We start from the raw sequence: 287207 nt of genomic DNA, 5'->3' as shown, positions 1-287207 counted from the left end.
TTTCCTATTTTGATTCTAGGAAATTGTGAATTCTTGTGGACAAAATGTTACTATGCTACACTGAGATTCAAACTGATTTTTGGTTTCTCTATTTAAAAAAAAAAGTCCATAAAATTCATTGGTTTTGGTTTTCAGTGTAACTGTAAATATGTGAAACTGTATTTGTCTTTGTGTTTGAAGCTAAATTTGGTGTGGTAGTAGTGAAGGATGAGAGGGAGGGAGAGGATACGCAACAAGATGCCAGTGTTCCCTGGCTGAAGCCCACTGCACATCATTGAGTGGTGTGGATTTCAGCCTGGGTAAGGTGTTTGAAATATGTGAAAATTAATGGGATCAGCATCAGCCTCACTGAATAAATGCAATAAAAGGCTAACTGACAACACTGTTATTCTGTTCCTCACTGATTACAGGGTTTTTTTGTTGTTGTAAATTTGAGCACATGCATTATGTAATTTGTAAAATGAAGTATTAGTGGAGACCTTGCTACAACACTATTGAAAATCTTCCCTTTTTGTGAGATAGGAGGTTTAGAGAATAGTGAGATTCTTTTGTGTGTTGAATCTTAGTTCTGTTCCTAATGGTGGAAGTGCTGACATGTATCTCACTGTGATCTGGTACTTCGGTATTTGCATAAACCGGCAGTCCTGTATGTTCTTTTGGCAAACTGTAAATATAAATGTTTCATATTAGCATAGCTGAATTTTTGAGGTACAGACATTTGTGTGGGATTAGAGAACTTTATTTCTAAGAACTTGTAAAAAAAAAAAAAAAAAAAAAAAAGATATTTTCAATAAAATTCCCTACCTCACCTCTATTGTGCAGAAATTATCCCATTTCCTATGTTCAGTTTTCTGACTTCATTTGTAATGCAAATATCTTTTTTGTTATTAGCAAAAATAGTATTTTCCATTAAATCAATCAAATAGTGAACTACTTTAAATTTGAAGCATAATTTATTTCCTTTGTTTCCTTCACTGTATGGTGCTCAGGTTTAGGAACACATGGTAAATAGTATTTGCACACAACAGAGGCAAATTCTAGAAGTTTTTATGGCATCTGGAGCGATGCATGTGTCTGCTCCCTAACTCTGCCTGTGTGAATTTAATTGTAAAGGGATTGGCCATGGTTGATACCGCTTTGGTTTTTTGGTACCTTCATGGCTGGGGGGAGGAAAGTGAAAGGGGAGGAGGGGAGTGACAGGAACCTTCTCTTTGTAAAACCATGGGTGGAAAGGTTCCTAGTCCCCTTTGTGTAAAGGGGATTTGAAGAAACAATGTGTTTGCTTTCTTTAATCGCAGTTGTAAATACACATTCTGAGATCTAAAAATAGAAAACAAAATCTAAAAGATTTCCAAGTTACTCTAAGATGAGCTAGCCAATTAATCCATCCTTTCTCTGAAATATTTAACTCCTTACGCTTTGGGGGGCTGGAGGGGAGAGCGAGAAGTTCTCCCTCATGTTGCTGCAGGGAATGACATTCCTGGAGAAGGAATAGCCTGCAGACCTGGATAGAGTGAAATTAAATCAATAATCTTTACTCTTAAAAGTCGGAGGTACTTGGTTTTTGTTCCTTTATGTTCCCCCAATCAGACTGAACCAATTTTCTTGCCATAGTTCAGAGGCTGTTTTGGCAATACCTGTAAACCTCACTTTCTGAAGCTGCCTCATGGCTTGGGTCCCTTTGGGAAATAGGGGAGAAAAGATTGGTCTGCTCTGGGGGTTGGAATCATTTCCTCAGGAGAGATTTTGATCTTTTTAGTTTGAATGCAAGAACTGGACTTGAGATAGGGTTGTAGCAAATAGCACCAGTTCCTGCTGAACTTTGTGAGAAAGGCGTGCAAGGTGATTGTAGTTTTGAGCCCAAATCTTAAAGATTGTGGGTTTTCTGGGCTTGATGTCTGTGTCCTTCAGAAAAAGATCAGTGCATGTATTTTGAGAGGAATATTTTAATGTCATTGGTGTCTGTAGTTTCAAGACCAGTGCAGAATAGTTGGGTTGGCAAGTCTTAAGAAAGCTAACTTTTTCCTGAGAGACAGCTCAGAGCTTTAAATGTTATTAATAGAATAAATATTAGGTATCCTCTAAAAAGGTAAAGGGACGTGCTTTCACACGCTCGAATTTTAACTCCAAACGTTGAGGAATCTTGGTGTTACAGTGTAGCTGTACCTGCTCCCTGGTAGCTTGCATGCTTTTATAATGCATTCTTCACTGCTCTTTTGCTTCTGGCCCACAGTTTTAGGAATACTGTGCTATGTATAAAAGAAAAAACTGAAGGCTTGCCCTCCTTAAATACAATAAATCATAAGGCAAGTGTCCCTTTTCTGAGTCAGTCATCATATATTTAAAAAAAAAAAAAAATTAAGGTTTTTTCAACAGTTTATCTGAACTATTTGGATTCTGATGTGAAAAATCTGTCATCTCCCTATGTCAGAAATATGCAGTTGTCAGACTTGCCTGTAGAATGTTCTACTATGCCAGACCCAGCTGAGCTGCTTGAGATGCCCCAAATCAACATGACTGTTTAGCTGTGCTGAACAAGTGGCTGGTATGCAGTTGTGTATCCTTGGGTCTCAAACATGCTTAAGCTTAAGGAATTTTTGTTGCAAGCACTGGCATTGGACAACGATCTCTCTCTCTAAATCCAGTTAAGCAAAAGCAAAAATTCACTTTCATATTCTGGTGAAATTCTCAGGTTCAGGTTTAAAAACTTTAATGCTTATTAAAAAAATGGAAATTAACTTTAATTAGCTGAACTAAACATTACATTCCAACTCTAAACAACAATTACTAACGTGAATATTAGGGAGCTCAGACTTTAGCAGAGGATGTTAGTTTTGCATATAGGATGTGTGTAAGGAGGAAGGTTCATAGCTCTGAACATTTATAATTAATTGCATGTCTTAAAGCATTCCCACTTTTTCCCTGTTCCCAGTATCATTTCATGTTAAACAAAAACTCATGTTTACGTTGCAGCCTTTTTGGAGACATTACCTTAATCTTAGAAGAATTTATATACTTTATGGACATAATTATGTACATCCTACCTGAGTTCATGTGCCAGGGCTTCTACCTTTATTCAGCAAGGTACTTCAATGTGAAGATGCTCAAGTTACCATGGATTTTGACAGGAGGACCAGCCGGTATTCCTCAAAATGGGACTGATAACTGTTTAAACTTGGAAGATTTCTGTAATGCTAAGATTTCTCTTTATACTGGCATGATGTTCTGTTACTGTAATGTGACATCATACCTACAGAAACTATTAATAAAGAATTTTGCTAGAAGTACTGATTTCTCTTCATTTTTATGAAATTTAGACCAAATAGCTCTCTGAAGCCAGGCTACTGGAATAATATAAGATTTAAAAGCTATTTAAGTAATTGAAGAGCTTGACGCTCTGTAGAAAGTTGATGTTCTACAAACCAACTTTTTGTTGCTTTCCTTCTTCCCATTTTGTGAAACGCCCATTTTTGATATCACTGCTGGTGCAGAAATCAGGGCCTTTAACTTCTGAGGGCTCAGCCCCTAAAAGTTCCAGGGCTGAATTTTACTGCATTTCTTCTTAGAACCCAGCCACTCACATCATAAAGTTCACCACATTTTGTGTCTTATTCCCCCAAAGTCTTTACTGAGAAAGAAGCCCCACCAGGAAGAGGACAGTCTGAATGCTGATACCTGCATCATCTTCTATTGATGTATCAGAATATTTTTCAAATTTATTCTCATTGCATTCAGTTAATAGTAGGTAGTAGCCAGTTAGTGTAACTACCCGTAAAAAGGTGCAGACTAAGACTATGTCATCTACATGGTGCTCACTCAAGTGTTTCTCAAAATAGTTCAAGTCTCAGGTAAAGGATGTTCAAAATTAGTAGTAGTTTCTTGAGTGATTCAAATGGTACCTTACAGCTTTTGCAAACAAGAGAAAGGCAATGCTTCTATGCTTCTGCTGCTCTGTATCAGCAAACAGAAGCTTGAGAACTACAGCATGTCATTTGGATTGAAGAGGGCAGCTAAGAGAATCCTATCAATGTGTATCCATTCCTGATGAGGGGCAATCAAGAAGATAGAGCCAGACTCCACTGTGTTATCCAGTGGTGGGACAAGAAAAAGTGGGCACAACTTGAAATACAAGACAGCCTGCTGAAATATTTTCAGTATGAGGAGATTTGAACACTGGAACGTGTTGCCTAGAGGAGCTGTAGAGTCTCCATATTTGGTGATACTCAAAAGCCAAAGTAACTGAGCAATCTGTGTCTGCAGCCCTGCCCTAAGCAGTGCAGTTGGAATATACCATCTCCAGCTGTCCCTTCCAACCTCAATCCATCTGTAACACAAAACTGTCCATAAAATCCCATGCATTGTTAAAAAAGAAGATGGTCTCAAATCTCAGATGCATAATTCTAGAGAGACTAGGAAATTGCCTTGATGTTAGCTTAATAAAAGTACATCTGTGTGCAGCTGGGTATCTCTTGTCATTATCACCACAGTATCCTGAGGTTGATAAACCTCCACAGAAAAGGATAAGAAGGACTGGTATGTGTGTACTGCACAGTTTTTTCCATTCACCAGCTACAGTTAAAAGGCCCATCTAGCTGAACAACTTCAGTACGTTTTATGCCAACATAATTGTGTGGTTTGGAGTTTCAACAAGATCTTCACAGACACATTTAAAGACTATGAGTTTGAGAAGAGCTTTCACAAAGCTTTTTGCATCTGTAAAGCTTTCTGCTGATACCATTCATGTTCCATAGGTTTTTACAGAAAATCAGAACTCCCAACTTACCTTACTTGTCATGTGCTCACGGTAGCAGGTTTTTTTCCCCTCTAGAATCTCCTCAGAAACAACAAAATGTGTGCCCTTGTGTTCATAGTGAATGAATGCCCATTCCATTGAGTACAGATGTGACAACAAAATGTTAAGCACTGTCTAAAAATAGACTCACTGTCTACACAACCAATCTGCAGTATGTTCTGCTGTTACTTCTAACTCCAGTTTGTTCTGATCTTTTTCACAAGCAGAAATACTTTTCGTAATAGAAAATGTATTACTCACTTGACAGGAGGTCTGAACGATTCACCGTCTTCCTTTCAAAAAGGGATGGTCCAACAGCTGCAGAGCAGAAGGGCGTTCATGTTGATCTCTGCATTGAGGATTTGAAAAATCAGTACATCAAATGGATGTGCATGCATGGAATGTAACTATTTGTAAAAGCTAAATGCATACTAAGGCATTTATTTTCTTCTTATTTCTCCAGAGATTAGTCGTTTTTGGGTTGTTTTTCAAAATTTGTTCTTTGTTTTTTTGTTTTTGTGTTTGTTTTTTTTTTTTAATAAGACTGACAGAAAGGATGGCAGAATTTGTGGAAAGATGCAGTTGGCATTTATGACTTATAAATGTGGAATAAAAAATCATTCTTCCACTAAAATCTTTCCAAAACAGAGTAATCCTGTAAATTTGGCTGTTTCAGGTGCAGAAAAAATTTAAGGAACATGACAATGATTTGCCTGAACTTGTGTCTGTCAGTCTATTCTGTCATCTCCAATCAATGTAATTCACATTAACGAGGCCATTTGGAATTACAGCATTTCTAGAACTAAGAACTAACCTTTTCAGCCCTCAGTTTGGACTTATTTCAAAAGCAAAACAGGCAAAAGGATAAAGGATGCTGATTTCCTTAATAATAAACTAATGGGAAAGAAAGAATGAAGGAGTCACTTACATCTGTGGCACAATGAGATGATATAGTAAACTTTTGCCACTATCGACACACATGAGGTTTTTGTTCATTCTTGCTGCTGGTGGTTGTTGACTTTCAGTTTTTATTTTGTTTGTTTATAAGGTCAATACTGTATTAAAAACTCTACCTGTGTATTTCCTTCTACCTTAACAATTCCTACCACCTTCTAAATACTGTTCTCTCTGAGACAAAGTGTATATGATGTTGCTGACAACAGTTTTTCTGGTTACTGTTACATGGTTCACATTTAACCATAACAATTCTAATCCAAAGATTAGAATTCAAGCTTCCTGCCTCTGAGGCCACTACCATGCCCACTAAATAACATGCTTCTCCCTAGTGACAAAGTCTGATCTTCAGATATATGTAAAAAGCTGCAATTAATTTGCTATTCATTTCATAAAGATTTTCAGTTAAAAAGTTACATACCTGGTTAAGCATGCGTGCACAAAGTCCACTGCAGTTCCAGAGAATCGATCAGGTAGGGAAGGCATCAGTCCTCTGTGAGCCCCAATATAGAACATGGCTGCTACCCTGTCCATGGAAGCCAGGGGTGGTTTTCCTGTTGCCATCTCAAACACTGTGCAGCCGACGCTCCAGATGTCTGATTTCCTCCCATATCCAGATTCAGTGATAACTTCTGGTGCCATCCAATATGGAGTCCCATGCACAGACTTGAGCATCTCGCTGTGTGTGCCGCTGAGGCTGACCCAAGCTAAGCGCCGGGCACAGCCAAAGTCAATTAGCTTCACTATTCCGTTTGGCATGAGCATGACATTATTGCCCTTGATATCTCTATGAACGACACAATTGTCATGTAAATATGCAACCCCCTCTAGAATTTGTTTTGTGTATTTACAAAGGACAATTTCTGGCAACGGACCAAAACGATTAAGAATACTGGAAATTGAGCCACCAGGAACAAACTCCATGAAAATACTTAAAATGTTGTCTTCCAGACAAGTTCCTAAGTAAGTTACAATATTGACATGCTTCAATGTCTTCAGAAGATCAACTTCCTCATGCAGCTTCTGGTACTCCTTTTCTGTAGTCAGTCGATCCGACGTATCCAAAAGAACCTGCTTTACAGCTATTAATTGTCCCTGGTTTGTCAGTCCGCAGTACACCTACAACAAAACTAGCATTTATTAAAATGAAACATGAAATTAAAGTGTACGATTACTTATTTTACATTACTTCCTTTTTTTTCTGTCACCTGTCGTGTCTCACTGTATAATGCAAAATATTTAAGTTATTTATTGAATAAGAAAGTAGTCATTTAGAAGGTAAGACATAATTCTGAGATAACCGGTGCATCCCCTAGCGTACTGAGACTGCAACTTACTGTGCCATAGGCTCCCTTTCCAAGGACTTCACCTCTTGTCCACATGATAGTGTCTTTGTTATTTACATTGCTTCCTGGTACGTGAGTAGATTCCTCAAAGTTCAGCAGTCCACTTTCTTCACTTGATGCCAGAAAGGATTTTCTGTAACTCTGCTTGGAACATGATGGTTAGTGTGAGGAAAAGGAAAGGAGGAAAAAGACCCCATATTATTGTTATTTTTTACAGACAGTAACTCTCACCTGGCATTAATCTTTTCTACAGAATTACATTTATATATAATCCTTGCCTGGCACATCGATACAATGGCTACGCTACCTAAGACTACATAAATATTTTCAAATATATATCACAATAGTAAACAATCTGAAGATTACAGCACCCCATCTTTTTTGTCATTGAAAGCAAGCCAGGAAGAAGGAACACCTACAAGAACAGAACATATATTGGCTTACTATTTTATTTTATTTTTTGGTCATATAGCTAAAGTTTGCTAAGGGGGAATACAACAATTAATTTGCCCCAGTAACATATATAATCCAAGCCTCATGAAAACAATTTGGAGGGGAATTCACAAGAAGAAAAAACTGCTTTAAAAAAAAAAAAAAAAACACACTAATAATTACTGCACCCATCCACAGATCCCTAGAAGTATGAATGGAGGTATATCTGGCATTTGTGTTTGCAGAAGCATAAGGAAGTGTATCGAAACACAGTGAATTAATCTTCCTTGTAGATTTGTAGTTTAAATGGAGGAAAATCTAAGACGGTAAAGGAGAAGCAGTACTGGCAGGTATCATTAGTAGGTAAGGTTTCATCACAGAGCAAGGGCCAGAATCCAACTAAGCCTTCTGAGCTTGAACTTTAATTAAACATTACTTAAACAAACGTGATAAGCCAAAACTTGTAGTTAAATCAATTAAAGTAGCCTCTCCCTTTTTTTTTTCACTATAATTTCTCAGCATCTAAGTGTTTCTGGCTATGTCAGTCATGCCTAAGCACCATCTGGCCCATATCAGACAGACAGCATCCAATATCAGTATCCTCATCTGAACACTGGAAGTCCCAGTGGGCAGCTGGCCCAAGGAGAAGAGACTTGGTCATTAATGAGCACATATTACCAGTACTTTAGTTAAGCACTGATTATTGAGCTAACATGAAGACTCATCTTTCATCCAACACTTTGCTGAAGCATCACTTAAAAGAGCAAGCAAGTTAGCAAGCAAGTTACAAAAATTTAATTTTACCTTCTCTAGATCATTATCTACTATTTCTCCATCTCTGTTCATTATTTTTCCTTCTTCTTTAGTATAGGTATTCTGCGTTTTAGAACCTGCATATTTTGTTCTTGAAGAACTGATGTCTTTGTCTTCAAGCATTAGCAATTCTGCAGCCAGACAACAAAGCAACTCATCGGTTACATCCTTATTACCTGCCCAAGACAAAATGTTTCGACTTGTCTGGAAACTGGGGCTTGTAACATTTGTTGTCTGAATCATTGAAGGCTGAATGAGTTCATTTGCCAAAATACTGTTCTGAGGTGTGAATGACCAACTGTGACTTAATTTGTTTGTAAGGAATTGACACTCCTGTCTATCTGAAAAGGGCAATGCTTCTCCTTGATTTAGAATCTTGAAGGAGGCCCGGTCTGATTCCAGGCTTTTGCAGCCATTCATATCCACTCTGTACTGGGGTACACAAATGTTCTGGTCTGCTGTTATTAAATTGTTACTTAGAGCAGCACATTCTGTGTAGACTTTATCGTTGGGCTGAAGAAGACCCTGGCTACAGGAAGCAGCTATCTGATGGTTGGGTAGAGCCTGACTGTCTATAGACTGCTCCAAAGAGGCTTCTTTAATAGTTGATAACTTTGAATCTGAAAGAATTTCGTTTGGCTTGATTGATTCTGGAAGCTCTTCTAAAAATATAAGCTGATGATCTGTGTCTCCATGAAACAATGTCACGCTACTTGAAGTTTGTATTTGACAATCCGGACCGGAAGATACTACATTATCTTGCTCAGCGTTGCTACCACTCAATTCAATACTGTTGTTGTTTGCAGGTAAGCCTTTCTGCTTTTGTTTAGTGACAGATATGGTCTTCTTTGGCTTAGAATGTGTTCTCTTTTGAGTATTTCTTATTCGGCTGCTGTCTCTTCTTTTACTGCAGGTAGAACTGCAGGTGCTAGCAGTGCATCCCCCAGGTGGAGCAGAACAAACATCTCTGTAAAAACTGTTCTCAAGATGATCAAGCTGGCGCACATGGGAATAGACAGGAGTTCCAAACATTTCATAAACATCTGGGCCTTTGTCATTGGAATTTATTTTCTTGAACATATCACTGTATTTCAGTTGTACAAACTCTGAAGCAGATTGTGCATATTGTACAGAAAGCGGAGTAACAGGTTTCTTTGAGATAACTAGATTTTTGCAACTGCAGGAAGAACTTTGCTTTTTAACTTTCTGAAAACTCTGAAGAAAATTACATTTGTTGGCTTGAGGTATTTTTTTTTGACACTTCAGGAAAGTCTCAGAACCCACACATGGCAGTTGCAAAGATGGAAAAATCTGCCTCTTGGCATTCCTCTTTTGTGTATTATGTTTTATGGAAATCTCCTCAGAAATAACTAAGCCTTCAGGTGTCCTTGTCTTGCTACTCATTTTAGATTTCGATGAACATTTGTTTCTATTCAACTTTATCTCACTTTTGTCACTGTCTTTGCGAGCAAGAACATTGAAGCTCTGACTGACATGAGGAGGCAGGCTACGAACAGTGCTCCTTTTTTTGTCAGGATGTTTAGCAATGCGTGGTTTCGTAGGTAGTTCTTGTTCAGAGAAAGTAACATGGACAACAGGAACGAGCTCACTTTGACCTTTTGCAGTCACTTCTGACATTGCTTCATTTTCCATTTCAAACTTGAGAAGACACATATTTTCTGTTTGTTTTCCAGAACAATCTTGCACTTCTCCAGGAATTACAGCAGCTACAGAATTATATTCTAGGACATGGCAGGACTCAATCACTTCATTTTTACACGAAGAATCTAAATTACAATCACCAAGCATGACGGGTTCACTCTCAGCATCTTCACATGGTCTACAGTGCAGTATTATGTCTGTAACGTTTTCTTCTATACCAGTTTTATAGGAATTCTCCTCTCTTTCTTCCTTCTCACCAGCTCTTAAAATATCAGTGTTTTTTGACACAGGAAACAGAGCTGTGGATATTCCACAGTTTTTCACAGCATTATTTGAGTTCAGGTAAAAAAGACAAGTGTCACAAAAATTGTCTTGGATCATAATATCTACATTCTCATAAGCCACTGAAAACTGGGACTTCTGGTCATTCTTTTCAGTATCGGCAGCTGCCTCATCTTCTGTCCATTTCAAATTGTTTTCAATTTCTTCTTTCTTATTGTTAGGGTACTCATAATATTTATTCTTGCTGAAGCAGTACAGGCCTTCTGTTGGAGTGAACTTCTCAGAAATTGTAGCCACAATCACACCTGAAGACTTTTCAGCTTGTCTTATTACTATATTGCCTAACTGATACTGATAAAATTTAGTAGCTGATTTTATAGGCTGAGAAATAGACTTCATAATATTCAAAATATTTCTGATCTTGGTGTGCTTATTGACAAAAACATCATTTAGAGGAGCAAGATGAATGGTTCTTACAGGCTGAAATGTCACTGGTGGCAAATGGAACTGCAATTTCCATTAAAACAAAAAAGAAATTAATGATGTACTATACAGCAGACAAAGGTAAAATCTAATCATTAAGAACCAAACAGGTGAAGGAAAAAACATCAGAGCAGGATATATTGATGGATATGTATTAATGTGACATATTCCTACATTTAACCTAATATAAAATGTAATATCAATACACTTAGAAAATACATTATTTTTCTCAGATTTACTGATTTTACTCATTTTGTTGTGGTATAGAAAGTGGGATTCCTTGCTACAAGGCACAAGTCACTTTCCATAATCTAAATACAGTAAGCCTTGGCCACACGTACAAATAATATCATCAGTTCTTAACTATGCCTTATGCTATCTAGCGTGCTTGATACACAAATTCAAAGGCTGGTCAGCAGTTTATCGTGCCAAACTTTTCTTCTCGCTGTGCACACAACCCTCTAAAATGTACTACAAGAGAAATTATATTCCCAATGGAACCAGATCTCATGAAAGCAATTTTTAAAAAGCAAAACTGTAATATTATAACTGTTTGCTATTTCATCCATGGGGGAAAAAAAAAACCCAACATTTTTATAAATTATTCATTAGTTTTAAAAGTCATTACTGTAATTCTTCACATGTAGGTCTTCCATGTGTTCAGTGTAGACTTGAGAAGCTCATAAACCACGTCAGATGGAATACAGATTCAGCTCAATAGCATTTTGTTAGAAAATACCACAGTCCACGCTACGTTTGTCAGTGAAGTCATACAGATGACTACAAAAAAGCCACTTAGTAACATAACAGCTAATGCAACAGCCTGTTGTGCTTAGGATGTATTTTATTTTCCCTCCCCTCTTTCTTCTCTGCCCCTTCCATTACTTGAAAGTTACTGCACATCTTTGAAAGAGAACAAATTTGAGAATTTAAATACTTTATTGTGATTACTCATATGAACAGTGTGAATAATTTTCTGAAAATATTTCTATTTTTTGCTACATAGGAAATGGGGACAAAATAAGCTCTAATAAGCCGTATGCTTTTATGCATATGAATGCAAGGGAAATAATTACACAGTCATATGCTCTGAGTACCCATCTGCATGTCTATATTCAACATCAGTTAGCAATCTGCAAGAAATTTTTGTTGCATTCCACGGACAAGCAGAGGTTTGAATGTGCCAGGGAAAGCAACAAGCAATGTTTTGAAATTTACAGTTCAGGAGGCTTTGTCTGGTATGCATGGTTTTAGTTTGAATGCTCTGTAATCCCAAATGATAAGCTCTAGAAATCATCAGAGCCTAAGATGTGACATAAAGCTGTATTAAATTACATTTGACATCAACTAACTTACTTTTCTTCAACATCTCCTTCAGTTGGCAATGCTTTTCTTTTCCATAGCTCTTTTTATGAACTTTTGCCAGAACTTGCTGTGAATGCTTTTGTATTCTGCAGTAGGTACACTAAAGTACACAGCAGATTTAACAAGTCTCTAGTTGAAAGGACAATTAATTAATATCTATAAAGACCAAATCCTCTTTTTAAGAAATACAGTGAATTTGATCTGCTGTGGCTGTTAAAGCTCAGTTGCTGTGACTCGCTGACTCGTGAAATGACAAGCATGACTGCAAGTACAGGAGTTGCCACACATTTTTTTGTCAATAATCCTGTTTACACTTCTCAAAAATTTTCATGTTAAATAGTATTTTAATCAACCATATAAAGTCAGGTTGGTTCTTCAGTTTGGCTTCAATTTTATACAACCCATCAACACAGTAAAATTGCACTGCTTTGTTTTTAAATTGATCAAAACTAAGTATCCAAGGCGTGTAACATACAGAATACGCACACCTAAAATTAAGTTATGTATTTCCATTTTAAGATGTTCTATATCTTTTTAAACTTCCAACATTTAGCCCTCAATAATCCCTGCTGTAATATAATAAACTAATATAATTTCAAACATTTGCTGATATTTATCATCACATCTATACAAATGCTTGACGATCATCTGAAAAGAACAAGCAGAGAAAACTACCCAGACTTCTTTTGTATCATTACTTTTAAAGTTTTAGTTTTATACATAATATAATCTTACCTCAGACCTCTTGATCCTTTTTTCTAGTATTGCTATATTAAAACCTTAAAAATCAAAACACATTAGTGTTAGTGAGAAGTAAAACAAACTACAATTTTCAGTACACAAATATTTCAAACTGTAGGGTTCTGAGGACCAGACATTTGTCTAATTTTGGTTGCAGAACTATGCTATAAATCTGCTATAACAAAAAAAGTGGAAAGTTACAATTGCACTTTCTATAAAACACAGTGAAATATAGTAATACAAAATATTTTATTCTAATAATTTAAACAATTATTTCTTTTAAATTTTAGATGTTTGCTGACTTCAACAAGTAGCTAATTAATTCAATTATGAATTAATTAGTTCCAGGAGGAGGAAAAGAAGTAAAAGAGACGTCATCCCAGCCCTGCCTAGAATTCCACTGTACATTATGAGGGGTCTATTTTATTATACAGAGTAATCAGAATTGCAACATCTTTTTTTATGTTGCTTTTCTTTATCTCCTTCATTCCCTAAATACACACACACATAATTAAAGAAGACAGGCAACATGGCTGAAGCCCACTTCATATGAAAAATTCATATGAAAAATGTTTAACTTTATTGAAGTATTCTGACTTTTAAGCTTGAACTTACTTTGTTGCATATCCTTAAAGCATTTTGGAATGTTGGATTCTGGGCATGAGGCCTGTAGCAGAAAGCTGAAGTCAAAGCCATGCCTTATGATCTCTTTCTTCACCAGGAAAGGTAGAGAGGTGTGCTGTCCCATCTGTAATGTTAACTGCTTTTTACTTTGACAATGTGCCACTTGTTTATCTGGCCACAGTCTGGTTGTTGGTGTTTTTTGGCTAAAAGACAAAAACAAAAACCAAAATACAGTGTGAAAATAAGTGGAAGGCTCCTACTCAGTTCAAATAATCACTCAACTTGGGACTAACAGGAACAAGAAACTCATAAGATGCAAGAATCCCAAAGTGTTTTCTCTTCCTTGATCCATCTAGGAAGCCGTGGCTCTCCCCAGCAGCATCTAACTGCTATGGCAGCAACTGATCACAAATACCAATGAATAACAAACAACACAGACAAAGAACCAGTATGAATAGGAAAACATATTGCCCATCTCCCCTTATTGATAAGAACTGATTGCTTCCAGCATGTATTTTTTATGAAAATACATCATCAGGAAAGTATGTCAAAAGAATTCTGAAGACCAGGTGGTGTGCCTTTGTCATTTATAAAATATGCTATGGCCTGCCTGCAAGAATAGAGGCTGTATGGATAAGACTCAGATTTCTGCCATCTGGTTTCTGAAGAATGGAAAATTCAAGCATGGGGAGGAAAAAAAAGAAAGAACTTTGATTGAAAAGAGGTCGAAAATACAGCCTATCTTAAAAGCTGCATGCGAGACAATTGCGTTTTTACTTAGGTCAAACACTGATGTAAAACCATAACCAGGAGTAGTTTCTCCTGTTGTACCAACCCACTTGTTCATGTAGCGCAATATCCTGCCTCTATCTGATCCTGCAAGGATCAGCATTGACACTGGGAAGAAAGAAATGCTATACAACTCATAGCTGTATCTAACAGCTGGCACAAAGCAAATCTTTTCAGGCTCAGACTAATTCCTGCTTTGTCTTCACTTTTGGATACCTAACCACAAATTAAATATTAGTTCTACTTACCTACTTTTTCCTAGAGCTTTGTATGAATCACAGATTTCTTTCACTATCTCATCTGCATTTGGAAGAGCAACAACAGCTCCACGACCTGCATCAGTACATCAGTGTATTAGTACTATATTGCTGCATTGCAGAAAACACTAGTATACTGCATATCATTCACTCTCCAAAGCAAATATACTTAATTTTGGCCATTAAAATATTATTGAGATGTATCAGGGGAAAAAAAAAAGAGCAAATTTGATTTGAATCAAATATTTCCATATACTTTTTGTGGTAAATTTTAGACATTTGAATGCTTAAGCCTAAAATAACTTCAGTTATTTTGGTAAGTATAATAATTCAATCCACTTTTAAAAGCAAAGGACATCTTTAAAAAATCCGGTTACATCTTCTATTTCAGTGAAACAGAAATAGAAGAAAAAAATGTGGACAAACTCATTTAGAAAAAGTATTAAAAGCAAAACAAATCTCAGGGCTTTTCAAAGGCAGAAATAACTTTAAGTTTGATTAAAATTTTTTTGTGGATGTTTGATTTTAACAAATGACAAGATCTCAAGCTAACATGGTCCTTTTTCTTCTCCAGATACATATATTCCATTTCAGAGATTTCATTTCATGCGTTAGATACCTTCTGTGCTTCTCCTCTTAATTTTCTGCTTTTCAGACATACTGTCCTTAGATGTTTTAAGGTCCTGAAACCTGAGAACATGTATCATTAATTGATTTCCAATCCATCCAAACTAGTAGATCATACTTCACTACTTTGGGATCCTATACAAGATAATAGCAGAATTTTACAAGTACTTGAAATTATGAAAAATTTGTAATTTAACTTAATGTCCAATGCCCCATCCTGCAAATATACAAAACAAAGCAGTCCAAACACAATTATTATTGCCAAAAATTCAGCATATGCTATGAAGAAATGAAAACTCTCAGTATTGTTTGCTGATATCACCCATATACAGCAGACCAGAAAGTCAATGGGTAACATTTAGAAGAAAATCTTATTTTGAACATATCTTTTATTGCTTATCCTTATTTGATCAAAACTCTCCCTTAGCAAAAGAGATCAATAACAAAAAACTTTCTGAGCATAGAACAGCTCATACACTGCAATCTCAACAAAGTCTCAGTGATGACTGTTTCTGTAATCACGACGCAGCTCCCACCAACCCTCTATCCTAAGAAACTCAAAAGATTCTTAAAATTAATCTCAATTTTTTTTTTTTCTGGATTTGGGCTCCTTCTGAAAAACTTGGGCTTCTGTTTCTCAAATGACAAGAATACATGACGTAATGAATCAGTGAATTGAAATATCAGCTAGTATTTATATTACATTTCCCACTGTCCTTATTATTTAGCAAACAACTCAGTTTAAAAAATAGAGATGAAAATGTCAGATATGCGTACAAATACACAGAAATAAACATACTTTTAAAGATATATAAAAGATAGACTTGAATTCATTAGAGTTACACAGAGCTACTGAATGCTAGAGAGGAAGATTATAAAGTCCATAATGGAAAATTCAGTAATAATGTGCCTAATATGAATAATGTGTGCATGGACTTTTCTCCATCTAAAGGTAAATAACATTTTCAACATTCATTACACATTTTATTACAAGTTATCCCCAACAGGAACTACCGCTGGCAATGGTTTGGGGTTGGGATTGTTTGCTTATTCGTTTAGCTCATAAATACCCATTTTTAGTCATTTCATAAATGCCTTTTATCCTTTGCACTTGAGCTCAGGGCTCTCAGTAGAACTACTAACGGGAAAGCAGCCCAGTGTTGCAGCGCTGCCAATGGTAAGATGAATGCAACAGATGGCAGGTAGCAACTCTGTCCTTCAGAGTCCTTCAGGATCTTGTCCTTTAGCAATGGTTCTATTTCAAAGTCACAACAGAGGTCAGTGGAAACGAATGGCACATGTAGCTCCTGCTGGATTCAGCATTTTGCCATTTACCGTTAGTCAAAAAAATGAATGTGACTTTTGTTTCTCATTCAGCATAAGGTACACAACATGCCTTCAGCATGCATCAGCCTTCTCAAGAGACTCATCCACTTATCTTAGATTAAATTAATTACAACAATTCTGCATGACACTTGTGTGTGTGAGAGAGAGAGGAATAGTGCTAATACCACACAGTGCTGCACCCTGTATCGGGCAGTACTGTCACTGGAGGCTTACAAAGGAGGAAGCAGAAGGACAACCAATATTCTGCAGAACAGCAGCTGCAGAAGCAAGCACTTTTGACTCCTCCTTATGCTGAACACCAGATACCCATTAGAAGGGTCACTATATGAGCCTGTTAAGAGTTATATGTTGAACTTTGCCAAACTTCCTCTTTTTTGAATGTTAAAAAATAATAACAATTAAAAAAAATTCAAAATAACAGCTGAAAAAGCTCTATAAAACAGACCGAGGCCAGCCCTTACCGTGTGTTTCCACAGCGAAGCACGGCAGAGGCAAGGATTCCGCACGCAGCGCGCGGGCGGCGGGGCTGCGGGCTCAGTCCCTATTCGTGTCCCTATCTCTATCCCTGTCCCTACTCGTGTCCCTGTCTTTATCCCCGTCCCTATTCCTGTCCCTGTCCCTATCCCTATTCCTGTCTCGGCGGCTCGGCCGGCCCGCCGCGCTTCGTTTACACCGCGTTGCCACGGCAGCGGGCGGCGGAGCGGCACCACAGCCCTCTCCCTTCTCTCGATGCTTTCAGCGCTTCGTTTACCTCTACGTCATTTTCCTCGCTATCACCACTAAATTCTCACTAATTATTCTCTGTCTAGCTGCAGGTAGCCTTATGCAGCAGGCCTTGAGGATTACGTTATTTATTTGTATATCTGTGATGGAGAAATAGCAGTTTGTACCGCAGGGAGGCGGAGAAGGGGTAACGGTCACGGACTGAGAGTTTCGGAGGAAACTCCTGTGAGGGCTGGCAGACGCTCTGCTGTGTGAGGGACACCGAGCCCCGTGGGGACACCCCGTCCCAGCAAGTCAGGAATTTATCCTGAAAAGAGGCCCCTCAGAGCGGGGAGAGTCTGACCTCATTCCTCCGTGAGGCGCCGTGCGGGGACGAGGCACCGTGTGAGGCAGCCGCCCCTTCCCGCCAGCCCTTGCGCGTGGGGCGGGCACAGCGCAAGATGGCGGCGGACAGCGAAGTGAGTGTTTGCTCATTCCTCCCGTCCCGTCGTGTTCACCCCGGTGCTCCCGGCCCGTGGCCGCCTCTCCGCTCACTGCTTCTCCCGCTCTCTCCCCACAGCCCGACTCGGAGGTGTTCGAGATCACGGACTTCACCACCGCCTCCGAGTGGGAGAGGTACGCGCTGCCGTTGGGCTGGGGCCGGCCCTGCTCCTCGCAGCTCCGGCGCCTCCTTACCTTCATTCCCCGGCCGGATTTCGGACTGCGTCGGGCGCGATTCGAGTTCCCAGCAACTCGGTGGCCTTGTTTTTGTTGTCAGCTGAACTGAAGCAGGCAGTCACGGAAGGTGCTGTTGTGCAGTGCTCAGATGAAGCGATTCCTGGGCGGTGCGGTTGCAGTAGGGCTGACAGTGCTCGGTTGCAGTGTATAAGAGGATCTAGGCCGGCTGTTTGTGAACCAGGTGGAAGATCAGGTTTAGCTGAGGATTACAGCGAACATCCATAAAGCCCATGTGTTGTAATGTAGCAGTTGAGTACTTGCCTTGTGGTTGAAGCCCTTCAAAGTTAGCAGAGCAGCATACGGAACAACATCAGGTGAAGGTTGCTCTGCATTCTTATGTATTATTCTTTAAAATTCTTTTTCCAGTGAGAATATCTGCAATAGAAAAAGACTTTAAGGTCTGTGTTTAAATTGAATTTAGATTACAGTTATGTGTCTAATGTAGTTTTTTTGTGGGTTTTTTTTTTTTTTTCCTGTAAATAGTGAAGCAGTGCTCTGTTTTGTTGCAGTACCAGACAAATGTATAACATCAGTCTCAGTTCTTCCAAATTCCATTGTCTTAATGCATGATCTGTATATTGATCTAAATTAAAGCCTGTGTTGGCCATAACTGGGATGTATTTTAATTTTAGCTGGTTGTGCTTGAAACCCTTTTTGCAAGCCAGTAATTGGGGGTTGGGGTATCGGGGAAGGGTGAGTAGGAGAGACAGAAAGCATGTTCCCCTATGTTAGAAATTACCTTTTTGGGAAAAAATGCTGCTTGAAGTATAACTGAAGTGCTCATCAGTGAAGCAGTTGGACTTGTGGATCCCCAGAGGTCTCTTCCAACTCCTATAGTTCTGTGGTTCTGTGGAAATGGGTGAGACTTTATAAACATTCAGTGCACGTTCATAACGGTTGCTAAAAATAAGGCTTATCAGGGATGTGAAACTAAAAGCACCGCTTTATTTGTACAAGGAAGCAGACTGTTTTTGTTGCAATCCCTGGTATGTTACTATTTTTTGCATTGTTTTAAAGGAATTCTCCAGCAGGACTACTTGTCTGCTTTTGGGAGTTGAATTACAACACAAGCTGAGCAAGCAATCAGGAAATATTAATACCTTTTTCCCTCCTTACTAGATTTATTTCAAAAATAGAAGAAGTGTTGAATGACTGGAAACTTATTGGGATTTCTTCAGGCAAACCTCTGGAAAAGGTCAGTTGGTCAGTTAGAGCTTCCACAGAGTGTTAGAAACTAGCAGTACCCATGGATGTGTTTATGTGTGTTCTCATTTACTTAAATGTGGCAGCTAATGATTTGTGTTAGGAATTTCACTTGTAAAACTGGCTATTGAACAAACAAGTGCTGTGAGGTTACTGGAATTCTGCCAGATAGACAATTTCCTTGATAAATTCCTTATGGGGGCTAGTGCTATGGTTTCTTTTCATTGCCTGTTTTCCATTTGGGAACATTGTTTTAGCTGCTCTCTATTCTCAATGAGCTTGTTTATTTACTTTGCCCTCCCCGGTGCATTTGGCGTGCCTCACGTACTGTGGCTGAGGTTTGCATTGTGTTACTTGTGATTCAGTACATCTCATAGAGAGACTTTCTATTTTTTTTCTCCAGAAGTCTAATTAGCAGCTTTCTGGTGGTGCTTCAGTCCTGTAAAACGTGTGGGAAATTAAGGGATTTATGGCTATCCTGCTTCCAGAGGAGTTCTTTAACTTAATTTTAGAGTACCAAGTATTAGGGATTAAAGCTTATGATATCTAGTGAACTAGTTGTCAACCATAGCTGTCAGTATTCCTGTATTTTGTTTTCTGTACTGGACTCTTGTTGTCTAGTGAGAAGAACTTCTTACAAAGAGTTTCACATGACTTCTAGTAGCAACTGTACAATTCTTTACGTTGCCTAATAATGCTGAAGACTTTTGTCCTTGAAATGAAAGTGATTAACGTGGATTTTAGCGTTCAGCTAACCTTAAGTGCTTTGAGAATTATCTTCATAGTAGACGGTGCCTAGCTGTAAAATAAAACTGCAGGAGGAGAAAAAAATGAACAAATATTACACTAAATTTATGTGATCAAGTAATAGCTTTGTTTGTTGTTCTTCATTTTTTCAATTGCTTTTGTTTGTTATTTTCAATCTACAGGGTGTATATACCACAGGAGTGTGGGAGGAGAAATCAGATGAAATTTCGTTTGCGGACTTCAAATTCTCAGTTACACATCATTATCTTGTACAAGAACCTGGTGACAGAGATGGGAGAGAAGAAGGTGTAGAAGGTAGCTGACAGTACTCTTTCATGCCTGAAATATGTCACAGGTGTTGTAAGACAAAAGACAATTTCAGAGTGTTGATTTCATAAGCGTTGATTTGCATCTTTGTGAAATGTTGGGGGATCTGATGGGTTGGACTTGATGTTTCTGATTTTTACTATGTCTTACAGTGAACAAATTGCTAAAGAAGTAAACTGTTAGTGTAAATGATGGATGCTGATGCTCTTACGTGTCCTTTTTTTTTTTTTTTTTTTTTTTCAGATGCCCTTCCCCTGCCTATGCAGGACTTGCTCTGCATGAACAATGACTTTCCTCCTAGAGCCCACTGTCTAGTAAGATGGTATGTATGCTGCCTTTCTTCTCTAATACGGAGAAGCATAGTGATAGTTTGTTTTTCAGTCTAATTACAGTTTTTACTAACTTTAGTAAGAAACTCAGGACTGGTACGCCTGAAAATCCTCATATGACTTCAGTAGTGTTTGAGCATTGTTGAATTAGTGTAGTGGTGAGATGATCTGCAGTACTGCGTTCCCAGTCAGATCTTGGCCTCTCTGAAAGAAGCGACACACAGCAAAATAAGAGTCATGTCCTGCTGGCAGGAATTAGATTATTCAGGTTGTAATATTCCTGACAATTCTGTGTTTGAGCTGGTTTATTGGAACACACAACTATGTTGTCTTTCCCTGCTCTTTCTTTAAGGTACGGCTTACGTGAGTTTGTGGTTATTGCTCCAGCTGCAAATAATGATGCGGTTCTTAGTGAATCGAAATGTAACCTCCTACTGAGTTCTGTTTCTATTGCATTGGGCAACACTGGCTGGTAGGTGAAAGCATGAACTTTTTAAAGGTGAAACTAGCGTGCTATTTATATAGTTCTTTATTTATTTAGGAAGAAGTATTTAGTTGTTAGTGAATTACATTGTGTTTCTTGCATTTGCACCATAATACTGTTACAAAAAGACTTTGTAAGTATCTTTCCACAGTAACTATATAAATATTGATTCAGTATGTTATTTATATTCATTGTTGTATGGAAACCTCAAAGGCTTATAAAACTGTTGCATGTTGTTGGGATAACTGGCATATGGAACACAACTTCTGAAAGATTTCTTCTGTGTGGTAACTGAATTTCTAGTAATTATGAGTAGCTTTTAGTAATTGGACTGAAAGCTAACAGGTCATTGAATCTTTGCATCTGTGTTTCTCATGACAATTTTTAGGCGTTCTCTTTAACGATGAAGTTAAGAATATTTTTCTGTGATTCATATTTAGCATTTTGAATTGTGTTCTCCTAAGAGAAATAGACTGTAAAAAATACGGTGTTTAAAAGGCTATGAGCTGGCAGAGATAATCCAAAGTGGGTGTTTTACAGTCAGGTGCCGTTGTTTGTGCAAATACATCAGAAATGGCGCCGTATGTATGTTGGAGAGTGCCAAGGTCCAGGAGTTCGAACTGACTTTGAAATGGTTCATCTTCGCAAAGTCCCCAGCCAGTATACTCACTTATCGGGATTACTGGATGTCTTCAAGTCCAAGATTGTAAGTGCATCTGCACATACATACCTGATACTAAGAATTATTATTCGGTCACCTGACTGCCATTCATTTGCTTCTGTCTTCTAGCGAGTTGTTGTGTAAATATCAGACTTACTGTCAATACCAACAGTGTCTTCCCAGATATTGTTGCTCTGTATCTAGTAGTACAAAATTAACAAGAGTTGTATAAATTCTCCACTGGCATATGAAGGCCAAATCTTTCTGATTTGCAGCCTACTTGCAACAACTCCCTTTTTCAATAGAGACAAGCTCTACGTGCTGTTTAAAAGGAGAGGGGAAGGTTGAGGTGCATGTTTGTTCTGATAGTTGTAGCTCCAGCACCCAACCTCCTATAAATAGTGAAGAGCAATATGATAGTAATCTGAGGGGCCTGGGTGGGCTTCTCCGGAGTGGTATGGCTGACTGCAACACTTGGCTGACCACCAACATTAGTCAGAATCTCATCAAAACACTGAAAAAGTCCTTACTGAAGACCTGTCATATTCTGTGTTAGTTACTTGTACGTTACCAGCTAAATAGAGCTTGTAAATGTTGCACGGGTTTTAGAATGTTTATATTCTTAGTTTTAGCACAAGCGTCTTGCTAAGCAGTGGCTTTACTGGTAATTCTTGGTAATTCATAAATTTGATGGAATGTATGGTAGTTTATATTAGAATTAAATTCTGTATGAGGATATTTTAAAGGATGTGCACTTAACAGTGGATGTTTTCAAGGGATGCCCGTTAACACCACTGCCTCCAGTGAGCATGGCTATTCGGCTTACGTATGTGCTTCAAGATTGGCAACAGTACTTCTGGCCGCAGCAGCCACCAGGTGGGAGTTTTGTGTCCATGTAATAGCCTGTCTTAAGATAAATGGCAAATGCAAAAGAAAACGCTTCTGTATCTTGCCAGAGGAATTAAAGGCTGTGATGAGCTAACGAGTTCGAAGCTCTGAAGATAGGACTGTGGCTTATGTTTGTGACAGTTGTTTTTTATTAGTATTAGACAAACTGTGGTATGTCTAGAACCGTAGTATTTGTTTGGAGAGAAGAGGATAACTGTCCATAGATCTGTAAAGAATTCTGCCCTGAATTCCACGCAGAACCTGCTGGATTCCTGTTTTATAGATGTTACTACTTCGCAAGAGTACTGGTCAGTTATTTCAATAAAAAGATTGATTTTAATGCTTTGCTGTTTATTAACAACAGGAAGAGGAGAAAATCTTGTGTGGACTTTGCTTGAGGTAGAACTTTGGATTATTTTGTTGTTATTAAGCGAAGGAGTTAATTCTTTTATGTAGCAAAAACTGCTGATCAAGCACTCTTGTTGAGGGGAGAGGTGAGGAAAAATAACGGTATCTGAGGTACACATGTGAGGCTTGAAAAGTTTGCACCAGTAATGCTACTTAGAAAAAAAGTCCTAGATGCTTACTTAAGAGCTCACTATGTGATACTGTGTGCGTCCTTGGCGGTCGATCTTGAGTTACAAGGATTTATTCTTACCAGAACAAATTGTTTTGATTATCTGGTTGCAACATTACTTCCTAGTTTCGATTGGAAGCAACTACTTTGGCTATGTGCTAGGACTGTGTTTTCATACCTCTGTCACCTAACTATTCAGTTATTTTCTGATCAGCCAACACATTGCAGTCTTACTGTGAAAATGGCATGATACGGTTTTTCAAAAACCCCATGAATTCTGTATGGGAAATGTGTTGATTTATGTTCAGATATAGATGCTCTAGTTGGAGGAGAAGTTGGAGGCCTTGAATTTGGGAAGTTACCATTTGGTGCCTGTGAGGATCCTATTAGGTAAGATAAAAGTTGAAAAACCTGTTGGTTTTTTTTTGGGGGGGTGTGGGTTTGTTGTTTTTTTTTTTTTTTGACTTTGCTTAATGGAGGACTTTAAGGTATGTCATTTGAGCTTTGCTGTCCTATACTGACTGTGTCAGTAGCAGAATGCTATATTATCCAAATCTGATAGCAAGTAACACAACTTGTAAGTGATATAATGGTATTAGAATTGCAGCTCATAAATGTTCCATCGTAAACTTACAGAGTACTTAGTTTGTTCCTGAAACTGTTATGTTGGAACACGTTAACTGGAGAAAACTTTAAAAATCATATGCTTTCATTCAGTATTCTTTCATTCAACATGTGGACTTGATCATTTTTTTTACTGTCACATTTGTAGAAGACTTTACATGAGAGAGTCTATTAACTGAGTTGTTACAATACTTCTGATGTCTTATTCTGAATACCCCATCACTACTCAGCAAATCAAAGGGTCATTTAATGTATTAGACAGTATCAAAGCAGTAGGCAAGTTATGTAGGTTTTTCTTTCTGTAGTGGGGTACCATTACAGAGGATAATGCACAATCTCTGCTTTTATGGAGAGGAGTGGAGAAAGGGACCTGTGTGCCAGCTGCCAGTAAGGCTGAGTGCAGTGCTGGGTGATGGAAACTTGTTGGAAATATGCACAGTTCTGTGCTTAGCTGCAAAACCCATGCAGGCATTTAAGCATAAACAGTCATGTGAGTCAAGATCTTGCGGTTGATAGACACTTGTATCTTGTTCTGTTTCAGTGAGCTCCATCTAGCCACTACGTGGCCTCACCTAACAGAAGGTGTGATTGTTGACAATGATGTCTATTCGTAAGTATTTTGTCTGAATTGCAAGTATCTGGATGTGTCCTCTCCACTTGTTAACTGCTGCATTTAAGTGACATTAGGACTCTGTATGTGGCTTTTTGTGGAGTGCTAAGATCTTCTGATAGAATGTCTGCTCTGGAAAAAATATTTTTGAAGTGCATTTCTGTGTGAGAAAATGTTATGCTGTGAGCTCAACAGAATGTGCATCTTGGGGCATACTGCCATGCTAACCTTACAAGTTTTGTGTATTGCATTTTTTCTTGAAAGGAGGATAGCAAGATTTAGAATAAGGAAAGCATTAGGAGCTCAGTGATTGACATCCCTCTTTCTAAAGAGGAAGAACAATGTGCACTTGTACATCAGAAAGGAAGAAAAGACTTGTGGTCTACTGTTTTAAGTAATGCAAAAATAATTTTTCAACATCAGTAGATTTCAAAAGATGATTTTACTTAAAGTTGAGCTGAGTCGTTCTTTTGATTTTTATTCCTGTCATATGTCTGTAAAAACGAACTCTTGCTTACATTTTAGAATGTTTTTCATATTCCTCTGTATAATTAGGTCTATATTACAGCTTCACAACTATGAAATTTTATTTAAGAATTTAGTGCTCATCTCTTGTATACCTGTGGTTATGGAATTAAACTTTTTTTTTTTTCTAGTGATCTAGATCCTATTCAAGCACCACAGTGGTCTGTAAGAGTCAGAAAAGCAGATAATCCTCAGTGTCTTTTGGGTAAGACATCACAATTTTGTATCTTCTTTTATTGCTTTTAAGCTGTTTAGAAATTAGAATTGAATGATTGATTTCCCGATGACCTGGTTCCTCACTCCCCTGATTTCTTTGAGTGTACTGTATTTTGGACTTCTTTTTCCAAGAACACAAGCTTTGCAAATAGTTTCTTATAGGTTAGTCTATGTGTGCCATTAACTTCAGTGCTGTTCTTACTTATTCAGGTTCCAGAGAGTAAATGTTTATTGTGCATGTTCTGTTCTGCTGTACAATTGCACCTTGCTTCAGGTGAGGTCTGGTGCTGTGGAGTGGTGGCTGATAGGTGTCTAGCAGTGCATTTTCTGATACTTCAGTTACCTGGTTTAAGGATATTTTGTGCTTTGGAAGAGATTATTGTGTTCATTCAGAAAAAGACAAAGTTGTCATCAGAAAAAAAGAGGAAGTTATCAAGAATTGTTTGATTCAGTGAGACTTCAATCTAGTTGTTCAGAAACTGTTTCTCTTACAGGTGACTTTCTTAATGAATTCTTCAAGCTTTGTCGTCGGAAGGAGTCAACTGATGAAATACTGGGAAGGTCTGCATTTGAAGAGGATGGAAAAGGTAAAGCTAAAATCTTGTTCACTTATGTTTTTGATAGTTATTCGTTTCACAAATCTGACCTTTCCTGCCACTTCTCTTGACTTCAGATTCAGCAGTATTTTATATTTTTTACCTTCAGGCATTTTCTGGAACACTTCCACAAATTTGGGTAATGTTTAATATGAATACTTAACATGAATTGGCAATTTCAGCTCTTGAAGGGTCAGAGGGCAAATTCCAATGCTATATTTTTAATTAAACGAGAAAGAAAATGAGACTTTCCTTTTGACTGCTTACGTAGAAGACTTGGTGTTGAGCAAGCATTAAACAGATTCATCTGCATTATTTTCTGTATTTTTATACTCACTACTTTCTGTTTTTTGAAATACTGTGTTATGTGCTTTTAAACAGCCAAATAAGAGTGATATCTGTTTGAAAGTCTTTGATCTCCTTTCCACTTCAAAGGCCTATGTTACTGAGAGAGAAATGAAATGAAGCTAAAACCAAAATTGTTACACCAATAGGTCAAGCATTATCCCAACAGTGTGGGGATACTGGCATTTTTCTGATGCCCTTGTCCCTTTCTTTCAATTCTCTTACTTTGCATGTTGAATGTATTTTGAAGGAGCTCAAAAACAAAAGAAAAAGAGCTAGCTAGTTAGCTTTAAAAGGTGTTGGACTGTAGAGTAAAATCATAGAGTCATAGAATGGCCTTGAACGGGTCTCCAACCAGCAGATCAGGCTGCCCAGAGCCACATTCATCCTACTTCTATTGCTTGACATAATCTCTTCAGCCCTCCCATAGCTCTTGTTTCCTTAAAATGTCTGCCAAGATGAGGTTTTCCAGGCTAATAATTCACTGAAATTTGTTTTTACACTTTTAAACAATATTAATTCATTGGTTTTGGAGTTGACCAGCTACAGCTTTGTCTGGAAAATATCTTTTGATTTGAGGAGTTTAACAGAAGAATCCAAAACAAAATAGTGCACAGATTGTCTAATCTAAAGCTCCAGCATAAACTTGCATGTTCTGTTACCTACAGTTTACTCAATTTTACCATGTGTAAGTGGGCTCCTCAGCAGGTGGTTTTTTTTTTTTGCTGATACTCTGCCTGTCATTATCTGCAACTATGCAGTACTTGCAGTAGATGGCAGGCACTACCTACAGTCTTATCTTCATTCAGAAAAAAGTAAATTAAAGGTGGTTGGTCTGCGACTCCTTTGTGACTCCTGGTTCTGCTATATAACTGTGACCAAGAATTTGTATCAAGGATCAAACATTGATAGCATGAGGGTATAGCCTAGGTTAATAGGGTTAAAATTCAGTGCAAGAAGTACAGATTGATTACAGCAGGTAGACTTTGAGTTGATTTTGTTCTTTTCTTTTTTCTGTTGCAGAGGTTGCTGATATCACTCATGCTTTGTCGAAGCTCACTGAGCCAGCGCCTGTCCCAATTCATAAACTATCTGTCACAAATATGGTTCACAGTGCAAAGAAAAAGATTCGCAAGCACAGAGGTGTAGATGAATCACCTTTGAACAATGAAGTTTTGAACACTATTCTTCTGGTAAGTGAGCAGAATTAACTTAAAGAAAAAAATGCTTCTGATGTCAATTTCATTATTTGAATTGCATTGATCCACTCCTTGAAACAGCCTAAGTTTAAATGTTATTTCTTCAAGTTCTTATTTCCTGATGCTGTTGACAAACTGGCAGAGGGATATGAAAGCAGGGCTAGCTCTTCAGCAGGAAGCAATCCTCCTCCAGAGAACGAAGATTACGTAAGTTGTACCAACTGATACTTGACAGAGGGAAGACAGGGAGGGAACACGATCTCTAGTGCATGTTAATACAGACTTTGTTGTGACCTTCTGTTTTATAATTGGTGAATTGGAAAGATACACAGAATGCACAGATTGTATGGTTTTGGTGAAAATGCCATTGGTTCTGTATTCCTGCTTTCTTTTATTTCTTATATAGAATCTCTTCAGTCAGTTTAAATCTGCTCCTTCTGATAGTCTGACATACAAATTAGCTTTATGTCTTTGTATGATAAACTTCTACCATGGAGGAGTAAAAGGAGTGGCACATCTTTGGCAAGAGTTTGTGTTAGAAATGCGCTACAGATGGGAGAACAACTACCTTATTCCAGGGTAAGATTGATTTATTTAATTGCAAATGCTGCCTGCTGCTTTTATTATCTTTCCTTCCTAAAATACGAAAGGAGAGCGAGTAGGGAAAGAATCTGCACACTCTGTTAAACTTGAGACATCTGAAGGAAGCTCCAGTTAAAGAGCATTCCACTGTTTGGAGGAAAAAGAAGCTTATGCAAATGCTTAGCTTCCAAATTATCAGATAAAAATGAAGGAGCTGTTATAGAGCAAAATACCTTTGTTTTGTGGTGTAGTTCCACCACTTTTCTAAGGGAGCTGTTCCCAGTTCCTGTTGGCGTAGTTGCCTTTTCAGGCAGATGATGCTGTCTCAGCTATCATTCAAATACAAAACTGACCAGGGAATGCAGAATCTGTCTGCTTTATACTGCTACACTTGATCTCTGAGCTTCAAAAAGGAAGTAAATGTAGTTTAAATTCTGTGCTTGTTCAGTCACTACTTGTCTGCTGGGACTACAAAAGAGCTGCATAGTGGAACAGGTGGGGGTGGGTTTGTTGTGGGTATCTGCCTCTTTCCTGGATTTCAGGTGATTTAAGACCATGTGTGTGTGAAAAGTTCATAATTGGTAATAGTTAACTTCTACCTTTTGTTAGATTAGCTAATGGCCCTCCAGATCTGAGATGCTGTTTACTGCATCAGAAGCTTCAGGTAAATATCCCAAATTTCAGAATGATTTTTCTCCTAGAGAAACAATCCAAGTCATAACCATTGTTATTTAAATACGTTGGTTTTTTATAGATTTAGTTAGGCTTGTATCACTTGGTCTGGATCTCCATTCCTTGGCAAAATCTTTGTTATAGTACCAGTTCAATGGGATTAATGTCTTTTGGAATCGTAAGAGATTTTTGGTAATTCTTCATGTTTCTCTGTGATGTTAATTTCTGTAAAAGAAGTAATTGCTAAACACTTTTCCCCCCCTTCCCCCCCCCCCATATAACTTGTTAGATGTTAAACTGTTGCATTGAAAGAAAGAAAGCAAGAGATGAGGGGAAAAGGGGGAGCGTGTCAGATCGTTCACCTGGTGGTTCTTCTGGTGATACTGGAAAAGGAGCAGACCACTCTGGAGATTACCTGAAGGAGACTGATAAAGAAGTTGGAAAGTCTTGGGAATCGTGGAGTGACAGTGAAGAGGAATTTTTTGAATGTCTAAGTGACACAGAAGATCTGAAAGGAAATGGACAGGATAATGGAAAAAAAGGAGCAAAAGAAGGCAGCAAAGAGCCTGTAAACCTGAAACCAGAAGGCCGCCTGCATCCTCATGGGAAGCTGACACTGCTGCATCCAGGAGAGCCTCTCTACATTCCCATAACACAGGTTAGATAGCCAGAACTGAGCCACATGTGCAGTGTGACTCTCGTGCAGTACCGTTCATTCTCAGGATTGTGAAGTTGCATGTAGTTTGCAGGTTATTTATTTGGACCTAAAACAGAGGAATGGCTATGTCTTAAGAGTGGATTTTCAATATTTTATAACTTGGTGAAGGTGTTTAAAGTGAAATCTTGCATGCTTTTACCAAATTTAATTCAAAACACATTTCTTTCATTTGAAATGAAAACTAAGCTGTCTTGTCTACCTCACGCTCTGTTTTTTTCCTTATTTCCAATTCCTAAGGCATCTTCCATTCCCTCCCTATTTTTTTCCTTATGTTTCTGTGGTGTGACACATTTAAGACTCCATATGTTTGGTCATCTGAGCTGATAGTAATTTCCACCAGATGGACCAGAGTACTGGATCAGTTTTGCTGTTGCTTCTTGTCTTTTTGAGACGCACTGAGAAATATTTCAGAAGGCCATAGTCATCAGCTTAGGACCTCACTATCTAGAGCAGATTTCCCCCAGTGAACTGGAAACCTTATTTGATTTTCTTGTAGAGGGGTGAAATAGGAAACAGTGGTGTCAGAAGAAGTAATGTAAATTCAGCCACACGTGAATACAGTGGTTTTCATTTGAGAGAAATTCACCTATCTGATGTTGCTTCACATGGGTAAAAAGAACAAGCAGAGAGCAGTGAGGCAGAATGTCATCAGTTAATTACATGCTGACAGCATCAGTGGCAAAAATCCTGCATTTCTTTACCACAGTGGGTCTAAGCAGAACAGTATCAGTCAAACATCAGACTTAATCTGTTGTTTTTTGTATACTGAAGTGTTTCTTAGGTAGTGTTTGTTTTGTTTGTTAGCGTCCTTTTCAGATGCACAGTTTCAGGTTAAACAGTTTAAGCCAAAGAAACTTATTGTTATTTCCTTAAAGTAGAAATTGAGTACTGAGGGAGCTGTCAGCCACTTCTTCCTTAATGAGGGCTAAGATGAGGAGAAACTATCTGTGAACTTGCCTTTTTCTGTCTCGCAGGAGCCAGCACCCATGACTGAGGATTTGCTGGAGGAACAGTCTGAGGTTCTGGCAAAACTTGGGACCTCAGCAGAAGGTGCACATCTTCGAGCACGCATGCAGAGTGCCTGCTTGCTCTCAGATATGGAGTCTTTTAAGGTATACTACTTGAAAAATTCCACGAGCCTGCTTTTGTCTTCATCAAATTATTCTTCTTGCATGTGTTGAACAGTTTTTAAGGGTTTTATAATGAGTCTTTTTCCTTAGACAGAACAGTTTCAAAATAGTTTAAAGTTGAAATTAAAAGCCCATTGATAAAACTGCTTAAAGCCTTCAGGATCTGTGGCTATCCAGTCTATTGCACTGTAGTGTTCTGCTGAATTCGTACGGTGTTGGATTTGTGTGACTTTCTTCAGGAGATTAAAAAAACAAAAAACAAAACAAACAAACAAACAAAAAACCCCAAACGATGGCATTTTAGTTGATAAACTGGAAATTAAAAATCAGGATAGCTTTTATAAAAGAGGGAGGATATTTATTTTAGGATCCTTTTTGAAGGAAGAAGAAAAGGAACTTCTGTAGTTAGAAGACAGAAGGTCATTGCTGGAAGCGTGTTCATGCAGCCTACTGATTCTTTCTTTCATTTCTGTCTTGTATAAGCTTATGCACTGTGGCTCTGAGCAGTGGTTGGTGACCCTGCCCACAGTAGAGGGGGTTGAAACTAGATGATCTTTGAGGTACTTTTTCAACCCAGGCTATTCTATGATTCTATGATAAAAACTTGTGAAAATTTAATATTTCTTGCATTTATGAAGTACCAGGTGAAGCCTGACTTCACAGTATGACTTTGAGTTTGCCTGCAGTAATGTGTGAATCTCCTGTTTTTTTTGTGGGGGGCGTAAGAGGAAGGTTTCTTTTTGTTGATGGTGTGGTTTCCACATACATTCCTCCTCACACCCTACTCCACTGTTTTGCTTTGCATTTGCTTTTTTGCCCTCACCCAGGTCTCTTTTCTAGCATAAATTTTGCTGACTATGAACAAAATTCCCTGACTTTCTTGTTCATAGCCTGTGGTGTGCCCTCAAAACTATACTGCCTTCCTACCCAGTTATACTTTTACAGGATTCTGTGAAGTACAAATTTAATGTCATCTTCATTCCAGGCAGCCAATCCTGGCTGTTGTCTGGAGGATTTTGTGAGGTGGTACTCTCCTCGGGATTACATTGAAGAGGAAGTGGTTGATGAAAAGGGAAATGTGGTAATTAAAGGTGAGCTGAGCGCCCGAATGAAGATCCCCAGCAACATGTGGGTGGAGGCCTGGGAGACAGCAAAACCAGTCCCAGCACGGAGGCAGAAGAGACTCTTCGATGACACTAGAGAAGCAGAGAAGGTAACAATTCTGTGGCTAGTGATGGCTGCTTATCTTTTGAACTTAACCTTAACTGTGAGAAGCAGTTCTGATCGTTAATGTATTAATTTTTCTGTTGTCAAAGGTACTTCACTACCTTGCTGTTCAGAAACCAGCTGACCTTGCACGGCATCTCCTGCCTTGCATCATCCATGCAGCCGTACTCAAGGTAAAGGAAGAAGGTAAATAATGTTTAATAAATTATTATGGTATTTTAGGTTGAACACTAATGCAATAATGAGAACTTGTTTGGTTCTCTTCCTCCTAACAGAAGTACTAGAAGATATATCTTCAGTCAAGAAGATTATTAAACAGATAATATCCCATTCCAGTAAAGTTCTACGATTTCCAAATCCGGAGGACAAGAAGCTAGAAGTAAGACTTCTATGTTAGTTTGTGATGGAAACTTGATAGACTTGTTTGTGGGAGTGCTAAGAATAAATCTTTTCATTAAACTACAGGAAATTATTGCTCAGATTATGAGTGTGGAAGCTATCATTGCCAGGGCCAGGTCTTTGAAGGCAAAATTTGGAGTAGAGAAATGTGAAAATGAGGAGGAGAAGGAAGATCTCCAAAGGTGACTGATTTTGTGTATTTATTTGCTTATTTAATTCCCTCTAGTTGTTTTGGTTTTTTTCCTCTGATGCTCTTTCTTTAGTAATGTCAAAATTTAGGACACATGGAAGTGATGATAATACAGGAATACTAAAGAGTCATATTTAACATGATGTATTTAATTTGGTGTCCCTGTCCCTATGCTACCCAGGGGTGGGCACCTTGTATGCCCATCTGAGTAACCATGTCTTTAAAACATGTGATATCTACTATTTTGATGGGATTTATTTTCTGTTGGTACTGGAAATGTGACATTTTTGTGTAAGTAAAAGGTGTATGCAATCAACTTTTGTTGCAATTTATGTTAAAATTAGAAGGACGAGGAATTTCATGCTTTCTACAACTAATATGGAATGAATTGCTGCCCAAAGTTATACTTCCTTATTGTAGTTTCCCTAGTAATTCTAAATGTCAGTAAGACATATAAATAAAAAGTGACAAGGCATGTTTCAGTGTTGTCACTACCTGCTGTCGGATTTACTTTCTGCTTAAGCTGACTAAGGTGTAACATGCTTTAAAAGAAATAAGTAGTTCTTACTGCTCTAGGTGATGGTTTAACCCCAGTGGGTAGCTCAGGACCATCATACTGCCCTCTCCCTCATCTTCTTCAAAAACATAGGAGGAGAAAATACAATGGAAAAAATGTTGTGGCTCGAGATAAGGACAGGGAGATCATTCACCAGTTAGTGTCATAGCTTAGTGTGAAAGAATGAGCGATAGGGCAGGAGGCAATCACAGAAGGCCAAGGGGTGGAGAGGAAGTGTTACTCTGAAATGAAATTTTTTTCCTTAATTTTTTGGAACAGAGAATTCAGAGTTAGCCCCTAGTGCTAATTCTGTTAGATGGAGACCCCCTCATGGGAAGCAATTGTATTTTTAGATGAGAAAGCAGAACAAGCAAAAATTCTTTTTTCTTTTTAATTGTTTGTATCACAGATTTGTGAACTGTCTCCTGGAGCAGCCAGAAGTGTCTGTTCTTGGTGCAGGAAGAGGACCTGCTGGCAGCGTTATTCACAAACTGTTTGTGAATGCTCAGAGGGTAAGAGAGTTCTTGACTGCTGCTCTGAGGCCTCAAACCATTTGAATGCAATAAGCTAACATATGCTGGCTGTTTATATTGTCTACATATATCCACCTATTTTTATAAATGTGACTGCATTTTTGGGTGGTTCTTTTTTTTTTTTTGTGATGTTCAACATAATTTTAGCTACAACAGTATCCCACCAAGAGTAGGTGACCTGTGATGTGAAACTTGAAAGGAAGTTGAGTAGATAGAGCTGTCGTTAATGTTTGATTTACTTTGAATTATAACACTAATGCAATTATGGCACAAATTTCTGCTTCAGTGAAGTTGTGTAACATATGCAACATTGCAGAAAGAACTGTTGGGTGTGATGATGGTTTTACATGGAATGCAGAGAAGCATGCCATAACATTAAATACTTCTTAGACTGAGGCTTATATTCAAAAACTTTCTGGTATGGAAACTTATGTGCTTACGAAAAGTGTCAGTTCTCTCAACTCTGTTTTTGCTTTATTTACTGCCCGTGTCGTGTCTGTTTTCTTGAAATCTTTCCCCATTTTGTATTTTTTATAAATAATGCCTTTTTCCTTAAGCAGTTTTTTTTTTAATAACTGGCTTGGTAAGTACTGATTTCCAAAGTTCTTGGACTGCAGTCAGCCTACAGCTGACTGAAATTTCAATTTCAACTATCTGTAGCATCAAATAATCTAAATAAAATTTAACTGCCGTGATAATAACAAGGTGACATAATGTTGCAGAAATCTTAAAGCCTGAAACCGTGTTTAGAGATCACTGCTGGGAAAAAAAAGTGATTTGGAATTAAGCACTTCTGAGGTGTGGATGCCTTAATAATAATCTGTAATATTTTGCAACTCGGTGTAAAAAGGACCATTCTGAAAACAGGCCACAGTTATTCTGATAAATAAAAATTGAAACATTTGTTTTACCCTTAAGAGAACTTTAGTCTAGTGAAAGTTGTGTTGCAAATCTCAACATGCAGGAGCCAGCTTAACTGAGAAGAATTTCTCTTAAATCTTAAGATTATGCCCTATAAAGGTACGCAAATGTATGCACTTCTTTTTAAATCATGTATTTTGTTTTAGAAGTTGAATTTCTAACGTTAACAAGTAAAAATACATGTAATTTCTACAGTTTAGTTTAGTAGCTTACAGCCACTTCCCACTAGCTGCAGGTCACTGCTAAGACTTCTTAGTGGGATGGGAGTTAACTTGCTGCAGGAAAGCATGTTTAATCTACCATTCATTAGTCTGGTAGAGAGTTGTCTGGGAATTATAAGTTGAATGACTTTATTATTCATTACCTTTTGAATCTGGACTCTTCTCTGGGTTGTGTAAAATGTCTTCTTTTCAAACTTTCTCAGGGAAAATATGATAGCAAGTGCATGCTCTTAGAAGTAGAGTGCATGATGTCTCTTAAACCTACAGTCTCCTTCTAGCCTCTTGTTAGTCATCTCTGACTTGCCTTTGTTTCTATCTTTCATCACTGGTTCTTTTCTCATCCCTTTTCAAGCTGACTGAATCTTCTGATGAGGTAACCAACTTTGTCCCTCATTTCCCACTCATCTTCCTTAGCTGCATAGAGTTGAAGCTTTTGGTAGATAGAGTACAGCCTGATGTGGTTGGTACTGTAGTTCCAGAGCATAAAAATAATATTGTGTTTCCAGAATGGTTTTTCCTCATTTGCAGACTTTCTTTTAGAGCCTATTGGGAAGTGAAAATGAAGACAAATTTAAAATATAAAACTAAAAACAAGAATAAAAAATGCAAACTTTTCTTCAGGTGAATACTAATACTCACTGATGCTGAAATATGTGGCCTGCCTTTTATATTTTTCTCAGTTGCTGTCACTATTTTCTTGCCTATTAAACAGCCAGTTGCTTTGGGGGAAGGTAATGATTTATATAGTATACTGTGTGGATGTCACGATCCAGCTACTACCAAAACTATTGAGATAGCAAAGCTTACTAAAGCTACTGAAACTTTTGGACAAAAGTATAGAGGTGTTCTAAGAGGGAGAACTAGAGTAACTGAAGAAGTATAGCAAAGAGAACATCCTGTCTGCTTTCCTTGAACTGTTTTTGGACATACAAATGCCACTTGTCCCTGGTGACTGACCGTGTCAAAGGCTGCAGAGCCAGGCAGAACTGGGTTCCTGCTCTTGGGGGCTGGATGGGTAAGAGCTGGAAGCAGAGAGAGGGGATAGGTCATTCTGGGGGTTCTTCTGTGATGTTCCTAGTCTTTAGTTAAGGAGTTCAGTACCCTGTTAGGCTATTGGAGAGTGTGTGAGTGCATGTGTGTGTGTGCGTGTCTGTCAAACCATCTGAGGAACAGCCAGGAAGTTGGCAGAAATGGCAGAAGTATGCTATTCCTTTCAATATGCAGTTGTAGTGTTGCTGCTTACTGGCAGGGAGTAGAGATAGAGATGGCCCAGTGTTGTTTGCTCTGTGATGTAACCTTAGCAAGCCTCTCTTTGGTCATGGAGAGTACACTGAAGTTACATGTTGAATTTCAAAGGCAAGTGACTTTTTGTCAAGGCTCAGTGGTGGCACTGGTTACTTCTACAACAAGGGTGGCTTGACCAAATGCGCATAGCAGTGAAGAGCTGAGGCTAGTTTCATGACTGAGAAAGGGTAGTTTTGTGTGGTGAAAACCTTATTTCATGCTTTCCAAAACCCAAGGAGCTTACCATCCACAAAGGTTCTTCCATTTGATTGTGTGCAGTTTATTTCTTGACATCCCATTAGTGTCTTGTGCATATACGTAAAGCCTTCTGATATTTATCATTGCCGATCTTCCTCTTCTCTTACAAATTCTTTTCTGAATTCTAGTTGCAAGGAACAGCCTGCCCTGTAGTTACACTTCTGCTTTTATTTAAGATTTCTGCAGTGCCGCCTCTTGATGAAGAACTGAGGAGATCAGGTTCAGCAGATGAGCGAAGACTCAACACGGGCTCCATGTCAGACTTCCCCCCGCCCACAGGCCGGGAGATCATCCTGCGCACAACCGTCCCCCGTCCTGCACCTTATTCTAAACCGCTGCCCCAGCGGATGTACAGCGTGCTTACAAAAGAAGACTTTCGACTTGCAGGTGCCTTTTCAGCAGACACAACTTTCTTCTGATGTAACCGTAGCTGTGTTACCTTGTGTGTCTTCACAAGTAGAATGTTACTCATTTTCCTTCAGGGAAGTTAACGCTTACAGATCTACCAGCTTGTGGGGAGGAGAAAATAAGGTTGTGGTTAGTGGCAGGGAGTGATAGTCCCAAGGACAGACCTCAGCTGGGATCTGAGAAGAATGACTCCAAGTGCTCCATCTTGGAGGGCTGGAGAGGCGGCAGCAGTGGTTTTGCTCTTCTTTGGGGAAGAAAGTTTATTTAGCCATCCCCCTCTGTCCAAATGGAGCACATGTTTTTGCATTGGCTTGTTTAATTATGGATGTTAATGGGCTACACTCAAATACTTCATGTTCAAGGTTATGCAGACTGTCCAGCTTTACAGTTCTTAATCAGACTCGATAAAGTGATATTAGCCTACTTAAATTGATGTGTAGACATTAATTTGTATTTATTGCTAATCACAAATGTTGAGCTCAGTATTTTTTCGGTTAATCTGTAAGTTGCAAATACTTCTAAAATACCTTTCATTTTATTTAAAGTGCACAACACATTCTAGTTCTTGCCTAACTCTCCTAGCCTTGCACCAGTCATCTGAAAAAAGGTCTTGTCTTTGGGATAAGAGCTACTATAATCCTATTAGCATTAAGCCTAATCAGTTTTAGATGCTTTTTATCCTTCCCTGCATGCAAGGGCCAAAGCTGTATGTAAATTACATGTACAGAGGTTTTAAACCAAAGTGAAGCTTACAGTAGAGACCATTTAAATGCATACTGTCTTTGATCTGATCTGATAAACTAACCCCATTGAATATCATGCAAACACTATGACTTGTATGTGCCAATGTTGCTTTACAGTGATCTTACTGTGTTTTAATCAGAATGAGCAGGTCAGTTACATTACAAAATTAAATGTAAAAACTATGGTATTGTTGACATTACTCAATAAATTTAAATTTACTGGTTCTAAGAACTTTTCAGGTTGGAGTGTTTGTTTTCTTTTAAATCGAAATACTACTTAAATGTCATACTTTCATAGCTTGATATAGAAACAAACTTGTTTGTGACTAGATCACGTGTAAAAAGTTCCTTCTATCTCAAATACTTCTCTCTGATAGACATGCATCAAGTAAAAATGTGTTACGGATGTTTTGTGTAGTTTTTTGTTTGTTTGTTTTTAGAGAAAATCTTTCCCTAGAACTTTGTCCCATAGGCTTTGTGTTTTATGAGGCAAATGCCTTTGTTAAATAGAAGACAAAGGCCAATTCAACTGTTGCTCAACTGTCCAACTTTGTAAGTAATTAGTTGCACTAGACTAATTACTGAATAAGTTTGATTACTTACCACTTCCTGGTATTCTTGCTTTCCTCCTCTCCTGCTATGCTTTCTTAGTGATTTTTACTTTATACCTGCAGCCTCCTGTATAGGTTGAATAAGCTTGAAAACCCTTCATTTAGCCAGCAGTCAGGCTTTTACTGGTGCTTGATCTTTCAACTGTGTGACTGGCTGCTTCACTTTGGCATTCTCAGACAACGTGAGTGCTGTAACATTTTCTGTCAGCTGCTTAAAGGTGTTTGGATCTGCTGGAAAAGTCCAGTAGTTATAGTTTATAGAAGACAGTATATTTGCAACAGTACCTATCTTCATCTTTACCTGAGAAAAGCTGTGTGTAAAACATTAGGCATTTTCTCATAAGGATATCTAATGAAAGTATTTCAGTGTATTTTAATTAAATATGCCTGGAATTGTAGAGAACAAAATACTTTTAGAAAAAATTATCTGTAGTGATAACATAAAAGGGGCAGAGGAAAGGCACTAAAGCAGTAAGATGATGCTGATTTATTTGAAGTAACCGTAAAGAAAGCTACTTAAACAGTGCAAAATAACCATTAGCTCTGCAATTTAGGTAAAGAGAATATGGCTCTAGCATTTCCCAAGAATTACCTTGGATGAGACAAGGAAAAATGGATATTATTTCTCATGAACAAACCTTAAATGCTAGCTGTTTTAAACAGATATTTCAATAAACATGAACTAAAAGTGCCCAGATCTTTTACACCAAGTCAAATGAAGCTATCAGGCCTTTCATAGCCCTTTCCCAGGCTATTGCTAACTTTTACATGCAGTTATAAGACAGTTTTAGAAGAAACACATCACCTGCCTTGTAGTCAGGAGAGCAGAGCCTGTATTTTCTCCAATACCTTTGATTGAGTGAACAAAGGGAACAATTATAACTAAGATAGCTTCTTAGTCCTTAATAACCCACTACAACTGAGCATTGCAAGATTAACATGAATTTCAGCAGCATTGCACTGCAATTCTTGCAGTTGTAAATGAACTAATATGAAAATTGCAGTACTTCAAAACTGCACTAAGGTTATACATAGAAATTCAGCTTTAAACTGCAGGGCCATAAAAACCATAATCATGATTGAGTTCTTTCCATGCATTCATCCAAGGCCCTCTGGGAAAAAATTTAAAAAAAAAAAAAAAAAAAAAAAAATCAGTATTTTTAATGATTTCTTGTTTTCTCTAACAGTACAAAAGACTGTTTTTTAAAGTGCATGAGGAAAACTATGCAACTATAGTTATAATGTAACTGATCATACTTATTTTACTTCTTCACAAAAAACTGTGTGATATCACAACCATACTTTGTAGCTAAAGAGTGTCTCTTCCTCTGACTTCTTTCCTTGGCCTGTTCTGCAGTTCTCTGGAAAAGAGAAAGGTAAGTCTGGTCAGAAAACAGACTTACATGACAACTAGCTGGAAAACACTAGGCTATACCTTTAGGTTTCAACCTAATTTTGCAGCAGATGACAAATAAAATGCAAATGTTTATTAAGGTGACATTTTCCCATTTGCGAGTAAATGGTTTAATGCTGCCTTTCAAATTCACTGGTGCCTTCCTGCAAGGAGAAGAGTAGTGCCATGCCACAGACAAGGCAGCATAGAGACACTTGTATTAGTTGAGTACAGACTCAATGGGTAACATCAGGTATTTCTTACTAAAGCTTTTTGGTTATTTCCCACCAGTTGCTTCTTTCCACAGGCATAGTACCTTGGTGTTGTCTATTACTTATAAGGTATACAGGCTAATTACTGATTTTTACTGTACATATAATAGCACAATCTCAGTAACCTATGAATCAGTTTTAGTCTCTTCTGTCAGTGAAAACCTGTAGTTTGCTACAAGTCACATTCCCAGTACCAGGATGTGCCAGGACAGGAGCTGTTTTCAGCCGCCAGAGGGCGATATTTGAGTGTACCACACTGACCTCTTTGTGACAGACCGTACACAGAGTCTGAAGGTTCCCCAGGGAGCACTGTCCTCCTCCGCTGTAAACAGGCCTGATGTGATCCACCTGCCAGAACTGACCTTCTGTTGGGTTTGTTATAATTTCATTCAACTGCAGGAAAAGGGCAAGACAATGGAAACCTTAGATATTTTCCTCCTGAGCTACATCTTCGTTCTACAGACAGAACAACAAAACTGAGCAAAGCAGCTATTTATATTATTTATACCAATGTTTATGATAGGAGAAAGTGTTAGCATGTTTGTTACTCCCAGTGGACAAGCAAACAACTATTGTTTTAGTTGGCACAGTTCTACCTAGTCTGCAGCATGCAACAGTATCAAAGTAAAGCAGAAGGAAAGGTTATTTTCTTGATCAGTAAATTTGTCTTCAATGTCATTTTATCAAGTGCTGCAGTTCACTCAGAAGGTTGTAAGATACCCACACTGCATGACTTGGTCTCAAGTCTTTTAGATTTGTGTCGACTTATTTTTAAAAGCCACAAAAAAACAAAGGTGATCTCATGCATACAACCAACAGAAGAACTGGCCGATGATCTTTTCTTTTGCAAGTTTTAAGTGTGTCTTCAGACTTTATAATAAAAATATAGAACCAGCAACTTCTGAAGTAGAATTTCAACTTCACAACAAGACAAAAAAAAAAAAAAATGTATTCTTATCTTGGAACTAAAATACTGCTTTGTATATGGATATTCTCCCTGTTCCATTGCCTTCGAGTCTGCAAAAAAGCGATTAATCTGGGAAGAATGGGAGTAGTTCTTCATATGCTCTGAGGTTATGGCGAGGGAAGCTGTGACAGCTGGCTTTTGTTAAGCTACTAACCAACATTCTGTGAAGTAGCAATAATCTGGTATTATTTACTATATCCATTCCTCAATTCTGTTTCATAACCACATTTCAATTTAAATCAGCTACAACATTTACATCCCTAAAAATCAGAGTTCTGATGCCAGTCCTATTTAGATACCAAAAACATTGCTTGTCTTTGAAGACAGATGAAGACAAGGATTTTGTTGTTTATTTTCTTTTTTTACGGTCTTCTATCTTATGCCTGCAAGTACACCATTTTGGTTTCTCTCAACTACCTCCTACACTACTATGGGAATACACAGACCAGCAGAAAACACTTAAACAGTGCTGTTACCTGCCCAACTGGAAGATGAGACATCCACGAGCTCTCCAGAAGCTTCTTACGCTGAGTCTTAGGTGCATCTCTGATGTTAAGATAGAGCTCTTGGGCATTCTGATGACAAAACTGGCAAACACCATGCTCAATTTCAAACACCTTAGTCCTGAGGTAGCCTTGACTAGAACGAATTGAAAATTCCTCCTGGCAGGAAAGAGTGCAGAACCGTGTGTCCCAGGCAGGGGCCTGGCAGCTTTGGTCAAGCTGAGCTGTTGGCTGCTGACAGTGGAGACAAAGCGGGTTTCCTTCACCATCCAGGGCTTGCAAATAGCCTTTGGGTAGGGAGGAGTTTTGAACTTCAGTCCAATTGGAGGGAAGAACAGAAGGACTTTTTCCACTCTCCAAAAACAACCTGTTTACAGAGATCAAAGTAGAACTAGCAAAGCGGGTATTCAACACTACAATTTTTGCTTCATACATTGTATATTTCCATTAGATATCTTTCATGCTCTAGAATACCAATTTTAATCAAAAGATCATCTCAGTCAGGTTAGTATCTGCATAGTGCAATCGTCTACTTGGTTTATGTTTCAATTTAAACAGTGTATGACAATACAAAGGAGATTTTTCCTTTGCATATCTTACTGCATTTACACACACACATTGAATTACTACCCTAAAATAATGCTGCATTTATAAGTGTTAGCTTGTGTCAGGTATGTACCCATACTCCCAGACTAATGTTTCAACCCCTTTTGTAATGGGAGTAAAATGTCAGAGGAAAACATCCTGCCTTCTCTCTGCAACTTTCACAGCTTCTTAACAATTTCCTACTCTAAACAAGATTTGCTTCCAGCCAAGAACTACTTGTCTGATAGAGAAGGGTATTTTCCAACCAAAATTTTTGTATTTTCTGCCCTATTCTAAATTAGAGGCAGAATGGAAGAAAATTTTCTCTCCTATTTGTAGTCAACTTCACAAGTAAGCTCAAGCTAACGTTGTTGCTTCCTTAACCACTTTGTGTAACTTTTCTTGTTTCATCTTGTTGCTCTGTTAACTAGTAGCTATGTCATCACGCAACAAAACTGTTAATAGCTCATTAGCTATTTCAGCAAGTTTCTTTCCTATAACTTACCTATTACTATGGTTCAACAAGGTAAATATAACTTTGCTATCTTAAAAAAAAAAAAAAAAAAAAAAAAAAAAAAAAAAAGTCTATGAAGAAACAGCTTCATCGCTTTGTTTTTTTTGCATTAAACTCAACTTACTTTGTGGAATGACCTGGTTGTGCCATAGAAGCTTTTTCATTCCTCAAACAAGCTCTACTTTCTTTAGTGATGAGGCGCACGCTGCCCCCACTGCTGCTTGCTCTGCTAAGTGAGGCTGCTGCTACATCCTCCTTGGTCACATACCTAAAAAAACCAACAGTTTTGACAGATGTCACCAACAGTGGACAGAATTATTTAAAAGAAAAAAATGAGTATGAAAAAGTGTTGAAGTAAACTATGAATTATGAATGAGATTGCAGCCCTGATGGCAACTAATGATTTATTCCTGCTCCAAGTAGGAAATATAGTAAGATCTTTTAAAGCTTGCTTTTCTTTTGAGACAGTAATGATTTTTCCTCAAAAATCTTTGGTGAGCTCCAGCTGCTTAAATACACAAAGCAGAAGGCCAGAATAGCTGCTGAATGTGGCAGTGATGGACAGGGAATCAGATACTTCCATTCCAGCACATTTACTTATGTGCTTAGTTGCATATGTTTGTCACTGTGGGACAGTCACTGAATTACCCATTTGTAGCCTTTGGCTTAATTCTACTGAAATTTACATTAAATACATCAAAGCTTCCTGCAAAAATTAATAAGGGAAAGAAAAATAGAAACAAATACCTTTTTGTGCTGCTTGCTGCCAACTGCTTTTTACACATCTCCTCTGCAGCATGAATAGGACTACAAAACAGCTGACCACTTTTTCTGACAATTTTCTGTTTCATTGCTGTTAGATGACTCCATTCTTTCACAAACTTCAGTATCTGGGGGAGAATGCTATTGTCAGCAGCGTGACATCAAACAAATAATTACATTGAAAGCATGCTAAGAATTAACATATTCAAAACCGGATGGAAAAAAAGGTGGTATGATCAGAGATGGTCCCTTCAAGTCAGCCCTTGTGCAAGCTGCAGCCTTCCATCCTCTTCTGCTGAAGAACTTAAGACTGCTTTGGCATTGTCTACAATTACAGTTTTGCTACGACATATAGGTGTGCTGCTTAATGAAGTAGAAAATAAAGCCACAAATGGACTTCAATCTAAGCTGTAATGATAAGGAGAATGGATTTCTGATAAAGTCTCAGATAAGCCTTCCTTGTGTAAGCAAGACTTCGTTCAGGGAAAAAAAAAAGCAGATGGGTGAAAGTCTTCTACTTAGAGAAGCCCTCCCTCTCTTGCTCCAGGCTTTCAAAAAAGCCAAGTTTGAGAGAGAAAATAACATCCATATGTAAAAATTTAGAATTCATAACGTGGCCTTCTTTAGAATACATGTAGGGAAAAAATGGTTTCATCCCACCTTCATCTTTACAACAGAAAACAAATGAACAAATGAGAGTACCAATATGTCCATCAATAACAACAATACAAAAGAGTGGCCAATATGAAAGCTTTGCTGTTTGTTTTTCTGCACTCCATTCCTTGCTGACTTGCTACATCCACAGTAGCCAATATCACAGCGTTTCTGAACATGGACTCTGGTAACAATAAATACACTGTGCAGTATGATGAGTGATTTCAGCCTCATCCGGGAATGTGCTTCCAAGACTATGATGTGGCAATGATTTTCTCCTTGAAGTATTCTTTTTTCCCCATGACAAACATGGAAGAGCACGGACCAGCCTTACTTTCCTACTCAGAACAGCAAGAAAGAAGTCAGCAAAACTGCAGGACAGAAAGACACATGGGAGCATTTACTAACACGGATATTTTAATCTGCAAAAGTGGAGGGACAGAGATAAAGTTCCATAAGCAGTGTCATCTCCTACAGAAACATGGCATTCTTAACGTGTCTTCTCAGTCTACTAAGTAGCTTTGAAATTCTTTGGCAACATCTCTGCCACTCATCAGGTGATTCAGATAGCTTTTGGCTGAATCACCAAGTAGGAATTTGACCTACAAATCTACGTTCTAGCCTTGTTGGAAAATCTACTAATAAGAACCAGTCTTGCTCCTACATGATAAAATCTGATTTTCCAAATTATACATCTCTTTAAACAGATGAAACGTATTTCTTGACTGTTTCCAACAGATAACGTTGCAAATCCAATTTAAATTCTGGATTTCATTACTGTGAGTACTTGATTTGACAATGTTCATGTCTTACAACACCAATACAAGTGTGATTGTTATTGCTTAAGTAACTGAAGCTGCATATCTCAGTAGAATTGTGCCCTACACTGTTTTGAGTGTTGTTAGAAGACCAAAGGACAAAATGAGAGGCCTGCTCATAACTGCAGCTCTGATCAACCCAGCACATTCTTATTCATCACTCAGCACACAATTTACAACCTTCAAAATGCTATTTTGTTGATTTACAAATGCTAGTTACTGATCCTGTAAATGAGAAATTAAATGATGCCTGTTTGATTCCATCTACGTTAACAGGAGGTATAATAATTTGCCAGAAAAAAGTCTGCATAATATCTGCATCAATATTTACAGTATCTGCTCACACTGATGAAACTGTGTGTAGGTCCTGAGTCCTGGAAGTGTTCTGCATCTTAAAAAAAAAAAAAAAAAAAGCCAAAATACTCCACATTAAATACTGCATTACTGTGCCAGTTGAATTTAGGCTTACCATTGAACGATTTCGTTTATGTTGGAAATTCTCTGGTAAATCCTCCCAGTTGTCCAGCTGTATGTCCAATGGAATGAAATTCAGATTCAGTGGTTCACCATCCTACACAAACAAACAGTTTCATTTACAGACAGAATACACTACAATCTAGAAAAAAGAAAAAAGCATCTGTTTCAAATGGATTATCCTCCTCTTCCAACCAAGTTTAGATCTTCAAGCTTAAGACCTTTCTAGGAATGATTTTTCATGTAAAAATGTAAAAAATGATTTCTCACATTAAAAAAAAAAAGTAAAAAAACATTACAGCATTTTTTCTGATCTGTACACAGCACCAGTGTGTACCTTTCTGAAAATGTGGTGGCAATATTTTATTTACCTACTTCACCTGCAAAGATTCATTGATTACTGCAACTCCAAAAATATCTGGGAATAGCACACTAGCTACAAACAGGAGAATAATTAGTCCTGCTAATGATTCAAGGTAGTGGTAAGATTTATAACAAGAAAAAGAATCAAGTATTGTTAGCATTTTCAACAGATGATCTGAGCATAAATGTAATGCACTGGCACCTCTGTGTAAACTAAGAGAAGTGTTAGAAGCTGTATAAATGGGGAATTATTACTTCTTCAACAAGAACTAGAATGATAAACCACCTAATTTTTATACATTTTCAATAATATGAAAATAGGGATTTTACATAAAGCATGACAAAAGAAACTATACATGCCTATTTTATAGGACAACAGTCTACTTTGTACTTTTGAAGTGATAATAAGCATGCTTATTTCAGCTTTACCTTTGTATAGAGGTGAATTCTATCAGTATTCCTGCTTGCACAGAACATTAGCCCATCATATACTAGAAATGCATCTGATTGATCTAAATATCCAATACAGAGAAACAAGGTTAAAATTAAGAGGTTTACTTCATTTAGTCTATTCAGATAGCAAAAATAACCACACCTGTCATGTGTGACATTTCCTGATTTCACGTGCCTACAAACATATTTTTGTATAAACTCTACATTTCTATTTTTCACCTTTCCCACTCCCTCCCAGTTTTCAGGAGTCATTGTACAAGCTCCAAGACCACACTAGGATTCTATATTTAATTCCAGAACAACATAAGATGCACACAATACAAGCAACAAATTATTAAATGTTCTCCTGAATTTTTTAGGAGACAATCTTGTTTCTCTTGAATCACCCATTATTTCATTTACCCGTGGCTATCCTGAAGACAAATCAACGCCATCATAAATTTCAATAAGACTGTATGCTGTACCTTAGGTTTTACAGCTACTAGTTTGACATAATTGCTTTGTCAACCAAAACCTCTCTATTTTCTCAGGTTTTGTATGAAGAGTGCTTTATATATCAAAATTCGATAAACATCCCAGGTTAAAACCAGAAAATCACTGCTAGCCTATCTTTCATATTTTGAAGTTCTTTTTCACACCAGAGGCAGGAAATACAATTTCACACATAGGATGTGGACACCTTTTTTTCCCCCCACAGGAATCCCCTATTACCTTTTCCACACCTTCTTTCATTTTCTTCAGTTTTGATTTTGACAGCTTCTTGTTCACTAATTTCAGACTGCTTGGTCACCAATTCCTCCAAATCTTCTCTTCCATCTTCAGCATCCCATGCTGCTCTCTGTTCATCACTTCTGGAGTCTTTCAACACATCTTTTTCAGTCTGGCTAGTAGGAACTTCACAGTTTCTCTCACCTACAGAGAGAGAAAAGTGATCACTTACACTCTCCTTACAAATTGAGAGCTAATCAATAAACGGATGGATAAAAAACAAGCAACTGAAACACTGAGAAATTGCATTTTATTCTCTAATAATATAATGGTTCAACCACGTATGAAAACAGGGCTAACTTTGATATTAGGAGAATAAACACACGGACCAAAGTGTTCTAGTTATGCAATTTTGTGCAGCCAGCTTTATGAAGAAATACGTGCAATCAAATAGCTAGTTATTATCCACTACATTCATTTACCAAACACCATAAGCACATTAAATAGCTTTCCAGCATTTATACATAAGAAATTGAGAAGTTGACATTACTTCATCAAGAAAAGATCTAAAAAGAAAAAAAGAACCTTATTCTTTTCTTTCTAATGTAAAAACTTAACATGGAGACAGATTTATAAAAATATTTACTAAGTTCCCAAATAGCTGGAATAAATTTCATAGAAAACATTTATTCTGACCTGTATGAATGAAAAATGCTGTATTTTTAAGGCAATGTCTCCCATGGCAACTACACAATACTGAGGCTAATAAAACCATCTATGTGACATCATTTAGTTTTTGACATGTAGAGAAAAGCTTTTCAATTTAATTGGATTCAGAATAACTACAAACCTTCTCAAAGAAAGCAAGAGCTACATTTGCTGTAAAGAAAATTAAATTTATATTCTTACTCACCATTTTTATATCCAGTTAACATTCATCTCAATTCTCTATTTGCTTCAAATTAGAATCATACAAAAGATCCCCAGGAAAAGTTAAATTAAGAAAGATCACCTAAAAGGTATCTGTCTATCTATTCATAGAAAAATACTATTCTTCATGTTTTGCTTGTATATGTGCATGCTCAGATTTAAAAATATTTCCTGAAACTAATCACAGCTGGAATGAAAAACGCACACTTTCTCTGCAGCACTTACCTTTATTGCTCTGAGGGCAATTACACATTTCACAGTAAGGAAGCAATTCATTATTACTGTAAGTGCAAACACTACAGTGCCAAACTTTGTTTAAAGCTGTGCCTTTGCTTGAAGCACTTGAGCTGCAAGGAAGGACTTCACTGTTCTTCTCTGTGAAGAATGCGGACATTTTTCCAGTCAATGTCTTTTTCTTCCTGGAGCTGACTGGAGTAGACCCACTTATGCTTCTTGCTCTTTTAGCTTCATGAGGACAGGCACTTTCATGACAAGTTGTATCCACATCACTTATTCTCGTGAAATCCAGATCTTCACTGCTCTTCTCTGAATTCTCTTCTTTCATGGCTTCAAAAGACTCTGCATCAACCTTTAATGATTCACTATCTGATAACATTTTGCGTTTCTTCGTAGAGGCAGATCTTGGGGTAAAGAAGGAACGTATGTCATGCTGTCTTTCCTTCTCAAACTAGGAAAGAGGAAAGAAATACATAAAGCCATCTTTATGATTACTGCATCAGGATTGGTTAAATTTTTCTCCCCATTAGCAGTGCTTTCTAACACAGGAAGCTAGGTTAGAGATGAAAACAAAAGATATTTTCCTTTAAGCAGAAACAGCATAAAGAGCTATTCAACGTTGTTGTTACCTAAAAATTATTTTCAGTGTTCTTATCAAGATTCTGCAATAACACTAACGACAGCAAATACACAGAACAGGTATGTTATGTAGGCTCCATCAGAAAATGTACAAGGAAAGACTTCTAGACGTTTTCAAAATAACTGTGCTGAATTTTAAAGCTATTAAGAAAGCTGTATTTTAAACAGAAATTACATTTCCTTATGAGACTCTAAGGATGAGTCAATCACCTAAAAAACAATTAAAGCTACTATTTAAAACCTGTAGATTATTTTATGCCCAACAGATCAGTTTCTCCAGATTAACTTTCTGAACTTGAACTGGTTTTTTTTGCCACTCATACAGTATTTCTCCAGTAGTAAAGCCTGCAGTGCACACAAAACCTAGGTGAGAAAAGGTTAGATCTTTAAAAAAAAAAATGAAATAACAATTAAAAACATAAGTTTTGAGTTTTACATGTGTAAACAGAAGTTCATTTTGGAGATCTTCTGCACTGTCGTTAGGGGTCCAAGCTTCAGCAAAACTCAAAAAATCCCATTTCTCCTTATCACCTTCTTCAGCCTGCATTCTCTCTTTTTTGCCATTCAAGGTGCTGCCTGTAACGCTGGCCTGCAAAAAGACTTGTGTAAAGGCTCTTAAAAATTTACAGGTAGGAACAAGTTCATTTGTCTAAATGCATCAAATTTGTTACAACTGCTGAACTAAGCTTGCAAGAGAGAAATGAGAATATCTGCAGTAATTCAAAATAATGTCAGTGATTGAAACTATTCTTCCAGCTGCCCTAATGGAAACCATTTCTGCACAAGTACCATATATATGAAAAGGTATATGTAAAACATCAATATTTACTGAAGTTAAGAGATTATTTACATTGTGTACGTATCTTTCTCAGTAGTCTTTAGACATTCTGCTTAGTAGATGAAGCCAAAGGCAGAATTAATGGAAAGCAGAAATTTAGTGATTAAACTCTTAGCCAGACAATCTCAGATCCATAGATTTGTCTTATTCTAGAACGTTATTTGCTATCTGTGCTTCAGTGGTATCTGAACCACAGTGAATCCCCAATTATTTGGTTGTATTCCACACGTACCTTGCGATTCAGCATTGCCCACATAAGAGGATCCAACGTTCCTTTTGCTATAAGGAAGTGAATATTCACAGAACTGCACTGCCCAATGCGGTGTGCTCTGTCTTCTGCTTGCTTAATATGGCCTGGATCCCAATATAATTCAGCAAACACAACGTGAGTAGCAGCAGTGAAAGTTAAACCCTAAATAAAGGAGTACATCAATTTAGAAAAAAGATTCTCCCCATAAATCTACACACTGCACAGAACATTTTTAAATGTAGGTGAGAGAGACCACCTGGACACACAAAAAGAAATACAAGCCAACCCTCTACACTTATTCCAGGTAGATATTAGTAAGATTCAGAAAACACTGCAATATTGTGCAAACACTGCATACAGCTCTTCATTATGGAACTAAATGTTGCTTTTCATTAATCTGGTACTTCCAGACAGAAGGTGCAGGTTTTTTCTGTTCTTTTTACTAATTATTCAACCTACTGCTAATGGTGATTTTGCTCATGTAATTTCAACAGAGGCTTAAAACAGTTAACATGACTGGTGCAAAAAAAATGAACACACGATTCTGCAAAAGATGAATTACACAAATTGCCTTCAGTAAATAACTTTAATAACCTTCATTTCCATTCTTCAAATTCAATTTTTTAATTTTTTTTTTTTATTATTTTTATTTTTATTTTTTAAATCCTACCTGACCAGCTGCCTGAATACTCAAAATAGCAACCCGGGTATCAGGATCCTTCTGAAACTGATTAACAAGATGTATTCTTTCTGCAGAAGGAACACTTCCATCTATCCGTATGTAGCGAACCTATAACAGATTTTAATAGACAAATGAAGCCATCCCTTTTTAGATCCAACCACCTTCTTTCCCCAATACTAAAATATCTGCTCTATTCCAGTCATGGAGATAATAGTACCTCAGTACTATAATAGTACCTCAGTACTATTTTACCTGTCGATCTACAATTAAGCCTATTTATCAGAAAGACTATAGACTTAGTACTACCTATTTGCAAAGTCTGAAATTAAATGAGTGCACATTTGTTAAATAATTACCTTATTTTCTATAACTGCCTCTGCACAAGCTTGAAGCATGCTTAAGTGGTGAGCAAAAACTAGGAACTTCAGTTTGTCATTTTCAAGCATCATTCTGATATAGTCCTTCACTGCTCCTGCCTGGAGTAATAGAGTATGTTTTCATCAGTTAGATGTACAAAATGTTCAAAATGACAGTTTTCACTTCAATGCCTGAATGCCATTCTATTGGTTAACCATTTAAGACTTTATCATACACTAACGTTAACTTAATAATTATAATTCTGTTTCAAGAAGTAGCACAACTTTACGTCCTAATAGCTAAATCTGTCCCATTTCTTTAGAGAAAAAAACCTTCACCCTCACAAGATCACAAAGTTAGATGGCATTTCTTTCAGATTAAGATGAAAATAAAAATGTGTTCAGTTATGACATCATTACCTGATGTCTGAAATCAAAATACAGAAAGCATTTAATTTCTGACCAAACATATTTTAATCATACAAGCTATTGTTTAATCAGAACTTCTGTACCAGCAACTAGAAAACCATTATCAAATCATGTAGAGTATGACACTATAATAATAATATAATAATTGCCCTATTTAAATACTCACATAATTGCTGTGTTAAATATTAATAGTGTTCATCAAATACAAGGACAATAAAATAACAGCTACTACTAAAATTTGTCACTGAACAGTTGATTAAAAAATTCTGAGGGCTGCTGCATAAACAGTATTGCATTTTCCCTCTTTCATTTGAAAATGAGCTGACAATGACAGAGAATAAAAAAGTAGGGGACAAGGTAGCAACAGAACCACGCTGGTATTTTTAAGATGAATAGAAATATTTAAGATAAACCCCAAGGATTCAGATTATTAATTCTTTTTAAATATGCTTTTCTAAATACAGATTAGTGTAAAGAAATGTGATAACGGGCTAAAAAGTAAACACCTAAAAGATCCGTTCATTCTCACACCTTAATTAAAAGAGGAAAATACAGAACAGGTGTCCCATCTGATAAAATAGAAAGACCACTTAGAGAAGGTTATCATTCTTCATATACCCATGGGGAGAACCAGTACTGACAGAGCACAGTCTGCACAAGGGCTGCATCAGCAGCATCCTGTAATGCAAGCCAGCTGGGTCAGACAGCTGCAGCAGCTGCCTACACAGTTACGTTCCTGGAGCACTCACCTTCAGTGCATTCCTAAGTCCAAGAGATGCCAATACAACTGATTTTATTAACAGAAAACACATTGAAAAATTAAAATATATATTAGTACTTCTACACTTACCTTGGCTATTGCAGTTTCTTTATACATACGTGTGATTAGATTCATGACATCAACAAAATGGCTGTCAGTGGGCTCTGAATTCAACTTCCTCATTAATTTCTCCCACTCTGTAAAAGTGGTATTCAAATTCTAATTGGAAAAAGAGATCAGTGGTTAGGATAGATGTACTTATCTTTTACAGGTTTGTTAGAAGCTACTAAGTATGCTCTACCACAACACTGACTTCCATGAAACATCTAGGGATGGAGTACATTTGAAATCTCTGTCAAATCTCTCTAAAAGTAATTGTAGGATTCAATACCTAATGAAAATGAAGAAGGAAAGACGACCATATTAAAATTAGGGTCAATTTTATATCTATTTGATCCCTTCTCAAGATGACATACCCATATTCTTCACATTATAATAAAAAAAAAGCTAATGCTGTGCTATACATGTAGCTACAAAGAATGGGAGAATATTTACACATGCTTATATAAATACATATAAGAATATATATGAATATAAATGATCACACAGACATTTACTAACAAACATCTTTTTAGCTGATGTGGAAAATTCACCTTAGCTGCAGCTTGTGGGAGATCAAATGGAATACGCTGTCTAACTTTGGGAGGTAATTGTGTTAGAACATCATTCTTCAGTCTTCTGATCATTATTTTTCTTAAAAGTTGATGTAGTTCTTCTAAATTTGAAGCTCCTCTACAGTCCCATTGTTTTCTTTTACCAAAGAATCTGAAAATGAAAAAAAAAAAAAAAAAAAAATCAATATTGTTTGGTGAACGCTAGCTATTCCAAACCCAATGGAAGCCTGCAGTACACAATTCATTGTAAGACACAGATATGAAGGCATTTAGGATAACCAGGAACATTGAGCGTTGTTATGTTGGAAAGATGATTGCTTTCTGTCTGATTCCTTCCAACACTCTTAATTCCTAACCCACAGACCTGACTCCCCATCAGACAAAGTCCTCTATCTCATCCCGTCTATCACTAATCAGAAGAATCTACCACAGTGCTTCTTTATGATATTAAACAGGGTAACAGCTGATTAAGAAATTAATCACAAACGCTGCAAAGAACATCATTGAAATTCCTTTTCTGTCCCATCTGAATTCACTGTTATGTACATTCAGGATTCAAAGCTAAATGCTCCAGTTTAAAATGTAATTGTATTAAAAAAAAGCAAGGCTAAACAGGGGAAGTAGATTAAAAGTTAAAAAGCTCAAGGCTAAAAAAGAGAAATAAATTAAAAGCTGTGTTTCTTTTTCTTTCTTTTATTTTCAAGGACATGTTGCAAGAGAAGAGCTTCTCTGTGTCAACATTGCCAAGAAGCAACAAAATCTGTAGCACGGCAGATTTTGCTGGGTTTGGAGAAAAGCCCAGGTGGCATTTCTCAAAGACAGGAGAGTACAAGTATGTAAATTTTACTGGTATTACTGGTAATTTTTTCCTTAAAAGAAAAAAAAAAAAAAAAAAAGGAATTTTTAGCTTCATTGGGCTTATAAAGGTACTATCGATTTCAGATTATGACCAGTGTGGAAGGAGGTGAGGACTCATTTTTACACTGGCAAAATAATGGCATAACAGATCACTAAACAGATGGAAGGCAGCTACAACTTTTGCTCTTATCTTTTCTTCAGTGTGTGTCTGGTCCTTCGAAAGCATTCATCCCTCCAACTTGAGCACTGGGGACGTAAGAAATGGTAGCTGAAACACTTCAACCCTCATCCTTTGAAACAGGTGTCTATAAACATCTAAGTAAAAAGCACTTTCACAGAAAGTTCTGCATAAAATAAAGCTACCAAATGGATTACCACAGGATGTTAAGTTCCAGCCAAGTCATGACAACAATGTTATCTGTTGAGAGCTTGCTAACCCGAATTTGATTTTCAATATATTTATGGTATTCCAAAAATAAGATAATCATCTGTGATGGAGTCGTTAACCATGCTGTACCCACGCACACTTGTGGTGTGAAAATTACAGATGCATTTAGTCAAAACACCATAGAAAAAATAGCATTTCTCCATCTGAAAAATCAGACAGCACTCTGTTATTAAGAAGTTAAATGCTGATAAAACAGATATATATGATAAGAGGAAAAAATGCCCAAGTTGCATGAAAATGAAATTAGACAATTATTACAGTAAAAATTAAATCTAAATGCTAACAATTTAGCTGACAAAAACTACTGGTTTTAGTATATGCAAAATGGTAGGTAAGAAATCTTTTTAAAGGTTCTTTCCCCTCTCATACCTTCTTACAGTGCCCATATTTAATCTCTCAAAAAGAACAAACATACTGCTGTGCTTTTGGGACCTTTTTCTCCTTTTGTTTGGTTAATCTACCATATGATCTTTTCCACAAATGTTGTAGGACAGCAAAAAGACTGAATCCCATAATAAAGAGATAAATTGTTACATGACATGAGCATTGCACTGAGAATCAGAAACTCAAGTTTCAGTTCTAGCTGAAATGCCAGCTCAAAAATCTATACTTTTCATATTAACAGTAAATTGGCAAGTCATTTTACTGAACAGAACGTTGGCACTTACACTTTCTCTCGAACTTTAATAGCTTCCAATTTATTCCTAAAGTAAAGTCTCCCATCAATTCAATCCTCTTGCCAAACATCCCTAAACACTGAAAAAAACCCCAGTGTATGTATGTGCCAACCTATTTTCTGTTTGTACAATGTATTTTTTATACTCTTCCTCTGTAAGGTCCCTAATTCACTTTGATGGAAGAGATGGTATCACAGAATGGCTTGGTGTGGGCAGGATCTCAAAGGCCACTTAGTTCCAACCCCCCTTCCGTGGGCAGGGTTGCCAATCACTGTATCAGGCAGCAGATCAGGCCCCATTCAACCTGGTCTTGAACATCTTCAAAAATGGTGCATCCAAAACTTCTCTGGGCAGCCTGTTCCACCTCCCTGGGTGGAACATGACGGTGTAATACCACAATAGAGACACTACTTATTGGTTCTTTCATTTCATATGAGAGGAAAATCAAAGTCATTCATGAGAAAAATAAAAGGGCAAGTACAGTAATACCTCAAACGAGCATCACAGTATTTTTTGGCATATTCACTCCAAGTTCCAAATCTTCCTGGAAAAAGTGCCTCAACCTGCATGAAAAGCTTTATAAAAAAAAAAAATGTCAGTGACAAACTGCCTTCAAGGATAAATACTACTCAGAAATAATTCTCATTTATTACATGCTTATTGTGTTAAGCTTATATCCACCAGCCGTACTACTCATGAAAATAACAAAATTCCATGCTCAATATTATTGATGCTATCCCTAAGAAAAGAAGAAACAACATGCAGGATGCTAAATACCTCTTCGGGTCTACCGAGCGCAGGAGTTCCGGTAAGAAGAATTGCTCTACTGGCTTTCTGTACAATGGGCAATAAAATCTTGCTGCGTTTAGCATTTCTGGATTTCATATAGTGTGATTCATCAACCACAACTACCTTGAAGTTCTGCCTATACAGAGTGTCTACTAAAGTCTGGGCATCAGAAGTTAACAGGCCATATCCCAGAATCGTCACTTTGCTGCTTGATATTCTCCTAAAAGGGAAAATTCAGAAGTTGTCTTAGTACATATTTACTGCAAGAAAATTAACATTTAACAGAAAGATTTTTTTTTAAATAACAGAAGGCAAGTATGATGTCTTTTGGATTGGCTAGTTATAGAGTTGTTAGATTGACTAATAATATTGGCTATTCAATTGAAATAAAAATTCCAGCATCCTACATTTCTGAGTCACATTTCATTGCCATTTTCAGGGGGTATCATTGTGGTTTAACGCCAACAAGCTAAGCTAACATCATGATGGACTCTCACTCACCCTCCTCAAAGGGACAGGAAGAAAATATGAAAAAACCTCGTGGGTTGAGAAGAAGACTTTTTTTTTTTAATTAAAAAAACCCAAACAAGTATTGGAAATGATTTCTCACAATAGATTTTAAAACATACAAGGGTATAAAGCACAAATTGTTTTTAAAATCACTAGAGAGCACTGTAGCCCTTCAGGAGCCTTTAAACACAGAAGCACAAAGTTGTTAGGCAATCAAGTTACCAGAACAAGACATAAAGCTGATCTATTCATCAACTACCACTCTGCTGGCCTGATTTTTATTTGTTCCCCAGTAGAAAGAGATCAAAAGCCAATCCAATAAGCTAAAGTTTCTTACAGTACTTACGAGTAATTAAAGTTTGTGCATGTGTACATCCATGCTTCTAGACATGGAGGAAGAGACCTAAGCATATTTTAACCTATTTATATTAAGAAGGTAATCAACATTCAAGCAGTACACTTCATTGCTGAAGTTCAGAAGGAAAGCAAAGTACTGAAATCAGAGAAATCAAAAGGTTGAACACACAGAAGCACAATTTCCCAAAGCTAAACCAAGTGTGTCAGCTCTGTTTTTGGATTTTCTTACAAACGCATAAAGCATCCTTTATGTTAAAATATTCATTAGTTCAACAGCTAGGAAGCCTCCTGGGAATTAAATAGAAAGCCAAGCTTTCCTCTTATCTCGTTGAGAACAAAAGTAGTAATGGTTATGGTTTATTCCTTTTAAGAACTTCAGAACGTGAAAAGAACAGAATTCTGTTTGCCATTTACTTTTGTCTTCACATTTCCCTTATTCCACATTTCTCTTTGCTGCATTCAGCAGTTGTAAGCATAGTTTTTATGCGCAGTTCAACTGAAATGATAAAAAAAAAAACTCTCGCTTAATGGATCTTTATTTTATTTCCCATATTCCTCTAACAGCTTTATTTTGATTAGCAATAGTAATTGTCCCTCAATTAAGATTTTAAACATATTTTGAATTGGATTTGTCTGGTTACAGTTACCCCAAGGAGGATTCCAAGCTATTTTCTCATCTGCATGTCTTGGCAGTCATTTCCTGATACTCTCCAGACAACATGGAAGTCAGTCTTCTTTGTCCAGGTCTTAGAACAATATCTAGACACTGCTATGAAATTAACCAAGTTATTACAGCAAAACAGATTACGAAATACCTTTTTAGTTCAGTGTTTCCTTGCAATAGGAGAGTTACTTTAATAGCAGTAAGACTTGTAGTCCCACTGTAATGAATTTAGGCTTCTAAAGTCTAAAGATGAAAAACCTGGATCACAATGACCATTGCAGTTAGAGAATACTTAGTAACATTTAAATTTATCAGTGCTCTAGATAGAAAGTTAACTGTAATTAAGTCCTTATTTTCTAACACATACTAATTTTTTTTTCAAAAATGTGTTCAAAATGTTTTCCAGAAACTAACAAGTACAATACATCAGAGCTGACACATGGCCAATGTGTTCAATAGGAAACACCCCAAAGTGACCAAATCTTCAGCAGACAGCCTTGCCACTGTGCAAAAAATCAGACCTCTCAGTTACAGAGGAGACAAGAAACAACCACAAAACTCATCCCTCTGCTGAAACATAAAACCCAATTGAAATTTCTTTCATCTTGCTGAAATCCTTACTTTTCATTATGAACATCTATATATTGTGTGTTTTTCACATACATACTGCCATCAGTTTACAGAATGAAACAGGACTTCCTAATGAATAATAATGAACTTACCCAATATCAGTTTTGTTTTGAATGATAATAATGTCATCTGGAGATAGTTCTGGAATCCACTTTTCCATCTCATCAACCCAAGGATATCTCAAAGATGAAGGCACTACTATTAAGAGAGGCCATTCCTTCCTGTAGTAGTAGGAAATAGCAATTGCTTGAATTGTTTTACCTAGTCCCATCTGTGAAAAGGAAAAAAAAAAAGTTGAAAACAGAAGTTATGTTTGGAAATCATTGTTACTACAGTTAATCTATCATGAAAGAAGATGCTTCTCTTTAAAGGGATTCACACATATTTGGCTTGCTTGTTAAAGCTCCAAGTATCTTTTCCAGTGATTTCAAAAGGCTTTTGGTTCAGAGACTTAGTAGGATAGACTATGAAGTTGACCAAACTCTTCAGCTTGTTAATTTGTCAAAAACATTTTAAAAACCTATTCAAAGGAAAGATAAATATTGCCGAGATTGAAATCTCCTCAAGCTTCTTCCTACTAAAAACCAGAACTTGGAACCTACATCAGTCCCTAAACATTACCTCTTTTACATTTAATTTTTATATATAACTTTTTAATCCATCATGAAGTTTCAATTTGTGATTTCTTACCATAGATAAAATATTTTTGTAATAAATTTAAAATGTTACAAGTCATGAGTTACACTATTAACGAAAGTACACCCTAGGTTTCCATCAAATTAAGTATTTGGTATTTTCCACTTTGGTATTTTCAGAACATCTAGGTAATACACAGGAATTGGGCTCCACTGCCAACTCTCCTGAATGAAGCATGTTAAAACAAGAAAAAGTGGTGTTAAAGTAACAGGAATCACTTACCTCATCAGCAATCATACACCTACAGGTGCAGTAAGGGGGAAAAAAAGAAAAAGAACAATAGTAAATATAACTGATAAACCAATCGTTATAAATTGCTTACTATGAATGTAAGTTAGGCATTCAGCAAATCCTGAATATTTTCTTTGTGACTAAAGGAAAAAAGAGAGACTTCCTCTTTAGAGTGCCTTTGACAATAACAGTAAAAGTAATTTTGGTATGATTGTAATAGTAAGTACACCAGTTATTCTAAAATTGTATACTCAATTTGTTAGTATTACTGAACATACAGTGGAATTGAATTGCTGCTTTGGTTTAGTGCTATATTAAATTTAATCTTAAGAGACAGCACAAGAAGTACATCTTCAATTTTACTGTCTTTCAGGAACAGCATCGTTTTTGATTCTTTGTGATTAAGGGTCACTTCCATGGCACGCTGATTTAGAAAAAAAAGTCACTTCCAGAGGTGTTCCATTTGTTTTGAAATAGAAACAGACATCCTCTCACCACCCCAGCTGTACTGGGCAAAGCACTGGAAAATGAACTTGATTTTTTTTCCATTTAGAAGCCCTTTACTCCAAGCAAAGAAAACAGTGGCAACTCTAGAGGCAATTGTTTAAGTAAATTTATATTTCCTGAACAAACACCACCTCTGATATAAATTTCCTTATAGGTATGTTACATTATGCCTTAGCATTAATACTCTGAAGTCTGAAAGGATTTTGGGAACTTAACTGCTCCTGGCCCACACAAACTCCTTCAAAACCATTTTGAAATTAGACCAAGGCCAATGGAATTATTTGTTGGACATTCAGTTACACCATCAAATGGTGGCTGATGTCACCTATTTCCAACTATTGTACCCTCAGCTATTTCACAAACTTTTAGCTCTGCCATTCTACAACTTCGTACAAGTTGGAAAAAAATACATCCCCACCAAGAAACCAAAATCCCCAGGAAAAAAGAAACCTCCAAACACAAAACCAAAGATTATCCAATTTGAAAGCATTATCTAAAGAATTAAGAGTTTAACTCTTGTAATTAGACCCCCTACATCATATTCACACACAAACAAATTCAGAGGAAGACAAAAAATGTTAATCTAAGAAAGAAGAAAAGAAAAAAATCTACCCCCTTTCAGTCTTGCAACACGAGGGTGACTTAAAGTTCTGTTTTCCTGTAACAACACCAGACTGCACAAAGCTTCAGACTTGCTAAGAACCTTCTTGCCACAATCAACGCTGAGATCTAAAAGCAAGATCTAAAATGATCACAAAGTGCCAACTTCTGCAACCTCAATAGCATTCCCTGCTGGAGTTTCAGCTAAGTAACTGGAGGTTGGATTAATCCTCCAGCTAATAAATAATCTGGGGAGTTTTTCAAGCACTGCATAATTTTCCAAATTTTCATAAAAAACGAAGTGGAAGAATAACTCCCACTGTTTTGTATGATAGTGCCACACAAAAGGCTTGGTCACACCACTGAGAAATACAGCACTGGGTGCTGCTGCTTGAACTGAATGGCAGCAATAGATTGACAGCTGCATGCAGTTCATCATTTTGAAGATTTGTAAATGTTCACTGACAGAAAAGCATCAAGTCTTAGAAACTGAGACAGTTCAAGGTCCAGGAGAGAATGAACTTCACAGGCCACTCTGTTTGTGTCCCAGTGTCCCATCACATTCAAGGGGGGAAAAAAAAAAAAAACAAACTAAAAATAAAAATAAAAAGCCCAAGGACTTCTGCCTTGAGCTTTTGCTTCCTATCCCCAGTAGCTTTCAGTCAGAGACACAAATTAGTCTTGATTAATTGCTCTGGATAAATTCCCCACTGCCTGTTCCCCACCACTGCATCTTCTGAGACAACAAACTTCTCTGCCACACAAGTAGATGTGCACCCACTGCACCATGCTGCTCAAATGAAACATTCCTTCCGTGAAAAAAAAAAAAAAACTGAGATCTTCCAGGTCTCTGCTGGAACTGTAACTAAATTTAACATAACAAGACATTAAAATTCTGTATTTTGATACTAGAAACCCTTTAAAATAATACAGAACTGCTTTTTCAGTGTTGGGTGTATGGAAATTCATGCAGGTACTCGAAGTACTAACAACATCAGCTGTGATCACATTGAATAACATACACCTTGCCATGGGGCCAAAATGGACATTCCTGTGGCCAAACTACAAAGCTTGGCAGAAAACACACAGAGGCAGTTCCCAGAACTGATGTGCTGGATACAGATTTGATACTCTGAGAGCTCTGGTACATTGATGCTTGCTCATTCAACCTGAAAGCGTAGATTTCAACATCAACGTTTTCTTTGTACTAACACACACACATGAAAATATGCATATTATATAGCTTACAGTTTTGTAAGTTGCAATCTACTTGTAACTCACTTTGTAGCAGTCCCTCAGCTTTTTAGATGTTTTCCATTTCAAACTTGGTTGGGATGGAACAATCAAAAAAAAAGAAAAAAAACAGAACAAAACATAACTGCTAAATCCACACAGGCAAAGGAAAAAAAAAAAAAGGCAGGAAGAGAATATTTTTAGTGGCAACCTGAGATCGTGGAGCCTTTGTGTTTGTGATTTGCAGCTGGGCAGAGACATTAATTTGCAGACAACAAATACACAATTCTATTTTTAAATAATGCCATATAGTGCTTACTTTAAAGAGTGATTTTTTTCCGTTTAATACAAATTGCTTCCATTATACTTCTAAAAAGAATTCTTTCTTGCAGAATCTTAAAGGTGGCAACTTCTATCAGTAGACTGATTTTTAAAAACAGTTTGAAGACTGAAATTGAGTGGAATGTACAACAACCTAATGGTGGAGAATCATTGTTAATTTCAGTTTTAACTCCTTAAACAAATGCAGAAAATAAGTAGCAAACCAATGCAGAAATGTAGCAATCAGCTACATACAAAGCAGAGGCATCTCAAGATGAAGCTAAAAACATTCTTTAATATTGTATTTAATCCTAAAGGATATCAAAGGGAATGCACAAATACAGCAATATCTGAAAGTACGTTGCATTCAGTAGCATCTGCTGGTAAGGAAATGTGGCAGAGAGAACAGGAATACAAATGTTCCTTGCCATCTTGTGCTGATAAATACAGTATTTCTCAGTATATCAGCTTCTATTTTAGCAGAGTATTATGAATAATGAAATGAAAATCACGTCACTTTAGGCGTGCATCTCCTACACAGCAGGAATAAATCTACTTTAGTGTGAGCCACACATTTTAAAGAGATGAAAGTGAGAATACATGAGGTCCTATTGCACTGTGTTTTGGTGCATGCAAACCAACTTCTTGGACCTTCATTCTGTTTTTCAGAGAAACAAGCCAGAACAAAGAAATTTGTAAATTGCTCTGACAATTAAAAGCTAAGAGCAATCAAAATAAAAACTTAAAAGTATGTCAGCCACAGGAACAGATTTTTTTCATGAAATGATATTTTTTCATTAGTTTATTGCAGCCATTTACACTTTGATGACTTAAGTATCTGCAGGACTACAGGAAGTTGTTCTATTTCACTTCTTTCAATTATTTTCAGACTCTGCCCATAGAACCTTCTGTTTTCAACTTCAAGTGAGTATGTCTTCAGTGAAACCTGTTATGCAGCAGTGCTACCCAGAATAGCATATACAATTTGATCACTCACATCCATGGAAGATAAATACAAGCCAAAAGAGAAGTGGAAAAGAGCTAATAGAAAGATTAAGGGGCAGCTGAGCCTCCCATGGTAGGAAATAACAAGAGAAACACGATTGCTTCATCTCCAAAAGGAAAAGCTGAAATGCAATGCTTGTTCCACCTCTCCCTGTTCCATAAATCCACAAAAAACAATTTCAGAGATTTCAGTGTTGGTACAGAAAAGTCTCAGCCTATTAACACATTGAAGCTAGAAATTAGAATTATACTCTTAATTATACTAATAACTGTATCTGTGAAGATCCACAAGGCGTAAAAAAGTTACTAATTACAAAGCAGAACCCAAATTTTACAGAGAATCAGCCAGGACCTTGCCAGCAGCACAGGCCTCAGGACACACATCTCCAATTCTGTGTTCCCAAACTGACAGTACAGTTTCTGTTAATGGTTACAAAGATATGGTACTTCTACATACACTTCCCAGCCTATTAAAGAGCTGTAATTCAGCAATAAATCTTCAAATCTAGTTCTCTCCCATCTGTTCTGCTACAGTAATTTGTAGTAAAAAAATCAAAGGCTGAAGCAGGGAAACTACTGGCTTTTCTTCCTAAGCTTGCAACCCCTACATCGCTTAGGTATAGAAACATTAACTACATACATCATGGACTGACATGAATCAGGTGCTCAAAAATTGTTTTTAAAGCTGCCCTGAAGTTTTCAGTATTGGAACAAGTCTTAAACATGACTGCTTAATGTAGTTACAACATCTAAGTCGTCCAGTATCTGCTCTTAAAGGCACAAAAAATAGCTTATATCCACTGAGAGGGAAATCACCAAGAGTCCCCACATTTTATAACCACATGGATTAGTTTAGAAGTGTATGGAACTTCCCTATCATTATAGCCCAGATCACACAGAACTGATCGGATACCTGATAATTGCATGATACCATTTCAAAAGAAATACCCCACATTTTGCTTTATGTAACCTTAAAAACACGCAGCTGCCATTTATAACAAACGTCAGTACGTCCCACATTGCTGCAGTTAGACAAGCTGCCGACATGAACATAAAGAAACAGATCTTCAGATACACGGAAGGGACAAATGTGTACTTTTAGTTCATATATTTTGACTGCAAGAAGACAGACTTCTCGTTCTCTGAAGTTCAATTAGTCATTTCCTCTCAACTGGTAGTTACCCAATTTGAGCTTCATCGTTCATATCCCATCTGTTCAGCTGACACCTCAATAATAGCTCTATCCAAGAATAAAAATCAGAGCTATGATACGCACTTTCGCATCCTGTTTTAGGCTCAGCCCACACAGTCAAAAGTTTCAGAAAAGCAGGAAAAATCATTTTAGATCTCTCAGTTACACTTCCCTTCAGCAGAGAAGTCCAACTAGGCAATGAGCATCACAGACAACGGCAAGCTCCCTCCATTTCCTTTCCCATTTCTAAATGTTTCCTTTCTTCACAGTGAATCCTGAGGTTGGCATCTGAATCTGTCCGTTTGTGAAGGAATGCTGCTATTTTTTCCTAACAGAACACATCAGAATCTCACAGCAGTGCATTACACATTCTGTTACAATCTTCCTGGTATTCATATACCTCTCACAGTTGTAGGGTCAGCAGTGGGCTTTGCACACAGCAGTAGCTTTCATAAATAGAAGGGAACACACAATCTGATCTCTATCCTTTCAAGATGCATTAACTTAAAATAAAACTAAGAGAAAGTATCCTGATAGGTGAATATGCATGCAGAGAAGAAAGAGAAATCGGCTGTTTTGTTGGTCCACCCCAAGCATACATAGGCTCAAAACTTTAATTTTGATCCAGACAAAAAAGAATACAAGCATCTACGAGTATAATTTAAGGGTCCACACAAAACTGACTGAATCAGAGCCCCAGAACCGGACAGTCAAGACTCAGCACACACTATCAGAACAGTCTTGTAAAGGTGCACTTGCACTACAGAAAATCTTGGAGAGAAAACAGAACTTAGAGGAAAATCAGAAAAAAAAGAAAAGGAAAGACAGAAGGGATGATAATTTTTCAAACCTCATAGAGCACAGGAAGATCTGATGGTTATGTTGACGTCAAGAAGACTGAACCAGCTTTGTAAAGCATAAGGAGAAACAGATGTTCAAAATTCAGTTCATTAGAGAAGCAGAAGGGAAACTGAGGCTAAGCTTGTGTGGCATATGTCATACAGCCACAAGAAGTCATCTGCATCAGAAAGACATTAATACTGAAACAGCTTCATAACACAAGTTTCAGGGAAGGAAAGAGTGTTTAAATGATCATTATTTCTATTCCTGTGTGTCTGGGTTACGTCAGGCAACCCTTCTGAAATGTTAGCAACATCACCAAGTAAACAATGCAATTACAGTTTGTTGTATTAATTACAACAACTTCAGCAAGGTATGTGAAGAAAAACAAAGAATCTAATTTTGAGCTACTCTTGGAAAAATACCAACAATTCAGCAGCACACTGGCCTATGTCTGAGGTTTAACTTTATAACCTATCTGATTTGTATACATAATTAAGAATCCTAGTAAGTCATGCAGTCATTGCTGTACGTTCCTTGCAACTACAACATCATTTTGCAATTATGTTCTCTCTAAACTAGATAGTTCTGCCTCTTCATAAGCCATGGATTAAAAATTAAAGGGAATATAGAGTTCCAATGTAATCATTGCTTGCAGGTGGGGATAATTCAACTTTTTGATTCATTTTCAGCAGCTATTTACCCAGAACTGCAGGCAGCTTTTTCAGGACAAAATCCTTCACCTTTAGTTCCATTTTCCAAGACAAAAGGTCAAAGCAGTAGCACTTGATTTCTTAAAACACTGAAAAATTCTGTTACTACTCAAACAAACTAAAGCTGGTTCTGTTAGCGCAGCCTTTGGAACATGCTGTACAGAGGAAGCTTTGCATCTTTCTTTCACCAGTGTGGGTGTTCTGATATTCTTGGGATTCTCACCTACTCATGTGAGTCAGTTTTATATAACACTACAACATACAATTTACCTCCTACTCACAAGCCAACACTTTAGCACTAACATCTTAACCAAGGTTATTTAGGGAATCTGAATGGAGTGTATTTTTATATAAAACTGCGCAAGCAACCGTTACATTTGTGTGTCAGTAATCGCAGCACTCAGTCCTCAAACGAGAACACAGATGATAATCAAGGTTGTTTAACCAAAAATAGAGCCCCAGAGGATTTCAGCCACATCATACCCTTGCTCTTGAATTACATTAGGTGCTTTAGAAAAGTAAACAATGAAAAACCAACCATCAGTCTAATGTAAGATGCACTGAATTGCCACATCTGCAGTGTTCTCAGTTCTTCAAAGGAACATAGAGCAGAATGGCTGTGCAGAGTCTTAGGCTTTTCTCCAATACTGCTCAACCCGTATCTGAGTAAGACATTTAAAATTACCCGTGTTTATGAAGGTTTGAGAGCAATATGTGTATATTAGCCAGCATATTTCAGTATGGAAAAGGATGTGTGAAATAACACATATCAACCAAAGTGGTCAAGGCAAAGCTTAAACTCAGAGACTTAGAGTCACAGAACAGTTTGGGTTGGAAGGGACCTAAAAGACAGGACTAGCCAGTTCCACCCACCTGTCAGGCTATGGCCAGGGAGGCTCCCACTAGACAGGGTTGCCCAAAGCCCCACCTAACGTGGCCTTGAACAGCTCCATCAATGGGGAATCCAGAGGATCTCCGGGCAGCACGCTCCAATGCCTTGCTACCATCTGAATAAAGAATTTCTTCCTCATGTCTAATTTAAGTCTATACTCTTTTAATCTAAAATCATTACATCTTGCTATCACTAGAGGACCTAGTAAGAAGTCTCTCCCATTTTTCTTATAAACCCCCTCAGACACAGATCAGCTCACCAGCTGAATTGCTGCAAGAAAGACTGACATCAATTAATTGGAACAAAATGGAATAACAAACTAATTTCAACTACTGACAAGCTAGGCTACAAACCGTAACCTAGACATTCATTTTCAAGATTGAAATATTTGCAATCAAAGTAGCTCTTGCCTAGTATGTAATGTCTTTCAATGACCATTAGCTACTTCTTAATACTATCAAATAAAATTTGCTTTCCCAAATGATATTCCTTACTGTAAAGCTGCAGAAGAACTCATCTCTTTGAATCTTCCTCCTTACTCCCAGTTCCCTCTGATCTGGAGAGATAAAGGCAATGGAGGCACCTGTTGATATCACTTAACACTTCAAGTCACCAAGTAATTATTGAAGTAAAAACGAAACATCCATAAAAATACTCCTAGGTATGACTCAACAAAATGACTATTAAAGACATTCCATTTTTAAACACAGAAATTAGTTAAATTGACACCTATCAAAGTCATTGTGACAAAAGCAGAGAAAGTAAGTAGATCTCCCTTAACAAATGATGATTATTTTCAGCTTTCTTATTTTGGAAATCTAAACCTGAACTTTCCATCTTAAAAACAAAATGGTCAAAAGCTGAACAAGAATTTAGATTAGCTCCAATCTCACAGAAATATTGATGCCACACATTCTCACATCTCAACAGATATTCTATTTGGTAACTACACCAATTCAGCATCCTTGCCTGGAACATGTGGGAATGACATTAGTTATGTGCTTACAAGAAAACAAGTCAGAATGCTCACTCAGATTCCCAACAAATCAGACAGTACATGTCTTATTGGCTCTAGAATTATTATTTTTATTTTTTTCTAGACAAGCATTAGGCAGTTTGTGCTGCTATACACAACACCTTTGGAGCATTTAGTGAAAAAACTTGCATCTGCCTGTCTCTTCTGCCTCACTTTTACTAATGAAGCTCAAATCACAACTGCATATTTATGTTATTAGGGAAACTGGGGAAATGAATACATTAATCCTAGCCCCATTAGTATCTCAGAGTGTATATTTCATTCAAGGTTTTTTGTTCCTCTGTCACCCTAGGAGCTTCTCTAACCTAAGAAAACATTAACTCAATCTCTACAGTCAACAATAGAGAATTCTCTCTACACCAGTTTCCTACCGCTACAGCAAAGCATGGATTAAGTGATGACAGCACAGGGAGTGCACAGCCTCAGAGATAAAAGAGAAGCCCAGATGCACATATTGCTTACTTCAAGTGCTATGTTCATATATTTTCAAAATTAGAAAAGACACTTTTATGGAAAAGCATCAGACCTTGTTAAAATATACCAAAGGGAATAGTGAAAGAATGCTTAAATCATTAAGGAGTGCACAGAAGAGATTTGGGTGAGCCAGAGGCTGACAAACTCATAAGAAAATTCAGCTACAAGCAGCAAAGGCTCTTGTTCTCTGTTCTGAGACTAAAAGAGAATTAGATCCAGGTAAGGGACAGATGTTTGAAAAACAATCCTCAGGAAAGTTTGACTTAATATATTTTACTTCAGAGGCTATGTGAACATGTGCAAACAATTGCCCAATTTGACCCAGCTAAACTCGCTATGCCAAAGAATGGCATTTCTTGCAGCCATAATGCAAATACTTTCATACCCACGTCACAGAAAAAACATCAGCATCGCATTATTCAACAGTCTTTTGTTAATGAAAAGTTTCAAGAAAAGAAAAAACTAAGTCCATAACCCTATCTGAAATAACCCCATAGCCTCCTTAACAGCCATTAGCTGAGGCATTTCAAATCTTTCTACACACTTACTGCAGGCAATTGTTGCTTCTCGAAGAAAAATACCTGATTTGAATTTATCTAGTTAAGCAGTTTCCCGAGGAAGCTCTATATTATAACAGCTTGCAAAGGATTATGTTTTCAAACACATTCATTAGCCTACACAAATTAACATTAAAGAAACTATATACATATTTTCTTGTGTAATTTTATTATTTGTATATATAAACACATATCAATTGCATATCATGTAAACTCTACTTCCCCTTACTGGCATCAGATCATGAGATACAGTAGCCTAGGGCTTTGGATACATTAAATTCAACTCTTAAATACAAACTTTGCTGCCTATTCTGTCAAAACCTTAGTGATCCACTAAAACTGTACACAGTTACTCTTACAGTCACATCAGAAAAGTACATAGAATTATAGAATCCTTAGAGTTGGAAGGGACATTCACAGGTCATCTAGTCCAACTCCCCTGCAGCGAACAGGAACGTGCACAGCTAGGTCAGGTTGACCAGGGCCTGATCCAGTCTCGCCTCAAAAGTCTCCAGGGACTGGGCATCAACCACATCTCTGGGCAATCTGTTCCAGTGCCTCACCACCCTTACCATAGAAAACCTTTTTTTCCTTATATCCAACCTAAATGTACCCTCTTAAAGCTTTAAGCCATCTCCCTTTATTATATGACCACAGACCCTGCTAAAGAGTCTGTCCCCTCCTTTCCTGTAGCTCGCCTTTAGATACCAAAAGGCCTTCTCTTCTCCAGGCTGAACAGCCCAACTCTCAGCCTCTCCTTGCAGGGAGGATTATTTTTGTGGCTCTCCTCTGGATGCAGTCCAACATGTCTATGTCTCTCCTGTACTGAGGACTCCACATCTGGATGCAGTACTCCAAAGTCGGCACCCACCAGTACTCCCAGGTCTTTTTCAGCAGGGCTGCGCTCAATCCTTTCATGCCCCAGCTTGTATTTGCTGCGAGAGTTGCCTCAATCCAGGTGCAAGACCTTACATTTGGATTTGCTGAACCTCATGAGGTTCATCTAGGTCCACTGCTCAAGCCTGTCTAGGTCCCTCTGCATGGCATCCCATCTCTGGTGCGCCAGATGCACCCCCACAGCTCGGTGTCATCAGCAAACTTGTTGAGGGTGCAGCTGACCTCACTGCTGATGTCACTGATAAAGATATCAGAGTATTGGTCCCAGCACCAAGCCCCGCTTGTTGCTGACCTCCATCCATTTTGAAAATATGAAGTTTTTTTTTTTTTTTTTTTTTTTTTTTTTTTTTTTTTTACAGCCTCAGCTCAAATCACTTCTTTTGTGCCAGACCTCTACGACGACATCACTTTCCACAGGAGCAACATGCAGCCTCAAGTCATGAAAGTACTGTAATCACTCAGATATTCTAAAACTTAAGAAGCACAGATATCATTCTCCTTCCCGCTTCTTTGACCTTTTAACACAGTAACACGATCTTAGCTAAGTATTTCCAGTCACTGCTGCACAAACTATTTTTCTGATTTATAGGGTACCTAGTTGTTGAATGCTCTATCAGTTGCTGTACTTGTTAACTGAGCACTCTGCAAGTTGTCTTCTGCTTGGTTGTTACAGCTCAGTGAGTTCCAGAACACCCTGATGACATGCCAGAATTGTACCAAGTTTAAAATAGAATACCACACAGATGCATTGAGATCTGTTAGTCATTCTCTTAACAGATCTACCATGCCATTAAGAACTACAGAAGCAAACGTGAATTAACTTATTTTGAGATTGCTCTATTAACATCACAAAAAGAAGGCTCCGCTGACAGCAGCCTCCTCTTATATGTGGAGATGTTGGATACTACAGGTTGATTTTGCACTACTAAATATTTCCTCTCCTGCAATAGGAGAAAAACAAAACAACCTCATTTTAAATCATGTTATATTACGTTACAAAAAATATGTAATATAGCTAACCTAAGTATTGCTGTATTCACATAACCTTTCTAGCCATTCATCAATTTTTACCTAGAATAATTCATTCAAGCATATGATATAAGGAATATACCTGCCACTCCTCTGAAGTGCAAATATGATGCCTTTCTCCTGAAAAGGAAGCAGTTTCTTTCTCAGTCTTTCAGGCAGAAAGGACAGCTCAGCATCAACACTTTCAGAATAAGAAGCTTCGGGTGTACGTGTGTCCTGGAGCACATTAGCCATTTTGAACCTACTGGAAACAAAACCAAAAAAAGATGTCTGTCTTAAAAGATAGGTCTGCAATACATTATAGAATAGAACCTCATGGAATAATAACAGCTTGAAATACTTGACATTTACACATAAGCTGCTCTTATACTGATAGCAGTAGGAAGTAATGAAAATACTCAGACCAGCCAGTTGCCTTTTTCTAACACCTAACAGTCTAGGCTTTTAATGGCTGCCACAAATGACAATTTAATTCATAAAAAAACACATCACAAAGGAAGAACACCAGAATCACCACCATATTAATTAGTAACTTCCAAGATATAAGTCATTAAGATCCTCACAATGCTTATGTTAGAAAGGCAAAGTCACAGAGTTGTTGTAATTCAGTGAACCTCGGATAAGATCAATCTCCCCTCATAATCCATACCCAAAAGAAAACAAGCAAAACATCCAAAACATTTTAAACATTGTTGCATTCACCTACTACAAAACATCCTTCCTGTTTCCAAAGTAGCACAGCTTCACTTGTATTGCCATATAGATAAAGTGCTAAATCAAGTTGCCATAGAACTGCCTGCCTTAATTTAGAATTAAAAACAAGCAATAAATCATCTCTCTCTTTATAGCTAATAAAATCATGGCAATGTGTGGGTATAAGGAAGGAGTTTTCCCCCATGAAACCATTTCCAAAGAGGAGCCATTCAGAAAAGGGGCAGGGGAAGAATGCTGTTTTCAACATCAAAAATGTCACCAATATTGTAAGAGAAAGTTGGCAAGATCTCAGTGTTTCACTGTGCTTCATCAGTGCACTTTATTTTATAATAACGCCTTTGAGAACACATTAGTTTTTTGTTTGTTTGTTTTTCCCTGAAGTTGATTAATTTTCATCTTTTGGCTTATCTGGCTAAAAGTTACCTGACGAGGACCTGTCCAAGAAACATGTTTTAGCTGGACACAAGAAATCTACTTAAATTAGCACACACATAAGCAAACTCCTACGTCACCCACTGAGGAGTATCCTAGTAACTTTTAAGAACTTGGAGGTTTTTCCCCCTCTGGGCTACAAAGTCAGCTTGAGGGCCAGTCTCAGGAACCACAGAATTGCAGAGGTTGGAAGGGATGTCCAGAGATCACCAAGTCCAACCTCCCTGCCAAAGCAGGCTCCCTACAGCTGGTTGCACAGTCAGGCATCCAGACTGGCCTTGAATATCTCCAGAAATGGAGACTCCACAACTTCCTTGGGCAGCCTGTGCCACTGCTCTGACACCCCCGCTGGGAAGAAGTTCTTTTACATATTGGTGTGGAACTTCCTTTGCTCCAGTTTGTAGCCATTGCCCCTTGTCCTACCCCACAGACCTCTGAAAAGAGGTTGGCCAATTGCATCTTGAGAATTCTCTAGAACATACAACATAAAGCAGATGATAAAGAGCCTGCAACATTATGTCAATAAAATGTTCTAACTACTGCAATTGGAAGAGGCTGGTGCACATCGCTTCTTCAACACTATGAAGAATTCAATATTCTTCCTATTCAATGATGATAGTTATTGATCATTCAAATAAAGCTTACTTACAGACATTAAAAGGTAAGTATTTACTTTTTCAGGGAAGTTACAAAGAGGACATTTTACTTTTAATAAGGAAACCAAATATCCACTAAAACTTGTAATTCTAAGATCAGGAAGTAATGGCAAAATATGCCCAGTATGTTTCAGGTGAAAAACAAACAACAAAGCAGAAGCAGAAACAAAACCAAACCAGAACCTTCCTTTCAGAAAGAAACATTCATAAAGCACAGAATACATCAATCAAAATTCTCATACTGCACTGTGCTCAATTTGTCCACGGGAACAGGGCCAGAGAAGAAATACTAGCTCTTGTTCTCTGAGAACTTAATAGATTTAAGACATCAGACTGTTCAGCAGTAGCACACCAACTAAACACGTGCAAAGGAACAAACCCTACATCAGAGCATAAAGAAAAGGTCTTTGACCCTGCACTGCCTAATTGTCTAGTTTTGGATTCACAGCCTGTAAAAGGAGCAAGACCTTAATGAGCACAGAAACAAAGAGTATCAGCCAAAATGCACCTCTAGTCATGAAAGTACCGTAGGTTTTTACAAAACCTCAACAGTAGGTTTTGTACTACAAGGCTTGCTATCAAATTTTTGTAAGAACAAGTTGTGCTCAGATTTGTTGAAACTTAGGCATTTCTGAAGCAACTCAGAAGTCAGATATGATTTGATAGGATGAATCATAAAACTTCCAGATGAAACTCACTGAGCTATTGCCATTCACTTCAAAGATCTGCAGGACTAAATAACCTGGTTTTTGCACTGACTAGTTACACAGATGGACCTAAGGGCAATGGAAGTGGTTAAAGCAATCAGTGCAGTAAAGCAAGATCATGCAAGACAGAGCTTGCAAGAGCCTGCTTCTAATATCCTGGAGTACTGTTAAGTAAAACAAACAGATTTTGATGAAGTTATAAGAAAGAGAACAGCACTCATTCATAAATTCCACATATGAATTTCGAGATACAAAACTTGAAGCACACTCTTCCAGACAAAGTTACATTCTCTTCAGCAAAGAAAATCTAGGTGCCACCACACTATTGTATGAGAGAAAATTATTGCTCCACCTTCCAAGGGCTTTCTGAGGGCCATCAGATTGCTAAAACTAAGAACTTCTTCCATTGGGCAAGGTGAGTTTTTCCAAGACAGCCAAACTTGCTCTGTGCAGTGCATGGATGATAGCATGCATCACCTTGAAGTCAGGGCGAGCCAAAGGAAGATGAAAGGAACATTGGACTAGAGAGCTACAAAAAGAAGTTAACAGGACTTTAACAGGAATTTGCTCTTCTGCAGCAGAAGAATTTGGCACTACTGAAGTACTGTTGACAAAAGTGTCTGTAAACAGAGACCCAGTTTCTGTTGAACTGTTATCCTTTGCACAACATATAAACCACTAAACATATTACCATCGATGCATGAAAACAAGAATCCATACTGGAGTCATGGGTGCATGTCTTCTATAGATTTCTTTGTAATTAATTATTAAGCTAAAAATCAATGCCTTATATATAATTACTTTGGTAGAGATGGTCATTTAGAGCTCATTTTAGATAGATTAAATATGCACGGCATTTTGTAATTTCATCAAATAAACACAAGTTTATGTTAAAGTGACAGTGTATCAGAAACACTGGTTGATATCCCCAGGAGGCCAGTTTATGCCTGTTGTTCTACCCATTAAAGCTTCAGATGCTCTAAGAACAGATAAAGGATTAGTGCACATGTTTTCTCTATTTTTTTTTCCCCCGTTTATTCCTGAGTCCCAAGTATGCTGTAAAATACATCATGACAACCCTCCCACATCTCTAGATCACAAGCACAGGAACTTTGGTTTTCTTATATAAAAGAGACCTAAAAGCTCTTATGCACAGATGCAGTTTTTCATTCAAGGCTTCATTGAGTAAACAGCAGTGACAGAATTCTCATGACTAACAAAACAAAGCCACAAAAACAAAATAAATGAAAATGCAAATGGTATTCTCTCAAGCTTTCTAAAGGGCCACAAGGATGAAATAACAGGGTTCTAAAATAATAGCATCTGTTCGCCTGAAATTGCTGTAGAATCTCAGGAGTAGAGAGTGGAAAGTGACTGCACTTCTTAAAAGTAGGGATAGTGAAGATCTGTGGTATTACATTATTCATTTCTGGGGAAAAAAGCGAGTAAAAATGATGAAGCATAGAACTTACAAACAACAGGGTAAACACGTCTGTGCACAGGGTGTCAACATGTCTTTTCATAGAATCATAGAATCACAAGGTTGGAAACGACCTACAAGATCACCCAGTCCAACCGTCTCCTCATCACCATTGCCACCACTAGCACTAAACCACATCACGCAGCACGTCATCCAGATGCCTCCAGATGCCAGGGACGGCAACTCCACCACCTCTCTAGGCAGGCCATTCCAGTGCCTCACCACTCTCTGAGAGAAAAAAATTCTTCCTTATGTCTAAGGAAGAACCTTTTGTACAGGTACCTTTACTTTTTGTAAAGTAAATCTTATCTTTCAGGTCTACTAAAAGATTTTCAAAGGGGGAAAGCATCCAAGAATGTACATACAAACTGGCTGATGCAGTTCAGTTTCCACTTTTTGAAAGTTAACAACAGAGTAAATTTTATTACTATATTCATACAGTACTTATGATTTCCAGGAAAGAATCTGAGATGAAAAATCTCTCAAACTTTTAAGGAAACTGGACTGCAAAGAAAAAAAAAAAAAAAACCAAAACCACAACACCAAAACAGGAAGATGATAGCACTGCAACCTTCTTCTCTTGTTCTTAGAATACAAGTTCTGCTCATACACGAGATGTGAAATAAGCAGTATTTCAAAATCTGTTCTAGCATCTACTGCATTCACTGAATTCATAAATCTCTTGGAAAAGCAAGTACTGAGGAGTAGGAGGAGCATAAATATTAATAAAAGGAAAATCAAACATAACAAAAAACAAACAAAAACAACTCTGGCATTCTGTCATTGCTGCTTGTTTTACTACAGACATTCTTCCTTCCAGTGACACAAGACACAAGCTGTTTAAGACACATAAACTCAAGTACTGGAAAGTCAGATGACTGATGAGAACTTCAGGGCCCAGTGGGAGATCTGAGTTCCAAGACAGCTGCTTGCTATCACAAGCAGTGGTCATTACACAAACCATTTATTTCAAAGGCTGCTCATTAAAAAACCATTTCCATGCATCTCACAGCAGACCCCCGAAACAAATGGGTGTTTCCACCACACATTTAGCTTATGTTTCACAGAACCACAGAATCATATTCCTTTTGATGTTCCTCACTGCCCTATGACTGTATTTTCCATGAGGCTTAATAGGAAACACAAAGCTTTAAGAAAATCACAGAATCCATTCTTCTACCAATAAGAAAATCTTAAAGCGACTTAAGATATTGAAACAAAGAAATTTAGAAGAACGATCCGTTAGAACAAAGGACAGCGATCGCAGCGCCACACATCACATCACGATTTTACCACAGGCTATCAGGGAAAACAGACACCTCCGCCTCTGCTCAGGGGCGAAGGTTTTTGTGGATTGTCCTGAACTTACACACATGCGGCAACACCCCAGCGCTGAGGGGGAGCAGAGCGAGTCTTTCTGCTGTAAATACGGACTGAGGCAGAGAAGCCCGCAGACGCCCAACCCTCACCTTGCAGAGGCCCAACTCAGCGCCTTATACCTTGGCGCGCTCAGTACTCAAACGCCGCCGGCGGAAGTGACGTAAAACCGGCAGCGCGCACGCGCAGGCAGGAAGCCGTGGGCTTCCCGACGCGCTTCCGGGGTGGGGAGCGCTGTGGCGTTGTGCTGTGGTCGGGTCGCTGGCTGGGGCCAGGCTGAGAGGCCGAGCTGGGATAACAGTTCCTAGCTCGCTCCGGCCGAGTTGTCCGTGGCTGCGATCTAGGCACAGTTCACCGCTAACCCTGAGTGAACAGCCATGCTCCCTAACTGCCGTTAGCCGCGGCCGCAGTCTGTTTGCGCACCGCCGCGCTGTGCTAATGGTCGCTGGCTGCCCACAGGGGGTGGGCGCTGCCGTACCGGTCTGCCTGCCGAATGGGGTTCTTATTGGTGATCGCGGCCGTCTGTCAGCGCAGTGGCACCTCCGATTGGTCGTTATCTTCTGGATGGGCCTGTGCCCGCCTAGGCGTTGAGGGGCGCCACTCGCCGGCAGCTTTGAGGGCGGGCGGCGCGCCGCTGATTGGACGGCTCGGCCGTAACTCAGGAACGTTCCATGCCCCTATTGGCAGCAGAGCGGCGGAGGGGCGGGCCTCTCTCCCCGCCGCGGCAGCAGGAGGAACCCAGGCGGCTATCGGGGCTGGCGATGGGGTTAAGCGCCCCTCGTGCGTGAGCCCGCCGCCGCCGCGCCGGACAGAGTCCGCCGGCCGCGCCGCCGCCGCCGCGGTAAGGAGCCTGAGGCGGCTCCCGGTCGGGCGGCGGAGCTGAGGAGAGCGGGAAAGGAGGAGGCCGAGAAAGCAGGAGGAGGGGAGAGAGTGGGGGGGGGGGGGCGGTCGGCCGCGCCCGCAGTGCGGAGAGCAGGGGGCAGCCGCTGCGGGAGGGAGGCCGTTGGAGGGGGGAGGGGCGGGCGGCGCGGCCGTTGGGGTGGTTGGCGGCACCTGCGCGGCGCGGCCGGGGGACCGCGGGGCGGCACGGCCCCACTTCTCTAACCTAATATAGGCAGGGCCGGCACCGAGCGGGGCACGGCGGCCCCGGGGCCGAGCGATCCGCGGGGCGGCTGGGCAGCGGCTTCGGGCCGGCCGCCGTTACCTGCCTGAGGGCTTCGCCGGGAAAGCCGGCCACGGCCCTTCGGCGGGCTGCGTGTGCCGGGCTGAGCCCGGAGGGCTGCGAGCGGCTCGGCTCCGTGCGGCTGTGGGTGGGGATGTGCTCGGGCTGCGGTCCCAGCGGGGGGCCGTCCCGTTGCGGTTTTGCTGCAGGACGGTTAATGTGCGTGGAAACGTGTCTAACCGTGTGAGTGAGGTGAAAACTGTCACAGCCTGATTGCTGCAGGTTCTCTGGATGACGTTTTAAAATCAGGTTTCGGCGCTGAAGAATGGTTTTTCGTTGTCTAGAAATGAGATGGGCAGAGAAGTGCAGTGCGGCTGCTTCTTCCAGACTGAGGTGATTTGGGGTTATTTGCACTGAAAGGTTTGCCCAAATGCTGTCCTCGCTGAACCTACGGTGTGAGCTGCGCCTGCTGGGTCTGCCTGCTGCCCTCGTGCTTCTCTGAGCGCCGTAGAAAGCCGTGCGGGAAGGGGGGGGGGGAATCCAGGAGTTACAGATACCTTCATTCAGGTGCATTGTTTGGCGGCAGAATCCACAAGTGTGCGCTGACTCTTGGGCTTTCTGTCTGTCTGTTCTGTTGGTTTTTCCCAGAGATGCCTTCTTGTCAATAACCTGAAACGATAGCGAGATTTTCTTCTGCCCTTGAGGTAACTAAGGGATATTCTGTGGCTTTTGTTGTTGCTTTTACTTCTACACGATGTTTTAGATGACGTTTTTCAATGTTTTCTTTTGTGATGATGTTGCTTTCTGACTGAGGCATTAACTTGAAATTTTCACCCAGATTATTTCCTTACGTCTTCTTCAGGGAGAAATGTACTGCATTTGGGACTTGCTTTTTGGTTGAATGCTTAGCAGAAGATACAACGTTGGCAGTCGTGTTGGGAATGTTAGGTTAGAAATGTTTAAGTGAAAGCAACAAAAATAAAATTTTGCTCTTACAGTAATTTTTATTTATTTATTTTTTTTTTAAAAGGTGTTATTTGACCGGTTTGCCTCTGAGGAGGAAGAAACAGCAGTGATAACATACTTATTGGATAGTCTTCCTTTAGTTACAAGTGTTATCACCAAGCATGATATTAAGCCTTTTTTTTTTTTTTTTTTTTAAATTTCTTTTGATAAATACTGTGGTCTTCAGGGTTGGAGCACTTTGTAGAAAATCTGTAAGTCAGAGTTTGTTCTCTATAATTAAAAAAAAAAAAAAAGCAGTGGAAGAGATAACATTAGGACTTGTTGTGTCTTAAATCATGGGAGGTCAGAACTAACTGTATAAGTCAATTCTACTATTTGTTTTACGAAACTGTAATTGCTGTTGAGATCAACTGCTGCTTTTCTCAGGAGCAAACGTGGGTACGACTAAATACTGTAATTGCAAGGGCTGTACGCACACAGCGTTGAGGAGGTGGATATTGTTACCTTCCTATTTCTCTTCTTAAACAGATTCATATTTATACGTGACACAGAATTGCATCTTATACTTTTTTCTCTGTTCTGTTTTGTTGTAGAAGTTTGGCATTCATTGCTGCTTATGTTTCATTATAGTTACCTCACATCATTCTTTCTTATTTTGTAATACTTACTTAAAGCCTGTCTGTGTAACTGCTTCCAACCAGCTAGATGCAGCAGGTGAAATGCTTTAGATGTAGCTCGGGATGCAAAAGGATCATTCTTGAAAGGGGCTGCCAGCTTTGTCCAGTGGGTTAACTTCAGTTCACGTGTCCTTGCATCACTACTTCAAGTCATTTACTTCTGAGTTAGTTTGCAGTGCCATGTCCTTAAATAGGATACTTTTTAAATTTCGAGGCACTCTATTCTAGGCTTTTAAAAGCAGTCGATACAATTGGGTTTTTTTTTGGTCTCTGAGGTCTGTTCAACTTGTATTCCAAATGAGTTTTCAGGTAATGATCATGGAGCAAAAGGAACTTTGCAACACAGTATAGATGAGTTTTCTAAAAACTTGCGTATGTTGATAGCAGCGTTCAGTTTGGTGAGCTAGATAACTGCTGTTTTTTTACAAGCAGTAAAGTTACAGCACAGTAACTTTGGATATTCTGATTTGTGTTAGCCACTATAATCACTATAAAGTAGCTGACTGTGAACTTTTCCAGTTTATTCTAGTTCCTCTTATATTTCAGAGTTAAGCAATAGCTAGTAAATGCAAAATGTTGTTATTGGGTGTAACATCTAAGGAGCTTTCACGGAGGCGGTGGAGCATTCTGTAAAGCCGGTGCTGTTAGACTGGGAGCACTGCAGAGATGTTTGGGTTTGGGAGCCCGGTAAATCTTTTAGTGGCAGTTTTCCCACCTACATTCCGTGTAGGGATGCTTAGATAGAAATGACCCAGGGGCTTTTGTTAAAAAGTGCATTTCAAATCGAGCCTTTTAATAATGGAAAGATGAGTTGTTTGGCTCTGTAGGATATGCACAATAAGGCCATTCACACTTTTAAGGAAAGAAGATTCTATGAGAATGCCTTAATTTGGTGCTTTATTCAGGATGATTGGTAGCACTTATGCAAGCCCTTCAAGTATGCTTTTTCTTTGAGTTTCTCTGTTGGTTTTGCTTTGAGGTGGTAGACTGATGCACTGTGTAACAGTGTTATGGTAAGAGGTTTTCTGAAAGTGGTATTGAAAAGCTATTTCTAGGAGATCATAAATCAGCAATAGGTTCTGATTAAATGTGGCTGGGAAGATTGTGCTGTCAGCCTACCTGTAAGCCTAATTTGATTTCAAGACTTTTGAAGGAGTCCTGCAGAGGAAATAATATCTGTAACCAGATTTACAGAAGCTCAGCAACCTTAATTACAGAAAAGCCAGCACTGCTAGAGCTGTGCAGAAGTTAGCCTCCAGTTTAATGCAGGCATTATGAGAATTCTGTCACTGTGTCACATTGTGATATGAACTATTTTCCAATACGGAACATTTGTGTTTCCAAGCATATTATATTTTCTGCTTGTATCCAGGCTGGTGAAGCAAGCTGTAGATTTGAAGAGCGTGGCTAAGAGATGCTTAATAGAGGGTTTCTTTTCTGTTCTTCATCTTTGATTCCCCTTGGAAGGCAATAGGACATTTTCTCTCTGCAGCCACTGCTTTCTGATTAAATATGTATATGTTGCATAGTTTTTATGTCCTTGTTTATATGCTAAGTTTTTCTGTTCTTTTAGCCCTTTCCTAACATGAATTCTTATTGTTTAATCTGTAACTCAGAGCATTTTCTGTATAAAGTGGAGTTCTGTCCTTTAACATTCTCAGCTCTCTTCTCAGCTCCCTCACCAGTTTTGTTTGCTACCAAGTTCCTACTGCCATTTATGGAAGGTCTTTGTCCAGTGGTGTACAGAATGGTCTGATGGCTGAAACTTATTGTGGCAAACTCCTGTCATTAAAGATATGGCTGAATAGCATAGCATAATTGTTCCTTCATTGCAAAAGTATAGGTTTGATTAGCTCATATGACCAGGGTAAAAAATAATCTCTAAAAGGTACAAATACAGAAACTGTTATTGCTGGGTTTGATAAAGCGTATTCTAAGCAAAGATCCAGTGTTGAATTTCAGACTAAGAGAAAAGTATGGTACTATAGCTAACTTAAATTGCCACACTTGCTTTGGAAAAGTACACTTTCTTCTAAGAGAAGTGTAACGATTTTCTATTCATATGAAGTTCCAACTAAGCCATTTTGCTTCATGTTACAGTAGAACAAGATATACACAGATGTGCTCCTTGCAGCTACCTGTCTGCATGCAGGAATCTGTCATATTAGCTTTTTGTGGACAGCCTCTTATCACCCCCTCTGATCTGTTAATTGAGCTGTTATAATGAGTAGTTTTTGAACATTTCACTTTAGACTATGTAGGATGTAGGGCTCTTTTTTAATTCTAATTTAAACACATCTAGGGAAGCTCTCAGGAACAGTTTAGCTGGCAGATGGAGGAAATGGTGACTTGGAAGTGAGATCAGTGACTTCTTTCCCTGGTGCAGCTGAATCTAGAAATCTGAATCTGGGCTGTTTGGTGTGCAGCTGGTGAGGGAATTTTGAACTAACTCAAGTGCTTTTGCCAATAACACATTGAGGAGTGTTCTCAGAGTCCTTTTTGATGCCAGAGCTCTGGGTGTGCTGCTGATGGTGAGTAGCCGGGAGTCACTGACCACCATGCTGGATCTGCAAGATTATTTTCATTTGTTTTCATATTTTAAGTGAGTTCAGAATTATTTGGTGTGTTGTTGCAGCGATACAGTAGGAGTTCTTAAGGTCACTGGAAGATTATTGAGCTTTATGTATTTCAGACTTTGATCAAGTGTTCATTTTTTTTTTTTGCACCCAAGTGATTCAGTAGAGAAAATCAGAAAATTAGTGCATCAATTTGTGGGAATTTCTTGTCTGTATTCTCAAGGAGTTCTATGGAGTATTTCAATGAAAGGTACAGTAAAGGCTTGTTTCCTTGAAAGCACCATGAAGAGAGGTATATTTTGGATTTAGTGTACTTTGTAGGTCTTCAAAGAATAAGACATGATGCCTGGAATATCTTGTTCTCATTTTCTTTCATAATCTGTGGAATCTTTTTCAGAACTTTAAAGCAAGAACCAAACCCTTGCCAGTTTCTGATTTTGAACTGGCTCGATTGCCTAACACAGCTACCTAGAGTGATAGTACCTTGCCTCAAAATAAAACTTGGCTTGGGTTCTTGAGTTGATGCATCCTTATCTTTTTTAACCTTGGAAGTCAACAAGAACTTTTTGCCTAAGGACTTTCCTTCTGACTTAAGGAAGCTGACTAATTTTCTTGAGTTAATGACTATTTGCATACACTTCAATGGGAGAAACTGTTGTAAAATGGATAATTAGATATTGATAGTATCTACTGATAGTAATTCTGTTTTTAGAATTAGCAGTAATAAAGCATTGATTTTTTTTATTTTATTTTTATTTGTAACGAAGACAGCAAATTATTAGTCTCCTAACTCTGGTGGTGTGTTGTGTTTTTTTTTTTTCCTCAAGCACCTCAAAGTAATGTTTAGTGTATTTTCATTGCAAATACTGCCTGAAAAGGATTCTAGGCCCGTGTTTCGTGGCACGTTACATTATTTTCATGGAAATAAAGTTCCTCTTTCAAGGTGTGAAGCTGCACCAGAAGCCAGTCCGGGTACTGCTCTGCAGCATCACCCCTGTGGTACGGGCTGGGAGGTGCAGCAGGCCGTGCACAGCTACTTGGTGACTCGATGGAGGCAGCCATAGGAATGTTAATGCCTTCTGGCTAGACTAGTGGATAGGAAACAGATATTAATCTTTCACCACTTACACTCCTTCATAAAAAAAATCCTTGTTTTCTTTGATCCTAATGCTTTGTATAGTAAGACTACTCCGGTCCTTTTTTCTACCCTTTTCAAGTAATGGCTACAAAAGCAATGTATCTGTGGCTATAGGATCTTCTTGTTACAGGGAGAAGCATCTGAGTCCAGAACAAGCCTAGCTAGTAATGATTTAAATAGAGCAAAGCTTTCATCTGGCATCTTGAATTAAGATCATGTATTGGCTGAAGTTTCTGAGCTCAGAAAGCTACTTTTAGGCTTAACTCTTGGAGCAGTAAGAGAATAAAGAAGAATAAATGTTGTTACTAGGATAATCCTACTATTGCAATGCATGATATTCCAGTGGTAGGTTGTTTATTTAGCTGTCGTGACATCCTAGCGGTTTCTATCTAATCTTGTACTTTACTGACACTGTAAAGTTTAATTTGCAGAGCACAAAGAGCAGTAGTCTTGAGTAAGACTTGCATATCACAACAGCAGTGAGGGCTGTCCTAGCTCAGAATACAATCAGCTTTTATTTTCTGGCCTTTCTTGTTGAATTGTCGGACAGTGTTAGATTGGATTTGTGTTCCTATCTTCTTTGGTCATAACAGTTTGAAAGCTTAAACTTAATATGTTCCATGAAGATCAGGAAATGTAAATGTCCAGGTATTCTCTCTTGTCTCCAAGTGTCTCTCTTGTCCTGCCTTTCAACACGGAGTGCAATATAGGCTCATTTTAAGCAAAAAACAGCTCAGCCCATTTCTAACATTGGAATAATTGGGTGTGGGGAACCTTGAAAAGATTTTTCAACTCTGATCAGACTGTGTGTCTGACAGCATGCCTGTGATTCAGAGGAGTGTTTTAGATTATTGATGACAATTCCAGAATGTGTTGCTTAGCTGAGACCGCAGTGATCTGATGGGGTTCTTAGTTGTCTAGAGCTGCCCTAAATATCTTGTGTCCCTGTTCTGCTCCTCCACTGTGGTGGTGTCCTGTAGGTGTGCTGGATTTGACCACACCACATGCCTGTATCTGAGCAAGTGCAATGGCACTTCCTCTTGATACAGCAAGAAGAATTTCCTTCAGCTTGAAGTCAACAGAGATTTGACTTCAGTACTGCTTATAACTTATTAACCTCAGCATATTTATGTTTGCAGTATCAGTAGTTTTCTGTATCCATTTTTCACTCATGCCTGCAAGTGCTGCAAGTATGTGGTTATAATTGCTGAGATTTTAAAATGTTGAAACTGATTTTGAGTTGAGGCTGTGTGAAAACAGGTTGAGTGTAGGCATGGCTACTGTAAGGAGGCTGCGTTCCCTTGGGTGTTTGATGATCAATGATAGACTTCCACAGACCGTGCTGGAGGACATAACATTGATCTTAAACTGTTCTTTGAAATGTTTAGAAATATAACAAAAATCAAAGGATGCATTCAGCATATAACTAGGATTTATTTTTTTTTTAAGTGGACTTTCTCCAGTGTCTTCTAATCAGAAGGAAAATTTCTGGCTGACACTAAGAGTTTTTACTAGGCTAATTAAAAATAAAGCTGGGCAGATACTCAGTTCCCAGGGAATAGTCTATCCAGGTACTTGTATTTTAAACAGTACTAATTGTCAGCCAAATAATGGAATGTGTGTGGACAGGTATGAAACATAATGCACTCTGCATTGCATGAATGTGTCTGAAAACTGAGAGGCTCTGGGTGCAGGAAAGAATCGATTCTTATCTGTCTCAAATATAAACATTAATTGGATTGCTGACTGTCTCCTTTCCTGACAGATAGTATTTATTTACTTTGTTTCTTTAATGTCTTCTGGCCTCCAGCATGGCTGGCTGTGGTGAGTTCATAGCACATGGTTTTGACATTTTCCTCTAAAGTAGCTCTTCTGCCCACCTGTTGTCTCCTGCAGCCACATGTGCCATTTAATAGAGACTAATTGCTCTTCAGTCTGTGTTTTGACTAAATGCTCTTTTTCAGTCTCTTCTTCAGCTACCTTATTTTTAGAATGCAGTGGTGCTTTTCATGTAAGTTTTTACCAGTGCAGATGCCATTTTTCTATCTAAAGTTTCACTAGGGCTTCACTGAAATGACTCTTGTGCTTCTGTAGGGAATTTCTCTCATATTAAAGAATGCGTTAAGTCAGTTTTCCATTATCAGCATCCTCAAGATAATCTTTTTCCTCTCTGGGTGGCACTTCCCATGTTTATGATCCATGGGTGTTAGTTACAGGACTGAAATGAAGCAAAGCTGGTCTCAGGCTCGTAGTTTTAAACCTTTCATCCATTTGCCCCCTCCATTAATCTACTGCTTTTTATAATACCTTTTTTTAGTAAGCCTTCTAATTACCTACAGTTATTTCTGTATTTCTTTGTTTCTGCTTTATTTCCTGTGTGATACCACATGTAATTCAATTAGAGAATGCCTACTCCTTTTTTTTTTCCTAAGAAATATTTCTTTATTAAATAGAGTAGCTTGGTGTAATCTCTGTGTTGCACACGTTCTTCTGTCAACTCATTTTCTGTTGACTTTGTTGCCTTTGATTCATGCTTTCCTTTAAAATATGCTGAAAACCCAGACATACAGTTATTTTTTCCTTACGTTCAGTTCTGTGCTTGTTTTACTAACATCAAATGATACTGTCATATCTTTTGTACTATGCAAAAAAAAATTTCTCTGCTTTGAGGTCAAATTAATCTCACGAGACAGTTCTAATTTTCTGTAGTTATTGGTTATGCTGTTTTCAGCACTTACATTGTGAATCTTGTTTTTGCTTTGAATGTACTCTTCAACTTCAATTTCAGATGTGTCCATAGAGTTTTTCTCCTGTTCTTCTATTTATATGGAACACAAAATTTTTGTTGGCAAGTTCTGACTCATGTTACTTTTTGTTGCTCAGTCTGTTTTGTTAAATTATTATTTGTGTATTTTTTCCTTTTCATGCAGCTGAACTTGTAGCATTTTCTTTTAAAGGGATCTCTTTCCTTCCAGCCCCTTTGCTTTAGGGAATCTGTGATGCAGGTAAGTTCCATAAGTATTCTAATGAAGAATCCTTAAGTAACTCTAAAGTAGAAAACATAAAATTGCAATTTTTCATGTATATTATTTTAACTGGTGTATCTATTTAAGGAAATGATGCATCAGGAACAGTGTGATTATCCTCAAGCCCTGGACTGTAGGCTGTATCAAAGTTTCTGACCTGCACTGTCTGTAAAGGTAAAGCCATTTGGTCAGAGAAACACAGGCTTCTAATGCTCACTGTTAGCTATTCTGTTAATTGGCAATACTGCTTTTCTTGAATATTCTGAAAATACAAATGTGACTCTTAAGGATTCAGTTGTAATGTTGCTGTCTCTTTTAAGCTTTTTCCTTACCCCCCATTTGGTATCACTGAGAATGTCTGAGAGCTTTCTGGTGTGTTCCCATTGCCTGTGGGAATACAGGCCCTTTTTTTTTGTTGTTTCCTTCATGCAATTTTACTTCTCCAAACTAGTTGTCCAGAAAATTTTCAGATAACTTCAAGTTCTAGAGTGCTGTGTTCATTTCTTAATTAGACATTAATGGTAGGAGTTCAAGGTCCTTCAGAATACAGATTTATGGGTGGCAGTCTTTGTCCTGTGTTCACACTCTGCAAAAGAAAATTGTCACGCTTGAAACCTTCATTATGTTTACTCGTAGATTTTGCATCCCTTCTAAAGAGGGAGATGCTTATGCGGTGTTTGATCCCAGTAGGTTTCCTTGGTGTGTGGCCATTTGCTTCAGTGATAGTGATATGAGAGAGGAGGTTATGTTTGGCACATGGTGCTAAAATTTGCATTGCCTCCTTGACAGAACTCTCTGCTCCTTAAGAAAGTGAAATATCTTTGAAAGCTCTGGGTATCAGGATGGCAGAAATTGATGCTCTGTGTGTGTGATTTCCTTTTTTTTGCAGTCAGGGGAAAGGAGGAATTAGCTTTCCATCTCCCCTGTGCTTGGGTCTGAGCAATTAGGCTGCTCTTCTAATGATATGCTTTCAAAAGTGTTCATTAAGAAGCAGCGGGATGCTGATTTTTCTCTGCTTTCCTGTGTGACCAGGCTTTTCAGTTTAGCAATACAGAATCATGCCTAAACAGCTGTTGAGTCAGGCTGTCGTATCAGTAAGGCAATTGTCTTCTGCCCTCCCTCTGATGAGAAAGTCGAACAAAGGAATTTACAGAATGAAACTGCAATGCAGGGCACTGCTTAACACTGGATCTTAAACCCATTTAGAAAAGCTGCTGCAGAGCACAGTAACTCAGTTATAAACAATTCAGAAGGACTAACTATAAGAGTTGGATAGTGTAATCCTCTGCAAGTTGAACTGACTCTACAGAATGATCTTCAGTTGTGGTTTCTGCAGGAAAATGGTTTGGCTGTAACAGAGTTCAAGAAGGTTTGCTGGCTCAGAAGCATGGCTGATAAGATTTGGCCAGATACCAGCTTTGATATCAGCTTTTTCTGGTGAGATTTCACTGAATAAACTCCAGTTTGAAAACCATTCCTAGCTCTATGGAGTATTCAGGCCTGGATGGCTGTTGCATGTGATAATGTGACAGTTCAGTGTGCGGTGTGTTCTGGAGCTTGACCTGAAATTAGTGGGTATTAATTGAAAATCTGCTAAACTAAAACAGTTGTACTTTATGTAAATAGATACACTTCATGGATAATGGAATTCTCAGTTCATCTAAATGATTCTGAATAATTTTATTATGTACCTATACTGTTCTTCTGGAACACTTTTTCATCACATCAGCTTTGTGAAGCAGTTTTGTACTTACAAACATTTATGTACAGTCATCATGTACTGCATGAATTTACATCTCAGTGCATAAACTGTTAATCTCCACAGATATTGAGAACATAGATTAAAGTGCTCCTTACTATTTCATTGGTGTTTAAAATGGAGATCTGAGATATTTGACAAAAAGGATGGGGTTTTTTTTTGTGTTTGCATATTGCATTACAGCTTCTGAACTCACTGAACTTGCAGGAAGTATCAGCTCAGTTCTAAAATAAGTAAAATAGCTTACCTTCTGTCATACTGAGCAAATTAATAGTCACAGCTGACCTTGTCCAGATACTCAGATTATTGCTGGCCAGTTAATCAGAGGCTTTGCTGAAAAACTAAGTGAAGGAGTTTAAATTAGTTCTGAAGTTCTAGTAGGGCACTGAGCTGCTGGAGTTGAATAAAGGTTTTAAATTGACAAAATCCTGCCAAATCTTGCTGCCGTTGCTTTTCAAGTGTGATAACAGAGTATCTGGAGACAGTGCATAAGGATTCCCATGCCAGAGCAGGAAGTTTTCCATATGCATAGTGCTACGCAAGTGCATGATAGATAGAATATGTCCAGTTCTTCTCCGTCTGTTCCATAGGTCATTACTGTTTTGTTTGTTCCTGTCCCTCTGGAATTCCTCATTCATCAGTACAAGGATGGTCTTTGACAGAAAACTAGATTCAGATTGTTTAAGCCAAAACTAAAAACAGTTTTCTGTTGTGTATTTCAGGATTTTGTGCAAAAGAACTGCTCGTGTCTTTTTATGCTACAACCATGGGTCTTTTTTGTTCAGCCTAGTGATCTTGCCTTGCATTTCATAACGAGAAGCGTGTTTAGGACTCCAATAAATACACTAGACATGGTATATAGTATTTGCAGTTGTGGTGATGAAATAAGGCTATTGCTTTTATAAATCTCAGTATTCAGGAGTACATATGAATAATTCAGTCGGGAGCCTAAGATCTTCATATATTGCCACCTGCTCATTATTCAGAATTCTCATTATAGCCTGCTGTTGCCCTAGCAACATTCTGAAAATTAGTACTGCATCTATGAGAAAGCTTTTGTTTATCTAGCAAAGCCCACCATCCAATCTGTAATATTGCAGGATGCTTCTCAAGTGGATACTCTAGGCCTCAGCCCTGGTTGTTAAAAAAAATAATCTCTTATGTGGCATTAATTGAAGATTGTTTGTTTATGTTGTTTTTTTAACCATAGATATTAAATATGGTGATTTATGTTAGTCTCCTTAGTGTCTGATAATGCTTTTACATGATTCAATTGACTAGAGATGCTTTCCTTTATAGATATGCAAGAAAGTAACAATCCTGTGTTGACTGCTGGTGTTCTTCCCAGGGTCCTTCATTCCCTCTTCTCTCCTGCTTTTTCTTCCCTCTGTCTCTTGACTTCTACATGTGAAGTCAGAGCTTGTTTAACCTTGAGTGCTCTGCGACATAAAAAGATAGATTTGTGCTCATGAACTTAACAGTAGCTGAATGTGGAGCATGGAGCAAGAGGTGGTGGTGTTTATAGTACAATCCGTGAATCCGCTGTTGTGACTAAAGGAACTTATCTCAACTTGCTCTTGCTGTTTCGAGTGAAATATGCTCCCTTCTCTCACAAGATATACCCACAGAATCTCCTTCTGGAGCAAACGAAGGGGCAGAGCTGAGATATTTGATGGTTTTGTTTTTGTTTTTCTTGAAAGGAAAAATAAATTGAAACAATATTAGAAACACCCAACTTTCCGAATCCTCTCCCGTGGCACAAAGCAAAAGAAAGCTGCCATCTTTCCCCCACCTTTTATTTGCAGTTCAGATCTTTGTTGCATGTTGTATTGGACTTATTTGGTTCAACTCCTCAGTTGCTCATTCGGTTCTGAATCTGCAGAAAGGAATCTGTACCTTCTCTGAAAGGAATTTTCACTCTTGGTTTATCTGACCTATTGATTTGCGCATTCTAAGATGTGACAGCAAAGAGGACTTGTACTAAATTAGCACTTCAGAAAAATAGGATTTGCCCTGACATAAAGGCCTCAGTTTAAATGAACACATTTCATAGTGTTTTCCCTCCAAAGCACTTAAGGGGTGGAGGCTGATGAGAAGTAAGCTGCTTTTCCTCATCTTAGCTGCAGCCTCCCCTTTCCTAGCGTTAGGCACCTGGCATTGAATCTCTGTTTCTGTGTTCACAGGTGTTTAGAATTCTTTAGGGCGATAACACAGCAACTTAACCTGAGCTTTCCAAATATCTTTGTTTTTCTGCAGATATGAGAGCGGGCTTATGGTTTGGTTTTTGATGTTTCATGGGTAAATGTTGTTATTTGGGAACTTCTGTTTCAGCTCTCCCTTTGCGGAAGATAACACTGGTTTAGAATTAGCGACTTCTCATAGGTCTCCATGTTTACTTCTTCAGTCTTCACAAAACTGCTGGTCACTGTATCTTTTCAGTAGAAAGGTTAAATCCATAGTTTTATTTGTAGCTTAATAGTGGTTTCCCTCCCTGTACTTGCTCTCCTCGATATTCCCCCCCTCCACTCACACCATCAGCAATGCAATATGTTGGGCAGGCATTTTGTAGAGCAAGCATGAAGGCTGTGAAAGGGTTATATCCTTTTTTAGAAGTAACACAATGAATGAGAATGTCCAGTAATGGGAAAAGCTGGGGGCAACGTGAAGGATTAAGTAATACACAGCAGCTGTGTACCCCACATTGCATATATAAAGACCTCATTTTCCCTTTCATTCATTCTTGTTGCTAAAAGCAAACATCACATCCAGTTAAAGCTCTGCAGTTTGTTAGCCATGTGTCTCTTTCTCCAGGACTTTGCTCCTCTCCTTTTCTGTCCTGAAAATGTAAAGGCGTAGAGATCTTTCTGTGAGTGTTTTGTGGGAAAGCAGAGGTAGAGTCCTGCATTATGTGCAGAATGGAATTATATGATTTTTTGTGAGTATACAAATAAAAACCAATAATTAATAATAATTTCCCCTGACAATAGTACAGCCAACCTAGGGAGTATTTCATTTGTCAGGAGAATGATTCTGAAGTGGCTCTCTGTGTAGTGTATCTTTTGCTCTTGGGCAAGCCTAGAGACTCATTCCTTCTTTATTAAGTATGTGATTGCTTTCTAGTCAGCCTTTCATTTATCTCTCAAATATCTCTCCTGTGTGTTTGATGTGTGGTATTGCTTTGAAATTTAAATTGAATTGAAACTTTATATTCGCATATCTCTTTCTGTGCTTATTCTGTTAGATAGTTTTCTGCAAATGTAATTATGTGTGTTTGACAACAGATAAAGTTTCATGAGCATGCTCTGAGTTGAAGGTAAGTTAAGGTTCTGATGTTCCTGTAAACTAGCCCTGTGCTCCAGTACCTCTTTCCAGGATGCGAGTTGTTACTTAATCTAAGTGTATTGCTTCAGTATCTTTTCTTGTTTGAGAGAAACATTAACACATTCACTTCGAATTATTTTCCCACTTCACATTAATGAGTTATTTCTGTATTCTTTTACATGCAGTTGTATTTGGCGTAATCTCTGTAAGAGACATTCATAGAGCTGTAGACACAACAAATGAGCATCTATACAGTACGTTTCTTAGGCAGGACTATTTTGGGTAGTTATTGTTCCTCCTCCAAATCCTCGTTTCTATTTTAATAAGAAGCAGAGATGCCCTGAAGACTATTTCAATACCAAGCTAAAAATTATTTCTCATCTTTTAAGGACAACTTGAATTGTTGTAGGCATTTCTCATTTTCTTGTGGTTTTAACGTAGTGTCTGTGAAGGAATCTCTCTGAAGGGATTAAAAATGTTGTCCATTGGCAGTTATAATAACATTATGACACCTGTGTTTGGACATCTTCCACCATAGACTGCCTCTGTTTTTCTTTTTTTTCTTTCTATTTTTCTGCACTCTTTCTTCTTTTCCCACTCTTCAGCAGCCTTATCTCCCACTTCAATGAAATGGACGACTAAAGCTACAGATCCCACACCAGTCTGTATGGAGCAGCGACTGCAAGGGGAAGTGTGACCTGGAGGGAAGCTGAACAAGAAGGGACTCAAATTCACTCTTGTACAACAATGAATTAGAAAAAATCCTGAATATTAAGCTAACATTTTACTCCTACTTAATGTAATTTATGCCTCTTTTCACCCATTTTGAAATTTCAATAAACAAAATGTATTTTTGTAGTTGACATTCCCATCAGTTTGTTTTCATTACAACACGAGAAAGAGACCTCTTAGTAGGTTACGTCTAATGGAAACTCGCTACAGACAGTTTTGGGGAATACTGTACCAATTGCCACATTGTGTTGATGTGTTCCTATCTTTTTAAGTTTTCGTTTTTGTTTAGATGAATGTGGTTTTAAACGTAGGCAGCTTTATTATGTCGTTTCCTAGTATGATTTTCTAAATTAATGATTTGTCCTACCTCTGTATGTTATTGAATACACTGCTAAAGGATTAGTGTTTATGAGGTGGGCAGTTTTAAAACTTTGATTTGTTACTAACTGGCATTTGTAGTGAGCAGATCTTTTAAGCTGTCAAATAACACGTGTATCCCTGATTTTGTGTAGGAAAGGAACCATCGCATAGATGAGCATGTTGGTATTCGCCTGTGGGAAATTTAATGGCACTTCTGTTGTTTGCTGTTGGGTTTTGTGTGCTTTTTCTTTTGTTCTCTAAATCTTCCTTCTACGCTTTGTGAGAATAGGCCATGGTGGTAATTCACAGTGTCTGTGACTCTTGTTCTGGTGGGAGGTGGAAAATGCCTGCTATTGGGAGCTTCATAGCTTGTTGGATTACCAAACTCCTTTTGTAATCTGTAGCATCCCTGGCCCTAAGCAGTCGTTCTGACCTATGAACTTGGAGTCCGCTGCTTCCGCTGTCTTCTGTTGAAACTTGTGACTCTTGCAGAGAGGCCCTTTTTATTCTCTGTTCTTATATCTATAAATACCAAAGGAAAAAATGTGAACTTACATATTCCAAGTGTATAACTTAATTCTGTATTAAAATTGGGAGCCGCCGTGTTCAGTTTGGATACCTGTTTCCCGAACGTTTGTATCTTTCTGAAGGCTTGCATCTTTCAAGAGAGCTGCTGTTTGAAGGATATCTGTTGAAAGTAGCAATGCTTTGGCTCATTTATTTAAATTACCTTTATCAAAATATTGTTGAAAAATATCAATCCTGATATTTTGAAGTCGATGTTATGTGTTGAAACAGAAGAGGGATAGAAAGTGAGGGGCTGGGGTTTGTTTTCAGCAGGAGATGGCTTGATGTTGGTGTGGGGTATGGGTACAGAGCTGTGAACACCTCTGCAGTGGAGCTCCCAGAGTAGAAGCAGTGTAAGAGCCAGGAGGTGGCATGTGCTGTCAGTTAGGTCTCTGAACGATGTTTGTTAAGCCAGCCAAATCTTTGTCAGCATAGTTGTATCTGTAGGGATTTTGCTGGTACAGCAATGTCATGTGAGAAGGGCATTCATTTCACTTCGCAGGCCAACAGAACAATGTTAGCAAAATTAAAGGCAATTTAGTTGCCTTTCGCAAGCATTTCTAGTAGCTTTTTCCTCTTGAGACAAGCATGCTGTTCGACGAGAGGCTTAGTTATTCAGTGCTTATTTTCCTCTGGCCTAATGCTTTTCTATTTCTGTAGTATATGGTTTTTGAGAGGTTAATTCTATAATGTTCAGGCTAAAATGGCTTTTGTCTGCTGCTCTAAGCTGACCTTTGCAGTTGTTTTCCTGTGAGACAATGATAGCAAAAACAGTTTCAGTATCTGGCTTGAAGGCTGTTTCCAAAAATGTTTCTTTCCCTCTGTCTCCCTCTTCAGCCCAAAAGTAAAGGTGGGAGCAGAACAGTTCCTGATGTTGTTACAATTTTAAGTATCTGGATAGGTTGCTTAATACTACTGCTGCCCTTAGAGTGGACCAGCCACTGAGTTGCTTTGTAACACATTTTCATCCAACATAGATTGTTCAAAGCTAGAATTGTAATTTTGTAAGGAGCTCTAAACACATGGACTGAACTTTGGTCAGGCAGTATCATGGTATGCCCTCTCCTTCTTTCTTTTCCAAAAATGATTTTGATGGTCAGAATTACTTCTATTAAAAATGCATGTTTTCACACCATGCAAAAACACCTAAAGCTGCTGGATTTAGAAGCTGCCTGGCAGAACCTTTTTGTTGCCTTATGCTGTAGTGGTGCTTGAATTATGAGGACCGTTTCCCACACCATGAGGAACCCAGACAAAATGAAGTCCAAGAAGAGAACTAAGAAGAGAACAGCAGTGCTGCATGCAGAGGGATCCCACTCTGGCTTACTGCTGAGGATCCAGTGCTCAAGATAACTGCAGCACTGTATGGTGCCAGTCTTTGCAGACTGTCAGTCTTTTCCTAGGACAGAATTTTTAAGTTTATAAGTGAAAGGTCACATTAGCCTTGCCAGTTGCTAAATTCCTTATTCTCCTGTACACAGCTATATTCCTCAACACGTTAACTTGACATTCTTTTACCACTGTCAGCCAGCTGTTGTTCAGTATTACTCAGAATAATAATTACAAAAAAGTCAATAGCGGAGCCACTGAAGGTCTGTGTGAGCTTTGACACCACTGAGGAGGCATATTTAAGATGTAAAAACATTCTCTTCTTCCAGCTTTTGCTGCTGTATTAGCACCCTTCTAGCAGAGGCTAATTTTGAAGAGGCAGAGTAACTCCATGTCGTTCTTTTATATTCCCATCCATCATCTTGCTGTTTTTTGGAAAGTCTGATTAGTAAGTAGCTTACTTCTTATTTGATTCAATTAGCGTCTTCTAATGCTAATGCAATAAATAGCATTCCAATGTTAACTCTGTACAAGTTTTTAAAAAACAAACTGTAGAGTGTAGTATTGGGAAAAGTATTCATCTATCAATCGTATGTATTAAGGTCAGTGAATCATGGATTCATTTCTACAGCATTTTTTTAGTACATAAATATAAACAATCAACTTGTTTTTCAATTCACGCTTTCAAAAAAAGGGAGGATGTTCTTATTCAAATGCTGCACTATTAGTCATTTCTGCATATCCTTGTTGAATAAGGAACCCAACATTCCTTGCTCCTTTTTAAATCATTTGATGGTTCTCGATCTTAGGACATAGGAGATCATGTAGAAAGTATGTGCAGAATTACTTGTTGGCTGTCTGGAAGATGGGAGCAGCTGGCTGTCAACAATTCCAATTTCTTTATTTAATAATTGTACACATTTGCTTTGAATTTTATGCTAAATGTTAGTTATTAGGTCAACTGCTGTGTTTTCATAAAATCTGTGCAGTGAATTCAAAAAGCCTTTGAACCCATGGACTGCAGTGGTAAAGCTGTGAGAGGAGAGCAAAACATGGATTGCAGAGCCTGCCTTGTTGCTCTCAGAGCATCTGTGAGCGTTGCCTGCCCTGTTGGCAGGAGGGAGAATTGTGACTCCCGCTGCAATCCTTTACTCTCCAAGTTGGGAGTCTCAGGATTGTATCTTTTTGATTATTTTCCTTTCCTTTTACTCTTTCTGTTCTCCTTTCTGCTTTCTGCCCCTCTCCTAGGGAGAATTTCCCAGAAGGGACTTAGTCTGCTCCTAAGGCAGGTGCCGTAGGAGGTCATCTTGCCCATTCTTTGTCTTGGGAATCATCAACTGACTGTTGGTTAATAGGTAGTTTGTTTTGTTTTTATCCAAAAATATTAATCTACATCTCCACATAGATAATTGCACTGATGCTATTGAAGAGTGTCCTTAATTGACTACTGTGGTATTGCTGACACAAAACTTGCCTCTATAAAAGGAGGGAGGAGCAGTTCTCTCTCTGTTCCTTTTGTTGCTAACTTGATGCAGACTAGCACAAGTAACAACTCCTCTGTGCACCCCTGTAACTTAGTAGCCAGCAAAATCTTACCGTAGCAAAAGAGCTTGATGGTTTTCAGTCACTTGCTGTTGAATCACAGCATGGAAAAGTTTAGCAGACATGGGAGTTTGTGTAAGGGTGGAACTGTGCCCCAGCAGCATGGGCAGAAGTACAGGGAGAGAAAGGAAAAAAGATGACCTTCCTTTGGTAGCACCACTGAGTTTATTTGATGATTTACCTGCCCAAAGTATTGGTCTTACTGGCTAAAATTAAGTAGTTCCATTTTGAGTTTGTCCAACAACTTCAGAGATCTAAGCAGTAGCTAGACGCAATAATTCTTTCAGTTATAGCTGTAATTTGTATTCTCATAAGAATGAGATAATTTTGATCAATATCTTTTTGCTTAAGGCATAAACATTTTTCCCTTTCATTCTAACAAAGAAACATTAGTGAGTTCTTTGTGTTTTTGGTTAGTCAGGCAGACGGATGTTTCTTCTACTCATACAAACCCTGAGGTTATGATGCTAACTTAAATATGTTTATTTATTGTATATATGTTTAGTTATTGTATTTAAATTTTGCCTAAAATAATTGAGATGAAAAATATCTGGAAAAGCTCTTGTTGTATGGCAAGTCTTCTATTCTCTGTCTCTTTACTTCATCTGATGGTGAAGATGGTTCTCATAGCAGTGATGGGAGGAGTCCCGATTGCTGATCAGCAAAATTCTGTATGTTCATCTTACCCGGGTTTCTTCTTCTGAAAGCCATGGAGTCTTTGGAATTATGAAGTGTTCTCTGAGCACTTACAGGAGATGCAGACATACCAGGGAAAATCAATTTCTGTTTGTATGTGGAAAATGCACAGCAACTGTGCAGCAAAGGAATACACTTCCAACATATACATGAAAAGCTGGGGCAAATACCGGACTAGCTTCCTGCCTGTCTCTGTGCCTGAACGTTTGCAATTACTTTTTCCCAGCTGCTACTTGGTGTTGTATCTCACCTGTCTTTCCTAGGACTGCGAGCTAGTCTAGGATGGTCAGAAGCTCCCAGCCATTCCTGCCTCAGACTCTAATATGCTCTTTTCTACTTTTTTTTCCCTCCATACTGTTTAACATGAACTTGAGTGTCTGTCTTAAGGGATACAACACACAGGTAACTGAGTTCCAGCCTTTTCTACTCAGATAATACAGTTAAAGCAACTTCTGACTCCTGGGGAGAAATGTAACTGTATAAACTAGAGCAACTGTTGGGCACTGAGACAAGGTAAACAATTGCACGCTGTTTGGAGATTTCCGAATCACTTGCAGCAATCCTAACTGGGAATTTAGTGCTGACTGTGATTTTGACTATCAGATTAGGGGATAAACTACTTAAAACTAATAAAAATGAGATAGATATTGTACACAGCAGCAGATATTCTTTGGACTTGTTGAAATAGCTGATGAGCATAAGCTTATTTAAGAAGTAAATTTTCATTTGCCCATTTTACTGGCAGTGTATCTGCTTTGTGTGTTGAATGTAGATTTCAACCCCCCACACTTCTAATCCAATTTCCTGCCCTGCATTTGATGGATACCAGTTATTTTGTCAGCTGTGCTGTATTGTTGTTTATTTTTGATGTGTTTTTGGTTTTTTCACCATCATGATATCAATAATTGCTTCCAAGAGGAATGGAAAATCACCTTTTCTCTTCATCTTCTTTTCAAAAGAATCAATTTCTTCCATCCTGGGCAGAGCAAAGCTTCCTATCTTTATCTTCATTGCCTAACAAGGAGCAGATAGGAGTCTTGATGCCTATTACAGAAATTGGATTAAGTTGAGTAGATCCTGTTCCCAGAAATATCCTCACTCATTACAAGTCAATTTAGCACTTTGCAAATGATGGTTTTCAAGTCAGAAACTGAAACAAAAGATCCAGTGATTTTATGTGTGTCATGATTCTGTCACAAAATTCAGTAGTTTTGCTTAATGACTTCTTTTGATGTCTTTTTTAGTCACTTGCACTTTGGATTACAGAAAAGAAGGCAGTAAAAGCACAGCATTGATGTTTTTTTTATTTTTCTGACTGAAAAGTGTATGCCTTCCTTGCACAAGGCTTTCATCTCACAACTTATAATGGCAGTTTTCCCTCTGAAAAGGGGCACGTTCAGAACAATTGTCTGGACTAACTGATTACTGCTGTTCAGAAGGAGAAATGAAAGAATTTAGGGTGATCTGTGGTATACTGTTATCTAGATGATGAAGAAGGGGAAGAGTGTGCATTTCAACTTATATGTTGTCTGGACTGTTCAGAAGGGTGTCTTTGGTCTGTTGCAGCGCATAAAAATACTTAAGTCTGTTTAATCCAACCTGTGTAATAATAGAAACTAGAATTGAATGATCTCAGTTATGAATTTGTCTGAGTTATAAGGAACTTTGGTGGTGGGATGCTATCCAAGTAACTCACTCTTGTGGCTCACAAATCACAAGATTGCCCTATGGATTTCAGTGAATCTCTGGTGGGTTTTTTTTAAGGAAAAATTAGGTAGGCCAAGATTCAGTTTTCTGTTTGTATCTGTTGCTGTTAATCTGAATCGGAGGCTAAATTGGCAGGCTTTAAATCTGTCTGCAGTTGATAAATCTGTTCATAGCAATTGATAGGATTATTTGCAGTTAGGTTGCTTTAGAAAACAAGGAATTTTTATGTACTAATCTTCTGGATTGCCAAAAGCAAGTGCATAGATCTTTGCAGTATGAGTTGCACTGAGGTGAATGCTGGTAACCCTTTTTGGTATATGTTTTTAAAATGGTGTTGCAAAGAGACCAAAGTGGATTTGGGAAAAATAAAGAAATAAAGAACTTTCAATATGTATGGAGGCAGTACTGATTACTGTCATTGCGCTTGTGACCCGGGTAGTGTGTAGGAGGTAAATTAGGTTTTAATTTCTGGGATTATATGTGCAACTGGATATAATCTTTTTTTCTTCAGCCTGTAATCTTTTAAAACACTTTTTCTAAATGTGATTTAAATGCTGTCAGTTAAACTGAAAAGCATCTGTATTCAAATTGTGTAAACGTCGAAGGTTTGTATGAGCGCCTTCCTAAGTCTTAAATCACCATCTGGATTGTCTGGAAAACAAACTCAGCAACTGAACAGCTCCGCTTATCCTTCCCCGCATTTCTGTCATCGTTTATTTCCAGCTTGTTCTTTCATCTCTAATCCTTTCCCCTCCATTAACGATTTGATGTTTTGAAAACATGGCCAGGCCTCTTTATTTTCCATGCTTCCTTAAGCCCAAGCATCTGTAGTATCTTGTATTTATCAAACTCTGTTGCTTGAGATCTGAAACTGATCTGTGGCTGGGGAACACGGTCTGTGTGTTGCCTCGCTCTGCACACCGCTGCCATCCCCTCAGTGGTGCTGAGGCACAAGTGCAGCTCGGGTACTCGAGTGATGAGTGAGCGTGGATTAAGATCCATCCCTTAGCAGTTAAGGAGGAGCAGTGAAATGTCAAATGCTGTTTAAATGACCACTTAAAATCTTTCCTCGCCAAATCTCTTTTGCAGGGTGATGGCTTTTGGTTCTTTTTAGGGGGTGGTGAGGAGGCCAGGAATACAGTTTTTCATTTCATGCTTGTATATTGTGAAGTGCTGCCTTGGGCTGTTTTTACAGTCACCATTTTCCAGGATTAGGATTTAATATCTTACTATATACAAAGCAATTTGTTTACAAGCTGGTGAGACTTACTGTTGTGGAATGTGAAGTGTTTGCTTTCTTTTGTTTCGTTGCAAATCCTTCTTGCCAACTTCAGTTCTGTAGGTAGTTGTTGAAACAGGATACGGCTTTTTCTCTTGTAATGTAGAGTTCTGTATTTAGCTAGCTTCTGTGACATGAATTTATGTGAAACCAGTTGCAGAATGGTGATATTGACAAAGCTGTAGAACTGCTGAAAGGCTGGGCACTGTCACATGGCCACAGAAGATTGCTATTAATCTCATTCTAGCAAGCTTGTAGCACACAACATTTTTCACATCCCTTTGAGCTAAGATGCAGCATGTGAGAGGCACTGAAGATCTTTCAGGATATGTCTTTTGGCCCCGTCTTCCTGCATGTACTGCAGCTCCTCGTGTTGAAAGGGGATGGCTTAGTGCAGATTCTGTACTTACATTGGTTGAAATTCTTCATAACCACAGAAGAAATGGCTCATTTGTTTCTCATTTCACTTTAAACGTTTGGATGTTTTTCACTTGTTGGTTTGTTTTCCTGAAACTGTTCTAATTATCCTGTTACTCATATGGAAATTGAGTAGTTCAGCTGGGGTAACAGAAGGTATTCTTGGTGTTCACTGTCATTTGTACTGCTTTTATGATAAGCCCCGGAATAGTTGTGAGATATGTGTTCGAGGAACACAGTACAGAGATCCTGGTAAGCTTTATTTCAGCGTGTCTTTCAGAGTTGAGCTGCAGTTCTTGGCTTTGGGATATTTCTGCCACATCCCTGGGATACATTTTGTTTGGTATTTGATAGCTATTGTTGCCTGCCCCTTCAAACATACACCCTTGTGGGTGGTGGCATTATTTCTTTCTCAGGAAAGCAAATCTGCAAAGAAGGAAGATGGAACTTTGTTGGTGTTCTAGAAATTTGTAAAACCTGATCAAGGGCACGTATTGAGTTGAATAAAAGTATCTTCTACAATTCCAGATGCCTGAAATATAGATTATGTACTGTGCTTGTAGATTAACAACAATGAAGAGAGAATTGCTTATACTTAGAGGGTTTTCTGAGCTTTCACAGCCTGTTGCTCCTCCACACCTGCTGGGCTTCTTGTTAACTGTCTTTTTCAGACTTTGGGAAGACACCTTCTTTATAGGAATAGTTTCACTGGGATGCCAACAGAAAGCTTATTATGACTACTTTGTAACTCTGCAGCACTGAAATGCAAGTCTGATGAAAACTATTACTGCAGCTGCAGGCAAAGCAAGTAGCATGAATACATGTGAGAAATGTGCTTTTTTTCTTTAAATGGATATTCGTTTTTGGATTGGTCACACCCCTCCCTACCCCCAAATAAAAGCATTGTGTGTTTCATTGTGTGTTAAAAGTCAATACTTCTAATGTGTTCATTTATTTAGGCGTTTGAAAGGGATGTTCTTGCTGATTCAAGACAACATCGTTCTGTCCGGGACTTTACACTGGGGATAAGGACATGGGACTCCTGCCAGATTCCAGATGGTTCATTACAACTGACATCTTCGTTGACAACTGTGAAAAGGAACTTTGGATTATTCTATTTTATTTTTGTGGGAAACCACAATCCCCAAACTGTAGGACACATCAGGTAATAAATCCAAATACTTACTTAGAGTTTTCTGTACGTTATTTGAAGGCTTGAAGCGTGTAGAACGTAGTCTTTGTTTTCTTACAGAAATTGAATATTCTTGGTTTTACATCTTCTACTCCAATTAAGTAATGGGAATAAATTATATTTTGTATTTCGTAGGGAAAATTAGAGTGGTTCCATTATTGGCTCTAATCATTAGAGTTCTCTTTATATAATTGATTGTTACTAATAACTGTTGATAATTTTCATAGTAATTGCTGTTTCTGTCTATCTTTACTTCTGAGAGAGTGCTTAATTTAACATCAAGGCTATTTTCACTACACGTAATGTGTAAGAGAGCTCCTGCATTTGGAACCTGTCCCATTGTTTACTGACAATTAGAAAGCTTAAAATTTTAATGAAACTCATCTGTGTTTGCACGCTTGGTTCATTGTAATTTATCTACTTACTCTCAACTCTTTATGTGTAATTCTTTCTTCCTTTCAAATCAGTAAATCTCCTTGTTTCTATTGGAATCTAACTTGATTTGGAGCATTGGAATGCTTAAGAAATTTGTTTTTAAAATACAGAAAGGAAAATCTGCAAGTGTCATCCAACAGTGTGGTGCTTAGTTCTCTCATATAGAAAGTGGCATGATGTGCTTCTGGTAGAAGTGGTAAAATGAAAAATGATCACTCCTTGCTTCTGATATGAGACAAGAAGAATGTCATAGGAAAGCAAATCTTCACAGCAAAATAACTTTATTTTGGATAGCTGCTTTTAGGTATGTGTATTTCTTTTAAAAAAAAACTACTCAATGATTCACTTTTTCTTTGTCCTGAAGGTTCCGTGTTTCTTGTAGAATTTTAAAATAATCTTTTCTAATGAGGATGTCTGATATTCTTACTGTAAAAGATGAAACTGATGCAATGAAGGGTTCAGAAGCTGAATTTAAAGATACAGATCCAGTTGAAAACCTTATAAAATCAGGAAGTCAAGAGCAGATTCAAGTGGAAAAGGATGAAAATTGCCCTGATAGCAAAAACAATATGCCGGTAAGAAGCTTTTTCTCTTTATTTTTCATTGATGTATTGTGTTAAATGAGTCTTTCTAATTGTGTTCTCATTTTTGTCGTGATCTCCTTACATGTTGCTTTAACATAGATCAGTAGAACTTTTATTCACTTCTTTGTTTATGTTTATATATATTTATATAAACATTTAAATATAAACAATTATATATATATATTCACTTCTTTGTTTTTGTGTATATATATATATATATAAAGGTCAGTCATTTTTGATTGATTTGCATAAGTGGTTTTTCACAGGAACCAGACAGGTTGTCTGTTATTTATGTTTTCATGAGTGCACATGTGAAGCTAAGTCAAGACTTTTCTATTATAGCAGAACAGGAGGAAAACTTGGCAGTTCAAACAGCTTCAGCTGTTTCTGTATTGTCTGTATTTCAGAGAATTTGCTGTATTGAGAATACACTATATAGAATGATAGGATTTGTTCAAGACACTGAAATATTGAGTGTTGGTAGTATGGATAAAGCACTGCAGAACAGCTCAGCATGCCTACCCTGAATAGGAGTGACCAACCCAGGGATTCTGAGCTATGGGTGGCTCAGGTTTAACTCTTACAGAATAGCTGTCCCGCATGAGGCTGAAGTAATCAGATGTCAGTGATCCAAGTCCTGGATATTAGAGGAATCAAATCAGCAATCTGGGTCCAGCTATTCTCCCTGCATCAGTGGGGAGGGAAACAGTGAGTTTTCATCTCATCTTGGATGCAGCCAGCACTTATGCACCTTCCCTTTTCCTCAGTATTCCCCTACTTGACAGCTGTGGTGTGCAAGCTGTCAGGTTGGAAAGGTTAGGTTGTCCTAACAGGAAAGAAGGTATGTATAAATATATGATCTTTGCAAGGTAGGAGATACACCTACAGAAACTTGTGGCATCAAATTTTGAATAAGATGTACAGGAGGTAAATGCTGTGAAATCATCTTGTATTAAGAAAGTGAACACACCAGTGTTAGCACCAGTTAAGGACGTGTGGCAGCATATTTGATACCTCTGAGATTCGTACTGTATAAGCTCAGGAGCCCCAAAAGATGGGACTGTCGCATGGGACAAACTGGCTGACTCCTGGCTGAGGCCTAGAGAAAGAGTCAGATTTCTAAGAAGACATAGAAGCTTGTGTTGGAGAAGAAATTAACTTTCTATAAGAATTCTTCCATCTGTGGATGGTTAATTAAAAAAAAAAAAAAAAAGTTACGATAAAAATGGTGATGAGGGTATGGAGCATGCCAGTATTCTTCTGTGGGCTGCAAAAACAGGAGAGTGGCTTATTAGATTCCTGTTACTGAGAATTGAATAAAACTTTCTTTTGGGACTAGCTTTGTTCATGACTAGCAATTCAATATTCTGCTGAGTGAAGTAAGCCTTATCTGCTAGTTTTATTTGCTTCCAAATGAATCTTGTCAACTACTGTAATAACACAGTTCTACTCTTTAATATCTCCTGACTTTATTAAAGCTGGTATCAGTGTAAACAGATAGCTTTATGGAAAAATGAAGTCCTTAAAATGAAGTACTTTGCCTGTAACATATGAGAAGCAACTACTGAAACATGGGAAGATATTAAAGCTGGTAATCTCTTTAATCAATGGAACGTTCCAGTAGTCATCACGAAAAATGAATGTGTGTGATTTCCAGCAGTTCAGTAACTTGGAAGAATCTCATTCACGTTTTCTCATTCAACAAGTAGTGTAGAAGCTTATGAGGCTCAAGTGGCAGATTGTCTTTCTGCAAACAGGCATTCCTGCACAGAGAAATGAAACTGTCCGTGGTTACGAGCTTTGCTTTAAGCTCTGGCTTCTTTGGCAGAGGTTTTGGTTGGTTGGTTTTGTTCTTGGGTGGCAGAGATAATTATGTAGCCTGCACATAGCATACACACCAGGAACTCTACAGCTATGTAAAGAAAACTTTTTGATGCAGACAGTTCTACTGTCTTTCACTTAGTATTAATGAGGGTGTTGTGTCCAGGAGTCTCCGTCAGAACCAGAACATTGCCATTACGTGAATGGCGTAATTAAAAATCAAGCTAGTTGTCTGAGAGCACTGATTTCAGGAGTAGTAGGGACACAGTCAGTTGTGACTGGAGCCTAGTGAGTGTAGGGCTTCACAACTGTGTGTAACTGCAGTCTGTAAAAGTTAATGTCACTTGGGCTATGGTAGCTGATAGTGCAAATATGTATGTTACACATTTGCTTACTAAGTTGCAATTGAATTTATTTACAGTCAAGTAAGAAACTAGCTTCGATTGTTCCTAAACCTATCACAGTTTGTATGCTTCTGGGTCTCTGTAGTTTGAGTAACAGGCCATTATATTTTGACAAACAGCTTTGACCAAATTCTAGACTTTTGAGATGTTGTGCACTAGTAACCAATTTGCTGTCATGTACAATGGGAATGTGAAAAGTGTCTCATTAGAGTACAGGGGTATCTTTCCCAATCTTTTTAAGTAGTGTAAGAGTGGCACAGACCTCTTGTTTCTCTGTTCCTCAGCTGAGTTCTCTGAAGTCTTTCTTTGCCTCATTCTCAGCTGTCTTGGTCTCTTCAGATTTTAACCTGTCTTTGTTTCCAGAATGTGACTTACTGATTTTTAATAGGCCCATGATTGGATAGACTCTGTTCAGCTTCTGAACTGTTGAAAATGCTTCTGTAGCCAATGGTGAAACTATTTTTCCAATTTTGATCACTAGTCACCTTCTCCTGTGTCATGGAAAATTGCTGTCAGAACTCACCAGTGCAGGACAGCAAGTAACCATAGATCACGCTGTTTTTTCTGTCATTGCAAAGCTATGTACAGTCGTTAGGTAGGACTCTAACACTTAAGTGGTTTTAAAGTCAGTTTAGCAGAAAGGTAAAAACCTCTTTTGTTCAGGTCTGTCCTCTGAAATGTCCAAGCAGTAAATCAGAAATACACAGACCTTTTCTCAAGATTCTTCACACTCCTGTGTTTGCCTTCTTGTGCTGACCTGATTTTATCCAGTTTCTTTATAGCACAGAATGACAGAGGAAGGCATGTTAATGTGCCAGACCTTTACTTTGTATTTATTTGGTGTAATTGAAGTGTGGGGTAGTTAGGAAAAAATTGTCAGCTACTTCCTCTGAAAGCCCCTGGTTGTATTTGACTGTATGTGTTTGGTAAGCGATCTTAACTTCCATTTTTACTTTGCTGATTGCATTGTGTTAATTAGTTGGAAATGAAGCATAGTACTTCATCTCAACAGTTTTCTTCTTTAAGACAAAACCATGATCAATGTTTTCATTATGCCATTTTTTTTTGTAACACTTGCTTTTAAAGTGTCTTGATGTCCTGTCCAAAATTACTAATTATGGGGCATAAATATATTTTTAATCTTTCATTAACACAGTGTTTTCTCAGGTTGGTAAAACTCTTTCAGAGCTGCAGATATAAAATTGCCTAACTCACTATGAATTAGATACTCTAAAGCAGCTAAAAAATGTTTGGTTTTCACAAATGAGAATGTAAAGATGCAGTATAGAAGCAAAACTTAGGAAATACAGGAATTGGAGCAGAAATAAAAATTCATGGAGCTACAACATGTTCCTGTCCTGGAACTCCAATGCAGATGTGATTATTCTCCCCTGCTCCAGTTTTGTACAAGTAAGGATCTGGGTCCAATCATCTTAGAGTTTCATGAGTGAAGTTACTGTTCATGTCCCAGGACTTTTGGTTTTGTATTTCCAAGCAGAGACCTTGCAGCATAGACTTCTTCTCACATGAGTTGTCCATGCAATCCAGCCATACCAAATCTAGTCCGGCACTTATCCCTCACAGTTACAGCTGGACATGGAGGCTTGCACTTCAGGTTTTGATATTCTTGAAATTATACAGGAAAGCAAGGAGTTGAGGCCTATTAAAGAATTGTTTTACAATGCATAAAAAGATTTGGTTGCCAGATAACAGGTCTTAATATGATGGGTTGAATGACATTCATCTCATGTGCAACTCTGAGGTTGGATTCATTTCAGGCATGAGAGGGTCTCCCTCTCCCCTATCCCCAGCTCTCCCCAGTGTGGCTGCTGCTGGATTGGTCCCTAAAAATCGTCATGTGCTCGTGAAGCCAAGCAGCAAAGTATTCAAATACTTTCATTTACTACACTCAGTACCTTATACTTGATCTCACCTAGGGTAATTAGTGTGGGATTAATTGGTAAAGGTTGGGAAATCATCCCATTCTTAAAGCTCAGTAGCTTGATATGATGCAAACTTTGCTTGGGATACACAAAGTGCCAGCTTTCAGTAAACTATGCATACTTTTAGCAGAGCTGATAGAAGGACAGAATGTTTTTCAGACACCAACAAGGCTGTCTCTATTGTTGAAGGTATAGGAAAAGCTGAACTGTCTTTGCTCAGAATCTCAGCAAGCTCTTTTTCTTTTGAAGAGGTAGCAGATCAGTTTGCTTTCAGTGCAGCTATTTCAAGTCCTTTACACAGTAAGTGAGCAATATTTAAATGAGCAGCCCTTCTGCTCTTCACTGAAGCTGGGGCAAGAAAAACACTTGATACTTGAGGAAAGTGACAGAAAATAGCTGTTCTTCTTTCATAGCTTTTCATAAAATGGAATATTGTCCGTTAAACAAGATCTGAAATGGTGTAATGGATGTTATTTTTCACATACAAATATTAGGCTTACTCTTAGTGAAACCAGTTCTATTAAAGGCTTGTATATTCATCAGTTTGAGTTCCAGAGTGAAACCAGTACTTAAACTATGTTGCAGCACTGTGAGTGCCTCTGTGCCTGCATAGCTATCATTGGAGTTTGTTCAAACTCTGCTGTTAAAAACCTGTCAAACGCTTCTTGGCTTTGAATGTACATTTCAGTGATGCATGCTGTCCTAAAACGGTGGTAATGTTCTTATTTTAAAAGAAACTATTAATAGGAGAAGGAATCTCAGAAGAGAGAGCATTCATGGGTAGTAAACTACTTATCTAAAGCAAAACTTTTGGTCAGCAACCCATTTCAATGTTGTTCTTTATAGCTCCCAATCTTTTAATTATCTATAAAACATGAAATAACAGTTACAACATATATTAATTGCCTTTTAGGGGCTTTTTTCTTCTTCCTTCTTCTTCCATACCATCATTTTCCAGATGGGTTTCAGGAATAGGAGGAAAATTTATCGCAACAAACTCATGTTACCAAGGAAATTGGGATGTGAGAATTTTAAATGCAGGAGATAGCAGGGAGTTTTAACTACTTGGATCTTAGTGAGTGAGATTAATACTTACTATTTGTTAGATTTCTTTTGTTACATCTTTTTTTATAAGTATCATCTGTTAAAAAAGGGGAAAGGGAACTTGAGAATGAGCACAATGAAGAAGGGAAAGCATACAGTCCTTCAGCCAAAAGCACCTGCTATTGCTTTCATAGTCTTGACCGTCACATCAGTAATAACTGTTAAAGCTTTCTCTGTTGTGCAGACTTTTTCATGAATAAGTTGAACTATTAAGTGTAATAAAACCTTTTCTGTTGTGCCTATCGTTCAGCGGCCAGTGCAGGCTTTTGGACAGACAGCAAAAAGGTCGAAGGTACAGTAGACTTGTGTGCTAGCATGCTGAGGAAGCCCTCCGTGCTTGATATGAAGCCTTGTTACGTTGTGAACAGTGCCTTTAGTTTTGCCCTTTCTTTTCTGGCAATGAAGCTTTGTTTTATTTTGTTGGATTTTTTTGTCTTGCCTAGTCGTCTGCTTCTGTGGTTTGCCTTTATATTTTTGGTGGCTTTTTATTGTTATGGACAGAAACACTTTCCCAAAGATTTAATTTACTTCCCATTAGATGTGCTCTGTTGTGCTTGATAGTGCCTTCAAAACTGCGATTGCTTTGGTATTTTCTTCCTAAAGGAAGTAATTTATTCAAAATATTAAAAATGCTGTTCTCAGCCAGTTTGTTTTACATAACTTGAATGGAAAAAATAACAGCTTGTGGTATCTTTGTAGAACTTTGATAAGCCATAGTTTTTAATTTTACATACTTTCCTTTAGTCAAACACAAAGTTAAAGTTAGTTCGGAGCCTTGCTGTATGTGAAGAGTATCCACCACCTCCTACAGCTGAAATATCACAGGACCTCCAGGTAAAAGTACTGAAGTTTCTGAAACAATTTGAAGTAACTTGCTATTCAAAAAAAAAGTCTTTTAGGTGCTCTTTAAATGTGTAGACACCATATTTAATTTAAAAAAAAACAGTACGGCTTTAATAGGGATGGTGTTACCTGGTAAAGAATCTGCTGCTTCTGACTCTTCTGAACTGCAGTGACTGGTATCAGGGAATGCAAAGAGGCTTTGCTAGTTCTTTCAGCTTTCTGCATTACGGTGTGCGGTAGCTGATGCTGTGTGCCTTCATTAAGACAGCAGAAAAACTGGTTGATACGCAGCGCAACTGAACAGCTTTCTATTTAGATGATGTGAGCAGTTTTAAGTTTTGGCGTTTTGAGTAAATTTATGCATGTTATTAATAATTGCTGGTGGTTCTCTTAATGCATGCCTGAGGTATTGCTGAAGACTAATTTCTTAATATATACTCAAAGAAAATCCTAAACACTGGACAAAATATATAAAATGCTTTGAAGTCCAACTTCTCTGCCTTTACCTGTATCCTTAGAGGCAATGCTATTACCAGTTCTAGTTTGGGTATGGAAGATGGGCACTGAAATGATTTTTGTGCTGCTCTTGTTTTCTCTCCTAACAAAAGTTAAATGATTCTTCATGCCTTCCTCATAAAGCATATTTACTATCTTTCTGTGAAAAGTCTTACTTTCTGTAATAAGCAAAGGGAACCAGTAGGAGCGGGGGAGAATTTGTTGCTGTTGGGGATCCATTTCAGTTTTGGAGAGTGAAAGAATGCGAGAACTCAAACTAATGAAACATCATAAGAATGAGCCGCAAAGTCTCTGTTTAGGTTTTGTTCTTGGAACTGAGAAAAGAGTGTTTTTCCCTTCATAATTCCTTCCATAATGTACTTGAAGAGTTTATTTTACTGGAGGAATTTTGAAACTGGGCCAGCTAATGTAATAAAAAATCCAATTTTTAGGAACAGCAGTACAGCATGTGGAGTAGAGATAAAAAGAAAAATTGATGCCTTGTACTGTGATTTATAATCCTGTAATGTTTCCTGTAAGGCTACCAACACTGACTAGGAGATCAGATCAGGGTTGAAGCAGTAGGGCTTAGCTGTGTCACTGCATCTTATTCCAGGAGAAGAGAATCCTCATTTGATGAGCTGTTCATCCACAGCATATTTCAAATGTAAGTCATCAGGATTGTTTTAGAACTCTTGCACTACATGACACCATATATTTAATGCTTTAAAATCACGGCTCTCATAGTAAGCATTCTCTGCAAGTGCCATTTATTGCAGTGCCTTGTGGGAATCTCTCCTTAGCACTCTGCAATACATGCAGCTCATTTTACCTTTGTAATACACTGATTCTTTATTCTTTTGCCATTCTTTGTCTACATTTAACTGCTGGGGTTGTTCTGATTCTGTATACTGATATATGAAGTACGAATACTAATTCAGAATGATTAATTTTGGCTCTTAATAAGACTAAGCTGGTTTTGTGTCCCTGATACTGATATGGGTAACGAGCAAATAGAACTTCTGTAACAAAATGAAACAACCCAAAGTGGGAAAAATGAAAACAAAAGGTGACAATCCACAAACAGTCTGTAGTGATGGTTTAAATTGACTCGTGTAAATTCAGATCAAGCTGATTTTAGAGAGTGCTGATGAAAGTTGAGAACCCAGAATGTAGATCCTTTGAGTAACTGCTCTGTAATGCTTCTTGACTCTTATCTCTTTATTCAAGTGTATTAAGCTGGAGAAATTTTTCAGATTTTGATGGGTTTGGTTTGGGGTTGGTGTTTTTTTTTTTAAGTCAAAATTTGCTGATAATTCATGCTGCTGCAATGAGGATTTGAGATTGGAAAGTCATTTGCTTTACAATAAAGAGCCTGTGAAATCAGTATACTGACAGAGGCCAGCTATCACTACAGTGGGATTAAATGAAAATTGTAAGGAACAGAAGATAAAATATTTTTCAGTGGCTTTCCCATGAAGTAGGTCATGCTTAATTAGGTGCTACAGGTTTTGAAGCACGAAATCACAAGAAAATGCCCTTTGGTACATAGTTCATTGTCACACTTTGAAGCAGAATTGGTGGCAGTGGAATTGGCTGTTCAGACGGCTCTCCTTGTTTAGCTCTTGTTGCAGAAAGGAGCATAAGAATGATTACTTACTCTGAAATCCTTTGACTGAACTACTGCTATATGATATATATGTATTTTTAGCTTTGCCTATATACTCTAAACCTATCCAATCAATATTTTAATGAGAGAAAGTGAGACTATGAAAAATCTTAATTTACTTAATTTTGCAGTGTACTGTTGTAAAATGGAGACTAGCATGTTGTTGGTACATCTGAGGCACAATTAATCTCTTCATCGGACAATCACCTTGCTTTCTTTAAAGTAGCAGCTGCATAGCTGCTGGGTGAACAGTCACTGTTAACTTTATAGTGACAAATAATTTGTGTTGTTGGAGGTTGTGCAAAGAGGTGTTTGCATGTGAAACAGTCTTTAGCCTTGATAAGTTGTGATTATGTTTGCAGGATGGAAGAGTGGTAGGCAAATAGTTGTGGGGCAGCTCTGTGAGCTGGGCTGGGAAGAACTGGATCTCCTACAATGGGATGGGTGGCAGCATAAACTCAGTTATCTCTGGGGAAGCGAAGCAGATGTTTGAGAAGCTTCCAGGTAAAAGGAATGGCGCGGTGCTGTTACAGGTCAGGATCGGTGGTCCACCTCTTGGGACCACTCCAATAAAGAATTTGTCTCCATTTCTCATCTTACTGTGTTTTTGCTGTCTGAGACATGACAGTCCTTCATTAGTAGTTTAGTTAAAGACAAGAAGAGGCACAAAGAACAAGATGTTGTTTGTTCAATAGTTAGGGAACTGAACACAAAAGGAAAGCTCTATTTTGCTTTACCTCGGAAACAGGTTTCATGATAGTTCCCCTATACTGTATGGGTTTCTGAGATGACTGCACACAAAGCTACTTTGTCAGGATACACAAAAGGAATTGAGGCCTTGATTGCATTAAGATTTGCAAATTCAGCCTGGGTATTTTCTACTCTAAATATTTATCTTTGTGTGTGTGAATCTGGTAATGCTGGTCTGTCTTACAGATTGAAGCATTTGTTTTATTCTGTAATGGAGGGGGAAATGTAGACGATGGACACACTGCATAAAAACACAGTATATAAAATTTGTCTGAAAACTGGAATATTTTCTTTATGTCTCGAGATACTTTAGATTCACTTTGAAATACCATTCAGAGCCAGGAAATATGTCAAAATTCTAAAATATATATTAATTTCTATGTCTTCTCAATAGTTTTTGATTTGCTAGTAAGTAACTTCATTTTGTTTAGCTAGAGTATATGTGTGAGCAGAAAGAAAGTGAAGACAGTTACTTTCTTTGATACTACTTCATTTTTGCAGGTGACATAGTGCAGAAAGTTCTACTGCAGATGCACATTGTTTGAAATAATTTTCATGATGACTGGCTTTTACTTTTGACAGGAGAAAATTCAAATCCAGTTGTCACAGTGTTGTGAAAAAGAAGAAAAGCCTGCAAAAGATGAAACAGAAAAGGAGAAGTCCAGTGATAAATTGCACAGAAAAATGTTATCAAGAGGTTTGCTATCTGTCATTCTGCTTTTAATTTGTATTTTTAATCACTTTTCAGAATTTATTAATGATCTTGTCTGACTTTGATGGGAAAAGTCTTACGGAAGAGTTTTTTAAATGTAAAAAATGACATTGCTTCCTTATGACTGAAAGTTCGTTTCTTCAGCATTCCACTGTCTAAGAATGCTCTGTTTGCATGAACCACCAGGGCTTGTTGCACATGTTGATGATTAATATTTCATTGTCTCTTGTTCACCTGACTATATGGTCATTCACACTCATACTTTTGGTAGCATCTAGACTATACAAATCCTTTGGAGTACGGATTGAACTTGATAAGGTAGAATGACAAGTATGATGCATGCATGTTAATATTCCTGCAGTCTGGATTGAAGGCCTATTCTACTTGGAACAGAACTGCAGAAATTGATCATCACTGTCTCTGTCCATGCTATCTTTTGCCATGTTCATTGTATATAAGTTGGAAATTCACTGAGCATCTCTTGGTTTAAATAAAGGAGACAGAAGTCATATCTAGGAATCTTGCATCAACCAGTATGTAGGAAATATCTTTAAACCTAGTAATCCTTTTCATGAGACTGCTAGCCCTCGTCTGTCCTGTCTCTTTCTCAATTCCACGAGGCCTTCTTCATGTGACGTTTCTGTACATCTTGTCCCAGCTGGCAACCAGACATTCACGAAACAAAAAGCACCAGGGTGCAGAACTTGGCTGCATTTATAAATGTCAGTCTTCAAAATGATGCTTTAAGAAACAAATGCGTTGTGTTAGAGCCATCTTGCTCAACCTCTGTAGTGCATGCCCACCTTCTAAAAATTAAAACAAAAAAATTGTGCTGTTGTTTCCTTTTTTTAAAAAAAGGCCTGCTTATATTCTGTGTCCGATGAATTTTGTGCTCCTTAGTGCAGTAGTCCCCTCCCCTGTTGCTAGTAGAAGCTAATTTGCCAGGACTGTGCTCTGTTCTAAGCTAAGCACAAAAAGGCTTAGAACAGCAAGGGCTGAGGTAGCTAAGTTTGAGCTGTGCCCACCTTGGGGCATAGGCTGACATGTAGTTCTTGAAAGAAATCTAGTTCCAACATTATTAAGCCATCTGTAGCTTATAAACCTGAGATCTGCAACTCTGAATGTGCTGGTGAAAGGGAAGGTTTGTTGTTAAAGTATTTCAGTGACACAAATTGTTATTAGGAAATAGTTTATTCTTGTTCTGAAGCCAGTACAAGACAGAAGGCTGTAGGAAATTCCTGAAGTGATGTTGTGGAAAGCAAGACCAATAAAATGAAGGTTCTTAATACTACAGAGTAACAATAGTGAAGGCTAAAGTGTAACATACTGAATTACAGTATTTCTTTGGGCAACATCCAGTCTTTGTGTATATCAGCTACTGGTCCGTGGAAGTGTATACAGCCAGTGCAGTGTGGTATGTTGGAGAAAACTTGGAGGGTGGATGGAAATGAGATGACTGAAGATGATAAAATACTCCTTCAAAATGTAAGCAGTTTGTTAATAAGACTGACAGAGTTACTGAAGCTTTTGCCTCTTGTGCTGTGCTTGAATTGGAGAATTAAGAGAAACAGGGTTTTTCAGCTGTGTGGGTTTTTTTTTTTTTCCTTCAAACCTTTTCTCTGGAAATTGCAAGTGTTGCAACATGTCTACTAGTTAAACAGTATTGATCCATAAAGACAATGCTCATCAATAATTAGGAAAAATATAGGTTTGGTGGTTTTTTGTTTGTTTTTTTTTTTTCAAAATGTAATTCTGCTTTCTTCCACCCTACTTTTAGATTCCAGCCAAGAGTACACAGATTCCACTGGTATAGATCTTCATGAATTTTTAGTAAACACATTAAAAAACAATCCCAGGTAAGCATTAGCAAAATCAACTTGCAGTTTTTCCGTCTTTGGCATAGCACCATGTTTTGTTGGTGTGTGTTTGTTTTGGTTTTCATTATTATTATTGCTATTTTATTTTCTTCCTCTTAAATGTTTACCATTACATCAGTTATTTAGGATGAGATTCTGTTGTGAAAACTATCTGAAATACCAATCTACTGTAGTCTGTGTGTTATATGAACACAGGTTCAGGACCCTGACCTGTTGTAAATGCTTTTCCTGTTTAATGAGCAAATAATGAGTTCTGTCTGTGTGCAGCTCTATCTGAAGAGACTCTAATACTCTTTAAAATCTGTACTCAGTTAGCATCTTCTTGCTGGATTCCAGATTGCCTTCTTTCACTTTAACCTGTCTTGTACTGAATTTATAGACAGCTTCTTTTACTGTGTAGTATATAAATCATAGGCATATGTATCTTCAATCTACACATCAGAAACCAAATCTGACCTAATTCAAGTCCATCATTTGTTAGGAAAAGTTGGTGTGATTCTGTTGCTTTGAAATTTGCAGTACGCTGTCTGTCTGGTTTGTTCTTTCCCTCAACAGTTTAATACTAGATCTGTGGCGTAATATACAAGGCAAGAAATGAGCTTAGTGGAATTGTGCTGCTCTTGTGAGAGATATTCCTGTTATTTGTTAGTTGATTAGATTATAGTTATGATTTACAATGTGGTAATGTATGGGTAGTCCATGTTATTGGAGGAGTCGGGGAAAGAACAGAAAAGAGAAGATTATCATAATGGACCAACACATTTTGCCCTATATAGAAGACATTAGAAAAATTAGAATGCATTGGCCTCAGAAGTCTCTTACTTCAGCCCTACTGGAAGTCATAAATCATCCTAGTGAAAACAAGAAGTTTATAGGCAAAGGCCTGCTGGGGGTTTACCTGCTATCATATCACCTGATGTGTGCAAACAGTGACCTTTTGACAGTTAGTTTCATTAGATGCTAATGAGATATTGAAATTGGCATATACATTTTTAAGATTGTTTTATGGTGTTTCAGCTGATACTCATTTCAGTCATCTTCACTTTTAGTTTTTTATATTCTCTTAACATCTTACCACATTGCAGTGTGTGCCAGCTTTTAACTACTCAGCTGTAACTATGTTGCAGGAACGCCTTCTGTTACCAGCACCTACTCAATCTGTTTCTCTGTGATCCTGTGATTCACAGTTCAGGGGGCAGTTGAGGCCTCTACAAATCTTGCTGCCCGTGCTGACCAACAAGAACCAATCCAGTCACTCTTTCCCCTTTTGAGCCTTCTTGATGACTGTACTTTCTGTTGATAGTACCAGGAAGAGATTATTTGCAGGCTTTTTGTACTGTGATTTCTGAGATGAGAACAGTGGGGGGTTCAATAAAATACAGCTTAGTGGAAAATGAGTACTTTCTCCAAAAAATAAATAAATACTGTATTAGACACCTAATGGTCCTGTTTATAGTCTTCCATCATTCCTTGATCATAGATACTATCTGTGTATTCTTAAGATTAATACAGTTGGAGTGTCTCATATGTGAGTTGCTGTGTTTTTATTTTCAGGGACAGAATGATGCTGCTGAAATTAGAACAGGAAATTTTAGATTTCATTGGTAATAATGAGTAAGTACTGTACTCTTATAGGAAAAAAAAATTCAAGACTGTTCCTGTTTATTTAATAAAGCTACTATTCCTTTCTTCCAGAGCTCCAAGAAAAAAGTTTCCCCCAATGACATCTTATCATAGAATGCTGTTGCACAGGGTAGCTGCTTACTTTGGATTAGAGCACAACGTGGACCAGAGTGGGAAGTCAGTCATAGTAAATAAAACTAGCAATACAAGAATGTAAGTGTAAAAGTCTTGGAAAAACTTTATGGTACATACATTTAACTCTTGAGATATAATGATGCTGCATCTGCAGCATAGGGGTTTGTTCATTAGGTAGCATGCAGCAAGGAGAGGTGTTCTGGGTGTTATGTAATAGCGTGATGTGTTGCATGTTTAAAGATTTAGCAACAAACAAGTATGCTGTTTCCATAAAATATGAACTTACATCTACTATTATCTGTTTAAAGATTGATACCAGCTTCAAGGACCTGCTTTTGTTCGGATCAAAGCAGGACCAGCCCTTATCTTAGAACAACTGTATTCAGATAGGGTGAACAGAGGGGAAAAGACTTACTGAGCTTTGGTTTTTGTACTGTAAAAATCTACTGCAAAAATTCAGGCTTTGAAATCTGTTGCTGGAATAACACTGCCTGCAAATCTCACAACCTCACAAAGTAAATGTAACGAGGAAGGCAAACAGTGGAAGTGTCAACCAGGTTAACAACTCTGCACGTTAGTTTATTGTGATGGCTGGGGAGTTCTTGAAGAAAACTTACAAAATGCTAGCATTGGAATCAGAGCATCTCCAAATTCCACGTGTAGTTGACACTTCTGTTCTCAGGACCCAGCTATTCTGTATTCTGCACTTGCTCTGTCTCCTCCTTCTGTCACCACAGAAAGATGAAGGGGTAATGTGTTGACTGTATCTAAGTTTTGTGTACCTAGTTTCTAGCTTTAACTTAATAAATTTGCATGACACTTTTTTTCTTGAAGTACTCTGATATGAGCATGAAGATAGGAGTTCACAGCTCCTGCATCGTCATCATAGACTCTGCAGCTTTGAAGGAATAAAATCTTATTATCCATCCTAATTTAAGAGTCAGCAGAACTGAAACAACATACCATACTGAAATTTTACTTTAGCAGATAGCTTCCCTCTCAGAATTAATTATTAGAAAATTATATAGGGCCTAAATATATGTTAGATAAACTTAAGTCTTTTTGTATTTGTTTTTGGTTTGGCTCTACATACTCTATCAGAAATTAATTACAAAGGCATACATTTCAAATCTGTTGTCTTTGCATCTACCGGCATGCCTAGGCTGAAGCTTCACACATGCAAGTGTGGATTAAGAACTTTTGAAGTATGATTTCTTGTTGTTATTTTTTAATTTATTATTATTGCTTTTTTTTTTTTTTTAACTGGCCTCTGGAAGCCCCATGTAGGCGTAGTTACTAATTAGCAGGCATTTCATCCAACCTGCAGACAAGAAGAGTCTTAATGTTTTCAGTATTCTTATTTTAAATCACTTCAGATATAAAATAAGAATTTGGAAAGAAAACCTTGGAGATCTGCTCCATGTTGAATAAAACCAAACTTACCTTTTCCTCATAGGCAGATTCCCGGCTCCAGCGCCGATCAGTGATGTTACTGACATCAACAACCCAGTGCATACTGGGACGTCTCAGTGGAGTGGGAAGTTGGTGATTGCAGGGCAGTAAATTCAGGGACCTTAAAAAGAAAGAGGTAAGACAGTCTAAAGGTTCTCTGAAATGCCTGCTAATTATATTTGGGCATCCAGTAACTAACAGTTAGGCTTGACTGTTTTACAGAAAAAGATCTCCTGATTTTATATAAATGCCCTAAGTAACAAGTAAAGATACAGAAAAGAGTACATATACATTTTTCCTTTCAATAGGCAAATTCTTCCTGATTGTCTGAGAAAATCTTACTGTAGTAGTAGCAGCTTCATTGTCTAGGTAGTTGGTATCCATTTTTTATTTAAGAAAAAAAAAAGTTTGCAAAATATTTCACTTCCTCTCACAAAGTAGATAAAGTACCAAAGAATATATACTGTTTCTTCCTCTCACTTTGATCTCATGAAGCTCTTGCTTGCCTGCACTGTTGTGTCATTTTTCTTCTCTTGTTTATTTCTACTTAATTATGTTTTAGAAGCTTGTAAGTGTCAATGCTTTCTCCTCTCTCTATATCTCCTTATCATCCATTTTCCCTTCAAATGAACTCTGAGGTATATTGCAGCTCTAGCAGAAAGCACCTATCTTCACTTCCGTGCATGCCCAATGCCCATTGCATGGCACCTGTGTGGATTCAAGAGCACTTCACATGCCCTTGGGGAAGAGGTTGCTTCCCACCTTAGTTGGAAACCGAAGCAAATGCTTTGAAGGAGGAAGCAATTTTGAGAGCAGGTTTGTCATGCATCAGGAACAGGAGTTGCCAGGTGTACGCAGCAGTACACGTTTTTGATATTTTTCCCATTGCCCAGGCAGCCACAATCTGTCGTATCTGTTAGACTATGAAATATATTGTACACATCGCTTATGTTAGACTATTAAATATATTGTACACATTTCAGTTGGTTCCACGTGCATAATGTATTTTACAAGTCCATGAACTTTTCTTTTTAACAACTTTTCATAGACCTGACCAAAAGTTTTGTGAGCATATAAAGGATGAGAAGAGTGATGACTTTCAGAAGCGGTACATCCTTAAAAGAGATAACTCTAGCTTAGACAAAGATGACAACCAGGTGAATAAATATTACTTTCCACTTCTGTTTGTTGTATTGGCCGATGTATCTGTACTACTTTCATGTGTAAGTTGACACTTTATCACTTAATTTAGATGAGAATACGATTAAAAGATGACAGAAGAAGTAAATCCATAGAAGAACGTGAAGAAGAGTATCAGAGAGCTAGAGAGAGAATATTTGCACAAGACGTACGTATCAAAGGAAAGCATGCTGTCTTTTGTGTGAACACTTCACGGACGTGTGTGCTCGTTAAGAGATGTTTCTTTTCAGGAAGCTTTCTATATCAGAAGAGTACTGAGCAGATCACCATCAGTGTGGCTTGAAGTCAATTTTTAAATGATGCTGCAGTTTCTGGGAAGTTATTGATTTTTCTCTTGTTGTTACTGCATGAAGCCCACAGTAACATCATGAACATTTTTATATATTCTTTAGCATTACTGCTTTCAATGCATTATTTTGCTTCTTAATGAAATTTAGGTTTGATTTTTGGTACTGTAGACGTTACAAGTGTTACTGAGAGCAATAATTATCATTTTCATTTGTGTGCTCTTAGACATAGGTGAGAAAAACCTATTTATTTCGAATGCATCTTATGACCAGTAAAAATAAAAGAATTTGAGTTTCCACATGTGCTAAATGAGTCAGAAGTCTGGACGTCTGGTCTCTTGAGTGGGATGAAAATTCTGCAGCTCTAGCTTAGTTAATAGGTTTGTGGTGTTAATGATAGTATGTGAGCCATACAAATCCATTAACTTATTCCAGAGCATCATGTAGTGCCACTTAGTAAATTGTTGTTCAGCCTTGCATTTTTTGCAAGTAGAGTTTCTGTTTCATTCAATATTATTAGAAGTAAATGTTGTCTGGCAAAGTTGATTCCATTAACCAGCTTTTCTGCCATTTATCTGTAGCTCTCACACATTCGTAATATTCTTATTCTATAGGTGTAATGAGCTCTGAGAGGCTAATTTGCTGTACCCATGTTTTCCAAAAATCATTTTGTTCACCCTAGTTGCAAGCAAAAAGTGTGGAGTCTTAATTACCCTTTTCTTTTTGCATACCATATATCATACCCTTAGAAAGCTTTGTACCAGAAGTTAGAAGTCCTTGTTGAGGACAATATAATTAAAGTTGTTAATAGCCCTTTTTGCTTTTTACTGTATGTGTGCCTATATCTGATGAATTCAGTACAGTTATTGCAGTAGCCAGTGTTATTACTATACACTTTCAAGCAGAGGATAAGGCAACCAAGATCTTGCAAACAGACCTGCACAGTCACATCAGCTGGATGTTGCATGGAGGAAAGGCCTAATTCAAGGAATTGCAGCTTCAGAGAAAATGCTGATATAAATGAATTGATCAGCCCTATTCTAAAGTTAAAGTTAACTTCCTACAGATAGGCCTTTTTGTACTGGCTCTTCTTCCCCCCCCATAACATGGGAATTATTCACCAAAGAGGTTACATTTTCATGGCAGTTTTATATAAAAAACAGGCAGTTTTATATATGAAGAAAGCTATCAAAGTTCATAGCTAACAGAAAATACTTCAAATTGCAATTTGTTTTGTTGCTGTGCCATAATAGGGGCTTGATGCCATTAATGCTTATTTCTACACTTTTTTTTGCCACTCAGTCCCTGTGTTCCCAAGAGAATTATTTCACCGATAAAAGGTAAGTAAATTTGCATTTCAACTCTGTCTCACTTTTCTATTTTCTTAATAAATATTAAGCTATCTTATTAAAATGCCAACAGAATCCAGGAGGAAGAAACTAATAGTACACAACAAAGACGACAGATATTTAGGTATTTGATGCATTCTCTAAAAAAATATATATATATCCCCAAGTATTCTGCATGCGTTTCACCTTTTTCTTTTCTTCTTTTCCTTTATTTTGCAATTGATGCTTGTGCTAAAATTTTAGTTTATAACTTGCAGAATCAATAAAGAAACATCAGGGAGATCAGCCAACAGCCATCAGAGCAGTACTGAGAACGAGCTGAAGTACTGCGAGCCCCGGCCCTGGAGCAGCACCGACTCCGATAGTTCCATCCGCAGCCTGAAGCCAGCTGTAACAAAGGCCAGCAGCTTCAGTGGGATCTCAGTCCTGACAAGAGGAGATAGCTCTGGAAGCAGCAAAAGCACAGGCAGGCTATCTGAGACAGGTATTATGGAATCTGTACGTAGTTACCTAGCAGTGAAGTACGTACTGGTTGATGTTTGACGCGTATTGTGAATGTGTGCTGAGTAGAGGCCTTGGTCTTGCAGGTGTTCTGTGCATACAGCTCCCTCTGGTCTCAATGGGTGCTGCATGCATAGAATGGCTACTGACCCAGGCCTGAAGTGTGTAAGTGCCTTGGAGAACTAGAATGCAAATAAAATGAAGGCTTTTGGCTTAGGAAGTAGAACTTAAAACTTAATTACTGGTGTCTTTAAATTAAATGCATTACAAAATTACAAAGAATTTTAGGGTATTTATCAACATACGTACTTAATACCAAATCAAAATGTATTTGGAGTTCAGCTCTAGCTTCATCACAGCAAAGCTGCTTTGTGCAGTCTTAAGAATCTGAGCTGTTATCCTGCTAGGGTAATATAGCATAAAAACCTATAAATCATTGTTTGTTCTGATCAGTACCATTGCCAGGATTTAAATGCTTAAAAAGTTCACTTAATCTTTAGATTACTGGAAAAAAAAAAACCAGAAGAATGGAACAAAGTGTTTAATTGTAAGCTTCAGAAATTCTGGGAAAAAGAATACTAAGTTTTTTAAGACTTTGGGTTTCAAAGGTGTGCTCGTGTGTAACTAATGTCAAAGCAACACCTCAGAAAATAAGGATATAAATCTTCTGCAAATAAAAAGTGACATTTAGTAAATATTTCTATTCTAAATGGTAAATAAATTTGATATAAGAGATAATCTTAGATGTGCAGAATTTTGAGTCTTGAAGTAGGTGGGTGGGTTACAGATGTGCTACTTCAAAGTTAGAAGTAGAAATCAGAAAAGAGGAATGTTACAGCTTATCTGTATTGTAGTTGGCCTTCCTGTCACTTACAACACATGTTTCTGAGAATTTGTGATTTTTTTTTTACTTTTCTCTGAAACTTCACTACACTGTAGGTATACTGCCACACCTTGAATGCAGTAAATAGATTTTTTTTCCATTATGTGTTTAAAAAAAAAAAAAAAAAAAAAATGTCCCAAGAGTACTTCTACATTTGTTTTGAAACCGTGGAATCATGTACATCTTGTACATTCATCAATCATGGAATCATGTACATTCTCAGAAACCTTTTTTAAAAAACATTGAAAGAAAAAACATTCATTTTTTGATTAAGGATGTAACTGGCTTTAACTTTGACTTCAGTCTCATTTCTCTACATAATCTAGAAGTAGCTACCTTTGTTAAAAAATCTAAACAAAGTAACTGGTAAAAACAGGAGTGTTTTCTGAAGCTGACATAAATTATTTTGCACAATGCACAAATTCTAGCTTTGTATTTCACTTTGGCAATAGCAAAAAAAAAAAAGCTATCAGCATCAGCAAAAGCTTGCAGCTGTACTAATTTTTCATACTAACAAATGAAAAGCTTGCAATTAGAATGTTTTCTGAAGGACAATAAGGTGACTTAAAATGGTAAATATGTTTTACCCCAGTCTTCTAGATTGTATAGAGGCTGCTAATAAGAGTTACTACATTTAAACTTCTATACTCTAAGTCCTGCAAGTGTCATAGCGAACACTTAATTAAAAGTGTGCTGGATTGTACACCTAGAGGTCTCTAGGGAACTGTGCAATTCTGTAGACCATTCCCTATTGGACTTCTGGGAAAATTGCTCTTGTCAGCATGCATTAGCTTTCAGAAAGCTCGCGGTCTGGTTCTCCACTGCCTTGCAATGTTTATAGCCATTCACAATTGTAAAATAACTGCTCTCGCTAAGCAATTTTGTATTCTTCTTGAACTTCAAATAAGTCTAATTCAGGTTTAAAATACCATATTACCTCATTTTTCTTCTAGCTGCATTTTTTATTTCAGCCTTAAAATTGCCAGGGGAGAGGGGAGGTTGGGAAGAGTGTGTTGGGAATTTTAGTATTCTGCAATTTGTCCATCAGGTGAGACAGATCTCAGATGTGTAGTAGGCACAAAAAAGTCGTTCCTTGCATGTAGGCTGTCTATAGAGCATGTAGTGTAAGTGTATCTGAAGGGATGTCTGGCTGAATGGATCTGAGTTATCCAATGGCCTGCATGTATACGATAGCTGTCACCTGTGTGTGCACAAGTGTTGTATGTAAACCCTTGAGTGCATCAATATGTCTGCATGCATCTTTTTGGAATGTGTCAGCAATCAGTTATTAGAACTGGAAGAACTGCACTGTAGTGCATGTGCATGTACACAGATGTATTTTCTGACCAGAAATCAGATCTAGAGACGGTTGGAGTGCAAAGCAGTGCTGAATTGACCCCTGGTTTACCGAAAGAATCTTATAATGGTATTCCAGGGGAGATGAATGAACATTTTGTTGGCAAGGCCACTGTTTAATTATGTGCTTATGCTTAGCTTTAAGGGTAAGCATTTGAAAGTGTGTGTGTGTGTGTGTGTGTGTGTGTGTGTGTGTGTGTGTGTATACATGTATATATATATATATATATATAAAGTGAGCATGATGTTTCTGTCTTTAGGTAAAAACAATTTCTCATTACTCCTTTCCTAGGTTCAGAGTCTTCTAGTAGTGTAGGGTCATCCACGGGTTCTCTTTCTCACACCCAGCAGCCTCTTCCAGTGCCAGCTCTAAGCCAGCCTTCTCATGGCACGCCTGCCGTCTATCCAACTGTCAGCACTAGTAACTCTCTTTCCTTTGATGGTGGCATAAATGGGCAAGTGGCACCTACTAGCACTAGCTTCTTTTTGCTTCCCTTGGAAGCGACAGGCATTCCACCTGGCAGTATTCTGATCAACCCTCAAACAGGTTGGTATCTGCTCGTGGGTGTTCTTGTTGCAGTTGAGAACTCAGACAAAAATGTGCAAGTGTTTATATAAGAGTTAATTTCAGTACTGTTCTTTCTTTTTATTTTTTGGTGTTTATGTTTGTTCCATACACGTAATTTAAAAAGCATGACTTCTATATAAAAGGGGTAAGTAAACTTACTTTGGATTTTGCTACAGGTTTTAATTTATAGGTTTAACGTATTGTAACAGTGACTAGGACAAAATAATGTCATTTATTATCTAGAATACAGAATAAGGGGAGAGAGGAAAGAGTGTTTTTGAATGCTAATATAAAACAGTTTCACTGAAGGAAGTGCTCCTGAGCAAATATTCACACTGACTTGAAAGAATTCATTAACATTTCTGTAAACTCATGACAGAAATAAGGATGGATTATATGCTATTTTTAAACCTCTGTTTAGTTTAAAACAAGATTAAGTCAATGTTGGTGTATTTGGCCAATATTAATATTTTTAATAAGTAGGAGGATGAAACTTCATAATGTAGATGCAGAGATGTGTAACTTCTTGCCTGATTTAAAAAAAAAAAATTCAACCTTTCACTTGCTTGTGGAAGCTAAGGAACACTGAAGATTTGATTTTACCTGTTCTATGCAACACAGATTGTATTTTATATTTAGTATACAGATTTGTTTCCTTTCTAGATGAGGAAATTCTTCAGGATGCATTTCTCATCATCCTCTAGACAGACTTAATTATACTTGAATATAATTGCATGTACTTTTGTAAAACTGATTTTTTCTGATTGTTCTGATTTTCTGATTGTTAAGGTAATCACTTACTAAATTATTTCTCTCCCATAGATAAATAATTTTCTTTTTCTTTAATATAAATCAGTTGCTGTTCGTGTATCCAAAGTAGAAAACTATTTGATTAATGAATCTACATACTGACATGCCACCTAAAGCTTCTCTTAACTAAATCCCTCTAAAGAATGGCCAATGCTGGTCCTGATTTGGTTACAGCTGACTGTAGCAGCTCATTTTTCTAGGCAGCCATTGCATTTCGAGGAGGAACTGTTTGCTATCTCAGGTATAGGTTCAGGACATAGCACTGACTTTGCTTCTAGGCATAATGGGACCACTGCACATCTTACATGTGAATCTTACACTGTGACGTTGGCCATCTAAGCGCAAGTGTGGCAATTTGTGATCAAATTTTGCTAGGAAAGCAGAACTTTCTAGCATTTGTAGGCATTCGCGTGCTCTGTGCTCTGTAGTAAATATGAAGGGTATTGGCTCATTTTTCATATTACGAGTTTATAGCGTGACCGTACTAAAATCTTTGGAGTTGCTGTAAACAAAACAGATAACTGCAGACATTGGAAGGCTACCATCAGTTTGCAAATAGTGTCATCTGAAACATGATACAGTTTAAGTAGTGGCCTTTAAGTCATCTTCATTTCACTGATGTCTGTGTCAGCATTTTGCATGTGATTAGATTCACTTTGTTCCTCCTGTACAGTTGGTCATTTCCCAGTAGCTTTGGTGAGACTTCCACATAGCAGCAGGAAAAGGCAAAGAAAGAATGGATTGTGAAACAGTTTTTCATGTTGTAAGCGTTTTTACTCGCGCTCACCTCAGAAAAGCAACAGAATTCTATAATTGATGTTTGATGTTAATTAAAACTCAAGTTATGATTCTAACTTAAACGTGGGCTCTTGCTGATCTGCTGTTCTGTTGGGTTTTCTTGTTTGTTTTTTTTTCTTTCCCCAACCTAGGTAACAAAACAAGTTACTGTTTATTTAGAATTTACTTTTAATTTTTTTTTTAATGGTATTAATGGGGTGCTTCAATATTGAAGCTGCAAATTATTAAATAGGAGAATAGTATTACATTATTTCAGTGGAAAGCTGAAGGAATTAATCTATGAATAGAAGTACTTCAACCTTGTTAGCTGTTATGGGAATATAATTGCTGCTTCTATTTTGTACAGGTATTTGCCTTTACTCTGTCCTATGTTTCAGTTGATGTTCAAAACAATTGGAGTTATTTATTTAATTGCCTTCTAAAAGGTCCTTAAAATACTGTTTTAGTAGAGTTGTCCTTTACTGCTTCTGCCCTTTTTCAGTTCACTTAATAAAAATAAGTTGTCTGGACTGTCAGGGTATGGTAAATGCTTATGTGTTCATTAAGTCAGTGCTGAGTTTCTTTGTCTAATTTAAATGTTCATTTGCATGTTTTAGCAGCATATAATTTGCCAGTTGACTCACTTTTAGTTATGGCCATTGTAAATGTAGTTGTGGGGATTTGGCATAAATTTGATATGAAACAGTATGACTTTCTTTCTAACTGTTATTAATTCATTTTGTCTGCTGTAAATATATAAATATATTAATTAATTATTATTAATTATCTTAATTTTCTCCAAACTCAGATAATAGAACTATCTGTCTTTGTTCTTTTTCAACCATTCAGGTCAGCCATTCCTTAATCCAGATGGCACTCCAGTTGTGTACAATCCTCCTATGCCTCAGCAACCTGTTAGGACCCAAGTGCCTGGACCTGCACAACAGCCACCTCTTCCCCCACATCAGCAACAGCCAGCAGCTAATCACATCCTCTCACAGGTGCACATGTCAAATGTATGCTGCTTGCACTGATGGTCGATACTGCCGTACTGCTGTCTTACAAGGGATTAGCAGGTTTGCTCTGTTGACACAGGCTGTAGAAGCAGGAATAGCTGCACAGATAGGAGTATATGGAATTTTCCCCCATAGTTCTCAGAACGGTCAGTTTTCCTAATAACTGAGCAGGGTAAACAGTCTTTTCTTAAAAATACAGAAAATGATGTACTGAAAATGTTATAGTATCAAGATTATAGAAAAAAGAAAAAAGGGTTCTGTCTTCATCCTGTACTCACTCATGTACTCACACCCACACACAAACCCTGTCAGCACACAAATCCTTGGTCAGCAAGGCAGGCACTTTGTCCAGTTGAAGTATTCTTTCATGAAGCTTACTTTTCAGTCAGAAGTTCTTGGGCTGTGCTGTCAGGTTGTACTGCTGCACCAAAGTGGTAGCTGAGAGCTGCTAGGTGTGAACGCCTCTTAGGTTTGTCCTGCTTACAGTGGTGCATGCTGAAGGATGGGCTAGCTCTCTGTGTTTGAATGGTTAACCAGAGTGCACATAAAATATTTCAGTATTGGGGAATAAATAAAAGCAATATGTTTTAATCTGTGGTTGCTAATAGATTGATTCTGTCTTCAGCTACTTTGAAACAACTTCTGTTTAGAATGCAAGTCTAGTTCTTATTTTATAATTTCAAAACAATCTCTCTCTGAAAGACATGGCAAATGTTAAACAAAAGCAATCTGCTGACTTAGTTTATAGCCAATACAATGTGTAACAAAACAAATGCCATATTGAAAATTACTTTTAATTCTATGCAGTCTTTCAGCTTAATTAAAAGAAAAGAAAATCCAAAAACCTATCCCTTCCCTTTCTGGTTACAACTGGAACACAGTTGCTTTTTTGTCCTGTTACAAAAAACTGTTTTCACTTCTCTTATGTTAACCATGTTTATAAACCTGTTATTTCTTCAGCCTATCCGACCTCTACAGCCTTCTTCCCAGCCTGTTCAGTACTCTGCAGTCTCTTATCCACCCCCGCTCCTGCCAGTCTCCTCTACCCAGCAATATTCTGTGGTATTATATCTTCTGTTCATTTCCTTTTTGCGTGGGTTAATCATTAGTGGAAGCTGACCTTTGCCTGGGTTGTTTGTAAGTGATGTGTGATAGCGGTATAATGACTGGCTAGCTTTTCAGTCACACTAAAATATCACCTGAATAGTGGAAAATGGTTCCCTGTTAATTTCAAGTTCAAGAGAAATGCATACATTTAAGGCTATTCTATTTATCTGTATATAATGATATATAATTTTTTCTTAACTAAGAAACAACTTTTTCAAAGTTTTGTTGGCCAGTCCATACCTTGTGTCTTTTGACTAATGTCCTTCTATCCATCCTTTCCACCCTTGTTGCTTTCTGTCTGCTCTTTCTTCAGCTGACCCCTAATTGCTTTCCAAGGGTCAGCTGTGCTGGGTTTTTATTGAGGTAACTTTTTGAAGCCTCTTTGTCAGAACTCTTAAACAGTTCACAGCATCCCTTGTTCTTAATAGATAGAAGCTGGAAATGAAATCCATTAGTCTCTTGTAGAAATGGTATTATTTAAGAGTCTTATTGCTGAGGCAAAGTGAGGCCTATTGAAGGACAAATGTTGTCCAAAGCAGAATGTGAACTAGGGCCCAGGTCAAAAATTGAGGCTTTCCAACTCCCCAAACTGCTCTACCTGTTGTACAATAGCTATTTTATGATGAATTTGAAGTTTGTATTTTGCTATTGCTTGCAACATAAATCATGTCATATGACAACAGATGCTCATTAATCTGAATTCAGTAGCCTGCACTTAATTAAGATGATACTATAACCATTATCTGTACTTTAGGTGTGCAGTTCTAAAAGGAACTGCACTGCATTAGGGGTGCTTTCTTTTCAGCAACATTGTTTCTCATGTTATTTTAGTTTGAGCACATGTAAACTGCAATGTATATAACTTCTCAGTTAATTAAATGAGAATGGTTATTTAACCCATGTGATGCATTGCTTCCAGCAGCAGCTCATTCAGGAGCTAATTTTGTGCTACAGTCTGCAATCATTGTTTAGGCATATGCTTGCTAAAACAAAGAATGAAACTCCTTCCAGGTTTATGATGGTTTCAAGCCATTTCATATTCAGGAAGTGAGTTTGAATACTAATTGTGCTATCAGTTTCAGAAATGTATTTCTACTGATGTCAACTTATGTAACGTAGTGAAAAGGATTAATCGACTCTGGTTCGTAATCTGAATGAATTATCACCCGCAGTTAGTAGCAGGAAGGTTGGGTTTATCCATGTTTTGACGATACGTACTGTACGTGTCACTGCAGGAATAACTGACCAGATGATGATTTACTGGTATTGATAGTACAACGTGTGTTGCTGGTTTCTGTCCTTTAGATGTTTTGGGAGTTAATATTACGTCATAATGAAATATCAGTATCCTTTCTAACCTGGATGTTGTGAGAAGCACTATGGAAAGTTCAATGCAGAAAAGCGTTATGATTGTGTTAATAGGCCTCATTCCAGAAGTGCCACAGGGAAATGTAAATTGTTGATAGAATGAAAACAGAGATGGTTCTAAATTCAGAAGTATTCCAAATAACATTTCATGTGCAAATTCATGTATCAAATGAGTAATTCCAAGGCTAAAAGTGTAAAATGTCATCATAAAATATGAATATAGATGATCTGTAAAAGACAGAAATTGAACTTAGTCTTTCTTGATTACCTCTTATCTTCAGGATGATGTGAGAGAGGATCGGGTGCTTTTAAAGGTTTTGAGAGTTTTTTCACAGTTAAAGAGACTGCTTTTTGAAATGTGAAATTTCATGTTTACTAACCAAGGCAATACTAGTGATAACTTTTTAATTTCTGGGATGCTGGTAATTTGTTTGATGTTGATGTTGTAAAGAACAAGTGCTTAGGCTTAGTTACAGTAGTAGAAGTTTTCAGACATCACAGGACTTGTGCAGTGTCCAGTGCCATCATACCATGGTTTCAGATGTAAATAAAACAGAGAAAATAAGTAATTTCTAGAATGTTTTTTTGCAGGATTCATTTTTTAGCATGAAATCGAGTGCATAGTACAACACCGCCTTTTACAAATGTACCTTGTTATCCAGGATTAAAGCCTCATTAACTTAAGCTCTTAAAACCAAAAGTTGTTTTGTCAATACAGCCTTTTGCTGTTCTAGCTGGGGTTCTGTGTTTTCATGCAGAATTTGAAGTCCAATCAGAAGAATGTATTTTTGACAATTGAATTCTTGCAGTAGATAGAGGCAGATGTAATCCAAAAAATTTGAGTATGTGAAGTGAGTGGAGTCTCTGAGTGTGGATGTACTTTCCCCTGTCAGCACTGAAGACAGTTCACTGCTGTGTTCTCATCATGTTCTTTCCTGTTCTTCTTTGGCTGATGTTGCTATTGTGCAATAATTTAAGACATTCCTATCTGAAACCTTTTGTTTAAGATATTTGCCTACTTTTCTTTTTTTTAAGTATTTCCAAATGTAACTTTTTTTTTTTATTATTGCAGCAAGACAACCTAGGATCACAGTTTAGCCATATGAGTCTTGCCCGTCAGCCACCTGCTGATCCAGCTGAACCTCACACCACTATGTTCCAGTCCACTGTTGTCCTGCAGCCCCCGCAGCAGTCTGCTTATATCATAGCAGCCGCTCCACCTCCACCACCTTCTGGCCAGCCGGTTTCTGCTCCGGGCTACTCTCCATCCAGCCACCCTGTCAGCCAGCAGGTCCTCCCACAGCAGGGATATATGCAGCAACCTGTGCCACAGGTACAAGGGCTTTGTTTCCATTCTACTGAAAGCTGTGTTTAGAAACTAATTGTGCATTTTCATCAGTGAGCTTTCTGTAAAGTCTGCCTATTCATGTGCAGCTGGTTTAAAAAAACAAACAAAAAAACCTCACCAAAAACACACTTTGTTATTGATAGAAACATTTTAAAACTTCAAGTGCAAATTGGTCCTGAGATACTAAATCAGCTTCCCTCCATCCTTCTCCATGGTTTCACCAATGGTGCTGCATTTTAAAAGTAACGGGGTTGCTTTCTTCTGGCATTGGCTGAAATGGCATGCGTAGTCACCAAAGCCTGCTAAAAGCAGTTCATTAAATCAGTGCCTACATAGGAAAATGTAATATTGTGGAATTTTCCTTTCTACATTGGAAGTCCAAGAAATCAGCCATTAAAAAGAGGCTTTATATGTAAAATGTTGCAAAAGCATCATTGAAGTTTTGCATCTATCTTTCTTTAACCCAGCATTCTTCTTCTGTTTATGCGTCTGCCTTCTATAAACTTGCTACTGAAACTCTTTAACTGTTGTTTGTCCCTAGATGCCGGCCTGTTATTGTACCCCCAGTCAGTATCCACACTCCAGTCAACAATATCGACCTGTTTCTGTCCATTACAACACGCAGCAAAACCAACCATTGGCACAGCCTGGACAGCAGACAGGTTTGTTGAAGTTACTCAGCATTTCATTAGAATACCCTACATACATTTTGTCCTCTGCTTTTAGAATTATTTTGCCTTATGATTTCAAGTAAAAGTTCACATATTGGACACAGTGTGCAACTGAAGCAGAACAATTTGAGTCAGTTGTTCAGGAAACTTGAGATCCGAGCCATTACTGTGAGTGGCCCATGCTACTATGTTACAGGAGAACTTTTTAGTCTAAAACTGAATAAGTTATAAGACAAAGCAAAAGACGGGTAACTTAGTTACTAAAAAAAATTAGTTGCCTGTAAAATAAGATGAATTAATAACTTGAAATGATGTAAAATCAGAGAGATGTGTCTTAACTGCTTTAAGTTCCAAACAAAAGATAGTTTTAGTGTATAAATTGCGGTTTAATACAATATACAATAAATCATTTTTCTGGCCATCGACTAACGGTATCTGGATATTGACCAGTACGTGCAGTAAGACCTAAAGCTACATCTGAAATGGTTGGGGCTCAGTATTGGTGGCTGTGTTTGAGGTGAAATGCAACGTGCTGCTTGGCCAATGCAGCAGTGAGTCCCTCAGGCTGGGTCCCTTCCAGCTCCAGATGTTCTGTAAGTCTGTATGTGGTCAAGAACAAGAGTGAGCAGATGGTGTCTTACGGGGGTTTATTCATTTTATAAAGTGCTTACTAACTATGAAATTATTTTCCAAACAAATGTGGATAAAAGATGACAGCTTCTGAGAGCATGGCAACTGAAACCACGTTTGGTTTAACATTATGGGATGGCCTGACTTTGAGCTGTTGAATTCGGGGCCGTAACACTGTCTGAGAGGTTTGTATTTCTCACAGTGAACCGGTCTCTTTTTCAGCTGCTTCCTGGCTTCCTTTTTAAAGGGGTTTCAGGTGTTAGGTTTTTCGCTTCTATTTTAAATGCTTTGTTTGTCCAAATATGTAAATAGGAGGAAACACTCTTTAAGAAAGTAGCATGTCATGTCCTCCTAATTGTGAGGGCCAAGTTACCATGAGACCTAACCACAGGTTGATTAAAAATCCGAACTGGACTGCAATTACTGTTTGGAACATCAACTGGAGCTCAACTGGCTTCTGCTACAAAATGGCCAGTGATAACGCTCCTACAGCTGTCGATGCAGTAGTTGGTATCAAGCTGTAGTCATCGCTTGCTAACCAGGTTATTGTACTGTTGTGTTCTTGACTGAAAGCCATTTCTCACTCTCAGTGTATCATTCAGAAGATGTATTTCTATACTCTGTCTGCTAACTTATATTAAGTGATTCATTTTAAATTATGTAAATATCAAGAAACGCTTCTTCCAGGAACTACTGCTTTGGAGTATTTCTCTGTTAGGAGGCAGTCCACTATGGCAGGTGTGAGTTTTCTTTTTCTGCTGAGTGCTGCATTTCTGTCATACCGTTTTCAATGCAGAGGTGAAACTGTGGTGCTAAAAATAGAATATTCTTTGGAATGCAGTGGAAAGCCTTTTTGGCAGTCAATTTCTATTGTTCCACTTCTCTCCACTTGCAAAACTGATTACATCTGTCACTGGAAGTGCTAGAAATAAAGTGACAAATGTTCACAGCTACATTACAGAGCCTAGGAAGTGAGGGCTTTAGGTTGCAGATGTATTACTGACTGTATCTATCATATGCAGCTTTGCATTCTGTTGCTTTTTAGGGGCTGTAGATCATTCTGCAACAGAATACACTGAAGCGTTTTGTTTTTTGCAGATATGAGAGATTTTTGTGTGCAGTTCAAGCTTAGCTATTAAAGACTGTAATTACTCGTCTTCATTCAAGCATGCATTGTTCTGAATTGTATAGTACTCTGAAAGCACGTAGTGTATTCTGTGTTTCTAATGAACAGCACTCATAATTAACTGAACCTTCTTCCCTTTAATTTTCTCAAATAATATTTGATGATGTTACCAGTCTGTCAGTCTCCATTGTTGCAATCTCTGTAAAAGCTGAGACTTAATTCACAACGTTTGTTGTACCCTGAACATATGTAATGAATGAACATCCCTGGGTTTTGTTTTGTGTTAACTGAATAATTATTTACAAAATAGACCAAGCAATTTTTTAAACATGCAGACACAAAATCCAAGTGAGTTTTTGTAGCTCTATTTGCTGTATTAATTATAGTTCCATATCAAGCCAGGGAGCATGGGGAACGCCAAATTTGTTAGATGTGAATGCATGAGAGTTAAATACAGACTCTTTTTGCCAGCAGTTCATCTGGACAAGCCCCATTTTGTTACTCTCTTGTAGTCTCTGGCATTGTCTCAGCCACACTAATAGCTAGGGGGTTTTGCTGTATGGTAAGTAATTAAGCACATAGCCTTAAAGGTGGAGTAGGGGGGAAAAAGAATTTCATTTTTGTTCTGCATATATTTTCATCATGGTAGAAGTTATCTCCTATATGCATTTACAAAAAAATGTGGGGCTGGAGCACAGTAAATGCACAGATGCTGTTTCCTGTTTGGCACTCAGACCTGTGGGTTTATTTATTTACTTATTTGTCTAGGACACTTTCGGAAGATAATAGAGGGTCCCAGTTAAGCAATAATAAATGGTTGTAGAATCACAACATGGGGGTGGATATCGAGGTCAGGTTTTTTCCTTTTCCCCACGAGGTAAAGTTAAGTATGAAATGTCTCCATTGTATATGAATGTGGCTTTTACCTGGAAGATTTCTCTCAGTTCCTAATTGTTTTAGTATCCCATACTTCAGTTTAGAAATGGCCCTTTTGAAAAGGACTTGCATGTATGCCTTGCACGGTGTGCTTCAGCCCTGAATCGCTGCTACTTCTATCTCTGGGGCACCTGAGATGCTGGCAGAAGTTATCACCGGAATTTCAAAGCCGGTGTACCTCAAACAGCATTATTTATGAAAACTGACAACTGATTCTCTCTTAATGTTATCTGGCATGCCTTGTTCAAATGCCTTCTGCTTTCACCAGACAAATCAAGGTGTTAACACATGTAACTCACTAGAGTATAAACAGTGTGAGAGCAGCACTGCAGATAGGATGTGAAGTATTTAATGCTGATGCCAGATGGATGCAAACAAATAAATCTGTTAAGTTCCAATGTTGGCTTCTTTTTATGTGCATGATGAGTTCAACTCCTACGAAGCTGCCAGATGTAGAAAGCCATTGGAAAATGCCACACGTACCTCTTCATATAGGCAACTGTTTATAAAATTTGTTCATATGTAATTATTTCAAAATAACATTCAAATGTATAATTTCAGGTTACCAAGTTTTGCCTAACCAGCAGCAAAACTACCAGGGTTTAGTTGGAGTTCAACAGTCTCAGAATCAAAGTCTAGTCAGTGGCCAACACAACAACATTGGGAATCAAATTCAAGGTGTGATTGTTCCATATCCTTCAGTGCCATCTTATCAGGTGGGTAATTTACTCAGAACTTTCCAATCTGTGCATTCAGATTGATCTATTTTTAATTTTTTTACAATTGTTTTGTAAATGGATGAAATCTGCAAGTATGTTTCAAAGTGACATGGATAGAAATTTGAAAAAGTAGTAACAGTAAACAAAGACAACCGGAATGTGAAGCAGAAGTTTTAAACAAGGGGCAGAATGAAACACTGTCTGCACAAGGAAGTCTTAATGTTCTCAATTTTTAGGTTTCGGTGCCTCAAGGTTCCCAGGCAGTGCCCCAGCAGACATATCAACAGCCTGTAATAATTCCTGGTCAGTCAAATCAAGGATTGCCCACAACAGGAATGCCAGTTTACTACAGTGTCATTCCATCAAGTCAACAGAATAATTTAAGGTAAGTTTAACTTAGTTATTTGATTTCTCAGCAACAAGGTTTAATTGCCCTGTAGAAATGGACATTTCTGCTGTATTACTCCATGTATTGAGATGTATTTTATAGGCAGACTTGCAAATATTTTGTTAGCTATTTCATTTTTTACTCTTATGCAGTTAACTGAAACAACCAGTACTGCTTGTTGGACTGGAAATACTGTTTCTGTGTTGCTATCAGCAATCTTTTACTTGTAAGTTCTACATTGTTGTTTTCGGTGTTCCTTTTTTTACACGTGAAACACGAGGATGTCCAGTAGCAATACCTTTTTGCAGTTATCTTTATTCTCTTTATTTTGAATCTCTGAAACAGATTACTCAACTTCCTTTTGTGCACATAACTAACAAAGCCTGTTAGCACAACGCTGGCTATGAAATGAATATAGGAACTTTCTTGGATGTTCAGGTCTTGTTTGATAAATAATGTTGAGTACTCATGATAGAACAGATAATTGAATACCTAAAAGAATTCATTACAATTAATGCTTGTTACATGTTGTGTTTCAAAATACTTGGCTTGCAGCTTTTAAACAAGCAGCAATGGTATGAAGCTTGCTTCATCCACCTGTGAGCACAGATTTCAGTATTTATGTTATTGCTACACGGCTTCATCAAATTAAATGAATCTGAATTCTTGTTCTGTGTACCATAAGGTTCTTTTTAACCTTTTCTTCTTTGGTTATGTTTGAGATTATTTATTATTGAGATATGATTATGTTTGGAGTCACAGGTAGACATCATCATAGACTTTTTTTTTATAATAAGCTTTGTTGCTTGATCTCTTCTGTCATTCGCAATGGCCGTCTCTTTCAAGCAGGGTAACTTCAGAGCAGACTAGCATCTTGGACATTAGGACAGCATCTTGCTTTTATCAAAATAGATGTGTTGCAACACTTTAACAAAGAACACAGAATACTGTTCTGCAGGAACTGAGTGGACTCAAACCCACAGGTCATTAGTGTAGACTAAAATAATAGAAAGATAAGAAGCTGTGTGAAAGAGTACATGCTATGCAGATAGGAAGCAATTTGTTTTAGTTTCCACTGAGTTCTGCCTTTTTCAAAATATGAGCACTTTTAATTTATAATCAAATACTTGATCTTGGGGACAAAGGATGCAAAAAAAATTTAGGTGAAGTCATACGTGAAAATGGATTTCTCGTGGAGGCTCAACAGGATCACACTTCCTTTATTCTGTTGTTTGAAGGTGTTTAAAAAGATCTCATTCCCTCAGGATATTCACTTTCTGTCAGTACTGACACGACCATTCTCAGTTTGCAGTCCTCCAACCCAACAGATGTTCTGTGTTATGACAGAGTTTGGTCGTGTTGGTTCCTCAACTGTTTTGACTTGAATGTCTTGAAAATTAGCTGGCATAAATAAACTTCCAAAATTATTCTTTTTGTATGTATTACAGAAAAATGAAAGGCTATTTCTTTGTCTTCTTCCATGCCTGGGTACTTTTTTCCAATCTCCTGTTTGGTAAAGCCATGCTAAGGCAACCTCTGTAGGCATCTGTCTAAGCTGCCTTACCGTGCTCTGAAGTGGATGAGTATGCTCATTCCATGTGCTGAATAAGCTGACTCAGCTGCTTGGGGCCAGCCTCCAGCTGAGAAAACAGCATATGAAATCCTTGTGGTGGGTTCTGTGGTGGCTTTTTAACTGAGACCTAATTATGGTTAATTAATTCTGTACATCTTTATACCGTCTATTTGCACACATACCAAAATAAATAAATCACGACAGCTTCTTGGTATACACAGGTCATAAGTTATGGCCAATGAATAGACTCGAAACCACTGTCTTCTGAAGAAAAGATTCCTGGGCAGGGGGTAGGTGGGAATATTACTGATTGAAATTAGTGAAATCCCAGTAATTTGTGGTATCTGTAGGCAACAAATGCAGTGGTTAGGATTAAATGTGACAAACTTCTGTTAGTCATGTTCTTTTCTCTTTATTATTATTACAGTTCATCAGTAGGATATTTGCAGCCTCCTGGATCAGAGCAGATACAGTTTCCTAGAGCATCATCACCCTGTAACTCACAGCAGCTTCAAGGACAGCAATGTGCAGGTTGGGGGACTAAAGCTTTTTTGGAGCAAGTTTTTAGCCATTGTTATGTAGAGTGTTTGTATTTGTTATTAAGGGTTTGGTATTTTTTAATTTCCTTCTGTATTCTGTATTTGATGTTAGATTGCATACAGGTTAACTTCACATCTTAATTTTTTTATCATTGAAAGCTCTCATTACTTTGCCAGAATTCAGTATTGGACACCACAATGCCTTGCATGTCTGCTTTTAAATTGAGTCAGACTTGGGAACAATGCATTTGCAGCCAAATGACTTGAATCTTTTCCTCAGTGGCTACTGGGCTTGGATAGAGAGGAGAGAGGTAGTCTTTTCAAATGTTGAAAGGGAAATTAAATACTCTGAAGTATTCTGTTCTCATGTTTGTTTCTTCTGGTAGCCTTATTTACTGCCTTTACTTCCATAGTTTATAACAACCATTCAAGTCAGAAGCCATCACCTCCTACATTATTGTCACCTTCATCAAAGTCAAAGCTGCCACAGGCTGCTTCCATTTTGCACTACAGCATAGTGTCTCCACCCTCATGTAAAAGTTCACCCACTGGTCTTTCCATCATGCAGCCAATAAAAGGTATATTTTATTGGGATTTTCATCTAAGCCATTCTGTCTAGAAATTATCAGGTTGATTTCACGGCTACTTGCGAGAACAATTGTGATTTGAATGCTGTCTCTGCAAATACTTTTTCATAATTCTTCATCTGAATTACTGTCATTGTAACTTTAAAAATGACCGCATTGAACTAAATGAAACAACAGCCAACTTATGAGCAGTCTGGAGGCAGCCTTCTTCAACAGAGAACAGTGTTGCTTAGCAGAAGTACTTAAATCAGTTTTGGAATGTTTTACTCTATAAAATATTAAGATTTTTTTTTTAAGGCCTATATATAGCAGCTTCAATGCAGTATGAAAACAGTAGTGACATAGAGCTTGTCTTGTCCTTGAAACGTTTATAAGTATTGATATCCAGACACTTTATATCTCTGCATTTCCAACCACAGTTATCATAAAATTTGATGAGCTGGTCAGGAAACTAAGGGCATTGGGGTTAGCCTCCAAACCAGAGATTTATAGATCAATCTTTTAATCGTAGTCAGTACTACTGCCCTTATTTTAATGAAAGGGAATTTGATGCAGGAGAGGTTTCACTGGCAACAAAAAGAAAAGGGGGGTGTAATTTCTACCATTGTTATCAGTATTTTGCAAGCAATAGCTGAAGCAACTAGGTCAATGACCTAGATTCCAGTGGAGATGAGATGTGGAGTCTCTTATGACCTGTTATCTTTAAAGATATTTTTAGAGGGTGTTCATTAGTAAATAGGTAACGTACAGTTAGGTGGCATGATAGCTGGATCAGCAGTGTATTTTAGTTCACAGGCGTTTTTAGTTTTCTTTCTTTTGGGATGTAAATCTTAAAGATGGCCATTTCCAGGCATCAAAAATTGGTCTAGAATTGGTTTGTTCTACCCTTACCCTGTTCCATGTTTCTGTTTTATGCTGTTTTGATTCAAACCTGTTACACTGTCATTTAAACAAGGTTGGGGAAGGTAAAAGCCTTCTAAATATTGAGAGAATTAAAAAACGCACGCACTTGAGCAACAGCAATAGTGAGATGATACCTTAAGGAATCATCTGGAGGTAAGGACACAGGACATACATAGGCATGCAGCTGAGTGGTGTTTCTCCTTCTGAAAAATTTGAAGGGGAGCACACTCAGTCTGGGAGCCTTTCAAGGATTTCTCCCGGGTTCTTCTTGCCATGCTTTTTGATAGCTGAATATCTGCATCTGATTTATGCCTTCTATGACACTTGATTTCAAGCACGCTTGTTATAGGAAAAGAGTTGCATTTATTCTCACTTACTCAAATGCTGTGGAACTTATAGTAGAAGTAAAGAGAAACAGCACTTGGGGATCTACAGTTTTCTTTTGCAGTTTACGTAGAACTTTTCAGCATGTGACATCTGTCAAGCAGTAATGCTGCAGGTTATTTCCTTGGGAGTTCTTATCTCATAGAACAGAGATGACAAAAGTTATGTGCCAAGCACTGTGGAAATTATAAAGCAGTAAAATGTAAATCTAACATTTATAATATTTATATATACATATGTGCATAATTAATAAAATGAAACCAATCTTGTGTGAAAGGCAGTGTGTATATTGGTTTTTGCCTCTTTTCCTCGAGTCTGTGCATAGAGATTACAGAGGCCTTGCCACTTGGCAACTTGCTTGTGTTACTCAGATTAATAGCAGCAGTCCATAAGCAGAAGTCTGCTTTATTTTGCTGCACAACAGAATAGAAATATTCACCGTGTGACTTTTACAAGGACAGAGCAGGGACGCTCAAATTGATACCCTCTACCAAAGTTGGCAAGGTAATCTGATGATTACATTTCAATCTGTAGCACATAGGTAGAACTTTTTGCCATTTTAAAAAATTAGGAAAAAAAAATTGCTATTATCACATTGTTTTGATAAACATCGATGCAGTAAATATTTCACAGTACAGTTTAGAAAGGCTAACACAGTTCTAATATTAAGAGCCTGTTGCTCTACATTGTATGGTTTGCGTTTCCAAGGAATCAGATTGTTTCTTTTTGCAGTGCAGGGGTAGTGAATACAATAGCCCATTTTCAGAAGATATAGGAGCAATGCATTCTGTAATCTGATTGACTTTTCCTAATTGGTGGGATGATGTAGGTAATGAATTGAGAAGATTGTGGACTCTCTGTTTGAAGGGAGTGAAGTTGGATGATTAAATGTTGTTCAAACAGTGTATTTTAATCATGGTTTCTGAGAAATTATGTAAACATAACATAGAAGAAAGAAGGAAATTGCAAACAACCATTTCCAAGTAAATAGGACATTATATAAATTACCTGGGATGGGGGATAACAACTAATCTCTCAGAAAAACTCTCATCACAGCTCTTTACACAAAACCATATGGAACAGCATTGGCTGTTTGGCTGTTCTCCCCTAACTGGAATTTCTGCAGCAACCACAGCAGCTAAGTGGTGCTGGCTGCATGGAACAAACTACGTTCCCTGCTCAGAAAAGCAACCCCAGGCTTGTAGGATAGTTATAAAATCTGTGAATGAATAAAGTGTTGCTTTGGACTAAAGACCCATTTCAGATCTTTCTAATGTATGGCACCATATCAAAGAGAACTTTACTCTGACAATAACTACAGTAAATGTAGAATACTTCTAACTATTGTTAAATAGAATTTCTTTTAAAAAATATTCCCACTAATGAGTTTCAGTGGTTCCGTTTATCTTCTGCAGTTCTGGGAAGCCTTCTCTTAAGCTAATCTAGTGCAGATTTATTTGATAGTGGAAATAGAATTGTACAGAATATCCTGTCCTAGTTCTCTAGAAATGAGCAGCTTATTTAGCAGGATGTTGTTAGCATTTTCTTTTGTTTTCATTCATGTCTTTTCTACTAAAATTAAAATTGAAACTGATGATGAACCAACTGCATCCTGTCCATTTCTTGCCATGTAGCAGTAGCAGCACCACCGGGTGGAGGAGTAGTAATGATGCAGCTAAATATACCCAACAACCCTCAGCCTCGGAACCATTCACCTCCACAGTGGAAACAGAATAAATATTACTGTGATCAGCAAAGGGGGCAGAAGTCCACAGAACTTAGCACTTTAGACAGTGCTGCACAGGTATGAGTTCTGTTTTATTTTCCAGCGTGACTTATTTGCATAAGCTGCATTTTTGCTTTGGCTTGTTGTTGGTTGTTTGGTTTTTTTTTCCCAAAAGTTCTTTTTTGGAATGAAGTCTGTTCTGATAGTACTTAATATAGTACTTTTGCTTCCAGTGCTGGAATGCTTGTAATTTAGCTTGTTCAACTGGATACCTTTTTAAATACACACTTGTTGTTTATCCAGTTGCAGCATAGTCCTCAACTAGGTAGTCCTGTCACCTCGCCAGCCCAGTCACCAGCACCAGCTCAGCTGTCAAACCTCAAGAACATCCGTCCCACGTTAACACCTCTTTCTATTGTGCCCCAGTTTTCTAGACCTTTCATCCCTGGACAAGGTATATTTTTGGTTAACTAAAATGTGTGTGTGTTGTTTTGTTGTTTTTGTTTTGTTTTAAATGCATCTTAAAAGACATAAGGATTTTCTGACAAACTGTGGCTCACTGCAGTAGTAATCTTACTGAAGGAAGATCAACAAAGCTATCCAGTAGCTCATCTTAATGCATTCCATGGTTACGATGTTATCTTTCAGGGATAGAACTGTAATTTTAAGATGAATGTTCTGACAAAGCCCTTTTCTTCGTTGATGAATGCATTGAATCAAACCACTGCTAAGTGTGAATTCTTCATTCCTTTTAGAAAAACTGGAGTGATAGCAGAAAAAGTTTCTTACAGAATAATTGAATTCCTCTTCTGCCATGTTATCAGGAAGAAAAAAAAAAAAAGAAAAAAAAAAAACCAAACAGAAAATAGGGAATTTTCATTATGATGTGGAAGTTTGAAAACAAACAAGAAGTCCTTTGGCAGTGACCAAAGATGTCCTGGTCTGTAGTTCCAAAACTAAAATCAGTGGATCTATTTTGTACAAAAATTACATTAGTAAAGCAAGACTTAGAGAAAATGCTGCTGTGTCTTCCTTATTGATAGGAGAAACTTATTTTGTTTGTCTTTGTCCTGTGCTGCACAACCTTTACATGCTTGGTATTCCATCGTTGTTGTAAAAATTCCAAGCTGCCTGTTGCAAACCACATCTCGCAACTTTTTTAATCTTCTGTGATAGTTAAAAGAATTCCGTCTGCTAGTCCTCAGAGCACAGAGGAGCATGAAGACTCACCAGGGAGGCAACCATGGCAATGGTTAAATTAGTACACTGAGAAGTCCTTTATTAAGGTCATTTTCAGATGACACCACAGTAAATAACGTTATTGAGTTTTTCAGCGTAACTCTTAAATGCAAGAAAGCCTTGGGCTTGAACCTTTTCACCCTGTGATCAGTATGTGACTTCATCACACAAACCTTATTTTCCTAGCTTAGCCAGATACACTGCATTGTGCATACTCATTCTGCTTTCCCCTACAAAAGATAAACACAAAACCTCCAAATTCTGTTCCTATGTTCTGGGGGTGGGGGGGACCCTTCTAATTACCTTTCTCTTTAAGGAGATGCCAGATACCCATTGCTTGGCCAGCCCCTGCAATACAATCCACCATCTTTATTACGTGGACAAGTAGCAAGCCAACAGGTAAAGAGAACACTCTTCTGGCAACACAGAAGAAAGCAATTTAGGACTGCAATTATAATAACTGTGAATAGGAACTTAAATTACTGCATTGGAAAAATAATGGATTGGAAAGCACTTGCTTTCTAATAACTGTTTCATTCTTTGTTGATACTTCCGCTGTTCCTATGGTGTAAAAGTAATGAGAAGCATTATCCTGAAATGTAAACTTGTCTTTTGAACTGAAGTTTCAACCTGTGAAAGAAGGTGCAAGGCACAGTGTAGAATATGGACTCTCCCAGAAGCAGATAGGCAGCAGTTCTAAAAATGAGTAATAAAAAAAATTTGCTTAAAAGAATTTTGAGTAAGAATTTTTTTAAAATAGGAAATACAGGTATTGCTAAGCAAAAAGTGGTTTTGTTTCTTACAAGAACAGAAAACAGTCTTAGCAAAACTGTATTTACTGCTGGAGACTTAAACCTTTCTCCCCTACCTTGCTCAATTCTACCAGAGATCAGCCAGAAGATGTGATGGGTTTGAGGGGAGGTGGTTTATTTTTTTTCTGAGAAGTTTTAAGGTGATTCTTTTCATCGTTTCCTTCCTTTCTTCTGAAGTCAAGAGATTTACACTGAGGTAATGCAGAACTTCTAAGATGCCTTCTCATTGAAGTACATCATTTATATTCATCTCTCTAGTGTCAGCCTGGAAACAGACATGGAAACAGGGGAAAGAAACCAGCAAAGAAGGCTGCTTCAGCAGATCTCGGTGCAGGAGAGCCAGGTATAGAACTAGCCACGTGGTGTATAAGGGCAAAACAAGTCAGATGGTACAGTCAGTTCACAAATCTACTGCAAAATTCAGCATTGACTCCCTGCCTTGCTCTTTTAAGGAGCCTATTTGTAATCTCAGCTTTTATTTGTACACTTGCAGCTGTAAGCAGCATTAAATGTGAAAGAAGCATTGCCCTCTACCAGCAACAGAATGCTTTTGTAATAGCCTGTAATATCAGCCAGCTGGAGATACGAGGATGAAATAACTCATTCTCTACTGTATCTACTTATCCACTTAATCTTTAAGTACAAGAACGAATTTTGATTCGACATTTTTCTTGTTTCAGCTGTGGGAAAAGTTCTAGAAATAACAGAGCTGCCAGAAGGTATAACTCGTATGGAAGCAGAAAAACTATTTGGAGAACTTTTAAAAGTTGGTGCCAAGATCCGGTGGCTGAGGGATTCACAGTGTCTACAAACACAGCAGCACCACCGGCGGTACTGTGGCAGCGGAGATAGTAATGTGAACACTGAGCCTTGCAAATCTACTGACTTGGCCTCCACTTACACGGTTCTAGCTATGTTCCCTACAATGTCGGCTGCTCAGAACGCATTGAAGAAACAAAGTAGTACCTCAGTTAACAAGTTCAGGCTGAGAACGAGCAAGAAGCACTACGACTTTCATATCCTTGAAAGGGCTAGTTCTCAGTAGCAGTTACATCGATGGACACTCAGCCTTTACTACTTCCATGTCCTTCTCTCCTTGATCGGCTTAATGTTGTGGGGTTTCTGTTCTTTTTACAGAGATTCCTGGGATGTTTTGTCATAAGTGACATTAGCCATTGAAGAATAACCCAGTGATCCAGCACGATGAAAAAGTTAATTCCAGACAAGAGCAAGAAATCATCTTTGGGAAAGGCAGCTTTCTATACAGAATGCCATTGAAATGCCCCCCCCAACTTTTATAATAGTTTTGTTTTATATTTTTGACTTCTTGTATCAGATCCAAAGTTCTATTGTACAGCAAACGTTCATAAAAGCCCATGTTCAGATTTGTATTTTATAATCCCTGTTCACTGCCAGCACACAGCTGTCCATTCCAAAGCAGGAACCTGAGGATTGGTACAGGGGGAAAGAGAACCATTTTCAAGGAATTACGCTCATTTTGTAGTGAACTGCCCAAAGTATTCAGATTAACCTGTTCCCTGTCCCTTGCATTTCTTTTGTTTTTTAAAGAAAAGAAATATATAATTTTAGTAACTAGTTAATTCCTTAGATGGTTGGTTTCTTTTGAGATTCATTCAAGCGATGTCAAAAGAAATTACAAGTTCATTGTACCCTGGAAGGATTCGCTTTGATCCAATGAGTTGAAGAAGTATTTAAAGGGGAATATGAATAGATTACGAAGAATGTTCACTGAATCACATTTTAATATTTCTTTTTAGCAAAAAAAGTGAAGAAACTAAAATGGATCTTCACAAGTGACAAAATGTTTGCACTTTAATTGTGTTCCCACCAGTATGAATCTCTTTCTCTTTCTTTTCACGCTAAGATAATTGTGTTTGATAAGAGCTGGAAACTTTTTTAATGGTTTAAGTTTTCATCATTTGCAGATACTCACTGGACATCAAAAGACTCATTGCACATAAAAATGAAACAAACTTTTTTTCAATTTGTGTAATTTGCAAGGCTGTACAATGTGTGCTGATGCAAGCCTTTTTCAGTTCAAGAAAATAAATGTTTACAAACACAGACTTTTGTGGTGCATTTGTTTAAACTTCTAGGACTCTTCTGAAACCCGGATGAATATGCTGATGCTTTGGATCCCTATAAATGTGAGAAAATAACTTGAAAATAACTAGTACTATAATTTTTTTTTTTTAAACCACCATCTCTTCCTCTTCTTAAAGCATTCATTTACACCATCTTCTCCATTTTTTTTTTTAAACATTTTCCCCATACAAGTGAAAAGAGAGAATAGATCAGACTATAAGGGCTGCCCCTGTTTAGTAGTTTTTTTTCTTGTTTTAGCACAGGTGCTGACTTGCTGTGTAGATAAACAACAACCAGTTCCTTTCCTTTAAGGCCACAGCTTTGTAAAACATGCATTTTAATTCCTCTAAGTGGAAACTCAATGTAAATGTTGTATTTAAAAACATTTTGCAGTGGTTAAGTAGATAATTTTGGTGCCTAATTTTCTCGTTTCAAAAATTCTACTACTGAACAACTAAACATCAACGTGTGAAGCAGCAAGAACTGTCTTTTGCATGTTTAGTTTCTAAATAGTTTGTGTGATTAATCGAAGTATGCAGAAGGAAATCGGTCTGTCTGGGGATGAGACAGCGTGATGAATTGAGCATGGGGGACCTGGTTCTGCCAGAGGCTGTAATGACACGTATTTACATGACTAAAGGTAAACCTCCCCTCTGCATGTCTCCTACAGCTGGAGAAAGGTCAACTTTAAGCCCCTAGCCAAAATACACTTCTACTTAATAGTAGGACCACTTTGCTCAAAGGATGGATTCTTGGCATTCAAGTACATCTGCTGAATTGAGTCATACCTGAGAGGATATCTGTTTTCATCCTGAGCTGGAATCGCCAAAGAAACCAAAGAAAATATAACTCCAGGTGATCTAAGTTACAGTATTCCACTCCTGGACAGCACAGATGATAGTGTGACCAATGCACAAGCTGCATCACTGCTTCCAGCTAATAACCAGAACTAGCTTAGGATTGTGGTTTTAATCCTGTAAGTCAGAAGTTTATAATGACAGGTGCCACAACTCGGAGAGACAGTTGCTGCCTCTGGGTAAAAAAAAGAATTCTAGGGCAAGATGTAGAAGAAGAGAGAATAACTGAGTTACCATCCATTCTGAATGACCAAAGAACAGTACTACATACAACATCCAATCTAGCCATTCCAAAGCAATTAATAAGTCATGTATGCTAATCCAGAATATGACTCCTTCCTACTATTACTACAGGCAGGTAGTTTCTGAGCACTTTTTTTCTGTTGAGCAGAGCAGTTACATTTTTTGCCTGAATAGGCTGATAGGTGTCTCACTGATGATTATGAACAGGACCCAGTGTCAGAGGCTTCTGTACCCATTTTAGATTCAGAGTTAAAAAAATACTTCTGCTTTACAGTGCTTTGTTCACGTTTTGTGCCACTTCACAGTGTCCCTATGAGAGGGCTCATCAGACGTTAGCCTTCAAACTTCAAGTTAAAGAAAGCTAAGACCAGCTGTACTTCCCCCACTTTTACACTTCTGTCCCTTTTGGTTCGTAAAAAGGCACAACTCAGGTCTGTGTACAGAGACCCTGGAACTGGATTTATTTCCCAGCTGAGAACAGACACTGTACGGATAACCATTTTCTCAAATGCTCTCACCAACCTAAAATTAATTTATTTGAGTTTCTTGCCATTCCATGTTGGAGCCGTTTTAAAAGTAATTAACGGCAAAAGGAATTAAGGACACAAATTATACTGCGGTGATTTAATACATTTCATTGGGTTGGGAGCATGTTGTAACTGCTAAGGCTGAGGAAACAGCAATCAAGAATAACTAGAAAGCTTGGGTGAATCTATTATCTACTGCACCCAAGGCTACTACTTGAGTTCAATGTTTAGTTAATGCAGTAATATTACTGTACAGAATGCATCCCTGAACTGTGAACGCATTCACTGTTGTGATTGTACACTGAAAACAAATGTTTGTAATGAAGAAAACAAACAAGCCCCATTCCTGGGGAGCACTGAAAAACCCACAGGCATGTGCCTGGGTTCAGGTAAACATAACAGCACACCTGAGAATCTACTCACACCCTCCGTAAGACCAGTTTTGCTGTCATTCCAACAGCTCCTTTTCCTATCTAGTGACACAAGCCATTTTGTTCTCAAGGTGGAATTAAGTTTTATTCTCATGTTTACACAAACTTGTTTGTGCCTTAAAACTTCACATTAGATATTTGCTAGCTTATCTTCTCATAGTAGCTTGCTTGAATGTGAAAAAAGAGTTTTAATTAAAATTACAACTAATCACAGAATCACCCGGGTTGGAAGGGACCTCAAGGATCACGTAGTTCCAACCCCCCTGCCTAGCAGGGCCACCAAACATCCACATTCAGATCAGGTTGCCCAGGACCCCGTCCAACCTGGCCTTGAACACGTCCAAGGACGGGGCATCCACAACCTCCCTGGGCAGCCCGTTCCAGGGCCTAACCACTCTCCTTGTAAAGAAAACTACAACTACATTTACAACTAATGTTTGTAAAGATCTGTTTTAGCTAGCTTCCCTAGAAAATTGGTGCTGGTTGTAATTTCCCATATTTAGTCCTGAGAATGCAAAGAATGCTTATATGAAGCTTTGGAGAAAACTGATCAAAGCACCTCTAAATTTAAAGTCATCAAAAATAACCAGTGCAGAAAGGACTGCCTTCAGTCCCCTTTGGTGCTTCTACAGTCCGGTCTTCATGAATATTGATGTGCTGCCTCTATTCAAATTCCTGCTCCTGCAGTTTGGGTATTTTTGGCTATTGACGTCAATAAAATAAAATGAAACAGCACACAACATTAAAGTGACTTCATTTTAGAAGTCTTAATTCTCACATGTAAACCAGAACTCTTAAAAGGTCCCAATTTCCAAAACTTTTTGAAAGTTATCCCCCTTAAGTGCTTTTATTTGAAAGTTAAGAGAAAAGCCATTATTCACACCTGAAAATTGTAGATGCGAGGTCCAGCGTAAATGAAGGTGTCTCTTGGCTGACTTGAAAATTATGCAGTCATGTTCTTAACCTGAGATGTGTGAACCTCCCTTTCGTTCAATGATGGCCTCATATGTTTAGCTTGTAGGACTGGGGTTTGGACTTATCTGACAGGCCCTCTTTAGCAAAGCTAATTTTTTTTTCCTGCTTGTAACTACTTGACTTCTTTGCAATGTTTGCTGACTGTCAAAATTTGTCAAGTAAAAGTGAATCTTGCATAAGAGATGAAGAAGCATTAAAATTGGTACAGGACACAAACGCATTAACATCTGCTGTTTTATTTTGTCAGTCTTACCAGTAAAGCATAGAGCAGTCATTCTGTGGGATGCATGCAAAATGAATTGTTTCTGCACTTCTGAAGAGATATCTGATCTCAGAAAGACTAGTGCTGTAAACCAAAGAGCCATATAGGAAAAACTTTTACCTTGCTGATAGTTGTTTGCTTTAAAAACTGCTATCAGGTATAAAAATAAACTCCACTACTGCACAGAATGCTCACCAGTGAAGTTCATTCTTAATTCAGTTCCCATGTCCCAGTTGACTTTGAATCTGAATTAGACTAAGGACTGATGATACGTCATGCTGAGAGCAGTGAAAATTTTCAGGCACAGAAATGCTACAAGGTGGCTGTGGTACGAACTAGCTTCAACATTTCCCAATGTTTGCAAACAGTACTTGATAGCTAACTTAAAGAAACTATACTAAAAAAGAAAACGAAAAAAAGCAGTGTTGCCTTACATCAAACTCAATTTACAGAACTTGAACTGAAGATCTTTCTAACACCTACCTTGTAACTCTTCCTTGCAGTGGTCGTAATATTAGTTGGATAAATTGGTATGCAGCACAGCCTTGCTGTTTGTACAGTTTCCAAACTAGTTACTGTAAGAAACAGCACTAGAATAATGCTAGGATAATCCACATCACTGATTTACAGACGCTAGGAAACACCACAGCTTATCTCTATGTTAATTCAAATCCTTTTAAACTGGAACTGATACTTTAATTTGTTAATGGACCATTGATTAGAATTCAGTAACAGTGCAATTAAAAGAAATTCACTCGTGAAAATGTTTTCCTTTACAATCCAACTGAATCTGCATTGATTTGTTGAGTTTTTTGAGAGGGAAGGTGTGAATCACCAATGTCCTAAAATGTAAACAGCTTTCTTGCATTATCTTCCATATTGATTGCCAAATTCAATTTTGTGTGTTTATCTGATACTGGCTACAATTTCCACAAGAGTGACAGATGGAATTTCAATCAAATTTGGCACCGTATGTTCTCAGAAGTCTTAGACATGCAGCAGCAAATGCTCTGGAGGTGGGCTGCAAAGCTTCCTTACACCTTACGCAACTTTACATACATAAGCAACTTGGGAAGCTGTTTGGACATGAGAGAACCCATTAAAATCTTTTTAGAGCAAAGCTCTGGAAGGTACCTTAATCCACATGCAGCTTTCCGCCCTCTGGGGTCCTTCACTGTGCAACCAGCCCAGCCTGATTCCTGTCCTGCACTACAAATGCTCCCTGTGTTTGCAGCTTCTCACGGCCGTTGCTCCAGGAGCTCTCAGATTAACAGCAGCATAGTCGCAACTGCAGCAGCTCGGCGACCCTGTGGTTAGACAGTTAGACGTGTGAAGTTGTACCTACTTGAGAACGTAACATCGATAATTCCTATTGATGTCCAGATGTAACCCTTACCAGATGATCCGCAGGCCCTTCCCTTGGTATGCATCAACATAATTCTGTTTTGTCTGTGTAGGAACTGTAGAAAATCGCGCTTTCCAAGGCACGTCCCTGAGCACCGCTGCTCCCTCACGGCTCGGCTGCGCTCGCCTTCTCACAGCGAGCCTCGCTCGGTTCTTTTCCACACACTGAGCACCGCTTTCTGTCAGTTCCCCCTCCCGCACCCTTGGCCTTCCCGGTTGAGCTGCATCTCTCTGCCCGCACAGCCCCGCACCACACACTACGTGTGCGCAGGCCCTTTTTCCTGCGGCAGCCACAGAGCAGAAAAGCTTCAGAGCCGCCTCGAGCGCCGGGACAGAGCGTACAAACCGCCCGAAGGGGACGCGCGAAGCGCCAAACATGGCGCCCATCGTCCCTACAGACCAAGGCGAATCTGCCGCCATCGAGCGCGCGACCCAGGGCGGGCACCAATCAGAAGGCGGGGCTCGGGCCCCCGGCGCAGGCGCGTGACGAGAGGTCGGCGCAGCAGAACGGAGGTAGCGGCGCATGCGCACGGCGGCTGTCGCTGCTCCGGAGCCCGGCGGTCACCATGATGTGGTTCGGGGGCTCCATCCCGGCCGCCATCGCCGCCGCCAAGCAGCGGAGCTCGGTCTTTGTCGTGTTTGTGTCAGGTACGGCAAGCAGGAGCGGGGCGGCGGCGCCGAGCTCCGGGTCTCGGCCTCCCCTGCGCTGACACGACGCCCGCGGCCGCCGGGCCCTGCCCTGCCCTGCGGGCCGCGAGCGGCGGGCGGAGCTGGTCCGGTCCGGTGCCGTCCGCACGGGGCCGCCGAACCGAACCGAAGCGCGGGACGAGCCCGTCCCGGCGTGTCCGCGGCCCCTTGCGCTCCACTCCTCGGCCGCTCCTCCGCCAGCTGCGCTGCGCCCCGCGACGGGCGCTCATCCGTGCTGTGTCAGCGCGGGCCGTGGCGGCGCGCCGTGCCTCCGGGCCGGGCAGCGCCGGGCGCCACTGATCGCGTGGAACGCCGCGCTCGATCCGCGAGATTTCCCTTTCGGGCTCTCCGTGCCGTTAGTCGCGTAATCGACACGTTGGAGGAAGTGAACTCGCGCTGTCTCGGTGCAGAGGAGCGAGGAGGAGCCGCTGCAGTGCGGCTGTCCCGTGCTGCTCGCCGTGCTGCGGAGCGCCGTCAGCCCGACTGGGGACGCGGGCTGCGAGCTTCCGGGCGGCGTCTGAAAGCCCTGCTAACGTGATGGCATCTGTGCCGAACGGCTTTTAACACGCCGTTATTAGTTCTGTTCGTTTCTCTGCCTTTTCCTTAAGCATTCTTCAGCGTGTTTGCTTTCAGAACTGACGTTACCGACGGGTTGTATGTAACTACGTGCAAAACCGGGTGGTAAGCAGGAGGAAGGCAGCTGCTCTGCGATGCTCCACATCTCCAGGGGTAGACATGTTCTGTTGGATTTCTCGAATGTCTCACATTCTTAAAGATTTTTACTCGCGTTCAGAACCCGTGACTCAGGCTGGGGATAAGTGTGTGACTGCAGGGAGGTAGCCTTGCTTTGATACTGTAACACTTGCGTGGTGGTGATGTTGAATCTTCGTGCTGCAGACTGGCCCATAGGACAAGCGTTCCTAATTCAGCTGCCTGAGCAGGAAGAGGTGCTTTCAGAAGTGTTCCTTGGAGGTGCTTTGTACACTTTGCTCAGTGATCTATGGGGGACAAAACATCAATTAAATGGAAAAATGATAAATAGTAAATACAAATCAACTGTGATTGTAGCACAAGCACTGTGAAGGACAGCTAGCTACTAGATTCAGTCTTGACGAAAATAATTGAAGTCTGCTTGGTTCATTGCCTTTTGTTTGGTTCCTACTACCATCTGCCTGTCCATCTCTTCCAGTTTGCTGCTTCTCTGGACAAGCACCTGGAATGAAGAACTGGATTATTCCCTCTGACTCTATTTCCTACAGGCAAGCTGTAATGTGGCTGCTTAGCTTAACAATGAGGCAGTGTTTGAAGCTGAAGTTGCGTGTTGTTCAACCAGCTTTTTTTTTTTTTCCAGCATTTCTGTTCATGGACTTTGTAGTGTAGTTTTAAACCTTCCTAGCATAGTTCTAGTTGGGATCTTACATGCACTGGCATATCTCATGGATGTCTCTGCTATCTTCTTGGTAGAGTTCTGTAGATGGCTTTCCATCCTGCATGGTTAGAAGACTCCTTTAATGCTTTTGAGATATTTAATCTTAAGTTTATAGTTTGTTTCCACGTGAAACTTCCTTGGATGCCTCCTCTGTTCTGGTTTGGTGGGTAAGATTATTTCTTTCCAGACACTAGGCGTGTTCTAATATTGAAAATACCAGGCTGTGTTTAAGAGGTGCCTTTTCAGGAGTGCAAAAGGAGGGGGCTGTGGCGTAGAGAAAAAAGCACTTCCAGCTGAAGTGTTTGTGTTTCTGTTTAGAAACATTTGTAGGAACAGTCCTTTGTTTATAGCTTTTATTTTTAGGATTTTTTGTTCTTTAACAAAAGAGCGATTTGCAGTCAGCTGGTTATTTGTTAGTGCTTTCCTGCTAAGCTGTATCCAGCCCTTTTCAAGTTAAACATGTGAAGTAACACGAGGCGGAGGTGAGCAGACTCATATTCCAGCTTGCTGTCATTTCCAGAATGGGCAATCCTTGCCCTCACTGAGGAGCTAGGAAATGCAGGTTGATGAGCAGCAGCCAGCCAGCTCCTTCTGTAAGGGGGACATTTGTCCCTGATGGCTGCGTGCTGAACAAGCTATGAAGTTTTGATTTGTCGGTTTTATTTTCAGACTGAGGATCAGGGGAATTAAGTCCTTTGGCAACCTGGGGTGGTTTTGAATAGATTCCTCTTACAGGAACTCGGTCATTGCAGATGAAGTCTTTTCAGTGATCTGAACCATGTGGGAGGTGGTGGACACCTGTCCCTGTGTGGAGCTCTCACTTGACGTGACCACAGTGAAGAGATTGGCACGTGTGACTGAGAGTTGTGTGCAGCTTGTAGATTGCTGCTAAGTGAAGTCAAGTTATGTGTGGGAAATCTGAGGGTCTTGGTGACAAGAGATCCGAGGCAGTTTGTAATAACTCGGTGTTTTGCTGAGATCTGAATTCTGCCAGTAATGTTGATTGCGGCCTCTCAGCTTTCTCCATGCCTTTCACATTTCGTTTTCAGGATACAGTTACTGGGACAAATGAACATGAGCTCCCAAGTGGGAGAGGGTTATTAACAAAAAGATACCCAAGTAGCTATTCTGTGGGTAGTCCCTATGCTAAAGTGCTTCATGAGGTACAGTTTCACAGAAGGTGATTTATCAGCATTTTCCTTCCTGGATCACAGCTCTTGGAGACTGCACGGTGAATAACCTGACCTGCTTTTGTCCTTCAGCATTCTTTTGCCAACTGCAGCAGTTGTTTGTCTGGAAAAGTTACCATTAGGCAAGTCTTGAGGTATTTTTAGTAGCCTAATCGGATGAGCACATGTGAAAGTGTGTGCAGCACAGTGGCTCCATCCGAGCGCGTTGGGGGGGAGAGGCTGCACCACTGGGCAGAACAGCTGCTGCCACCCGCTGCACTTGGTTCCCTAAAAATATCCTGAATGTGAACTTGGAGTATATAGGCTGACAGGAACAGAGATTAATGCTTCTAGGGAAAAATCAATACGTACAGATGGAAAACACTTCTCCAAAAGCAGCGTGTTTTGTATTGGTTTCCTTCTGAGCAGCATTGCAACCTGTCCCGACCTTAAGGGAGCAAGGCTTCGCAGGGGCGCTCCTGGTCATTCGTGAGCAAAAGATACTGTGTGAAACAGTGACTGGCATGAAACAGTTTGTTGTTGAATAAGGGGCTTCTGTACTAGGAAGCCAGTATGTGACTCTTCATCGAGAGTGCAGTCAGTTCCAAGCTGCTAGGAAATAATTGAAATTAAAGATAAATACTTGTAGGCCGGTGCACTTGTGGAAAACTGATTAACGTTCACCTGAGCTTATTGATTAACCCAAATTCCCACTGAACTGGTGCTTTAGAATACAAAAGTGATTAAAATAACAGTTGTGAATTTGCGGCCCTTCTTCAGTTTCCTTTACTGACATAGCTGCTCTTCTGTTCCTGGGTGCTCCTGACTCCTTTTCGTCCATTCCCACTGTTACTGTTCATGTCAGGTATTGGAACGCAAAAGTGATAAATCTGTGAACAAGGCTTTTTTTAAATTATCAAATTCTGAAGCCTTGTGTACTGAATTTCTAAGAGATGAAAAGTGTAGTTTTACCTGCGTTAGCAGCTGTTGTACTTAGTACTACTATGTACTTAAATTTATTAGGAAGGACAAGCAGTGGATAGCAGATCCAACCCAAAGGCAGGGAGAAGCAGTGGTTCATTCCAACTGCTGTGGGATCTCCTTGCAGATTACAAGAGCATAGCAAACAGGACACGAAAGCGTAAACATGCTCCCTGTAACGTGAAAATGCAGCCCATGGGCAGTTGTGCAATGAGGTGATGCAATCAAGCCAATCCCCAGGCTGCCATCAGTTCCTGCTCCTTTATCCCTGTTCCATCTGTGTGGTCCAGTCCCGTCTGCTCCCTGGACCAACTTGCCATGCAGCTGAATGAGTGTGCAAGCTACGTGCTTGCTGGAAAGGATTTTTCTTATATTTGCCTTTTTTTGGCATGTTAGCGAGATGAATCAGCTGGAGTGAATTACCTCCAGATTATAGGAAAGGAAAGAAGATTAACTGATTTGAAAATAATTGAGAGAATCTCTTTCATCAACAATTCCAAGCAGCTGAAGCAGAGCTGAAGTCAGATGCGGATTGTTCAGCTTCATGCATGTTGTGTTTGCAGGTGAGGATGAACAGTCTGCTGAGATGGCTGCAAGGTGGGAGGACGCTCAGGTGACCGAGGCTGCCTCCGATGGCTTTGTTGCTATTAAAATCGACACCAAAAGGTTTGATTCAACTCTAATTCTGTCTCTTGCACGATCTATCATTGTCAATGATAGAAGTATGAGGCATGGGAAGTCCTCTCCCTGCTCTGGAGGAATTCTGAACGCAGTGTTTGAGAACATAAGTGAGATCAGTACTGCTGAAGCCACTGGAATCTGAGAAAACTGAAAATTTGCAAATGTACTGCAGTGTTGTGCCGAATATTTTTTGCATGTTTCCTACTGGTTTCAGCATTAGTAAAAGAATGCTTGAGGATGTCCTCTTTCAAGAGAAGAAAATGCAAAGAAGGCCAAGTAAAAATAACGTGGAATCAAAATGCAAGTACACTCGAGGCAATCCTTTGTTCAGTAGGATAGGTCTGTGAGGCCCCAGAGAAATTCTCTCCTTTGTAACACACAGCACAGAAGCGTTGAGGCTTCTGGATAAATTACTCAATTTTGTTAGAATAAGAACTTCAGTTCCAGTGAGCAGTGTGTTGACGTTTCCAGAAGTTGCATTGTTTTAAAAGGCTCTGCAGACCTTTTAGAAGATGTGCTGCATTGCTTGCACTCAGTGGGTTAGATGTCTCTTTCCTCAATTGCTTCTTAGCACTGCTTCCATAAATAATCTACTGCAGTCAACTGTGATCGGCAGGGATTGATAACACTTATGCAAAATTATAATGAGAAGATGCAATGTGAGTTTGCTTGTAGTGTTCTCTCAAGTATTTAAATAGTTCTGTGTGTGGTGGTAGAACAGTTATTTTTATGATCAAAGGCTTAATCTAAAGTTGTTGCAAAGTGATTGCTCTTCCTCAACATGGATTTTTTCTTTTTCCCAGTGAAGCCTGCCTGCAGTTTTCTCAAATTTGTATCCTTTGAAAACAATTTAGCTATGTTGTGATTACAGTAATTTCTCTCTACAAGTTAAGGCTGCTCTTAAATATAAACAGTATTATTAAAAAATCTATCTTACTGCACAGAAATAAATAATAAGCTGTTATTAAATTGTATTGTTACATATTCAGCTTACCGTTAGTTCTTAAAGAAAGTGAGCAAGTTTGTTTAATGTTATTGCTGTGCAGTTCTCTTAATAGAAAGTTACCCAAAGCTTTATGTAACAGAATAACTAATAACTAAAATGCTAATCAGCATTAAGAAACAAACAAACAACAACAACAAAAAAAACTCTAAACTGTTATCTGAAGCTCAGAATTAGAGAGGAGGAGGGACAAATAGTTGAGTTGGGTTTGCCAGAAGCACAGGCATGAGGTTAGGTAAGCTTCCCCTGCCTTAAGTAGGTTGTTGCTTATAGCTCAGGAATGCTGTCTGATGCTGAAAAAGAATTTGGTACTTGGATTTTCACAGTGCTGTAAAGCATTCACTATTACCTACATAAGAAGTCATCTTGCACAAACGTGAAGTCTTTCAAATCAAAGAGGAATTGGCAGTTGGGTATGTCTGTCTGAGAAAAAAACTTTGGCTCAATTTCAAGGAGAAGGTGAAATACTTATCAGCTGTATATCAGCGTATTTGGTAGCTTTGTTTTTCTTCCTCCCCTGATATATTCAACTAGTTACCAGGTGGAGATAGAATATTGAGTGGAGATATTCAGCACCTAAGATTTCTTTTCCTCATAACGTTACTTTATAAATTTGTTGTCAGGCATTGCCCTTAACTGCTGCTGTGCAGATCCTGTAGTGTGCGTTCCATCCAGTTTTTTTATAGGAGACAATGGAATCCCTTTGGAAGTAATTGCTGGCAGCGTTTCTGCTGAGGAGCTTGTTACCAGAATCCATAAAGTGAAACAGGTAATGCTTGTGACAAGTGGATCTTTCAGACTGGGACAGGTGTGCTCGCATGCTTAAGACAGGCCCTTAACGTAGTCCTTGGAGAAATATGAATTACTGTGTTTATCTCCCTCCATCAACAAAATCAGCAAGTTTAAGTTCAATACATAATGTTGAATGGATGTGAAAGTCCTGTGCAGGAATGCTGTGCTGTCTTTTGTTTCACAGATTGTTTAATCGCTTGTGTAACCCCCACAGAAAGGAGGCATGTCAAGAAGCCTAAACTTGAATGATACACCAACTACTCTTTCAGTAATTTGTATGTGATTTTGTAATACTGTTTATGATGTGGGTTTATAAAAAAATATAGTTATATATAATATAAGCATAGTTTTATCACTGGGAATATGAGTGTAAGATTATAATTAAGAAAAAAGTATATATGGTTGTGTCAGATTCAACAGCATGGGATAATTTTAGTTTTATGTTTTAAATAGGACCAAGTCTCCAAAACCAGTTCAGTAGCCTTGATGTTTGAACCTGAGGAAAACATCATACTCTCACTTGTTCCCCCCAATTTCTTAGATGCACGCAGAAAAAGGGCAATCTCTGGAAAATCCATGTCAGTCCTCTGCTCCGTGCCCCTCGTCTCCATCCGATGGTGCTCCAGAAAACATTCAGTGCGCAGCAGCAGGTCCTTGTGGCTCTCCTGAGCCTCTTGTGTCTGAAACAAGACCTTCTGATGGTAATGGCCAATATGTTAACACAAATGCTAGCTGATGTGCTTTTAAATAATTTTCTCTGTCTTAATTGCTATGTAATATTACATAAAAGATTGTATATTGAGTGGAGTTGTTGAAAAACTTGAACATACCAGATGCTTCTTGCAGAACTTGTCATTCTGTGCTGTTCTAATGTGAGAAATACATGGTTTGTAATACAAGAAAAAGCAGTGTTAAAGATTCAGCTGAAAAGGCTCCTCTGGATTAGTAACCTAAAATCAAGCAGGGGGAAAGGGGGAAATAAAACGTTTGAATAGCAGGACCTCCTTTCTTTTTTTTCCAGGATAAGTTTAGGTTGGATATCAGGAAAAGCTTCTGTACTGAAAGGGTTGTTCAGCACTGGGATCGGCTCCCCAGGGAGGTGGTTGAGTCACCATCCCTGGATGTGTTTAAAATCCCTTTGGATGTGGTGCTCAGGGACATGACTTAGTGCAGGGCTGTTAGGGCAGTGTGGTTAGGTCGTGGTTGGACTCCGTGAACTTTAAGGTCTTTTCCAACCTGAGCGATTCTATGATTGATTCTGTGATTCTTCTAGAGATATCCTAGTTCCTGCCAGTTATGGCTAATAGTAAACGGTTGATATTTTTGTATGAAGAAATACACCTTTAACTTTTCTCTCATGCGTTATTTTCTTGTAAATCGCTTGCAGATGGAGCAAATTCAAGTCAGGCAAGCCAGGAAGCAACTCAGTCTTCAGATGAACAAGTGAGCAATGCTCAGCCTGTGAATGATCTTGCTCTTAAAGTAGAAAGGTAACTCTTCTTTGTAGACTATCTAATGTATTCTGTTTGTTTCTCAGGATGTAGTTCTATTTTATTTTTTTTTAATCAGACAGGCTGAATTACAGGATTTTGGTGCTGATTCTGTTGTCATCTGGCAGACGTTTCATGTGGGCTTATTTTTGTTTGGATGTCTGAGATTAATACTAGGAGGAACACAAAAATCAGCTTTTTAATTAATTTTTCCATACCCTGAGATAAAGAGGTCATCTGGAAAATTAAGAAGATTGTCATTACTTTGATATGATGTCATTATTTTGGTCTCTTTCAGACAGTATGCTTTCTGCAAAGATTTTGAAGGAGTTAAAATATTGTACTGCAAGCATTGAAACTAGTTTAGTAATGCAACCCTGCGTTTCCTATAGAGATGTCCTCTCACTTTCTTGTCTGTTTGGTGACTGCAGTCCAGGCATATTGCAAAAGACAGAGGAATTCTATTTTGTGACTATTCTGCTTTTCATTTGATCAATGAACTGTAGCAAGACCCAGTAAGCAATGGTAGTTCCATGACTAAAAAGTATGGTATTAAAAAGACAAGAAAGTCACTATTTTAATGTAGATATAAAATTCATTTTTAAAATACATGTGAATCTTAAATTGCACCATATTTGCATAAAGTACAAAATAATTTCTATCAGGAAAAAAAAGGAGGCAAAGCCATGTGGTACATAGCATTTCTCTTTTAAAAAGTATAACAGCAGCTACTGTACAAAAACAAAAAGTTCCTCCTGTCTGAATATGTGTGGCATTTGGTCATGCCTGCCCTCTTCCCAGACTTAAAAATACATTGCAAATTTTGTGCATTGGTCCTTATTCTAAGGCACCTGTCTGGATCAGTGGGACAAGCACATGTGTGTCTATATCAGTACTTGCTATATATTGTTTGTTTTCCATTTTAGGAAGTGATGTGCAGAAGAAACCAGATGGCTTAAATAGTTGAGAACAGGTTGAGATTAGTGTTTCTGTTACCATAGTTTACAAATAGTATTGCTTATTGTATGTCTTACAAGATGTCAAACAACAAGAATATCTATGGTTCTTTATTTAGTCAACAGAAAAGAGCAGAATATGTTAAAACTACCATTAAAAACTGCAGGCTAGGTGCTGAATCACTACCTCGTGTTGTTATGGATGGTGCAGCCACACGTGAATGAATCATTACTCTTACATTAGCTGTTAGCAGTGTGTTACAGTTCCTCTTTCATGTGCTTTATTCTTCTGTGCTGGAAGATGCTTCATTAAAAGTAAAAATGTTAATAGTAGATAATGCCATTTTAAGACTTTTTTCCTTTGCTTTTAAATTTAGAATCACAAAAAAGCTTGAAGAAAGACGAGAGGAGAAAAGGAAAGAAGAAGAACAGGTAAAGTGAAAATGGGAACTGCTTGCAGTATTTAGACATCCACATTTGAATAAATGCTTAATTGCTTTTTAAACAAATATACTTCAGTCTTGTACCACTTACCCAAGGCAATTTTATGGTCTCATTTTTATTGTCTCTCTTGTTTATTCAGAAAGAAATAAAGAAAGAAATAGAAAGGAGAAAAACTGGTAAAGAAATGTTGGAGTACAAAAGACGTCAGGAAGAAGAACTGACAAAACGAATGTTAGAGGAAAGGAACAGAGAGAAAGCAGAAGAGAAGGCAGCCAGAGAGCGTATCAGGCAACAGATTGCATTGGTAATTTCTTCATTTGGAATGACAGCTTGCTGCTTCTTTCTTGCAAGGGCTGCTAGTACAAACAGGATACATTTTCTCATTTGGTAAAATGTTGAAAAATCTTCAGTTTTTCTGTTTGGAGCCTCTGTGGCTTTGCATGGTGACAACTTATGCATTTTAGTAGCATTTGCTGTGAAGCTTCTACTTTTATATGCGTAACGATGATGACTGTGAGAATTAATACATTAGCTTTTTTTTCTATGTAGCTTGAGCCCAGTGATGAATTATAATTAAACATTAAAAAATTGCAATTCAAACTGAGATCTGAAAGGGAAGCCCAGGAAATACTTAATTGTTTGAAAATGGAGGGTTTGTTTTTTTTTTTTTTTTTTTTTAAGTTTGTATATATAGGTGTTTATGTATGTATATGAACAGTTCAGAGCTGAAATTCCTCTTTATTTCCAAATTTTGCCTAGAACATGTAGAACTACAGCAATGTGTCTGGTCATAGATTTTTCCCTTTCTCTTCACTGGGAAGTTACACTATCATGGAAGGCTATCTGATGAAGTAACTCATTGAAAAGCGTATTTTATGTTTCCTAGTGACAAGAGACAGTCCTGTTTGACAGTGAATACAGCTTTGCAGCACTGTTGCCTTTCCTCTGTGCCACTTACTTAGAGCGGTTGGGTTCTCAGTACAGACTGAGGTTTTTGAGTATTAAGTTAAGGTGCATAGTGAAAATGAAGGTTTATGTTTGGCCTTTCCTAAGGATCGTGCTGAGAGAGCAGCTCGCTTTGCGAAATCAAAGGAAGAAGCAGAAGCTGCAAAAGCTGCAGCTCTTCAGGCTAAACAGGCTGAAATGGAAGCCAGAAAAGAAGCATCTCAAAAGGAGCGAAGGTGAGTAGTTTTAGAGAAAGCAGAAATGTGTCCTCATGGGAAGAAAGGTTAAAAAAATCTTTGCGTAAGCATTAAGAAATTTCATAGTATGTCCTAACCTATTAATTGATGCTATGCTGGTGTGTTTGAATACTGACATGAAAATTAGCTTTCTTTTGTGATATTAACTCATGGCTATTTCCATTAATGTTATGTTCTCAGATAACTTGCATCCTTTAGACATTCCTGACAATGATACATTCGCTTTCTGATCTTTGATTTGAATACCAGGTATGATGGGGCTAGGTAAGGAACTAGATGAGGTGGCTGTGTCAGAACTACGGTGGAGAGTGTGCTGCTGACCCAGCTGGGTGCACAGCTGGCTTGGATTCAGCAAGGCTTGTTTATGCACATCAGCATTAGAGTCAGATGTGACTTCTGTCCTGCCTGATGCTACTGTTTCAGAAAATATCCTAACTTATGGAAGCCTTAAATAGTTACTGAACCACTGTGAATCAAAACCCCAGAAGAAAGAGCACAGTGCAGGAGTAACCTCTTAGATAGCTGAATATAGCATTACCTGCCAAGCTAGAGTGAATACCTGCGCCCTCATAGTGTAACTCCCAAAAAATCCAATAGAAGTAATGCAGGCTACACAAAATGCGTGTGGTTTATATTTCCTTCTGATATTCATTGTTATGTGTGATTAATACAAGCATCTTGTTTGAATACTGATGAGTCTGGTGAGACGCAGAGATGCATGGTGGTATATAAAGAAGATGGTTATCAACTGCGAATCCAAATCCATAAGCTATCTGAACTGCCATAAATAAGATGGCTGCCCCTCCCTTCCACACCTGAGTACTGCCAAGCTAAAGCCCCACGAGTGTTTGTGATTGTTAATAAACCAACTGACCATGGTGAATGTCCTGCAGTGCAATAGCCAGGATTCAGTTCCGCCTTCCAGATGGATCTTCCTTTACTAACCAGTTCCCATCTGAAGCACGGCTGGAAGAAGCAAGGCAGTTTGCTGCACAGGTAAATCAGTGTTTCATTTTCTCAGCTACATGCTAATTACAGATTAATGTAGCAGCAACTAGTTGAACATGGCAGAATCGTTGTTAGCTGCTTGCCTTTGTGTTAATTTGAAGTGAGTTTTGGTTAGCAGAACCACCAACAGCCTTTATACAGCTGCAGCATGGAACTTGTCAGAGACATTAAAAGTTCTGCTGTTCTTCATATGAAGATGATTGTAATTTTGATAAGAACTCTTGGTCAGTAAGGCAATGTGTGCTCAGCTGGCAGCTCCGCAGTAGAAAGTGAAAAGTGAGCAGTTAGTTTTAACTAAAATGTTTTCTTTGTGTTTTCACAGACGGTTGGTAATGCTTATGGCAATTTTTCTCTGGCAACAATGTTTCCCAGAAGGGAATTTACCAAAGAAGATTATGGAAAGAAATTACTGGAGTTAGAGTTAGCACCCAGTGCTTCTGTAGTGCTGCTGCCGGTAGGTGTTGCTTTGGGGTTGGCAGGTGCTTCTGGTCAGCCATTATAAAACTGGTCTGAATTCTGTTCTTTACTGTCTCTAAGACATATTGCAAAATCGGTATAATTTCTGTTTGGACTAATTAGGAAAGGGATTGACAGAGATATTTGTTTATCGTGGAACCAAATGTGGTCTTTTCTAGTGTCTGTTGAGCTGCTTCTAAATTACGTGTGAAATACTCTGCCTAAATGGGTACAGCTTTAATACCTGACAAGTTTGCTTTTGGTGTTCGCATCCAGGCAGGACGACCTGCTACTTCTGTTGTTCAGGCTTCAGGCGGTGACCTGTGGAAGTTCTTGGGCACGATACTTTATCCCCTCCTCGCAGTGTGGAGATTTATTAGCAACTTTCTGTTTACGAGTCCACCCCCCTCAGAATCTACTGTGAGAACAGTCCATCAGCAAGAGCATTCGAATCCCTCAAACTCTAACAACGTTGAGCAAAGCAGGTAATCAAAGCTGCTTATGGGAGCTGTCTCTAAGCACTTGCTAGAATTGTCTCAGTCATATATTATTGAACTGAACCATATCTGTTCTTTTATACTTGTTGCTCTGTCCTTGCAGTTTCGGGCAACCACCCTTCTGTGTGGCTGAAGGATAAACTGGGGGCAGGCAAACTGCATCTCAGCCCTGATTAACTATCTTGGTTGTGCTTGTGTGATTAAGCAAGCCCTTTACTGCTTGCCTCAGTTTCCAACTACAGTGTAGGCAAAACAAACAAACAAACAAAAAAAAACACACACAGTTTTGCAGCCAGTAATGAACACAGAATTCAGCTGTAACTATGAATATGGGTTTCACTTGAACTGCCGATACTGTTTGGAAGATAAAAATTTTCAAAATGCAAATTTTGAAGATGTAAAGTTCTCTTATGGTGTAGTTACATAAGGAACACGAGCAACTGAAGTCGATCAGAGAGTTGAGGTTTTGTGTTGGAAGAAAAATCTCTTATACCGGAGCTATTTCACATGAAGTAGGCACGTATCACCTCAGTGCCAGGAGAACCAAAGTTCTGTTTGACTACTAAATGCCATATTTGTAGCTGGGTACCATTCCCCAGGGAAAGAAAGGGCTGAGGAAACCTATTTTTGGGGATAAGGAAGGATGCTCTACTTACACACTGCCTTTTGTACCCTAGGCAAACTGTCAGGAAAAGAGTAACAGAAAAACGAGGGGAAGACTTCAAAAAAGAAGGCAAAATATATAGACTGAGGACTCAAGATGATGGAGAAGATGAAAATAATACGTGGAATGGAAATTCTACACAACAAATGTAGTTTTGAGTAATTGCAGTAATGAGTCAGGCTCTTTTTTTTTTTTCCTTATTTGATTTAAGTCATCTAAAGCTTCTGGAGAAGTGGGGCTTCTTTCTCACCAACTGAATTACTTAATTCTTTTTCCTACAGTGGAGTATGGAATAAAGTTGCCTATTATTTCAGAACAATCAAGTGGGTGTAGCTGTGGCTTAAGAAGTCAAGAGTTGAAAAGATTGAAAATCTCCATCAGCTTTCATAATCATTTCCCTACTGCCATTAGTAAGGCACTTTTTAATCTTTAAATATTCTGCTACATAAATTTAAGCACCAGGTATTAATATAAAGGCCATAGTAGGGAATGACTGATTTAAAATGAGGGTGTCAGAAGCTCTATAAGTAGCCAATCAGGTAACTAATTTATGTTTAACTTTTTTCTTGCTTCTGCAACTGCAAGCAAAACCTTGTAGTTTTTAATTCCCCAAGCACTCAATAAACTATTTTCCAGAAAACATGGCTGTCTTCTCTTGTAACATTCCTCTGAGGTGCATAGTCACAAAGAAGCAAGCGGCTAGACTTACAGGCTGATATTTAAAATACAAGGCACAGTTGTTTCAGTTTACATGACCTTACTTGGGAGTTCCTGTTGAAATCTGGTAAAGGTAGTATGAAAGTTTTTAGTGTCTGAAAAGGTGGTGTGGGAGAAAACCCATTTCTTTGTCACATGAAGTGGAAACGTTGAGAAGAGAGACTGCAATACAAGAGCGCAGAAACTTTTATTTTGAAGGTGAGGACGTGGCTTTCACATATGAAGAATGCTGACTTGTCTTCCTCCCCAGGTATTGAGCATTTATATTTTTTACAGTTACAGGTGTTCAGTGCTGCTGCAGACCTCTTTGTAAAGGAACTTCAGTAAGTATTGCACTGTTCAAATGTAAAGGCTTAGTGCTTTTGCTTTTGTTAAAAATAATTCACGATAAAATTGAGAAAATACTATCGATGAAATGAAGGAATGATGGGGGGGAACCTGCACAGTAGCTGCAATAGAACAGTACATTCTGCTCTCCCTGTTTGTGCCAGTGTTGGCACTCGCTTGTCTTTGAAAGATTAAGCAGCAGCAGAGCTTCGTGGGATGCTCTCAGATCCCTTGGAAAGACAAGAAGGATCCAAGGGAAGATCATGAAGGAGGGCAGATGAAGGTTTAGGCTCAGAATCCTTACACAACTTGGAGCAGTCAATTTTGACTTGAAAAAAATTATCAGTAGTAGCTGGAAAAAAAGTTAGTGTTTTTTACTTCATATTTTAAGCCAACAGCAAGATTGGAAATCACCTCCAAGGCAAGATACTGAGGTGCAGCAGTATAAGCCCCAGGTATCTTTTTCAGTACTGCAGAGTACGGTTCTGTAGGCATTCTTTGTTAAGAAAAAAAAAAGCATTTTAGCAAGAAGAGATACTGTTTCAATCCGTTCCACATATTCAAATGAATTACATTTTACATTTTAGTAAGTTCTACGGATGATTGTTTATGAGATCTTTTGGATAATGTTCCATATTTGTATGAAATAAGTGCCAGGCCCAGTGCTCCAATTCCAGAAAGAGCAAAAAGCACATACAGTGCTGTTTCTGCACTGTGTGATGTTAAATCTAATCCCAGAAAGTGCACACTGGCAGCCAGTCCTGGTGCGGTGTCTGGTATCACTGTTCATGAGAAAACAATAAGAAGTAGTTAGTACATGGCTTGTCAGGAGCATTTTCCTGTGTACATGTGCATCACTTCTTCCTCACTCTGCACGGCTTTTTCGCGTGGCTCTTCAGTGCTCTGGCAGTAGCTGTGGGTCTCAGGGAACAGCAATTGACACAGCTCTAGCTCAGAGTAATGGTACAGCTGAGGGCTTATAGTGAGCTGCTGGGGCTGAAGGAGACACAAGTAATTCCTGATAGAAATGCTGATAGAAAATATCCTTTTAAACACCCAAACTGAAGTGGTTGTGGCTCCGTTAATATACTTAGTCCAGAGATCACAAGACAAAAAATATTACCCAAGTCTTCTTAGAGAGTAGTCAAAATCATTTTCAAGAAAAATGCAGTGCAGGAGTGCTGAATGGGTGGGATGTGGAAAACGTAATAGAATGCAATAACTTCTTTTGTCTGTTTTGAGGACAGATGCTCAGCTAGGTGTTAGATTTTATGCTAACATAACATTCTGTTTTGGAAACAGAAATGACCGTATGTTCCGCATGAATGTCTTCATTAATAAAGGCTGGTGATCAGGCAGTTTACTACCCCAGCTCTTTAAAAGAATACCGCAGAAAATAGTCTTTTAGGATGACACATCATGGAAGTGCAATTGCTGCTGCACCACTTACCTTCAGACTCCGTTTCCAGACAGGGATGTGGGCCTGCTGCAGGATCTGGAAAGCCATTGCAGCTGATGATCTGTGAGTAGTACCTGGCAGAGGCCTTGGGGAGCCGTGGCAATGTGGGATCCGTGTGATTCACATAGTAGAACCCAAACCTTTCATCAAAGCCTACTGCCCACTCAAAGTTGTCCATCAGTGACCATGCCGTGTAGCCACGCAGGTCAACACCATCAAGCACGACAGCTGTTAGCAGGAGCAGGCACAGCAGGTTAGTTGAGCAGTCAGGTGACAGGAATCACCAGTAGGCCAACAGTGGTGCAAACAGGGCACTACAGAAGGGCACACTGAGTGCAGTGCAGTTACTGCCACGTTTGTCTCACCATCTCTCTGTCCCTACCAGTTGTGTGTTGTTACAGCTAGTAACGAGCCAGGGCAGCTCAGCCAGCCTATGAAGACTGCTTCTGTTGGCTCCAAAAGTCAGAGCTTTCATTCAAGAAGTGAAGGTTTAACAGAATGATGAGTATTTAAATGTGTTTATGGGGGGGGGGGGATCTGTGCTGCTCAAAGTAACAAGTAGTTGAACAGGTGGCAGTCAGCTCCCTCTAAGGCAGACAAACAAGCTTAACCACTGCTTTAAGCAAAACAAGGGTTTTTCTGTGCATCTGTAGTGAACAAGATACAGCTTTTAGAAACAGCACTAGTTAGGACTATCTAGTTTAACCACTAACCCGTCAAGTAATGGAACCCTCTCTTGTCAGATGCAGTTATATAAGGAAGCTGCCTTTATGTTACTTCTGTTAAACCCATGGTTTGTTCTTCCTTTGGATCACTGTTCCCTGCAAAAAGTCTTGGCCAGCAGTGATCAGTTTCTGCTAAAACCCAAAGGCTTTTCAACATGCCTGCAGCATAAACCTGTGTATAATTTACAAACACGATGCCAGGGATCTGTCAGCTCCTTACAAGTTGCTTTGCTCAGCAGCATCTCCCAACAAGACCGACGTGCAGCTTTAAATGAGCAATCTTACCTTTCAGCGCTTCGTTAATGTAGTTCTGATAGTAATGCATTCGCCAAGTGTCATTGAAATCTATGGCTCCTCTCTCTGATATCCCATTTTCAGTCACATAGATAGGAGGGTTGTTGTACTCTTCCTTTATCCACCTCAGGAGCTTTCGGAAGCCAAAGGGCACCACCTTTAGCCAGAAGGAGCCAGAGCTCAGCCAGCTGCGGTCGGTTTCTGAAGCAACACCCCTGCAGAAGAGCACACACTGAGCACAGCACAGCCCGAGCCTGGCCCTGCATTACTGCTCAGCTGGGAAATCTGACACCAAGCTCTATAGAAAAGTGCACCCAGGTGCAAGCTGTGAAAAGCACCGAGCTGGGGGGAGGTGAAGAGTGCTGGTGTTCACAAGCCCCCAGAAAACACTTCTCATATTTTGTTTTAAGGTTAGATTCTGCCTGGAGATAAAAAGCTTCGCTTAATCACTTCACGGTTAAATTTACATTTAGCTGTTTGGCTTTAAACTTAATGAAGTTTACTCTGTGTGGGGAGGGAAACAACAACTGTTTAAACAGCACATGGAGTAGTAGTATCTGTAAACCAGGCCACTTTCCCATTTCAAACTGGAGAATGGATGCAGGAAAAATGATAAGTGCACCTGATACCAAATGCTTATGAGACTGATTCCTTCATTTTTAGATGCTCTAATTTTCCTTGTTCCGTCTTAACAATTCATTTTTTGGTCAGATCATAACAAAGTAGCTGGCCTACTCTGAACACAGTATCACAAGTACTGTCTGGGGCTTTTTTCCCTAATACTGGTTGTAACAGCTTAATATGAATGTCTCATGGCTTTATTTTCTGTTAGTGTACATTGCTCAGTTGGCATAGGCTTCCCAAATGTGCATATTTTACTTGACCAACAATTTACAGTCATCTTACCTGTCAGAATCATACGACAGAATAGCAGTAGAATACTCATACTTGTATGTTAAAACTGTAGTATAATGATTTAGACCAAAGTAGTCATATGTGCCTTTAATTCTTTGCTTTTCACTTTCTGTAAATTCTGGAAGTCTGCAACAGAAAACAAAAAGGCATAAAGCCATCAAAATGCAATAAGCACAAAAGAAGGTACTGTGATCTTTCTAGAGGAACATCAGAAAAATCCCATCCATTTGTTACTAAAGCACAGACAGGGTAAAACACAAGCTTTCCTTTCCTTCTATGTGTCTAGAAAGAAAGAAAAAAGGAAAAATATTCTTAGCAGAACACTGGCAATGTGATAGATTTAAAAGTAATGAGAAAGACAAATAAATATAATTCAGAGGTGTGAATGAGGCTCAGTGCTTGAGTTCAGTAGTACATCATTTTAAGAACAATTAAAATTTATTTGCCCCAGGCAGGCAAAGCACTACATATAGTGCATTACATTTATTATATCACTCTGAGCTGCCAACGTGCTGCCCCCAGGGTAGAAGCTTGGAGAAATCTCCTTTATATTAGTAAACTTAATTTGCAAGAAAGGTAAAGAGAGAAAAAATATACAATTAGTTTTTCTGTGAGACTGTGCTAAGATTTTTATAGTGCCATTTTCAACAGAATACTTCCTTCTTATCAGCTTATCAGCAAAGCAGGTTTTAGCTCAGCAAGTAGAAGCAAAGCAAGTTTGTGCCTGCACTCTTACCGGGAGCTGCTCAGACCCTGGGCCAGGCTGCGTTCCCGAATCCTCGTCTTCATCACTTCATTGTAATCGCCGTTTTTGAAAATGGGATGAGCAAACCAACCTATAAGGAACTAACTCAGGAAATAAGGGAGAAGGATAAATTATGTATTAAAACAAGGATTTAACTGTTCCTTTCCATAGGCTGCATTATGTATAGTAGCTGGCCCTATAATGAGCACACAGATACGCAGGAATGCCTGTATTACAGCAGCAAACTTAACGAGCAGCCTAGAGAGCTGTGACCAGATTCTTCTCTACCTGTAAGTATTGTCTAGCAGCATCAAAATCCTCCTGTTTGTGGGGGTTCCTTGGCTCAGCCCAGTCAGAGTTGATGGTGATAGAGATCAGCCCTCCTTGTTTCGCACGGTAAGTCTCATTGTAGAGGTGCCAGGCTTCTGCATGGGCCTTGATTAGGTTGTGCCCCACCACATAGGGGGCTCGCCCAGGCCTAACAGAGATGCCTGCAGGAACAGCACAGACACTGCAGCAGCAATTCCTAGTTCCAATCTGCTTCTTCCCAGCTTAACACCCAGGACATGCAGAGCTGCCCACCAGTAAATGAACAAGCGTGCAGTACCTGGTGCCTTTGAGCCCAGCCATGGGCTGAGATGTATGTGACAGCAGGTCTGCTGAAGGCACAGCTGTCATGCACAGGCTGTGGGGAACCCACATCACCCCCCTGCCCATGCTCTGCTGTCAGCACAGAGAGCAGAAAGCTGTGTGTTCAGGCCAGAGCCCAACCCTTCCCTTCTCAAAAATTGTGCTCAGTAGTCTTACCTGGAGCAGCTGTGCCAAAGCCATACCCAAGATATGCAGTGTTGTAGGGTTCATTGATGGTTATCCAAAATTTCACTTTGTCTCCCAATCTCTGGAAAAGGAGCTCAGCATATTCCTTAAACCTCTGAACTATGGTATCATTCTCCCACCCACCGTTGTCCTGCAGTGCCTGCGGGAGGTCCCAGTGATAGAGAGTGACCTGTAGGGAACGGCAATGAGAGAAAGGGCTCAGCCGGTCATTGATTCACTTTCACAATGAAGGACAAGATAACGGCCTTGTTTGCAGGCATAAGCTCAACTCCATCTGCATTTTTCTAACAGGCACATACAAATCTGCAGTAACCCCAGTGCCTTCTGTTCTGTAGTCATTTGAGGTCATAGCGATCACTTGCACACTCTGATAAATGCCACTCTGCCAGTGTTCCAGTTCCTTTAGTATGAGGGAGAACGACTCAACCTTCAGGGCCTGCCCAGCTGTCAAGATGAGTCTCTCACTTTCAGTCATACTAAAGCCTGCAATAATCACGTGACAGCAGGAATTCAAGTCAGTAAAGAACAGCTGCAGCTACACTGATCCTCAAATGAAGCACAGTGCAGTACAACACCTGCTCTTGAGGGATCTTGAACAGCCTGGGAATTCATAAGGACAAAGAACTTTCAAAGAACTGTGTTGAGTAATCTCAACATAGGAACCACACAGGCAAATCTGAAAGTGGGGATCTGATCTTTCAACATCAGGATAATTCTCAGCTCCTGCACTCTGGTGGATTTCCAGCCCTTTTTTACAGTTACCTGAGGCGTAATATTGGCTGCCAGAAGAGCATCAATTAGCCTTTCATAGTAGTTCAATCCCATTTCATTGACGTATCTGGTGGTCCCATCTGGGAGAACACGTGACCAGGAGATTGAAAAGCGATAGTGAGACACCTTGAGGCGTTTCAGCATTTCCACATCCTCCTCGATCTTGTGGTAGCTGTCACAAGCTACATCTCCATTGTCACCATTGCTGATTTTCAAAGGAGTGTGAGAGTATTTGTCCCAAATGCTAAGTCCTTTCCCATCTGCTCTCCATGCTCCCTCAATCTGTAAATGAAGATGGGGGAGGGAAGGGAGAAATCATCAGTAAACTCCAAATTGACATCTTGGCCTAGGAAAGAATTCTGCCCGTCAGACTTTGTGGCACCACATAACATTTTGGCTTACGTGTAAGCCTTGAAACAGTATCATTTTTTGCTGTACTAAACTGGTAAGGTCTCTTGGGCCTCAAGGCACAGAAGTATTACCAAAGTACAATGTCAAAGGAAAGGTGCTGTTTCCCTTCAACCTGCTGCTCGGTGTTTGCTTCCCCTTGTGAAATCTCTGCTGCTTTCTCAATTTCCGTGGTGTAACCACGCCATTATAAGGAAAAACTTTGAGATGTTTAAGGCAGTTGTTACAGTAACCCTCAAATCACCATAAAACCTAATGTAGAAGCTGTGTCTCATCCAAAACAAATTAACTGTCCATGAACTGTCCATGTTTGAAGAGTCAGTCTTTGTTTCCTAACCTGATATGCAGATGTTGCTACACTCCAGGAAAAGTTCTTTGGAAACTCTCCATATAAGAATTCATCTTCTTTTGGCAATGGGATGCCGTTGTTGCGGATGATTTCTGCATAGTACACAGCCGAGCGCCTTGGGGTTCTTGGCCTGTTGGGATCATCAAAATCAACCTCGTGCAATCCAAATCTTGGCTCATAACCATTCAACCATTCAAAGAAATCCATAAAAGACCACGCATTGTATCCTCTCAGATTAACACCGTCCAGTTTGTAAGCTGAAAGACCAGAAACAATGGGAGAACATCAGTGATGTTTCACACATATAACAAACCACAAGGAATTCACTTGCAAACACATACACACTTTCAGCTTCATCAAGCTATCTCTGAACAGAAAGGACCACAACAGACTTCACATCTGGAGGATACAGAATACAAATGGCTACACAAAGGAGATCATAAAAAAACCCACTACATTTATATTGCACTCAGAATATTAAAAGAACAGCAGAAGATGCTTTTAAAAACGACACCTAAGAGGAAAATTGTGACAGGAATCTAGAGGGGAGATATACAACACAAAATAAAAGCAAACATTTGTACCTTTTAAAGCTTCATCTATGTATGTTTTGTAGTAAAGTATCCTGGTTTGGTCATCAACATCCGATTCGGTCTTTAGCCCCACTCCGTTCTCAATGATGTACATTGGGGGATTCCCATACTCTTCTTTGATCCAGTTCAGCAGCCTCCTCAGCCCCCAGGCCACAGCCCGATGGCCATCAAGAGCTGAGGTAGGCCAGGAGCTGTCAACATCTGTTGATATTTCCTGGTCGTACTCATAAGAGAAGGGATTCAGGCGGGTTGTTGCATGGGTTACAAGTTTGGCAGTGTAGGTGTTGAAACAGAAAACATCCGCTGTGCCCCTGATGTACTCACGCTCTTCAGCTGTGAAAACTGGTAGGCGGGATGATGGCAGGTTTTGGAGCTCACTCCTGTTCCCAACTTTCCATTTCATGACCTCAGGGTAGTCCCCATTTTTGAAAACTGGATGTGCAAACCACCCCGCCAAAAACTGCATGTACCTGTCTGCAGCTTCTAAGTCCCTGGGGTTGCTGGGTGTCTTTGGCTCAATCCAATCTATATTGAGACACAGAGAAATGATTCCTCCCTGACTCGCTCTGTATTTGTCATCGTACGTGTGGAAGACTCTGGCGTGGGCTTTCAGTAAGGTGTGTGCCACTTCGTAGGGAGCATCACCAGGATTATTGACATTGGGTGGGAATTCCCCCGTCCCATAGCTAACCCAAGCAATAACTTGGGGTTCGTTGAAAGTAAGCCAGAACTTCACCCTGTCCCCAAAGGTCTGGAAACAGAAGTCTGCAAAACTGTCAAACAGTTCAATGAGCTCACTGCTCTCCCAGCCACCAATGTCCTGGAGAGCTTGGGGCAGGTCCCAGTGGTACAGCGTGACGATTGGAGTGATGTTGTTTGCGACCAGCCCATCAATGAGACGGTTGTAGTAATCAACACCATGGCTGTTTACTGAATTGTTCCTTCCGTTGGGGAAGATTCGAGGCCAGGACAGAGAGAAACGATAGTTCTTCACCCCCAAGGCTCTCAGCAGGTAAATGTCTTCCTCTACCTTGTGGTAGCTATTACAAGCTATATCTCCAGTCTCATTGTTTTTTATGTTTCCTGGCACATGGGTGAAGTTATCCCAAACACTGGGTCCTTTGCCATCCGCATCCCAACCTCCCTCAATCTGGTATGCAGAAGACGACACGCCCCATGTGAAGTCCTCTGGGAACGTCCCATAAAAGTACATGTCTCTTTCAAAGTCTGTTTGGGATGAAAACTTCTCCCAGACAACCTTTGACTTGGAGGGAACTTCTGATGCTGGTAGACTCGGCAACTTGGATGGTGTGGGTAGGCCAAATACCACCGATGCAGAACTTCTGTCTGAGACTTGGGACGGGAAACCATTGTTTTCAATAACAGTGGAATAGAAATAAGCACTTGCCCTGGGAGTCCTTGGTCTGTTGCTATCTTCAAAATTCACGTGATGTAGCCCAAATTTTAGGCTGTAGCCCTCTGGGCCTTCAAAGCCATCAACCAGGGATCGAGCAATGTATGACTGAACATCAACTGCATCCAGTTTTACCGCTGTCATAGAAACAGTACAAGACTCTGTTAATCACTTGAACGCTTTCTGAGTGCAGCAGAGCAGAACACAAGCACACAGCTGAGGATAACAACAGGGTGACAGCCAAACATCTATGAATTGTGTTTGGGTAAAAGAAAACAAAACAATTAGAGTATTTGGCAAGAACAGCCATGGTCACTAGAATAGGAGCCAGTCAAAGACTTAGTGATAAAACCATACCAGAATATAAGTATTTGAGTAAAGCCCACTTGTGCCATGAGTACTCCCTTCCCTATGTTCTAGCTTTCAAGAACAACTCATCAGCTTAAAGTATACAGTGCTCTTTTATATTTACCACTGTAGTTAAATTGAAACATAATATGTATGTAGTGCTTGTCTAGCTTCCCTTGGCACACAAGAATTCATTTCTGCAGGACACAATGCTTAGTACCATCAGAGACAAGTCTAGCATCCTTCCTCATACTGCCTACAGTAAAGCACACTCTTTCTTATTCCAGAAAAGTTCACTTTCCATAGGCAGTCCATGTTCCTTTTGCAGAGGCAAAACAGCAATGCTAAATGCTGTTTTCTGCAGCTCTTCTATCAGCATGTTGAGAACTAGGTCAACAGGATCAAAAGCTGTACAATGATCATCAACATAATGAATACATTATATACAGTATAATGAAGGTTTTGTGATGCTATTGATTTGTGTACCTGAAGAAAGGATACTAAAATATCTATTTAAAATCTCAAATTTCTATACTTGAAAAGGACTTCAGTTACCAGTATTAATTTTTGTTAAGCGGATACACAGTTTGCAAAGATGAAGGCATAGACGGAATCTTTCTCAAAATAATTGAGATATAAGTATCTCCCTAAAAATTCTAACTTGCTGTGGTGCAGGATGCTATCAGTTAGATCTGCTGAATCAGTAAAGACATCATTCAGTCCCATCTATGAGATCTCTGCAGGTAAGAGCCTGCTTTTAGCCAAATTGTCTTCAAAGATACTGAAGTAGGTAAAGTAGTTTTCACTGAGAGACTGGCGTTAGGTTGTATTTGTACCTATGAAAAAGCTCTTCCAGTACCTAGACAGAATGGAGAGCTCCATATCTGGTCAGCAGATAGGCTGGAATTTATGACACTGTACATAAGAGGTGGCCCACCTCAGGTTACTGTACAAATGGTGATGTTTTAAAGCTAATGTGGTGGTGAATGGAGTCAAATCCAGCTGGCGACCGGTCGTGACTGGTGTTCCCCAGGGGTCGGTGCTGGGGCCTGTCCTCTTCAATATCTTTATTGATGACCTCGATGAGGGCATCGCGTGCACCCTCAGTAAATTCGCAGATGACACCAAATTGGCTGGAAGTGTGGATCTGCCTGGGGGTAGCGAGGCCCTACAGAGGGACCTGGACAGGCTGGAGAGCTGGGCTGAAGCCAATGGGATGAGTTTCAACAAGGCCAAATGCCGGGTCCTGCACTTCGGCCACAACAACCCCAGGCGACGCTACAGGCTTGGGGCGGTGTGGCTGGAGGACTGCGTAGAGGAAATGGACCTGGGGGTATTGATTGATGCTTGGCTGAACGTGAGCCGACAGTGTGCCCAGGTGGCCAAGAAGGCCAATGGCATCCTGGCTTGCATCAGAAACAGTGTTGCAAGCAGGAGCAGAGAGGTGATTGTTCCCCTGTATTCAGCACTAGTGAGGCCGCACCTCGAGTACTGTGTCCAGTTTTGGGCCCCTCACTGCAAGAAAGATATTGAGGCTCTGGAACGTGTTCAGAGGGCAACAAAGCTGGTGAGGGGTCTGGAACACAGGCCATATGAGGAGAGGCTGAAGGAGCTGGGAATGTTCAGCCTGGAGAAGAGGAGGCTCAGACGAGACCTCATTGCTCTCTATAACTTCCTGATGGGAGGTTGTAGTGAGCTGGGGGTCGGCCTCTTCTCTTGTGTCATTAGTGATAGGACCAGGGGGAATGGCTTCAAGCTACGGCAGGGGAGATTCAGGCTGGACATGAGGAAGTATTACTTCTCAGAAAGGGTGGTCAGGCACTGGAACGGACTGCCCAGGGAGGTGGTGGAGTCACCGACCTTGGGGGTGTTCAAGGAAAGGCTGGATGTTGTGTTGAGGGACATGGTTTAGTAGGAGCTATTGGGAATAGGTGAACGGTTGGACTGGGTGATCTTTTAGGTCTTTTCCAACCTTGGTAATTCTATGATTCTATGATTCTACGATTCTAATCTGTGGGAGTGACAGAATAACCAGTTGCCATCATTTTAATTTAAAAAAAAGAAAACCAAAGAGCATACCTTTTAGAGCCTCATTGATGTATCGGCGGAAATAATCCACTCGCAGAGTGTCATTAATAAGATCCCCGGTGGCTTCTGTTGGCATACCATTTCCTGCTATGTAAATTGGGACCTTTGCCCCTGTATATTCCTGGGACACAAACTTCAGCAGCCTTCTTAATCCCCACGGGACCACATGGATTGAAGAAGAGGCAGTCGTTGGCCACGAAGGATCTACGTGCAAAGAGAAGTTCCCAATGCTTTCGTATCCAGGTGTGCAGGTACCACTAGCCACGGCACTAACCAGGTGGGAAGTGTAATGGGAAAGGCCAAAAAAGTCTGCCGTTCCTTTCACCCAGGTTTTCTCCTCCTCCGTAAACACAGGCAGCTGTGCAACTGTTGTGGAGCACTGCTGGTTTACTTCCTGGATCTGAGCCTTCAGGATATCTGGGTAGTCACCGTCAACAAATACAGGGTGAGCAAACCAGCCAAGCATGAACTGCAGGTACCTCTCTGATGCCTTCACATCCTCAGAGTTGGTTGGAGTCTGGGGTTCAGCCCAATCCGAGTTCAGCACCAGCCCTACCTTTCCCTGCTGCTGAGAACGGTACCTGTCATTATACAGGTGCCAGACCTTAGCATGAGCCTTGAGAATTGTGTGAGCCACCTGGGGGCATAAAGCAGAGGAATACGTGTCTCACTGCTTTGCACAACATTGCATTCACACTGCCTTGTGAGAAAGACATCCCCACGTGAAACAAGAGAACTTGACAAAACAAATAATTGTGGGCAGAGAGTACAGCAGGATTTGGATTAAGTATAAGAATCTGGCTGATTTCAGAACAGAAAATAACATCCATAGCATCCATTAGTAATACATTAAGTAATGCATTTGCTTGGGAGCATCATAAGTCCAGAAAGCAAACAACTGTCTCAGATTAGGCTCAAGCATCGTTAAAATTTGCAGAAACTGGGGAACACAACAATGGCAGCTGTAGGATCTTATGTCCCTACCTTGTAAGATGCTATTCCTGGATCGGTGATTCCTGGAGGATGCTCTCCGGTGCCATAGCCAGCATAGCTGATAACCCAAGGCTCGTGGAACGTAACCCAAAACTTGACCCGATCCCCAAAAGTGGCAAAGCAGAAGTCTGCATAGCTTGCAAAAGCATCTATGATACTGTCATTCTGCCAGCCACCAAGAACCTGAAGAGCCTGTGGGAGGTCCCAGTGGAAAAGAGTCACCATGGGCTCAATGTTAGCCTCTAGCAACCTGTCAATTAATTGGTTGTAATAATCCACACCCTTGATGCTGATGGTTTCATTGGTGCCAGCAGGGAAAATTCTAGGCCAGGCTATAGAAAACTTGTACAGCTGGGGATGAAGACCTCTAAGCAAATAAACATCATAGCTAGTTTTGTGGTAGCTGTCACACGCCACATCTGTTGTTTGGTTCATGTAGACATGACCTTCGTGTCCAAACCGATCCCAGATGCTCTCTCCTTTCCCATCCTCTGCCCAGGCTCCTTCAATATTAAAGGCACCTGTTGACGTGCCCCAGAGGAAACCACTTGGGAAAACATCTTGCAGGAAAGTATCCCTCTCCAATTCGGACTGGTTAGCAAACATTTCCCAAATTGTTTGATAGGAGGAGCGAGGGGCAGCAATTGGATTCTCTTGTAGATTGTATGTTTTGCTGAAAATAGAATAAAAAAGAGTTACAACCTCAAGGTGGATGCCAGTGCCACAGAATTTGCAGACAAGGAGCATAAATAATTGTTTGCTTCTCATTCAACTCACATATGCCAGTTAGGGAACAGCCACTTTGCCATCCAACCAATCCAACGTCCTGCCATCCAGCTGGCAGATGAAGGAGAAGTGCAATAAACTGCAGAGCACCTCAAGTGCTATGTATCTCGTGCATTTCTCAGCAGATAGATTTTCAAAATTCATTAAACTAGGTCAAAGACACAAACAAAATCCTTGCAGTGTGCAGCAATTTCACACGCTCACAAGTCTTCACAGGATAACCTAAAACCAATCAATCCTGCCTCACTGGTCCCTGGCTTCTTCCTGTGCAATGACATTCCCTACAACTCTGTAGGCACAATTGGCTTCTCACTATCATAGGATAGTTACTATTTTATGTTTTTAATTTAATTTTATATATATACACACATAATATAAATTTATATATGCTATGCAGATGAAAAAAGAACAGTATGCTTGGAATATATGCCTGCTATTACTGTCTTGAAGGTGCAATCTGGGTAACTAAGCATGAAGGAGAGACAGTTACATTTCCTGAAATAGCAGGTTAGAAGACTGCCAGTAACAGCAAGAGACTGGACTGGGCACAAAGGCTTTCCCCTGCATTCCTTTAAGCAGCTAACAGCGATTTTACCACTACAGCCGTCTCCTGTCTGCCTAGCACACTTGTTTCTAAAGGATACTAATTTATTACAGTATGTGATTTAAGGGAAAAGAACTGTACCTTAAAGCATGAGATGAGAAGTCCAAGAATTCATTCACATCATATCCAATTGTACGTGCCTTCTCCTTATTAATAGCTGAAAACAAACAACAGATGGATAAATATCGCAGACTGTATGACATTACTCGTGCATACAATTACATCTTTTGAAACAAGGCTTTTTTATTTATTTTTTTTTCAAATAACTAATAGCTGTTTTTCTCAGATTTAGTATGTTGTGTTGTTTGTTGTTTTTTTCCCCAGGAAAAATTAAAAAAAAAAAAAAAAAAAAACCAAAAAACCAAAACAACAACACCACCACCACCAGAAACCTGTAAGATTATTTCACTTAATAGCAATGGTCTGGAAAGGACAATTACATAATTTTCCTTTCAGAGCCCTGCTACAGAACTCTTCTACTCCTTAAAACATGTCACTTACCAGTGACAATGGCAGCTACTGGTATGAATGGATTCTCTTCCAAGGAATCACAATCAAGGAAATTCAGACTAAAAAGCAATACTTCTATGTCCTTCCAGACTTTCTGCAAAACAAGAATTCAAAGAGAGATTTCTATTTTTTATAATATTTATGGTTTTCCAAAGATGACATGTGGGAAGTTTCCATTTCTTGCTCTTCACTTCTGGCTAGGCCATCGCCCTCTGATTTAGAGGGAATAAGTGCCCTGCTACAGATACACAGAGCAAAACTGTTAACAAAGAGCCTGACATGCTCCTTTTCAGGCTGGTATTGCATATGCTACACAATCGTGAGCAAGGCAGATCATCTCAGTGCTCATCCCTGCAGACACGTGCACCTAGGTGCTGAATGACGTACAACAGTACCTTAATTGTCTACTACTGCAAATTATCCACGACTTCAAATTCAGTGTGAGATCCCCTCTAAGTCACTTTTTTGCAAAATAAGCTGTTACAGATGGCTTACCAAGTTCAGTAGAACTGTAAGAACAATGATGGATTTATTCTATCTGCTCTACCCTATCACTAGAGTTTTAACTCCACGTCCGTCAAGTTCAGTGTTCATTTTCACACTGCATAATGTTACCTGGAATTCACTCATTTTCCGGTGGAAATCTTTTTCATTTCCACACCTGTACTGAAGGCGAAGAGACAGGAAGTCCACTGAATCCTGGAAACAAGAAAGGGAAAATGATCATCCTATTGGAAAATTATTGCAGTATTCTGTTCAAAACATAGAAGTTGCTAGATGTTTGATACAGGCACTGCTGGAGTAAGAAGCCAGAAAGATACACAGAACCCTGGAAAATACGAGTACAAAGCGGACGCTGTACGAGAAGATGCATTTTGTGCCTTTCCTTCTAAACAAAGCTAAATTTTAGAAGCACTAGAGTTTAAAAATTCATTGTAAGAATATTTTATGCATTTAATATTCCTGATTTACAATTGATTGTTTAAATTGGCAAGACTGAAGAGCCTCTGATTAATCAGATAGAGAAACCTTTATCGCCGTATGACTCAGGGTGGCCTTATCAATAACCCTTTGGAGAAAGTCCATTTCAGAAATCTTTAGTCATTGCACACCACAGATGTTACTTTACTAAAAGTCCACAAGTTCAAAAGAATAGATAGCATTCTTTTATTCAACCAGTTGCTGAAGCTGCGATTGAACAAACAAACTGATAAGCCTTCCATTTATTTTTCAGTCCAAGAGTTTTTTCTAGTTTAGTCAGCTCCTTCAGTACAACTTTCCTCCTCCTATGAACCACACCTTGCCTATATCCTTGAGATGTCACACTTATTTGTCCTACCATTAAATATGGAAGGACGAGCCAAATGCCTGCATTGTCATTTGTTCACTGCATCCCACATCAACATGCTCTAGGCAAAAAGAACAACTAATGAGGGGTTTGGTCTTTACCAAAGAAGGGATGTCATCATCTTTATGGAGATTGTGCCATCTCTGTTCTAGACCACTTTTAGCATAGCTCAGGCTGTGCTTCAACACATTAAATAGATTTTTTTTTTTAAATAGCAATTATTTTAAATAGAGTAATTTTTATTTGGTTGTGCATTAGATAGACCTGCAAATAAAAAAGCAGTAGGTACAGTTTTTGCAGACAGCTTGGTATTTAAGCATCTATACTGCTAAAGCTGCCAAATATATGAGAGAAAATATGCCTCCATGTTTTTAAATCAGTGCTTACTAGCCAAGAAAGAATGTTGAAGTAATTTTTAAAATCAGAGAACGTCATATAATTGAGATAATAAAAAGGTAAAATGTACCACATTGGACAACTAAACTCTTATATAGCTTGCAATACATCACTTAATCCTATGTATCAAAATCAAGTGAAACAAAATCAAATTTAAATTGGAAATAATTTTCATTAAGGTGTTACCTGAAGAGAAACTGAAAGCAGCTCAGATGAAGTCCTATCCAAGGTAAGATCCATTCCTAAAGCAATGGACAGCTTTCCACCTTGGAAAACCAAACAAAACAAAACAAAAGCATGATCTATCAGTAGTGCAGGAAATGCAAACAGAAATAAAATATCACTGTAGATATTTTATAATCAAGTAAGACATATAATTTTAAAGCATTTTTCATTATCAAGATACTTTACCTTAAAAGTAACCATCTTGCTTCACAAATGTTTTTTTTCTTTTTTATCTTGTCAGTACATTTCACTTGAAATAAATGAGAGATGCCATTTTAAAGCATAGTCAGTTTTGTTCCACTGGGTTTTATAAGTACATTTTCAAAGTTTTCTACCCTTGGGTAGAAAGCTGGTAGATAAATTGGACCATATTCTTCAGGTCTGGACCTCTAAAGATGCATTCCTTTGGAAATATCTTAATGAAAAAGCCAACTCCCATCATGCTGAAGACAGATAGCTACTTAACTGGATGGCAAAATGTTCCCCTCCCTAAAATGGAACAGTGGCAATTGCAATTTCAATAATCAGTGACACTGAAATATGTAAGAAGGCCTTGAAAATGAGGTGATTAATCAGGAATTAAGGATATTTCCTAGACAATACATTTAAGATTTGATATATAAGCAGTACAAGACTACTGTTATTCCAGGGTACCAACTAGTTTTCAGTAAGGACCCTCAACAAGCACGTAGATGAGTCCTTAGGAGACAAAGCAGGGACAAGTATGGTAACATCTGTTTTTAAAGTACCAGTTTCTGCTGCTGAAATTAACCTGAGGCTTCTTAACGCTTAAAAAGAATACATGTCAGTATGCACACAGAGATACTTGCCTATGTTCTCCCTGACTACTTTGGCTGTCATTTTAAGCAAAATGCTATTACTAGTAATTGAAGAACAATTATGAAAATAGGGTGTTTGAAGAAATCCATTACTCAAATATTTCTAAGTAATTCTGAAAGCATTGCTGATAGAATCACAGAGATCACACGTAACAAATTGTGCGAAGGTCGTACACAAAAATCCTTCCCCCTGTTCTTACCTGACACAGAGTATTTCTCATGGTAAACTCTGTAAGCTCTTTCATGAGCAGCAGCCAGGGCCTGGACACGGGCCTGGAGGTCACTGTAAGGCAGGCTTCCCAGGAGCTCAGGCAAGTCACTGAAGGTGAGCCACATATCAGCCAGGCCTCCAAAAACATCGAAACTGAACTCTGCATAGTCCACAAAAAGGTCAGCAAAAGAGCTCGCCTTCCTGCCCGCAGCCACACTATCAGGAACACCCTTGTGATGGAGAACGACCACTGGCCTGAGGTCTGCAGCAACCAGCATTTTGAGCAGCTCCTGGTAGCACCGCACTTGAGCTTCATCTGGCTTCTTGGCATCCCCGTCAGGAAGGATGCGCGCCCACGGCAGGAAGACTTTGTAATGTGTTACCCCAATCTCACGGAGGTGGGAGAAGTACTGGGGCAGTTGGGAAATCACAGCATCTTGCTGACAGAAGTCATCATGGGCTTCAGACACAGTAGGGTCCAAAGCTTCTTTGGGTAGAACGTGGCTCTGCAGATGCAATCTGTGCGCTGATGTGGTAGGCAGAGGCCCAGCAATGGCAACAAAGTTCTGAGCTGATTCCCCATCTCTCCCAAAGCTAGTAGAGACTAACAAGAACAAGACAACTGTCTTACAAATGAGCTCCATTTCTGGACCTGGCTCACAAACTTTGTGTCCACATTATTTATATTATAGTAGGAGTAATATTTAACTGCAGTTATCTGTTATGAACTTCAGTGCTCCCAGAAACAGCTGACACTCAAATGATAACAAATCAGGACTTTCAATTGATAGATGAACAAATAAATAGACGTTCTGGATGCAAAAGGTAACAAAAGCAGAATCACCTACTTGGCTGCGGCTGGTGACACCAATGCCTGGTGTCACCAATGAGGAGGCACATTTGTGCTGTAATTCTTGGTTGCATGAAGGAAATCTGAGAAGGCAGCATCTTACTTCCATTTGGAAAAGTTGTTGTTACAGTTATTGTTACATAAACTCAAGAAGCAGATACACTGTGTGTCCCCATGCTAATAACAGTATTATTTTATTGCTAACCAAAGTACTCCTTCTTACAGCCTCGAGAACACTTTATCTGTTAGTAAGGTGAGTGCACAGAGATCTCTTACCCAAATTGCTGCAACAAGGAGATAACTTCACAGCTCTACATGCAAATACAGCAAAACTGAAGAGTTGAGATTGTGTTATTGAGAACCACTATCTGTGCTGCCTAATTGCAGCACAAGCTTAAATTAACTAAACAAAATTCTACATAACTATAATGAAACTATACTGAAAAACCAGTTGTCTCCCGCTTCACCTCCCTTAAAAGCTACTTTTTGCATAAAACATTAGTGGAATTATCTGGGCAACTTATCATTGCAAAGAAATACTTTCAGTATTATTTAAATTACAGTAGAAACTGTCTCTAAACTTTTGCTTTTACTCACAGTTGACAACCTCCTGCATATACAAAGCCTATAATTGGTGTACTTGAACTCTGTTTGATGCTCAGGTGACTATTTTATATTTTTAAGGAGCCTTAAAAAACTTGTTGGAACATTGCGCCTGTTTTGAGCACTCAAGTACTCTTTCCCTCCCAGCCACAATGAACTTAACAAGATAGAATAGGAACCTTATATACAGCACCACCTGCTGTTAGCTTTTGAGTACAGCAGTGTTAACTCCAGAAAAATATCCCTCCTCTCTACGATGCATACAGAATTGTAGGGAAAGAGGAAGTAGGAAGAAAACATTTCCTCCTTACCGAAAGAGAGCAGAGGAAAGAAAGAAAGCATAACGAAGAACAAATATCTCCCTGTCCTTAGGGTGAGTTATGAACAATATAGAAAATCATTGCTGCAGGGGGGGCAGTTGTTTTTCATAAAATGTAGCTTTAGCTGAGATGCAGTTTATGGGAAAAAAGTTGCAGAGAAATGTTACTGCAAACAGTGCCCAATGACAGCACAGTACAGCTTGCAACATTTATGAATCTTTTAATTCCATAAATATAACATCCATGTTTAAAGTATGCATAGTCAGACTAAGGAACATTTGGACTGCAATGATTTACCTCTGCAGACAACAAAGAGAAGTGGGAATCCATGTCCTCTACAGAAGAACCTACGACTCTTTAGCAAATCTGTAAGGAATTTAGGCTTCAATCTAGAAATATAAGACAGTTTAAATATTCTCTTGGATTTGTTTCATGCTATTTATATTAAGCACAGTGGGATCACTTCATTATTTAGATATTTTTTAAAATATGATTGTACTTGTATTAAAGGCATTGGTCACAACTCCACAGTTAAAGCAGCAGATGCTTGCAACAGTCACTGTCAGAAATCTGGAGGTTTTTGTTTTGTTGATTGGGTTTTCTGTTTTAAGAGAAAACATTTAAACAGCAAAGCCTGGTGCTTCAGGAGTTAGAAATGTTAGAAACACAGGGCATTGGAAAAACAGGAATAGGTTACCTAGAAAAGTGATAGTATTTCCCATGCAGGGAACATTCAAGACTCAGTTTGGTACAGGACAATCTAATCGATGGCTCTGATGCCAACAAGAGCTTGGATAAAAAGATGCGCAGTGATCCTTTCTAACCTGGACTTTCCAATAATTTTCTTTTGGAAACTATCACTTTTCTTCCCCATTTTTCATAACTAACAGCTAAACTACCATACCAGAATACTGGACGCTCATGCAACTGAAGTACAAAGCAACTCTTAAGTGTCCACATTTGATCTCTACCAGAAATACAAAGTAAATCTCTCTCAGAACTGGCACTGGTATGACAGGGAGCTTCCACAAGCCTCTGTTGGGCCTCCATTGCCATAAGCAGCTTACCCAATTCCTTGCTTCCCTGCTTTGCTTCATTTGTCATTCTTAGTTCTATCTCTTCAGTTTCTGGGCTTTTTAAAGTTCAGGAGAAACTGGCTCTAAGAGCTGGCAGCAGAAAAAAATGGTATAACTAACTTCCAAATGTTATATCAAACAATAATACAGCACCTACACTATTTGCTTAATGGTTGTAAAACAAGGAGGCCAATTTAGTCAGTAATTAAAATCAGCTCGGGGTCAGAAGATCAATACATTGAAGTGAGCAAGAATTTGATTTAGTTGGCTCAAACTGGCAGTGCAATAAAGATTATTTGGGACTATGCATCAATTACTCATCTAATACAGGCTAACAAAATGAATTCCAAAAGCAATACATAATGTCACCTTCAGCACAACTCTAGGAACTCCTGATGAAGAAATTCTGCAGTAACATGTGGAAGGCTAAATGGACACATCATGGAGTGGAGGAAGATAATTCCCATTCTCAGCAAATGCAGGATGGTGTACTGGAAAAAGAGACTAAGGTGTAAATCCCAGAGGCTACATTTAAAAAGTTACACATTTGAAATAGTATTTACCTCTTAAAAGTGCATTAAGAGAAGTATTCTGCTGCCTTGCATTGACAGCATTGCTCCCAAAACTTGTTAGCATTCAAATTGGAGTTTGTTATTCCCTTACTCACCAGGAGTTGAAGTACAGATGAGACAAAGGTCACAAAATCAACTTACAATCTTTTCTATTAACTCAAATTGTGTTCTTGTTTGGTACAATATTAAACTGTTCACAAATTCTTGGAACCAAAAAGGTAAGCCTTGAAATTACAGTAAAAATAACAAACCCAAATGTTGACTGTAGCTTTTAACATGCTAAAAGGATCCAATATATTTATGTTCTAGTTTGAAAAATTGATTTCCAAATACATTACAAAATTCCGTATTCTGGAGTGCAAAAACTTAAGATAAGCTGGAAATTGAGATTTCATATATGCTTTTATCTTTCTAAACAAATATTAATATACATTTTTCCACCTTAAATTACAGTTTAACCTCATTACAAACTATTAATGGAAAAGTCACACACAAAAATCCCTCCCTATGCCATCCTGACATCCCCCTAGGGAAGACTGCATGTCCATGGCAGGAAAGACTTGTAGTGTGTGGGAGAGGTGGGAAATCACAGCAGGGAAATCCCAAGACCTTGCTGAGTCACAAGTCATCGTGGGCTTCAGACACAGCAGGGCGCAGAGCTTCTTTGGGTAGGATGTGGTTCTGCAGATGCACCCTGTGTACTGACTGGGAGAGGGCCAGCAGTGGCAACAAAGTTCTGAGCTAATTCCCCATCTATCCCAAAGCTGGTACAGACTGACAAGAACAAGAACAACTGCCCCACAGAGCAGCTCCATTTCTGGATCGGACTTAGAAACAGTCAGTCTACACTAGCTGTACTTAAAATATCCTGGTATTCTTTGACCTTTTACAAATCTTTCATAGGAGCTGGTATCAGGTTGATAAGAATTAAAAATATCTGAATATTTGTCTTCTAAAATAATGTAATAATCCCATGCTGTACAGCACATAACTGAGACCAATATAAATTTAAGCAGAATTTTCTTATACAATTATCTGTAAACAAATTTACTAATGCACTCCTAAAAATCCCTCACAAACAAAGGCACTGCTCAAGTCACTTACGGGTCAAGACATTCCTCTAGTTGGGAGGGTTTTGCCATCCTGACCTAAAAGCCTTGCTTTGGGCTCAACTGTTTTAAATTTTCTGTTCTATATATGCAACAGGAGCATGCACAGCTTTATTGTACCTAAAAAGAAAAAGCAGTAATCAGTTTTCATTATCTGTTACTGGCATTTAAATACTTCCTAAAACAGCAGCTGTCATGGAGGAAATTCTATCTTTGTCAAGATACAAAGGCTTTAGATCACTAATTTTTTAGTCTCAAAACACAGTCGTAGAAAATAACCCCACATACCAGTAACAACAAATCCACCCCCAAACACTGAATGGTCTTTTATTTACGTTAGTAAGAAAAGCAACAAAAGCCCACAGCATAAAAAGCCTACCAAAGACAATAAAACAATAATGAATATAAGAAGAAAATTCCTCTCATTTAAAACAGAAGTGCCTACTTCACTTGACACTAAAAAGAGTTATTGCATGAGTCTTCTCTGCATCTGGGTGATGATGGTGAAACCCACAAGTAATAATTAAATTAATCGATGTTATTTCTTTAAGAATTCCCAGGTCTGCTCAGTGTGTATGATCAACCATATGTCACTAACTGCATACTGGTGCATTCCAAACTAAAGCACTGATGCAAATTTGTTAGCTATACAGCAACTATTGCAAGAATGCAGAAAGAATCCACTTCCCAACATGCCACTAGTCAGTTCTACAGTCCAGCTCTCAACCCTCAGTCCTCCAGCATATAGTTGGGGTTGACAACCAGGTATGGGTCTTCATCAAAAGTCTCCTCTTCTTTGGAACCCCTCAGGCCTGACTGGGACAGTTCGATCAGAATGTGGTCCTGCAACAGAGAAAAAAATGTATTCCAACAAGAACAGAAAGGATTGTTTGCCCTTTTTCAAAAGACATCTCCTTTTTCTACTAGCAGCACCTCTTACTGATGAATTATTTAACCCTTCTACCTGTGAATTCACTCTAATAAGTTCCTGATTTCAACAATTACCTACACATAGCTTGGTTTCTGGGAAGGCTTCAGTCTAGCATTTTCATTCTTTTAAAAATGGCAAGTGTTTTTTTCTTTCAAAAATCCCAAAATGCTAAATGAGTAACTTCTCTGCAAATACACATTTTGATTCTGGGAAGTAGTACTTTCTACTCCAGAGCTCTGTGTTATGTAAGACACAAGAACTAAGATGCGCTGTTTGTATTTCTGCACGCTACTGCAACCAAAACTAAAGACATGCAGCAAATCAGCACTTACATGTCTATAAACACATAGCAGAAAATAAAACAGCACTTCAAACTCTTACTAACACACACTTCTAATTCATTTCTGTGTCTTGTCTGTACCTATTTTTAACAAATATTAAACAAGAAAGGCACTTATTCTGCATCAGCCAGCAACATGAAAGCACAAAATGTATTTCTCAATTAGGAAATTCTGCTCAAAATGAATCAGTGCAATGCATCTTAAAGCCTTTCTTCTCCATGCACACATCTTTGTACGCACATAATGTGTAAGTCGGTGAATGACTTTCTCAATGATCTTCTTTTTGTTTATTAGTTCTTCTTCCGATTCGATTTCAGATTCTATTTCCTTCAGATACCAATTAATAAGTTCGCTTTTCTTTAATGACGAGTCATCCTCTTCTGCAAATAAAAGTTACATTAAAAAAAAACTCATTACAATACTGTTCCACATAATGAGAATAAGCATTACTACAGTATGATACCTCTCAAATCATGAAAGAAAAGGATTTCTGTGTTAACAGTTATAATGCTGAAAGGATAATCACACAACAGCCTGTCAGGCTCCCTTGCTGTTCTTAAAACATGTTTTGTACAGAAGACTGCTGTGTCATGGTTTAATTTGAGACAGATTGAGAATTTCATCCTTCAGCTGTATGCATCCATGAGGTTCACAAATTACACGAGCAGCTGAGCAAACACAACAGAATGAAGCTTCAAGAACAAGCAGCAACGAGGACCTGTAGCACCTTTTTCTGAGTAAGGACGAAAGATCACCATCACACAAAGATTAAGAATTCATCCTTCCCTCGTAAATGTCAGCAAAGAGACAACTCACACGTGGTGATGCTACTCAGTCTGCCAACTTTTTAACAATTCTTACCTTCCTCTGCTTTTCTGAGGTGCAACACAAGAAGATTAGAAATTCGTCGGTACTCAGAGAAGCCCAGCCTAAGAGAAGCTTTGGGTGCTGCATCCTTGCTCACGTCCTCTGAATGGCCACCTATCCCATTCACAAGACCATTGACCCCAGCTGGAGCTTCTGCTTCACCTGTTTGGACACACGATCAACTCTGTAATGCCTTTCAGCTGGCTCATCTGAGCCACTAAATAGTGCTGCACTCACCAGTCAGGCAAGTGGAGCACACAAGAAGGCTAAAGTAAGAGAGTTAAGGAGCTAAGATTCCTAGACCTTGTGAGAAGAAAAAACAGGTGGGAAACTGAAGAGAAGCATACAAACAAACAAGGTAAGCTGTAAGAACTGGAGCTACGTTTCCCCTTGGAAAAGTTCTCCACAAATATTTTACCATTGACTCCGTCTTGCTCTTCTTGGTACTCCATTTCCTGCTCATCATCTTGGTCCAGATTGATATCAGGTGTCTCAACTCTAATGATGGATTTATTTAAAAGCCTGAAAGCTTCCTTCACGTGCTTTGGATGAACCTGGGGAAGATTTAAAAAAATACACATTCTGGTAGCTCCAAAAATTCACCCTGATCGTGATAGTCTTTCTACCCATCTCACCTAACTCATTGTGAGCAGTAAAGACCCCACAAGTTACATTACATCCTGCTACAAGTATTCTGCATTCACATAAAGCTATGGAGGAAATAAGCAGCCTGATGGAACGTTTCAGGCTTTAGTTATCATGTGGAGACAACAAATTTTAGTTCGTTCAAAGAAAGATCAGCAGAGCATGAAACATGAAAGATATGGGTCTAAACAAGGACAGTGAAAACAGTTATAATTAATGAGATCCTCCTATGGAACTCAAAAGCAAAAACTGGAGAAACCTTTTCTTGCTGAACCATACTAAAAACTGTCTGTTTCTTTCTAAGTTGAATTTAATTAAAAAGAATCCAGTGGATGACCTTATTATACAACCAGTGTGTAGGTTTCTATCACGTGTGTCATGTGCAGTCATACTGCAATTAATGGTCATAACACAACATGCATTTCAACTGTGGCTGACAGAGGAGGAGCTCACATCACAAACACGTGCCTGACTGGATCTCTCTGCATACTCTTACGGGGGTTCAGACACCTTAAACAACCCCGGCATTTTAGATTGCTGGTCAGAGCAAACTGTGAGAAACTATAAACTGAGCAAGATTAGAGAAGGCAGCACCAGCAGTCCTGGCTGGTAGTAATCAATAACTGTCCCTCCTCTGTGGAACGATTTGACAGGTAAAAGGCTGAGAGCCCTGATACAACACTCATGCAAAAATATGCATGTTCTCAACTGGAGCCAATGATCTCTGGCTTTTTGTTGTGTTCTGGGTGCTTTTTTATTGTTGTTTTTAGGAAGCAGTGCTCCTGGTACACAAATTCAGGCCGAGCACGATCACGTCACAAGCAAAAGCATGATCCCAGCTCTCCTCTTCACTCACAGAATTTAAATACATAAAATACCCTGGTCAAAAAGCCAGAACTCCCACAACATTTATAAACTTCCATCAAAAACCCAATACCTCATCGCAGCAATGCATGCGGGCCATGGCTTCAGACAAGCGAATCATGCTTTCCAGCTGCCTCACTGTGATCCTCCAGGAGGACTTGGTCACTCCAGAGCCGTCACGCTGCCGAAGGCGTTTGTACTGCTCCACTATGAAGTCCTCAGACTCCTTAGATATCTTTGTGAGATAAGATGGGAAGACAGTTTGCCGTGTCAAAAGCACTGAAGTTTATGCTTCTGAAATTAGATAAGATTTCTGTACTAGCTACAGCTTTTCTCCGAAATACTCTATCACACACAACACACATAAACAGAATGACCATCAGATTAGAATTTTATTGCAGTAACGACTGCAGTAAGTTATATTACAGTAAGTACTCTGACTCACCAATTATTACACAGATTTTTAATCAATTCTTTTTTTCTATTCCATTGACTTGCTTCTAAGCACAATTCATACTCGTCTTTACCAGATTGTTCTGTCTGTTTACCTTTCATTCTGCATACAAAGTACTAACACTGACTACAGCTTTGCATACATGCTTTTTAACCTGACTCTGCCTGCACATATACACATTCATCAAGAAAACAAACTACCTTCCACATGGAAATGAAATGGAAGCTTGCAAAACTCAATAAAGGGAGCTTTCTCATATGGAATAACTTACACAAGAAAGTGGAATTACCTTTGGTTTAAACTGCCTCGCAAACAACAGGTACCTTCTGATATCATCTAATGAATAGACACGATCAACAGATTCTTCTACTCTGGCATGCAGATCCACTATGCGTCTGGCAATGGCATAATCTGTCACCTGGGACATCAGTGCTCTGTTAGATCTTTCACAGCAGCAGCCAAACATCAAAACAACAGCTAGATTCTTCCTCCCATCCCCTTCCCTCACACTCCTCATGGCTGAGCTGGTCTTTCCAGAAGAAGGACACTCTGCCAGAAGACCCAGACAATGCCCTGAAGATTTATAGTACAAGCAAACAGCCAAGAATGAATGAAAGGTAGTTTTAGGATTTACAACCTCTTGGAGTTCTCCTGGGTTACAAGTTAGCCATAGAACAGGCAGAAAGCAGCACATTGCAGCGTGGGAACTGCTTGCTTTCTTTATAGCCTGCTCTATCTATTTCAATAGCCCCTTCTTAATTACATCATTGCGCTGAGCAAAGCAGTGGAAAGAATCGTACTGACCCACCATTAATCTCTGTATCTTTTATGCTCCCAAGGCAAACGCCACACAGGCAGGTGGTAGCCATCTTAACCTCAGTGACTAGCAGTTTGTAAAATGCCTATTGTTGAGTTTGCAGGTCAAATCATCACAAGAAGAACAGGCAGTATCCTTGTATTCAGCAGAGCATATTCAAATTACAGCATATTCAACTTGTGGAAAACTGATTAACGTTCACCTGAGCTTATTGATTAACCCAAATTCCCACTGAACTGGTACTTTAGAATACAAAAGTGATCAAAATAACAGTTGTGAATTTGTGGCCCTTCTTCAGTTTCCTTTACTGACATAGCTGATCTTCTGTTCCTGGGTGCTCCTGACTCCTTTTTGTCCATTCCCACTGTTACTGTTCATGTCAGGTATTGCAACACAAAAGTAATAAATCTGTGAACAAGGCTTTTTTTAAATTATCAAATTCTGAAGCCTTGTGTACTGAATTTCTAAGAGATGAAAAGTGTAGTTTTACCTGCGTTAGCAGCTGTTGTACTTAGTACTACTATGTACTTAAATTTATTAGGAAGGACAAGCAGTGGATAGCAGATCCAACCCAAAGGCAGGGAGAAGCAGTGGTTCATTCCAACTGCTGTGGGATCTCCTTGCAGATTACAAGAGCATAGCAAACAGGACACGAAAGCGTAAACATGCTCCCTGTAACGTGAAAATGCGGCCCATGGGCAGTTGTGCAATGAGGTGATGCAATCAAGCCAATCCCCAGGCTGCCATCAGTTCCTGCTCCTTTATCCCTGTTCCATCTGTGTGGTCCAGTCCCGTCTGCTCCCTGGACCAACTTGCCATGCAGCTGAATGAGTGTGCAAGCTACGTGCTTGCTGGAAAGGATTTTTCGTATATTTGCCTTTTTTTGGCATGTTAGCGAGATGAATCAGCTGGAGTGAATTACCTCCAGATTATAGGAAAGGAAAGAACATTAACTGATTTGAAAATAATTGAGAGAGTGTCTTTCAACAATTCAACAATTCCAAGCAGCTGAAGCAGAGCTGAAGTCAGATGCGGATTGTTCAGCTTCATGCATGTTGTGTTTGCAGGTGAGGATGAACAGTCTGCTAAGATGGCTGCAAGGTGGGAGGACGCTCAGGTGACCGAGGCTGCCTCCGATGGCTTTGTTGCTATTAAAATCGACACCAAAAGGTTTGATTCAACTCTAATTCTGTCTCTTGCACGATCTATCATTGTCAATGATAGAAGTATGAGGCATGGGAAGTCCTCTCCATGCTCTGGAGGAATTCTGAACGCAGTGTTTGAGAACATAAGTGAGATCAGTACTGCTGAAGCCACTGGAATCTGAGAAAACTGAAAATTTGCAAATGTATTGCAGTGTTGTGCCGAATATTTTTTGCATGTTTCCTACTGGTTTCAGCATTAGTAAAAGAATGCTTGAGGATGTCCTCTTTCAAGAGAAGAAAATGCAAAGAAGGCCAAGTAAAAATAACGTGGAATCAAAATGCAAGTACACTCGAGGCAATCCTTTGTTCAGTAGGATAGGTCTGTGAGGCCCCAGAGAAATTCTCTCCTTTGTAACACACAGCACAGAAGCGTTGAGGCTTCTGGATAAATTACTCAATTTTGTTAGAATAAGAACTTCAGTTCCAGTGAGCAGTGTGTTGACGTTTCCAGAAGTTGCATTATTTTAAAAGGCTCTGCAGACCTTTTAGAAGACGTGCTGCATTGCTTGCACTCAGTGGGTTAGATGTCTCTTTCCTCAATTGCTTCTTAGCACTGCTTCCATAAATAATCTACTGCAGTCAACTGTGATCGGCAGGGATTGATAACACTTATGCAAAATTATAATGAGAAGATGCAATGTGAGTTTGCTTGTAGTGTTCTCTCAAGTATTTAAATAGTTCTGTGTGTGGTGGTAGAACAGTTATTTTTATGATCAAAGGCTTAATCTAAAGTTGTTGCAAAGTGATTGCTCTTCCTCAACATGGTCACCTCTTCACTGGGAAGTTACACTATCATGGAAGGCTATCTGATGAAGTAACTCATTGAAAAGCGTATTTTATGTTTCCTAGTGACAAGAGACAGTCCTGTTTGACAGTGAATACAGCTTTGCAGCACCGTTGCCTTTCCTCTCTGCCACTTACTTAGAGCGGTTGGGTTCTCAGTACAGACTGAGGTTTTTGAGTATTAAGTTAAGGTGCACAGTGAAAATGAAGGTTTATGTTTGGCCTTTCCTAAGGATCGTGCTGAGAGAGCAGCTCGCTTTGCGAAATCAAAGGAAGAAGCAGAAGCTGCAAAAGCTGCAGCTCTTCAGGCTAAACAGGCTGAAATGGAAGCCAGAAAAGAAGCATCTCAAAAGGAGCGAAGGTGAGTAGTTTTAGAGAAAGCAGAAATGTGTCCTCATGGGAAGAAAGGTTAAAAAAATCTTTGCGTTAGCATGAAGAAATTTCATAGTATGTCCTAACCTATTAATTGATGCTATGCTGGTGTGTTTGAATACTGACATGAAAATTAGCTTTCTGTTGTGATATTAACTCATGGCTATTTCCATTAATGTTATGTTCTCAGATAACTTGCATCCTTTAGACATTCCTGACAATGATACATTCGCTTTCTGATCTTTGATTTGAATACCAGGTATGATGGGGCTAGGTAAGGAACTAGATGAGGTGGCTGTGTCAGAACTACGGTGGAGAGTGTGCTGCTGACCCAGCTGGGTGCACAGCTGGCTTGGATTCAGCAAGGCTTGTTTATGCACATCAGCATTAGAGTCAGATGTGACTTCTGTCCTGCCTGATGCTACTGTTTCAGAAAATATCCTAACTTATGGAGGCCTTAAATAGTGACTGAACCACTGTGAATCAAACCCCCAGAAGAAAGAGCACAGTGCAGGAGTAACCTGTTAGATAGCTGAATATAGCATTACCTGCCAAGCTAGAGCGAATACCTGCGCCCTCATAGTGTAACTCCCAGAAAATCCAATAGAAGTAATGCAGGCTACACAAAATGCGTGTGGTTTATATTTCCTTCTGATATTCATTGTTATGTGTGATTAATACAAGCATCTTGTTTGAATACTGATGAGTCTGGTGAAACGCAGAGATGCATGGTGGTATATAAAGAAGATGGTTATCAACTGCGAATCCAAATCCATAAGCTATCTGAACTGCCATAAATAAGATGGCTGCCCCTCCCTTCCACACCTGAGTACTGCCAAGCTAAAGCCCCACGAGTGTTTGTGATTGTTAATAAACCAACTGACCATGGTGAATGTCCTGCAGTGCAATAGCCAGGATTCAGTTCCGCCTTCCAGATGGATCTTCCTTTACTAACCAGTTCCCATCTGAAGCACGGCTGGAAGAAGCGAGGCAGTTTGCTGCACAGGTAAATCAGTGTTTCATTTTCTCAGCTACATGCTAATTACAGATTAATGTAGCAGCAACTAGTTGAACATGGCAGAATCGTTGTTAGCTGCTTGCCTTTGTGTTGATTTGAAGTAAGTTTTGGTTAGCAGAACCACCAACAGCCTTTATACAGCTGCAGCATGGAACTTGTCAGAGACATTAAAAGTTCTGCTGTTCTTCATATGAAGATGATTGTAATTTTGATAAGAACTCTTGGTCAGTAAGGCAATGTGTGCTCAGCTGGCAGCTCCGCAGTAGAAAGTGAAAAGTGAGCAGTTAGTTTTAACTAAAATGTTTTCTTTGTGTTTTCACAGACGGTTGGTAATGCTTATGGCAATTTTTCTCTGGCAACAATGTTTCCCAGAAGGGAATTTACCAAAGAAGATTATGGAAAGAAATTACTGGAGTTAGAGTTAGCACCCAGTGCTTCTGTAGTGCTGCTGCCGGTAGGTGTTGCTTTGGGGTTGGCAGGTGCTTCTGGTCAGCCATTATAAAACTGGTCTGAATTCTGTTCTTTACTGTCTCTAAGACATATAGCAAAATCGGTATAATTTCTGTTTGGACTAATTAGGAAAGGGATTGACAGAGATATTTGTTTATCGTGGAACCAAATGTGGTCTTTTCTAGTGTCTGTTGAGCTGCTTCTAAATTACGTGTGAAATACTCTGCCTAAATGGGTACAGCTTTAATACCTGACAAGTTTGCTTTTGGTGTTCGCATCCAGGCAGGACGACCTGCTACTTCTGTTGTTCAGGCTTCAGGCGGTGACCTGTGGAAGTTCTTGGGCACGATACTTTATCCCCTCCTCGCAGTGTGGAGATTTATTAGCAACTTTCTGTTTACGAGTCCACCCCCCTCAGAATCTACTGTGAGAACAGTCCATCAGCAAGAGCATTCGAATCCCTCAAACTCTAACAACGTTGAGCAAAGCAGGTAATCAAAGCTGCTTATGGGAGCTGTCTCTAAGCACTTGCTAGAATTGTCTCAGTCTTATATTATTGAACTGAACCATATCTGTTCTTTTATACTTGTTGCTCTGTCCTTGCAGTTTCGGGCAACCAGCCTTCTGTGTGGCTGAAGGATAAACTGGGGGCAGACAAACTGCATCTCAGCCCTGATTAACTATCTTGGTTGTGTTTGTGTGATTAAGCAAGCCCTTTACTGCTTGCCTCAGTTTCCAACTACAGTGTAGGCAAAACAAACAAAAAAAACACACACAGTTTTGCAGCCAGTAATGAACACAGAATTCAGCTGTAACTATGAATATGGGTTTCACTTGAGCTGATAACTGTTTGGAAGATAAAAATTTTCAAAATGCAAATTTTGAAGATGTAAAGTTCTCTTATGGTGTAGTTACATAAGGAACACGAACAACTGAAGTCGATCAGAGTTGAGGTTTTGTGTTGGAAGAAAAATCTCTTATACCGGAGCTATTTCACATGAAGTAGGCACGTATCACCTCAGTGCCAGGAGAACCAAAGTTCTGTTTGACTACTAAATGCCATATTTATAGCTGGGTACCATTCCCCAGGGAAAGAAAGGGCTGAGGAAACCTATTTTTGGGGATAAGGAAGGATGCTCTACTTACACACTGCCTTTTGTACCCTAGGCAAACTGTCAGGAAAAGAGTAACAGAAAAACGAGGGGAAGACTTCAAAAAAGAAGGCAAAATATATAGACTGAGGACTCAAGATGATGGAGAAGATGAAAATAATACGTGGAATGGAAATTCTACACAACAAATGTAGATTTGAGTAATTGCAGTAATGAGTCAGGCTCTTTTTTTTTTTTCCTTATTTGATTTAAGTCATCTAAAGCTTCTGGAGAAGTGGGGCTTCTTTCTCACCAACTGAATTACTTAATTCTTTTTCCTACAGTGGAGTATGGAATAAAGTTGCCTATTATTTCAGAACAATCAAGTGGGTGTAGCTGTGGCTTAAGAAGTCAAGAGTTGAAAAGATTGAAAATCTCCATCAGCTTTCATAATCATTTCCCTACTGCCATTAGTAAGGCACTTTTTAATCTTTAAATATTCTGCTACATAAATTTAAGCACCAGGTATTAATATAAAGGCCATAGTAGGGAATGACTGATTTAAAATGAGGGTGTCAGAAGCTCTATAAGTAGCAAATCAGGTAACTAATTTATGTTTAACTTTTTTCTTGCTTCTGCAACTGCAAGCAAAACCTTGTAGTTTTTAATTCCCCAAGCACTCAATAAACTATTTTCCAGAAAACATGGCTGTCTTCTCTTGTAACATTCCTCTGAGGTGCATAGTCACAAAGAAGCAAGCGGCTAGACTTACAGGCTGATATTTAAAATACAAGGCACAGTTGTTTCAGTTTACATGACCTTACTTGGGAGTTCCTGTTGAAATCTGGTAAAGGTAGTATGAAAGTTTTTAGTGTCTCAAAAGGTGGTGTGGGAGAAAACCCATTTCTTTGTCACATGAAGTGGAAACGTTGAGAAGAGAGACTGCAATACAAGAGCGCAGAAACTTTTATTTTGAAGGTGAGGACGTGGCTTTCACATATGAAGAATGCTGACTTGTCTTCCTCCCCAGGTATTGAGCATGTATATTTTTTACAGTTACAGGTGTTCAGTGCTGCTGCAGACTTCTTTGTAAAGGAACTTCAGTAAGTATTGCACTGTTCAAATGTAAAGGCTTAGTGCTTTTGCTTTTGTTAAAAATAATTCACGATAAAATTGAGAAAATACTATCGATGAAATGAAGGAATGATGGGGGGGAACCTGCACAGTAGCTGCAATAGAACAGTACATTCTGCTATCCCTGTTTGTGCCAGTGTTGGCACTCGCTTGTCTTCGAAAGATTAAGCAGTAGCAGAGCTTCGTGGGATGCTCTCAGATCCCTTGGAAAGACAAGAAGGATCCAAGGGAAGATCATGAAGGAGGGCAGATGAAGGTTTAGGCTCAGAATCCTTACACAACTTGGAGCAGTCAATTTTGACTTGAAAAAAATTATCAGTAGTAGCTGGAAAAAAAGTTAGTGTTTTTTACTTCATATTTTAAGCCAACAGCAAGATTGGAAATCACCTCCAAGGCAAGATACTGAGGTGCAGCAGTATAAGCCCCAGGTATCTTTTTCAGTACTGCAGAGTACGGTTCTGTAGGCATTCTTTGTTAAGAAAAAAAAAAGCATTTTAGCAAGAAGAGATACTGTTTCAATCCGTTCCACATATTCAAATGAATTACATTTTACATTTTAGTAAGTTCTATGGATGATTGTTTATGAGATCTTTTGGATAATGTTCCATATTTGTATGAAATAAGTGCCAGGCCCAGTGCTCCAATTCCAGAAAGAGCAAAAAGCACATACAGTGCTGTTTCTGCACTGTGTGATGTTAAATCTAATCCCAGAAAGTGCACACTGGCAGCCAGTCCTGGTGCGGTGTCTGGTATCACTGTTCATGAGAAAACAATAAGAAGTAGTTAGTACATGGCTTGTCAGGAGCATTTTCCTGTGTACATGTGCATCACTTCTTCCTCACTCTGCACGGCTTTTTCGCGTGGCTCTTCAGTGCTCTGGCAGTAGCTGTGGGTCTCAGGGAACAGCAAGTGACACAGCTCTAGCTCAGAGTAATGGTACAGCTGAGGGCTTATAGTGAGCTGCTGGGGCTGAAGGAGACACAAGTAATTCCTGATAGAAATGCTGATAGAAAATATCCTTTTAAACACCCAAACTGAAGTGGTTGTGGCTCCGTTAATATACTTAGTCCAGAGATCACAAGACAAAAAATATTACCCAAGTCTTCTTAGAGAGTAGTCAAAATCATTTTCAAGAAAAATGCAGTGCAGGAGTGCTGAATGGGTGGGATGTGGAAAACGTAATAGAATGCAATAACTTCTTTTGTCTGTTTTGAGGACAGATGCTCAGCTAGGTGTTAGATTTTATGCTAACATAACATTCTGTTTTGGAAACAGAAATGACAGTATGTTCCGCATGAATGTCTTCATTAATAAAGGCTGGTGATCAGGCAGTTTACTACCCCAGCTCTTTAAAAGAATACCGCAGAAAATAGTCTTTTAGGATGACACATCATGGAAGTGCAATTTCTGCTGCACCACTTACCTTCAGACTCCGTTTCCAGACAGGGATGTGGGCCTGCTGCAGGATCTGGAAAGCCATTGCAGCTGATGATCTGTGAGTAGTACCTGGCAGAGGCCTTGGGGAGCCGTGGCAATGTGGGATCCGTGTGATTCACATAGTAGAACCCAAACCTTTCATCAAAGCCTACTGCCCACTCAAAGTTGTCCATGAGTGACCATGCTGTGTAGCCACGCAGGTCAACACCATCAAGCACGACAGCTGTTAGCAGGAGCAGGCACAGCAGGTTAGTTGAGCATTCAGGTGACAGGAATCACCAGCAGGCCAGCAGTGGTGCAAACAGGGCACTACAGAAGGGCACACTGAGTGCAGTGCAGTTACTGCCACGTTTGTCTCACCATCTCCCTGTCCCTACCAGGTGTGGGTTGTTACAGCTAGTAACGAGCCAGGGCAGCTCAGCCAGCCTATGAAGACTGCTTCTGTTGGCTCCAAAAGTCAGAGCTTTCATTCAAGAAGTGAAGGTTTAACAGAATGATGAGTATTTAAATGTGTTTATGGGGGGGGGGGGGGGGATCTGTGCTGCTCAAAGTAACAAGTAGTTGAACAGCTGGCAGTCAGCTCCCTCTAAGGCAGACAAACAAGCTTAACCACTGCTTTAAGCAAAACAAGGGTTTTTCTGTGCATCTGTTGTGAACAAGGTACAGTTTTTAGAAACAGCACTAGTTAGGACTATCTAGTTTAACCACTAACCCATCAAGCAATGGAACCCTCTCTTGTCAGATGCAGTTATATAAGGAAGCTGCCCTTATCTTACTTCTGTTAAACCCATGGTTTGTTCTTCCTTTAGATCACTGTTCCCTGCAAAAAGTCTTGGCCAGCAGTGATCAGTTTCTGCTAAAACCCAAAGGCTTTCACATGGCTGCAGCGTAAACCTGTGTATAATTTACAAACACGATGCCAGGGATCTGTCAGCTCCTTACAAGTTGCTTTGCTCAGCAGCATCTCCCAACAAGACCGACGTGCAGCTTTAAATGAGCAATCTTACCTTTCAGCGCTTCGTTAATGTAGTTCTGATAGTAATGCATTCGCCAAGTGTCGTTGAGATCTATGGCTCCTCTCTCTGATATCCCATTTTCAGTCACATAGATAGGAGGGTTGTTGTACTCTTCTTTTATCCACCTCAGGAGCTTTCGGAAGCCAAAGGGCACCACCTTTAGCCAGGAGGAGCCAGAGCTCAGCCAGCTGCGGTCGGTTTCTGAAGCAACACCCCTGCAGAAGAGCACACACTGAGCACAGCACAGCCCGAGCCTGGCCCTGCATTACTGCTCAGCTGGGAAATCTGACACCAAGCTCTATAGAAAAGTGCACCCAGGTGCAAGCTGTGAAAAGCACCGAGCTGGGGGGAGGTGAAGAGTGCTGGTGTTCACAAGCCCCCAGAAAACACTTCTCATATTTTGTTTTAAGGTTAGATTCTGCCTGGAGATAAAAAGCTTCGCTTAATCACTTCACGGTTAAATTTACATTTAGCTGTTTGGCTTTAAACTTAATGAAGTTTACTCTGTGTGGGGAGGGAAACAACAACTGTTTAAACAGCACATGGAGTAGTAGTATCTGTAAACCAGGCCACTTTCCCATTTCAATGGAGAATGGAATGGAGACTGGATGCAGGAAAAATGATAAATGCAGCTGATACCAAATGCTTATGAGACTGATTCCTTCATTTTTAGATGCTCTAATTTTCCTTGTTCTGTCTTAACAATTCATTTTTTAGTCAGATCATAACAAAGTAGCTGGCCTACTCTGAACACAGTATCACAAGTACTGATACTGATACTGATTTTTCCCTAATACTGCTTGTAACAGCTTAATATGAATGTCTCATGGCTTTATTTTCTATTAGTGTACATTGCTCAGTTGGCATAGGCTTCCAAATGTGCATATTTTACTTGACCAACAATTTACAGTCATCTTACCTGTCAGAATCATACGACGGAATAGCAGTAGAATACTCATACTTGTATGTTAAAACTGTAGTATAATGATTTAGACCAAAGTAGTCATATGAGCCTTTAATTCTTTGCTTTTCACTTTCTGTAAATTCTGGAAGTCTGCAACAGAAAACAAAAAGGCATAAAGCCATCAAAATGCAATAAGCACAAAAGAAGGCACTGCGATCTTTCTAGAGGAACATCAGAAAAATCCCATCCATTTGTTACTAAAGCACAGACAGGGTAAAACACAAGCTTTCCTTTCCTTCTGTGTGTCTAGAAAGAAAGAAAAAAGGAAAAATATTCTTAGCAGAACACTGGCAATGTGATAGATTTAAAAGTAATGAGAAAGACAAATAAATATAATTCAGAGGTGTGAATGAGGCTCAGTGCTTGAGTTCAGTAGTACATCATTTTAAGAACAATTAAAATTTATTTGCCCCAGGCAGGCAAAGCACTACATATAGTGCATTACATTTATTATATCACTCTGAGCTGCCAACGTGCTGCCCCCAGGGTAGAAGCTTGGAGAAATCTCCTTTATATTAGTAAACTTAATTTGCAAGAAAGGTAAAGAGAGAAAAAATATACAATTAGTTTTTCTGTGAGACTGTGCTAAGATTTTTATAGTGCCATTTTCAACAGAATACTTCCTTCTTATCAGCTTATCAGCAAAGCAGGTTTTAGCTCAGCAAGTAGAAGCAAAGCAAGTTTGTGCCTGCACTCTTACCGGGAGCTGCTCAGACCCTGGGCCAGGCTGCGTTCCCGAATCCTCGTCTTCATCACTTCATTGTAATCGCCGTTTTTGAAAATGGGATGAGCAAACCAACCTATATAGAACTAATCCAGGAAATAAGGGAGAAGGATAAATTATGTATTAAAACAAGGATTTAACTGTTCCTCTCCATAGGCTGCATTATGTATAGTAGCTGGCCCTATAATGAGCACACAAATACGCAGGAATGCCTGTATTACGGCAGCAAACTTAACGAGCAGCCTAGAGAGCTGTGACCAGATTCTTCTCTACCTGTAAGTATTGTCTGACAGCATCAAAATCCTCCTGTTTGTGGGGGTTCCTTGGCTCAGCCCAGTGAGTGTTGATGGTGATAGAGATCAGCCCTCCTTGTTTCGCACGGTAAGTCTCATTGTAGAGGTGCCAGGCTTCTGCATGGGCCTTGATTAGGTTGTGCCCCACCACATAGGGGGCTCGCCCAGGCCTAACAGAGATGCCTGCAGGAACAGCACAGACACTGCAGCAGCAATTCCTAGTTCCAATCTGCTTCTTCCCAGCTTAACACCCAGGACATGCAGAGCTGCCCACCAGTAAATGAACAAGCGTGCAGTACCTGGTGCCTTTGAGCCCAGCCATGGGCTGAGATGTATGTGACAGCAGGTCTGCTGAAGGCACAGCTGTCATGCACAGGCTGTGGGGAACCCACATCACCCCCCTGCCCATGCTCTGCTGTCAGCACAGAGAGCAGAAAGCTGTGTGTTCAGGCCAGAGCCCAACCCTTCCCTTCTCAAAAATTGTGCTCAGTAGTCTTACCTGGAGCAGCTGTGCCAAGGCCATACCCATAATATGCAACGTTGTAGGGTTCATTGATGGTTATCCAAAATTTCACTTTGTCTCCCAATCTCTGGAAAAGGAGCTCAGCATATTCCTTAAACCTCTGAACTATGGTATCATTCTCCCACCCACCGTTGTCCTGCAGTGCCTGCGGGAGGTCCCAGTGATAGAGAGTGACCTGTAGGGAACGGCAATGAGAGAAAGGGCTCAGCCGGTCATTGATTCACTTTCACAATGAAGGACAAGACAACGGCCTTGTTTGCAGGCATAAGCCCAACTCCATCTGCATTTTTCTAACAGGCACATACAAATCTGCAGTAACCCCAGTGCCTTCTGTCCTGTAGTCGTTTGAGGTCATAGCGATCACTTGCACACTCTGATAAATGCCACTCTGCCAGTGTTCCAGTTCCTTTAGTATGAGGGGGAACAACTCAACCTTCAGGGCCTGCCCAGCTGTCAAGATGAGTCTCTCACTTTCAGTCATACTAAAGCCTGCAATAATCACGTGACAGCAGGAATTCAAGTCAGTAAAGAACAGCTGCAGCTACACTGATCCTCAAATGAAGCACAGTGCAGTACAACACCTGCTCTTGAGGGATCTTGAACAGCCTGGGAATTCATAAGGACAAAGAACTTCCCAGTAATTCCAACACAGGAACCGCACAGGCAAATCTGAAAGTGGGGACCTGATCTTTCAACATCAGGATAATTCTCAGCTCCTGCACTCTGTTGGATTTCCAGTCCTTTTTTACAGTTACCTGAGGCGTAATATTGGCTGCCAGAAGAGCATCAATTAGCCTTTCATAGTAGTTCAATCCCATTTCATTGACGTATCTGGTGGTCCCATCTGGGAGAACACGTGACCAGGAGATTGAAAAGCGATAGTGAGACACCTTGAGGCGTTTCAGCATTTCCACGTCCTCCTCGATCTTGTGGTAGCTGTCACAAGCTACATCTCCATTGTCACCATTGCTGATTTTCAAAGGAGTGTGAGAGAATTTGTCCCAAATGCTAAGTCCTTTCCCATCTGCTCTCCATGCTCCCTCAATCTGTAAATGAAGATGGGGGAGGGAAGGGAGAAATCATCAGTAAACTCCAAATTGACATCTTGGCCTAGGAAAGAATTCTGCCCGTCAGACTTTGTGGCACCACATAACATTTTGGCTTATGTGTAAGCCTTGAAACAGTATCATTTTTTGCTGTACTAAACTGGTAAGGTCTCTTGGGCCTCAAGGCACAGAAGTATTACCAAAGTACAATGTCAAAGGAAAGGTGTTGTTTCCCTTCAACCTGCTGCTCGGTGTTTGCTTCCCCTTGTGAAATCTCTGCTGCTTTCTCAATTTCCGTCGTATAACCACGCCATTATAAGGGAAAACTTTGAGATGTTTAAGGCAGTTGTTACAGTAACCCTCAAATCACCATAAAACCTAATGTAGAAGCTGTGTCTCATCCAAAACGAATTAACTGTCCATGAGTGTTTGAAAAGTCAGTCTTTGTTTCCTAACCTGATATGCAGATGTTGCTACACTCCAGGAAAAGTTCTTTGGAAACTCTCCATATAAGAATTCATCTTCTTTTGGCAATGGGATGCCGTTGTTGCGGATGATTTCTGCGTAGTACACAGCCGAGCGCCTTGGGGTTCTTGGCCTGTTGGGATCATCAAAATCAACCTCGTGCAATCCAAATCTTGGCTCATAACCATTCAACCATTCAAAGAAATCCATAAAAGACCACGCATTGTATCCTCTCAGATTAACACCGTCCAGTTTGTAAGCTGAAAGACCAGAAACAATGGGAGAACATCAGTGATGTTTCACACATATAACAAACCACAAGGAATTCACTTGCAAACACATACACACTTTCAGCTTCATCAAGCTATCTCTGAACAGAAAGGACCACAACAGACTTCACATCTGGAGGATATAGAATACAAATGGCTACACAAAGGAGATCATAAAAAAACCCACTACATTTATATTGCACTCAGAATATTAAAAGAACAGCAGAAGATGCTTTTAAAAACGACACCTCAGAGGAAAATTGTGACAGGAATCTAGAGGGGAGATATACAACACAAAATAAAAGCAAACATTTGTACCTTTTAAAGCTTCATCTATGTATGTTTTGTAGTAAAGTATCCTGGTTTGGTCATCAACATCCGATTCGGTCTTTAGCCCCACTCCGTTCTCAATGATGTACATTGGGGGATTCCCATACTCTTCTTTGATCCAGTTCAGCAGCCTCCTCAGCCCCCAGGCCACAGCCCGATGGCCGTCAAGAGCTGAGGTAGGCCAGGAGCTGTCAACATCTGTTGATATTTCCTGGTCGTACTCATAAGAGAAGGGATTCAGGCGGGTTGTTGCATGGGTTACAAGTTTGGCAGTGTAGGTGTTGAAACAGAAAACATCCGCTGTGCCCCTGATGTACTCACGCTCTTCAGCTGTGAAAACTGGTAGGCGGGATGATGGCAGGTTTTGGAGCTCACTCCTGTTCCCAACTTTCCATTTCATGACCTCAGGGTAGTCCCCATTTTTGAAAACTGGATGTGCAAACCACCCCGCCAAAAACTGCATGTACCTGTCTGCAGCTTCTAAGTCCCTGGGGTTGCTGGGTGTCTTTGGCTCAATCCAATCTATATTGAGACACAGAGAAATGATTCCTCCCTGACTCGCTCTGTATTTGTCATCGTACGTGTGGTAGACTCTGGCGTGGGCTTTCAGTAAGGTGTGTGCCACTTCGTAGGGAGCATCACCAGGATTATTGACATTGGGTGGGAATTCCCCCGTCCCATAGCTAACCCAAGCAATAACTTGGGGTTCGTTGAAAGTAAGCCAGAACTTCACCCTGTCCCCAAAGGTCTGGAAACAGAAGTCTGCAAAACTGTCAAACAGTTCAATGAGCTCACTGCTCTCCCAGCCACCAATGTCCTGGAGAGCTTGGGGCAGGTCCCAGTGGTACAGCGTGACGATTGGAGTGATGTTGTTTGCGACCAGCCCATCAATGAGACGGTTGTAGTAATCAACACCACGGCTGTTTACTGAATTGTTCCTTCCGTTGGGGAAGATTCGAGGCCAGGACAGAGAGAAACGATAGTTCTTCACCCCCAAGGCTCTCAGCAGGTAAATGTCTTCCTCTACCTTGTGGTAGCTATTACAAGCTATATCTCCAGTCTCATTGTTTTTTATGTTTCCTGGCACATGGGTGAAGTTATCCCAAACACTGGGTCCTTTGCCATCCGCATCCCAACCTCCCTCAATCTGGTATGCAGAAGACGACACGCCCCATGTGAAGTCCTCTGGGAACGTCCCATAAAAGTACATGTCTCTTTCAAAGTCTGTTTGGGATGAAAACTTCTCCCAGACAACCTTTGACTTGGAGGGAACTTCTGATGCTGGTAGACTCGGCAACTTCGATGGTGTGGGTAGGCCAAATACCACCGATGCAGAACTTCTGTCTGAGACTTGGGACGGGAAACCATTGTTTTCAATAACAGTGGAATAGAAATAAGCACTTGCCCTGGGAGTCCTTGGTCTGTTGCTATCTTCAAAATTCACGTGATGTAGCCCAAATTTTAGGCTGTAGCCCTCTGGGCCTTCAAAGCCATCAACCAGGGATCGAGCAATGTATGACTGAACATCAACTGCATCCAGTTTTACCGCTGTCATAGAAACAGTACAAGACTCTGTTAATCACTTGAACGCTTTCTGAGTGCAGCAGAGCAGAACACAAGCACACAGCTGAGGATAACAACAGGGTGACAGCCAAACATCTATGAATTGTGTTTGGGTAAAAGAAAACAAAACAATTAGAGTATTTGGCAAGAACAGCCATGGTCACTAGAATAGGAGCCAGTCAAAGACTTAGTGATAAAACCATACCAGAATATAAGTATTTGAGTAAAGCCCACTTGTGCCATGAGTACTCCCTTCCCTATGTTCTAGCTTTCAAGAACAACTCATCAGCTTAAAGTATACAGTGCTCTTTTATATTTACCACTGTAGTTAAATTGAAACATAATATGTATGTAGTGCTTGTCTAGCTTCCCTTGGCACACAAGAATTCATTTCTGCAGGACACAATGCTTAGTACCATCAGAGACAAGTCTAGCATCCTTCCTCATACTGCCTACAGTAAAGCACACTCTTTCTTATTCCAGAAAAGTTCACTTTCCATAGGCAGTCCATGTTCCTTTTGCAGAGGCAAAACAGCAATGCTAAATGCTGTTTTCTGCAGCTCTTCTATCAGCATGTTGAGAACTAGGTCAACAGGATCAAAAGCTGTACAATGATCATCAACATAATGAATACATTATATACAGTATAATGAAGGTTTTGTGATGCTATTGATTTGTGTACCTGAAGAAAGGATACTAAAATATCTATTTAAAATCTCAAATTTCTATACTTGAAAAGGACTTCAGTTACCAGTATTAATTTTTGTTAAGCGGATACACAGTTTGCAAAGATGAAGGCATAGACGGAATCTTTCTCAAAATAATTGAGATATAAGTATCTCCCTAAAAATTCTAACTTGCTGTGGTGCAGGATGCTATCAGTTACATCTGCTGAATTAGTAAAGACATCATTCAGTCCCATCTATGAGATCTCTGCAGGTAAGAGCCTGCTTTTAGCCAAATTGTCTTCAAAGATACTGAAGTAGGTAAAATAGTTTTCACTGAGAGACTGGCGTTAGGTTGTACTTGTACCTATGAAAAACCTCTTCCAGTACCTAGACAGAATGCAGAGCTCCATATCTGGTCACCAGATAGGCTGGAATTTATGACACTGTACATAAGAGGTGGCCCACCTCAGGTTACTGTACAAATGGTGATGTTTTAAAGCTAATCACTGTGGGAGTGACAGAATAACCAGTTGCCATCATTTTAATTTAAAAAAAAGAAAACCAAAGAGCATACCTTTTAGAGCCTCATTGATGTATCGGCGGAAATAATCCACTCGCAGAGTGTCATTAATAAGATCCCCGGTGGCTTCTGTTGGCATACCATTTCCTGCTATGTAAATTGGGACCTTTGCCCCTGTATATTCCTGGGACACAAACTTCAGCAGCCTTCTTAATCCCCACGGGACCACATGGATTGAAGAAGAGGCAGTCGTTGGCCACGAAGGATCTACGTGCAAAGAGAAGTTCCCAATGCTTTCGTATCCAGGTGTGCAGGTACCACTAGCCACGGCACTAACCAGGTGGGAAGTGTAATGGGAAAGGCCAAAAAAGTCTGCCGTTCCTTTCACCCAGGTTTTCTCCTCCTCCGTAAACACAGGCAGCTGTGCAACTGTTGTGGAGCACTGCTGGTTTACTTCCTGGATCTGAGCCTTCAGGATATCTGGGTAGTCACCGTCAACAAATACAGGGTGAGCAAACCAGCCAAGCATGAACTGCAGGTACCTCTCTGATGCCTTCACATCCTCAGAGTTGGTTGGAGTCTGGGGTTCAGCCCAATCCGAGTTCAGCACCAGCCCTACCTTTCCCTGCTGCTGAGAACGGTACCTGTCATTATACAGGTGCCAGACCTTAGCATGAGCCTTGAGAATTGTGTGAGCCACCTGGGGGCAGAAAGCAGAGGAATACGTGTCTCACTGCTTTGCACAACATTGCATTCACACTGCCTTGTGAGAAAGACATCCCCATGTGAAACAAGAGAACTTGACAAAACAAATAATTGTGAGCAGAGAGTACAGCAGGGTTTGGATTAAGTATAAGAATCTGGCTGATTTCAGAACAGAAAATAACATCCATAGCATCCATTAGTAATACATTAAGTAATGCATTTGCTTGGGAGCATCATAAGTCCAGAAAGCAAACAACTGTCTCAGATTCGGCTCAAGCATCGTTAAAATTTGCAGAAACTGGGGAACACAACAATGGCAGCTGTAGGATCTTATGTCCCTACCTTGTAAGATGCTATTCCTGGATCGGTGATTCCTGGAGGATGCTCTCCGGTGCCATAGCCAGCATAGCTGATAACCCAAGGCTCGTGGAACGTAACCCAAAACTTGACCCGATCCCCAAAAGTGGCAAAGCAGAAGTCTGCATAGCTTGCAAAAGCATCTATGATACTGTCATTCTGCCAGCCACCAAGAACCTGAAGAGCCTGTGGGAGGTCCCAGTGGAAAAGAGTCACCATGGGCTCAATGTTAGCCTCTAGCAACCTGTCAATTAATTGGTTGTAATAATCCACACCCTTGATGCTGATGGTTTCATTGGTGCCAGCAGGGAAAATTCTAGGCCAGGCTATAGAAAACTTGTACAGCTGGGGATGAAGACCTCTAAGCAAATAAACATCATAGCTAGTTTTGTGGTAGCTGTCACACGCCACATCTGTTGTTTGGTTCATGTAGACATGACCTTCGTGTCCAAACCGATCCCAGATGCTCTCTCCTTTCCCATCCTCTGCCCAGGCTCCTTCAATATTAAAGGCACCTGTTGACGTGCCCCAGAGGAAACCACTTGGGAAAACATCTTGCAGGAAAGTATCCCTCTCCAATTCGGACTGGTTAGCAAACATTTCCCAAATTGTTTGATAGGAGGAGCGAGGGGCAGCAATTGGATTCTCTTGTAGAGTATATGTTTTGCTGAAAATAGAATAAAAAAGGGTTACAACCTCAAGGTGGATGCCAGTGCCACAGAATTTGCAGACAAGGAGCATAAATAATTGTTTGCTTCTCATTCAACTCACATATGCCAGTTAGGGAACAGCCACTTTGCCATCCAACCAATCCAACGTCCTGCCATCCAGCTGGCAGATGAAGGAGAAGTGCAATAAACTGCAGAGCACCTCAAGTGCTATGTATCTCGTGCATTTCTCAGCAGATAGATTTTCAAAATTCATTAAACTAGGTCAAAGACACAAACAAAATCCTTGCAGTGTGCAGCAATTTCACACGCTCACAAGTCTTCACAGGATAACCTAAAACCAATCAATCCTGCCTCACTGGTCCCTGGCTTCTTCCTGTGCAAAGACATTCCCTACAACTCTGTAGGCACAATTGGCTTCTCACTATCATAGGATAGTTACTATTTTATGTTTTTAATTTAATTTTATATATATACACACATAATATAAATTTATATATGCTATGCAGATGAAAAAAGAACAGTATGCTTGGAATATATGCCTGCTATTACTGTCTTGAAGGTGCAATCTGGGTAACTAAGCATGAAGGAGAGACAGTTACATTTCCTGAAATAGCAGGTTAGAAGACTGCCAGTAACAGCAAGAGACTGGACTGGGCACAAAGGCTTTCCCGTGCATTCCTTTAAGCAGCTAACAGCGATTTTACCACTACAGCCGTCTCCTGTCTGCCTAGCACACTTGTTTCTAAAGGATACTAATTTATTACAGTATGTGATTTAAGGGAAAAGAACTGTACCTTAAAGCATGAGATGAGAAGTCCAAGAATTCATTCACATCATATCCAATTGTACGTGCCTTCTCCTTATTAATAGCTGAAAACAAACAACAGATGGATAAATATCGCAGACTGTATGACATTACTCGTGCATACAATTACATCTTTTGAAACAAGGCTTTTTTATTTATTTTTTTTTCAAATAACTAATAGCTGTTTTTCTCAGATTTAGTATGTTGTGTTGTTTGTTGTTTTTTTCCCCAGGAAAAATTAAAAAAAAAAAAAAAAAAAAAAAAAAACCAAAAAACCAAAACAACAACACCACCACCACCAGACTTAATTGCAATGGTCTGGAAAGGACAATTACATAATTTTCCTTTCAGAGCCCTGCTACAGAACTCTTCTACTCCTTAAAACATGTCACTTACCAGTGACAATGGCAGCTACTGGTATGAATGGATTCTCTTCCAAGGAATCACAATCAAGGAAATTCAGACTAAAAAGCAATACTTCTATGTCCTTCCAGACTTTCTGCAAAACAAGAATTCAAAGAGAGATTTCTATTTTTTATAATATTTATTGGTTTTCCAAAGATGACATGTGGGAAGTTTCCATTTCTCGCTCTTCACTTCTGGCTAGGCCATCGCCCTCTGATTTAGAGGAAATAAGTGCCCTGCTACAGATACACAGAGCAAAACTGTTAACAAAGAGCCTGACATGCTCCTTTTCAGGCTGGTATTGCATATGCTACACAATCGTGAGCAAGGCAGATCATCTCAGTGCTCATCCCTGCAGACACGTGCACCTAGGTGCTGAATGACGTACAACAGTACCTTAATTGTCTACTACTGCAAATTATCCACGACTTCAAATTCAGTGTGAGATCCCCTCTAAGTCACTTTTTTGCAAAATAAGCTGTTACAGATGGCTTGCCAAGTTCAGTAGAACTGTAAGAACAATGATGGATTTATTCTATCTGCTCTACCCTATCACTAGAGTTTTAACTCCACGTCCGTCAAGTTCAGTGTTCATTTTCACACTGCATAATGTTACCTGGAATTCACTCATTTTCAGGTGGAAATCTTTTTCATTTCCACACCTGTACTGAAGGCGAAGAGACAGGAAGTCCACTGAATCCTGGAAACAAGAAAGGGAAAATGATCATCCTATTGGAAAATTATTGCAGTATTCTGTTCAAAACATAGAAGTTGCTAGATGTTTGATACAGGCACTGCTGGAGTAAGAAGCCAGAAAGATACACAGAACCCTGGAAAATACGAGTACAAAGCGGACGCTGTACGAGAAGATGCATTTTGTGCCTTTCCTTCTAAACAAAGCTAAATTTTAGAAGCACTAGAGTTTAAAAATTCATTGTAAGAATATTTTATGCATTTAATATTCCTGATTTACAATTGATTGTTTAAATTGGCAAGACTGAAGAGCCTCTGATTAATCAGATAGAGAAACCTTTATCGCCGTATGACTCAGGGTGGCCTTATCAATAACCCTTTGGAGAAAGTCCATTTCAGAAATCTTTAGTCATTGCACACCACAGATGTTACTTTACTAAAAGTCCACAAGTTCAAAAGAATAGATAGCATTCTTTTATTCAACCAGTTGCTGAAGCTGCGATTGAACAAACAAACTGATAAGCCTTCCATTTATTTTTCAGTCCAAGAGTTTTTTCTAGTTTAGTCAGCTCCTTCAGTACAACTTTCCTCCTCCTATGAACCACACCTTGCCTATATCCTTGAGATGTCACACTTATTTGTCCTACCATTAAATTTGGAAGGACGAGCCAAATGCCTGCATTGTCATTTGTTCACTGCATCCCACATCAACATGCTCTAGGCAAAAAGAACAACTAATGAGGGGTTTGGTCTTTACCAAAGAAGGGATGTCATCATCTTTATGGAGATTGTGCCATCTCTGTTGTAGACCACTTTTAGCATAGCTCAGGCTGTGCTTCAACACATTAAATAGATTTTTTTTTTAAATAGCAATTATTTTAAATAGAGTAATTTTTATTTGGTTGTGCATTAGATAGACCTGCAAATAAAAAAGCAGTAGGTACAGTTTTTGCAGACTTCTTGGTATTTAAGCATCTATACTGCTAAAGCTGCTAAATATATGAGAGAAAATATGCCTCCATGTTTTTAAATCAGTGCTTACTAGCCAAGAAAGAATGTTGAAGTAATTTTTAAAATCATAGAACGTCATATAATTGAGATAATAAAAATGTAAAATGTACCACATTGGACAACTAAAGTCTTATATAGCTTGCAATACATCACTTAATCCTATGTATCAAAATCAAGTGAAACAAAATCAAATTTAAATTGGAAATAATTTTCATTAAGGTGTTACCTGAAGAGAAACTGAAAGCAGCTCAGATGAAGTCCTATCCAAGGTAAGATCCATTCCTAAAGCAATGGACAGCTTTCCACCTTGGAAAACCAAACAAAACAAAACAAAAGCATGATCTATCAGTAGTGCAGGAAATGCAAACAGAAATAAAATATCACTGTAGATATTTTATAATCAAGTAAGACATATAATTTTAAAGCATTTTTCATTATCAAGATACTTTACCTTAAAAGTAACCATCTTGCTTCACAAATGTTTTTTTTCTTTTTTATCTTGTCAGTACATTTCACTTGAAATAAATGAGAGATGCCATTTTAAAGCATAGTCAGTTTTGTTCCACTGGGTTTTATAAGTACATTTTCAAAGTTTTCTACCCTTGGGTAGAAAGCTGGTAGATAAATTGGACCATATTCTTCAGGTCTGGACCTCTAAAGATGCATTCCTTTGGAAATATCTTAATGAAAAAGCCAACTCCCATCATGCTGAAGACAGATAGCTACTTAACTGGATGGCAAAATGTTCCCCTCCCTAAAATGGAACAGTGGCAATTGCAATTTCAATAATCAGTGACACTGAAATATGTAAGAAGGCCTTGAAAATGAGGTAATTAATCAGGAATTAAGGATATTTCCTAGACAATACATTTAAGATTTGATATATAAGCAGTACAAGACTACTGTTATTCCAGGGTACCAACTAGTTTTCAGTAAGGACCCTCAACAAGCACGTAGATGAGTCCTTAGGAGACAAAGCAGGGACAAGTATGGTAACATCTGTTTTTAAAGTACCAGTTTCTGCTGCTGAAATTAACCTGAGGCTTCTTAACGCTTAAAAAGAATACATGTCAGTATGCACACAGAGATACTTGCCTATGTTCTCCCTGACTACTTTGGCTGTCATTTTAAGCAAAATGCCATTACTAGTAATTGAAGAACAATTATGAAAATAGGGTGTTTGAAGAAATCCATTACTCAAATATTTCTAAGTAATTCTGAAAGCATTGCTGATAGAATCACAGAGATCACACGTAACAAATTGTGCGAAGGTCGTACACAAAAATCCTTCCCCCTGTTCTTACCTGACACAGAGTATTTCTCATGGTAAACTCTGTAAGCTCTTTCATGAGCAGCAGCCAGGGCCTGGACACGGGCCTGGAGGTCACTGTAAGGCAGGCTTCCCAGGAGCTCAGGCAAGTCACTGAAGGTGAGCCACATATCAGCCAGGCCTCCAAAAACATCGAAACTGAACTCTGCATAGTCCACAAAAAGGTCAGCAAAAGAGCTCGCCTTCCTGCCCGCAGCCACACTATCAGGAACACCCTTGTGATGGAGAACGACCACTGGCCTGAGGTCTGCAGCAACCAGCATTTTGAGCAGCTCCTGGTAGCACCGCACTTGAGCTTCATCTGGCTTCTTGGCATCCCCGTCAGGAAGGATGCGCGCCCACGGCAGGAAGACTTTGTAATGTGTTACCCCAATCTCACGGAGGTGGGAGAAGTACTGGGGCAGTTGGGAAATCACAGCATCTTGCTGACAGAAGTCATCATGGGCTTCAGACACAGTAGGGTCCAAAGCTTCTTTGGGTAGAACGTGGCTCTGCAGATGCAATCTGTGTGCTGATGTGGTAGGCAGAGGCCCAGCAATGGCAACAAAGTTCTGAGCTGATTCCCCATCTCTCCCAAAGCTAGTAGAGACTAACAAGAACAAGACAACTGTCTTACAAATGAGCTCCATTTCTGGACCTGGCTCACAAACTTTGTGTCCACATTATTTATATTATAGTAGGAGTAATATTTAACTGCAGTTATCTGTTATGAACTTCAGTGCTCCCAGAAACAGCTGACACTCAAATGATAACAAATCAGGACTTTCAATTGATAGATGAACAAATAAATAGACGTTCTGGATGCAAAAGGTAACAAAAGCAGAATCACCTACTTGGCTGCGGCTGGTGACACCAATGCCTGGTGTCACCAATGAGGAGGCACATTTGTGCTGTAATTCTTGGTTGCATGAAGGAAATCTGAGAAGGCAGCATCTTACTTCCATTTGGAAAAGTTGTTGTTACAGTTATTGTTACATAAACTCAAGAAGCAGATACACTGTGTGTCCCCATGCTAATAACAGTATTATTTTATTGCTAACCAAAGTACTCCTTCTTACAGCCTCGAGAACACTTTATCTGTTAGTAAGGTGAGTGCACAGAGATCTCTTACCCAAATTGCTGCAACAAGGAGATAACTTCACAGCTCTACATGCAAATACAGCAAAACTGAAGAGTTGAGATTGTGTTATTGAGAACCACTATCTGTGCTGCCTAATTGCAGCACAAGCTTAAATTAACTAAACAAAATTCTACATAACTATAATGAAACTATACTGAAAAACCAGTTGTCTCCCGCTTCACCTCCCTTAAAAGCTACTTTTTGCATAAAACATTAGTGGAATTATCTGGGCAACTTATCATTGCAAAGAAATACTTTCAGTATTATTTAAATTACAGTAGAAACTGTCTCTAAACTTTTGCTTTTACTCACAGTTGACAACCTCCTGCATATACAAAGCCTATAATTGGTGTACTTGAACTCTGTTTGATGCTCAGGTGACTATTTTATATTTTTAAGGAGCCTTAAAAAACTTGTTGGAACATTGCGCCTGTTTTGAGCACTCAAGTACCCTTTCCCTCCCAGCCACAATGAACTTAACAAGATCGAATAGGAACCTTATATACAGCACCACCTGCTGTTAGCTTTTGAGTACAGCAGTGTTAACTCCAGAAAAATATCCCTCCTCTCTACGATGCATACAGAATTGTAGGGAAAGAGGAAGTAGGAAGAAAACATTTCCTCCTTACCGAAAGAGAGCAGAGGAAAGAAAGAAAGCATAACGAAGAACAAATATCTCCCTGTCCTTAGGGTGAGTTATTAACAATATAGAAAATCATTGCTGCAGGGGGGGCAGTTGTTTTTCATAAAATGTAGCTTTAGCTGAGATGCAGTTTATGGGAAAAAAGTTGCAGAGAAATGTTACTGCAAACAGTGCCCAATGACAGCACAGTACAGCTTGCAACATTTATGAATCTTTTAATTCCATAAATACAACATCCATGTTTAAAGTATGCATAGTCAGACTAAGGAACATTTGGACTGCAATGATTTACCTCTGCAGACAACAAAGAGAAGTGGGAATCCATGTCCTCTACAGAGGAACCTACGACTCTTTAGCAAATCTGTAAGGAATTTAGGCTTCAATCTAGAAATATAAGACAGTTTAAATATTCTCTTGGATTTCTTTCACGCTATTTATATTAAGCACAGTGGGATCACTTCATTATTTAGATATTTTTTTAAATATGATTGTACTTGTATTAAAGGCATTGGTCACAACTCCACAGTTAAAGCAGCAGATGCTTGCAACAGTCACTGTCAGAAATCTGGAGGTTTTTGTTTTGTTGATTGGGTTTTCTGTTTTAAGAGAAAACATTTAAACAGCAAAGCCTGGTGCTTCAGGAGTTAGAAATGTTAGAAACACAGGGCATTGGAAAAACAGGAACAGGTTACCTAGAAAAGTGATAGTATTTCCCATGCAGGGAACATTCAAGACTCAGTTTGGTACAGGACAATCTAATCGATGGCTCTGATGCCAACAAGAGCTTGGATAAAAAGATGCGCAGTGATCCTTTCTAACCTGGACTTTCCAATAATTTTCTTTTGGAAACTATCACTTTTCTTCCCCATTTTTCATAACTAACAGCTAAACTACCATACCAGAATACTGGACGTTCATGCAACTGAAGTACAAAGCAACTCTTAAGTGTCCACATTTGATCTCTACCAGAAATACAAAGTAAATCTCTCTCAGAACTGGCACTGGTATGACAGGGAGCTTCCACAAGCCTCTGTTGGGCCTCCATTGCCATAAGCAGCTTACCCAATTCCTTGCTTCCCTGCTTTGCTTCATTTGTCATTCTTAGTTCTATCTCTTCAGTTTCTGGGCTTTTTAAAGTTCAGGAGAAACTGGCTCTAAGAGCTGGCAGCAGAAAAAAATGGTATAACTAACTTCCAAATGTTATATCAAACAATAATACAGCACCTACACTATTTACTTAATGGTTGTAAAACAAGGAGGCCAATTTAGTCAGTAATTAAAATCAGCTCGGGGTCAGAAGATCAATACATTGAAGTGAGCAAGAATTTGATTTAGTTGGCTCAAACTGACAGTGCAATAAAGATTATTTGGGACTATGCATCAATTACTCATCTAATACAGGCTAACAAAATGAATTCCAAAAGCAATACATAATGTCACCTTCAGCACAACTCTAGGAACTCCTGATGAAGAAATTCTGCAGTAACATGTGGAAGGCTAAATGGACACATCATGGAGTGGAGGAAGATAATTCCCATTCTCAGCAAATGCAGGATGGTGTACTGGAAAAAGAGACTAAGGTGTAAATCCCAGAGGCTACATTTAAAAAGTTACACATTTGAAATAGTATTTACCTCTGTAAGTGCATTAAGAGAAGTATTCTGCTGCCTTGCATTGACAGCATTGCTCCCAAAACTTGTTAGCATTCAAATTGGAGTTTGTTATTCCCTTACTCACCAGGAGTTGAAGCACAGATGAGACAAAGGTCACAAAATCAACTTACAATCTTTTCTATTAACTCAAATTGTGTTCTTGTTTGGTACAATATTAAACTGTTCACAAATTCTTGGAACCAAAAAGGTGAGCCTTGAAATTACAGTAAAAATAACAAACCCAAATGTTGACTGTAGCTTTTAACATGCTAAAAGGATCCAATATATTTATGTTCTAGTTTGAAAAATTGATTTCCAAATACATTACAAAATTCCGTATTCTGGAGTGCAAAAACTTAAGATAAGCTGGAAATTGAGATTTCATATATGCTTTTATCTTTCTAAACAAATATTAATATACATTTTTCCACCTTAAATTACAGTTTAACCTCATTACAAACTATTAATGGAAAAGTCACACACAAAAATCCCTCCCTATGCCATCCTGACATCCCCCTAGGGAAGACTGCATGTCCATGGCAGGAAAGACTTGTAGTGTGTGGGAGAGGTGGGAAATCACAGCAGGGAAATCCCAAGACCTTGCTGAGTCACAAGTCATCGTGGGCTTCAGACACAGCAGGGCCCAGAGCTTCTTTGGGTAGGATGTGGTTCTGCAGATGCACCCTGTGTACTGACTGGGAGAGGGCCAGCAGTGGCAACAAAGTTCTGAGCTAGTTCCCCATCTATCCCAAAGCTGGTACAGACTGACAAGAACAAGAACAACTGCCCCACAGAGCAGCTCCATTTCTGGATCGGACTTAGAAACAGTCAGTCTACACTAGCTGTACTTAAAATATCCTGGTATACTTTGACCTTTTACAAATCTTTCATAGGAGCTGGTATCAGGTTGATAAGAATTAAAAATATCTGAATATTTGTCTTCTAAAATAATGTAATAATCCCATACTGTACAGCACATAACTGAGACCAATATAAATTTAAGCAGAATTTTCTTATACAATTATCTGTAAACAAATTTACTAATGCACTCCTAAAAATCCCTCACAAACAAAGGCACTGCTCAAGTCACTTACGGGTCAAGACATTCCTCTAGTTGGGAGGGTTTTGCCATCCTGACCTAAAAGCCTTGCTTTGGGCTCAACTATTTTAAATTTTCTGTTCTATATATGCAACAGGAGCATGCACAGCTTTATTGTACCTAAAAAGAAAAAGCAGTAATCAGTTTTCATTATCTGTTACTGGCATTTAAATACTTCCTAAAACAGCAGCTGTCATGGAGGAAATTCTATCTTTGTCAAGATACAAAGGCTTTAGATCACTAATTTTTAAGTCTCAAAACACAGTCGTAGAAAATAACCCCACATACCAGTAACAACAAATCCACCCCCAAACACTGAATGGTCTTTTATTTACGTTAGTAAGAAAAGCAACAAAAGCCCACAGCATAAAAAGCCTACCAAAGACAATAAAACAATAATGAATATAAGAAGAAAATTCCTCTCATTTAAAACAGAAGTGCCTACTTCACTTGACACTAAGAAGAGTTATTGCATGAGTCTTCTCTGCATCTGGGTGATGATGGTGAAACCCACAAGTAATAATTAAATTAATCGATGTTATTTCTTTAAGAATTCCCAGGTCTGCTCAGTGTGTATGATCAACCATATGTCACTAACTGCATACTGGTGCATTCCAAACTAAAGCACTGATGCAAATTTGTTAGCTATACAGCAACTATTGCAAGAATGCAGAAAGAATCCACTTCCCAACATGCCACTAGTCAGTTCTACAGTCCAGCTCTCAACCCTCAGTCCTCCAGCATATAGTTGGGGTTGACAACCAGGTACGGGTCTTCATCAAAAGTCTCCTCTTCTTTGGAACCCCTCAGGCCTGACTGGGACAGTTCGATCAGAATGTGGTCCTGCAACAGAGAAAAAAATGTATTCCAACAAGAACAGAAAGGATTGTTTGTCCTTTTTCAAAAGACATCTCCTTTTTCTACTAGCAGCACCTCTTACTGATGAATTATTTAACCCTTCTACCTGTGAATTCACTCTAATAAGTTCCTAATTCCAACAATTACCTACACATAGCTTGGTTTCTGGGAAGGCTTCAGTCTAGCATTTTCATTCTTTTAAAAATGGCAAGCGTTTTTTTCTTTCAAAAATCCCAAAATGTTAAATGAGTAACTTCTCTGCAGATACACATTTTGATTCTGGGAAGTAGTATTTTCTACTCCAGAGCTCTGTGTTATGTAAGACACAAGAACTAAGATGCGCTGTTTGTATTTCTGCACGCTACTGCAACCAAAACTAAAGACATGCAGCAAATCAGCACTTACATGTCTGTAAACACATAGCAGAAAATAAAACAGCACTTCAAACTTCAAACACACACTTCTAATTCATTTCTGTGTCTTGTCTGTACCTATTTTTAACAAATATTAAACAAGAAAGGCACTTATTCTGCATCAGCCAGCAACATGAAAGCACAAAATGTATTTCTCAATTAGGAAATTCTGCTCAAAATGAATCAGTGCAATGCATCTTAAAGCCTTTCTTCTCCATGCACACATCTTTGTACGCACATAATGTGTAAGTCGGTGAATGACTTTCTCAATGATCTTCTTTTTGTTTATTAGTTCTTCTTCCGATTCGATTTCAGATTCTATTTCCTTCAGATACCAATTAATAAGTTCGCTTTTCTTTAATGACGAGTCATCCTCTTCTGCAAATAAAAGTTACATTAAAAAAAAACTCATTACAATACTGTTCCACATAATGAGAATAAGCATTACTACAGTATGATACCTCTCAAATCATGAAAGAAAAGGATTTCTGTGTCAACAGTTATAATGCTGAAAGGATAATCACACAACAGCCTGTCAGGCTCCCTTGCTGTTCTTAAAACATGTTTTGTACAGAAGACTGCTGTGTCATGGTTTAATTTGAGACAGATTGAGAATTTCATCCTTCAGCTGTATGCATCCATGAGGTTCACAAATTACACGAGCAGCTGAGCAAACACAACAGAATGAAGCTTCAAGAACAAGCAGCAACGAGGACCTGTAGCACCTTTTTCTGAGTAAGGACGAAAGATCACCATCACACAAAGATTAAGAATTCATCCTTCCCTCGTAAATGTCAGCAAAGAGACAACTCACACGTGGTGATGCTACTCAGTCTGCCAACTTTTTAACAATTCTTACCTTCCTCTGCTTTTCTGAGGTGCAACACAAGAAGATTAGAAATTCGTCGGTACTCAGAGAAGCCCAGCCTAAGAGAAGCTTTGGGTGCTGCATCCTTGCTCACGTCCTCTGAATGGCCACCTATCCCATTCACAAGACCATTGACCCCAGCTGGAGCTTCTGCTTCACCTGTTTGGACACACGATCAACTCTGTAATGCCTTTCAGCTGGCTCATCTGAGCCACTAAATAGTGCTGCACTCACCAGTCAGGCAAGTGGAGCACACAAGAAGGCTAAAGTAAGAGAGTTAAGGAGCTAAGATTCCTAGACCTTGTGAGAAGAAAAAACAGGTGGGAAACTGAAGAGAAGCATACACACAAACAAGGTAAGCTGTAAGAACTGGAGCTACGTTTCCCCTTGGAAAAGTTCTCCACAAATATTTTACCATTGACTCCGTCTTGCTCTTCTTGGTACTCCATTTCCTGCTCATCATCTTGGTCCAGATTGATATCAGGTGTCTCAACTCTAATGATGGATTTATTTAAAAGCCTGAAAGCTTCCTTCACGTGCTTTGGATGAACCTGGGGAAGATTTAAAAAAAATACACATTCTGGTAGCTCCAAAAATTCACCCTGATTGTGATAGTCTTTCTACCCATCTCACCTAACTCATTGTGAGCAGTAAAGACCTCACAAGTTACATTACATCCTGCTACAAGTATTCTGCATTCACATAAAGTTATGGAGGAAATAAGCAGCCTGATGGAACGTTTCAGGCTTTAGTTAGCATGTGGAGACAACAAATTTTAGTTCATTCAAAGAAAGATCAGCAGAGCATGAAACATGAAAGATATGGGTCTAAACAAGGACAGTGAAAACAGTTATAATTAATGAGATCCTCCTATGGAACTGAAAAGCAAAAACTGGAGAAACCTTTTCTTGCTGAACCATACTAAAAACTGTCTGTTTCTTTCTAAGTTGAATTTAATTAAAAAGAATCCAGTGGATGACCTTATTATACAACCAGTGTGTAGGTTTCTATCACGTGTGTCATGTGCAGTCATACTGCAATTAATGGTCATAACACAACATGCATTTCAACTGTGGCTGACAGAGGAGGAGCTCACATCACAAACACGTGCCTGACTGGATCTCTCTGCATACTCTTACGGGGGTTCAGACACCTTAAACAACCCCGGCATTTTAGATTGCTGGTCAGAGCAAACTGTGAGAAACTATAAACTGAGCAAGATTAGAGAAGGCAGCACCAGCAGTCCTGGCTGGTAGTAATCAATAACTGTCCCTCCTCTGTGGAACGATTTGACAGGTAAAAGGCTGAGAGCCCTGATACAACACTCATGCAAAAATATGCATGTTCTCAACTGGAGCCAGATGATCTCTGGCTTTTTGTTGTGTTCTGGGTGCTTTTTTGTTGTTGTTTTTAGGAAGCAGTACTCCTGGTACACAAATTCAGGCCGAGCACGATCACGTCACAAGCGAAAGCATGATCCCAGCTCTCCTCTTCACTCACAGAATTTAAATACATAAAATACCCTGGTCAAAAAGCCAGAACTCCCACAACATTCATAAACTTCCATCAAAAACCCATTACCTCATCGCAGCAATGCATGCGGGCCATGGCTTCAGACAAGCGAATCATGCTTTCCAGCTGCCTCACTGTGATCCTCCAGGAGGACTTGGTCACTCCAGAGCCGTCACGCTGCCGAAGGCGTTTGTACTGCTCCACTATGAAGTCCTCAGACTCTTTAGATATCTTTGTGAAATAAGATAGGAAGACAGTTTGCTGTGTCAAAAGCACTGAAGTTTATGCTTCTGAAATTAGATAAGATTTCTGTACTAGCTACAGCTTTTCTCCGAAATACTCTATCACACACAACACACATAAACAGAATGACCATCAGATTAGAATTTTATTGCAGTAACGACTGCAGTAAGTTATATTACAGTAAGTACTCTGACTCACCAATTATTACACAGATTTTTAATCAATTCTTTTTTTCTATTCCACTGACTTGCTTCTAAGCACAATTCATACTCGTCTTTACCAGATTGTTGTCTGTTTACCTTTCATTCTGCATACAAAGTACTAACACTGACTACAGCTTTGCATACATGCTTTTTAACCTGACTCTGCCTGCACATATACACATTCATCAAGAAAACAAACTACCTTCCACATGGAAATGAAATGGAAGCTTGCAAAACTCAATAAAGGGAGCTTTCTCATATGGAATAACTTACACAAGAAAGTGGAATTACCTTTGGTTTAAACTGCCTCGCAAACAACAGGTACCTTCTGATATCATCTAATGAATAGACACGATCAACAGATTCTTCTACTCTGGCATGCAGATCCACTATGCGTCTGGCAATGGCATAATCTGTCACCTGGGACATCAGTGCTCTGTTAGATCTTTCACAGCAGCAGCCAAACATCAAAACAACAGCTATATTCTTCCTCCCATCCCCTTCCCTCACACTCCTCATGGCTGAGCTGGCCTTTCCAGAAGAAGGACACTCTGCCAGAAGACCCAGACAATGCCCTGAAGATTTATAGTACGAGCAAACAGCCAAGAATGAATGAAAAGCAGTTTTAGGATTTAAACCTCTTGGAATTCTCCTGGGTTACAAGTTAGCCATAGAACAGGCAGAAAGCAGCACTTTGCAGCGTGGGAACTGCTTGCTTTCTTTATAGCCTGCTCTATCTATTTCAATAGCCCCTTCTTAATTATATCATTGCGCTGAGCAAAGCAGTGGAAAGAATCGTACTGACCCACCATTAATCTCTGTATCTTTTATGCTCCCAAGGCAAACGCCACACAGGCAGGTGGTAGCCATCTTAACCTCAGTGACTAGCAGTTTGTAAAATGCCTATTGTTGAGTTTGCAGGTCAAATCATCACAAGAAGAACAGGCAGTATCCTTGTATTCAGCAGAGCATATTCAAATTATATTGCCAGATTTGAACTTTGCAAAGAAAAAAAGCAGAAGCAAGAGGCTCTCACGAGACCAGCTTCACCTAAAACTGCAGAGGGCCACAGAGATGGGCAGAGGTCAGGAGCACGTTATGTACAAGGGAAATGTCTGTTTACAGATGCGATGAAAGTAAACTGTTTTTGAAAGTACTAACTATCAGAAAAGAAGCAACAGACATAAACTGAAGTTATGATTAGATATAACTCATAGTTTAAGAAACAACAGCAACAAAAAAAATCCACACTGTAGTGTCCAACATTGCTAAAGAGGCTCCTGAAGAGGCTGCAGAATGCTCAGAATTCACCAGGCCTTGGCCAAATACTCAACAGTGATGTGCTGAGCAAAAGAACAGACTAGAGACCTCCAAAGGGCTTTTCTGATATCAGTTATTCTACAATTGCTCAAAGTTACCTCATTACATTCATCCACAAGGATGAAGAAGAGATCAAACCGAGACATGATGGGTGCTGACAGGTTTATATTCTGCTTCAGTGACTTAGATCTGTCATAGCGCCCGCCAACTGGGTTTGCTGCAGCCAAAATGGAGGTTCTGGCATTCAGGGTGGCCTGACAAAGAAATCAACAAACAAAAAAAGACATAAACCACTCGCTAAACCAATGTACTGTAATTTGAAAAGATCAGTGTACCATCTTCTAGAGAACTTAATTAGCACGTTACAACAAAGGCTCTTCAGAAGAGTCCAAACTCTTCTAACCAATCCTTTCTAACCAGCTCCAACATTGTATCATCCTGCCCTGATACACAGCATAATGATTCGATATTTCAACGTTATTACACATCATTATTGAACTTATAAGCCCTTAAAACTGCTATTCAAATCACCTTGCTTTCAAATAGTGCATATCTATGAATATTTCTACAAAAAAACAAATCTATACCATTTCAGGCTTATTTCAAGGGGGGGGATTTTCCCACACTAATTCCCATTTTCTCTTTCCTGCTCGCTGTCTCTTTTCTCCTTTCAGTAAAATATCTGATTCTTGAGGAGCACAAGGCCCAGAAACTTTGCAGGTAAATGATTTCTCTCTCCCTGCCACAGTGAGGCAGCTGCAGAGCTGCCATGAAAATCTGACAGACTACACCAGATCAGAGTGTACCACACACAATCTTGTAGACCACACAGCCAAAGGAATAGGACAAAGTACCTTTACTCCAGCTTTAGTAATGGATATAGTCTGCTGCTCCATTGCTTCATGAATGGCTACCTGATCCCTCATGTCCATTTTGTCAAATTCATCAATGCAACACACACCCTGCAGTGAATAATAAAAAGCAGGTGGCTCATTTAAAAAACTTTTGGAACAAAAGAATCTTTAAGACAGTCTGGGGTCTTTAGTCATCAATTACAACAATTCCAAGGATGCAGGAACTGGGTTCCTGGACTCACATTATCTGCCAACATCAGTGCTCCAGCTTCAATGACAAATTCATGTGACTCTTCATCTTTCACAACAGCTGCTGTCAGACCAGCAGCACTGGAGGCTTTCCCGCTGGTGTACACAGCACGAGGACTGAACTCATCCACGTGTCTATGGAGAAAAGCAACAGTTCAGAATTGTGTTGCACAAACTTAAGCACACAGACTAAAACCTGCAGAAACAAAGTAACTTTCTGGAATCACTGCTTTCAACTTCTAAAGCCAGGACTCATCCCTTCAGGAAGCAACTGATGTTTAGGCAGGTCCTCCTATCAATAACGACAATTGAGTGAACCTTGGGAACTAATCCTTATCTAACTACAGCCTGGTTACACCAGCAGAAAAAGCAATCCAGACCTCCTCTCACAAGTTTTCTGCTGACTTCGAGAGCCAACACAGCTCCTCACGGGTCAGGTAAACGTTAGTCAGCACAAAAGAGGAGCACACCACAGCAGGAAGCAGCTAGGCTGACCACAGGCAGCCTGAAGCAGCTGCACTGCCTGCAGGCAGCTTAAAGCAGCTTTTGGTGTCTGCATATTTCTGAGATGCAGTGTGTGTTGCAGGGACCTCAGCCTTGTGGAGAAAGATGCAGTGATAAATGAGCATCGTAACAAAATAAAACCATATTAAGTAGAATTTCAAGTAAAAAAAAAAAAAGATTATAGTTTAAGGTGCAGCATTATAGACAAGATTATTTCATAATTACTGTGCAGATCTAATAGCTCTCTAGCTGAACAAAGTGATGGGACGCACCAACTTAGACTAAGCTAAAACAAGCGAGAAGAAAAGAAAATCACAACTTAATCTAATATTTTAAGATGTGCTATTTTGTGTGATTTTTAGTATTCAGTGACTTTCAAAGACATAGAATAAACCATACTTTCCTCATCACCTAAACAACAACAGAAACAAACTCTTAATTCAACTACTTGTAATTACCACAGGGAACTGTTGCATTTGCTTCAGCTCTATTCAAATAACTGTCCAAACAACTCCTGGAAAATTTTCTCAACTATTTTACTTCCCTCTTCTCTGTTTAATGTAGAAAAGGCACAGTACACATCTACAGCTCTGGTCACACTGGTCAGTATTTAAACATCGAGTTTTAAAGAGATTCTTACTTTAGAAATTGACTCTTGGCTGTACTGGGATCACCAACAACACAAACATTGATGTCCCCACGCAGCGAAGTGCCCTCTGAAGTGGTCTTAGGAACTCCTCCAAAAAGCATCAGCAGGACACCACGTTTTACTTCATCATTACCTGCCCCAGAAAAAACACCCAGCTAAAAAATCCACGTGCAACTACACATTTTTCCTGTTTTAAGGAAACTTCAAAACACTTGGGCACATCTGCTCCGAGTTTACCTGTTTCCTAAACTTCCACTACAACTGCATTTATGAACTTGATACACCTTCAGGGAAGAAGGGCTCAGAAGGCAGCTGGATTCTTTATGCTACCACAGCTCAGAACATGGACAAAAGTCCACTGATTGCACTTCTCAGACACGAGTCCTCAAACAAGTTCTGAGCCAGAAGCAGCAGCAAACATATATGCATGCACATCTATGTACATCAGTGTACAGATTAGGAACTCCTACATCTTTTGAAAAAGGCAAATATAAAGAATAAAGTTTCATAGTAAATGAACCAATAGCAAAACCAATCATTTTGTCTACTTGTGCAGGCTCTAATGATTTCATGCAAGTCTGCAGGAATTTGGCTCTCTGTTTTCTAGCGTAACCAGTTCTGAAGGGGAGCGTTTGAGATCAGTGATATTGAGCCTCAAGAATTCCCCAAATGGTGCTACACAGATATCAAAAAGAACTCACATGTCACAACTGAAATCCCTGAAGCTACAACTGGAGTCTTACCATGGATAGTGGGGAAGAGGCTGGTACACAGATTATGATAGAGGTTTTTATCTTGGCTCATTTCAAACACCTTTTCCCACTCTTTCACTGTCATTTGGTTTTTAATGCTTTCTGCAGTCTGTTCTTCATCTCGAAGCTCTTTCCCACCAAACTAAACAAGGGAAATCAAAAGAATAAAAATAAAAACATGACAAACACGATCATGACTGAATGCAAGTACTGCACACCAGAGCTTACACAAACTCGCCCTCTAAACTGGGTAGAAGAACGCATTTATGAAGACGAATCATAGGCTAAGGAAGTTCATCATCTTATACTCTTAGAACACTAAGAAGCACAAAAGCAATACAGACAGCTCCATAGGGAGCAAATGGAGTCTAAGCTCAGTCCATGGGCAAAAAGACAAGAGATGCTTGTTTGTTCAGAAAGTAAAAATAGAGCAAAAAACCCCACCAGTACAGCTTCCTTTGACTAAAACTTGCCTTAATCAGAACTTAAAAGATCTTGAATTGCTCTGGATCAAGGCAAGAAATTTCTACATTCTGAAAATTGTGTAATGCACACGAGGTTGGTACACATACATATTTAAAGTTTTGTACACCCTCAACCTGTAATTTGAGGTAAGAATACAGAGCAGAAATCATCAATAATTTTCTATCTATTTTATTCCCAGACTCACCCGTGGGTTTGTTGGTGCAACGTAACAGGCTAAAAAGACCAGTTTGTAGGACAGCTCCCTGACTCCAAGGGCACGAAGTCCCCGGACTCCTTCAGCTTCATAGCCCTCCGTCCCACTAACCCGTGAGCCAGTTTCTGCACGAACCCCTGCCAGGAGAATACGAGTCAGAACAGTTGCAACCAGAACAAGCTGCACGGCATCGAGGTGATGAGCAGTCACAACAAACCTGGTGTTGACAGCTGAGCCACATCAGGCACAACAATCAGTGATCCTGTGAAGTCACATTTGTCACCTGCTTGAGCAGATTCCACTGCTTCTGCACGCAGGATCACTTCCATGCTTCGAGGAATGCTGCCCCGGGGCAGCTCGGCCTGCGTCTCTTGAATGCGAACCTGAGGAGGTACAGAGCATTAAGCACTCAGATGTCACCAGATCTGGAAATGCTTTGAAAGCCAAGCTGCTAACAAATGCAGTAGGAAGCATTTGCTTGCAACCATCTGATTCAATCAGGTGTCTTGGGAAGCTTAAGAGGATTCACAGGGACCACAGTGCCAAATCTGAAGTCAAGGAAAAGCACTGAGGCCACTCAGAGTCTATTCAGTGCGACGCTTTATCGTGAGATGCGATGTGCTGAGGATCCTGCAGAGTAAATCCATGTGAAAGAGTGAAACACCACAGATACAAACAAGACACTTCTTTTCAGACTCACGTGAAATAATTATGCATGACCTATCTGTGACAGCAGACTGACAAAGGCTTGAATACGTGGGTTTTCAGTGGCTTGCTTACCTAATAAATGTCATGCAATAAAATCGTTTAGATTCTATTTATAATTTCCCATGCTTAATCATAATTCTTCAAAGAAAGAAAGAAACAAGGTGCAGAAACTCCAGTGCCTTTATTCGAGGTCTTTTTAATGTGCAGCGGCAGCAACACCTTTCAAACACCACAGCAACATCACATCACCATTTGTCACCTCCCCATCCGACCTCACCACTGTACCTTTTGGAAGTCAACGAATCTTGATTTGTTTGTGTCCAGCAGGAATCTCCTTCTGTTGGCACAGACTGGGTTTCTGCAGATGTTTGGCTGCGTGTACTTAAATTGCTGTTCCACATCCTTAATCACTGTCTGGCAGTCTAGGCACAGGAAGGTGCCACTGACCAGCTCTGGATGAACTGGGTGGGTACGTACCACCTGCCCACTGATACGCATCAGCGAGCCAATTTTGGCAGACGTCAGCTCTCGAATCCTGCGTAGAACAGAAATTAATTCCAGATTAAATTCCTAGTCCAGCTGACACTTCATGCCCAGAGTACTCAAGTAGTAGCAGTATGCTTTCATTCCATTTGTAACAGAAGAACAATTGTAACAAGCAAAAGAAACAAGGTTAAGAAAAACAACTTCCCATTTTGTCATTTTTACATACTTTTAGACTAACATAAATTACATCATCGGCACTTCAAAAGCAACACATTACATCAGATTGTAAAATACAAAAGTTAAATTAGTTTGTCAGTATCTGCAATCACTTCCAGTCCAGCATATGTATGATTCACAAATGAAAAACTGTTTCATAAAATCATGCAACTTCTTCACAATTGTACAGGTTAAGTGCACCTTCTATGCTGCATAACGAGAACATTTTCAATACCCTTTGACATCTTTTTCCAGTAGTGAGAATATTCTAGTTTCTAAGATTAATAATCATCTTACTTGTGTCTGGTAGGCAGATCCTGAAATGCAACATAGAAGTCCTTGCTTGCAGGAACACTTCCATGGTCTCTAGCAAAAGTCCTTACTGCTCGGCAAAGATAAGGATAAACCCTGAAATGAAGGCAATAAGTTTAATTTCTATATGAGATATCAAAATGTTTTTTCACTTTAGACTACGTCACAGGTTTGTATCATATATTTGCAGGCTCTAGCTTTAAAATATTTTCACAGTGAGAAGCTCTAGAGCTTATCCTGCATTCTCATTCTGCCCACCTATTTCTTTATCAGAGTAAATGAAATTGCCTTATTCACTCGTCGCTTTCAGAAAGACTGAATTAGTAAGAAATAAAGGCTGAATTAGTTAAGAAATAATTTTTGAATCAGTAAAAATAGTTTCCTAAATGTGAGGTTTTTCAGGATACCGAAAGCAGATGAACCGCAGGTGAGACCTTATGGGCCTGCAACTGCTGCACTGGTCAGATTTCAGGCAATCCATACACTTTACCTGTAAAATTCCTCCTGAACAGTGGTAGAGAGCTGCTGATTGAACTGCTCCAAATCCACAAAGCTCACAGTGAGGGTGTTCCGCTCCGGCCGGATCAGCTCTTCAGCATCACGCAGGTATTTGACCTCCCCATCACTGTTCTGGAATCTGAAAGCAAGCCAAGGAAATGAGTGACAGTTATACATCAGATAGAAACCAAATACTTCTGGATTCAAGAGGGAAGAATTGTATGTGCAAGAAATCAATGGCACCCCCATTGCCTCAAAGTCTCTTCCAGCAATGTTCTCTCCCAAGCAACAAGCCATAGGACAAAAGGAAACAGCCTCACATTGCAGCAGGTCTTTAGGTTGGATTGTAAGGAATCGTTTTCATTTTAAGGGCTGCGAAGTATTGAAACAGACTGCCCAGGAAGCAGTTGAGTCACAATTCCCGGAGGTATTTAAGGACACAGACATAGTGCTTAAGGACATGCATTAGCTGCAGACTTGGCAGCGAAAGGTTAACGGTTGGAATTCATGATCTCAGGGGCCTTTTCCAACGCCAATGGCTTTCCTCTGCCCCCCATGACCACGCCGGCACACACGCAGGCCAGGCCTGCACAGCTGCTCTGCCACACGGACTGCATTCATCGTCCAACCAGGACCCTGTCTGCCTAGTTCTGCTCCCTCAGCACCCCTCAAGGGCGGCCTCCACGTTTCCACAACGAGGCTCGGAGGGACCTTGCGACGTTACCACAGAGCACCTCACAGCCGGGCCCAAGCTTTTCTGACGGGAACGAGGGGCAGGGCCGCAGACCCGCCGGGACGGACCCTCCCCCCTACACACACCCCGGTCGCACTCACTCCTCGAGGAAGTCCTGGAACAGCTTCTGGCACTTCTCGGCCACCTCATCGCGCAGTTGCTGATGCTGCTGCGCCGCACCCGCGCCGCCGACCGCCACGGCCAGATCCATCGCTCCCGCTGCCGCCCCGCTCCCGGCCCTCGCCCCACCCACCACCCTTCGCGCCGCAGCCGCGCCGGCCAATGGGTGGCCGCCGTCCCGCAGAGCCCCGCCCCTCGCCCCGCTCTTCCTCTTCCCTCTCGGGCGTTTTCGCGCCAAAATCGAGCGGCGCCTCAGGGCCGTGGGCGGGGCTCGTGCCACGCCGTACGCGCACGCGCCTGGCGCCTCGCCTTCATGGCCGCCGGGCGCGCGCAGTCGGCAAAGCTTTGAGCGCCGCAGCCCGTGGGGATCGAGCGCGCCCCGTAACCGCGCGTTGAGTCATCCCAGAGCGCGCGAGTCCTGCGGGTGCCGCCCCCATGGCGGCACTGGGACCCGGGGCTCCGAGCTCTGTCAGGAAATGGCTGCTCTGTGCTGATTACACGCGCGGCACGTGCGCTGAGTGTAACGCGGTGTGAGCCAGTCCAAGGGCGGGCGCTTGTGCGCTTGAGGCGGCATTTGCCGAGCGACGGCACCGTGCGGTGACAGCTGCTGGCGAGCGATGCGCTGCCAGGAACAGCTCTGAGGGCTGCGAACAACTGCTCGGAATCGCAGTGCCACCTGCAAAGACATCCTGCTCTGCCCGAGCGGGAAACGCTCCTGCAATTAAGGCAGCTAAGGGCTGATTTTTTTTTTTTTTTTCAGTTCTGAAAGACTTCTCAGAGACTCTAAAAATAAAAATCTAGCAGTGCAAGCTTCCTGCAAGTGTATGTTATGGTGCTCTTACTGTGCAGCGCACAGTCTCATTTGCAGAATGGTAAAAGCAACTCATTGTAACATTTTCTTTTTAGGGATTTGCAGTGAATATTGGAAATGAAGTGTCTTTGCACTGCACTCTCACTGCTTAGACTGCAATAGAGATAAACCCGAGCTGGTGTTTGTTTCATTCCACAGGTACAACGTGCTTGGTCATCATCGGGTGGCCCTCAGCACACACAGTGCTGCCAAAAGAGTAATTAAAGTGATTAAAAAGTACTTCTCCAAAAACATCCCTACTGCTTCTAAAAGCACGTAACAAAGTTCAGCTCACCATTCAGAGGTGGAGGGCAGTCGGTACCAATCCTGCCCCAGCTGCAAAACCCAGGGTGAGGAGAAGCTACGTATCCTGGCACCAGCACTAACAGGGCAGCTCTTGGCTGAAGCCAGCTGGTGTGCTCCCAGCCCATCTGCTCTCTTCTAGTTCTTCCTCTCTCAAAAGGCAGCCTCTTTGGAAACCACCCGTGACAGAAGGAGTCTGAAAGACTCCCCAGGTTTTATCTGGAAACACGGGCTCAGTATCTTCCCTGGGAAAGATCCTGTGGGGGAAGCCTATCAGTTTCATTATATCTTCCTTTTGTTATCAGGAAAGCCTGGAAGGGCAGAGATGAGATGGTGAAGTTACTGGCACAATCAGTGTGTGAAAAAAACATTTTGCCCTCTATATAAAGGAATAGCTGATTGATCTTAAGCACTTACTACGTGAATTCAAATCAAAGAACAAGCTTTCAAGCTTCAGAAGATGTCTGCAAGAATATCAGTGTTCGGGTTTTTTTTTCCCAAACAACTTGAAAGCAACTACAAAGTTTTGATTGTAGTGAAAACATGCACGATTCTGACTGAAGATTTAAGTACCCATAGACTAAGGGAATTGTATCTGTGTATGTATCTAAGGACACAAAGTGAGACAGTTATTAATTGCAGATGTACTGGAAAGCGTGGGACCCGAGCATGATGGATATGAATGATATGGAATAACATGTGGAGATCGATCATACTGGATGGAATGGGATGGAATTCATTTTCTTCCAAGCAGGTGACATGGTGCTATGCTATATACATTTGTGACCAAACAATGGAGGCTGAGCAAGACGTTAGGAGCAGACACAAACAGGCAGCTGACCTAAACCAACCACGTAACATCATAAGCAGCAATAAAAAGGGAGAGGAAGGGGTTGGGGATTTGCCATATTTTGCTGAGGAACTGGCTGGGCACTGATCTGGAAGATGGTGAGCAACTACCTTTGCATCCATCGCTTGTTCTCTTTTCTTCTTCACTTAGCAAACAATTCTGCAACACAAAGTTTTTTTGCTTTATTCCTTTCCTCAGCCCCATCCCTCTAGGGGCACGGTGCTTAGCTCCCTCCTGGGGGGAGCCCACAACAGCAGCACTCAGCCACTGGGCATCAGTCCTGTGCTTTGCTTCCACAAAACTGCCAGTCGTCTTTCCTGCTGGGCAGATGCAAACAGCTCACTGAACACAGATGGGTTTTCACAAGGAAGTATTTCAGTTAAACTGCAGAAATAAACTGAGGCTTTGCAGTGTCAGCTGTTAACAAATGACTCCCTAGCTATCCCTTATTAATAACTTTTAAAATCAGTTTAATACTTAAAAATGTGCAAGAATGTTTACCTTTATCTGTATATCGTGAAAGAAAAAAACAGTAATTTTAACTGATGAAAAAGCAGCAGCAATTTGGACTCCAGGTAGAATGCTAAAGTTCCTGCAATAGGTGGTGGGAATCAAAGACTATATAGGTTGTCTTGAACTATGAAACCAGAATTGCTAACTATCAGAACAAGATAAAGTTCTGAATTACTATCTGCTGAGTTTTAACCAAGTTCTAGCAATGCACAGCATACACTGAAGTATCCTGTTTAGATGACAGTCCTGAGAAATGCAGTTTGCATTTTGATTTATGATCATAATTATTTTCAGTTGGCTAAGAAAACCTGCATGAAAGGATATGGCATACAAAGGGAGAAGAAGGGATAGGGGCCTCCCAGCAGAACAGTGGTTCTTTTGCAGCTACTGAGAATAAATCAAACTAAAATATGAGCTCAAGTAACTCTTAACAGAATTGGGATAAGCACAGTTATTTAAAGGAGTACGTGCAAAACCTCCTGCCACATCTAGAGTAATGAACATAATTCTCAGATCTGTTTTTTTGTTGGCATGAAATGTAAGCCACTAATTTTGTGCATTATTAGGAGGACGCACTTCTGATGTACATTACCAGCTCTGTAAGAACAAAAGAAATTAAACAAAATTCATGCCAGCCAGCTAAGCTGAATAAACAACTGTTTTGAAATTTGGATTCATCAGTAAGAAGACTGTGGTGGTAAGCTACACATAGCCACTTAGCTTTCTAAAATATAACTGAGTACAGGATAACATTTTTAATACCAGTAAATAATATGGGACAGATTCTATATTTAAAGTAATTACAAAGGACCAATGAACAAAGCTGCAAAGTATGTTATTCTTTGCATTGTATGCCTTCTAAACAAAGCTTAACTTTGAAATTTCCAGCACTCTATCAAACTGACCTTTAGTATTCCTAGAATTATCGCTTTATAATGAAGAACTTGTCACAAAAAAGGAAAATTAAGTCTTGTTCAATGGCAGCTGCAAAAGATGATTTGCCCTTTTGTGAAATTCTACACAACTTCAGCACAGCCTCCCTGACTGACCTTTTTGCAGCATAACCAATATGTGACTTCTCTGACATTTAAAAAATCAAGGCAGCAACAGAAACAGACTGTCTAAACTATACCTCCAACTGAAAGCTTTTAACATGTAAAATGTTAAACAACAATTAAGTCAGAAATTAGAAGTGTGTACGAAAATTAGACTAACTCTATTGCAGGGCCTAAAAGTTGAATAGAATCTTCTGTCCTTTGTCATCAACCCTTACTGTTTTAAACTGGAAAAGCAACCATCAGATGCAGTATTTAAAAGGAAGTTTAAAAAAGATCAGTTCCTCACAAAATGCAGGGCATGCTTGTTGGGTTGGGAAGACAAAGAGAAGTAGGTTTGTGTACCACTGAAAAATGAGGAGGTTCAAGCAACTGATTCATTTAAGAAAGAGGATGTCTTGAAGGAATTTTAGAAGTACTCTTTCTGACTGAAACACCCTATTTCTCTAAGTGTACAACGCTCAGGCAGTTCACAGCATCTATAAATGAAGCAAACTCAAAGCTTACATTACTTACTTTTCTTCCATTTGGAACAGATACATGAAATCCTCACTGATATGCTTGGTTATCACAGAAGCGTTGTCAGGAATGAACATGCGACGTGCTCTCAAACTCACCATCTATTTATTTGCTGAGAACATTATATATCCCTCATGCATCCCATGAATCTACGTAACCTCCTATCCAGTCCCAAATAGCAACATAAAGAATGGGCCCTATGGCTGCTGGCAACTTTAAGCGAGGACACAGAGCAATTCAAACCTTAGGTGGTTATTCCATCAGGTTTTGTTTTGTAATTAAATGCAACATTCCATGATTACCATGTGAGGATACAAAGCAACAACCAGAAAAGACAGCTACTGTACCTAGTTTGCTTAGAGAATTTTATTGGAATCCATTACGACTTTTAATTAAGAATATTCTCCTTCTCACCTGCTACAGTTTCACGCAAGTAAATTAACAACTGGGTTGGTTTCTCTCCTGCTTTTTGAATTGCGAGCATCCTGTTATTTCAGCTTTGAGCCAATTCTGTAGTCCAGAATATTCAATCTTGCTGACATAAGTTAAAAGTGCACAATATTTATTGCACAATTTATTTAAATGCTTAGAAATACGATACAATTTAATGACATTAGAATACTAATTCGAATTTGTTAAAAATGTGCAGCTGCCAGTACAAAGAGTCTTGCTCTGTTAAAATAATAGCTCTTAAATAAATACCTACAGGATAAAAAAAAATGTTTGTGGCACTTCAGTAATCAGATCATCTTCTTTTATTGCATATTACAATGCTTAGATCAATACACGCTCATCACCAGCAACAGATATGCTCACAATCCTATCCCACTTGAGGGCAAATCACCTCACGCTTTCATGAACAGGTCATGTTAGGGTGTCAGTCGTTTGGGATCCCGTGGGAACATGGAGGTCTGGCGAACATTATGCAGCCCTAGGTATAGCATAGTTACTCTTTCCAGCCCTACAACAAATGGGAAGAAAAAAAACAAAAAAAAACCCAGTATAATCAGTCAGTCTTCTGTTCAAAACTCTTAAGAAGCTACATGTAATTTATAGCCAAAGCCAGCTTCACACATAGTGAGAACAAAGAGTGATATGTACACATTAACGCACCTGACTACAGAAAGGAATGAGAACCAAAAATTACAGGTTTTACATACAGTACCTTCTGATACATTACAGGTTTCACTTGAAACCTGTACCAAGTAAAGCAATGGTACTAGAGATGCAACCCCTCTTTTGAATCACTTGAGAGTTTCAAGATGGCATAGAAAATTGAAATGAGAAGGGAGTAACTGGGAGAAATGTATCTTGAATCTGTTACAGAAGTACAGAACAAACCAGAGCTGGTACCAAGTACTTTAGAGATATTAACTGTCATAAGCAAGTACAGTAAAAAACACTCTGGGAAGCTTGTCCCAAACACTCTACAGTGCTAGCATGCAGATTCAGCAGTATGTACTCATGTTTGCTGATATCTTCAAGATAATAAATGCTTCACTAGTTGTGTTCTTTCTTCCTGCAACCTCAGAAATTATGTGCATACTGTGGAACACGTATGGACTTCCTAATCCATGGGACTGCACACACTCCAGCCATACTGGGACACCTACTAGCAGTCACACAATGCTCCTCCCTATGTTAAGGCTTTCAGCTAAACCACCTAGAAAACAGCTCATTTCATAGTGTCTTCTGCTTGGCTGATACTTGGCCTGATCTATGAGATGTGCCATGAGAAGCATTTACCCCGCAGAGGAGATGCAGCTTCATTTTCCTTGATTGCAGCTGTGACTGGCCTAAATGATCCTGGATTATCTGCAAGTGCTGATGACCACTGATGCTAACACCTTTTAAGTATTTCAGAACAGCTGTTACTCAAAAGTTAAGATATTTTAAAATTATTTATTTCAGTATATAAAATACTCACACCCAAGACAAGAAGCCAGTAGACATCAGTTCTTTTGCTGAAATGATTACCATCAGCCAAAGTTGACATTCAGTCAAATCACAGCAAATAAAGACAGAAGCAATCACTCTTTTTTTTTTCCTTACTACACAACAGCTTCATCAAATGTGCTGAGATACCAGTGACGTCTGGTATTATTAAGCTATGATATCCATACATACATGCAGTATTTTCTTGCTTAGTTTTTCTTCTTTGATCAAATTTGAAGGTAATCTCCCAGGTTAATAAATCAACATATTTTCAATGGTGATCACCTACCCTTTAAACTTGTCAGACTGTATCATTAATATTTAGTCTAACTAATTTATGATGATGTTTACAGTTTTATCTTCTCTCCCTAAACTCCCTCTGATAATCAGTTCACACACTGACCTTCAAAGACCACTGCTTGCAATTGTATAATCAAACCCTGCTTGGGACCAAGTTGAAGCTAAAGCCAGGCTAACAGCAAACAAAATAAAATACATAGACTTACCTATTCCACCACCAGCATGTGGAGGTGCACCAAATCGAAAGGAATCGATATAAGCCTTTATTTTCTCCAAATCTAGAGAGGAAAAAGCATACATTTCTCATCTGTTTAATGAACCCCAAGCCAACACACAAGTGAATACAGGACTGCATGCACAATAAAATATTTACCAAGCTAATTTAAAAACTAACAGTGGGTTTCGGTCATTAAACAGATTTAAGTTATCCAGAACAGTCTAGAAGTTATATCCATAACAGTTTCATTCTATTATTTTGTTAATAATTTAATTAGGTAAGGAATTGTATAACTGAGGCCTAACTCCTCATTCTAACTTATGGGAACTGCTGACTTCTTGAATAAGCTGCAGTGAGTAGTAAGGATTTAGCAATCTATTTTTCCCTCTTGCTATGCTGGAAGATACTCCTTTTATCCAGCTACCTTCTTGACACTTCACTTTGTCATCCACTGAAAGCATAATTTCAATCTATATCTTACACTCCTGATTTTCACCTAATTTAGATTTCTACTCTTTTACCATTACCATTACCTGTTGAGTCTTCTTTTCCAAAAACAAAAACATAAAAATCTCCACTTCTTGCTTATTTGCTCTCAGTTCAAGATTTAACAAGTGATAACTAATTCTGCCAAAGTACTCCATAAGAAGTTTGGGGGAACATAGAGGCATGGAAGAATACAACTTGTCTACCCCCATTCAGTAGCAGGTATTTCCTGCATTACGTCCTCTCAAAAGCCCTTGGAAACAATCCCTTCTCTCAGAGCCTTGTTGGGAAACCAGTTAGTTTGTTAATCCCACCACTCTATACTAAAACAGTTATACAGCATTGACAGATTAACGTTATGCATGAAACAGTATCATAATTTTAGCATTATTGTCACACATTAAATTCTGCTCCAAATTCTTCCTCTAAATTAAACAAATCCAATCATGATTTACAATCTTTTAAACAAAGCTTCATGTTGTTTAACTTGTTACCAATGCCATGATGCTTGGCTCTTTCTGTCAGCAGCTGAGGATCATGAATTCTCTGAGCTCCAGACAAAATCTCTTCCCCTCTCATGAACATATCATAGGAGTTTGAGTTTTTCTGGAAAGACAAGTACCAGTTAATTTCATATCTACACTTACTCCATCCTTAGGGAGCAAACACATATCTCTCAATAACTTCATTTATGATATCCAGAGCTATGTAGTAAGAATGCAATGTGTGATCTGCCTTAGAATTGTAGTATACTGTTTTCTCTCATTAGTCTGGAGATGATTATTTTTTAAAAACTGGAGTTCACACTCACACACTTTAAAAAAAGGTTACATTTACACGTATTTACCTCACAAAAGATGCTGAAAGATATTTATGCTGGATTTTGGAATAAACTGGGCAAGTTTCTATCAATGTGAAAAAAATGTATTTCTACTTAATTATCTGTTGCCCTCAAATGTTTTTGTCTTGTTTTAGTGATGGCAGCACAGGAGATCTCTTCTGGTGACCATGGAGATCTCTTCAAAAAGCTCCCTCAACTTCAGCCTGTTTGCTTTCTGGTATGTTTTTCACTGGTGAAGGGTCACTGCAAACACTTTATAGGCCATGTAGCACTGACCTACTCTTGTTATTAGCTTAACTTCAACTACAACAGAGGATCATACTAAAATACTTTATCTACTTTGTCAAATTATACTGGACACAGAGTAATCTCAACTTAAAAAAAAAAACAACCACTGTCAACAAAGAATTTTACTTACAGGATTTACAGGGTCTGGCATTGTATAAAAAGGCCTCACAGCAAGAGGGTATTTGTCTAGAATATAGAAGTCTGTGTCATACTGAAAGACAATTATTTCAAAAAGTTACTGCAAGTGAAAAGGATGTAAAGAACAAATTACAAGAGGAAAATACAACCAATCTACCTTTGAAATCTTAAAAAAAAATTTCAAGCAACTGCACAAATTTGACAGTATTATCTTCAAAAATATGACACAAAAAAGCAATATGTTACCTTTGTTTCCCAACACTAACACTTCTGTGAATTTAAGAATGTTTAACAGTAAAATGTCTTGCCAAATTTTGTTGTTGATTTTTTTCCCCCAATGATATCATCTTTTTCTAAAGATTTAGACAGTATCTGGTTTGCTTTGATTTTTGTTTATTTGTTTGATTTCTAATTCTCCTACAATCTGTTTTTTTTGAAAGCACTACCCTGCTTGGTGTACTCAATAGTAAAATCCATAAAAGACTGAAAATGGTTTGAAAGAGATTATGAAGAGTAAAGATAAAAACGTTGGTTGATGAAATAAGCTACAGCAAAATGGGAATGCAGTCAGCCAATTAAGACATGCTTCACTGATCACAAACCCTTCACAACTTCTCTATATTGATACTGTTTCCTCAGTCAGTGCATAAAAAGTTATTTTACATGAAGGAGGCATTCATATCTACTCAATGATTCCATGACATCACGCTTCCGATTCAGTGAGAAACATATTGTAAAGTAACAGTTACCTTTTCCTTTACCAGACGTCCCAGGAGCTTTTCATTAGGTGTGCTGAAAAAGATTCTCACCATTAGAATAATGTGACTGAAACTTTTACTCATTACATACTTCATAAAAACAAGTTCCTTTTATCCTTGAAGCTCCTCTCACTTCATGTCGCAAATTATTTTCTTTTGACCTCAGAGTTTATATGGACAGTCTAGAGTACAAGAAATGTCTATTTTCATATCCATTCAATTATTTATGAAGAGATATGGACACAAGCACCGTTTATTCCTCTCAAAGAGAATCTTTCTACACAGCACAAAACTTACACCTTCCTACCACTTTCACAAGATCGAAACATTTGTGTATTGCCAACGTACCTCAGATCTTCTTCATCCCCCATCTCAACGCCTGCCTCCCTAAGCATGGCCACAGCTTCGCAGTATTCCAGCCTCAGAGTTGGCTCCAAAAACTTAAATGGCTCACATGGGAACTGTTTGTTCACCGTCTGAATTTCAGTTTGGAATCTAAATACAAGAGAACAAGAACAGAAGCAAAATGCAAAGTAATCAAGAAATGTGCACTTCTTGTATATAACAATCATTTTGCATCAGCAATACAATTCTGCCACAAGAGGTCCCTCTTGCAATATAAAAACCTATTTTATTTTGAATTATCTCCTGGAGAAGTTCTGTATAATCCTAATGAAATGTTTCATCTAAGTTAATGCAATCTACTTCAATGATATACAGGTTAATATTTTACTACCACTTCTGTTTTATTCCTTTCCTAAGAAATAATTGACCAGATCAAATTTTCACAGTAAAACCAACCAGAAACCATCCCTTTGATTTGTAACATTTAGCTAGGTTCTCCTTTGACTCAAGTAATGCTCTGTTTTGAATATAGAAATTTCTTTGAAATTTCTTTTTCAGATTGATAAAAGATAGGCATTTCTACTGGCAAGATACTCCATTTTGTAAGCAAATGAAAACTACTTCCTAAACTTCTGGCTTGTTTTATTAACAAGTTAGGAGTGTGAATAATGGAAAATAATCTTTGCTGCTGTCATGGCAGAGATGCAAGCTGTTACAGTAAATTTCCTTCAGGAAAGCTATTTTAAACAGTTAAGATTAATTTCAAAACAGAACAATCAGTGGACCTGTAGTGGCACAACAGGAAGGATATCTTACACTAATGATGGAGCATTTCTATGAGAAAGCCCATTCAACAGTGAACATCATTTTTGTGTTGCTAGCTGGCATACTGTAGAAGATGCAACTGGGGCATAAAATAGACAGTTTACTAGCGTTAGTGAACTTCTAGAGTCAGTTACAAAGGAACAGTTAAGAGCAAAGCAAACATGTTTGAAATTCCCTTTTTGTAGATCAGATTACTAACGATTATCTGACAGGCTGAGGATGAAATGCTCACCCATTTGATACCACAGTGCAAGCGAGCTCAAACAAATGAAGTTGCTCATGAAATGGAATGTGTTTTTGTTACCTCTCCTGAAGTCCCTTGAATATCTGCACCAAGGTGTCTGCAATCTCATCTACCACTTCATGATAGTGGTAGTTAAAAGCCATTTCAATATCCAGACCAACAAACTCAGTCAGGTGTCTATGTGTATTGGAGTCCTCAGCTCTAAAAACTGTAAAATTAAACAACAAAAATTCCAACTGACCTGAAATTGTAATTCCATTTTGAAACAGTAACACAGATGATCAAGCACACCAGCAATTAGACAAGACAACGCTGTCTCTAGACATGACAATTCTTATTGAAAACAAGAAAGCTTGTTGCCTCAAAGCATCGCTCATAACAAACAGTAACAGCATTATTGTAGCCGTGGTGGACAAAGGGTACAAGATAGTACCTCTCTGCCAGTCTTGTCTATCTCTTGTCAAACCAACAGATAGAAGAGGAAAAAAAAAAAAAAAACAGACAAGTTGCCAGGCACACAAGAATTTCCAGATTTGAAAACTACCTTTTTCAGAGGCAATGGACTTCTGCACATGTGAGCTGGTTCTTTTTCAGGTATAAGACTGATATAAACATGCCTTCCTACAAAACCATGACTCTTGTGTTAGTAATTAACAAGTCATTTAAAGGCCTGAGTTACTTGCATCTTTTTATTTATAAGCTGTTACTGTGTTTTCCAGCATTTCTATCTTAAATGTCTCTAAACCTGTTCTCAAGGTCTAAGAAAAAGTTGCTGCATTACTGCCTAAAAGGGCAATGTCCTATTAGCTTTTGAGGAAGGGTGTGAGAGAGGAAAGTAATCCATTTGGATTCTTTACTGACAGCCTGGTGAGACACATGCATTTTCCAAACAATGCTGTTTGGTACATGTACAGGAGAAAGGGACAAATCCTTATTAATGCGCATCAAATTCAGCTTCCCTGTTTTAGCTCCTTGCTACTGCAATGGCTTTGGTAATTACAGCGCTCTTCAAATTTTGCTAACTCATATTATAATTTCCAGTGCAACTCTCTTCTTTCTTCTCACAGAATAAAAAACTCCCTCATTTCAGCATCTTAGTTTTGTTCCAGCAACCCCCCTGTCAACTTCATTCTCGTTAGTTGCCCCAACTGAAATTTGTGTTTATTAAGTGAAGCTATAGTTAGTAGAAGCATTCAAAGCTTTCGAGATAGATGTTACTTTGCTTTTGCCACAACTGCTAAAAGCCACCAATGTCATCTTTACAATTTGGATAAAGTAATGCTTTTCTTACCTGGTCCAACACAAAAAACTTTCTCAAAGTCAGCACATATACACATCTGCTTGTACAGCTGTGGGGATTGAGCCAGGTAGGCGCTGCTTTTGAAGTATGATACAGTAAACACATTGGCTCCTCCTTCGCTGGCAGCTGAAAAGCAAAGCTTACAGTGGTTATTAAAATGAAATATTAAAAAAAAAAGTTAGAGGTAGACTGACAGACTTTTATATTGAAAGATAAGGAAAAAAACACGTTAAAAGAAAAAGATAAATTTGCAGCATTAATGCCAAGGCAAGTTTTGTGGCTCAGGACTATCAGACACTGTCTTGCAAACCTGCAAATTGAATTGGGGTAGCTAGAAATGTTAATATTCCCAGCCATCCTACGCTTTAGGGTGAAGGCAGCAGAGAATGCGTGTTTGTACCACCACATCTACTTGCAGTCCACCATTTCTGTGGAAACAAATCTTTATCAGTGATGTAAGCTTCAAAGACAGTTAATTGCAGAGACCAAGATCAAAGCACACTTCCTGTTTTTCCAGGACTGTCTCTCCAGCAGAGGACTGGGCAAACATCTGAAGTGTCTGAAAGCACTAATAGATCTCAGATACAAACCTGGATTTACTAGAGGACATTTGCCAAGGATACAAAGCTATCTCCCAGTTTGAGACAATTATCATAGTCACTGAAAGAATGCTAGCCAAGAACACATGCTCCCACTTTGAATGAATCCCTCATAGTAAACAGCCTACCAAAATTCACTGCACAGTTCCCAGTGTATGAAATGACAGTGAAGTTGCCTACCATACTTATAAAAACACGTCAGAGTGAAACAGTAATTCATAGTTGTTAAAGATTCTTACGATAACACTATGTGCTACTTATAATTACTGACAATTCCACTGCAATTAATCTTCCTTCTCTTTAATTACCACTACTCCCACTGAAATAACATCACTGACTACTCAGTTGTGAATAGAGGTTAACACTGAAAATCTCAACTTGTAAAACAGCTATAACATGAAAATTTGAAATTTAGTAAAGAACTGCATCCACTTGCTAATTCTGCAAAACTTGTCAAATTCTCTCCTTCAAAAAATAGGATGCTTGCTTGCTTTCAATAGTACACTGTACAGAAAGAGCAGCACACTTCCTCAAAGGTGCTACACAAATAAACTACTTGGGAGCCTTCGTGCTATTTCACCAGCATCTGTAGGAAAAGTTACCTAATCTTACAGATTAATGACATTTTCCATGTTGTAAGAATAGTTGCTTGCATGTACTTTGTTAAAAAGTCCTAGTTTTAGCTCAATCAAGAGGTGTCTTCAAAAATATAAATACAGAGGTATAAAATCCTCACTGAAGAAAAATGCATATCATCAAGCATTTCGTGTTTAACTAAATTAAAGCTTTAAATGCACTGCAGAGTACAAAAATCAGGTGTAAACAGCATTTGTCTTGTTCTTTCAACACTTGAAGTCAGGAGAAGAATAAAGAACAACCTTGAGACGCGCTTTGTTTGCTACGTTGTATCAGAATTAGAAATAGTTTCTAAAAGAAAAAAAAACATTTGTCAGATAGGTTCACTGAGCAAATATAAAAGCAGCAGATCTGAAGCTTCTGGATCAAAAATACGTTACCTGAAATGATTTTGGGGGTCTGAATTTCCACAAATCCCTTGCGAATGAGAGTTTCTCTAAAAAGCTGACAAATACCAGACTGAAGACAGAAGACTGCTTGACTGGTGGAAGTCTGTAAGGGAAAAAAAATAATGAAACCTAAGTTAGTTTAACTCTTCCCCACTCTGTTACTTCTTATGGACAGCTGGGAGGATACATCTCTTCTCTTAGGAATACTTGGCTTTTGTATTTGCCTGAACAGAGAAAAATGCACACATAATTATTTATTACAGAAAATAAACAATACAAAAAAAAAAGAAAAGAGAAAAAACAGCAAAGGAAGCAACAAAAATTCCTCATTTCAATTTGCAGCACATTCAGTTATTAAGGATATGCTTCAGTCAACCCAACATTTAACCAGTCACTGATTTGTAAGTTTTGCTTCTGAAAATACAGATCTCACAGTAAGAAAATGAGTAAGACGACTAAATCTATTACAAACCTTTCAGCACACTGAACTAGAACCACTGCAGTAATACACAATGCATAACAGCAAAGCCCACAGTTTGTACGAGGTCAGAATGTTTGTGCCTACTAAAGAAGTAGGAAATGCAATGTTCTTCATGTACAAAACACAGCCCTATGCTAACTACCTAAACTGGGGCCACAAAAACGATCTCAAAAGTGTGTGTGAAAGCTCAGCAGCATTTACAACCATTCACATAACTTCTGATCATACAGACTACAAATTGCTTTTCAACATTTATTCCAGATACACATTTGGCCAAAAAACTCACCAATTCAGGTTTTATTTGCTGATGTATGTGACACAGTTAAGTCACTTATCTGGTTAACAGCTACCTGTGCTCAATGTTCCTGTAACACACTTGGGTTTTAGTGTGAAGAAAAAAAAGCAAGCAGCTGTGGCAGATGCTGAAAACATCACAATACATCAGCACTGAACTCATATCTGATTTTGTGCTTGCAGTGTTTAAGAACTGGCAGTCAGCAACCCACAAGCACACCTAAAAACCAGCAAGTTCTCATAAGAAAACTAAGACAACGTTTCTTTACGACAACCTGCGTCACAGCACTGTTTACTTCTCTTTTCTGAAAGGTATCCAGCTTTTCTCTCAGGGTAAAGAGAACCTCGTGGGCTTTTTCACATGACTCTTACCAAACCACAAAACAAAAAACCCAGTCAAAACAGTATATAAGCACCCAAATTTAGACAGTCCGCCAGTGAATATGTTGAAACAAAGCTACATTCAACATCTCCGGAAGATGAAAAATATTCCCTAGCTGAAAAACTGAAAGAGAAAACATTTTTAATACTGCAGATTTGTAGTAATTTGGAATGATTTGCAATTAGAGCAGACAAAGTACTACAGAGCACAAGTGGTTGAGATCAGTAAATAACTGCCAGCAGTTCTCACTGTCTGACAGCAGTAACCACAGCCACTATTCCCACTAGTTTCAAAATTAAGGAGAAGAGGTTATGAGCAACAAATACAAAAGTACCCTCGAACTCTCACCATTCTTCCACAGATGTTGCAGGGTCAACCATACGCCAGGATAAGAAACTTAGCTCCAGTTCTTTATATGATTTGGCAGCGCTACACCAAAATGCCCCACCAATTCAAAGCCACAGATAGACACATACTTCTACTCATATGCACACATATATACGTTTTTGTTGTTGCTTTTTCAACCCATCTCCTACCTAGAAACGTGAAGAGACTTCAGATTATCCAGTCACATTTAGGTTTACCAGAATGGCTTTTGATAAACTCGATCAACTTCAAAAAATGGTAAGAAAAAATTGCACAACATTCATTTGAAGTGAAGTAGTGACAGTGACTCCTTGTCCTTCTGATGAACCAACACCAGTTTGATGCCTGAGTAGGTAAGAATGTAGTCCTAAAATACACACTCTAGTGAACAAAAGAAATGGTATTTCAATCTGAAAGCAATTACTTGCTATGAAGTCTGAAAGTGTGCAGAGTCGACAACTAATATATACCTACTAACAACAGTTTGTGAGCTAGCATCTCCCCCCCTGCTTTAGTGAGGATGCAAAGAAGCAGCTGCCATCCTCTGTACCTCAAATTAGACCTGACAAAACCACTCTTCTTACTACCAAAGCTAACAGAGCTTCAGTGCCCATCCATTCAGAGACTGCCAACAAGCATTGAATATCTGTGACACTGTGGCCTCCCTGTAAGAATTAGACAGGCCCACATGATCTCAGATCAGCTCCTAAACAACTCCAACTGTCAGCGTGCAGTGCAGACAAGTGGAGGATCTCAAAAATTCTATGTGCAACTGTAACTTTTCAAAGATTTTAAAGTTGATTCTGCATCCATACAAAACAAAGGTTTCAAATTTAATTGTGTCCTTTGCAGTGAAACGTTTAGGACAAAAAGGGACTGAAGAAAACCATTCAAGGCAGCAAACTAAGGCAGCTGTGAAAAATGAATACACATTTTTAAACATCTCAGCCCTCAACAACATTTCAGTATGTTCACTGTATTGTTCACTCTTACAAACTCTTCCATTCATATACCAGAAAATTCTTGTTTAAGACAGCAGCAAATTCACTAAAGTCTTCAAATGCAAAGCAAAAACTGAAACAAACATATGCCACTTAGATGTTGCTGTTTAAACTTACAGACTTTACAGGAAAACTCATTATTTCTAATAATTACCCCTTGTCACAGACAGCAGAAAAAATATTTAGCTAACAATGTTGCAATACAGGAGTAGGCTGTAACTTCATCTCATCTCACCTGTGTGTTTGTTACATAAATGCAACAAAGGAACATACTATTAGAACACAGCACTTTAACACTTGAAAATTATGAAAGAAAATAATTATGTTCTGTGCTATGTATTTAGCACAGTCAGCAGCATGTAAACTGTAATACCCGCATAAGGGGCCAGACTGACAAATGTATTTCAATAGAACTGAAGGCATTTCACACCTTGAGATCCTATCTCAAAGAGGCCCAATGAAGATGCAAACAGGCAAAGCTGCAAACTTCTTTTCCCTCTCACAGTTCTAACACCTCACTTTTGTTTTTTTTGTTAACCCACATAAAGTAGGCTAAATAAACAAGGAAATGTCAACTACATAACTTTAAATAATACACAATAATTCGATAACAAAGATAATTTTGCAAATTCTGTATCACAGGTATGAGACATGAAGTTCTTGCTAGGCAACAGGATTTGCCTTCAGTACCAATTTATGCATTCCAGATTGACTGAAATCAATTGTTTCATTCAAATTCAGTATTACTTTATAGTACAAGTGGAGAACACAAAGTGTCTTGTTGAAATTTTTGGGACTGTGTTATTTCAACACAACAAAATTACTACAAAGTACAGCAAACAGTGTAACTGGTTATTACAGCTTGAAGTCAGTCAGAACACCAACAGCTTTTGCAACAAGTAAATCAAATCGAACACAATTAAATCAAGCTTAAAGTAATCAAGTCATCAAGACAAAACTGCATTAAGATCAGTGTACATATAACAATCTGACAGCCATGAGCTACTAGAAGTACACTTTAATGGTTATGCACTACCCTAAGCAGTTTAAACAAGATAATATTGACTCTAAAGGACTATGCTTTGGTCACAAAGATCTGTGCATTAGCAGACATAATTATAGAATCAGGACTGCTGAACACATATAACTCAAGTCAAATTTGGACAGATGCTATTAAGATAAAAACCCCGCTGGACATCAAAAAATAAACCAGAGCAAGGATATCAGCCAGGTCTATTGCTGAAACCTGACGAACCTCCATTGATTTTTTCTTCAGAGCAAGATACACTAAAAAGCAAGATCCAAAAAAATCAGTATTTCACATGTTGGCTTATCTTTACTGCTTTACCTTCACCACAGGTCCTCATGAAATATGATCATTTAACACTTTCTTTAGGTGTTTTTACATATATGAAAAGTCTACCTATTGCTGAATACTGCAGTTATCCACAGCAGAAAGGCAGAAATTTAGAAACACAATCAGTGCTCCAATTGCCTTTTTGAATTGTGCCAATAAATGATTAGTTAATCAAACATATCTAGAATAAAATACATTTACATTCATTATATCATTAAAAATAGATATTCAGGTCAACAGCAGTTTTCTTACAGTCACCTACAGACACGTGAAACAAAATCTCATCTGTACAAGGACTCTCAACTTTACATCCCCAATTCTTCTACTCCAAGGAGTGTAGGATCTGTATTTTAGGAAGTAATGGATCAGGAATAGATTCTTCATAAATCATCATTCCTCAGAAAGGTCTTTAAAAAACCCCTACCTTAAATAATAATAACTTTCTTGAACGCATTTAGAGCAACAGCTATAGCAATAGCTTGGGATTTTGGCATTTTAGTACTTCCAATCCCTACCCTCAAAAACACCTGTAGGAGATTTGACAGTAACCAAAATGCAAGACTGTGCATATGTGAATTCCAGAAGTACAAAAGAATTGAAATCTTGAGGTCTCCGTAGAATATTTTGCACATTACATCCACCAGGATATTTTCTTTTTTTCCCTTTTTACCCCACTATATTTTTCTTGTTATTAACCATACTCATTCCACTATTCTACAATTAAACTCTCTCCCCAATATCCACCAGAGCTGGATGGAGCTATGCTATTTTTGAAAACCCATTCTCTTTTCTTCATGCAAGATCTGAGTTCCACAGCTCCACTTTATCACGATTTCACCCTAGCCAACAAACTCTTTGGTTAATTACTGAAGTTAGTTACATCACTATGGAACTACTTCAAAGATTCTATTTAAATGGACAAACCTAATTTTAGTTCTATATTAAGATCTTTTTTTGGTTCTACATTTACTTCTTTTTTAAAATCAAAGTCTCTCAAAGGCCTCTCAAAGGCCTCTGCATTTCATTTGTTAAATCTGTCTCCAAAAAAATCAGTATCTTTATTTTTGATACTCAATTAGCTCCTTCTTCCTTAAAAAAAACAAAAACAGGTCACTGAGGAAACCCAAACTAGATGGTACAGAATGTGGTTGGGACTTCCTCCCATACTAGTAGGAACAGATCATCACAGCAACTCCATCAGAACTATTCTGATCAAGTTTCACTTCAGTCCAGTATATATTCAGTCTGTCTTTTATACAGAGAGAGAATTAAGGTTCAGAACTCAAAACAAAAGGCCAAGCATTGCAGAATGAATGGTGCTCTGGAACATATAATACTCACATAAAACTGTACAATTTAGGAAAGGTTACAGCAGTATTCACTTAGCTCACCAGTTGTACCCTCCAGCTCGACTGGTGACAACTTATTTTCTATGACTACGTTGGCAGAGATGTGCATGTGAAGAGTCACGCGAGACTAACAGATACGTCCAGGCAAATCCAGTACTTGATCTAGTAAGTGATCTAGGAGTTGGCAACTCTGCCGGCAGCAGGAGGGCTGGAATCTGATGATCCTTTTGAGGTCCCTTCTAATCCAAGTCATTCTATAATTCTATTTGACTCTACAAGAATTTTAGCCCATCTCTTTGTTTCATGTCCTGTGTATATTCTGGCATTGCATGTTTTTTTGGTGTGGTTTTTTTTTCCCCCTTTCCTATTTACCTTCCCAAGTTTTACTCCATAGATGCTCTCATCTTAATTACTTCCACACTATTACTTTCAGGTTGTATTTTAACTGTTATTTCATTTTCAATGACTCCTCCCATCCGTTCAGGGTTCATACTTCTTTCCAACTTATTATACACATATTTCATTCACTTAAATAATTTTCTTAAGTTTCTCCGCTGTGCTGTTTAGAATTTTTTGGCATAATCAGAAATTCACACAACACTTGAACTTGTAACAGTCCAGAGTTCTCCCTTCAATTTAATGCACTGCCTTACCATTACTCTAAGCTGATGATTCTTTAATTCTCACTAGTAGAGAATTCTTTTCATCAAAAACTTCAAGATACAGATGAAGAGACAAGTACAGTGAGATACTGAGTGTCTTGAAAAGTAATCACAAATTGAAGCTGCTCAGTATCACATATGATAAGGTCAAGTGAAAAGCCATTATATCTTTGCTCCAAAAGAAACAATTTGCACAAGTAGTTTTAATTGCTGAAATAATATCAGATATTCAAATGCTTTAAGCATCTCTGTGCCAGAACTTTTCCAGATTTTCCAGTTAAAAAATGATCTTTTTGTTTTACTTCGCAGACCCACAGCTTGGTTACTGTGAAACTATCATTATCATTACTTCAAAGGCAGGACTAAATACACCAAAAAAAGAGCTAAATATACTCTTCATTTAGTTAAAACAGTATTATGGAGAGTCAAGTAGGGGAAAAGACAAAAGAAAATAATGTCAAAAAGATTAAAGATAGCTGACTACATACCCATTGTTGAATTCAAAACTTCCATCTTACGGATCTAAGCTGAACTCTTACAACACTCTCTGGATATGAAATACTATATTTGACAAGAAATACTGCCTACAAGTTATCCTTATTCAGTCACCTTTCACTTTTGGAAATAAAAAAACGGTGTACATGGCCATATGCCAAATCCTAAACATCCACTTCATCTACTAATATGTGTGCTCTGATGCACTCACACATTGAAAAATGTTGTTCAGCTTTGGCCAGCAAAACACTTCCACCAAATTCAAGGCTTTTACTGTTCCACGGATTAGGACAGTGAACAACTGAACACTTGGAAGTAAACAGACAACAAATCTCATTCCTTACCCTCAGATCAATCACTCTGTTGTCCAGTCTTGTATCTTGGTTTACAGTAGCTCTTCCATCCTAAACAGTTGTGCAAAAATACATAATGAATATATACACACTTAAAAGGAAAGTATTGGAGAAAAACATCATTTGGATAAAGGTCAAGGGATACTTCTAACTTCAGATTTTCTAGATTGGTCTGAAGAACATACAACAGCAAGTCTTAAGCAACGACTTCTCCACTGTCACAGGCCGGAATCAGCTATGAAGGCCTACAACACGTCAGACCAAAAGCCCACTGGTTCTGACCTAACGCTGCAGTTCAGCAGAAATCAGATCTGTAGAAATTTCTAATACAGCTCTGGAGAAACATAATGGAAATAAATACAATGGAAGCTAATAATGAAATAATAATGAAAGCTGAACATAACAAAAAAACAAAGCCGCTGTATGATGGAAGCTGCCAGGCTTTTGTACTTTTCTTCAATTACAGATATAATAAAACGTATTTGATATGCAAAGTTTTCACCTCCTCGCCTTCCACTTCTGGCCGAACAGCATCATCCAGCTGTAAAGGGAGTCGGGGTTCAGCTAAACTGATCACATAGATCTGAAAGCGAGATAGAACAAAAATAGCATGCTACTCAGCTCAAAAGAAGGTGTGATTTACAATAGGATATTTCTGGCATAAACATGAAACAGTGTTTGCATAGGCTGTTAGCTGGAAAACTGATTTTCTTCTAAAAGTCAACTGACTTGGGTGCAGTCTCATGATAATATTGGAAACGCTTAAATCTGACTTCCTTTTTCAAAGATTTTTTTTCCCCTTGGAAGCAGAAAAGTATCAAGTGGAACAAGTACAGGCTGCCTGAGGGACAAGCCCACTGCCATGAATGCAGGTCTGAAACCATTAGACTTCACCATTTTAGGTTCTGATTGCAGCAAGTGAATCTCAGTCTTTTTGTTGTTCAAGTACTGTTTTACTTACCATCTGATTGAATTTGAAGGAGCTATTTCAGACTAAGAATTTATGAGGCAGATAAAACACACTGAGAATGCAAGACACCCAGCTCTAAGGCCTTGTCATAGCTACAGCTCATTTCATGTTCTTTTAAAAATCAAGCATTTGACAATTTGCACATATATTTCTTCAAAATCTGCACATTGTCACAGTGCTGTTGGCTAAGATTTACCTTCCTAGAACTATAACAGCCACTTTACTGCTGAGGCAACTGTGTTTCCGCAGAATTGTTCTGTGTAATGGCTTTAGAAGCAAACAAAGGTTTAAATACATATTCTGTTAACCAAATTATAAAGCTGCACTTCCTCCAGTCCTGCAATACAAGCTATGGAAACTTTAGATTTCAAGAGCTTCCATATTGGCAAGTCAGTACTTTACCTCTGCTGGGAATACATTCCATTCCATTTCACTAATGGGAAGACAGTAACTTCACAAAAAAAGAAGAAACTTTTTCTCATTGCACCTAAGAAGTGGCTGACTTCTTATTACAGTACCTGCTGCACCTAAGAATTACAAGCATTCCTAGCCAAATTGATCCAGTGAGATTAATTAACTTGTTAGTATATTTTAAGTGACAGCTAAAATCAGGAAATACTAAAAATCAAATACTTTAGAAACAGGAACATCTCATGTTTAGTATAAGAAATAGAAATGTGTAGTTTAAAGGAGTTTATTTCTCTGGTACTGGACTACAAAGTTTATATATGCAGAAAGACAGACAGGCTAAATAGATAGATAACCCCAGACAGTGTTCAGTTTGCTTAAAAAATTACCCTTTGAACATGCAGCTCAACATCTTGCTGAGTACAACCTCCGATTTTCTGATGTGCTTTCCTCACAACGCCTTCTACATCCACAATGCTCTCTTTGTTGATGCTGTCAATAAAGATAGTAGCCTTACTAAATTTCATTGCATACTGCACAAGATTCAGTACTTAGCACTAGCACGTATATGTACTGTATGGACTGCTGGAACAACAAAACAGAGTTAAGAATTTAGATATTTATTACACATAATCAATGAACGAATAAAGGATGTCACTAAAACATCACCAGCCACAATAAATTCAGACTGGGATGGAAGACTTACAAGGGAAAGAATTATAATTAAGCTTAGTAATTGCTCACTGTGTGTGTATACATAAACTGACAAGTTGCATAGTTCTTTTTCTAGGCCACAATCACTCTTGCATGTGTCAGCTGACACAATTATCTGAAAGATGGGTCTTGAACAGCAGAACAACAAATTGAAAGGAAGTCCTAGATCTAGAGGGCAAAAAAAAACTGATTGAGTTTGTTTAAACTACATGACTTGTTATTGAAATATGCAAGATGCTTCTAAGTCAGTTCTTTAAAACATCTTAACTGCTCTCCTCTAACAGTCATTAAGACTCTATTAAATCCTTATGTAACATCTTTAAAATCTTCCAACAGTATGATAGAAGGTATGTGTGTTATAAGCAAACAGTAACAAAAGTCTTGAGAGTGATAGATGAAAAATAAATCATAAGAGCAACTTTCATTTAGGTACTGTAGAAAATCACTGGTTTTAAATCCTGTACTTCATGTAATTGTGTCTCTACTGGAGATACAATTTCTCTTTGTCAGCCTGCTTACAAAAGGCAAAATAACAGAAAACACTTCTTTCCTCTTTATGAAAAGTAAGTTACAATTAACTTTATCTTTCATTTCTCAGGCATCCTTGAGATGACTGGAAAGCACTTCATGTACATCACTTGACCACGTAAGTCCTTCAAAAGCAGAACAGGAGGCCCATAATGCAGCCACAAACAGTAAGAGGCAAGCAAACCCCAAGCTTTTTCCAAAAGCCAAATTAGAAGGCAGTAGGATAAATGTTTTAATGCACAGAATTCATGAGCACTAATCCCCAGTGAAAGCAGAGAAAGGCAGAGTTGCAAGTAGCTGCAAGCTTCTGCTGGTGGTAAGTACAATCCAAATCACTTACATCTCCATTAGTTTATCTAGCACTTCCCAGAGTCACTCTAAGAGCTGTGAGTAAAACCTAGATATTCTAAACTGACGGCCTTTTTGTACAGCTACACTGAAACCACAAGAAACTCATTAGGATTGAAAGGCTTCTTTTTAGAAATATCTATGTTTGGAACTAGTTTCTCTCTCACTTTTCTTCTTTTTTTTTTTTTACCCAGTCAAACAATGAAGTCTATCTTTTCAGCTGTTGAGAGAAACTTGGCTTTCATCTCCAACAAGCCTTTGTGGTATGACCCAGAAGAAACTGAGATATGAACACTAAGTGCTGCACAGTATGCCTACTAGCTTATTCTGTGTTCTATTACGCCTGATGCATCATAGAATGGCTTGGGCTGGAACTGATCTTAAAGATCATCCAGTTCCAACCCACTGCTGTGGGCTGGCTGCCCCACCAGCTCAGGCTGCCCAGGGCTCTATCCAATCTGGCCTTGAACACCTTCAGAGATGGGGCACACGCAGCCTCTCTGGGCAGCCTGTTCCAGGGCTCAGCACCACCATCCGTAGCAGCCATAAGAGACACTAAACAGATTTTTGGCTTGACCTAGAACTGCTTTATTTCATAAAGTTAAGTTTAAATTTCAGTCATTCAATAGAATTTTTGAATAAAAGTTAACAACGTTTTTAAAAAATGTGATGAAGTTTAAGTAACAGTTGCAAATTCAAGCAATAGAATTCTCAAAACTTCAAAGACTCACTAGAAATGAATCACAAGTAACTGAAAAAAAATGCCAGATTTCAGCATTTTAATTATTAGACTATTTGTTTGATGGCAATACTTTCAGGTGACAGAGCTTGTCAGCTGCTCTGAAAGATACACACACCATAGTGCTCTATATGCTTAGCTACGAAATAACTTCATAATGTATAAAACTTCTGAAAGTATGTTTTTTAAATGGGCTGCGCTTGCTCAAACTTGTATAATGAACAAAACAAAGGCCAATAATAGGCTGTAAGTCAGAAGTCATATAGTGGGGGATGAGAATCCATTCATCTCATTAAAGAAGAGAAAACAAAATCGAGAAAGACATGGAGAAATAGTGGCTGAGTGCACTCCCTCACAAACGATGCTGTTCAAAACCACTTAAAAAGATTAAGGCACAGAACACATCATGCTAAAACACTATCAGGTCTAACTACAGATTCGCTCTGCTCCTCAAATAAATCAATATTTAAAACAAGCCAAGTTTTACATCTGTGCTAACACGCTTTCTCCTCAAACAGTTCTCCACTTCCCTCACTTCTTTTTTCACCAACAGCAGCGTGTTGGTTGAAACAAAGTTCTGATTCTGCTGAATAAAGCCCTCATGCTAATAACTGCAAATACAAAAGTGTTGTAAACATATTGAAGCAAGTTCCACACATTGCAAATAATAAAAGAACTGCTAAATGTAAATGTGCTGTATGACTCAGACCACTGATGCCATGGCTGAGAACCTGTGTTAGTGAAGTCACTACAGGTCTATGATCAGAGTACACACAGAATTCAAGATATGCAAAACTGCATCACATCAAAAATACAGGAAGAAACTTCTACATCCCTGTAGCTGCAAACACTGCTTTGCAAACTTGCCTAAAACTTAAAAACTTTGCAACTGTGATTAAATATGCCTTTTTTTCCCCCTCTCTCTGGCAACTGAAACAGTATATTTCTTTGTCTAGAACACCCTTCAAAAATTCTAACATCAGTTAGTATTTTGTTAATATAATTTCACGTGTTTCAGCTCAGTTCCTACCTATACAGATACCTTTATCCAAATTTGCATAGAACTGCCTGGGCACACGTAGCACTACCAAGTTTTCTTCTGTCTATGAACATCTTTGTGTTGACAAACACTCATAATCTACTCTAAACTTTCATGTGATCAACAGAAAACACGCTTTTCCTCACTTGGACTGCACATCTAATCAAGTTTACCTGCATCACTCCTATGCAAACAAAAGCTTGTATTTTGACTTCTGTTTGAACTGAGCTCTGCAAGACCTAATGTTGGAAGAGTCCGAAATCCCTAATAATCATTCATCAAATGAACAAGGTAAAAGTGAAAACGCTCCTTTGATCCCAACAGGTAACTCTAGGAACATAACTTAAATGGTAATTTCAGCTCAAATTAGAACAAGAAAGAAGATGCTTTAATTAAATAGTGGTAACTACAGCATAATGGTTCAAAGCATTCCCAACAGTAGCAGCACAATTTTTATTTTTTTTTTTAAAGTAATTCTCCCCATGGTAACAAAGAAGAAAACGAAAAACAAAAAGTGAACAAATAGCAGAAAAACATGTCAAAGCAACCATCACTTCCACCTCCAATTAATATCACAAAAGACTTGAAAGCAAATTGGAATGTATGTTTGATCCTTAAAGGAGTTATTTTAGTAACAGATTCATAATGTCCAAAGCTAAACACCGCATAAGAAAACGTTCCTTTATATTATAATGTTCATTAAAATGAAAAATAAAAAATTCAAGACCATAAATATGAACAGATTCAGAGGCGTTACATCCCTCACATCTATGCACGTCTATTAGCCAAGACTCTTCCAACCACAGGGTTGCATCACTGTGGTTTGTATGACAACACCTTCCTGCTGCAAGCTGAACCCTTTGTGGGCCTCTCTAAAAGAATCCCAATATTTGCCTGATCGAAAGTCTGAAGAATTGGAAGAAGCTTCGTTATTTATTTCCTTTAAGTAGAAAATGATTTAATTTGTGAAAGCAGCTCCAGATATTTACTTCCTTGCCTTTTTCTCCAAGACTGTTTGATGTAAGCAGACTGCACAAATTACAATACTAATACTATACTAAGTCTAAAAGAATAAATAATTGTTATAAAATAACAACCAATAGTAGTCCATGTGAATGCAAGAAAAAATGGATGCAATACAATTTACTTTTAGAAAAGAAAGAGCTCACTTTTGAAACAGTTGAAATTACACACAGGTACTATCAGGCTGGGATTTACAGTACTGATTTGTCTTGGATAGAACAGACAGATTTCTTTAGCAGATTTACCTGACCACAAATTATTTCAGCATGCTACTTCATTATCAGCTTTCTCTGATTTGACATGTATTCAGACAGAAAGAGGACAAGATATTCCAGGAATAATCTAATCACTGGCATATATTACATTAATGGCATTTTATTCCATTTTCAGAACCTAATAACAGAGCGGAATAGAGAACTGCATGAACTCCTGTTAAGTTGGTTATCTATCATGACCCCAAGTTGCTAACTTCTTGTATTTCTGAATACTAATCTTGAACATACAGAAGATCTCAACTAAAGTTCAGCTAGAAACTCTTTGTTGTCAAACTCACAGAAATCTCTTTAAAACAGTGGTAAACCAGCGTGAAGCATCTTTCACTGAAAGAACTCACGTTCTTCAGATAATGGAGATAAATCAGTATATGAATATTTCAGTTGAGTGTGCAATGTTGTTGCTAGACCACAGAAGGTTGCGAAAGCTCCGTTTCCAGGTGCCAGTATCTAAAAGAGGAACTGGTTTATTATTTATGAAAATTTGTACAAAGGATGTTCATCATTTAATCAGCTTTTATACTACCTTAATTTTTCCTTAAAATTCACAATGCAGAAGTTCACCAGCTGCTTTAAAGAAAGTTCCATAACCACTATCCAAATATGCGAAAGCACCACAAGAAACAAAGTTCATCTTATGCCAGTGAAAAAGTTTAGTTCCCATAACTGAATGAAATGTAAGGTATTAAAGTTGAATATTTTCTTTGCTAAATGTTTATTTCCTCACGTAATGCATAGGAAACAAGAGGAGATGAGGCAGAGAAACAATACAGTTATTTTTAGATGCTGAAGATCAGCTTCATCTGCTAATAATAACAGCATCGTTCCACAGCACGTGAAAACGAGCAGGAAGGCAACCAAAGGCACAGCACACACTGTCATTGTGCTTCAGGTGGCACTGACGTGCTAACCACAAGTGCACTTGGAAGTCAGGGAAGAGCAGCCTCTGAAGGACAAAATGCAGCTGCAATGATGGCATCAGAGAGAACTGAGAAAAAGATAAAGCACTGGAAAAAGTGAGAGCGTGGAAGGATATTAATAAAGCAGGTTTGTTGGTGGGAAGGAATGACTGCACTAACAGCGTTTAAAAAAAAAAGTAACCCTCAAAACAAAACCCAAGAAGGCTGCAGCACAGAAAGCTTAAAGCACACTACCATCAACATCTAAGCATTTCAGAAGCACAAACAACAAGCAAAGCATGCATGCCATAAATCACAGTCCGCAATATCAGGATTTGTACATCAAATCCTGCCACAAAAGTCCAAACACTATACAGACATGAATCTGGCTAGTCAGAGGAAGTTTGGTCTGTCACATCAAGACAAGTAGGAAATGACAGAGAATTGGAAAGAAATTAAGAGTAAGGCTCCATCTGATGTAACAGCTCACAGCACCAGAAGGTATTTTATTAGCTTTGCCCTCTGCCTTTGCAGATATCACCTCTTGCTAGCTGTGGACCTCCATGGTGTAGTTTAAATCACTTAACCTGTCAGAATAATAATCTAGTAAAAAAAAAAAAAAAAAAAAAAAGGAGAGAGAGAGAAGTAAAACAAACAAAAAGGTCACAAAAGACAAGTGGAAGAATCAGTTCAAAGAAGAAAAGAGTAAGGACGGACTTTCTCTCTTGCAAGCTACTATGACAGATCTCTGCTGATCATGAAACAGAAACATAGGAAATTCAGCAAAGAAACATGAAGAAAACTGAAAAACAGAGATGCTTAAGAAAACTGGAGAATAGGAGAGCAAGCATCACCACTGTAAGAGTTGTTTTACTGCACTGTAATGCAGTTTGTAGAAGAGTGCATGCAGATCGATAGTAGGTTACATACAGGGAGAGGAAATGGGGAGAGGAGAAACTACATACTCAATTCTTTTCAAAGATTCTAAGTGCTGGAGAGAACAAACTGTTTTACAAAGAAACAGAACACTTCATTTTGGCTCATAAACACCTGTAAACAGCATGCTTCACACTTGCACTGCCAACACTAAGCACCAGCAAGTAATGAACACTGCTGGTTCTGTACTCCTGTTGCCCTGAACCTTATCAGCAGAAGCATTATCCTAACCTTCTTAACTTGGCTACTGGAAGTCTGTACTATAATGAATCCCTCCCCGATATATTGAAGGCTGTAGCACTTCTGCAGCTAATTAGCAAAGGCTCCCTTCCCAGGCACGAGAGCAGTGCCAAGGACTACACAGAAGCAACTCAAGTGCCACATGTTAAACATACTATTGCACTGAATTGATCCACATTTCTATTTGTGAACAAGTAGTTACACATGACTATGAAGTTCTATTATAAAAGCCTCTTCATCACACAAACATACTTAGTACTGGACGACCTGAAAGCACAATCTTGATGTAAAAAGCAGTGGGAGGTAATTTTTTTTTTATCTTTAAGAACATAACAAACCAATTAAATCAATTTAAATTGTTGCAAATACCTTTTTAATTGATAAGTCTAAATGTTGTCATAAATCAAAGTATTTTTTAAAGTATCTTAACCCCTACAACTTTCTACTGCCAAAAGAAGGCATATAAACAAGATTAATTCAGTGCACAGAAACAACTCATTTCTTCAACTCAGACACTTGCAATAGAGCTTCCTTGCATCTGTACCAGCTACAGAACATATTAGCAGTCTGTCAGACTTGTAGAAGAAAAACCCTAAACGTGTGCAGACACACACAAACATCACACAAAATGAAGTGTCCCACCAAGCTCAGTTTGCCAGACTTTTTGTTAGCCAGCTTGAAAGTAAATGGAGGTTGTCTGTGGCGAGAGAATGCTGCTTCAGCAGTTCAGAATGAATTTCAAGCCTGTTCTCTATTTTATCTTTTGTCAGTGTAATGTATTCAATGCAATAGTGAACTGACAATTTAAATAACTACATTTTAAAACAAACGAAGCATTGATGTTAATGTGTGAAAATGGTCCCAACCCTTGGGAGTCCTGGTTCCCACCATTGTTTACTCTGACAACAGGATATAATTGCTTACTTACTTGGCAGCAAACTTTACCATCTGCTTGCTTGCATGCTGTCCCACAGCCACAAGAGCCTGGATATTAAACTGCTGCTGACGCAGGACTAAGAAACACTGCTTCCCTGAATACAAAAGAAAACAACACAGGTGTATTAAGGACAAGTTACTCGAAGTCTTTATAAATGAAGAAAATGTAATTCTGCAATTAAGCTGAGCTTTTAATGAGTTTCTCTCTCTCTTCCCACCCACTCTAGCTATACTTACACTCAGCTCTGCATGTACACACACACACACCAAACCTTGGGATAAATACTACTAAGTTTGCTGTGCACCTAGAAACCTGTGAACAAACATTTTCTAAAAATGAGAAGTCTTCCAAGATAAGTAATACCTAGACAGAAATTAGAATTTGTAACTTTTAGAATATCTACTGTTCTTCAACTGTCGGAAGAAAATCATACTTCAACTTGTTGCACTGCTCACTGTGTTGAGTATTCACTGTTTTCAAATAAGTTTTTTCTCCTCTTGTTAAATGTACTTTGGCACTTCTAAAATTAAAACTGTAGAGTTCATTTGACAAAGCTGCTGAGAGAAATAGTCTTGATTTTGCACCACAGGGACTGTACCAACAATGGTCGTTCTATAATACTCTGCACATTCAGAATGAAGGGGAACAAAAGGAGTATTGAATGTGATAAATGACAAGAATCTAAAAGACCCGAGCAAAAATTTCTGTAAGAGCAATTTATTCATGAACAGCTTAGGGAAAAGGAAGTTAATGGAAATTAATAGTGATTTACAGAGAATATAATGCACTTTGTTGACTTTTAAAATTGGCATTTCCAAGTCAACAAAGCTCCTTCTAATCTGTTTAAGTGACAGTTACAATTACTTCCTATTTCTGCTCACAACTCTAATACACATTCATTGCTTAACTCACATCTAAGGAAATATGGTCATTTTAAACACTTCTTCCTCAGAGAGAGGATGAACAAACAGTCAGTGTCATACCAGCATGAGACAGAACGCATCAATACCATTTCAATGCAAACTTCTGATTCATAAAGTTATAACATTTTCATTAAAATGGTGCAAGTAGGAAGAAGCCAGCATCCCTCATAGACAGCGACTTTCCATTCACTGTTGACTTAATGTTACAAAACATTACAAACAACCAGCAGCCAATGTGAACACTGATACAAAAAAACCAACTGCGATTGCTGTTTGTAAACATGTAGATAACAATTCCTGACACATAGTTGCACATCAACGGTACCAAAGATAAACACATCATTTGACATACAATCTGTCAGAAATAAAAGCAAACACGTACAACTGTTATAGATAATATTAAAAATTAACATAATTACTCTAAATATCTTACTTTGTTCTACAATTGTGATTTCAGAAATGCAATGAAACTAATACCATGTTTTTAGAAAACAGGCTACAACCATTTTCATATTCCAGAGCCTGCGACACGTAAGTAACAAAGCTAACGTGAGATGAATTTACATATTTCCTACTGGCAAACATTAAATCATAGCTTTAAATTAGAAAACTACAGGCTTCAGAAATTAAACAGATCCTTTAAGAGCTATACATGTCTATGCTTCACATTTATACAGAAAGTCAACAAACTAACGTATGAAATACGCAACTTTTCCAGAAGACAGAATATGCTAAGTTTGGGGTAGGCTAGATGTATGTCACATTTAATATCTCTTTATTTCTTACTATACCAAGCACAAATCTGTAAGTTATTTCCTTGAACATTAGTACTTCTCTCTTCTTGCAACACAAAGAAATTGACCAAACATGTCAGAAATTCCAAGTGCAATATTAGGCATTCAAACAAAAATACATAGCTGAAGACTACTATAATGTAGCTCAATTAATAAATATTAGTGGAGAAGTTAGTAAAATAAATGAAGGAACTTGCTATCATACAAATCAGAAGCAAGTCTGGCTGTTGCACTTAACCCCAACCACTAGAAATCTCATCAATATTTCCATCGCAGAAGGACTCATGAGTAATGGTAGTCATTTCTATGAGAAAAGAGGATGTTTTGTAGAATAATTTCTAATCACACAGAAGTTAAGTGATCAAACAAACCTCACTGATGGAAATAATTATAATATCACAGTTGTGAAAATTGTGGGAGCGAACAGAACTTCTCTCAGAAGAGCCTATTATGTGCAAGATAAGACATCAAAAAGATGAGCCATAACCAAATCTAGTCCATCATTACATGCTTCCTTTCTTCCCCGCCTCTTGATCTGGAAAAGCATCAGAGTGAGAGAGAAAAAAAAAAAAAAAAGATTTGGGGATCTCTACGTGTTTAAAAATCCTTATGGGGCATTTCAGTGAAAAGCATTAAGACCAACTATCGTGTAATTGCTCATAGTTAACAAGAGTAACCTATTCAAGGCTTCTATAGCATAAACCAATGCTGTCTTCTATATGAGACAGTCTAAAAAGATGAAAAGTTTCAAAAGGACATTTAGTTAAGAACTTTTAGTCACAGAACAACAAATAAGAGAATACTTCACACAGAATCCCATCACGTATTCACAGAAAACCAAACAGGAATAGATTTCCCTTCTTGGAAGTACCAAATGACACAAGACCTTGAGAGAAAAGGATGCAGGAAGGAATTTGCATAAGCTGCAAAAAAAAAAAAAAGTGTTTATCATACAAAAGGAATACGTTGCTAGTTACAGACATCTGCCAACAAAGAAAAAATGCAGTCCTTCTGCGCTTTGTGGCAGTCTTCTTTTCAACATACTGTTTTATAAAAGCTTTGCGTCCATAAAACAAAACCATACTCTGGTCTGACATATCACAGAAGTCCCGGCTGCCTGGCAGAATGCAGACTGACTTCCCAACTGCTACTCAACGATAAACGTGATCAGTAGCTTAGGCTGGCTTTAAAATAAGGCCAGAAATAACATTTCAACTACCACAAAAAAAAACAGGGCCTCAAGCACTTTATTTCTTGTACAACTCACTGAAATTTCCAACACCCCATTCTTTACACATCCTTCAGTTAACTTTCATCTGGCCTCATGAGTGGCTTGCTATATGAGACAGCTGGCTCCTACAGTTGTTCACATTCTTTTTTGTTGTTGTTTATTGGTTAGAACCAGGCAGGGTTAAATAAAGCATACACTGGTTATTTAGAAGTCAAAAATCAATCTTCTAAGAAAAAATAAAGCTATTTTTGTGCTAGATTTTCCTGTTTCCTGCAAGATTTTCCTCTCCACAGCAGTAGGAATAATGCCACGCAGTGTGTGGGAAAGGCTAACATTACGTCTCACGCTTAAACATTTGCTTTTGTTCTAAGATTCTTCCCCCCCAAACCAAAGTAAACAAGCATACAGTATTCCCTAACAGCATTCCCTGGATGTCAGAATTGTTCTGTCTTGAAAGACCAAGAAGGAAGAACAAGAACAATCAATAAATTGAGAACATTTGGTACTCAGAATCAATTCCTTTGCTTCTATTCTTCAGGTTGTTTTAAAGTTCTGAAAACAGGCATCATTATTTCATAAAAAAAGATAAGTCTATCCTGGGGTCAAAAGTGAAGGGTGAAAAGGAACAGCTTCTTTCAAAGCTGAATGTTGTCATGCTGCATCTTAATCCAACTAAAGTAAAGGCACATATCATGCAAGGCATCTCATATAGAGAAAATAATAAATAACTGAATAAATAACACTGAACCTTCCATTTTTGTAGACAGCAGGTCTACATAAAGACATCTGTCTCTAATACACTACATTCTGTCAATAGTCTGAACTTCTCATCCTACAGCAAATGAAAAAGCCACGAGAATGCTCAGTTATGTAGCAGTAGTAACATTTAAATTGCTTTTTGTCTCCTGTCCGAATAATTCCAAGCTGTGGAATATAAGCAATGACTAAGGCTTCCACAGCTTTTGGCTTTGTATCATCTCTGTACACAGCAACAAATCACTTCCATGTAAAACCACACTGCAGAAGTACTGAGGCAATCACATAGGTCTCTCTAAATTTAAAGATCATAATACAATTTAAAACATCTATCTATACACAGCTCCTTATTTTAATTGACAGATGTACAGGCAGAAATTTAAGGGAATTTATTTATCTCTATATGTATAATTAAAAAGAAAATGACATTTTAAAAAGAGAAATGAATCTGGTATCTGTGTCTCTAATTCACATTATTTCCAGTTCTAAGACTACTGTTACATTTCATCTGTAATGACAATTTTCTTACGCTCTCTTCTTTCAACTCTTGGGAAGACAGAGTATTTCTATCCCCCTATTGAGCTGCCAAATGTAACTGAAGCCAGCACAACAGTTGTCAGTGCCTTGTATCAACTGAAAAGGCCAAAGCCTGTTTAAGTTTGCATATGGCAACCTGATCTCCAGAGGGAACTCCTGATTCCGTGAAGAAACATGGCTGTCAGAGAGCCAAATATGACAGCTCATGCTATTTAGAACCTACAAGAGGATGCTCCCTTTCTCTTACTTAAGAAAGATCATGGTTCTTAATTACAAGACCAAGCTGAAACAATCAGATAATGGCAACAAAGTAAAAATTCTGAAATTTTAATGTGGATTAGAAAACATATAGCAAAACTGTTTGTACACACCAGAATAAATATGGCTGTCTGAAAATCAGTAACTATAATTTTCTATCCCCACTGAGGCTTAAAATCACTTATCTTGCAACTTTAACATCCAAGGCATAAAAATTCTATATATGCATTTTAAGTTACTGTTACCTACAGTTGCCCACATCCTATTTTGTAATGTGATTGAAAAAAAAATCATTTCTGCTACAGTGGGATAGTAATATCCCATCTCCCATTCAGCTGAAAACAATATTTCCTCTTCCCTATTTAGGAAAAGTGGGTGGAAAGCAGAGAAAATAACTGGTTGAAGCAAACACTGAGTAACCACGTGGCAAAGTTTTCCTGTATGCAAGATATAATTAGCAGATAGTAATTGCTTTGCTTCATTTCACTGAAATATCATGAAGCTTAATTAGATGTTCAGGTTACACTAACAAAATGAGAAAATACACACCCGATTCCTGGAAGCCTCTCACCTTTAGCTCTGCTTGTATGAACTCTGCCACGAACCCAAACCACCTCATCAGCCTTCTCCTCTGACAGGTCTTTTATTCGAACTAAAACACGATCTGTATAACAGAAAAAAAAAAAAACATTACAAAACCATGGGGGAGGGGTTAAGGAAAATATTTTTCACTATAAATTCCAGATTCATCTTCTATCACCATTAAAATTTATGTTAAATTCACATTATTATTTTGTGTATCTACAGCATAATAACAATTTTTTCTGAAAACAGAGATTCTGTCTCCTCTCTCAGCAAGTTGTACTTGATCAAGTAGTTTTAAATTGGCTCACGCTGTTCAACTTATACAGCAGGTCAAACAGCACCAAACCAAAAGCAAGACTTATAATTGTTCATGGGTGGTAAAACCCAGCACGACTGCACTACTTCTGATAGGGCTTCACTGTGCTGCACTGCATTAGCTGGTCTGACAGGTCTGGAATTCTGCTAGCTAAGGGATTTCTGCCTTGCCCCACCATGCAACGTGAAAGTTGGCATGTTGAATGCAGCCAAGCAATGCCTCAGAGAAGACTATTCTCTGTATACATGTAAGTGAGGAGAAGATCACTGTAAAATTCTAATTTAAAATAAATAAAAAACCCAAGTTAGTGCATTTCCCAAATGCAAAGAACATTGTGTGCATGTGTAGGAAGAAGAATTTGGATAATAAAGGGGGAAAAAAAAATCACTGAAAATTTCATTTTGTAAATAAATCAAGACTTTACAGATTATACACAACCAGTATGAACTGACAGCACACTGGCTACATGCCATTAGTCCTTGAAACATACTTACTGAATTGGCTATTTCCCTATATTTTGGCCAAAACACTGTTGGAGACTAAAAAAAATGTATTTGTTGTAGTATCTACAAATCAGCAAATATATTTATAGCACACTGTAGAATCTCAACAGTTCTAGCTGCACTTTTTCATTTACAACTCATACACAGACTTCTTGATGCAATAAGCAATGTTTTTAACTTTTTCAAGAGAAACACACAGCACAAGCAATTTATCTTACATCCCAGACATCTCCATTGTTGCTAAATAACACTAAATTTACTAAGACACTTCTTCCCAACTGAACTTCTCCCAAGTTTGCCTACCCCAGCTTACCATCTGCTGTTCTGAACTCCCTCCTTCTGTCTCCGCATACCAGTCACAGCTTGCCCTGCAATCCTATTATTGTGCACAGGACTAGTATTCTGAACTCTGCAAATACCAAGGGGGGCAGTGGTGTCAAAATGCTTTTTTTTCTTTTTTACCTCATGCTAAAGACAATACAGTTTTAGTACTTCCAAGAGTTCAATATGTGGACAGTTGAAATTAGCTCAGTCAACTTAAAACTGCATTACAAGAAACTTGAAACATTTTCCAGGCAGAAGCATAAAGACAGAATGAGGTGCTATTCCCAAGTGTTTCAGAAGCCATCTGCATTATAAATATTAAATATTTTTTGGATACATACTGGTCATCAAGACTAATAAGACAATTTTCATTCAAAAATTTTTGTATGATATAAATTGAAAACAATTTCACCTTTCATAAAAAGGCTAACAAAACAATATGCAAAAAGAGACATAACAAAATGATTTTTTTTTCCTCAGTAACAGGCAAAGCAACTTTTCCATCACCTTACTTCCCTACAGAAAAAAAATACCCTTTCAGTCCCAAATCTCTTCTTTCCTCTTACTTCTAAGATGCTGCTGGATCGTAGTAAGGTCTACATTTTTTAGTGTACACAATTGTTTGTACCTCATTTTGTCTTGTCCAGCCAACATACTGTAGCTTCTACCTTCCCTCCATACTTTCACATACAACTCACTGCACAGGAAACTTCCTTCAGTTTCTGTTCTTCTTTTCCTTGATAAAAATGAAGCCTCCTGTTCTCACCTTTAAGGTTCTCCCACCTTACTCATTATACTGCCTACTTGTTCTTTCACAAATCCAAGATATATTTACATTTTCTGTCTTCTCACCCTTTCTTTCCACATAAACACTTACAGATAATTAAATACTGTAAAAATATTTTAAAACTGTGCTTCAGTTGAAATGAAGATGTGGGAACACAGGTATTAAAGATCAAACCAAACATGTCCAGCCTCTATTCAGTGTTCATGCCATATCACCTTCGCTGCCATTTTAAATCACGTTTATCACCTGACAGATTTTTTTCAGAGCTCTAACATTTTAATGGGAAAATAAAAATCCACAAACTTGTATGGGCTGTACATTTACACACACACACACATTCTCTGCCTGCCTTACCAGCCTTTTTTCTAAGTTCATCTGAGTTACATCACAGAATTTTGAAAGGTATGATCAGTTTTTCTGCAGTCCAGCATCATTACGTTATTGGGTAATTTTGAATAAAAGAACTAAAAGATAAGTTTAATTAAGAACCCTAAAAGTCAACAGCAGATTAAGATGAAAGCAGCTTTATAAGAGGAGAAATGAAACCAATGGGACTGAATGGACAAAAGGGAAAAGCAAAGGGAGTTTTACTAGCAATTACAGCCTCAAGAAAGCAGGAAGGACTGTAAAAACATGATGTAATGAGAAGTAAGAACAGCAGATGGGTGGAGCAGCCAGCATTAGAAGACAGAAGTGGGCCAAGAACAAAGGCACAGATGTGTGTGAGATCAGCAGTGCAGGGTGGATCATCTATGCAAAACCTCTGTAACTGAAAAAAGCTTTATTTTGCCTGGAGAGAAACAAGAACTCATGAGTGCAGTGAAATGACAATAAACTCAGAAACTCATAAACTCAATCACAGAAAGTGACTGATGAGTACACTCTCCCACGAGTCCTTTGGTGAGAACTCTCCCTGCCAGGAGCTCCTGAATCTTTAAGAACATCAACCCTGAGGAAGGCACTGGGCTGATTTGTATTCCTGGCATTTTGGTTTTTATCATTACCTTACTTGGTGTTCAGTGTAACCAGCTTCCAAAGAAATGGAATGCAGCTTTTATCTTATGCCCAATGGAAAGCCTAATCAATCTTGTCCATGCATTGGCTGAGAATGGTTTTATTAAAATGAGGATTGAGGGGACAACAAACCTAATTGCAGCACTCTGCCTTTTTCATATTACTTCCCATAGCTTTTATCATTTGCTTTCTCAATATTTTTTTTCTGTGGAGTATTTTTGAACGTCTCCTTTGAACATGACACAGTTGACAAAGGAAGACTTCCTCCAAGAAAGGGGAATTTGATTCTTCATGTGAGTTGTCCAGCTTGGGGCTCACGCAGAGTTACTGACACAGCGTGTGCAACTGGCACCTGGGACAAAGCTCACAGAAACTCTAGTGAGCCAAATGCCATTGGAAAAGAGTGCAGAGTGAAGAGATCCAACAGGACTTCAGCTTGCAGTCAGCAGTGCAGTTGAACTGGTAAGATGCTAACTTTGAGAAGTTAACTCTTCCTTGTCATCACACCTTCTGCGCTGTGGCTGAAGTGCTATCTTTCCACACTCAGTATGGACAGCTGTATTCCTGCTTCTTCCTGCACTCCAGACCCCAGTGAATTTCTTCACTTTGCCAAACTGGCTGAACAACTCATTATTAGCAATTAAACATGTTGAAATCGAGTACCTGAAGAAGACAGAAGCCAGCAATTAAACTGGCTAACACTGTCAGAATTTCAACTTTAGTTACATTTCTTTGACAACTAACATATTTTATTCAATAATGGCTGTTAATGCAGTCTCTAACGATTTTCTTGCTCTGCTACAATATTGCATGTTTCTCTTTAGTCATTTTCAACCTATGATCGCTTTTGTGGCTTCTCTTCCCTACATTCTCTGCATTTCTCTGAGAGGCCAACCAAAACAACCATTCAGAGGAGAAAAAAAATTACCTTGTTAAAGAAGATGTTTCTTTTTTACATTCCACTACGAAAGAGTTACCAGAAGGCAGTCTGTTACCTTTTCTCATTCATGTTTCATGAACTGAATAATGTGAAGATTAATGTTTCTTGGGATGTTGACCTGGAACACTGTTCTTTAGCTGACAAGTCTTTCTGAATCCTAATTTAGTATCAGTATGAAATGAAGATTCTCTGAATTCACAGTGGTATGAATAACAATACAGCCCATAAATATTAATATATCTACTCAGAATGAGCCATTGCAGCAAGCCAGAGCAGAACTTATTCTAAGCAACAAACAACCAACCCTGACATCTCCAGGACTTGGTGTATCATTAAAAAAAAAACCCACAATAATTTAATACAAGAAAGTCAAACCTGCAGCATCAGAGAAAAACTGACAGGCTGTGTAGGGCATGGTCCTTACTCTCTCCATATCTACTCTGATATTCAACCATTATCATGATATTCTTTTTCTTCTGTCTTATCACAGTGTTCTGTGTTCCAACCTGAGTCTTCTTGACCTCCAGTCCAAATGCCACACAATTTCCAGTCTTGCTTTACCTTCTCTACACTCTTCCGATAAGCAGCTTTAGATAGTAACAAGATCACCATCCCTCAGCTGCCTCCTTTCCAGGATGAACAAACTCAGTTTCTTCAATCTCCCTCACAGATCCTGTGTTCCAGTCCCTGATCAGTCTGGCATCACGCTGGCAGTGTCCTCCTTGCACTGGGGAGCTCAAATCTGGACACAGCACTCCAAATACAACCTTACAAGTGCCAAGCATATTCAAATAAAGGGAAAGAATGACAGCAGGATCTGAATGAGAAAGTCTGGTAAATGATTTTTCAAACAAATAGTGAACATATCCAATAGGTAACTTTTTTGCCACCCTTTTCTTTAAATACTTTTTTCCAAACTGACCTGGTTTCTCTTGGGATTGTATCATTGATGACACTCCATATCTTTCTTTCGCATAATCCTAAGAAAAGGTAAGAAACACACATCAAAGAAGCACACACAAAAGGATGAACAAAATCATTACTTAACTGAGGTAATATAAAACAAATAACTAAAATATTTCAGTATTGAGGTGTAATCTCAAAGATATAAGTGAAAGAATTGTGCCCTCCAAGAAAAATTCCAAAAGGAAACACACTTTAGGATCACTATTCACTACACAGAACTTAGTACAAATGCCTGTATGAAGAGCCTACTCTTGAAAATGTAATGAAGCACCATGGAAGAAGACCCACTGCTGAGCACCTCCTTCCAATATTCAGGCACACCAAGAAAACCAGCAGACTGCCATGACAGTACAAGCAAGCTTGACAGACTACTAACAAAATCTGTTATGGTAGACATTGGGGCGGGATCTATTAAAAAGATCTCAATTCCACATATAGTTTCCATAAAACAAACCACTGATTTATTTTATTCTACCCAGTAAATGCACACAACATCATTCTAAATGCTTTCACTGGGGTTCCTGGCTATTTTACTTCCGCTCAACCGTGGTCTAAATACAAATTTTTTTACAGAAGCGTTCTATAATGAGAATTCCTTGTCACTGACACACATTCAGCCTTTCAAAAGAAAGCAACACTGCCTTTATAGTGAAACGAACTGATTTCCATTATCTTTATTCTTGAAGAAATAGGAACCCACGGCTTTTCAGCGCTGATTCGAGACCTTCAGGCTCAACCTCCTGCCACGCCAGCAGCAGCCATTGAGGCCCTACAGCAGAGGCCTGCTTGTGAGCACGCAGCCGGGCCGTGCTGCTGCTCAGCGCTCTGCTGACGGGGCACGCGGGTACTGCTGTCCTGCGACGCTTCTCGGCGACACGCAGGAGGCCCGCGGGCTCGGGACACACGGCGCGATGGGAAAGAGGCGAGGTACTTCAGCCGAGCACCGACTGGCAGCGCCTAGCGAGGGGGAGAGGAGGACAAACAAGCGGGCTCCTCGCCGGAGCCCGACCCACCCACCCACGGCACGCCGCCCGGCCCCGCGGCCAGCTCGGGCACGGTCCCTTTACTCTCAGCGGACTGGGGATCTCGACGCCGCGCTCGCCCCTTCCCCCCCTTCGCTCCCAACGGAGACCCACGTCGGCCGCCGGCTGCTCTTCGTTGTCCGGGCGGCGGTCCTTGCCCTGGCCACGACCTGCGGCGCTCGGCATCTTGCTGCGGTACCTCACGGCCCGGCCCGCCCCGCTTCGGCCCCGCGCCGCTGGCCCGCGCCAACCTCCCGCGAGATTGTGGCGCGTGCTTCGCGCGATCGGCGAGATTATCGCGAGACTCGAGCTGCAGCCTTTGGTGATTAACGGCTGCTTGTGGGCGGCGCGAAGTCCCTCAGCGTGGCTGAGCGGCAGCGGCGTCCCTGAGGGTGGCGGGCGCTGTGAAAGTTTTGCGTGCTTCCCCTAAGGCGAGAAACAGCCCAAACAGTGATCGTTTCACAAATCCGCCGCTGTCCTGACGGAGTTCAGCAGCTCCTGCAGCCACATACAGCACTGAAATCTGTCACGCCACAGCAGAAGCGCGCTGCTCTGGAGCGCGGCACTGGCGCTGCGCAGCGAGTGGGTTTGGTCCCCGTTTGCCCTGCTGTGCCATCTGGCGCCTTGTGAGCTGAGGTAAAACGTTGGGCTGAGCTGGCGTGGCGACACGCTGCTGCTAACACGATGGGTTTTGATGGACTTGTGAACCAAAGCGCTTTTTTGTTCCGTCTTAACCTGATAGGTTACGCTCCTCTCTTCCTGCTACTCCTGGTCCTCTATTATTAGTTAGCTAAGACCCAAAGTAGCTCTGGTCATTTGAGGAGAATGAACGTAAGAGCAAATCCAGGTGTTTCCCTGCAGCTGGGTGCTTAACTCGGCGCTGCAGTTTTGAGGCTGGAAATGGCTGCAGGTGCCAGCTTTCAGAATGCCTACAATCGGAGTTGCGAGCAGCTGTTGAATGCTATGGCCAGAGCTAGTTTATTTTATGCAGGAAAAGAAGAGGGAGTTAGCGGGCCTGATTTAAGCTGCAGCTTTGAACTCGCACATTTGACTAACTAATCCTTCTTGCAGTATTGATTAGAGTTCCTCATTTCCTGCTCTGCAGTTGTTTATTTTACAGTGCTCTGTTCTGCATCGGTTCAGCCTTTCTTCTGGTGGGAATCCCCTCGCAAAGTTCCCCTTCTCCCTCTGTTTCACAGAATTAATACTTCACAGCTACAAGTCCACTTAGCTTTCACAGAGTCCTTTCTTCTCATGGAAAACACTACTGCAAGTAATAAAAAGCCAGTAACAGAAGAGACAAACCATACTTAGTTCTCGTCCCTACTCACCAGAAGACACAATTTGATATCATGCAGTCCATTTAAACAGTAACAGTAACAAAGCACGTGGATTTCTTACAGCATGTCACTTGTGTCACAAGGCTCAGCAGAACCACTGCTATGCCTTAACTAACAGATGCAGATCTCGTGCCTCATCACTGAGGGATCAGTACCACCTGCATGACTGTACTCTGCAATCTTTGGTATTTCGCTGCCTTTGCTGCAAAATTCAATAACAACCCTGTAACCCTTGGTTTTATGCTGGGAGCTTTGCAGTAATGAATAGCATAATGAGTATTTCCCCCGTGGACAAATAACCTGAAGGTGGTTCTGAAGGAAAAAACCCTTTTAACTTAATGGGAGTGTTAACTGACAACAAAATATAGCCACTTAGGGGGCACTTTAATTAATTATTCCATTGCCAAACTTTCAGAAGAAGCATTTTCCAGAATTCATCCTCTTGGGTCATTTCCTTTGCCTTGCAGTGCTAAACCAGTTTAAAAAAAAAAAAAAAAATTCTACAATACACTGAAAACAAAATTATTAATTTCCTGATAGTATTTATTTTGTTTAAACAAACCCTTCAAATTCTTGACGTAATTTGGGTCTGTAGCAGCAACTTGTTTTGCCATCTCCCTCTTGCTAAATGTATTACAACTTTTCAGTTACGGGAACAAAATACTACGTGACAGTGCTGCAGCTCATCTGCTGCACCTTCTGTCTCGCTGCACCGTTATTGCAAATCACTTAATTGGGGCAGTACCTGCAGTGAACCTTGGAGTGGTAAGCGGGAGCCAAGCCGGGCCCAGTGCGGAGGGGCTGGGCGACCTGCAGCCGCCAGCGCTGTCCCTGGGGCTTCCAAGGATTACCAAATGGAGATGACATCACCCGCAGCCAATCGGGGGGCCCCGAGGGGATGCCTGGATGGGAGCCATAGTCCACTTAAGTAACAAGACATGACATACCATGTGCTAATGCTAAATAATTTATCCCTCAGGCATATAGTGAATCGCAAAGCCAAGCTGAGACCTGGTCCACAGTTTGTAGTTTAAATTAAAACTGCTTTTTCTATCTTAAAGGGAGAGGGGAGCTTGTCAGATGTTGTGGTGAAGACTGAGGTGCAGAAGTCCTGCTCCTCTCTCTGTAGTTACAATTTAATCTAATCTTAACACTGTGTGGTGGTTTGGGGGATGTACTCCACACATTTCTATTAACACACAGGAAAATCTTTAGGTCTTGGTAAATATTCCATATATCCTTGAAACTTAGGCAATAACCTGCAATATCCTAAACATAAGGTACAGGTATGTCTGTCTTACTAATGTTACAAGGGTGTTTGTGTCTCACTAGGGATCCAGAGGCATTTGTTTCTGCTTATTCTGAAGATCACCAGCCCCTGTATAGTTTGAGCTAGCAGTAAACAGTGTGGATATGATGTTAACCATAGCATTTCTTTGTCTGCCGTTCTGGAATTCATAGTGTAGCCTTTCCAGTTCAGTGTTGCAACTGAGCCTTGCCAAACTTTTGCCATACTTTTATTAAAACATAGTGATGGTTTTATTTAAGAGCTGGGGCCACACACTATACAACACTAAGACTGGAATCATGAGAAGTTGACATTAGACAGCACCTTCCACTGTCTATTCCTATGTAGCACTTTGCAGAAATGGTTGCTCAAGTATTCTTTAATTTTCAAGAAATTGTCAGTTACATACGAACTGTATTGATGGGAAGGAGATAAGAATTGCATTATGTTATTTTTACCTATGAAATGAAAAAGGCTTGTGGCCTATGCACTAAGTGAGAATATATTTACCTAGACTCTATGTTGTTTGGCTAGTTAAAACCCAAAGAGCATAGAGTGGTACAGAGTTAACGGGAGCATGTGGAAAAAAATACAAAACAAATTGGTAGTGTCTCTGAGAGGTCTTCTGGGAATTCAGCTTTATTGCCACAGTAGTGTACTTTCCAGTATGCAATTACTCGTTGTCATGGAAAGGGATTTCGAAGATTTCTTTCTTTTGGATGCTACAAAGCACGCTTATAGTAAGTAAGAGGTTGCACTTGATCTTTCCTTTCCATATTAATTTATGTATCTATGTTCTTGTTTGGTTCTCAGCAGGCCACAACCCATATTCCTCTTAGATAACAAAAAGGAAAAAAAAATATATAGTTCTCAGTGGTTAAAGAAAGCTCTTCTATTTATAAATTTCAACCCTGGCAAAAATGTATTTTTTAATACATTGATCATTCTTTTTTTTCACTCAAACATTTGTACAATGAGCAACAAAGGCTTTGCATCTAAATCCAAGTAGGAACAGAATTTGGCAAATCTAATTCCTTCCTGGATTTTCGCAGCTCTCCTTCCTTTAGGAAGTTTTTAGTCAATGGGAAACAAAGGCTTATTGAAAGGATTAAAGTTGCAACTATTCTCTTTGTTTCAGAAGTTCAATCACGGTTTTCCTCTAGTAAACAACATTTGCAATTAATAAGACTTCTCAAAAAAACAGGAACTTTGGGGAAGTACGTGATTATGATAAGCAGGATTTCTTTTAACAGAACTCTGCACAAAGATGTAGTCTTTTTAAGTTAAGACAATGGTAAACAACTGAGTTTCTCAATTTTTCTCCATTTTGAAAGGATTCCTTCTGATAAAAGCAAGACAACATGCACTACAGTAAGGGATGGGCAATACATTTAAATAGGATAAATCTCGTCAACCGTTTATTGTGCCCCAAAATGATTCTAAACAGCTGCTAACAACTCACATTTCATGTCTTGCATAAACCTAGTAATCATGTCTTTCACTATGAAATATCTGTGCCCACTGGATATACAGCACTGCTTCTATTTATGAACTATCACCCATAAATTGTTTATCGTTTCCTCTGTATGATGCTTGAGAAAGGCGTTTGGATAGCAGTTATCTGTGCATGAATAAGAACGCGTGGAATATTTAATCTTTATAATTTATCTTTTACCGATTTTATGTCAGGAAATAGCTTCTGAATATGTTCACGTCAGCTATACTTTTCTTACTCGCGTTATGTGTATTCCTGAGGAATAATCCCCGGCTGAGGGAAACTGAGGGATACTTCGTGACTTTGGTGACAGCCTTCCCTGGAGGGCAGTGTGGAGCTGCAGGATGACTCGGAACGAGTGTGCCGGGAGACGTTCTGTGAACAGCTCATCTATTGTTTTGACCCAAGTGCCCAATTCTTTTTCTGAGGTGGCTCCTGTCCAAAGGAGGCTGAAAACAGCAATCTGGAGCATAAAGGAACCGCAGTTCTGACTAGCCCCTTAAGTGCAAGCCCATTGTTATTCCTTAGACGCCATTGCTCATTTACAAAAAGCATCTTAAGCCATTGTCTTTCTGATAATAATTTTTACACTTTTATCTCACACGCAGGCAGAATTTTTCTATCAGATTTTTTGATTGAGTATTCCTGTGCACCGAGTGTCTTTGATAACTTCTAACCCGAAGTTGGCTTTGGGTGAAGCTGTAAACGTTTAGAATCAGAGGTTTCAGTAGAAATCCTGACTAAGAACTTTCTTTCAGCTGCAGGAACAGTGCTCTGTTATCAGTAAAACGTGAGTCAGGCACCCACATAAAATCTGATCTTTGAGATCATCCACTGCAAGTTCTTTGTTGCTGTCTAAAACAAACAAGAAACAGAGTCGAGTCATCTAAATGATTCAGTGTGACAAACAGGATGGTACCCGCTGCTTTTCAGACATTTTCCTGAAGCAGTGTGAGCTAGTTTGTAAATAAAGGGTATTATTGGGTAAAGGTGCTACAGCAGACATTGTGCATGTATGCATTGAATCAGGCTTGAAGACAGTCACATAGAAATGTGTAGGTTTGCGTAAACAGACAGGCTGATTCCTAGAGGAAATAAGCGTTAGCATGAGAACAACAGCTGAACTAAAATCCCATAAGCCAGGAAAAACAGCCACACAATTACACTAACAGGTGGTTGGTTTCAAAACAAATTTCAAGGTCTGACAGCTCTGTGCACCTGCTTTGGGCTGATTTCTTTTAAGAACTCAGATTTGGCATGAGCCACTGATAAAAGCCATAATTCTTTGTGTCTGAGAAAAGTCATAATTACCATATAGTGATGATAAACTTCTAAAGCCTGCTAGAAGTAGCACTTAGCCAAAAGGCAATATGGGTCATTCTGCACACTGCCATTAGAGCTCAAGCTTTTCTCTACCTGAGAGCTTCAGGCAGACACCATTAGGATCAATCCTCTCCTGTAAACTGAGATAATTCCCTCTCACTAGGATGATGTGATTTGGATTAGGTATGACTTCAGCCTTTTCTTTTGCCATAGTAAGAAAAATCAAATTTTATTTGATAGGGGCTTTAGACAAAGATACTCAGAAAATTCTGTTTTAAGAGATATATTCTGTTCTGAATTTCTTTTAATTGCAAACATTTTGTTTGTGGAGGACTTTATTTATTCTGAGTTTATAAGATTTTCCTTTCCTGAGTTTTAAAATAAAGCAGGTGGTTTGTTTCAATTTCAGGGGAAAAAACGAAGATGTGCTCTGATCATTTAAATTTCCGTACTGGTGGTCATTTTGGATGGCTCACATGTCAGAAATAGTAGAAATTTTAAATTTGATCAGAACAGATTCACAAATGTAATATTTGGGGTTGAAGTTAATTAGTTTATATGGAATTGAAATAATATTTTCAGAGTGGTCTGAACACCCAGAAATTAAAGTTCTTCTCATATTCAGGTAGCGGGAGTGATATACAGTGCCAAATTTATCACATCTCTGTAAGACCTGGGCCTTCATTTTTGAACATCTCACATTGCCAACCTGACATGTTATGTTTTTATGTGAGGCAAGCATGAGTTCTAGAAACATTTTGTTTGTTTCTTCCAGAGAGAGCAGGGAGAACATCATGTTAATCCTGAGCAACCAATGTGTTTAAGTGAAATGTTCACCTCCAGTTCTGGGGACATCACTGTGAGCTGTATGCTGTACAAGCTGCAGCTGCTTTTTCTGCTGTACTTCTTCTCACCCTTGTCTGTTGAGCAAGCTTGTAGACATTTATGAACTTTAGGATGTTATAAATTGTGGGGAGTGCACACAGAACTCCTAGGTTAGTTCTCTATCCTACCGTGGATGTTTCTCTGCTACACTTAGCTGTTTTTATAGGTGATAAGATGTAAAGTGTATGTTCACAGCTGGTAACGGATACACAGGACAATTAACCTGATATTCCATCTCTTTTTTACAAATGAAAAAATGTATGGATATGTAAATTTTCCATAATTAATTAATATTTTATAGGGCAGTAGCCCTTTCTACCTGTGCAAGTGTTAGAGGCTGGTGGTCCAGGGTACTCTCTAAAAGAAAAAAAGTACTTTCTCTTAAAGAAAGCAAGCAACCACATAGCTCCTGTGGCAACTTGCATTTACACCGAAGTTCAATGTGAAACCACATCCTCAACTGAACCACTGACACCCCTATCCATTTCAGATCCTGGTTAGCAAAGTTCTGTGAGTGTCAACTAACCTGGCTGACCTTATTGAAACAGAACAGGAAATGCTCTAAAGAATACAGATAGATAAGGATTAAAATTTCCACTGGAGAGCTGTATGATGAACGAATGAGAAAGAGTTAATAGGCAGTACTTGTATAGCACAGCTGTTTGCAAAGGCACGTTTCTCTGTAGGGTGAGTCATTCTGAGATTTAGAGACTGCCACTATGCTACCTGCATTGCCATGATCAGCAGTTCTTCACCCAGTACGAAGACTACATGAGAATTGTGTTGCATCCCAGTACATCTGTAGATTTCTAACTGCCGTGGGGTGATCCTTTGGCTTTTTAGAATGTTAATCTAAGCTTTTCAGAAGCTTGGGACAGATCAGGACTTAGCTTTGGATGCTTTTCTCAGAGATCTGACTGCTAAAGAGTGCTCAGATTTTAAATGGAAAGATTTGACCCACTCTGGGAAGGAAGAAGAACAAATGGAACTGGAAGTGGGGAGGCCACCTTTAATAGTACATAAACCACTTCTTAACAAGCTTTACAATTGCTTTGTTTCTTCCTCTCCTAGTGCTATAAACATGGCGAGCCAAAGGAAGACTGTAGAAAACAGCTGAAGGAAGCTATGAAGACTGTTGCGAAAGCAAAGAAGCCAGCTGGACTGGTTAGTGTTAAACACAAGCTCTAACAGTTGTATAGTGACATACAGCCTGAAAGAAAGAAATTTGATTTTTCCCCTTAGATCTTTTTCTTTTTTAAAGAGGGAAAACTTCTCCTGAATTCTTACTTAGATGTTACACCTGCAACAGCTAGATTATAAGATTCAGTGATATACTGTGTGCCTCTGTCCAGTTTATAATTTGAGCTGGGCCATTGGGCATGTAAATATACTTCAATAGCAAAGCCAAAACATTTGACACTGTCCTGTACAACATCCTTGTCTCTAATTTGGAGAGACATGGATCTGAAAGGTAGAACATCTGATGGATAAGGAATTGGCTGGATGGTCGTGCTCGAAGAGTTGCAGTCAATGGCTTGATGCCCAGGGGGCATCCAGCGATGAATCATGTTCCTCAGGGCTTGGTGTTGGGACCAGCACTCATTGACTTCTTTGTTGGTGACACAGTCTGACTGAGTGCACCCTCAGCATGTTTGCAGACCAAACTGCGTGGTGCAGTTGAGACTTGCTAGAGGGAAGGAATGCTGTCCAGAGAAGCCTTGGCAGGCTTGACAGGTGGGCCTGTGCAAACTTCATGATGTTCATCAAGGCCAAGTGCAAGGTCCTGCACCTGTGTTGGGGCAATCCCAAGCACAAATACAAGCTGGGCAATGAATGGGTTGAGAGCAGCCCTGCGGGGAAGGATTTGGGAGTGTTGGTTGATGAAAAACTTAATGTGAACTAGCAGAAAGCCAACTGCATCCTGAGCTACATGAAAAGAGGGAGGGACAGTTTACCAGGGAGTGTAGTGACAGGACAAGGAGTAACAGCTTTAAACTAAAAGAAAACAGATTTAAATTAGACTTTAGGAAGAAATTCTTTACTATGACGGTGGTGGGGCACTGGCACAGGCTGCCCAGAGAAGCTGTGGATGCCCCTCCCTGAAAGTGTTCAGGGCCAACCTGGATATGGGAATTTGGGCAAACTGGTGTAGTGGGCCCATGGCAGGGGGTTGAAATTATGTGGTCTTTGATGTTCCTTCCAACCCAAATCAGTCTATGATCATAGGACTGATTGGCCAGGAAGCTCAGTGTGTGTTTATCTACTATGTACTGCACTTCTGTCATCTTTTCATGATTGCAAAGTTTATTTGTGGCACTACTGTGGCAGTAAATGATGTAGATTTGAGTCCCAGTTGGGTACAAGTTACTGTATCTGGTTGGGATTGTTTTACAATACAACATTTTCATAATTATGTGATATCAAATCATTTTGATATCTATCATTGTTTCTTTAAGAAAAAAAAGAAAACCCAAACCTTAGTAAAAGATTTTTAACTGAGCATCTGAAAGAGCAGTTTGTTTTGAACAAATCCAGATTGATTTTTCCAAAAGCATACAGATGGGATACTATAAAGAAGGCATTTATGTTAACTTACTGACAATTTTTACCAACAACAGGAAAGGGGGAATGCAAAAGTAATTCTGCTTTTTGCTTCTTTTCTCTTTTTTTCTGCTCTGAAATAACCTGGGCAGCCGGTTTAGTGGTCGGTGACCCTGCCCATGGCAGGGGGGTTGAAACCAGATGATCTTTGCAGTCTTTTTCAACCCAGGCCATTCTATGATTCTGTGATATAGGAAAAAACTAATGCATGATCACGAGGTTAACATCAATAAAGATGCATGAAAGTTCTTGCAGTTCAAACTGTATGCTGAAAGCATTAGATTTTTCTTTCTTTTATTTTGAGATAGTGTAGAAACAACAGTGTGGTCTTTGGAGGCATTACTGCATTTTAAAAACAGCTGGCCTGGGTTAATGTGGGCACGGCTCCATTGCTCCAGACTTCACCTAATATCAGCAAAGTTTGTAAGTGTTGCAGCTAGCCTGTCTTAGCTAGAACCAGAGACATAGATATTAAACAAAGAAATGAAGGTAAATTTAAAATATTTTTTCCTAAGTGTTGCTGAAGCATCGTTTGGCATTCTGTTCTAGTCATTTAAACTAATGCTGGGGTTTGCACTTCAAAGCAGTTTTCCCATGTAAGTTATAAGAGGGCACACTTGGTACTGATAATGGAAGCATTTAATGTGATTTCTCCACATTTCTCAGTAACTTAAAATTGCGTTTTTTGAACTGGTACAGTGAAGCAAGTGAGGGCATTCTCATCCATAAAGCTCACTTTTTAATACATAATAATAGACTAGATTCTGTTTGTAGTCTTTCTATAGCCCTGGTAAATAGACAGCTGCTTAATCCATGATTGAGCAGGAGAAGATTTTAATACGTCCGCTTCCTCTAAATGGCTTTCCACTAAAAAAGACTGATTTTTCTTCATTTGGACACAATTACTAGAGCAAGTACATTCGTCATTGAATTGGGAAATACGTTTTTTAATGTAATATCAAAATTCTTAACTTCATGGCTTAGGAGGCCATACATTCAGTTGAGAATGTTGAGTGGTAGTTTGTGATATTTTGTATCTGGAGAAGCAAGGAGTCAGGGTAATATTGACAGGTCATAGATTAAAATTGTGAGTGAGAGTAAGTTTGCAGATAATCAAATCTAACTTCCCCTAGTTTGTGGTGTGTAAAAAAGGTAGTATGGTTGTTGGATGCAGGTGGTACATCTGTGCATATGATTAGTACTAACCATCATGCATTTGCAGAGTACCTATTTCCAGGGTCACTGTAATGTTACACAGCATTCTTGATCCCTGTTCCTCTTAACCATGGATGAGAGAACAGCATGCCTTTGTTGTCCAGGAGGTGTGCACAAGCATTTGCACAATGCACACTGCCTAGTGCCCCTGACTCCTTTCCTTTCACTTTTGACCCTCCACTGGGCAGCCTGAATTGGTTTCCATAGCAAATTCAGTCTTGTTTGCAGACGGACGGGGCCAGTTGGTACCTGTCAAAAATGGCTCTGGGTGCAGGTGTTCCTCTGTTGCTGTGTTCTCCCTATTGCTGCAATATTTAATATCAATCCCTCAGATTTTCAGTACTCTCTATTTGAAATTTTACAGACATCTTTGATATAAATCAAAGAATCTTTTCTTTTCCTGTTAGGTCTTCAAGAGCCACATTCTGCTTTCATACACTAACTCCCATTTGTAAATAGTAACTCTGTCTCTGTGGTTGGTTAAGTTATCGAACTGCATTTCTCATTTTGGATTTCACTTTGATTTTCAAAGAAACAGTCCAGGAATCTTAGGAATTAGAAATGAAGAAGAGGTTTTACAGGAATTTTTTGCAAGCTGAAATATTTCTGACAGTAAAAATGAAATTTTTATCTCTGTTAGAGGTGCAGATACATTTAGAAAATGGTTTTATCCACAATACTTTACTTGGAGGGAAATTTGAATGCTGAGGTATCACCAGATGAAATACAGTATGCATGCAGAACAGGAGCAAAAAGAGATGGGGCTGTATGAGAGAGAAGAAAACTGAGGAAACAGGAAGAAGGACAATGCAGGTTTTGCAAAGGGAATACAAAACAAACAAGCAAACTCTTTTGTGTAATCCATGTAGCGAGCAAGAATAATAATAACAGAGAGATAAATGCAGCAAACAAGAAATGATTAAGAAAATGTTATATGCAGTGATCTGATTGAGATAGAATTGTCTGCATACCATCTACTCTCTTGTACTTTGCAATCAATTTGAAGTATGCTAACCAAGAGGAATGAGGAAAAAATGCCAAATTAAGCTAGTTTTGACTTTGGATGTTTGAGCTGTAACACATCACAAGCAAGCAAATGAAATGAGATATCATCTACAAGTGGTGATTGATTTCTTGCCATTCAATATTCATTAATTACAACTAAAGATGGGGATGCAAAGTTCAACCTTTGAGTAAGAAAATAGGCTGCACACACAAAGAGAACAGACTGTCTGTGTTATTGTTGTAGCTATGCCATTGTTTCTGTATCAAGCTTTCAATCTGTATAAGCCATGAATGTCATATAACTCCTTCTACAGTAGGTTGAATAGCATTTCAAATTATGGCCTTGTGGTCAAAGACTGGAAATTAACCTAGAATAACAAAGAAAAATAATCTTGTTTTAAGTCATTCTGCAGGTAATGCAAAGTCTTCTGCAACATCAGAGAGCTTGAAGTTTCTCCTAGAGTGTTGCTCCTGACTTCTCAGACACAGTGTTTCTATTTTAAAAGCTTTTTAGTTGATTCCATGTCTGGGATAATTTTCTGTGCAATATACTGCTTCAATCCCATGTATTCATAGTTGCTAGGGAAAAGCAGTGTCGTAAGTCCATTCATGATTTAAATTATGATGGTGGAAACTGGGGAGACTCTTCAGCTCAGCAATAATGCTTCTTTTTCTTCACTGCAGTTGCAAAAAAAAAAAAAAAAAAAAAGATAAAACATTTTTTACATGTTGTTCCAATTTGATTCAACTCAAGCCATGATCTTATTATGAACTTCGTAGCTTTCTTCCTTTGTTTGTCACAAGCCATTTTCTGCTTAGGTGGTAGTTTTAGGTTTGCTTTGGAAAAATGGGCGTTCTGGCTTTGTGTCTCAAATATTTTGGCCTTAAACTGAACAGAATACAGCCTGGAATCACTTGAAACCCAATTGCTTCCAGTAACCTTGGAAAAGCTCGTGTAAATATAACATGAGCTCTGAAGAACAACACTGAGGGGTCTGTTCATGCATGAGAGGAAAAACTTACTGTCCAGGCTAACTGATTTAAAATTCATGTTTCTATTTCATAAATCATCTCCAAGATAATTTTAAAAAAAGTCAGAATAATGCCTGGGGTTTAGTTTAGCCATTTGTAATTGGTATTTTAGTTTGCTGTTGTTTTTCTTTGAATAGCATATAATGTATATGATACATTTATAAAATTATTCTGTTCTTTTTTCAATTTCTATTGATTTTTCCCCTTCTCTTTCTTTCATTTATTTCTAGTTCAACTCTTGATTTTCTGAGTTTCTTCTCAGTTATGCACAGTTTCTCACAATTGGCAAAAGACATCAGTGGAATCAAGTCAAATAGGGTACTTTCATTTTAATATTTATTTTTCCTTTTTTTGGCTTTATACATTGTAGCCAGCTTTGTGAGGTGCTGCATTTAAATACAGGCATCATTAGTGCAGATTTGTGTGTGCACGAGTGAGAGCAGAACTGGCTTAAAGTCTACGTCAAAAGGAAATTGTGTAGGATCCTGCCGTCCCTGTTTCCCATTCCAACAGCAACGGGCTGAATCAGAAGGAAACTAATGAATTTTGGTCCATTTCCTTCAGCACACCAAAGCTCTTTAAACACACACTGAAGAAGGGAAATGAAGTAGGATTAGTCCATTTCCCTTTGAAGCCAGCTGTGTGTTCGCAGTGCAAGTACTGGAACGTAATTTCATTTGCCACTTCCTGGCAGTGAGCCAAATTGTAGTATCATCTTAAATTGATGCAAGAGTTGAAAATACCTGGTGTAACACACAGACTGCCTCTGAGCAGTGAGTCAGAAATTGGTGTCGGAATGGCAAATTAACTTGTGTTGTTATCCTTCAGTTCTTTGCCTCTTTGGCAAAAAGAACTCATATTTTTCTTTAGCTTTGAAGTGGCCATATGCAGTTCTGGGCCTTATTTTCCCTTTTAGATTCCCTTCAGGTTTTCCCTTTTAGACTTCAAACGGGACTGTGAATTTTTAATGTAGCGTTAAGATATGTTGTTTTGGGGTTTTTTTAGTGCTATAAAGTTGTATTTCATCTTATGCAGAGTGTGTTTTGGGGAGGAAGGATGTTTGAGGAACTGTGTAATGCTGTATATGTGTGACTTATGCAATTACAATTGTTCTGCCTTTATATAGGACTTCTCTCTCCAGAAACTCTCAAAATATTTTGTAAACAATATAATGATTTCATAGCATGTGAAACTCTTCAATTTTCTTAGTGCACCAAAAGGTCGAGACATCACGAAAAGTGTCTGAGTGCTGTGTCATAGATGTGAAGGGAAGAACTGGAGCACGTGGGCTGGAACTGTTCTAAAGATTTCTTGGGTCTCTGTGTTCTCACAGGGCCTTAATTGTAACGTGTCTACATGCAGTGGCCTTGGCTCTGCTTGTTATGGAGCACCTGCCTTTTCCATGTTTTTCCACGCCACTGTGGTTTTTCTCTGTTTAGTTATGGCACATTTTTGAAAGGTGCAAACTAAGCTGACAAATGTGCTGCCCTGGTGGCATAAATGCACCTGCACCAGGCATTTATTGGTACGGCAGTGTTGGCTGGAGGTTACGAAGTTTTCACAGTGTGCATCGATGTAGCAGTGCTGGCAGAAATTTGTTCTGTAATGCTGAGTCTAGGGATTGGTGGATGAAGATCCTTGGTTGCCCTTAAATTAGATGCATAGTAACCAAATTAGGGATTTGTAGATGAGAACTGGGACTTCAGACTCAGACTCAGCCGAGAGGTGAGGGGAGAATCAGTGGAATGCTCAGAGCACCAGAGCAATATTAGACTGTGTCAGGCTGAATGCAGCACAGTTTCTCTTTGAGGTTCACCTTTGCTTGCAGATTGAGGGAGCTGCTGAGTTGGTGACAGAACTGACAAAAGGCAACTAACATAAAAACATGCTGGCAATAAATTTAAGGAAGTTATCAATAAATATAAAGAGAATTGCTTATTATTTTGACTGCAGTTTCTTATCTAATAACAGTACCGTCTATAATAGCAGCAGTGGATTATAGGAGAAGAGCTGAGTTCATCCCAAAATCTGAATCTGTATGGCCTTGGCTTTTAAGAACATTAGGCAGACCAAACCTAAATGTATGAATGAAACTGATATCTCTTCAGTCTGTGGAAAAACCAAAGGAATTTCTTAGTTAGCTCTTCTTTGTTCTCAGGAAGGCACAGTGAAAGGAGGGAAAATGAGAAAAGATGTGCTTGCATTCCTAAAGAGGCCTTAAAAAAAAAAGTCAGCACAACACCCGGGCACAACACCTGATAAAGAGTCAGGTAGGAAACAATGAACTGCCTTGAGAATTTGCGTGCAAAACTGCCCTTAAGTGAGAGCTACAGGAAAACTTGGCAAATATCAGTATGTACTGTTAACTCAGCCAAAAGAAAACTGTCAGTATTCTGCAAAGCCCAGAAAACAGTCCCAAATGTGTGCACATAGATTAGACATGCATGACTTTTAGGGGCCCTGAGATGGAAGAGGATGCACCCGATCAGGGGAGCGGGGAAAAAACAAACAAACAAAGAAGTGCAAATAATTCAGTACTCCCCAATCCTCCTCTATGGAGATGTTCCCTTTTGTAACTAATACAACAGAGGTAGAAATTAGGCCACAGCATCACTGGAGCAGACGGGCAGGCTCTGTCTGTGCAGCAGCAGCATGTGCTTCTTTTCAGGGAGTTGCATGGCAACGGAATGCTGTCCGCCTGGGTAGCTGCAGGAGCCCATTGAAACCCGTGGACAGCCAAGAGAGAAGGAGAGAAAGGAAGAAAGGAGTGGGGGAGTGAGCTCACCAGTTCAGACATTTCTGGCAGCAGAGCGAGGACACCAGGAATGAAAGAGGGGAAGTAAACTAGGAAATGGGAGAAAAACTGTGGCTGTTAAAGAGTAAGGCTCTCCGGAGATGCCTAATTTTATTTCATACAAGACAGAGGGATGTAATGTCATTGATTTGGTAGAACATGAGAGGATGGTCAAGTTCACAGAGTATGTTATTCTGTGCAAGTTGAACAGGCGTGCTTCTGGAAATCAGAAAGTCTTTGCAGAAAGCTGGATATGCACACATGATGTTACTGTGGAGACTGAGAAGCATCCTCTAAGGCAGCTACTTGCCCCGTGTGGCACTCTGGGTGATGGGGCTTTCACGCCAGTAACCTCAGCTGCCACTAGCCCAGCAAAGACATGCAAGCTCCTGTAATGACATCATTAAATGCTGTGCTGAGGACAGCATCTATTGCAGTGACCAATAGCTAGATAGCTATGCCAAGTGACTAATTTCTGTTAGTTAGTTTGGGAATTAGCTAAATATCACTACAGCTGGGATTTGAACGAGTCTAAGGGAGTCAAGTGTTTAACTCTCACTGAATTTCAATTGCATACCTCCCAGGGAAAATTAATGAGCTGATTCCTAGGAAACGTTGCCATTTCCAGAAGAGCCCACATTTATTGCTTGCTGTCCAGTTGTGTTTTCCCCCTCCTTTATAGATATGAAGTATTCATTTTTACATGCAGAAATATTTATCGTAAATCTCATTATTAACTTCAGAAATACAGAGTCCTTGCTCTTATGTAACAAACTTTAAAATGCTCCAATTAAATTCTTCTGCCAGAGTTGTGCAATAAACTGTTTCAAAGACTGACACTCTGACCACTCTAAGTTAGCAACTGACTGATCTAGCTGGTTAGTTCTCACACTCACACACTCAACATCAGATTCCAAAAATGAGCACTAAGTCAGCTTTCACCAGAGTCTGTTGCAGCATGCTTTCTTAGTGAAAACTCAAACCCTGAAGAAAATGTTGGAATTAGTTGAATATCCAAAGAGGAAATGTTCTTTTCAACTGGACCAGTATTCCATCTAATATGAAGCCAATCATTGACAGTTACCAGAAGTACAAGGATGTGTGTGATGAGTAGTTTTGAAAAGGATTGCCTGTAAAGAGAACTTCTTTCAATCCAAAAATTGTTAGTGGTGGGATTATTTTTTTTAAATATAAAAATATAAAATATATTTTTAAGAGGTTAAAGAGAACTTATCTTGGTCATTGTAAGAACTTCAAATGATCTATAAGGCCCATATGGGAGCAGCTGAATCAGGGCCTGAACCTCTGATTGACCACCTGAGACGAGCAATGAGTCAGTTCTAGGAGCACAGCTGAAGGCAATTCACCTGTGCTGCTGGAAGGGGTGGAGCCTGGCTGCACCTCTCCTGGACCCATTTAAGAGCTGACTGCCAGTGTGGAAGGATCTCTTCTGGAGATCCCTCCTTTGGAGTTTTTCTGGGAGCCCAGGATAAGGGTAAGCACTCTCTTATTTATTCTCTTTTTGATATGATAACCTGCTTAGCCGAAGTCTCTAGTGTATTTCAGAATTATAAGATCTGTATATTCATTGATTATACAGGCCCTTACAGAAAAATGCAACTGTTAAGAGTTTTGTTATTGTTTTATGATGAACAATTTCAATATTGCAAGACTGTCCTGTTGTGTGAAGGCCACTTTTCAGCAGCATCCAGCCACATCTGAATTTCAGGAATGAAACTAACATTGAAAGGCTGCTCTGATAAAAGCAGCCTGGACCTTTTCTCAATTATATAATTGTGTGATTTTCTGTAGTGGAGGCAGAGATTAGGAAGCTCTCTTTGCAAAAAATACTCAAGGAACTGTACACGGTTTTTAAATTACATCTGAGAAATTCTGTTGTATGTGTTAACAGAGAATTACAGTTTCTCACACTGTGAGGTATGAAAGAAACTCTAATAAAACGCAGACAAAATAAGTAATTTCCTTTGAAAACCAGAATGTAAATTACTGGTTAACTTTTTATTTTCTTGTTGCCTTTTAGTGAGTGTTGTGGTTTTGTTTTTTTTGTTTTTTTCTAGAAAGGTAGGATGTGTGGGGTGAACTAACCATCTAGATAACAGTTGGCTGTGCTAGGTACAGCTGTAGCATATGCTGCACTCAAGGAAGTAAATCTTTGTGGATCAAACATCCGATGTACTGATCTATGACATTCATACTGCAATTCACAAGTGCAGACATCTAGGGTCTTTTTTGTAGATTCTATGTTGCTGCTGTCATCTAGCATATCATTCCTATTACTCTCAGTTCACTAGGTTGTGCAAGAAACAGTTTTTCTTTCAAAGCCCAGGAAATGAGCCATGTTGATTGTTCATCAGAGAGTACAGCTGAAATTCAGCTTTGTGTCTGACTGCAGGAGCATTTTTTTCTGTAATCAAGAACCATGTATCCATTCTATCTCTGAAAGTAGGATCACAAATTCCCAGCCTTTCCAGGACGCGCGAATATTTCAGCCATTCTGATACAATAGTACTGGGCTCAGCCTTTACTTTTCTCTTATCAGATTTGCCATACTGCACAATACAATAAAAGCCCACACACAAAAAAAACAATGTTAAACCAAGGTTAAGGTGAGGACGTATACTCGCTAAGGAAGGAAGTTCTGAAATACTGTTTTCATTAAAGTCTTCACTCAACAAACATTATCAAAAGTCAAAGGATCTGTGGCTGAGAAGGACTGAAAGTATCCTAACACTTTTATTGCTGCATTTGTTGTGGTATGAGCTTTATTGTACAAAGTGATTCTTCGGTGATCTGCTCCATCTTGGTAATCCCATCCACTATCAAAATGAACAAAATGTTTCTGCAGTAGATTAGTTGCGGTGCTTGCTGCTGTGCATTTTAATGCAGCAGTAGTTTTTTTTCTTTGAAGCCTAGAGAAGACATTCAAAGCAGAGAGCCTACGTTCAACTCTGAAATTCTCCTTTTACAAACTTCCTCTAATCATCCTGTGAACTATATTAAGCTGTGATGTACCAGCTTGGGTAGCTGATTTCAAGGGTGGATTTTCTGTGTGCATTATTAATTGGCAGTGGATAGTCCATGTGCAAACCCATGTGGAGCTTTTAAATTTTGCCCAGGCATAGTTTTCTGAGAACACTTACTCAATTTCATTCAAGTATCACAGAAAATGTATTTGATACAAATCTCACTCACTTTGATGTGGTTTCCATAGATTTCATGAGTAGAATTTGACACCTAGATTTCTTTTTTTTTCTTCTTTATTGACTCTTATGTTTGCTTGCATTTTGGCATGCTATCATTCTTATGTATCATATCCTGTACATAATTTTTAAATGACACCTGGGGTAATTTAAGGAATTTCATGGAATACCATGTTCCACTGGCAAAATATTATCAGAAATTATTACTCAGAATTCTCAGTAGATTTTTCTTTTCCTGTGATAGCAAGAGAGACTTTTTTTTTTTCAGTTAAGTTAATGAAGTCTGTAAGTATATTGTGATGATAAAATAGAATCAGCTGGTAATAAATAAATGTCAAGCAAAAGCCACAGTTTGCTGATTCCAGTAATGAGGATATGGAAGTAGCAGAAGGAAGCCATAACGACCATAGTAACATCAAAGAGTCGCACTTCTTACAAATATTCCGTTCCTTTAAAAGAATAAAAATAAATAATATTCACTGAGTAATCTAAATTGTGTAGGAGGGGCGTTGATCAATGTGTCAGAAGGTTTGTGCGTACCTCACCAGACCTGTGGGTTTTAATGGAGGGCAGTGGGGAGCACTGCAGCACTCAGAATCCTGCTGTGGTTGCTGCTCAACTTCTGAACACACTGAAAACAATAAAAACAATTCTGGTGCTTTCTAATTGCCTGACAACATGCATAAAGATATGAACATTTATGCAAAATGATTTATGGTCTGGTAAAGTAACCAGAGTAATCTCAGTTTTATAACTGTTGTTTTGTACCAGAAAAGATCAGGATTAGAAGGGTTTTTAGTTTTATTTGATGCACAAATAATAAACACTCTTAGGTCAAAAGAAACAAAAATTTCAAAGCTGTGTATATTTAATTTCACTTCTATATTGGAGACAGATCATTAAGCATATTGAAACAAGCTCTGAGGATTTTACTGTTAGTGTAAGTTCACTCATGGATGATTTTATTCTGGAAGAAGAATGTTCATACATTGACCGTTTTTAAGAAGAACACCGTTGACCGGTGTTTTTAAGAAGGTGTTCTACTTCAAACAAATATATCATATTTGTATGACAACATTAGGCAAGACCTTGGCTTTTAACAAGATATCATTCCAATATATACAGGCTTTTATTGCGACGTGCTGTGGAAAGATACAGTGCAAGGTAGAACATATTCAGTTTGTAAATTCTGGAGGAAAGTCTGTGATCTTATGTAAGCTGCTCTGAGAAGCTTTATTTTTTTCCTCATTTTATTATTGATCTTCTGTTTATTTGTTTGTTCTCCATTTCTTTCTCTATATTTAAACTTTTCTTCTTACTGACAGACAATAAAATCAATGAATTAACAAATAAAACATATGAAGTAAATGATGATGAGATTTTTCAATCATTGTGAATGCTCTGTTTATCGTGAACTGGGCTGTGTTTCTTAAAAACCAGTTGTCACAATATGATGGCTATTAGATTAAGAACAAATCTCAGTTAATTTCTTTTATATTTAAATACAGATTCTTGATTGTTTATGTTGTCATTGCTGATAACTTGTTGAACAGTGGCCACTCCCCAGCTGGAGTAATGTATCAGTATAAGTACACCAGTGAATCAAAGGTTCCATTTTACTTTCCTCCCTCATTTCTCCCCCCTCCCCCCGAATTTCATCAGTTTTACCCTCTTGTGCTTTCCTTTGACGACTTCTCAGTTGTGTGGTTATTTAGAGAGCAGTCCTAGTGTATATAGGGTTCTTTAATATAATACATGTTTTCACATTTAATTTGCTATAAAATTTACGTATGTTTGGCAACGCCACGTCAAATGAGAGTAAATCCTAAGGAGGTGCCCCTTACTTGACCCAGTATCTTGTGTTATCCAAAGAATAACTTCAAAGCTGATTATTTTACCAAGAGGCACCACACAGAGCAACCCTTTGATTCTCTCCTTTTACTGCTCATGAGCTCTGATAAAACAAATTAAAATAAAATTTCTCAAAGACTTCTTTCTTATATTTTCAGTTGCCCCAATAAAAGGGATCACCTCCACATTATTGGGTGTGCTGTAAACTGCTTTTCTGTTGAACTGCAGTGATTACCATTTACACATTCCTTAGTTTAAAGGAAAAAAGAAAGCTTTATAACATGGAGCCTGTGTTACACAGCCCTGTCATTGTGTTTACATGATTCAATACTGCAGCTGTTTTTCTTTTTTTTCCTTTTACTCTGACAATAACTTCAGATGATTTTTGTTGAAGTGAAATCATGTTCCTGTTATTCACCTATATTAGAAAAAGCCTACCGTGTTCGAAGGTGTCATCATGATTGAAATTGTGTTGAGAATTTAACAGATATGAGCAGATGTGTCCCCAGTTCAATTCCTCCACTTGGTTATAGTGAAAGATGTGTACTTCTGAGAACCACTCTTTAAGTAATGACTATACCATATGTTGTTGTAAAGAAAAACATTAAGGTTTGGCTAACTGTTTAAAAAAATACTGCGTATCATTCAAACTCATTTAAATTACCCAAGTTATCTCAAAACACAGAATGAGTGATTTAAATCAAGCGCTTCATTAGTGCTGATTAGCATTTAACCTCGTATGCTCTAAAAAGCTACGTGGCTAATTGAGAAAGGCTTAGAAAATTGCTAGTTTTGTACCAGTTTTTTGGCAAATCATTTAACTGGACTGTCCTGAAGGCTTGTTTGATATGTGAGAATGTAGCCATCTCACACTGTTTTTATTATGAATGCAGGAAGTAATGGTTATTAGGGCCTGGGAATCCCGTTAAAACATATCTTTGATTTAACATGTCTCCACTGACAGTAGATTACTTTGTAAGCAAAGGAAAGAGCTTGAAGTATTCAAGTATTAGAAGCTTTTGCATAAGGTAAAAAAAAATAACATACTCATAAATGATATAAAAGATGAAATCAACAACCTCTTAGTGCACTAAAAGTAGCCACACACTTTACATGTGAACTCTGTTAACTTAAAATATTTTGAAACAGCAAATAAGAGAATATTAAGTCAAGCTTATATGAAGAA

At 39.1% G+C, this 287207-nt stretch overlaps 10 protein-coding genes across 53 annotated transcripts in view; 4 read left to right on the top strand and 6 right to left on the bottom strand.

Moving 5' to 3' along the window:
• CCNT2 (cyclin T2) overlaps window positions 1–3284 on the top strand; it is a 27358-nt gene extending 24074 nt beyond the window's left edge. For all 7 annotated transcript variants that reach the window (XM_052674842.1, XM_052674843.1, XM_052674845.1 and 4 more), the window contains one exon: window positions 1–3284. This exon is cut by the window's left edge. The gene's annotated coding sequence lies outside the window, so the exon portion shown is untranslated.
• An 87-nt stretch (window positions 3285–3371) lies between these two features.
• MAP3K19 (mitogen-activated protein kinase kinase kinase 19) lies at window positions 3372–17506 on the bottom strand. Its single transcript, XM_052674808.1, has 9 exons — window positions 16976–17506; window positions 15160–15230; window positions 14532–14616; window positions 13486–13697; window positions 12865–12908; window positions 8329–10788; window positions 7084–7233; window positions 6168–6865; window positions 3372–5141 (listed from the first exon to the last, which is right to left on the bottom strand). The coding sequence occupies exons 2-9, from the start codon at window positions 15197–15199 to the stop codon at window positions 5075–5077; spliced, it is 3756 nt and encodes a 1251-aa protein (XP_052530768.1). The 5' UTR covers window positions 15200–15230; window positions 16976–17506; the 3' UTR covers window positions 3372–5074.
• A 106-nt stretch (window positions 17507–17612) lies between these two features.
• On the top strand, window positions 17613–37359 carry RAB3GAP1 (RAB3 GTPase activating protein catalytic subunit 1). Of its 3 annotated transcripts, XM_052674834.1 has the most exons (25): window positions 17613–17695; window positions 17797–17852; window positions 19074–19149; window positions 20087–20219; window positions 20475–20553; window positions 20913–21032; window positions 21585–21750; window positions 22482–22581; window positions 23479–23560; window positions 24336–24404; window positions 25061–25134; window positions 25640–25732; window positions 27110–27279; window positions 27394–27492; window positions 27692–27864; window positions 28477–28531; window positions 28829–29197; window positions 30232–30369; window positions 31373–31600; window positions 31704–31800; window positions 31890–31993; window positions 32080–32195; window positions 33169–33271; window positions 34787–34807; window positions 36153–37359. In XM_052674834.1, exons 1-25 carry the CDS (start codon window positions 17678–17680, stop codon window positions 36393–36395), a joined length of 2982 nt encoding a protein of 993 aa, XP_052530794.1. In that variant the 5' UTR covers window positions 17613–17677; the 3' UTR covers window positions 36396–37359. The 3 variants fall into 3 exon arrangements, 2 of the variants coding, with proteins under 2 accessions (XP_052530794.1, XP_052530796.1); XM_052674836.1 differs by lacking the exon at window positions 34787–34807; XR_008204639.1 differs by lacking the exons at window positions 33169–33271; window positions 34787–34807; window positions 36153–37359 and having other exon boundaries at window positions 31704–31787; window positions 32080–32100.
• Window positions 37360–38210: 851 nt separating this feature from the next.
• On the bottom strand, window positions 38211–74973 carry ZRANB3 (zinc finger RANBP2-type containing 3). 6 transcript variants are annotated; one of them, XM_052674827.1, is made up of 21 exons: window positions 74614–74973; window positions 69238–69399; window positions 57851–57869; window positions 57025–57203; window positions 54760–54991; window positions 54472–54557; window positions 51979–52150; window positions 51416–51544; window positions 50137–50256; window positions 49769–49888; window positions 49081–49260; window positions 48447–48599; window positions 47360–47822; window positions 46208–46408; window positions 45473–45555; window positions 44676–44777; window positions 42720–42862; window positions 42097–42240; window positions 40847–41240; window positions 39665–39796; window positions 38211–39099 (listed from the first exon to the last, which is right to left on the bottom strand). In XM_052674827.1, exons 2-21 carry the CDS (start codon window positions 69387–69389, stop codon window positions 39001–39003), a joined length of 3303 nt encoding a protein of 1100 aa, XP_052530787.1. In that variant the 5' UTR covers window positions 69390–69399; window positions 74614–74973; the 3' UTR covers window positions 38211–39000. The 6 variants fall into 6 exon arrangements, with proteins under 6 accessions (XP_052530787.1, XP_052530788.1, XP_052530791.1 ...); XM_052674828.1 differs by having other exon boundaries at window positions 69238–69396; XM_052674831.1 differs by having other exon boundaries at window positions 54895–54991; window positions 74614–74966.
• A 297-nt stretch (window positions 74974–75270) lies between these two features.
• R3HDM1 (R3H domain containing 1) lies at window positions 75271–141764 on the top strand. Of its 18 annotated transcripts, none has more exons than XM_052674813.1 (28): window positions 75273–75362; window positions 98795–99000; window positions 99827–100037; window positions 105569–105610; window positions 106063–106152; window positions 109658–109772; window positions 111565–111643; window positions 113219–113278; window positions 113360–113500; window positions 115923–116031; window positions 116127–116222; window positions 117664–117701; window positions 117784–117834; window positions 117968–118194; window positions 120743–120997; window positions 123455–123606; window positions 124582–124680; window positions 127169–127429; window positions 127986–128106; window positions 131369–131523; window positions 131763–131911; window positions 133915–134018; window positions 134440–134604; window positions 137535–137704; window positions 137930–138080; window positions 139182–139264; window positions 139936–140020; window positions 140358–141764. In XM_052674813.1, exons 3-28 carry the CDS (start codon window positions 99867–99869, stop codon window positions 140720–140722), a joined length of 3534 nt encoding a protein of 1177 aa, XP_052530773.1. In that variant the 5' UTR covers window positions 75273–75362; window positions 98795–99000; window positions 99827–99866; the 3' UTR covers window positions 140723–141764. The 18 variants fall into 18 exon arrangements, 17 of the variants coding, with proteins under 17 accessions (XP_052530773.1, XP_052530774.1, XP_052530769.1 ...); XM_052674814.1 differs by having other exon boundaries at window positions 124582–124683; window positions 139185–139264; XM_052674809.1 differs by having other exon boundaries at window positions 124582–124683.
• A 5225-nt stretch (window positions 141765–146989) lies between these two features.
• UBXN4 (UBX domain protein 4) lies at window positions 146990–192916 on the top strand. 9 transcript variants are annotated; one of them, XM_052674856.1, is made up of 13 exons: window positions 146990–147130; window positions 151312–151414; window positions 152233–152261; window positions 153056–153201; window positions 153766–153925; window positions 154612–154714; window positions 156048–156102; window positions 156254–156418; window positions 189514–189641; window positions 190556–190658; window positions 190993–191124; window positions 191403–191611; window positions 192288–192916. In XM_052674856.1, the coding sequence occupies exons 1-13, from the start codon at window positions 147049–147051 to the stop codon at window positions 192424–192426; spliced, it is 1554 nt and encodes a 517-aa protein (XP_052530816.1). In that variant the 5' UTR covers window positions 146990–147048; the 3' UTR covers window positions 192427–192916. The 9 variants fall into 9 exon arrangements, with proteins under 9 accessions (XP_052530816.1, XP_052530817.1, XP_052530818.1 ...); XM_052674857.1 differs by lacking the exon at window positions 189514–189641 and adding an exon at window positions 157168–157295; XM_052674858.1 differs by lacking the exons at window positions 189514–189641; window positions 190556–190658 and adding exons at window positions 157168–157295; window positions 158210–158312.
• Window positions 160827–178506, bottom strand: LCT (lactase). Its single transcript, XM_052674881.1, has 17 exons — window positions 177833–178506; window positions 176755–176834; window positions 175440–175523; window positions 174816–174918; window positions 174396–174471; window positions 172916–173597; window positions 171923–172568; window positions 168073–169632; window positions 167477–167745; window positions 166723–167013; window positions 165931–166129; window positions 165412–165614; window positions 165115–165224; window positions 164370–164504; window positions 163455–163678; window positions 162436–162672; window positions 160827–161767 (listed from the first exon to the last, which is right to left on the bottom strand). Exons 1-17 carry the CDS (start codon window positions 178485–178487, stop codon window positions 161562–161564), a joined length of 5760 nt encoding a protein of 1919 aa, XP_052530841.1. The 5' UTR covers window positions 178488–178506; the 3' UTR covers window positions 160827–161561.
• Window positions 160827–209784, bottom strand: LOC128076739 (lactase/phlorizin hydrolase-like). 2 transcript variants are annotated; one of them, XR_008204637.1, is made up of 18 exons: window positions 209115–209784; window positions 208037–208116; window positions 206723–206806; window positions 206098–206200; window positions 205691–205766; window positions 204211–204892; window positions 203218–203863; window positions 200401–201960; window positions 199805–200073; window positions 199058–199348; window positions 198279–198477; window positions 197760–197962; window positions 197463–197572; window positions 196718–196852; window positions 195790–196013; window positions 194769–195005; window positions 193295–194100; window positions 160827–160961 (listed from the first exon to the last, which is right to left on the bottom strand). XR_008204637.1 is itself a non-coding variant. In XM_052674801.1 (17 exons), exons 1-17 carry the CDS (start codon window positions 209767–209769, stop codon window positions 193895–193897), a joined length of 5760 nt encoding a protein of 1919 aa, XP_052530761.1. In that variant the 5' UTR covers window positions 209770–209784; the 3' UTR covers window positions 193155–193894. The 2 variants fall into 2 exon arrangements, 1 of the variants encoding a protein (XP_052530761.1); XM_052674801.1 differs by lacking the exon at window positions 160827–160961 and having other exon boundaries at window positions 193155–194100.
• Window positions 182685–225949, bottom strand: MCM6 (minichromosome maintenance complex component 6). Of its 5 annotated transcripts, none has more exons than XM_052674841.1 (17): window positions 225813–225949; window positions 224971–225117; window positions 224466–224576; window positions 223752–224001; window positions 222976–223141; window positions 222750–222895; window positions 222071–222221; window positions 221319–221460; window positions 220168–220309; window positions 219926–220033; window positions 219170–219325; window positions 218043–218171; window positions 217375–217536; window positions 216209–216344; window positions 215785–215952; window positions 215164–215303; window positions 182685–183216 (listed from the first exon to the last, which is right to left on the bottom strand). In XM_052674841.1, the coding sequence occupies exons 1-17, from the start codon at window positions 225920–225922 to the stop codon at window positions 183103–183105; spliced, it is 2478 nt and encodes an 825-aa protein (XP_052530801.1). In that variant the 5' UTR covers window positions 225923–225949; the 3' UTR covers window positions 182685–183102. The 5 variants fall into 5 exon arrangements, with proteins under 5 accessions (XP_052530801.1, XP_052530800.1, XP_052530799.1 ...); XM_052674840.1 differs by lacking the exon at window positions 215164–215303 and adding an exon at window positions 183886–184025; XM_052674839.1 differs by lacking the exons at window positions 215164–215303; window positions 215785–215952 and adding exons at window positions 183886–184025; window positions 184507–184674.
• Window positions 225950–230269: 4320 nt separating this feature from the next.
• On the bottom strand, window positions 230270–266380 carry DARS1 (aspartyl-tRNA synthetase 1). The gene is made up of 16 exons (XM_052674865.1): window positions 266086–266380; window positions 264906–264963; window positions 260086–260178; window positions 255007–255109; window positions 247730–247832; window positions 246465–246545; window positions 245954–246013; window positions 239214–239325; window positions 237590–237724; window positions 236359–236506; window positions 235233–235379; window positions 234876–234918; window positions 234119–234199; window positions 233354–233465; window positions 232363–232434; window positions 230270–230882 (listed from the first exon to the last, which is right to left on the bottom strand). Exons 1-16 carry the CDS (start codon window positions 266155–266157, stop codon window positions 230791–230793), a joined length of 1512 nt encoding a protein of 503 aa, XP_052530825.1. The 5' UTR covers window positions 266158–266380; the 3' UTR covers window positions 230270–230790.
• Between the last annotated feature and the right edge of the window lie 20827 nt (window positions 266381–287207).

The sequence above is a fragment of the Tympanuchus pallidicinctus genome, unplaced genomic scaffold (genome assembly GCF_026119805.1).
Source record: "Tympanuchus pallidicinctus isolate F22 unplaced genomic scaffold, pur_lepc_1.0 scaffold15, whole genome shotgun sequence".
Lineage (NCBI taxonomy): Eukaryota > Metazoa > Chordata > Aves > Galliformes > Phasianidae > Tympanuchus > Tympanuchus pallidicinctus.
Note: the sequence above shows the minus strand (reverse complement) of the source record. Positions and strands in the feature narration are given on the sequence as shown.

Coding starts and splice junctions, on each gene's coding strand:
- MAP3K19 (XM_052674808.1), bottom strand. CDS start 15,199: ATGTCTGAAAAGCAGAAAATTAAGAGGAGAAGCACAGAAG. Junction 13,698..14,531: donor AAAGCTCTAGGAAAAAGTAG/GTAAGTAGAACT, acceptor TTTGTCTTTTAG/CCAAAAAACACCAACAACCA. Junction 10,789..12,864: donor AAAGGATCAAGAGGTCTGAG/GTAAGATTATAT, acceptor TGGAAATTGCAG/TTCCATTTGCCACCAGTGAC.
- RAB3GAP1 (XM_052674834.1), top strand. Junction 17,853..19,073: donor ACCGCCTCCGAGTGGGAGAG/GTACGCGCTGCC, acceptor CCTCCTTACTAG/ATTTATTTCAAAAATAGAAG. Junction 30,370..31,372: donor CAGATATGGAGTCTTTTAAG/GTATACTACTTG, acceptor TCTTCATTCCAG/GCAGCCAATCCTGGCTGTTG.
- ZRANB3 (XM_052674827.1), bottom strand. CDS start 69,389: ATGGCTAATGTGCTCCAGGACACACGTACACCCGAAGCTTCTTATTCT. Junction 48,600..49,080: donor GGGCAATGCTGAATCGCAAG/GTACGTGTGGAA, acceptor GTCTTTTTGCAG/GCCAGCGTTACAGGCAGCAC. Junction 42,241..42,719: donor GCAGCAAGCAGCACAAAAAG/GTATTTGTTTCT, acceptor TGGTTTTTTTAG/GTATGTGACCAAGGAGGATG.
- R3HDM1 (XM_052674809.1), top strand. CDS start 99,867: ATGAGGATGTCTGATATTCTTACTGTAAAAGATGAAACTGATGCAATG. Junction 105,611..106,062: donor AGACAGCAAAAAGGTCGAAG/GTACAGTAGACT, acceptor ACTTTCCTTTAG/TCAAACACAAAGTTAAAGTT. Junction 113,501..115,922: donor AAAACTAGCAATACAAGAAT/GTAAGTGTAAAA, acceptor AACTTTTCATAG/ACCTGACCAAAAGTTTTGTG.
- UBXN4 (XM_052674856.1), top strand. CDS start 147,049: ATGATGTGGTTCGGGGGCTCCATCCCGGCCGCCATCGCCGCCGCCAAG. Junction 190,659..190,992: donor CGAGGCAGTTTGCTGCACAG/GTAAATCAGTGT, acceptor GTGTTTTCACAG/ACGGTTGGTAATGCTTATGG. Junction 191,612..192,287: donor AACAACGTTGAGCAAAGCAG/GTAATCAAAGCT, acceptor TTTGTACCCTAG/GCAAACTGTCAGGAAAAGAG.
- LCT (XM_052674881.1), bottom strand. CDS start 178,487: ATGGAGCTCATTTGTAAGACAGTTGTCTTGTTCTTGTTAGTCTCTACT. Junction 175,524..176,754: donor TGCTTTCAGTTTCTCTTCAG/GTAACACCTTAA, acceptor TCTTGTTTCCAG/GATTCAGTGGACTTCCTGTC. Junction 167,014..167,476: donor TAGCAACATCTGCATATCAG/GTTAGGAAACAA, acceptor CTTCATTTACAG/ATTGAGGGAGCATGGAGAGC.
- LOC128076739 (XM_052674801.1), bottom strand. CDS start 209,769: ATGGAGCTCATTTGTAAGACAGTTGTCTTGTTCTTGTTAGTCTCTACT. Junction 205,767..206,097: donor AGTAGCTGCCATTGTCACTG/GTAAGTGACATG, acceptor GTTTGTTTTCAG/CTATTAATAAGGAGAAGGCA. Junction 196,853..197,462: donor CAGGGTCTGAGCAGCTCCCG/GTAAGAGTGCAG, acceptor TTTCTGTTGCAG/ACTTCCAGAATTTACAGAAA.
- MCM6 (XM_052674841.1), bottom strand. CDS start 225,922: ATGGATCTGGCCGTGGCGGTCGGCGGCGCGGGTGCGGCGCAGCAGCAT. Junction 220,310..221,318: donor GCCAAGAGTCAATTTCTAAA/GTAAGAATCTCT, acceptor TTTTCTCCATAG/ACACGTGGATGAGTTCAGTC. Junction 218,172..219,169: donor TTGTGGATGAATGTAATGAG/GTAACTTTGAGC, acceptor CTGATGTCCCAG/GTGACAGATTATGCCATTGC.
- DARS1 (XM_052674865.1), bottom strand. CDS start 266,157: ATGCCGAGCGCCGCAGGTCGTGGCCAGGGCAAGGACCGCCGCCCGGAC. Junction 235,380..236,358: donor TTCAAGGGACTTCAGGAGAG/GTAACAAAAACA, acceptor TCTTGTATTTAG/ATTCCAAACTGAAATTCAGA. Junction 230,883..232,362: donor ACATGCTGGTGGTGGAATAG/GTAAGTCTATGT, acceptor CATTTGTTGTAG/GGCTGGAAAGAGTAACTATG.